General features: G+C 53.1%; 2 protein-coding genes across 3 annotated transcripts; both read left to right on the forward strand.

The window, feature by feature from the left end:
• The first annotated feature begins 77325 nt into the window (after positions 1-77325).
• ELAC2 (elaC ribonuclease Z 2) lies at positions 77326-89692 on the forward strand. The gene is made up of 24 exons (XM_069032574.1): positions 77326-77545; positions 77621-77671; positions 77743-77813; positions 78545-78609; positions 79196-79253; positions 79736-79804; positions 80289-80444; positions 80945-81003; positions 81785-81843; positions 81932-82004; positions 82837-82949; positions 83554-83652; positions 83850-83988; positions 84065-84150; positions 85147-85256; positions 85518-85614; positions 85728-85866; positions 86137-86175; positions 86332-86441; positions 86839-86938; positions 87008-87128; positions 87330-87408; positions 88083-88227; positions 88811-89692. Exons 1-24 carry the CDS (start codon positions 77355-77357, stop codon positions 89051-89053), a joined length of 2472 nt encoding a protein of 823 aa, XP_068888675.1. The 5' UTR covers positions 77326-77354; the 3' UTR covers positions 89054-89692.
• Positions 89693-101499: 11807 nt separating this feature from the next.
• On the forward strand, positions 101500-243527 carry DNAH9 (dynein axonemal heavy chain 9). 2 transcript variants are annotated; one of them, XM_069032621.1, is made up of 59 exons: positions 101500-101558; positions 102706-102832; positions 103714-103969; positions 104384-104625; positions 105614-105749; positions 106752-106948; positions 107092-107516; positions 109322-109544; positions 111098-111264; positions 111997-112867; positions 113727-113857; positions 114760-114886; positions 118125-118277; positions 119199-119324; positions 119920-120159; positions 121110-121270; positions 121985-122141; positions 122888-122992; positions 125058-125215; positions 125540-125678; positions 126913-127200; positions 127883-128093; positions 130311-130438; positions 131497-131605; positions 132224-132371; positions 134029-134203; positions 136665-136838; positions 137426-137633; positions 142482-142647; positions 143745-143847; positions 144761-145000; positions 147813-147980; positions 148215-148411; positions 151770-151932; positions 152912-153035; positions 155046-155188; positions 156031-156192; positions 157067-157300; positions 162733-162993; positions 165396-165821; positions 169473-169592; positions 175055-175243; positions 176387-176622; positions 178897-179019; positions 180441-180645; positions 184716-184880; positions 187028-187168; positions 189091-189261; positions 190249-190371; positions 203514-203707; positions 208063-208211; positions 211115-211242; positions 222290-222517; positions 226000-226191; positions 226518-226709; positions 227477-227647; positions 229969-230151; positions 237252-237641; positions 242704-243527. In XM_069032621.1, exons 1-59 carry the CDS (start codon positions 101539-101541, stop codon positions 242929-242931), a joined length of 11517 nt encoding a protein of 3838 aa, XP_068888722.1. In that variant the 5' UTR covers positions 101500-101538; the 3' UTR covers positions 242932-243527. The 2 variants fall into 2 exon arrangements, with proteins under 2 accessions (XP_068888722.1, XP_068888721.1); XM_069032620.1 differs by lacking the exons at positions 101500-101558; positions 102706-102832 and having other exon boundaries at positions 103423-103969; positions 147813-147974.
• The last annotated feature ends 266 nt before the right edge of the window (positions 243528-243793 follow it).

Consider the following 243793-nt stretch of genomic DNA (forward strand, 5'->3'; position numbering starts at 1 on the left):
GGCACAGGAGGGCTGGTCCTGTCACCCCGACCTGTCAGTGTGGGGATTTGGAGGGCGTTATTTGGGCTTTGGCTGCGTTTTGGCTGTAAATGTTTGTCATCTTACAGCTGCGATTCAGGAGTCAGATCACCACCGAGGCCTGCCAAAGCTCCGGGCCCTGCTCCAGCCCACGGGCACGGGCCCAGGCTGAGGAGGACACACAAGGCAGCCTCTCCTGGTACAACCAAGGCTCTGATCCTGCTGCTATCAACAAATGTGGTGTTTGCAAGGGTGAATTATTCCGTGGCAAGGCGTGGGCTCAATCAGCAATAGCCCCCCAGCAGCAGCAGCAGCAGGAGGAAGCCCACACTGCTGCTCTGGATGTTCCCCACCACATTCCCTGTCCTGGTGATGCCCAGCCTGGTCTTGACTCCTGCAAAACATCTTGAAATCAGGCACGATTTGAAATGGACACTTCTCCCTCCCCTGTCAGTACCTCCTTACTGTCCAAGTCACAATGTGCTCTGTGTGTCTCCTCACTGCTCGTGCAGGAAGATGGAAAAAGCTACTGTGCTGCTTTCGTATTTCCATCCTGGAATTGAGAGGTATTAAAAAAAAAAAAAAATGTGGGAAACAAGTTCTGTGATTACCACAGGCAGGTAATGTCGATCAGTTCTCTGCTTAAACTCTTCATGGCTTAGAGATTGCCAAACCCCATGTCTGACTGCCACGGTGTCTGCTTCCACTCGAGGATTTTGCAAGGACTCAGCTTAAACAGGTCAGTGATTCCTTGAAACAGACTTTGGGAAAAATATTTCTCTTTATCCGTGATGAAAAGCTCCTCAAAGCCACCATTCAGAAGTTCAAACCACTTCATTGTGGAGCAAGATCTCCCGACTAGTTATCTTTGGGAAAATTCACTGACATTTGATCAAATTATATCTCCAGAGTTCTGGGTTTCCACATCACATCCCATGGAAAAATAACATCTGTTCATGTAATCGCACATAATATCAGAGTGCAGGCAAATGAAATTGCCCAGGCAATCAGAAAAGTTTGGGAATTCATCCACGAAATTTGAGTAAAATATTTTGGCTTTGGAAAACACAGATCTGTTAAAATTTAAACTTGCAAGCACACAAAACCTTTCTTACTTGGGTGTTATTTTGCTTGCTAAAAAATGAGAATGGTATAAATTTGAAGATGTTGAAACAACTCCCATGTATACCACTGTGCAAAACCTTCCCAGGCTTTCTTCTAACAATGACACATTGTTTAAAGCTTCAAATTGCTGCATTGTGAGCTTTTTTTTTAATGATAAAAAAGACTCAAAGTCACGTGAAGTGTTTAAGATTTCCTGTACAAGCAAAGTGCAGGGCTGGTGGGCCTGTCTGAACCAGCACGGGATTTGGGGGGGCCACAGCATGAACCTGTGGGAGGCTTGGGCTGGAGACCCTCTCAGACTGGTTTGACATGAGCCAGGCAGGTGATTTTGGGGCCACCAGCTGCCCTCAGCTCTGTGCAGGGAGAGGAGCCCCCTCATGTCCCACAAGTTTAAATGTGCAGAACGCCGTTGTGGCGGGGGGCTCTCCCTGTGGATCCTGCGGTCAGGGACAGCCTGGAGTCCTTCTAGGGATGAATCCACCGTGCTCGGGCTGTTGGCAGCAGGGACAAGGGGAGAGCTCGCAGGCTGCAGGAGCTGGCTGCCTTCCCCCACCCTGTGCCAGCCCTGATGGGAGCTCAGGAATTTCCAAACAAACCCAGGGGCCACGAGCATCCCCTGGGCTGCTGACAGGGTGTCACTGCTGCCCCACGACTCTCACAGCTTACAAAGACAGCAGTGACACTTGGCATGTCTCTGATTTCAAAGCCCCGGTGCTGCAGTGCTCCCTCCCACCCTCTCCTCCTCGCTGGGGGACTCAGGGCAGAGCACCAGCCCAAGATGTCACACAGATGTGGATCTGTGGAGGGCAGGGGCATGCAAGAAAGGGGAGCACAGGGTGGCCTTAGAGCTTCTCACCAGGAGCTGCACACTCTACCCTGAGCAGGTGCAAGAGCCAGGGACCTGCCCCTGCTCAGCATTCCACAGGATGGGCCCAGATTTCCATGAATTTCAAAGAGGGACACGTGCTCCTGCTACAGCTAACCTCAATCAACCCCTCCAGGCAGCCTGTGCCACCCTGCAAACCCCTTTACAGGACCCACGGCTGGCTGTGAGGACACCATGGTTCACCTGTCTGCCTGGGCTGGGGGGTGGAAGATAGGGCACTGCTCCCCTCTGCCACAGCCTCCATGCAGCTCTCTGGGGCAGACACGCTGCAGAAATGCCACTGGCAGCCCAGGGCAGGTGACCAGGGCGCCTTCCTGGGACAGGTAAGTGGTTCAGAAACGAGAGCATTTGGTGCCTGCCTGCACAAGCTGGGCTTGTTTGCCCCAGCCGTGGTTTACAGGTGTCCATGCAGGCAGAAGGCAGCTGCCTTTCCTCACCCCAGCCCAGCCCCAGCGACCAGGCAGCACTGGACCAGGACTGAAGGACAGCACAGACATCAGACAGGTGTCTGAGCTTGACAGAGACTTGAGGAGAGTTTCATTGTTTGGTTTCACCACGTTGTTCGTTCTGCTAAAGCCAGCTCTGACACTGAACACACCTGAGCTGGTCACTGCTGGCAGCTGCTCACACGTGCCGGGATAATTCCCGCAGGTGCTGCTCTCTCCTCACGTCCCTGCTGGTGGTGCTTCTCTCCCAAAGCCCTTCTGAGCCCTCCCTCCCCCTTACCAGCTATCAGTCACATATTTTATTCACTCTCTTCAGGTTATCCCTCTGGATCCCTGCTGCTCTCCTGAGGACACACCTTCTGCTCCATCCCACACAGCCCATCACCCTTGGGATCACTCCACTCAGTGCCCCAAAGCCGCTTCATTCGCTTCTCTGGGCCTTTCCATCAGCCCCTGCTCTGCCTCATGCCCGTGTTGGCAAGAACAACTTTTTGATTCATCCTCTGCACCACACTCACCACAGCAGGTTCCCACCCACACCTCCAACGCAAATAGGGACAGTCCCAGCACACCTGAGGGTCACAGTGGCTCTATCCTCACTCCTAAAGTAAAACCCGCCGGGGCCTATTCCCCAGCCTTGCGGCCAAACGCCAGGACCTAAAATCTCTAGGAATGACGGCTACATTTATTCATCCCAGAACAAGCTCCCTCTCTTCCAACTGGGCAGAGTGGCTGGGCTGTGACAGGCACTGCCCCTCAGCTGGGCACAGGCTGGTGAAGCCCAGCTCACCCTGCCCAGCTGTGCTGATTGCCCAAAGCCATGGCACGACCCCTTTGCTCACCTGGACAGGGCCAGCAGCTCTCAGACACACTGCTGCGGCCATACAGAAACTGGAGAGAGATAAGGATCTCCAGGTGGCGTTATCACCTCCCCTCCCACCTGGCACAAAGCACTTATCTCATTCCCAAGGGGCTGGGATACAAACAGGAGCAGCGTGTCTGATCCTGGGGCGAGCGCTGCACCAGCCTGGGATCCTCCAGAGAGGAAAGCAGCAGCTCAGCAAAGCTGCAAGCCTGAACCTTCAGGAAACAGTCCTGTCCACAAGCTTAGCAGCAAACCCTGGCTGCCTTGTCCTCATCCTGGTCCAAATTCTCACAGCGTGGGTGGGTGGGAAGCTCCCTGAATTGCTTCCCCACTTGCTGAAATGGGCTGAAATTCAGAGCTGATCACATTTTCCCCTGTGCCTGTCAGAGCCCAAACGGGAAGCCCAGTAACCGACACATAAAGCTACTACTGATAGCTGCACACTTGTTCCAGACAAAAGATCAGGAGATGTATGTCATAAAAAGGCAGAGATGTCTTCCAGATGTTTTTGTGTGTTGGGTCTGCACAGATGTTTTCGATGTCTGCCCATAAATGTAAGAAATGTAAAACATTTGTGTCCCACAGATGTAGAGATTAAATTATGCAAGAGATGTGATAAATCTCTGGGTAATGCGAGAAGACCATGAACTATTCACATTCGTTGTTTTTAGTAAAATCAGCCCCATTTTCCAGAATGCAGCTGTGAAGGAGAATTTTATTGTTATTAAACGTGACTAATCATTACGTAGGAGGTTGAAAAGCAGCACACACGGAGCTGTATGGACCCATACATTGCAAACAGTGGGGCAGCTGGTGAGGCACAAGGCAGAGCTGGTGCAGCTCGGGGGCTCAGGTGGGACACAGGGGTGACATGTCAGAGCCATCTCAGCCACGCCGAGGGCAGGACTGGCAGCTCACAGCTCACAGGCACAGCCTCTCCTGCCCCATGACCACCTCTGCACGTGGGAGAGAGCTCAGCCAGAGCAGGGTGGGATGGGCAGGTTCGAGGCAGAGCTGGAAATGACCCCAGTGCCCAGCTCTGCCAGGGCAGAAATTATTATGAAGATGCTGTTTAAACAACGTTGTTTATTTCTTGTGATATCACGTGCCAGTCAAGCACTTTATACTAAACCCCAGCTGAACCTTGTGCTACCTTAAGGACGCTCAGGTCCTGACTGCATTTCCAAACTGTGCTCAGTGCCAGGGTGGACTCTGCACACACCTGCTCAGTGCAGCAATCCCAGGTGTGGGGGGAACTGGGGATTGAAGAATAGTGCTGCAAAATCCTGTGGTACCTCTCTGACCCCAGCCCCACAACCTGCTGCCACACCGACAGCCCAGCCCACACCCCAGCTAGCCCCACTCACTGCCAGGAACAAGGGACACAGCCCCGAGCAGCTCAGGAGGCCTCACAGGCTGCTGTGCTTGTGCAGCCCAGCTCTGAATCACAGAATCACAAATTCACAGAATCACAGAATCACAGAATCACAGAATCACCAGGCTGGAAGAGACCTCTAAGATCACTGAGTCCAACCCATGCCCTAACACCTCAACTAAACCACAGCACCAAGTGCCACATCCAATCTTTTTTTTAAACACTTCCAGGGATGGTGATTCCACCACCTCCCCAGGCAGACAATTCCAGTAGTTCACCACTCTTTCCGTGAAAAACTTTTTCCTAATATCCAACTTATATATCCCTTGGCACAGCTTAATACTGTGTCCTCTCGTTCTGTCAGTGGCTGCCTGGAGAAAGAGACCAAGCCCCACCTGACTACAACCACCTTTCAGGAAGTTGTAGAGAGTGATAAGGTCACCTCTGAGTCTCCTTTTCTCCGGGCTAAACAACCCCAGCTCTGCCCCCGTTACATCAGAGAAGTCTGAGTTTTGTGTCTGTGTTTGTCAGGCATGCTGAGAGAAACAGTGCCCAGATTTCACAGCTTCCATGTTATGCCTTTCGCCTGGGGAATTTATTGCTCTGCCCCCCTGCATGGCAGCCCCAAGGGAATGAAATGTCCCTATTTTGGGGGATTGAAATTCAGCCATCTCTGTCCCAGCCTGGCCTACGCTGACCCCGCTGCTGTGCCTGGCCGAGGGGGCTGAGCAATGAGCAGGCAGCCCCTCCCTGCCCTGCACCTCTTCTTGTCACAGCTGGGGGGATCTGCAATGATGTGCTGCAGGCTGGCAGTGTTGTCACACCAGAGGACGCTGGCTGCTGCCCAGCTAAATCTGGGTCTTGGCTCTGCTTGCAGCCCTCATCTGCTCCATGGGGGAAGTTCCCATGGTCCCCAAGGCACCACTGATGCCAGGTAGGAGCAAGAAGTGCTGGGACCAGATCCCCAGATTCCATCCAGCTCTAGCAGATCTGGAGTTGAGCACTGGTCAGCTCAGAGATGCCATCAACACCTGCACCCCTTTTAATTTCACCAGTGTGGAGACGAGGAGAGCAGAGCAAACATTCCCAAACCCTCACCCCATCCCTGGTCGGGCTGGGAAGTGTTGGAGGCTCTGGCTCTCCTGTTGCTAGGAAGACCTCAGTGCTTCCCCATGCCAGTGTGCTAAATCCTTGCTTGCATCAAGGAGACATGGCATTTTCTTGGGAATCCTCTCTGCTAAGAATATCCTCTATTTACATATTCACCCATGTGGGGGCGGATGGGAAGCAGGGCAGTGAACTGAATGTCCTTGGAAGATGTGTGTGTTGGTTTCCATGGAGCTGGGTGCTGGCCGTGTCTCTGTTTGCCCTGATCACGTGTGGTTACAGCACTGGTGACAGCCCCGGGGTCAGTGCTGCCCTGTCATCTGCCACCCCACGGGACTTGCTGCCTGTTCAGAGGGCCTGGAGCAGGTGTGAGGGATGCACGTGTTCCTGTGTGTTTCTAGGCATGTGAGGCTCGCTCTGGTTCCCCTGGTGCCTTGTAGTCACCACCACACACACACACACAATCACAGAGTCACAGAATCCCAGAATCGCTGAGGCCTCCAAGACCGTCGGGTCCAACCTGTGCCTGATCCCCACCTTGTCCCCAGCCCAGAGTACTGAGTGCCATGTCCAGTTATTGCCTGGACACCTCCTGGGATGGGGACTCCAAACCTTCCTGGACAGTTCCAATGTCTGACCACCCTGTCCATGGGGAAATTCCTGCTGCTGTCCACCCTGAGCCTCCCCAGCCCAGCCTGAGGCTGTTCCCTCTCCTCCTGTCCCTGTTCCCTGGGAGCAGAGCCCGACCCCCCCGGCTGCCCCCTCCTGTCAGGGACTTGTGCAGAGCCACAAGGTCCCCCCTGAGCCTCCTTTGCTCCAGCCTGAGCCCCTTTCCCAGCTCCCTCAGCCACTCCTGGGGCTCCAGACCCTTCCCCACCTGCATTCCCTTCTCTGGACACATTCCAGAACCTCAACATCTTTCTTGAAGTGAGGATCCCAGAACTGGACACAGGATGTGTGACCTCACCAGCGCAGCCCCCGTGTGCCCAATGCACGCATTTCCATGTGCCCAAGCAATGCCAGCACAAGTGCCCTGTGTCAGAGCACTGCCAGGGCACAGCCTCAGGAAATGGCATTTGCCCCAGTGGAAGGGCAGCAGATGCCATTGCGGGTGTCAGGTTTATGGTTGGACTTGATGATCTCCAAGGTCTTTTCCAACCTGAATTCTGTGGTTGCTTTCTGCAGTCTGGGCTCTGAGCTGGTCAGAGGCATCATCAATGCAGGGAGTGCTCCTGCAGAGAGACTGAAGGCCATGGCAGGTAAAATGGGTCATCCTGGAGATTAATTCCTCTTCCTACATCAACCTCAGAGGGAAGATGCTTAGAGGAGCTCCTAAAGTCTGCTTATGAGCTCCCAGCACGTGACTGGATCTGTGTTTTGGCCTCACAGATGTGTTGCTAAGGAGAGAGGATGACTCCTGTACACCCAATGGACATTCAGGACCCGAGGAGATCCTGTTTGTGCAGAACAAAAGGTCAAGCAAAACCTTGGCAAGACGTGGTTTTCCAGCTCCTCTGCAGAGATCCGGGGCATGGGCATGTGTACACCCAGTCAAAGGAACCTTGCACTGGAGAGGCTCGTTTCTCTCTGATGGGCATGGCTGTCTTTGGGATGTTTAATGACCAAAGCCGAAGGAGAAGATGGAAATTAATTCTCCTCAGGCTGAGAGTTAGGCAGGCAAGGACAGCTTGGAATAGGAGAGAACGTTCAACAGCTCTGCTATGTCAGTCCTATATCCATCCCCCCGTGCCAGTGTGTCCTCTCCGTTGCTGGTCAGTTACGGGTGTTGGATCTCTGCTCTGATGATTTTCCATGCAATTCCCAGCCCTTGGATCTGGGGAGCAGGAGGCTATCACCAGGCCCTTGTGTTTTATAGTCTCAAAGATTTTTCTTCACGAATGTAATTGCTTTTTGAGGCCAGTTACACTGTTGGCCTTACGCTGTCCCACAGAAACGAGTTTCATGATGAATTACAAGTTGTGTGAAAAAGTGCTTCCTCTTGTTTGTTTTAAATCTGCTACCTGACAATCCCATGGACTGCATCCTTGTTCCTGAACAGAAAGAAGCAGAGACTGATCGTCCCCAACCACTCACAGATGGCTCCAGGCTGTGCTACACTGCCCCATCACCCCACTCAGATGGCTCCTGCTGAAGCCCAAAAGCCCTTGTCTATTTTATGGCTCCTGTGGGCACCATTAGATGCCTGTGCTCAGTCCTTTTCTGGTTTTCTGAACTCTCCTGAGGATAAGGAGACAGGAATGGATATCCCAGCCAGCTTGGGGTGTGGGGATGCTGTGGACTTTCCACAGCAGAACCTCATTTTCTGGTTTGTTCCCAGTTCCTCTCCTCATCATTCCCAAAACCTGATTCCATTTCTTCCCCCCTACTGAGCCGATGTTTTCCATGATCTCGCCCAAGAACCCCGGATTTCTTTCCCCAGTGGTAATGGCTAATTCAGAGCCCAGCTCTCAGTTAGCAGGGAGTCCAACCACTGCATGTTTTTCATTCTGTTCCAGTTTGGGCTTGGCTGGGACAGAAGGTATTCCAGTTGGAGGCCAGGCTGACACCAGTTCGGTACCTGTTTATGTGCAAAGCCAGCCTGGGGTCACACGAGGTGCCCACAGCACGAGCCCTCCACTTGCCCCCCTCTCCTTGGCACCTCTCCGATCCCAGCACAGCTTTCCTTGTGTCCCTGCACGCTGCCGAGGAGCTGCCCTGCTGTGCTCTGCCAGGCCTTGCCAGCACCTCTGGCAGTGGGGACAGGAGCTGAGGGACACGCAGTGACAGAAACCAGAGGAGCATGGTAGGGAAAGGGGGGGACCCAAGGGTTTGCTGGGAACAGCATTCAAGTCCTCCACTATGGATCACACAGTGCCTGGCTGTTCCACACCGGCCAAAGGACAGAGCCAGAGGCCACCAAGGAGGGGCAGGAAGCTCCCACACCAGGTAGAGCCTACGGTGGTGTCACAGGAGTGGTGGCATTAAGGTGGGGAGATGCACAGGGGTGGGGAAGGGTGGGAGCTCATGATCCCTGGGAATGCAGGTGCCTGTGCAGATCCCTGGGAATGCAGGTGCCTGTGCAGATCCCTGGGGATGTGAGGGCCTGTGCAGATCCCTGGGGATGTGAGGGCCTGTGCAGATTCCTGGGGATGTGAGAGCCTGTGCAGATCCCTGGGGATGTGAGGGCCTGTGTGGATCCCTGGGGATGTGAGTGCCCATGCCTCATGGGGGATGCTGGGTTTCAGGCCAACCATCTCCCCACATGGTTCATTACTCAGCTCCAGTTGGTGCTCAAGAGCATCTCTGGGTCAGACATTTCTGTCGGAAACAGTGGCTGGTCCTGCTGATTCCCTGGCTGCGGGATGGGGCTCTGTGTGCACGATGGGCACAGTGTGGGACACCTCTGTCCCTCCCACCGAGCAGCAGTTTGGCTCTTTAGCTCTTGCACTGCAACATTCACCTTCTTCTGTCTTTTCCTACACAGATGTGAGCCAGGGACACTTTCTGATGAGCTTCCTACTATTTATCCTTTGAGAAATGCTTTATTATTGGCTTTTATGCTTTTAGCAAGTTTTTCCTAAAAATATTTTTGGCCTGTCCTTATTATGGGTATTACATCTTACAGACATACTTTGTACTCCATTCTATCTTCCTTCTTTGGAAATTATTTCAATTTTGATGAATCTCTCATTCTTCTTGTAACTTCTTTCACTACTAAAGTATGGGAGATTTTTTTTTTTCCTGGGTATTTTAGCACATTCTAGATTAGTTGTATATATTTATTCCGAGCCTCTAATACTTTGTCTTTAAACAGTTTTTATGCCTTCTGTAAATATTTTACCCTTTTAGCTTTTCTTTTGAATTCCTTTTCAACTACTTTTGTATTTTTATCTTGTTCCCATTCTTAAAATTAGACTTTGGGTTCGATTTTGTTTCTTTTCTTTTCTCTATCAGTTCTAAAAAGACTTGGCCCTTTGGGTGAAGTTCTCTTTGGTCATTGGGCCAGCAAGGTCTGACAGAGTCACAGAGATTCTGTGGTCCAGCAGATCCGTCAGCAGTAGAGATGGAGCCAGAAAGTCTCTGCAAAACTCCTCTGACAAGACCTCAAAGAACATGCATGAGAGGAAAAGAAACTTGCACGTCTCAGAAACCCTCAGCCTTGTGTCTTAATTAAAGAGCAACATGCTCCAGACTATTCCACACCTGGAGTACGTGGGACAAGGAGCAACCCCAGCCCCAGCACCCAGGGAAATGCTGCACACGCTGCCAGTGGAGCCCTCCTGGCGCACCCCGACCCCAGGGCGTGATGTCCACTCAGGCTGGAGGCTGAACAGCAGAGCCTGAGCCTGGTTTCCAGAGCCTCAGGAAAGCTGAGAGGTGCCAGCAAACAGCGTCTACCCCATCACAGACCACGGCCACTCAACCTGGGAAGAGCAAATCCCCAGGGACCGCCGGCAGCACGAGAGGCAGCGTCCCAGCCCATTCCCAGAGTCTGCCACAGAAAACCTTAGAATAGATACCCCGGAGGATCCCAGGGAGACAGAACAGCCTTATCCACCCCCTCAGCCAGCTCTGCTCAGTTCAGCTCTGAGAAACATCGGGCTGCCGAGTCCCAGAGCTGCTGCGTGGGAATGAGGAGCAGCAGCCTGGCAGGGGTGGGCTGCACCGCTGTTATTTATTCCTCGCAGTGACTGCAGATAAGCCCAGCCTGGCAGGTTTTGCTCCAGCTGCCTGGATGTCCACATGTGCAGTGAGGACGAGGCTGGTGAGATGCCTGGACAGATGATTGCATTTTCTGAAGGGGATAAATAGTAAATAAAAGTTGCTGGACTGTGCTTTGACCACTGCAGTGACATGGTTTGTGTCTACACACGAGAGCTTCAACACTCTCTTTCTCTCAAAACACAGCATCTCTTCTGTCCCACCCAATGGGAAGTGTCCCTCACCTGTGCTTGGCCCCAGAATGCCCAGAGAGTGGCCTGCACCAGGGTCATGCTGGGGGACAGCCATAGACACATCATGGGTGGCTGCAGCTCAGCACCTGGGCCATGGCCTTCCCAGCAGGCAGCCAGAGCTTGGATGACCCTGGCAGGGACAGGGAGCCCTCCTCCTCCAGCCCAGCCACACCCTGCACACACTGGGACACCTCGAGGAGGGCAGCTGCCTCCCACCTCTCCATGCACAGGCTGCTAAAACCAGGATGTCCTGCTCTTGTGTTTGCTAGAAACAGTGTCACCAAGCTGGCAGCTCCCAGGAGCTTTAATCAGAATGAAAATAATAAACAAACTTCAGGGCTTTCCAGCTCTGAATTATGGACACAAGCTTTTGGAAGAGGGCCTAGATCTTGTCCCCTTGGCTTAAAGGCTGGAAAGTCTCAGCTACAAGGGCTTAATCTCCCTGACACATCCCATCTGCATTTCCTACTCAGGTACCACAGGCTGAGAGCTGGGGCTGTTCACCTGGAGAAGAGAAGGCTCCAGGGAGACCTTAAAGCCCCTTCCAGTTCCTAAAGGGGCTCCAGGAGAGCTGGAGAGGGACTTGGGACAAGGGATGGGAGGACAGGACACAGGGAATGGCTTCCCACTGCCATAGGGAAGGGACAGATGGGATATTGGGAAGGAATTGTTCCCTGGGAGGGTGGGCAGGCCCTGGCACAAGGTGCCCAGAGCAGCTGGGGCTGCCCCTGGATCCCTGGCAGTGCCCAAGGCCAGGCTGGACATTGGGGCTGGGAGCAGCCTGGGACAGTGGGAGGTGTCCCTGCCAGGCATGAGAAAGGTCCCTTCCAACCCAACCCAATTTGTGATTCCATGATCTGTGGCCAGTGTTCCATGGGGCTCCTCTGCCATCCCTGGGACACTGCTCTGCTGCCCAGCACAGACAGAGCCTGTTCCCTCCATGGCAAGGGACACCTCAGCTCCCTCCTGTCCCTGCTGCCACCACCTCAGCGTGGTGTGACAGCCACTGCCACGAGAGCAAAGAGCCCAGGCCTGTAAACAGCCACCCTGAAAATGTTTCCATTTCCTTGAAATGTTATGTTTTTGGAGAAGGTGTGCCCTTTCTATTTTTTGTGCGGGTATTTGCATTTGGGTTTTTTTGGAGTTTTTTCTCACAACTCTCAGGGGAACAATGTTGGAAAACAGGGTGACATGACAGTTTCAAAACACATGCAGTCAAAATCTCTTTAAATAATAATAATAATATTAATAATAATAAAAAATAACAACAATAACAACAATAACAATTAGCAATATAAAGGACTGGCAGTGCTGTCTCAGTATAAAATACAAGCAAGCACCTCTCTGCGTTTGCTTTTTGCTGAATATTTGCAATGAGTTCTCATCTGCAGAAGGCAAAGTGCACTGTTTATGGTTTTACTGCAGCATCCAAGTACTTTATATGCTTATTTTTCATAACAAAATTACTTTGCCCATAAATCAGGCTAAACTCACAGGCAGCTTTGACCCCTCGCCTCAACGTTTCGCTGTAGATCAGCTGTTCATAAACCTTGTGCCCAGATTCGGTGTCCAGGGCTGCATTAAGAATAAAATATTTGGGAAACACAGTTTGCATCGCCGCTTTCTAAGTAAGTATTTGGCTTCCTGGAAATGATGACTCACGGTTGGGATGTGCAGAAATGTACCAATAACATAACCTTTCGATCCTCTAATGCCAGACAGAGCTGTGCAAACCCAGCCTTCGTGTTGCCCAGATGGCTGGCACAGCAGCCCATATATATAGCATCACTTCAGACTCTGCCTTTTTGCAATGTGTGGGAAAGATAAAAAAGGGCAGAACACCACACCGAGGTCAGGCAGCTCCCAGAGCCACGTTTTATCAGCCCATCTCTGATCAGCCTCTTCCTCTGCCACCCGGATGGTTTAATAAGCAACAGTTTCTGGAATGAGCCCTGAGGCCTGGCATATTTTATAGGATCTTTCCAGCGTAGCTCTATTAGGTATGAAGAGCTTTACGATGAAACCTTTGCAGTGTGGGTTTAGTCCCTGGCAAGGTGAAGCAGCTGCCCTGTTATTGCTCAGAAATGTATATAAAATTGTCACCGGAGAAGCCTCATTTGTTCCCTGACACAGGCAGTTACAAGCAGACGGTGAGATTTCCAAACAGCCCCCTGGCAAGTGTCACCAGCCAGGACGGGTTCATGCCAAACTCTGCCAGCCACCAGACACGTGTGAGGCCACCCTGCTCAAAGCCACCTGAGGCCCTCAGTGCCCTTCACCCAGAGGCTGCAGATGTGACCCTGAGCACAAAACAAAGCAGAGCAAACTCCATTCCTCTGCCACAGCCATCCTCTTCCTGCAGGAAAATGCTCTGCAGAACCAAAATCACAGTTTTCCAAGGGACATTCTTTTCTTTCCTGGCAATTCTGTTTGGGATTAACCCTGCATCTGTCTCAGCTGCTGCACTGCATCCTTGGCATTCCTGGCCTGCCCAGTCAGCTGGGCTTGAGCAGATGGGATGAGCCTGCGGGAGCCATGTGGCCACTGAGCAGACCGGCACAGAGCCCTCTGGCCAGCAAGCCCTGGGCTCTTTGAGAACCCCTCAGTTTTCTCAGACTGAGGCAGCACAAAGGAGAGGGATAAGAGCTTCCTTCAAAGCAGCAGCCTTCTGCCCAGCTCCAGCTGCCACAGGAGGATGTCTCAACACCACGGCAGGAGCAACAGCCCTGTGCTCCTCGAGGGAGTTTGGGATAATCCTGGCTCGTGCACACTTTCTGTTTGGCTCTCTCTGGATATCTGCAGGCCTCAAGTGATGTCCAGTGCAAGCATCTGCCCCAGACTGTGCCACCTTAAACAACCCCAGCCCAACAGATAAAACACAGAGCATAAAGCAGTCCAATGGAAATCATGGAGTCAACTGAGGCTGGAAAAGCCCTCCAAGATCATCGAGTCCAACCTTTGACCAATCCCCACCTCGTCCCCAGCCCAGAGCACTCAGTGCCACCTCCAGCCCTTCCTTGGACACTTCCAAGGACGGGGACTCCAAACCTCCCTGGACAGCCCCCTCTAATGCCCAACCATTTTTCCAGGAAGAAATTCTTCCAGAACTGAAAGACACTGTGAGAAGCAGAGCACCACTAGACACCCTTTTTTGGAATCCATCCAGCTGCCAAATGTGGAAAGGCTTCACACCTTGTCCCTGCAGACCCCTCTGCTCCAAACCTCAGGTACCTAACACCTGCATCTGCCTTGCAGCAGCTGCCGCAGAGGCCAGGAATGCACAGGGGAGCTCACAGCCCCAGGTGTACCCCCTGCCCAGCCCGAGGTCATGGCAAAGCCCCACCTGGCTGCTGTCCCTGTCCCATTTCAGGTGCTGGGCTTTCCCCAGCTGTGGGGGCACAGGGGATGCTGCCATGCACGGCCCTGCCCTGCAGCCTCCCTGCCCTGCAGCCGGCACAGCACTGCGTGTGCTGCAGATGGATCGCACAGATGTGGGATCTGGGAAGCAGCTGCTGCCTCACACTTGTCAGCAAGGAGAGCTGAGCAGGGATCTCCTCTGCTCCCAGGGCCCCGGAGCAGCTGCCTGTCCCAGCACTCTGCAGGGTCCTCGATGGGGATGCTGCCTCTGCTCCCTTAGGGGGCACAGGGAAGTGTGAATCTGCCCAAGTTTCTGTGCTGGCAGTGCCACACAGGGATGTCACCCAGGCTCTGCCCTGGCCTGCGAGAGGGAGGGGAGATGAACACGGACATCTGGAATTCGGGGGGATTCGTGCAGGGTGTTTACTGGGAAGACTGAGCCCATTCAACATCCTTGATGATCCCATGTGCTGGTAGCCACCAACACAAGCTTCACATCCTGGCAGTGCCAGCTTGCCATGGTACAACATTTCTAAGCAGGGCAACTCCATCAGTGGCAGGAGTTTCTCCTGGCTCCCTCCTGTCCTGCCAGCAGTCCCTGCTGAGAAGGGTGAGGGTCCCTTTGCCAGCCTTCCTCCCACTTGGCCCAGCCTGTCCCTCTGGGCAGGCAGGAAGCCAGAGCACCATCACCTCCAGCAGGCAGCTTTACTGGCTGACACTATAAATGTTCTGTGCTCTCATGGATTTGATGCTGTTTTTATGAACTTGGAGCTCAGTGTGGCTGTTTAGCTTGAGATGAGCGAGGAATGTATTAATAGTTGGGTAAAGCGCGCTCCGAGCTTCTAATCTGACCGGGCTGTTTGCTTTAGGGAAAAAACACTTCACTTTTTCCATTCATTACTATTCCTTGTTAGTGGCTGCAGCACCCACCCCCAGCACACCGGAGGCTGCTTTAACCCCTCTCCCACTGCACCCCAGCCACCCACGCTGTCACACAGAGAGGAGAGCGCTTGGCACAGCAACACAAAGGTTTTTTTCCCCCCTAGGACCACGCTGAAACCCATGGGTGCAAATCCTAGTGCCAGGCTCAGCCAGATCCTGGAGTGGCAATGCCACCTCGCAGAGGTCTGGCTGTGGGCACTGCACCCACGGACCCCAGCGGCAGCAGCAGGGTGTCACCCACAGCCCACCCAGGCGGGTCCCTGCGCCCTGGGACAGGAGCAGAGCACCGCTCTAGCAGCCGTGTCCACCCGCTGGTGGCCAGTCCCACCAGGGCCCGGCTGCCATGGCCGGGCAGCTGCCCCACCCACCCTCTGAGGAAGAGGAGCAGTCACCAAAATCCCATTTCAATTTGAGGGGACACCTCGTGCGCCGGGGACTTGTCCTGCTCCTGCCCACCGGCCCCGCCCGCAGCGCAGCGATTGATTTACGCTCCGATGAGGATCTCGGCGGCGTCCTGCTCAGTCTCTTATCCAACATGAACTTTCCATAAGCAAGGCTCTATTTTTAACTCTGCTAGGCCTGGCAGAGGGGTTGTCTTGCAGGGAGAGGGGGTGAGGAAGTCCCTGCACAGCCTGCAGCTGGGCAGGGTGACCCCAGGGAGCTTTGAGCTTGCCGGGGGCAGCAGGGCTGTGCCCCGGCCAGTCTGCTGCTACCAGTTCCCCCGACAAACCCGAAGCTCTGCTGTCCTGGCAGACACCAGAAGACATTTTGGGTTTGGATGGTGGGGTAGATGTGGGCACAAGGCAGCGTGGTGCCCCCCTGTTGACCACCACAGAGGGGAGATCCCGCAGCAGAGCTCCGTGTCCAGCCCAGAGCAGGCAGGGCAGGGCCGTGAGGGTCTCACCTCCATGACACAGGGTGCCCGTCCCCATGTGGGTGAGGGATACAATGGCTCGAACCCACCCTGATGACCCAGAGGGTGCCAGTGTGGGGTACAGAGGTGCCTCGCCCATCCCAGAGCCCCCACCAAGCCCGGCTCCAGCTGCAGGGACGCAGCCGTGCCGCCGGCAGAGGGCACGGGAAGGTCTCTGCATCTTCCAGCTCTCGCCGTGACAAGGTCCCAGGCAGGGCCGGAGCTCAGCCAGCCCCAGCAGCCGCCACCGCAGCTCCCCGGCGCTTCCCGGCCCCGCTCTTTGTTACGGTGCTTGGAAAGAGAAGGGCAGAGGTCGGAGGAGCCAGGCAGGGCACCGTAAATCACGGCAAAGGAACAGCTTTGCCACGGAACCTCTTCCCGAGGAGAGCAGCCCACACACCGGACAGGAGAGTGGAGTGGCCATCCCTCTGTCCCTCTGCTGCCAGGGCTGGGTGGAGGCTGAGCTCTGGACAGAGATTACCTTCTCCCTGGGTAAGGAAACCCCTCCCAAACTCCTCCCTGGCACAGAAACGCCAAAACCCCACCAGGAGGGGAATGGAGGGGCTGCAAAGGATCTCTCTCCAGGGTAGCAGGAGGAGTAGTGGGAGCCCATTGGCCACTAGCCCGGGGCGCTGCCAGCTTCTCCGTGATCCTGGGGCTCAGCAGGGACCAGCACCCCGTGCAGCTCATCTCCTCCTGACCCAAATCCTCTGCCCTGCTCTATATCCTCTGCTCCTTGTACCGCTGATCAACAGATAGATCCTGCTGCAGCAAGCTTTTATTTTCCATGCATGCCGGATTTTCGCACAGTCCAACCCCACAATTAGCCTCTGCAGCCTGTTCCCAAGCACTCTGTCCCATCCAATTTTAAATTACTCCAGCAATAGAGTGCTTGCTCTGTCCCCTGGGGAACCACTCTGCTCCCATAGATCTTGCTGCCCGGAAGACAGGATTTTGCTGATATTCAGCCCACATTTTCCTCCAGTTAAATTCACTGTGGGGCTCTCAGCTGTGCTGCCCCAGGCAGTTACATCTCCTCCACTTCCCTGGTTTCTCCAAGCGTTTGCCTATTTGCAGTGACCTTTCTGGTCAGCTGTTTTTCCCACTTTTGGCTCTTCTGCCTTTTAGGCTTGTCAGCCCCTTATCATTTTGTTTGGCTCTCACAAGAAATGGGATCTCAGCAGGGTTCTGCAGAGGATTCCTACGAACGCTTTCCAAATCCCTGTCAGGGTCTTTCTTCAGCTTTTGATTAGGGAGTGCTGGTCCCTCCTTCTGAGGGGATCTAGCGATGATGCTCTCACATCTGTAAGGAGGAGGTTTGCACCTTCTCATTCCCTGCTCCAGGCTGAGTGTTCAGCATTTCCCTTGCAAAAGAAGCCTGGCTTTATTGTGGAGACAGAGAGAAAGGAAGAGTTAATACTGGGTTTAGCACAACAGGCATTTGGAAGGGACACTGATTCACACACGTGCTCAGGTCGGTTCAGAATTTCCCTGACACTAATTTACAGTGGGGATTAATGACTTATATGCTGGCAAATCAGAACACCAGTAAATCAGACTGCGAGAAGGCAAGCACAAGAACACCATCAGAAATGTCAACGCTGAGAAGTTTCTTCTGATTCTCATTAAATTGATGTGTAAAAGTCTCAACATTCACTGGGTCAAAAGGCGAAAAAGTAACTTCCATATTGTCTGGTTACTATAGAAAAGGTAACAACGTGATGCCTTGTATACAGGAATACCTAATGTCAGATTATAAGACTAAAAAATAAAAAACCCAAATGTAAGATTAGGGCAAATTAATGAAACAGCCCTTTTGCACTGAAGTGCCTCTAACAGTTTATTTGTGCATATAAAGCACGCAAACTTCAATTATTCAATGAGACATTTTTGTAACCATAATGAGCATGGAAACCCAGCCAGTTCCATGTGCTCTCCACAGCAGCATCCAGGGGAAAATGCACATCCCAAAACTCAGGCCCATGATGAGCCTTGAGACCAAGGACCCACTGAGCACCCAGCTGTCCTCCTGGGCCACATGGCCCCAAACCATAAACCTTTCCTTGCCCTAGACAGATGATGGGAGAAAAAAACACACCTTCAAGGGGGAAGAATTATGGTGATACTGAAAATTGCAGACCCATTTCCCAGGATATTTAACTGAGACATTTTTTTTCTTTTTTTCACTTTTCCCAGTTGGTTCCCCCAAGTCCCCTCCTTTTCCTTGTGTACATGCACCCAGGCCTTGGGAAAGGTGAGGAAGCAAACACCCTTCACCAGCACCCACCCTGATGTGTTGAGGATGTTTGGGATTCCAAAAAGAATTCCCTCCAAGGTGGGGAGGGTTTGGCAGGTGCAGGGCCAGGAGCAAGGCGCTGGGTGAGGTGTCAGCAGCTCCCTGCTCCCCTGGAGTGATGGATATCGCCCTGATAAGCACTTTGCCAGCACCCTGCCTGTCCGGAGGCAGAGAGCCTGGCTCTCACCACATTTCTACTGGCACATTTCACCTCTAATTTGGGAAAAAAATCTGGCATCCCACCCCTGCAGGGCTGCCAAGGGCTGCTCGAGATAATCTCTCCAAATAGAACGATGAGAAGTCTCCACCGCGCTGATGTCATGGGCAAAATTCCTGCCAGATTCAGTGAGACCCCAGGCTGCCTGTGGCCGTCCCAGCATGAGGGGGACGAGCTTGGGCGTGGGCCTGCAAGTGCAGGTGGGGACAGTGGTGGCAGGTCTGTTCCCGTGGTGCCCGGGCCAGGGTGTGGCAGTGGCTGCTGGTGCCGGGTGGAATTTCACCTCAGGTGAACCTTCCAGCTCTCTGGGATCTTGTCCCCGTCTGATAAACAGCCCGTGGTGAATGACACTGGTGCCACCACCCCGGTGAGCTGCTTTCCATCCTCCCTGTGTCTGATGATGACACCAGAGACAACAAACTGTTCCTGCAGAGCTCGTGCCACGATGTCCCTGTGCCCCAGCCACAGGGAGCTGCTGGGGGACCCCAGGAGCAGCTCCCCATGCAGCTGGGGCCATCCCTCCAACACAAAGGGATGTTTCTCGGGAACGTGGTCACTCTCCAGCCAGCCAAGCAGTGCCTGCACAGCTCTGGTGACTTGGTCAGCAAAGGAAAGGGCCACTCTGAAGTCTGGCACCAGCAGCCAGAGCTCCCTGCCTGGCTGGACCACTTGGAGAGAGGAATAATCTTCTCATAACCCTGATCTGGGGTTTGGGGTCACAGACTGGAGGAGGCCCCAAAGTACATTAAATTCTGCCCACAGCCACAGCACACATCCAACAGCCTCTTTTACAGCTCTCTCCGGCTCACCTGAGCCCTGGCCCCAGCCCCAACCTTCTCCCAAACCTCCTGAGTTGTCCCTCATGGTGAGCCAGCTCCCAGCCCTATCAGACCATCCTGTGGCAGCTGGCCTGGCCCTCAGGAACACACCCCGAAACTGCTTCGAAGCCCTTTCTTCATTCTCACAGAAAGTTCTGATTCCCAGGAAGGGATTGATGACCAAAACCTCCAGCTGCTGTGCTGCCCTTGGCCAAGGAGCCTCGTGGGCAAGGCTGGCCAGGGGGACAGCCCTTAGAGGAGGATGGGTATGGGGACAGGGAAGTCCAAGCAGTTGTTCTCCCAGGAGATGCACTATGAAGGGCCAAACTTCAGCTCCAGCCCATTCACACTTTGATCAAAAATTGGAAAGATTTAATGGAAAAAAAATTATTTCTGCAGAACATATTTTCTTTACATACAAGGGGTTTTTTATCCTGATTTCCTTCAGTTCCTCCTAAGAAATGAGGTAAGAGCCGCGGTCCTGTCTGTCCAGCCTGTTTGTGCAGGACACAATCCAGAGCAGGGCCTGTCTCTCACCAGGGGCTGGTTCACAGGGCTCAGCATCGCTCTGGCTGCGCTCACACAGCATCAGAAACAGCAGCATTCCCTCAGGCAGCCCCACACCAGTGGCTCCTGGATTAAATATGACCCATTCAGGAATAAACCACACAGGTGCCTCCAAAACTGACAAATACATTTTCACAAAAAACACACACAGCGCACAAAGTGATAACAAACGCGGGAATCCCTGGCTGTGGGATGACAGTCCTACTGCTAATGGGATGGATATGCTGCCTCTGATCCCATCTGAGCCATACTGCTGAAAATAAGAGGCAGCAGTGCGAGGATTCAGTGTCTGAATTGCACAGAGCAGGGAACCCTTGGCAGAATGTCACGGGATCGCTCTGCACTCCAGGGATTTATTGCTAGGCCTTTCTCTGAGCTGGGGTGGCAGACAGCAGGACATGGGGCTCCTCGTTGTGCTAATGAGGAAGCTACCCCCAGATCTGGTGTACTACTCCCAACAAGGAGACAAGTCTGAGCAAAGGGGGTTTTCTGTCAGACACGTAAATGCTGGAAGGTGGCTGGTGTGTGGTCTCTGCTTTTGTAACACCAGGGGCTCCCCAGTAAACGCTTCCCAGATAAAACCAAGTTGGTCTCCATGGGGTCGTTGGCTGCTGAGGGGTTCCTGTGCTGCCAGGGCAGTGGCGATGTCCCTTTTGGGGGTATGGGGAGGAGGAGCACCTCCTGCAGCAATGCCACAAGCACAGAGCTCCTCCTTTTCTCTCTGCACTCCCTGGGTGGGGGATCAGGCCCCTCCAGGCTCTCCTCTTGGCTGAGGGCTGGAGGGGTGAACAGAAGTTGCTGTGTTCCTTCCCTTTCCTGGGCCTGTCCTGCCTTGGAGCTGGGCTGCCAGCGCTGTAGGGCATCACTCTGCTTTCCAGGGACAGCCAGGGCAGCTGAGGGCTCCCTGTGGGCTATTCTCAGTCTCTCAGCAATTACTAAGTCGCACCAAATCCCGAGGAGTCCACCCAGCTGTGAGGGCTGGGCTGGGCCAGGATGCTCTTTGTAGGTGAAGAAGGGCTGGGAGGGCAGCTTGGCCGGACAGCATCCCGGGATGGGGCTGGGTGGACACCGAGAGGTGCCGGTGGGAGCTGCTGGAGCCGGGATGAATTTCCTAGGCTGACTGTAGGGGTCATCAGCCTTCAGCTTTTACAGGCAGGACTTGTCAGTCCGCTCAGTGCAGCCCTCTGGAAGCAGCTGTCCCCACGGGCCACCAGGACACCCGCGCAGACGGCGCAGAAACAAGCGCAGCGTCTTGCTGAAGGACACAAGTCCAAACCCAGTGCTTCCAGGCAGGAAGGGTTTCCCCCACAGCCGCATGATGCAGGCTGGGGCAGGAGGCAGGCTCTGGGCCTTCCTGGGAGGAAACCAAACGTGACTTCTGCTCAGCGGACAGAAACCAGCTCTGAGAGGCGGCAGTGGGACAGGCTTGGGACCAGAGCCTGGCTCTGGGTGATGGTGACCCCGTCTTGGGAGCTGGGAGGGGTGGATGGGCATGTGCAATCCTTCCCCAGCCAGGTTAGAATCCCAGAATCACAGAATCCCAGGATCACTGAGGCTGGAAAAGACCTCCAGGATCATCAAATCCAAGCTGTGCCTGATCCCCACCTTGTCCCCAGCCCAGAGCTCTGAGTGCCACCTCCAGCCCTTCCTGGGACACCTCCAGGGATGGGCACTCCAAACCTCCCTGGGCAGCCCCTGCCAAGGCCTGAGCACCCTTTCCACAGGGAAATTCCTGCTGCTGTCCACCCTGAGCCTCCCCTGGCCCAGCCTGAGGCCACCAGTGGAGCTGACAACTCATTCTGCCCCCACAGTGGTTGCTTCAGCAGGAGATGGGGGATTGTTGAGAGCATCAGCACTGACCCATGGGGGGCCCTCTGCCTGTGCAGCACCCTGCCAGCTCAGCCCCAGAGGCACAGCACATGAGGTGCACACACTTGCAGCTTGAGCTGGCGGGATCATAATCCCAATCCAAAGAAAATTACAGCCTTTGGAGATTGGATTTTGTCTCTAATCAGGATGAAAACAACAAATTTTCAACTGGCCAGTCACGTGCAATTTGAAGAATTGGCACTAGAGCCAACTGAAGTAATTCAGTTTGATTTTTTTTTTTGTTTTGTTTTACTTCTCATTTTTATGAGGTATACTGGAATAATAAAGTCAGTAGGATACAGAAACAAAAAGTCAAAACAAAAAATCAGGGCATTTCACCAGCTAATGCAAAAGCCAAATATCTTGACATCAGCAGAATGTTTCATTTCAACGTTTTTTCTAAACAAATTCAGACTATGGAAAGTTTCCATTGAGATGAATTGGCAGAAACGTGTGAGCAGCTTTCCTGGCAGGGCACAGGCTGGCAGTGCACACAGGAATGGTGCCCAGCCCACCTTGGGGCACACACAGGCACCCATCTGCCTTCTCCAGGATGTTCCTCGGATTCAACACCTGGAAATCCCTGCAACAGAGCTGATCTTGAGCATTCCATGCAGCTCTGTGCCTGGCACTGGGGACAAGCTGCTGGATATGGAGCTACCAAGCCATAAAACACCTGCAACTGGATTGCTCAAAGCTGGAGCAGCATCTCAGGGAGGTTGTTCGGCTGCTGCTGGTGTCTGCCAGGCCCTGCCCATGGGAAGACCCTGCTGTCAGTCTGGGGCACAGGAATGAGCCCATGGGCTTTGCAGCTTGCTCCCTGCCAAGCCAACGCTCTCAGTCTGAGCTGGGCCCAAGGCCAGGTGGGGTCCCACAATATCCTGTGGGGCCAGCCAGAATGGAGACTGGTGGGTTTAGATGCTCCTGTTGGGTGGCAACCTCTGATCTGCCTGAGTCACAACCAGCCAGCACCCCTGACAGAGGCAGAGGGTCCCCAGACTTCACACAAAGCATTGGAGAAGGACAGAGCTTCCATTTCTGTCCTCTGTGGAGGAGGCAGCACAGACATGTGGCCTTGGTTCTGCAGGCTCGTGTTGTCCCAGCAAGGGAACCAAGGCTGCTGGGGCACTGTGGGAGCCCTGAGCATCCCTGCCCTGCCCCACACTGAGCACCAGGGCACAGGAAGGGTGTGCTTGTTCCTCCAGCCCTGGAGATCCTTCTGTGGGCATCGAGCACCTCTCCTGTGAAGAAAGGCTGGGAGAGCTGGGATTGTTCAGCCTGGAGGATGACCTGCAGGGTGACCTAATTGTGGCCTTCGAGTGCCTGAAGGGAGCTACAAGAAATAGGGGGAGAGACTATTGACGAGGGATAGAGTGACAGGACAAAGGGGAATGGGTTTACACTGACAGAGGGCAGGGTTAGGTGGGATGTTAGGAAGAAATCCTTCCCTGTGAGGGTGGGCAGGCCCTGGCACAGGGTGCCCAGAGCAGCTGTGGCTGCCCCTGGATCCCTGGCAGTGCCCAAGGCCAGGCTGGACATTGGGGCTTGGAGCAGCCTGGGATAGTGGGAGGTGTCCCTGCCCATGGCAGGGGGTTGGAACTAAATGAGCTGTGAGGTCCCTTCGAGCCCAACCTGTTCTATGATCTACCTGCCAACCCAGGTGACCCCACCCACCAGGACTGGCTGCAGTGCCAGCCCCCCTGAGCTCAGCTGAGCTGCCAAGCTGGAAGCAGCAGTTCCCAGGAAGGGATGAGCCCCCCCACAGTGTCAGGCACTGCTGCAAGGCTGTGGCATTGCTTGTTGCAAACGTCACACGAGGAGCTCTGAACGCTACCTTGGCTGCCAAGCTGGCAGCAGCCTGCCCTGGCCGCAGTGCTGGGCAGGAAGATCCTCACCATTCCAACAAAACCTCCAAAAGCATCAGAAAATGTTCCCACCCCACACCAGGATCAACCCAAAAACTCGAGAAATTTCCATGAAAAACCAGAGATGTTCCCGGATGGATTGCCATGGCACGAGACCAGCTGGGGTGTGGGAAGGAGGACCAAGGTCTTCTGCAGTGCTGGCAGAGGGGGACTTGTCTGGAAGTGTCCCAGACCCCAGCTGAGCTCTAGACCAGCGTGTTTGTACGGCCTGTCCCACTGCAACTTTCCACAGCATAAATAAAGGAATAATCACTTGAACTTGGGCCCAGGTCAGTACCTTAACGAGCAGACTGCAATCCAACTTTCCCTTTGACTTAATGAATATTAATTAACTAGACACAACTGAGCAGCTCCAGCAGGACAGGAAAGGCATGTGCCTGTGTTGAGGTGTACCGAGTGCTGGGTCACGGGGGACTGGAGCTGGGTCTCTGCTTTGCTGTCCCCCTCCCAGCTGTGACCCCACCAGTAGGTGATGGGGCACTGCAGGGTGGTCTGCCCCTGCCTCCAGGAGAATCCCTCCCCAACACCCCTGACCTTCTCAGATAAGACTTAAACTGGTGCATTCCTGTGTGACATTTTCCTCTTGATTAATCAACGAGTTCATTTTTCTCCCCAATGAAACTCTACTGTGATGGAAAATTCTGATGCAGAGGTGAAGCTGCTGCTTGCCTCAGTGCAGCGGCTGGTGGCTGCTGCTCTGCTGAATCCCCAGGCTGGGTGGGCACATCAGCCTTGCCTTGCTTTGGCACCCATGGAGAGATGGGTCTTTATCTCCTGCATCAGCCAGGCTGATTCCAGGAGAGCCGAACATCAGGGGACATTGTTCTGCTGTGAAGCAGGCAGGTGAATTCATGTGGGGGACGTGGCCCAGGGCAGGGGGAGTGACTCTGCATCATGGTTGCCCCTGCAGCCTGGCACTGCCCTGGCACAGCTGGGAGCAGGACGATGTGCTCAGGCATGACCCCATCTGAGGATGGGATGAGGGTTTGGGGAGCGGGGATGGGTTGCTGCTCTCACACTGGGGAGAGCTCAACCTCCCAGGAACACCCATGCCAAGAGCACATGATGCTCTCCAGATGCTCCCTCTTCTGCTCACAAAGGCAGAGATTGACACAATAAACAAACAATTTGTAAAATTCTTTAGTGAGGGCAAAAAACCCCACATTAACTGGAAACATCGATACCCCCTGAAAGAGTGCAGGAGGGGGGAGCATTCCCAGGACCTGATGTTAGAGCAGTGGGTATAGAAATGGAAACATGCACAGGGCTGGATCTTCAGGCAGGGCAATTCACCAGAGAATGGAAGTTGCCAGTCCCCAGTTCCCCAGATAAGGCAAACCTTGTTCAGCAGAGGGGAGAGCAGCGTGGCTGCATGTGGCTGGGGAGCTGGGGGGTCAGTGCTGGGGAGATGGGGGTCAGTGCTGGGGAGCTGGGGGGTCAGTGCAGGGGAGCTGGGGGGTCAGTGCAGGGGGGCACTGACACCCTCCTCACCCACCACCCCACACTGCTGGGCTGGGCTTCTCCTCACGGACTCTTCCCCTGCCCCAAACAACACCAGGTGTCATGGGCACCTCATGAGAGGTGTCATCACCACCTCATGAGAAGGTTCTGATCACCCAGTTTGGTCTTAGCAGACTTTAAATAAAGCCCTGTGTGCCAAGGATCCATGACTAAGAGAGAAGCTTCTCTAAAACTCTGTAAGTTTCTCGGTTTCTGAATTTCAAAGAATGGCTCAAAATCACATCTACAAGGGCTCCTTCGTGAGATCTCTCCCATGCCCCCATCAAGCCCCCAGACTGGGTCTGGTTCCAGCAAACCCTTGCTCCTGGCAGCATTTTCCCACCTATGAACTCCCTGAAATAAAGGGTTAACCAAGGAGGACAGGCCAGCGTATCAGGATCTGACTTCAGAGGAAGATCTGACCCAGACCCCCTAGACCCACATCAATGGGTTTTGGGTGTTTGTATCATGAAAACATGACTGCTGGTTCAGTGTTCATCTGCCCATGGGACTGTCCAAGGCCAGCACGATCAGTGTGACCTGTTGTGTCTGTGACAGCCCCAGCCCCCGTGCTCCATTTCCTTGGGAACCCAGCACCTTCCCCGTCCTGGGATTCATGAGATATGATGCCCACCCAACACTCTTGAGTCCAGACCCTGAGCTTTTTGGCACCAGGGCTTTTGTGTCCCTTATTTCTCTCCTTTGGAAGCTTTTCCTGGTTTGATGCCTGGAAAACACCTTCTACCCTTTCACATTCATGACTGGATTGTCCTGTGACAGGAGTGTCCTGCAGTTCCAGAAGCTCTGTGTCCACCCAGAGCTTATCCCCTTCCCAATCCCTCCCAGCTGGAGTGTCCAAGTCCCACCTGGAGTGACAGACTCTCCCTCCCTCATCTCCAGGGAGGTGATGTTCCTCTTGAGCTTCAACTACACTTTTTGGCCTTTATTTAGTATTTCGCTCAGCGCAGACTCCTCCAGCAGGATCCCTCTTCAGGTGGCAAAACCATGACTTAAAATAATTTAAAAGTATAAGATCTCTATGCTTCCTTGAGGAATCCCACCAATTATTTCTCTACAAAATGAAACTCCTCTTTTCAGCACCATGACCTCCTTGTCCGTTCTAGATTAGAACAGACCCATTAACTACTGCCCAGTCCAGGCTCCCTTCAGCAGATGGCAGAGTCAGAAGATGTAGATTCCAGCCCTTACTCAGCTGCCAGCTCCTGACCCACGGAAGCCTCTGGTGTCAGGGTCCAGCCTTGCTCTAGAGCATCTCCTGCCACTGCAGTGACCAACGAGCCAGAACCACCCCCAATGTCCCCAAGCAGATCTCATACAATGAGCCACACCCAGCAGGACATTTTCTCCAACCACCTGGTGTTGGGACAGAGGTGGAGGAGCCCCTCAGAGAGAGACCCTGTCCCTGTGCTGGGATGGATGGCAGTGCCCTGTCTGCAGCACAGGGCTGAGCTGCTGCTAACCCCAGATTCAGCTCAGGGCTGAGCTGCTGCTAACCCCAGATTCAGCTCTAGGCTGAGCTGCTGCTAACCCCAGCCTTCAGCTCTGGGCTGAGCTGCTGCTAACCCCAGATTCAGCTCGGGGCTGAGCTGCTGCTAACCCCAGATTCAGCTCGGGGCTGAGCTGCTGCTAACCCCAGATTCAGCTCGGGGCTGTCAGAGCCAGGGCTGCAGACAGCCTCAGTGCGAGTGTGGCCTGCTCAGGGATGATTCAGAACCGGAGTCCGCAGGATGCTGCCCGCCCAGAGCCCCGGTTTTCACACGACTTAGGTGGGCTGTTCCTGCAAGGCACATCCAGCAGCTGCTGCGCTTCTCCTATCAGATAAAGCGCCGAGGTCTCGTGTCAGGGACTCTCCAACAAGCCAAACGTGGAGCGTGTGCGAGCGGGAAAGGGGAGAAAGGCTTTGGGTTTGCTGCAAATTCCAGCAGGCTTTGTGGAGGCAGGAAAGTCTTTCCTGGAGTTATTTCTGTCTTTCCGTTCCTTGCGAGGGGGGAAATGGCATTGTCATTCCTGACCAAGATTTCACTGTGCTGTTGCCTCTCTCTGATTTACCGTCCTCAAATCCCTGTGGAAGTGCCTTAGCTGGTCTGGGCCAACTTTTACTTTGGCAGTTCAGGAGGAAAAATCACAAATGCCTGTGAAAGTCACCAAAATATTCCCTAAGTTTTCATCACTTGAATGAATAAAAAGAATAAAAAGCAGAGCAGTGAAGGGGGAGGGCTGGATAGGGTGCAGAGAGCAAACAAGCATCGTTTAGAAAAGCATGCTGTTATTCCTGGAAGTTGGTTTGTGGAAAGACAATTTACAACGCCTGTGAAAAGTTTGGCTATTCATCCCATTCCCATTTGGAGCTGGTAACCACAAGGGCAGGCTCCCCTTCGCCATGCAATTACATAGCGTGATCTCCAAACCCAAACAGCTTCACCCAGCCCCAAGAGCTGCCTTCCAGCTCTGTTCCTGGGGTACATGAGCTGCATTTTACACAATGAGCAAAACCTGGCACTCTAAATGAGGCCACTAGAGAAAAACACATTTAACTTTTGTTTGCCCTTCCCCCTTTTTTGCAAAAGGAAAATATTGTGTAGTTCGTTTGCAGTTTGTTTTCTACAAACCCAAGAGGAATTCCTGCTGGTGACACTGAGATTTGAAAAGGGAAGGGAGAATCAGAGAGTGATCACTGAGAAATAGATTGAAAGGTCTCAAAGAAGGTAGTAAAAGAATAAAAATAAGTAATATTGGGGAGACATGGAAAAATCCTGCTGATTGCTGTGCTGCTCAGCACAGGACTGCCTTTCCTGTGCCCCAAGGAAGGCAGGAGAGCTTGGGTGATGTCCAAACCTCAGTGCATCCTCCAAAGTGCTGGAAGCTTCAGCACTGATGCAGGGGCTCCCTCTGGCTCTGTCCCACCTCCAGCCAAGTGACAGACAGTGCTGGCCAGACCTGGTCCCTCCACTAAAAATTCCTCTGGCATGGCATCCCCAGCCAGCAGGGAGAAGCGGGCAGGTAGCTGAGTTTCATCCTCCAGAGCTCAGGGCTGTCTCCCTCTTGCCATGGCTCCATCCTGGTGCCACTCCTGAGGCCTGGGAGGGAGGGTACAGAGCTTCTCCAGCTGCCCAGCGCTGGGTGTCCTGTTCACCTTCACCTGTCTCTGAAACCAAATCACCTGGATTTGGATGTAAATCAGACACCTGAAAGGCCCCATTTCCTCCACGATAAAATGCCCTTGGCTGCCTTCTCTGGGCATGAAGTGCAGTGGGGCTGCTCTGGGACAGCAGAGCAAGGAATTTGGCTTTGCCTCCTCACATAGCCTGATGGTCTATGAAACAACATAAAAGAGTTTGGGCTCTAATGTTCCTGCTTTTCCCATCCTCTGTGCCCCTTTCCTGCTCACTGGAGGAGGAAAAATCCACCTGGAGAATCTTCCTTTGCTGGTTACACAGCACAGAGACACCAGCTCTGCTCCTGCCTTCCCCTGTGAGTGAGGGGAGATGGTTTTGTGGGAGGGGGCTGCTCTGGGGCCCTGCAGGGCATCAGGGACCCCGGCTGGGCAGTGGGAGTGGGCACGGTGGGCAGGGGACATCTCTTGGCACAACGTTTGCTAAATAAAGAGCACTTTAAAATAAATGCCAGAACATGCATGTTCCTGAACTCGTGCTCATACTATTTAGGGACTCTGCAAAGCAAATAAAATGCCTATTACAAAATAACTATTTAGAGAAAATGCTGCAGAAAGATCTAGAGAGAACTATGTGTTTTAGCATGGTCTGTTTACAGTGCATCATTGCTGGTCTGTCAAGAACTGTGCTGTAACCCAGCAAAAATGCATCTGCATTCCTTCGCTGCAAAAATACTCATGCACAGACATCACAACAGCATCGCAGCTCTTTTCCTTTCTTCCTGGCTCTTTGTTGTGCTGTTGTTGTTTTGGTTTTGTTTGCTTTTTGGTGCTTTCCCAGCTTCTAGAAGATTGACCTAATACATCCTTGGCCCGGGCTGTGCTGTCAGTCAAACCCCTGGTAAGGAGCTCTGCTGCTCAAGGGCTGCGGGCTGCTGGCTGGGGACAGCGCTGCCGTGGCAGGGCTGGAGCCTGGGGATGCTGGCACAGAGGCTGGATGGCACTGAGAGCAAACAGTGAGCACCCACCCCTGCTATTCCTCCTCCAGCACAGCTCATCCCCCTGGGAAGGGAGCCTGGAGCTGGGACACGCTGTCTCAGACTGACTCCCAGAGCCCCTGCGGTGGCTGGTGGCAGAGTGGGAGGGGGTGGGCAGATGAACTCTGCCCTTGGGGGTCTGCTCTGACGAGATGGATGGAGACAAACACTTGCCAGCAGGTGTAAGTTCAGGGGTGCCAGGGAATCAGCCAGACTCTGGGAGAAACCTCTACAAGAGAGTTTTGCCAGGCTGGGTAAAGCAGGTGGTGACAGTGGCAGGGCAAGCTTGCTAGAATGACCTGGCTAAGATGGTTTTCCAGACACAGGTGCCTCCATCTCCATCCCCACGTGCAGGTGGGCAGGCAGGTTGGCTCGGACTCTTGATTTTAGACAGCCTGGTAGCCTGGAGAATCAAAGGCTTCTGCTGCTGTTTTCTGTCCCGGTGGGACAGGTGATTGAGGAGCAAAGGCTTACTTTCCTCAGGCTGCTCCCGCCTCCCCAGCCGCCTGCAGAGAGACCTGAGCTCCGTCTGCCTCCCCTCCTGCCAAAGCCCGCATGCCACCGGCCCTGGCTGTCCCAGCACTGCCAGAGGCAGCGGCACAGGCACAACCCGCTCATCCCATCCCATCCCATCCCATCCCATCCCATCCCATCCCATCCCATCCCATCCCATCCCATCCCATCCCATCCCATCCCATCCCATCCCATCCCTCTGGAGCTGGCTCTCCACAGCCTGCCCTGGGCCCCGGGCTGGGAAGCGCTGCCCTCCCAGGCGGGTGGCCGTGCCTGTGAACAGAAGCTCTCAGGGAGTGCAGCTGCATCATCCCGTGCTTTCCCACTTCTCATTCCTCCTGGCTCTACATCCCTGTGACATCCAGACTATTTTTTTTCCTTCCCTTTTGCTGGTTTATTGCTCTCCAACCCGCTCTGGGTGAGCAGAGCACTTCTGGGACACATTATTTACTAGAAGGTATTTGGTACATTGCTTTAATAATGAGAACAATTTTTATTTTTTTTTTCAAAGCCTTACAAATATGTTTAAAATCTAAATACAATGAGGCAATGCAACATCGTTTAATAGTTCCAATAATATGCCAAGCCTGGGAATGACAAAAGCTGCCAGCAGGGTGCTACAAAGCAGGGTTCAGAACCCCACTGCTTCCCAGCTAAGCAGAAACAGATTTGCAGCAGTAAGACATTTGTTAACCATTTTGGAGGCTGCAGGATGGGGCGTGGAACAAGCCCGGCCGCCTCTGTGTCACTGCCTTGCAAAATCCTTGGCACAGGCACGCACCAGCGTCCTTGGAATTAAGGCCCTTGTGAAGACTTAAAGGCTTAGTGGACTAATATAGTTAAGATGGATTTTTCCAAATATTATTCTAAGCCATTCAGAAACACCGTGTCCTGTGCTGGTGTGAATGAACAGAGCTCCAGGAGCAGCGCGACGTGTGCTGGCCGTGCTCCCTGCGGGGCTGGGCAGGCCGGGAGCAGGCAGGGCAGGGGCACCCGGCCCCGGGGCTGCGCTGGGCGGCTGGCAGGTCATAGTGCTGCCAAGAAATGGTTTGGGTTGGGAGGGACCTTAAAGCTCGTCTCATTCCAGCCCTCCCTGCCATGGGCAGGGACACCTCCCACTGTCCCAGGCTGCTCCAAGCCCCAGTGTCCAACCTGGCCTTGGGCACTGCCAGGGATGGGGCAAAGGATCGTATGGAGTGTGGCGTGTCCCAGTCCCTGGGACTGCTGGGTGCTCCCAGCTCAGCACCATGGTCACTCCTGGCTCCAGGAGGTGCAGGGACACAGGTGCTGTCCCAGCAGGGCACCCAGGAGTGGGGCTCATCTGCACCCACAGGTGAAAATCCGCTCGTGGGCACCTGGGATAGATCCAGAGTGGTTTGGATTGGAAGCGACTTTAAAGCCCATCCAGTGCCACACCTGCCATGGGCAGGGACACCTCCCACTGTCCCAGACTGCTCCCAGCCCCAATGTCCAGCCTGGCCTTGGGCACTGCCAGGGATCCAGGGGCATCCCCAGCTGCTCTGGGCACCCTGTGCCAGGGCCTGGCACCCTCCCAGGGAACAATTCTTGCCCAATATCCCATCTAACCCTGCTCTCTGGCACTTTGACTCTTTGTGTCCCCGGGGAAGGGGCTGCACTTCCCCCTCCAGCAGAGGCTTCTGCAAGCAGAGGTGTCAGACAGACCCCTGAGCTGTGGGGATGCTCCCCCAAGACACACAGACACCTCAGCTGTGACACACCTTGGCCAGTGACCCCTTGGCTCAGGGAGGTCACACAGGCTGGGCTGGGCTCCTCCTCACCAGCTCTGGGAGGGCTCTGGCTGAGAGTACGGGGACCACGAGCCCAGCATCCCTGTGGCTCCTGCCACACAGCCCCGTCCTGCTGCCACCAAAGGCAGAGTTAGAGCCAGCAGAGTCCCACCAGAGGCTGCAGAGCTCCCAAGCTGGGCACTGATCCTTATTTCCCAGGAGGAAAAGGATGAGAAAATCCAAGGGCGCCTATTGAGGGCAGTGCAAGGATGGAGCCTGCAGCCATCAAACACCACAAGCCCTGATAAACTGTTAATGGGAAAAGAGATCATATTTATTACAGGAAAACAAGTTTGTGATTATTGCAGAAATGACATCATAACCCCCCGTGCCAGTTTAAACAAAATTTGGGGAATTCATTTGTTTTGTACTATTTAAAATTACAGTGTGGGAGCCTATTTAAAGGGCACTTGTGAGAGTGTGTGTGTGAGTGTGTGTGTGTGTGTGTGTGTGTGGATGTACCCATGCTAATGTTTATTTAAGTCTTTTATTTATAAAATTGATGTTCCTACGCCTAAAATGGAAATTTTCTGCTCTAAAACAACTCTTAATTGTGGAAAATTATTGTATATATTTACATTTCCCCTCACATTCACATCTGTATGTTTATCATCGGGCACGTGCACGCACTGATCTTCATGGTGACACCCAAAGGTGCTGCCACCTGTGACAAATGCCCTGAAAAATGGCAAAAATGAGGAAGTGAGCTGCAAAGCTGCATCGCTGCCCACCCCAGACACCAGCCCTGGTGCTCCTGGATCCGTCACCAGCCCGATGGGCAGGGCACAGCCTGGCTGCTGCAGAACCTGTCCCCTCTGAGCCTGCCGTGTCCCTGTGGCTTAGCCCAACACATTGAGGAGCACTGGGGTGCCACAGCCAGCTGCCAGCGGGGTGAGGGGTTGTGCTGGTACCCGCATTTTTGGCTCCCACCTCCCACATGGGATAGAAATGCCCCTCTGCTTCTGCCACCACAGCTGGGCATCCCAGTCCCCTCAGAGTGAGCTGCCTTCCTTTCCCTGGAGTGCATTTGCAGGGAATCCCTCCCTGGTGGTCTCTCATACCCTTTTCATGTGGGCAGCCTGGGGGTTTTTCCTGCTCCAGCCCTCTCACACCACTGCCCATCCCACACATCCAGCTCTGCTGAGGCCCCCAGCAAGGATGGAGCAGCATCACAATCACAGAATCACAGAGTGAACCAGGTTGGAAAAGACCTTTGAGATCATCAAGTCCAGCCTGTGACCCAACACCTCCTCACCAACCAAACCACAGCACTGAGTGCCACATCCAGGCTTCTGTTAAACACATCCAGGGACTCCACCCTCTCCCTGGGCAGCCCATCCCAGTGCCCAAAAGGCTCCCTCCAGACCCCTTCCCAGGGCCAGCTTCCCACCCTAACCACGTCCCTATGCTGCAGAGGGGGGAGTTTGAACGGGGGGTGAACCCCACTGTCCGCAGCAGGCGGCACAGCAAGGTGACCTGGTGGACAGCCCCTCATGTCCCTGGGGAATGCTGCAGGGTGCTCTTTGGCAATTTCTCTCTGCTTGGCTCTAAGATGAAGGGCCAGAAGGCCTCCTGCCTTTCACCAGGATGTACCTGTCCTCCCAGGCAGGGCAGAGCTGGTCTAGACACTGAGGCCATAAATCTGCTGGCTGCTGCTCTGTGCAGCACTCCCACCATCGCTGGGACAGAGGGAGGCAACCCTGGCACAGTCTGATGGAGAGCTCAGTGTCCAAAAAGGCTTATGAACCGACTGTCTGGAGACATTGCCAGGATCCTGCAGGAATATGTCCCAAAGCCTCCCCTCCTGGACACCTGGGAAGCTTCAGTAGCACTTTGGGGCCTCAGGGGAAGGGCTCACGTGCATCCCTGATGATGTGGGCGCTCAGCATGCTTTCCTGGAGTGTTCAGAGCACTACTCTTCCTTTAATAGTGGGGCAACTGTCCAGAGTAATTTCTTCCTCTGGATCTTGCCAGACTTTGAGTCACAGCCCCGTCCTGACTCCTCCTTGTGCCACAAACCAAGCCGTGGTCAGGGTGGACCCCAGTGCCCTGACACTGGGAACTGCCATGGGACATGGAGCAAGGCACCCCTGAGAGCTCAGGACCTGCAGCCTGGTGGGTTCAGGACAGCACTGTCCCCTCCTGGTCCCCTCTCACCACCCCTGGGGCAGCACCCAGCCTTGGCTGGCGAGCGAGAACAAAGGGATGCGAGCAGGACTGAAATAAAGGGCTTGGATGGAGAGAGGAGGAGGCCCTGTGGATAGCCCAGGACAAGCTGGTCTGCTCAACCCTCTCTCTGGGTGGTGTCCAATGGTGGGAGATCTGGGCCAAAGTCCCCAACAGCGCGATGGAGCTCCAGACCCTGTCCATGGCCAAGCCCTGTGGGATCAGCACCCCCCGAGTGGCTCGGTGGGTAGCGGTCGCACACGCTGCAGCGGAACGTTCTCCTGGCACAGGCACGGCTCGAGCAATAAGTAACACTGAGTAAACTTTGTTTAAAGGAGACAGCTGTGCAACTGGAATGAGCTGCAAACCAGTGAGATTCCCGGTGACGTGTCTCCAGCTCTGCTGGAGTCTCCCACTGCCCACGGCGCAGCGCTCGGAGGGCTCCGTCCCCGAGGAGCAGCGTGCAGCAGAGATCTGGTTGGAGTTTTGACAGAAGGTTTTAGCTCACAGCATCTCCTCTGCTCAGCAAAGACTGCCCAGGGGTCACGGCTGGATGGCACAGGGTCGCTGAGCTCTGTCCCTAAGGCTCCCTTGGGGTGTGACACCCATGCAGGAACCATCCCGGAGGGAAGCGTGCTTCCAGAGAGTCAGGGTGGGAGATGTGCCTGGAACAGAAACTGCAGCCCACTGCAGGGGAGGGACGGCCAGACAGCAGGGACAGGGACCTGGGAATGTGAAAGCCCTGGCAGGTCTGACAGGAGCTCCAGCAGAGGAGCTGCTCCTCAGACCTGGAGTTACAGGGAACAGCAGGCAGAGAGAGGGTCAGTGTCCCTGAAGCTCCTGTCACCTCCTTGAGCTTCCAGGAGACGAGACAAGGGTTAACCAGCGTGTTGGGGAGAAGAAGAGCCTGGGGGAGCACAGTCTGCCTGTGGGTGTGTTTAAATGAGATCAGCTCGAGAGATTCCTTGGATTTTGGTGTTATCTCTCACGGCACAGGATGGGGACCCGACCCAAAGTGGAGGCAGTGCAAGAATCAGGCACCAGGGGCGAGTGAGCGCCAAGGGAGAGGCACCCGCCCGGGGTACCGTGCCCATTCCAGCCTATAAAAGGCTCTTTGCGTGTCAGAAACAGAATTGACTTCCACTCCTGACATCTCCTAAGCTCCAATGTCTCCTAATAAACTCCATATCTTTCTGCAAAGGAGTTGCTTCATGTATACAAGATATGCAGAGTGATGGGGCTCGGAGCCAGGCTGAACCTTCAGGACAAGGAGTGCCTTTGTGTGCTGGAGGTCTGCCTTGGGAAACATCCCCGCCCTGATGGCAGGGAGCCGGGGAAGGACAGCCTTGTCCCTGGGGCAGGAGTTTTCAGAGGGTCTGGGCATGGTAGGGTGAGTGCCTGCTCCAGCAGCAGGTGGGTTGGGAATGATTTGTTGCCTCCAGGGAAGCTCCAGATGGACATTGTATGGCTGGAGTCTCTGCAGAGCTACTGAGAAGTGACCTGAGGGAACTTGCCCTCAGTGAGGGGGGGCAGAAAGCAGGAATGACCCCAAAGTGCCACCAACAGTGACTGTGTTGGCAGAGAGGCCTGGACACCCCAGAAGAGCTCCTCAGTCCCACCTCAGTGCTCACAGAGCTGCTCTTCCCCACAACATTCCCCTTCCCCAGCCCTGGCATTTGTGCAGCTTTCCTCTCAACTGTACTTCTGGCTTTATTCCCAGTGAGTCCCTGTCCTCTGTGCCACAGGGACAGTGCTTCTCCTGAGGGCTGGATAACAGCACAAAAAAATATTAGCCACTCTCTCCCCCTCCTTTAGATTTTCTTCCAAAAAATGAACAGTAGTATGCCAAAGCAGGAAGGCATGGAAGAAAAAGGAAGGATTGCCCCGGGATTTATTGAGCCCACCAGCTCCCCACCTCAGCCGCAGTTCCTCACTTCCCATGGTCCTGAAATGGCACACAGCAGCTGGCAGGGGACAGATCTGCTGCTCTTCAGTGCCACAGACCCTCTTTTCACTGCCTGGCTGCTCTCAGCCCCCGGGGTCACCACAGGAGCTGTGGTCAGCCTGGCTGTCCGTGCCCCACACTGCTGGACTGGCCGTGCTCCGGCGGGGCTGCTCCCGGGGAGGGCAGCTGGGGCCAGCAGGAACCAGCCAGAGCTGTGAGATGTGCTTGCTGGCAGCCAACAGACAAAATGTCCTTAAATATGAAGTCCCCCAGGGAAAATAAATGCTCTCCATCTGCTGGGACGGCCGGGGTCTGCTGCGCCAACCCACACTGACCTCTGCTCATGGCCTTGTCCCAAGGTTTCTTGACACCGAAAGGCAACGAGCAGAACCCAGCGTGGAAGAATAAACACAGCCCGTGATACCCAATTTGGGCTGGGAAGGGCTGGGACACTTTGGGTGGATTTCACAAGCCTTTGGATAATTTATACTGGGGCACTGGGGTGAGGGCTCTGGGCACTGTCCCAGGCGCCAGGGTGAGCTGGCCCCGCCGCTGTCCCAGGCAGAGGTTCCACAGCTCCTCTGTCTGTCCCTCCCAATGCCCAGCCAGCCCAGAAGGTGATCCAGCAGGACAGGCCCAGGGTACCCTGGAGCTGCAGGGGCCGGGTGTGGGCAGGAGAGCCACGAAAGCAGCAGGCAGATGCTGGCATCCCAAGCATCAGGAGGTGTGGGAGCTGGGGATGGAGCAAGGGGCTCAGCCCAGCCCCAGATGCCTTTATTTTAGGCAAGCAGCTGATGCTCAACCACTGCTGCACCACAACTTATCAGACTCTGGGTCCGCTGTCGGGGAGGAACTGCTGACCTTGGTGGCCCCCATCCCACTGCCACCATGGGCATCCTGGGGCAGGCCAAGGGCAGCCCCCATCAGCTCCCTGTCTCCCAGCACCACCTGTAAAACGCATTCCTTCTGAGCACCCCAAGAGACTTTCTTTTGCAAACCCTTCCAGATAAACCCAACTTATTTAGCTGATAATATATAAACAGTTTATCAGCTTTGCGCATTTGCAGTGCAGCGGGATGGATGTTGTTCTTGGAATTCTGTTTGGTCATAATATTTAGAAGAGGGCTCTGATAGCAAAGATAAGCAGCTCGCCCACAGCAGATGGCTCGTGAGACACTCAGCGGAGCCAACATTCTGTGGGGAATGAATAAACTTGTAATGCAAGTTGTTTGTAAGTGGTTTTAGCTAAATGTCACATGTAAGACTGCACAGACATGCTCTGTCCAAGGTGTTTGAATTTATAGGAGTGAGGATTCAAAGGCAGGGGCCAATTTTGCTTTTAAACTTCCTTAAACAAATGTACAGAGGATAAAATACCTCTGGATTTGCTCTTGGAGTAGGGGTGTGAGAAGATGCGTGCAAAGACACAGCCCATCCCTCCCTGCAGGTCCTGGCCAAGGGGCTGCGCCTGCCACCGTGCCCAGCCTGGGCTGTGGTGAGACAGGGCACCGTGACCCCATGAGATCCCCCTGGCCCACATCCACTTTATGAATGGCCTCTGCTGGGGCTGGCTCATTCACCTTCCCGCAGAGGGGAAGCAGGGAAATGCTCTCTTCCCAGCGAGTACCCAGTGAGCGCTGCCTTCATCCTCTCCGACTGCGTGACGAGGCTGGGAATGGGTCCTGGGGAAGCTCTGGACATTCACACACGTTCAGGCCATCCCAGAGCCGAGCTCCTTCGTGGCAGTCATGGCAACGTCTGGCCCTCGCTGGGGAGGTGCTCGGCGGAGGAGATGCCAAGACACAGCGAGCTGGCAGGGGCAGGAGGAGGTGGCAGGAGACACCCTCACTCACAGGAGTGTGTGCTGTGCGTGCTCTGGGTGCTTTTAGTGCTGCAGGGCAGGGCTTGGGCTCTGTGCAGAGCCTGGGCACCGGCAGTCCCTGCTCTGGCAGTCCCTGCTCTGGCAGCCCTCTCCTGGGAGCTCTCTGGGTTGCTCTGCCCGTTTCACCTGCTCTGTCCCTCCCAGCACAGTGACACTGCAGGAGCCAACCAAAGGCACAACACACCCCACTTCTGCCGGTCACTGGGAGCTGTGGTGCTGTCCAGTGACTGCCCACCCCACTGTATCCTCCAAAACAGAGCTTTCTGTGGTGGCAGCCTGAGCACCTCAGTGTCCAGAGCCTCTCCCCTCAGCACAGCCTTCCTCCCCTCCCACGTTTCTGGGACAGCGATGCTGTTGAGCTGTGAGAAGACACAACTGCAGCATCAGCCCGAGGCAAGTGCCAAACCCCCAGCTCCAGGTGAGGAGACACCACGGGCAGCGCTGCCTTTCTGCTGGAGGAGGCTCAGAGGGGATGTGGGTGCAAAGCACAGCGTTCCTGGGATGGGGCAGGGGCAGCCCCACACCGGCACCGAGGCTGCGCTCCCCTCCCCGGTGCAGGTTTAGGGTCAGGTACCCGGAGCACTGCAGCAGCACTGGGGTGAGACAGGACACCGTGACCCCACAAGATCTCTGTCCCACGCAGAGCATCCCTGTCCTCACCCACAGCACAGCCCTGCAGCCACCACACACAGGAAAACCCTCCCTGCCTCAGCCGCCCCAGCCAGCCCTTCGTGCTGAGCCCCTCCACGGGGCCACGCCGCACATCAGCGTTCTGACACACTGGAAGGGCTCTTTCTGCTACAGTCTGGGGGGAAAAGCACGCAAAACAGGGTGTTGAAACGCATTTCTTCTGGTTTTTGCTTTCAAGGCCCCTGCACAACGGGGCAAGGCAGGCAGGCACCGCTCCCTCCTGCCCGGACTCGCACCAGTGTGGTGGAAAATCAGCCAGCACCAAGAGCGTGAGCTGGGCTGCCCGGAGGGGCTCGGCCCAGAGCCTCCTCTCACAAGTCACCTCAACACCCAGAAGGGACTCCAGGACCGGCTACTCAGGATTCAGACAAGCATCCAAAAAAAGGAAAGAGGCTGAAGCCAAGGCACATTTGTCTCGTCCTGTGTTGCATGAGTTAATGAATGTGGTGTTTGCAGCCCGCTCCATTCATCCAGCCTGTCCCTTCCAGGTACTAAAGAGTCATACAGGTCACATTGCTCTGCTGTGTCCTCATGCCAGAGCTCCTTGGAAACTCTTTGTTTCCAAAGTCTCCCTCCTGCCCCAACATAATAGTGTTGGGCTTCTCTAAGTGCATCTCATAATTGTCTAGATTTATGAGGCCTCTACTGAAATGTTGAAGACAGCATTTAGAGTCCCTCAGTTCTTGTTCTGTTTAATCCATTCCCTTTTTCCCTGAGTTGCGATTCCAGCTCAGCATGTGAAGCTCTGCCATTGCCAACAGGCTCTTTCATTTCCAAAATGAGGCAGTTCAACATCTCTGTGATTCTGTTCCTTTCCCTCTTGTGGTCTCTCTTCACCTTTTTTACAAGTTGCTTCACTGGCAAAATAACTGCAGGCTGGGCACAGGTCACCATGCACGGTGAGCACGGGGACAGAAATTCCTTTGGCCAGCAAGAGTGGCTGTCTGCTTCCCCTCAGGAGGACACTGCCTGTATGGGCCCAGTATCCTGACACGTCCAGAAAACTTCACCTTCTCTGAGGGCTCCCCAGCAGCATCAGTCCTACCACCTTTATCTCCACACTGCCTCCAGGGCACTCTCTGAAGGACAGATTCAGGCTGAAGGTCACAAATTTACTGATTCTGGTCAAAGGCTTGAACTTTGTCTTGACAGCCAGAGAAATACCAAAAGCGACAAGCTGTGGGTACCCCAAGATTTGTACTTTCCCCCTGAGGCTCCCATGGAGCACCTTCCCTTGGCACAGTCTGATGGTTGCCTTCACTCAGGGTGTAGGTGATCCGTGACCCTTCTCCAGAAAATGTTTAATTACATTTATACGAACAATTTAACTGAAGCAACGGGATCAATTCACCTCTGAAATCAGAGTTGACAGAGGATGGTCCTGTACGGGATTCCTACTCACGCTTATTTCTTCTGCACTTTGCCCGTCCTGCTGCTGCTGTCCCACTCTAGTGCAGAGGGATCTGCCCACCCCTCTCTGGCCCTTCAGCCACACCAATACCCTCCCCAGCTGCAGCAGACATGGGTGGGCAGAGGCACAGGCTCTTTTGAGACCTGTGAGTGAAGGCAACAACAGCTTCTAGGCAGAAGCCTCCAGAGGACACTGCCCAGCCCCCCCAGCAGACCACGGTGACACTCGCTGAGCCCAGTCCCTGCCTCTCCAGGAACAGGGATGGTGACCTCAGAGCAACAGAAGATGCCAAAGCTGAAGCAGCCACAGAGCAGAGCTCAGCTGTCCCCTCCCCTGTCCCAGGAGGGTCCCTCCACAGATGGGGTCCTGCAGAGCCCTGCCAGCAGCTCTTGCTCTCCATTGAGACACAGCCATCGAACAATCCCTCTCTAATTGGCATTGTTTGCTAAAATTAAACCCCTGCTCAATGAAACACAGCCAGGAAGACACAGCTCCCCCAGGGCCTGGGCCCTCCCCATCCCTCAGACCCGCTGCCCCTGTGCTTGGCCGTGATCCCGCTGCGGGAATGCCCAGGCTGGTGGTGGTGGCAGGGGCAGGGACAGTCCTTCACTAGTGGGATGAACCCTTGGGACTGTGACTGCAGGTCCCCCAGGTGGCCACACGTGGGCCAGCTGTCCTGGCAGGAGGCTGTGAGCAGCCAGCACAGAGCAGCCCCTCCCTGCCCAGGGAATGTTCCCGGGGTTTGGGTCCATCTGGGACATCACATCCCCACCACATCCCCAACAGCAAGAGCAGGGTTCCAGGCAACCAGCACTGAGACACTGCTCTCCGAACCAGGGGAGGAAGGCAGATAGCAAACTTTGCATGCTGAATTTTCTGAAACTAACTATAAATGGTAAAAACTCAAAGTCTTGCTTTCTCTGGAGGTTTTCAAGCAAAATAACCCCAAGAACGGCAGCTTTGACTTTTATTCGGATGAGAAAACATTCTTTTATTTTGACATCATCTTTGTCCGTTTTTATCATAGGGATAAAGTATCTTTTATCTGGACACAATGCATCAAGTTGCAGGGTGAGTCACAAAGTGAATCTATACAATGGAGCCAAGGTGCAGCTCTGGGGCGAGGGCTGGCAATGTCCAAATGTCACACTCAAGGTACAAGGCAATAAACAGACATCTCTGCTCTCCGAGGAGCGGGCTCTGCTTTAGGAGAACTGTCACTTCAGAGACACCCCCATGAGCTGGGCATGGACCTGAGCACGTGAGTGAACCTTTCTCACACCTACTTAATCCAGCAGGGATGTGGGGTTCGTCGATCTGCCGTGGATTCCCTTACACGCGCTGGCACGCGGGCAGGTGTGGGAGCTGCTGTGGGGTGATGTTCTGTCAGCCAGGACTGAGCAGGGTTTCCATCTGAAGCACACTCGGGCTCCCCGTGTTCAGTGTCAAGCACTCAGTGGATTAACTTGGGGGCTGAAGGCCCCTGGCCACATCTGTGCTGCTTGTGAGGGAAGGCAGCCCTTGCACGCACTGCAGGGGTGTGCCAGGAATGCAGGAGAGCAGGAAACAGCCTCATTCCTTCCTGGGCTGCTTCAGACTCATGCTCCAGAGCCACCCTTAGTGACAAGGGTGTCCCACATTTGTTCATCTCTTTTGGGGAGGGAGAGGGACGTGCATGAATCACTTTGGCTATGGAGTCTTGTCATGGAAAGCCTGTGTCTGACCTTCCTGCGGGCAGCAGGCACAGCCCACCTCCTCCTGGCCCTGGAAGGGCTGCTGAGCCAGCTGTGGGTGATGAGGAAGAGGGTCCCAAGACATTAAGGTGCTTTATGTCCCTAGGGCTCTCTGCACCCACCCTTTGCCACCATGCAGGGTCCCACAGCAGCCCATGGGCAGGACCACACCACGCTGCTGCTTCAGGGGAAGGGTCCTCAGCACGAGGCTGTCCCTTACCACCCCGAGAACCCCCGCACCAGGCAGAGCAGTGAGAACAAAGTGCTGATCTGACCAGGTTGTGCTCCCCAGGGCAGGCAGACAAGCCTGTGGCTGTCTTTGCGAGGCTCAGGACCAGGAGAGGCAGCACAGCTTCCCAGAGTAGAGGAGGCTCTGTGCTGGGCACCAGCCACCCCTCCAAACACCACCGTGCCAGGGGACAGTGGTGGCAACAGCCCTCCCTCCTCTCCTGGCCAGCCAGACCTGGGCAGGAGGGGAAGTGGCATTCACCTGCCCTGGAGGTGGCAGGAGGACCTTGCTGCTGGTGGTTGAGTGCAGCCTGGGGGTGGTGCAGAACTGGCACTGTGCTCTCCTCTCTCGTACCCACCACCTGAAGATCCACTCTGCTTTCCTTCCCCTCCCAGACACCATCAGGAAAAGGCACCTCTGCAAGGGACAGTCATTCTTCCTGGGATGGGAAACCTCACCTCTGCTCTGCTCAAGTTTCCCTGCCCAGATCTTCCCAGCAAATGGGCTGTTCTGGGAGGAGGAGGTGGGCAGAAGGTGCCCGTTGTGGGGAGAGGGCACCTCACCACCTCCCCCAAGCGCTGACAGTTTGGATCCTACAAGCCCAGGCCAGGAAGGAAAAAGATCTGCTCTTTGTCTCCATGTGCTGCTGCTTCCCTGGAAAACCCAACCATCAGTCACACGGCAGAGGAGCACAGGAGAAAACAAAATTACTTGTTTTTAACTACAAACTGCTCCAGCCAGCCGTACCTGGGCAGGGGGCTCACAGGCAGGAGTGGTTCATTAACAGATGGGTTAGGGTGGAAATTAGGGAGGAAAAAAAGGTTAAAGTTGGTTTGGGGGTTCACCTCTCTGGAGATGCCAGGGAGCTGCCTTTGGCTGCTGAATGAGAGGAGGGTCACAGGGAACAGGGGAGCCAGAGCTGTGGGTGCTCCCCAGGGAACCAGGGCTGGGTGAGCAGCAACATCTGCACTGAGTGCCCAGCTCACCCCAGGGGACAGATTTCCTCCTGTCAGGGACACTAAACCAGGGATCCCTTGTGCCTCTGGGGGACACAGCGTGACTCAGCTTTTACTCACTCTCTTCTCAGAGGGGTCTTTTGCTCTGCAGAGCCTTTGCCCACCCCCTCCACCCCTCCAAAGCCATTGGATTAAAATCCAAAGGTGAAAGCACAGCAGGAAACGCTTTGATACCAAGAGACGGACCAGCCGAGGAATGTTACAGGATTTTTCCGTGGCTGTTTCTTCTCAAGCATGTACACAAGCAGCAGCACTGGGTTATGCAACTTTGCCTCGGTGCCTTTAGCTGCTGCAGGCAGGGAGAAGTGGGTGTTATTTAAAATACCCCCTCCTTAAATCAAGCTGAGAAATGGGGACTGGCACGAGCAGCAGGACTTGCAAACCACATCGATTCCAAATGTTCCCACTAATTAGTACAACACAGCATCTTTCCAAGAACAAGGGAAACTCTGAGAGCCCGTGGCAGTGTAATAACATGCAGTCTGATGGAAGCGTGTGTCCTGAGAGTGGGTGGCCAAGCGCTTGTGGATGTGGCCTGGCTTGGCTCACAACACAGCCTGACCACGCGGCAGGGCTGGAAAACCACTCGGATAAATGCACCCTTCAGTAGCCTTGTACATTTGGATTTGATTTCCCTGGGGAGGCAGCTCCTCTTAACCTTCCCACAGATGATTCCTTCCACCCCTGAGCTCCAGGAACACCCACTGCTATCAGCTGCTCCTCAGACCCTTGACAGCTGCAGGACACAGCCATGGTGCCACATGAACTGCAGGACACCTCAGCCTGAGGCTGGAATAAAAGGGCATGGAAAGAAAGGCTCTTTTCACAGCTCCTTCCCACGTACCCGATGTTCAGGACCAGGCAAAAGTGTGTCCTTCAGCTTTGAAGATCTCGGCTTTCCTGCCCGGGCCTCTCCCTGAGGCTGGGTTGTGGGAGGGAGGGGGCTACCTGCATCTCTTAGTTCTGGTGCTGGGGGTCTGCCCAAACTGTATGAGAGCCCAGTGATGTTTGTGAGCTCAGTGATCACCTCAGCTGGATGCCCTCCTGCAGCTAGGAGGGGAAGGAAGCTGCTGAGTGCACCAAACAGCTCCTCTCTAAAGACTCAGAGAGTCTGCAGAGGGTGCAGCCCAGCGGGGGTGTTTGGTGGAAGAACTGTGCCTGCAGCACTCTTTACACTGCTCAGCAGCACTGACACCCCTCATCCTGGAAATCATCACGAGCATCTTGGAGTCATCATGCTTGCAGGCCTCCAGAGGGAATGTGGGAGCCCTGCTGCCCACACGCGCTGCAGCTCCCGCTGTCCTGGAGCTCCAGGCAGGAGTGGGACCATGGCTCCCTGGGGTTCCTGATGGGGGAGATGAGTGGGAGCAGCTTCTGAGGCAGGGGCAGAGCTCTGCCAGTGCTCCTGCACGAGCTGTGCCCGAGCACAGAGCTGTGCTGAGCACCTCAGGGTGACGCTGGCCAGGTGAGGCGGGAGAGCTGGGCAGTGCAGCGCCCACTTTGCTGCTTCCCTCAGCTTCCTGCAGCAGCTCCCCAGCATCCTGCAGCTTCCAGCATGCCTGTGCTGCTCTTTGCAAGGGAGAGGGTTGGTTCAGGCACACACAAGTGCAGCAAACCCACCCAGCACCTCACCCCCTGCTTCCAGACAGGGCTGCTCCGCAGGGATGGGCACTCAGGATGTCTACAGAGCTCAGCGCCAGATGGGGTGGAAGAACCGGGTCTGGTGTCCCAGCCAGCCCAGTCTCCTGGGGACTGCACCACACTTGTGTTTTTAGTTCCTCCTTCTCACTCAGGAGGTGGCTGCCAGCTGCTCCTTTCGGTGCAGCACGGGAGGAAGGATCAGCTCTGGCAGGGGGAGCCAGGGCAGTGTGAGCCTGGGCAGTGGGACAGAGGCAGCCTGAGCACACACACGAGGGCTTCCCTTGGCTCCTCATCCCAGCCACACGCAGCACATCCCCTCCAGGGAAACCCAGTGTTCGCTTTGCAAGTGCTGGGGAAAGAGGCTTGGAAACCATCCACGTACCTTGCTCAGCACTGGTAAGGGAGAAGTCCCTGAGTTCTGGCTGCTGCCTTGGGGCCTTTCACACCTGGGGGATCATGCCCCAGATTTGCTGTGGGCAGAGTCTGGACTTTTTGACAAACTACAGCTGCTGTGACTGACATGGCCCTATTTCAGTGCTGGCTCTCGAGCACCTGCCTCAGCTGAATCCTTGGAGAAAGGACTCCAGCACAAGCCAGGGAAAAAGTGTGGAGGGAGGTGAACCACCTTTGGGCATGTGGCAGGAATCTCTGGGCTGTGATGCACATTTTCTGGAGGGCACGGTTCACCCTAAAAATGGTGTGACAAAGTCTTTCTGGAGCTGAGGGGAGATCATCCAGCACACACCACACCCCCAGCCCTGAGGGAAGGTTTCTCCCCGGCACAATGGAGAGAAGATGTGTTTCCACATCTCTCAGGAAAGCACACCACCAGGCAGCTCAGAGAGGTCTGGGATTTCCAGTAGGACCTTGAATGGGTGTGCCAAGTAAGAGTGAAGCGCACTAGGAGCTCAGTGGGGCTTTTGGCACGGGGCAGAGTGAGGAGCCACTCTGCCACTCCCAGGCAGACAAACACTGCAGCCTGTCCAGAGAGCAGGGACAAAAGGTGCTCTGAAATGATTAGCTACAGGTGGAGGAAGGAGAAGCAGCACAGGGATCAGGGTGCTGTGCAAAGTCCCAGAACGTCCTGCACACACAGCACCGACAGTGCCAGGCGCCAGGCTGTGCTGGCCAGGAGCTTTGAGACAGGTGGGATGGAAAAAGCATTTCAGGGAGGCTCAGGTGGCTTCTGCATCACCTCCTAGATGTGATGGCCCTTGAAAAGTCATCTCCTCTTTCCAACACACCCTGTTCTGGGCCAGCCTGGGGGAGGAACAGGGAAAGCTGAAACCCCACTGAAATCGCAGGAGGTCCCTTGTGGTTCCTGGCTCGAGCTGATGCGGATCCATTTCAGCTGAACGCAGGATTATCTTGACAGCTGGAAAGCTATTCTTAACCATAGCTCGTGCCCAATGCCCCACACAGCTGGGGGAGGCACCGTAAATCAGCGCTCGGTGGACACGGGAAACCAAATAAGTGAGAGGAGATAAGAGACCATAACAGAGGTGTGACGCACTTTGACAAATGCCTTCGAGATGGCAACTCAAGACCTCAATGTTGCAGCCACATGAATCAGCGGGAAAGGCAAAGATCTGGATTAATGGATGGGTCAGTGGACGCAGCCTCGCTACCACATCCTGCAGCACCTCACAATTCCCGCTGGAGTTAAGGGCTGCTGGGCTGCTGGACAAGGGATGCCATGCCAGAACCAGACAGGCTTCTGGGGCCAGACTCAATTCATCCTAGACTGAGAAGTATCAACAACTCCAAGAAATGAGGCAGAAAAGCTCCAGGTTAATCCCAAGCCAGCAGCAATGGGAATCTCAGGGTAGGCTCCAAACCTTCTTGATGATCTGCACCACCCAAAGGTGGCAAACGCACACCAGCTGAGCTGCAAACAAGTCCCTCATCCCATTCCTTGTTTCAGCCTGACTCTTCCTAACACGCAGCTTTCCCATGGCCCCGTCCCTTGGGCAAAAGCAAAATGCTGCTGATGATGCAGGAGGAGCAATGGCTCTGCTCTTCAGGGACTGAGAGGCAGGAGAAGAGGAGAAAACAGGCAAATCCAACCCTTCGCAGCATGCTTGATCCTGCCTTCCCTCCTTCTCCTCTGCTCAGCCACCAGGATTCCCTTCCCTTTCCATCTCTGCAGCCCTGGGCACAAGAAGGGAGAGGGCAAGAAAAAACCTGGTGAGAAAGCAGAGTAGATGCAGCATTCTGATGGAAAACTGACCAGGATGCGGGGTTGGGGAACAGCTGGAAACTTGGAATCCTCAGGGAAGCACTGCAAACCCCACAGAGAGACCTCATCCCCCTCAGGAATTAAGGATGTACCTTATGTGGGGAGCCCAGATACATCCAGGAAGAAATTATTATAGACCCCACCATGGGGTCTATAAACCTCCAGAATTCCCAGTGTGACATTTCTGGGCTGTGGAGGCAAAAAAGCGTTTGAGTCCTCAAGGCTGCTGCTTGGGACTGCCCATGCAGTGACCCGCAGGATCTGCCTGTGGGGTGTGGACACTAGATCAGGTTTATATTTTCTTCACCTCACTGAAAGCAGCCCTGTCAGCAGCAGTGCCTGGGCTGGAGACAGCTCTGATGGTCCCAGGTGGTGACAGGAGCCCGGAAGTCCCAGCCTTGGCAGGGCCATTCCTCCCTCAGCTCAGCCGTCAGCTTTGGACCAGCCCTGCAAACCAGAAAGGGCCTTTAAATGGTGAGTTTTGAAGGTGCCAGCATCTAACTCCTCGGCTTCTCTTAATTTTTGCCTTCTTGCCAGTCCTCTTGCTTTACAGACAGGACATATCACTTCTTCTAATTGCTCAAGGACTGCCTGGCCAGGACCTGTGTGAGGGTTTGGCCATCAATAACAGACATGGTTCCATATCTCAACCAGCGTCCATCTCCCTCCCTCGCAGCTCCCTCCCTTTCAGGTGAGTCTCTGCCAGAAAAGATTTGGGATCTGTGGCAAACTCCAGGGCTCTGGAGAGTCTTTGGCCTCCTGCACTGATCTCCAACCCCAACAGAGTGACTATTTGCTTGCTCAGTGCAAGTTTATCCTGGAACCCCTCATTGATACTCAGCCACGTTCGTCACTTGAGTCTCTGCAGACCCTCTGCCAGTTCAGGTGGGGTTTCTTACTTCGCCCTTTCCCCCCAGCTCTCAGCTCTGCTCGGGCCAGCCCTGAGGGATGCCTGGCTCCAAGCCACACATCAAGAGCTGGTATCAGATCTGGATCACAGAGTCTCTTTTTTATGGGGATAAGTTTGGCAGGAACTGGTCCACTCAAGCTGACTGCTGAAACCTCTCCTCCCGTCTGGTTTTCCCAGCCATTCATTGCACCAGGATGTCAAACCAAGCCAGAGGTGCCTCCTGGGGATGTTTCACTCCAGGCCGTGGTCTTTGACCCCATGTGAGAAGAGCAGCTCTCCACGTCCTGCATCAGCAGGACACATCCTACTGCAAACTCCAGGTGCTGCCCATGGCCTTCTCCTCCTCGCTGGCATTCAGGCCATGTGGGAGCTGCTCTGCTCTGGAGATCAATGAAATTGGCATATTCCCTCTTTTTTGGAAATGCAAGCTTGGTCCTCACAGCTTCAGAAAGTTAGATCAGCACATGGAGATGTCCTGCTGGAGGGGCATTCCCTTCACCTTGCTTGTTTAATGTTCCAATGAGATTTCTTTTTATTTTAATCAGTACAAAAATCAGACAAAAGCCACACTGTGCTGTGGCACTGAAAATACATCCCAATAATTCACAGTAAAATACTGTACGAGACAGGAGTACTCACTCCCCGAACAGCCATTTAAGCAAAAGAAATTCCTGGTTAAACTCCTAAAAGACCTGGCCAATGCTAAGGAAACACACAGTTCCAAATGAGCCTGGTGGTACCTTAACACACTCCTAAACAACCGGCTGAGGAAGCATTCAAGGGATTAATGGCATCCTTCTGATCCTTTATCCACTGCCTGTGGTGGCAGGTTGGGACTAGAAGGTCTTTAAGGTCCCTTCCAACCCAATCTCTGTAGGGGATGAATTCCCCTTGGAGTTTGTCCCCTCAGGAAGGGGTGCCCTGTCCACATGGCCCCCCAAACTTGGACAACAGCTACATTTTGGAGAGCTCTGGGGTAGAGCTGGCCAAGAGACAGCCGTGGACTTGTGCTTGGAGCAGGCTGGTGGCCCAGTGTGAAGAATCACAGGATAGAATCACAGAATCAGGGAATCTCCTGGGCTGGAAGGGACCCACAGGATCACCCAGTCCCGCTCCTATCCCTACACAGACACCCCAACAACCCCACCCTGGGCATCCCTGGCAGCGCTGTCACAACGCTCCTGGAGCTCTGGCAGCCTTGGGGCCGTGCCCATTCCCTGGGGAGCCTGGGCAGTGCCCAGCACCCTCTGGGGAAGAACCTTTCCCTGCTCTCAGCCTGAGCCTGCCCTGGCCCAGCTCCAGCTGCTCCCTGGGTGCTGTCCCTGTCCCAGGAGCAGAGATCAGAGCTCAGAAGGAGCTGCAGCCCCCGCTGAGCTCTGCCCTCAGTCTGCTCCGCTCCAGCTGAGCAAGCCCAGCTCCCTCAGCCTCCAAGCCCTTCACCATCTTCATCACTACCACATGTCTGGTGACACCACAGTGTCAGCCTGCTCTGCCCAGGTGCTTTCAATGACCACAGGGGCCTGTTGGTCACACCCCTGGCTGCCCTGGGCAACCACCCTCAGCCTCCAGCAGCCCTTGGTGGAGGTCCGAGGGTTTGAGCTGACCCAAGGGTGGCCATCAGTGCCTCCTGCCAGGGGCCTGCACTGAGCTGTCCCCTGGAGTCAGGGATGGGCTGGGAAGCATGTTCCCAGCTCCGTGCACCGAGCAGGGCGTGCTGGCCCGTCGGAAGGGCTGGCCCGGGTGTGCATCCCGCTGGTGTTTTCCTCCCGAGGGGTCAGGCAGCCCCAGCAGAGCTGTCAGGAGCACTCGGTGCCAGCAGGCTCCGTGGGAGGCCGCGGCGTGCTCGCACAATGCAACAGAAAGTGATTTTTACACTTGACAACAATGAAATTCTTGTGTTTAACAACAAGTATGTGCTCTGTATGTTTCTCTTTTGGAAAAGCCCTTAAATCCGCCGGGCCCATCCCACTCTCCCAAGGGGCACAAGTGGCAATCTGCCTGAGCCCTGCTGCTGCCTGGGAGGGATGTTCTGGGGACAGCTGCTCACGGCCCAGGGGCCAGCGGACGCCCCAAGCTGCACGGCAGGAAGGAGGGTGGGAATGCAAGCCAAGAGCCGTGGCTGCAGCTTGCTGATGGGGTGAAAGGCGGAGAGGGCTGTGGGAACGGGAGGAGGATGCGTTGCACGCTGGCGTTGCAGCAAGACAGGGCCTGGGCTCAGCCAGGCAGACTCGGGGATCCCCACCCAGGTCAGGGCGCAGGGAAGGGGCTCAGGGCTGTCCCAGCAGGGCCAGGCTCTCGCTGGCACCCTGTCCCTCACCCCCAGAGCAGCCGTGTCACCAGAGGGCAGCTGGGCAGCAGCCAAACCCGCAGTGTGCGGGACGGGGCCCCTCGTACCAGCCGGGGCTCCCTCCCTGCAGCCACCCTGGCACACGCCCTAAAGCAGCACCGTGGGCTCGCTCCCAGCCCATGCCGGGAGTGCTGCTATCCCAGGAGTGCTGCCACGAGTCGGGAGTGCAAACCACTCTCTGCTGACTTTTGTCGGAAGCTGGGAGTGTTTTGTTTTCCTTCCCCTTCCAGTATTGATCACAGAGCTCCACAGACCTTCTGAACGAGGAGCTGGCTGTGTTTGCTGTCCTTCAAGCCGATCTGTACCATTGGAAACATCACTGGAAAGCCAATTTGGCAGAATTTCATCATGGACTGCCAGTCTGGAAATTACAGGTGTATTTGGCAGTGTCTTGCACAGCTGAGCATGGCTTGCACTGTCCAGGAAACACACCCTGGGGAACGCTGGCGAGAGAGCCAGGCACCACCAGAAGCTCATCCAGAACAAAAGCTCAACGCAACCGAAGAGCCATTCCAAACATTTGTTATAAAAAAAATAAAAGCGAAAAGAAATGACACGCAGGGAACTGAATCAAACTGAACATCATCATTTCTCACCATCCTTTTAAAGCTCTGTTGGTTCCCAACTGAAAAATGCCACTGATAAACCACTTGCACTCAAACAAAGCCACCTGGCTTTGATCCTGACACTTGCATTCACTTGACTGATTCCGCCCCCCCCCAAGAACAGAGCTTTTTTTGTTCAAAACAGCCATTTCAATGAAACCCTCTTGTTCAGCAGAAAAGCTCCTGGACTGAGAGGCAGAGAAGGAGGAGGAGGTTGAGGATCAAACCCTGCAGCCCAGGAAGAGAGGATCTCACAGCTGGTGTCCTGGCTTCCCCAGGCTGGCTGTGGCAGGACCTCTGTTCCCCTTTCCCTCTCCTTGCTCATCCCAGCCAGGGCTGGGCTGTGCCCTTGCAGGTCTGTGCCCTCCCAGGGCTGTGCCCAGGGGGACACAGGGCTGCGGTGACCTTGGGTGAGGGCTGAGTGCCAGCACAAGGTCCTGGGGGCTCCAGGCATCTCTCCCATGGCAAAGGGTGGGGTCATGGGCATCTCACTCTCTCCCCAGGAAAAGGAAACCCATGACACACCGTGCTGCTGGGCATGGAGAAGGGCTGGGGGTCTCACAGCCTTCCCATCGCTGGGGAAACCATGCTGACTCCTGTCCTGGGGATGCCACACGCTCCCTGCCAGGGTCACGGGGCTCCTGTCATGTGTGAACCCCAGTGACAGTCCTGCACTGCCCTGTCACAGGCGGTGCCATGGCTGGAGCCATGGTCCTGGCTTGGAGCCCATCCCAAGGCATCCCCTCCATCCCCATGCTGCCGGGTTCTGCTCTGCTCAGGCACTTGCCAAAGGCAAAGGAGCTCAAGAAGTGTTTGGATAAGGCTCTCAGGCACCTGGTGGGACTCTTGTGGCTGTTCTGTGCAGGGTCAGAAGTTGGGCATCGCTGACCCTTGTGGGTCCCTCCCAGCTCGGGATGTTGTGTGATTCTGCGATTCTGTGAAATCCATGTTGTTGGTGTTTGCACTCATTCAGAGACAAGAGGCTGTGGAGCTCTTTGTGTGTCAGACTGGCCCAGCAAAACGGGGGATGAGCTCATGGGATCTGCCATAACATCACAGGGCACGGCTCCCCAGCATCCCGGTGGTGCACGTGGGTTGGAAATGTCTGGCCTGGACATGACAAACCCTTCCTGCACGGAACTGAAAACATTTATTCTGGAAGGGTCTGGATGCTCGTGGCTAAAAGCAATAAATACGGATTTAATTTCATAGTTAATACCCTGTCCAGGGTAAAATGCTCATTTTTAATATCGTTGCCTGCGATCTGACATTACCAACGAGATGTTGCAATGCAATCTCTGAGTCATTGCGCAGCAGATAATGGTATTTTCTTGAGTTCAATCTGGAGGAGTTGGCCCCATTTATCAAGCCTGAAAAAACGATGCCAGAGAGTCTGCCAGAGAGTCTGTCTGGCCTGTGCTGCGCACGAGTTACGTGACCCAGGGCTGTGAGGAGAGGGGGAGAGAGGGAGCAGACCTGGATGTCGCGATGGGGGATCTCCTGGGAGCGTGTCTCACACACTCCTTCCTTAGGGTCAGCCAGGAGACTCCTGAGGTTAGGGTATGAGGGAGCCAGGAGTGACCACGTCGCTCCAGCTCTGCCTTTGCTTTTAGGCTGCCCCAAGGGGGTTGCTGTCCCACAGAATGAGCAGGCACAGCTGATATTTGGGGTCTGGGGAGTCCCTGAGGCCTGGAGGAACTGGCCAGTGTGAGAGGATCCCTCAAGTCTGTCCACACCAGGACTGGGAGCCCCACAGCTGATGAGCTGAGGGCCAAAGGTGGGGACAACAACACTCGGCAAGGTGGCTGAGGAGGGAAAGGCCATTATGGACCATTAGGGACAGGTCAGTAAAATCTCCCAGGTAGGGACTGGGGCAGGGAAGCCATGAGGAAGCATCCTCGAAGAAATCCTGCCCTTAGAAGTGTGTGTACATCTTATAGGTCTCTCAGGGGAGGAAGAAGAAGAAGAGAAGGATGCGAGCTGGAGGAGAATCCTGCCTGGGCTGCTTTGGGCTCTGGGAGTGTTAAAGGAGCTTGAAAGATCTGGAGAAAACCAGAAGCAATCCTAGGAATATTGGGCTTTGTTTTCCGTAGGCAAGCGGGAGCGTCTCCAGTTATCCAGCAACGCCAGCGTGGGAGGGAGACCTCTCTGGCAGAGTGCTCCTTCCTCTGGCAGGCAGAGCCCAGGTTCTGCACAGAAATCTGCAGTGCACTTCTAACACAGAGCACCCTGGATCCAATTGGGCCAACTTGGCTGGTGATGCAGCAGATTTGCTGTCAGCAGAAAGGCTTTAACTCAAGACTGGGCACCTCAGTGTAAAAGAAATGCTTTTTATTGACCTCACATTGCAGACAGGATGCGAGAACCAGCAGATGAAAGTCCCTGGTCTGCTCTGCAGAGGTCAGAGCAGATGGTCCCTTCTGTCCTTGAAAGCCAGTGAATGGTTCTGCAGATGCTTAATGTGGGAATGAAGAAGGGACTCGTGAGGACAAGACACGATAACTCCTGTAATCCTCAGTCCCGAGAGTGCCGTGAGGTGTCTGAGCCAGGAGGAAAGTGTGGGGTTCACAAAGGCTCCTCCAACCACAGGGTCCCAACCAGGGGCTGCACAGGCAGGGCTTGTGCTGAGGTCTCCTCATCTGCTCACCTGGAAATCAGCAGAGATCCCACCCCATGGTGGGAGTGACCAGTCCTTCCTCCTGCTCCTCACAGTCTTCTGTGGGTTTTGGGTAGGGAACTGCCTGTCCAGATGTAGCCACCTCCCTTGTCATGTCTTTGCCTGCCTTCCCCTTCCTTCTCCTGCCTTCTCCTCCCTTCTCCTGCCTTCTTCTTCCTTCTCCTTCCTTCTCCTTCCTTCTCCTGCCTTCTCCTTCCTTCTCCTCCCTTCTCCTGCCTTCTCCTGCCTTCTCCTTCCTTCTCCTGCCTTCTCCTCCCTTCTCCTGCCTTCTCCTGCCTTCTCCTTCCTTCTCCTGCCTTCTCCTCCCTTCTCCTGCCTTCTCCTCCCTTCTCCTGCCTTCTCCTCCCAAAGCAGCCTCTTTGGACTTACACTCTGCCCTGTGTGCACTGCTGGACACACCACGCTGGCGTGGAAAGGGAGGTCTGGAACCTCCTCCCCAGCTGGGCTCCACTGACATCACACAGGAGGGCATGAGCAGCTCTGCACCACCCAGGCTGGTTTGGCTGCTGGACCAGCACGAGCTGCCCACCAGGATCTCCCTGTCCTTCTGTGGATAAAAACACTGGCCAGCCACTGCTCGGGATGGGGAGTGAGGGGTGGCAGCCGTGTCCGGGGCAGAGGAGTCCAGCCACGAGCTGGGTGACCCACAGGAGACATTCCAGCTGTGGGCATCCTCCCCAGAACGAGTTACCACTGCTTGCTCAAATGCTTGTCAATGAAATGTGGTATTTGGGACATCAAATTCATAATTTCAAAGAGAAATTTAATTTTCCTACAAAAACAAACAAACAAAAGTGAAGTTTTATTTCCAGTGAAATCTGGAAAACCTCAAAGTGACCGAAGAATTTCTGATTTTAATTGCCAAATACAAAATGTTGGGGAAACTTGGAGAATAAAACTAAAATTTTGGACTTAATGCCTCAATTTTCAGTTGCCAAAGGAGGGACAATGCCATCTTCATGCTGCTGGATTTCAGACAAGCCTCAGTTTATTCGAATTAATATATATGTTGACAAAAAAAAATCATGAAAACAACTTTTCTCAGGAACAATTTCCATTTCCCAGTTCTGTGACCCTAAAATGCATGCCAAAAGTCTCTGAGAGTGCTTTAGTTTATTTAACTGAAAAGCAAAATGACAATACAGCGAATATTTAAAGTGAAGCCCTGTTCTGAAAATATATCCACTTAATGCTAAAACGGTTCAGTTTCACAGAGCTGGAAACAATTACAAACCAAATCAATTGGGAGAAGGAATTTAATCAGAAAAATGTGAATGCTAAGTGGGAATTGTTGAAAAACATTTTACGCGTTGCCCCAAAACCACAATCCCACAATTGAGAAAGAAGACAACGTTGGTTAAAAAAATAGACAGCTCTGGCTAGTGAGGGAAGTGAAGACAACTGTGAAAAATAAGAAAACCATATATAACTTAAGAAAGTGGAAACTGATAATGATGAATGAGAAGCGAGAAGCTGTAGAAAGCTGATAAGGAAAGCCAAGAGCTGAGGACAACGTATGGGCTGCAAACCTGAGCGAAGGAGCAGCAGCTTCTGCCAGTGTAAAGGGAATAATTACAGCTCTGGTGAGGCTGTGGGTTGTGTTAGACTTGGGATAGATGCACCAGAGGAAATCTCCTGTTCACCAGTGTTTGTTTGGCTGAATCAGGCACTGCAGAGGCCGGGCATCAGCTCTGGGCAGGCCCCTCCAAAGGCTGCCACAGGCGAATTTAGGTGAGAAAAATGTGATTGAAGCTAGCTCACACAGACTTAAAGAAAACAGAGCACGTCAAACTAAGATTCATCTTTTCCTGGAATTACGAGTTTGATTGATAAAAATAATATTGGTGGTAAAAAACACTCAGACTTCTGCAAGGCGATGCCGTGGTACTGTTACATTTTGATGAAGAAACCAGAACAATAGCCAATCAACACGGGCCATATTTAATAGATTAAAAGCTGGCTGTGGGGTGTCCCAGCTGCGATTGTCAGCGGGAACTCCGCACCCAGAGGGGGGAAACGGAGCTCCCCGGGGGTCAGGGCTGGGCCCTGGGCTATTCAACTGCCTTATCAATGATCTGGAAAGGTATTAAATCATGTGTGGTGACACTGGGGTGGTGAGACAAACAAATGGGGAAGAAGCCAGATCGCTGCTGCAGAGGAGCCTGGGTCACGAGGCACAAGCAGTTAATGCAGGCAGATGGAGGCACGCATCCAGGGACAGATTATCCTGGAGCCCTACACACAGCTCTGACCCTCGTCTGGCTTGCACGAGGCCTCTCTTCCCACTGCCCACCTGCCTGCTCCTCTGGGAAGCGGCAGGACGGAGCTGGGCACTGCAGAGGCCAGGCCAACCTGCAGCTCTTGCAGCATTCCCGAGTGGAAAGAGTGGCTTTGGTTGGCTCTGGCTGCCCGTGTGCCAACATCCAACATGTTTTACAACTGACCTGCAAGGAATGTGTGTCACCGAAGAGGATATGTAGCCCTGGAGAAGATAAACCACAGCTGCATTGTTTGAAAGTACCTCATCCACTGGATTGGAACAGCAGGCGAAGATGATCTCAGGGAGATAACTCTAGCAGTGTGTTAGCAGGAACGGCCCCGCTACCTTCGCCAGTGGAAGATTCTTATAAATTCTCTCCTCCTGCCATCCTTTTGCAAAGGGTCAGGAGATGTACTGACAATAGCAGCATGCAAATATTTCAGAACTTGGCCACACGCTGAGCAAACACTCTGGATAGTTTCACGAGTAGATTAAAATGCCAGATCAGCGAGCAGTGCTGCACTTTAAATATGCTCACTAATTTATTAAGTTTATTCTTAGCAAGCTTGCAGACTTCAGAAAGTTAAATTTCTTGGTGACAAATGGCCGTGGAGCTGGGCAGGCAGGGTGTGCGTGCTGCGGCCGCAGGGCCCCGGAGGCAGCCCAGGGGAGCAGATCCCCCCGAGCCCTGCCCGGGGCAGAATCCCCAGAGGAAGAGCCAGCACGGGCTTGGTGTCAAGGCTCTTGTACAGCTGCAAAACCGGGGCTCTTGGCACATCCCACGCTTCTGCAAGGAGCTGCTGCCTCCCACTCCAGGCCCAGACATCCCTTATCTGTTTCCCCTGTATGCTATGGGTTAATTGCTCTGAGCAGCACCCCTCAGAGCACTCTCGATGTCCCAGCTTCAGTCCCCTGTGCTCCGGCAGAGACGGGGAAGCCCTGTGGCACAGGGATGCGGAAAGGGGAAGCCCTGTGGCACAGGGATGCGGAAAGGGGAAGCCTCGTGGCACAGGGATGCAGAGAAGGGGAAGCCTCGTGGCACAGGGATGCGGAGAGGGGGAAGCCTCGTGGCACAGGGATGCGGAAAGGGGAAGCCCTGTGGCACAGGGATGCGGAAAGGGGAAGCCCTGTGGCACAGGGATGCAGAGAAGGGGAAGCCCTGTGGCACAGGGATGCACCGAGGGGCGATCGCCGGGCAGGGAGCAGCCTGTCAGCCCCGGAGCCAGGGCTCGGCACTGCGTGCTGGGACAGCTCCTCGGCAGGGCGATGACAGCCACCGTGGAGATGCCTACGTGCTGTTTGTGGGGCAGGAATAGGGCCGTGCGAGCCTTGCAGGGGCAGAAGGCAGCGGGATCCTTTGAGCTGGAGCTCGAACAGCCGTGCGGGGCTGTTCCGCAGCGTTCGCCACGTCTCTGGGGAGTTGTTCTTCATCCTCCCGCTTCAGAAGGGACTCGCGCCTCTCCTGCTAACTCTGGGAGGGAAAAGACTTTCCCAGGAACATTTCCTGAGCTGGGAGCAAATCCCACATGGCATCACAACCCTCCGTCAGCAGCAAAGGCATGTTATTGTTACTCGCGCTGCAAATGAGCTGTCGGACCCGAGGCAGGGTGTGCCGCTGCTGGTGCTTAAACAAACTCCCTCTGCCCCGTCCAGCAGCTGGCTGGGCCCTGTCAGAGCCCTGCAGAATGACCTGCTCCGGCAGCCCATCTCCCCTGATCCGTGATTTACTGCCCAGCCCGCCGTGCAGAGAGGGAGCAGCATGCACACGCGTGTGCTGGGCTGGATCCGCACCCAGCGGGGTCCCCGTGCTCTCACCAGCCCTTCATCCCCATCTCCCTCGGTGTTTCAGCAAGTCCCTGCCTCAAAACCAGCTCCTCTGAGGAGATGCTCAGCCCTATTTCCTGCTCTTTGCCCTACATCAGCAGCAGTTTGGCTTCTAGAAATGCAGGAAAGTTGCAAAGTCAGTCCTTCCACTTCAATGCGCTCTGGGAACAGCATCAACCCCTTGCTCACAAACTCACCCCAGTGCAGAAAAGCCTTTTGAAGTGAGAGCACCCCAGAAAGTCACCCTCACCAGGCCACAGCCACTTTGTCTTCTTCCCTTCCAGTGGCTAGAGCAGCACATGGGGAAGATTTGGCCTTGGGAGGCCCAAAAAATCACATAAAGGATGAAACCAGCCCCGCAGTTAAAAGGATTAGAAGATTGTAAGGAGAGAAGAAAGTTCTGGTCCAGGGAGCCACAGATGCTGGGCGTGAGATGCTGCACTTGGGTGACAGCTCAGAGGACTCAGGGGAGAGTGCCTGGCACCTTGGGCACACCCCTGGGGAAGGCAGGTCCTGCTCAGCATGGGGGGTGAGGGGCAAAGCCCGCTCATTTTAGCCCAGACTTTATTTTAGATCATTTAGCTCCTTCACAGCTCTGCAAAGGCACCGACTGCTCCTGCACCCCACACCTGCCAGCCCACCAGGGCTGCTCCAGGAATCACAGTGCACAGCGTGCTGGGTGAGGGGCAATGTCCTACCAAAACCAACCCTCCTGGGACACTGGCTGCTCCCCACGAGGCACAGCTCTGTCTGGAGGGGAGACACAACCCACAGCACCAGCTCCCCCAGGCCCAGTCCCACTACCATCCCTGCAGAGCACCAGCAGACCCCACACCCCAGTGCTGTGAGGGGGGCAGCCCCATCCTGAAGCTGCTCGTGGCTGTCACACTGTCACAATAGAGGTCAGAGCCAGGAAACCCCTGGAGACAGCTGATAAGCCCCCTGCATCTGTTCCAAAAATGCCCGTGCAAGCAGAGTGAATTTTTTGGCTTGAGGTTGGGCCATAAATCAACGTGAGTCAGAAAAGGCCCCTGAGAGTGTGTCCCCTTCCCTGGTGCCTTCTCCAGGACACTGCCAACAGCCCAAGCTGGTGGCTGCCTCGTGGCTGGGACACACTGCACGATGGACACAGGCAGGGCCAGAGAATCCTGAAGGAACCTGGCAGTTCTGGTTCAGAAGCACCCTGGCCTCCTGTCCCGAGGGTGGGCTGGGCCCTTGAGGAGAGCGTGGGAAGGAGGCTGGCAGGGGAGGTGGACTTTGGGGCTCTTCCCTAAACACAATCTTGTCTATGCAGTGTGTGCCCTGTGGGAGCCAGGGAAGGGCAGGGAGGCACAAGGGCTGCTGCTCTTGTGGGGCACACACTGGGTTCAGAGGCTCAGCTCCGTGGGGAACAGGCTGGCAGAGGAGTCTGGTGCCTCCTGCCTCTGCTCTGGTGAGTGTAGGGGTCTGTGCTGCATCTCTGAACCACCCATCCTCCACGGGGCTGTGCTGGCAGCCCACGGGTGAGCTGGCACCATGAGCTATGTCCCCACCATGCACTGTGGGACATCACTGAGCTCCCCCCAGAGCAGGGGACACCTGCAGACCGTGCCCAACAGCCAGCTCGTGATGGAGGACATGCACATCCACCCTGCTGGGGGCTCAGAGGTGGGGAGGTGACACAAAGCCCTGCCACCCACGTGTCACATCTGGCAGAACAACATCCCAGCAGGTCCCTGTCCTCCAGCTCGGGGGCTTTGTCCTGGTAGAAGACACCCCCAAGCCTGAGAGCAGGACTGGATCTCTTTGTCATCCAAACCCCAGTGCACAAGCTGAGCTCCTCTCCAGTAACAGGCAAGAAGGCCAAGAAATAAAGCAGGTACATTCCGGGGATGCTGCAGCAGCAAACACTGCATGAATCACATCAGGCCATGGCTTCTTCTCCAGAGCCACGTGTGGGGTGGGCATCCCACCTTTGGAGCTCGGCCTTTCCAGCACAGACAGATCCTCCACAGCAGGGGCGGTGCAGGAGTGGGATAACCACCATGCAGAGGGAGGTTTCATTCAGCCATGAGGTGGGGAAGAGCCCCACGATGTCCCCGGGCTCTGTCCCTCCTCCATCTGCACCCTCGGCTGCTCACCGGCATCAAAGCAACTCCACAGGGTTTAGCCCAGGGCACTGCTGCTGCCACAGCACCCAAACCTTCCCTGCTCCTTTGGAATGTCTCTCCCTGAATTCCAATGGGTTTTAATATGGACACGTGAAAAATGGAGTGACCCTGGAGAAAAGCAGTGAGGGGACAAAGCTGTGGGAAGACACACAGTGAAAACTGATGGGGCTCTGGACCTGACACTGGGCTGGAGAGCAAATACAGCACAGAGAGAGAGCACAACGAGGGAAATCATTGCTGGTCATTGTGTACATAACAGGGGACATGCTGGAAAATGGGAGTGGGTTCAGAGAAGAGCTACAGGAATGATTGAGAGACAAGAAACCTGGAAAACTCCAGTACCATGGAAGGCAGAAGAAGCTCAACCACTTTTCCCAATGCAGGGCACAGGTAAAACAAGACTTGGTCCCACTCAGCCAGCACCTGCTGGGCCGCTGTGCAGCCCAAACCAAACCGAGCTCCAGCTGATCCAGACCACTTGGAATGGAAAGAAAAGCCCCTGATGCCAGCAGGGTGGCTGCTCTCTCATCCAGATCAGCCCTGACGTGGAAAGAGGGGCTTCCTCAGCTGGGCTCACACCGCTCTGCTCTGCCCAGGAGGGACTGTCACACACGGAGCAGGCTGGCCTCCACAGACAGACAGCATGGGATGGTTCTCCTGCCTCTCTGAGCCTTTTTGTGAGCAGCTCCCAGCTTTGCAGCTGCAAAAAAGGCACCAGGGACTCGGGCAGAGCAGTGGGGAGGGAGAGATCCTCTGTGGAGATGGGGATGAGCGCAGGAGAGTCCATCTCCTTCCTCCCCACAGGGCCCGTGCCAGCTCGGTGAGGTCTCTGCTGCTTTCCTCCTGGCTGTCAGGCTGCGAGTGCGCGGCAGAGCCGTGCCAGGCTCCCCACAAACCCCAGCACAGCGCCTGCACAGCGGGACGGGGCCGGCCTGGCCGGCCTCCAGCCCTGGCTGCCATCAAACGGGAAATAAGGGAATTGGAGCGAGACCACAGCGACCACCAAGCAGCCAGCACTGGCAGGGGTGAGGCATCACCCTCTGCCAGGCACGAGCAGCCAGCAGCGCCTCACCCTGTGCCCGAGCCCAAACGCTCTGGCAGCTGGCTAGCAGCTGGAGCGTGCCCAGAGGAGGATGAGGGTGGGAGGAAGCCCCATGTGCCTCGCCCTCCTCGGATGCTCCCGGGGAGCGAGGCAGCCAGGAGTCCCGGGATGCTGCACAGCAGACAGCACAGCCGAACAGTATGGAGTTTTCTGCTAGTTACTTGTTTTATGAAAAGTTGTTGGCAAAAATGTGCATTTTCTTTGGCTGTGTTTTGCATGGATTTGGCAAAAATGTAACGTTAGTGTCTCCCCTTGAGAGAACTTTATTGAGTGGAACAAAGTCGGATATTTTTAGCTACCCATTGTTAGCTGAAGAACAAAGCCATAACTAAGATATTTTGTCTCTTACACTGAAAGGGGACTATCAGACAAATCCATGTACAGTCATATGTGGCTGCCCATTCAGATGGAGCACGAGAGGGAAACTATTTTTAGCCTGAACACTCCACACAACAACCGCATTTCCCTTCCCCTCCAAGCTGGACCACCAGAATACACAGGCAGCACCAGAGAGCAGCGTTGGCCAGGGGGACCTGGGGTCACCGCCTGCTGCTGTCCCCGGGGCCATCTGACAAGTGGCTTTTATAGGAGAGATCGGGTCACGCAATCCTAAACAAGGCACTTTAATTTTTCTGCCTTTTGAGGTGTTTTTTGCCCACACTCAGAGCTGAAATGGTGAGAGGCAACAAGAAACAGCAAAGCGGGATCCAGACGGCTCCGAGCGAAGCGGCGGCTGCAACGCACAGCGCTCAACCCCGAACCCTCCCCGCTTTTCCCAAAACACTTGTGCATGCCCTGAGGGCCGCTCGGATGAGGACAGAGGGTGCCCACAGGGCAGAGAGAGATGGTCCCGCAGCCCGCAGGGAGGAACGGAGCCAGGGAGGAAGGGCGCTGCCGCCCTTCCCGCTCCGCACTCGAACCATCCGTGCTGGAAATGTCACGGCTGCGGCTGCCAAGGCGGCGCTTTCGAAAGCTTTAACCCTGAGACACCAGAGAGCCCCAGCACGAGGCTGACAAACCTCCCCCGAGCGCTTCAGTGCTCAGCAAATGACATCAGTGGATTCTGACTGGCAGCGTTTTGCAAAGCATTCGGGTAATAGAAACAAAGCCGTCCATAAATGCCCTGGATTTCTGCGTGTGAGAGATGCCGGAGCTTCTTCTAAACAGTTTTTGTGGGTTGCACTGGTGAGTCACGGAGAAGTTGCATTAAACACTGAGCATTTGGTGCAACCAGAACGACCCTCCACAGTTCAGGGAGCCGTGACACGCTCATGGCAAAGCACGAGGAGTAAAAGCAGGGTGTCACCGCACAGCCTGAGCTGCTGGGGGGAACCCACCGTGCCAGATGGGTTGGTGACACCAGAGAAACCACCAGAGCAGCCTCCGAATGGCTGCAGCACGGCACGAATCTTTAGGAACCTCAGCGGCCCATCAGCACCATCCTCCTTGAGCACAGCCAGCCGCTGCCTCCGCACAGCTCTCCCTGCCAGCCTCGGGCACAGCCAGCTCCTGACTGGCCAAACACACCTTGTGCCCCTTCCTGGAGAAGCGCCACGCTCCACAGAGATCTCCATGTAGTCCACGACCTGCCAGGTGCCACTGAGATCCCACAAAAGCCCAGGAGCAGCAGCAGGCAGCGGCGATGTCCGGCTGTGCTCATGTCCCTAAAGCTGCCACCACACACCAGTGCCGTGTGTCACCGTAACCAAACCCGCACGGGAGAAAGCGGCCGGAGGACAGAACAACACAAAGGAGGAAGCATTAATTAATTACCTGTGGGCTTTTCGGCTGAGCTAGAGCGTCCTGGAGGAGATGCTGCTCTGCCACTCCTCGCCTGCTCCGCGGGTTAGGGCTGCTTTGACCAGGGAGCACTGATTGTGTTTTATAAACTTGAAGCACAGTAAGAACTGGTTTAAAATAGAGTGAACGGAGCTGGTGCGGGTGGAATTAGACAAACTCTGCGAGCTGCTTTTCCAAAAATAAATTAACTTCTTGCAGCCCGCGGAGCAGAGGCGGGGGACGGGGCCTCCCGGGAGAGCTGCCCGAGTGCCTCTGCTGCTGCTGTCCCCCTTCTGGCACAGCTCCGGGGCTGGGGCTGCCCCAGCCAGGGCACACTCAGTCCTGGGGCTGCATGGGGAGGGGGCAGCAGGACCCCCTCCCCCCCAGACTCTCTGCACCCCCATAAAGTGTCTGTGCCTGGCAGAGAGGAGCAGAGGCACCTGAGGGAGCCGTGCCCTGGCAGTGAGGAGTGGGGCAGGATCCCAGCCAGGGCTGGGAGTTATGGGTCAGTCCCTGCCAGAGCCGTTGCCTCAGTGTGTGCTGGGCATTTCTTTCCACCCAGGGAGGCCAGTCTGGGTGAGCAGGGAACAGGTCACCTTGGCACTGCAAAGTGCCCCTGCTTGGGTGAAACGCGGAGTGCTGGCTATGGTGAGCTGAAGGAGGGGGCACAGAGAATCACAGGAAAGTTTGGAAGTGTTAGAAGGGACCTTAAAGACCATCCCAACCCAACCCCTGCCATGGGCAGGGACACCTCCCACTGTCCCAGGCTGCTCCAAGCCCTGTCCAGCCTGGCCTTGGGCACTGCCAGGGATCCAGGGGCAGCCCCAGCTGCTCTGGGCACCCTGTGCCAGGGCCTGCCCCCCCTCAGAGCCAAGAATTCCTTCCCAATATCCCATCTAACCCTGCCCTCTCATCAGTCTGAAGCCATTTTTCATGGCTTGGGCTAGCCTAGGCCATCCTGCTGGGCTGAGCTGGGCTGAGCTGCTCCCGTGCAAGCTGTAGCCCTTTGCTATCCTTTAAATCAACCCTTTCGCTTTTGGATCTCAGCGCCTGGCTGAAGCCTGGAGGTTTGCAGGCTTGTTGGGAAGGGAACAGGATGGGGAGAGCACCTTCCCAGGTGCCATCCTCACCAGCTGGGCTCAGCAGAGTCCCCTGAGCACGGAACAGCTCAGGAGGCAGCAGGAACCTCTGCTCTGCCTGGACCTCCTTCCCCCATTAACACCGAGCCCCAAAGGCTCCCTGCCTGTGCTCCCCACACCTCCTCTGCCTCTGCCCTGCACGTCCCCAGTGCTTTCTCCTTGCTGATAACAAGCAGAATGACGTTCAGCCACCTGTGGTGGTGGGGACAGTGCTGGTAGCAGTCCCCTTTTCTCTCCCCAACTTTCACCCTGGCCCACCTCCCCTAAAAAAAAACAAAAAGAAATCCTGTAGGTTTTTTGACACCAGCAGGGAGGTCCCTGGAAGCAAATCCCTCTTCCGACCAGCATCCAGGCCAAGGGCAGCCCTCCCCGGGCGGGCAGGACGCCACTCCCCGGGCAGGGAAAGTCCTTTTCCTTCTATTTATTTATATCCATCTCGCTGTAAACTCACCCGCCGGCGAACCTGCTGCTCACACTAACAAACACGTCCCTTTGGTCTGTGCAGCAGTCACTGGCCGGGCAGACACGGAGCGGGGGGATCTCCACCAGCCCTCCTCCAGCCCTTGCATAAATCCCCGGCTCCCACCGGGTTTGTTTACACAGCAGCTTGGAAGTGAAGTCCTTTTGGCAAAGCAGCTCCTGGTCTAGGAGAGACCTGAGCCAGAGCCCCGAAAGGGCCCACACCAATGATGAGACAGGCTTGATGGTGCCTGTGTGGGACTTCAGTGTCACACCCAGACATGCCCAGGAGAGGTCTGCTCATGGTGTGCCTGCACAGGGCAGAGCTGCAGTCCATACAAAATGTCCTTGAGAAGCAGGAGGGTTTTAAGACAGGCACAAAGAGGGAAACAGTGACATTTCTGGGGTGGGGAGGTGAGAGTTTCTGTATTAACAAGTTTCTATACCAATACAATGCCTGTGTTGTTTTTTAGGCTGCCATCCTTAGAGCTTGGAGTCCACACTGGGCAGTGGAACAACTCACACTTCCCTCAGGTTTTCTTCCAAGCCATCTGCTGTCCATCCACTGTCCCAGCCCATGGGGGCCATTGGAGTTTTTGCCAGAAGGTCCTTGCAGAGGAAGATCTTCAGGACAGTTTTGCCACAAGAGCCCAGGTGGAGCAGGACCTTCTTGCACCAGCATCAGAGCCGTGGCCCAGTGCTGGCAGCCAGGCCAGGGTGAGGAGGAGAGGGAGCTCTGCAGGGTGGCTTCAGGGGAGCTTCCGGAGCGAGCCCTGTGTACTGACAGCAGTACAACACCCCAGGCCAGAGGGGGATCTCCTCCCTGCCAGTTCCACACCTGGTGGGTTTATCCCATCAAAACTTGAGCTGAAATTACCCACAGCAGAGGGGCTCAGCTCTGCCCTCCAGGCTGTGCAGCCCAGGACGAGTGTGTTGATGGCTCAGGACTACAAGTGGGTGGCACGGAGGTGGCAGACACAGACTGGGCTGCCCCCCTGGCAATCCCGCTGAGCACCAACAGCGGTGCATGGGGTCACTTGCTGCCCCTGGGTGCCACGGTGCTCCAGGGGCGGTGGCAGTGTGGCGGTGGCTGTGTGGCAGTGGCTGTGTCGCAGTGGCTGTGTCACTGTGTGTGCTCGGGATGGGGACACCGGGGGTGTCCCGGGTGTTGGCGATGGGAAGCAGGACGCGGGGTTTGCATGTGGCAGCGCCCCGGATCCAAGCAGGTGCTGACACGACCTGGGGTTTCTGGCACCGCATGTGCGTGGCTGGATTTCCGTCCCGCCTCAGCCCCGAGCACCGCTGTGCCGGCTGTGCATCAGACAGTTTATTTTAACCATTGAGGCAGGAGACGGCTGCAGGATCCGGGGCTGAGGCTGTGTGGGCGGCCGGGGGCCGTCAGCCCGTGCCTCCAGCGCGTGTGACACGCGTTTGGTGTCACCCGAGTGGGAGACCTGCTAGCGGGGTGAAATATGAGCTGCGGGTTCCCGGCTGCAGCTGGAGGAGCTCGTCCTGCAGCCTGGCTCCGTTCCCTCTCCGGGGCAGGAGGGGCAGGGCAGCGGGAGCCGCTGCGGAGCCCGGTGGCCGCGGCCACCAACCCCGAGCGGGGCGGGACGGACACCGGGCAGAGGGACAGACAGCGGGCAGAGGGACAGACACCGGGCAGTGGGACAGACAGCGGGCAGCGGGACGGACACCGGGCAGAGGGACAGACACCGGGCAGAGGGACAGACAGCGGGCAGAGGGACAGACAGCGGGCAGAGGGACGGACACCGGGCAGTGGGACAGACACCGGGCAGAGGGACGGACACCGGGCAGTGGGACGGACACCGGGCAGTGGGACAGACACTGGGCAGTGGGACGGACACCGGGCAGAGGGACAGACACCGGGCAGAGGGACAGACACCGGGCAGTGGGACAGACAGCGGGCAGAGGGACGGACAGCGGGCAGTGGGACAGACACTGGGCAGCGGGGCAGACACCGGGCAGAGGGACGGACACCGGGCAGTGGGATGGACACCGGGCAGTGGGACAGACACTGGGCAGTGGGACAGACAGCGGGCAGAGGGACAGACACCGGGCAGTGGGACGGACAGCGGGCGGGGGACGGACACTGGGCAGTGGGATGGACACCGGGCAGTGGGACAGACACCGGGCAGTGGGACAGACAGCGGGCAGCGGGACAGACACCGGGCAGTGGGACAGACACCGGGCAGCGGGAGAGACAGCGGGGCAGCGGGGCAGCCCCGGGGCCGTGGGGCTCAGCTCTGGCCGCGCTCAGCACCCTCAGGAGCTCCTGCCAGGCTCAGGGCTCTGGTCAGCAGCCGTGCAGGGTGATTTTTCCTCACGGCCCTTATATCTCAGCTGCTCCTGAGGTGCTGGAAGGGCCAAGTGTCCTCTGCCCAGCACCCGGCCTGATTCTGTGCCCTGAGCCCAGATGCTCACTACAGGAGCTGGTTTATTGATCATCTCGGCACATCCTCATTGACACCCTCAGCCCAGCCCAGCAGCCGCGATGTCTCCAGGGTCAGGATCCCACAAAGGGCTCGGGAGCCATGGTGTGACCCCAGTGACAAAGCACAGGGCCTGCCGGAGCCATGGCACCACCCAAACCCACCAGGTCACCAGGGTGAGCTGTGTGAGTGGCGTGGTCAGGAAAGCGCCGAGCTGGCAGCGCTGGGATCCCACACGGGTATTTCAGCCCTTCCTGTGTGCAAGGAGGGAGCTCTCAGGGAGGGCTCAGGGAGGGCTCAGGATGACACTGAATATGCAACAGCACACAAGGTGGTGGATCGATCTGCATGGAGTGCTGGGGTGTGGGTGAGGGTGCGGGGTGGGGTGTGCAGGCACTCACACTGCAAGGGCAGTGAGCTCTGCAGCAGGGTGCCCTGAGAGCAGCACGCCAGGGCACACAGCACCCAAGGACCCCTGCTTCAGCCTATCCATCCTCTGAATGTCACCTGGCACAGGGGGCAGAATGACCTGCCAGCCTAAAGTCTGTGTTAGGGCTGCTCTTCCTGCAATGTCAAGCCCCAGTCCTCCAGGAAAGCTCCTTCCCTGCCTGTGATCTGAAGCTTTTCCCCGGGAATACTCTAAACAGAAACAAAAAACACATCAAGGAATGAAAATGCCCTTTCAGAGTCTGTGAAGCCCCAAGCTGCCATCCAAGGGAAGACACAGAAGCCTCATGTCCCTGCTGTGGGCAGCCTGAGCAGCTCCACCACAATGCAGAATCCCAGGGCTCTGGGGTGTGCATGAAGCAGAGGCAGGAGCCCCGTCCCGCCGGGGCAGTGACAGGGGTGGATGCAGCAGCCATGCCCTAAAACATGAAATAACTTCTTCACCCCACACACTGCATGTCTGAGGTGTAAATACTTCGCTTAGGCACCCAGCCAGCCCTAGGGACTCAGGGATGCTCTCCAGCACCAGGATGCTCTTCCCCAGGGATAACTCTCACTTGGCAAAGGGAATTGGGCACCTCCCTTGGTGGTGGCACCTGCCTGTGTAGGGATAGCAGGGCTGGGACAGCACTTGTTGAGGGACACCCTGGAACCGGTGCAGCTGCTCCTCTGCTGCAGGACGGGGCTCTCAGCAGCCCAAGGGACCCCGATCCCTCCTGGCCCCACTGCTGCCCACACCGGGCTGGGGATGGGGGCACGGGCACCGTGTATGGGGCCGGCAATGCTCTCCCCACGCTATTCTTAGGAAGGGTAAAGTTTATACAAGAAATTTAAGCTTTAAGCCCAGGCACCATAAATAGTCTATTTTTCAAGGGCTCCAAGTCAGTTGTAGGCTCAAAGCCAGAGCCGAAATTTGGCAGCTGTCTTTGTTTAGTGATTAATTAAAATGAGGTAACAAAACGAGACATATCTATTAACGAGGGTATTTGCAGCGTCAGTAGAGGATTCCAAATGGCTGATTTTTTCCCCTTTTAATCTTCAAACTTCTCGTTAGGAAAACAAGCTCTTCCTCTGGCTGCAGCCGGGTTGGGAGGGAAGGGCTGAGCCGCGGCCCCTCGCCCGGGCAGCAGGAGGGGAGCGGCGGGCAGGCAAGGCTTTATCTTTATGGTCCTCTTCCTTTAAACAAAGCAAACCTCTGCATAAAGATTTTTCCAGTTTGGAAATTTTATTAGACCTTAAAGTAAACTTCAATGGAGAGACCCTTGGCTGTGACAGAGGCAGGAGGGGGGAAGCTTTGCACATTGCCGGCCTCTCCCCAGTGGGTGCCATGCAATGGGACTAAAATGGGAGCAATGGAGGCAAAGGGGCATTTTCCAGGCTCTTTTCCACATTTGCCAGACAAACAGGGCCAAACCCATGTCCCTGCCTCCTCTTGGGGCAGCAGCATGCAGCATTCTGGGCACCCTGAGGAGGTGTGACCAGACAAGGTGACAGAAGGAGGGTGAGGATGAAGCCTGGGAGGCTCGTTCCCATCTGCTGTGCTCTCAGCTCATCCCTGACACTGGACGCATTTCCTAGCTTGGAAGCCCAAATGGAGCATGAAGCTGCCTTGTGTGGGAGGTGCCTGTAGTCAGAGGAGGGGGTTAAAGTGTGTGCAGGGGTCAGAGGCAGCTCTCGGGGGTGTGTGAAACAGGTTCACCCTCCCCAAGGCTCCAAAGGCTTAGCCACATGGGAAAGCACCCAAGTATGAGGAAAAGGGAAAAACATCCCAAAATAGTTTAGTCTTGTTTTCTGCACTGAGACGCCCAGACAGGGTGGGAGTTCTGGTTGTGTCTGAGCTAAAAATTACAGTAAATAGAGAAGTGGCTGCAAAGCCCCATGTTCTGGGTAACAGGAACATGTGCAAACACCGTCCATCAGGGCAAAGCTGCACTGCAATGAAGGACCATAAATAAATAAATGAGGAGGGGGATGGAGTGAAACGAGCTCCGTGTCAAGGGGTGAACTGTCAGCCACCCACTGAACTGTGCCCTCTCCAGTTTGTTTCATGGGATGACTGGGAGGGAGGGGAAGCAGCTTTGTACCTGGGGACCACTCTGAGCAGAGGTGGGATCCTGGCATCCATCTCTGCATGGGAGTCTGGCACCACTGAGCCTACCTGGGACCACGTGGGGATGGTTGTGCCAGGACAGACCAGCTCTGGACTGTCCTGCTCTCCCTGCACCGCTCTCCAAGCCCATCTCAGCTGCTGGGGAAACCCCAGCAGAAATCCTGAACTCTGGTTTCTGGAGGAGGCGATGGAGTGGATCATTGGGTCCTGAAGGGATCTGCTCCTGTGGCACACAAGCTGTGTGAGGAGTGGGATGGGGAGAGGGCAGATTCAGAGTGGAGGAAAGCCCACTGCTCCTCCTTGGGAGATCACTGCTCCTCTCCCCGGGAGGAAAAGGGGGATACGTTCCATGAATGCTCCACGGCCCACTTTAATTGTCAGGAGTTGCCCACATCAAGCACCAGCTTCACGGCCCCGTGATGCAAGTCCTGGGATGGGTGAGCTGGCAAAAACCCAGCAGCAGCTTGGGGTCCGGGGCTGTCCAAGCTCTGTCTGGAGCTGGCCAACGGGCAAGGTGCCATCCTCAGTCCCAGGTCCCAGGCTGCTGCACTGCAGAGTTACGGCTGCGCTGGAGGGTCACAGGGCACTCCGCGGGGCAGAGGCCCTGCCTGTGCAGCTGCAGGAGCTGGCTCTGCTCTCAGGGCAGGATTTGCGCTGGGGATGCTAAAGGTGGCACCGAGGGCAGGTGACAGGCAGTCAGGGGGTGGGAGCTCTGTGCTGCGGGATGGAGGGAGCATCCAGGTTCTCCGGACAGGGCTGAGCCCCGAGCAGCAGCAAGTGCTGGGCAGGGACGTGGAGCAGCCCAGGGGCATCACGGAGGGGATGGGGCAGCGCAGGGGCAGCGCAGGGGGCACAGAGCAGCACGAGGGACAGCGGGACGGCTTGGGAGGTGGCGGTGGGGCAGCCTGGGGGCAGCCCGGGGGGAGCGGGGCATCAGGGGATGGCTGGAGGGAGGCGGAGGGGCTCGGGCGGCTGCGGGGGCTCGACGGGGCTGCCCCGTCCTCACCCCCCCGCCCGGGCCCGGCGGGACGCGGCGGCGGAGTCGCGGTGCCATCTAGGGCCGGCTCGGGCCGCTGCAGGGACGGGCTGCGGGACGGGGAGCAGGGCTGCGGGAAGGGGAGCGGGGCTGTGGAGCTGGGAACGGGGCTGCGGGACGGGGAACGGGGATGCGGGACGGGGAGCGGGGCTGCGGGACGGGGAACGGGGCTGCGGGAAGGGGAACGGGGATGTGGAGCTGGGAACGGGGCTGCGGGACGGGGAGCGGAGCTGCGGGACGGGGAGCGGGGCTGCGGGAAGGGGAACGGGGATGTGGAGCGGGGCTGCGGGACGGGGAACGGGGATGTGGAGCGGGGCTGCGGGATGTGGAGCGGGGCTGCGGGACGGGGAGCGGAGCTGCGGGAAGGGGAACGGGGATGTGGATCGGGGCTGCGAGGCGGGGAACGGGGATGCGGGAAGGGGAACAGGACTGTGGGACGGGGCTGCGGGATGGGGATGCGGGGCTGCGGAACGGGGATGCGGGACAGGGAACGGGGCTGTGGAACGGGGAACAGGGCTGTGGATCGGGGCTGCGGGAAGGGCCTGCGGGACGGGGCGGAACGGTGCCCGGACACCGCATCCCCGCATCCTTCCGGTCCCTCCAGAGCCCAGCCCGGACCGGGGCCCGGCGCTGCCGGGGGGAGCAGCCCGCGGTGCCCCGGGGACCCCGCCCGGCCGGAGTCGCTGCAGGAGCTGAGGTGACGGTGGTTTGCCACAGCCTGCAGCTGGCCAGGGAAAAGCTACTGGAGGGCTGGACCGAGGTGCACGGAGCCCAAGGGCAGCCTGATGGTGACGGACTGGACAGCAGGGGCCTGGAGGAGGAGGGTCCGGTGAGGCCAAAGCTGAGGCTGGCTGCGTGTCCTGCCTACGTGTTGTGTTTCCAAGTGTTTGCATTTCCCTACCATTGATTACACAGCAAACCTCCTGATCTCTCCCCAGTTTCTACCACCGGCCCCTCTAAGACTTTCCCTCTGTCCTGCAGCCTATGCTGTTCACTGCAGTCCCGTTTAATGAAGATTTGACGTGGACAAGGGGAGAGCACGAGGTGCTTCCTAGTGTGCATCCTTGAGCTGCCAGACATGACTGTGACTGGGTTTTTGTGAGCCATGGACAGGGGACAAAGAGCAAATTACAGGGAGAAGGATTCTGCTCCTCCTCGAACTAAAAGGAATTGATTTAATTTATATTTTGACAGGCAATATTGATTTTTTTTTTTTTTTTACAAGCCACTGCAGCTGGATGTGAGATGTTTACTTTTCTTTGATTGAAAGAGAAGAAAGCAATATCCCCGGACTGGGAGGACTGGGAGAGGGAGATTGGGCTCTGCAGGGGCCAGGCTTATCCCTACATCTGCTCCTCTGGCAGACACAGGACCAGGGGGCTGGGGGAGATTGCAGATAAGAAAAGTAAACTCCTCTTTAATAAAGCTCCCTGGGTTACACCTTGTTGTTGGCTCCCTGAAAAAATTCTAAATTCAGGTGTTTCTGAGGCCTAATGAATTTTTTTCTTTCCCATTTAGTTGCCTGTATCTTTGCATATTTATTTTTGGGTTTTTTTTAAGTTTTTTTCTGGCTAAGGCAGTGCCTGTCATGTCCTGTGCCAAGTACTGTCATTATTTGTTGCTGAGAAACAAGACTTTTTCAGCAAAATGCCACTAATCCGAGGTCTGAACCACCTGAAAGCTCACCTCTTAAGGTAATCCTATCCACAATCTCCATTCAAATCTTTCATGGCAAAAGAAGCACTGTCAAACTGGTTTCTCCTCCTGGATTCCCTGTCTGTTCCCCATTGCTTGATGTCACTGGGAACTGCAGTCACTGTATCCCTCGGGGTTTGCAGGGTAAATCCACGCCTGAGGCTTTGCAGAGCCAAACCCAGCAGGGTTTAAGGTAAATCCTTGGAGCTTTTGGAGCTGCAAGCTGCCATGCTGAGAAAGGAGGGACCCTCTGTGAGCCCCTTCTGCTGTCCCTTTTTGCAGGCTCACCATGACCCACCTGGGGACTGGGGGATTTTGACCGTGGTTGCTCAAAGGGAATCTGGGAATTCTCACGGGAAGCAAGGCTCACGCAGGAACCTGTGCTCACATGGAATTCCATGTCAAGGGATGTTAGAGGAGAAGCTTTAGGGATAATTGAATAATCTCATGCCCTGCTGGGGGCTATATAAAATTGTGTGCATGGACAGCTCGCTCCAAGGAAAGGCTTAGGGACACTCACACAAGTTCCCAGATTGCCCCCTGCACGCCTTTGTCTTGGGCACGATGTCCCAGCCACTGGTCCATTTGGGATTCAATTTTGTGCAGTTTCCATAAGCTGGACTTGCCTCTGAGGGGCTGGCAGGGTGGCCAGGAGCATATCTGGCCCATAGGGCAGTGGAAGAGGGGGTCTGGGACAGCCTCCTGGAGTACCCATGCCTCAAGGTCATGCTGCGCCTGCAGGGAAGTCCTTGTTGCCGTGTTCAGGTGATGCTGCTGAGCATTGTTTTCACTCCTGGGTGAAGGGAGGTCAGTGTCCTGTCCAGTGGTGGGGCAGGCCTTGGGGCACCTTCAGGGAGAGGCTGTGAGCTGCCCATGCTCTGCAGCCGTTCCAGGTCTGTATGGAGGCAGTGTGCACTGAGCCCCAGCTCCAGCCACATGCCCTCCTGGCTCTGGGTGATGTCCCCATCTCTGGGAAGCCACGAGCAGCCTCTGGCAGGCTCCCAGATGTGTCCCTCAGAGTGTCCTCTCTTGATCCCTGCTGTCTTTGGGGGATTCTCTATGCCTGGGACCAGCATCTTGTAGTTATTGCTTTGCCCTCAAGAATTACTGTCCACTAATTTTGCTTCTTATCTTGACGAGACTGGTTATCTTTATGAGCCACTGACACACCAAACTCTCCATATTGTCCTGTGCTGTCTTTAATCTGTGTGTAAACCTGCTCTTCTAATAAACCCCAGACTCCAGGGGATGATGATGATCAGTGGAATACACAGCAAACAAAGGGAAGCGTAGGTATCACCTTGGGAAAATCCCGAAGATAAGGATCCTCCCTTGTCTGTTCGTGGGGCCTGTCGGGATATTACTTTTAAATCTCTCTTGTGGCATGGCTGATGCTATCGCTGCAGCTGAGTTAGCTACCCAAACTCGGCATTACTGTGTGTTATTGGAGCATTACTGGGCCAGATGGGGAGCGTTTCCCCGCAGCCCCGAGGCAGAGCTGGGTTTATGATGACTCTCCAGGTTAGGGGTGGTTATTGAGTGTGATCTCTGCAATGGGGAGTGAGGCTTTTGGGGGAAATCAGACTGTAATTTAGCATTTAATATTAAAGGGTCAGGAGAGCTGCTCCAGGAGTTGTGTGTGCTCCTGGAGCAGTGTCATAGAATCCCAGAATGGTTGGGGTGGAAGGGACCTTAAAGATCATCTCATTCCACTCCCTGCCATGGGCAGGGACACCTCCCCCTAGCCCAGGTTGCTCCAAGCCCTGTCCAACCTGGCCTTGGACACTGCCAGGGATCCAGGGGCAGCCACAGCTGCTCTGGGCACCCTGTGCCAGGGCCTCCCCACCCTTATAGGGAAGAACTTCTTCCTAACATCCAATCTAAACCTACTGTCTTTTATGTTTGAAATCATTTTCCCTTGTCCTGTCACTCACTGTCAATAGTCTCTTTCCATCTCTCTTGTAGGGTCCCTTCAGGTACTGAAAGGCAGCAGTTAGATCACCCCAAAGCTTCTCTCCTCAGGCGGAACAATCCCAATTCTCTCAGCCTTTTGTCACACCAGAGGTGCCCCGTCCCTTTGATCATCTTGCTGGCCTCCTCTGGACTGGCTCCAGCAGCTCCATGTCCTCCCTGTGCTGGAGGGCCCCTCAGGGCCCAGCTCATGGCACCATCACAGCAGCTGCACAACAGGAGCAGCCGCCTGCACGGGGCACGAGCCACCCTCGGTCATTACTCTGTAGGAACTACAGGGACTGAGCTCTGGGGTGTCCCTGCTTACCCACAGACCCCTCTGTTAGGATGGGACACCTCTCATCCAAAACAAGGACCAGAACTGTGAAACAAAAGACATTTCCTCCTGAACCATGACCCAGTCTTGGAAATTCCTGCCCCTTTGTGCCCCCCAGAGCAGCCTGCAGCCCAAACAGCAAAGGGCACTCGTGAGCCTCCGATCAGCTGCAGGGGTTTTATGCACTTGCAGTGAAATATCAACAGGACCGATGAGGTATTGCAGGCAGTTCTGCCACTCTGCAGAGGTGGAGTCACAGCTCTCTATCCTCGCCTGTGCACACACCCTCAAGCCAGCAAGGCTGGACAGAATTGCCAAGGGTTCATTCGATGAAAAATACCACACACCTTCTCCGTCACTTCACCCACCAAAGAAACATTGGCTGCAACCCCCATGCCAGCTGGTCAGAGCCCTAAGAAAACTCTTGTGCTACCAAAGGTATTTAAAAAATGCATTAAGCAAAAAAAGAGGTATTTTCATGCTTGCTCATTCACCTGACCGGAAAAGCATTGCCGGGGGAGGGATCGATGCAGCAGTGGGGCAGGAATGAGCAGAGAGCACTGGCCTTTGGAAATTCCAGCTTTTATTTGGGAGCCATTTAAAAATCACAGAATCACAGTCTCTTGAGTGGGAAAGAACCCCCAGGATCACCCAGTGCATCCCCTGTCCCTGCACAGACACCCCAACAACCCCACCCTGGGCATCCCTGGCAGCGCTGGCCAAACGCTCCTGGAGCTCTGGCAGCCTCGGGGCCGTGCCCATTCCCTGGGGAGCCTGGGCTGTCCTTGTATGGCCCCTCATGGCCTTTCACCACCTTCGTGTCCTTCCTCCTGCCACTCCCTAAGAGCTTTACATCTTTCTTATGATGTGGTGCCCAAAACTGCCCCCAGGACTCGAGGTGAGGCCTCACCAGTGCGGAGTTTAAGATCTAAACCAGCGTTCCCCTTCTCACACGGGGGGCAGAGCCAAGGGCCACGAGCGAGCTCCAGGCTGCAGCACTGTCACGAGTGAAATGTGTGTGAACAAAGAGTTTGCCACTCAGAGGAACAAACCTTTTATTTCATTCAGAAGTGCGGAAAACCAGGGAAAGCTGCCATGCTAGTTTGGGCTGTCGTGAAGAGACGGAGATGGGAGAGTGGTAAGTGAATTATAGGTCTGAGGGAAGACTGCAGAACAGCTGTAAACAGCATGGCAAGGTGTGGGGGTTTGGATCCTGACTGAAAGGATCACTGGAAAAGAAAGGGAAGAACACTGGCACTAAGAACAAAGGGAGACAATGTTTGGAAAACAAAGCACTGGGAAAGATAAGGTTTTCCTTTGGAACTCAGGGAGACAAGGAATATTGATGTCCAGGGTTGTTTACGTTGGGATACTCTGGTTACAGTAACACCAAGTGGCTCTTTTTGAAGCAAACAAAAAGCCCCAGAGAGCTCACACGGGTTTGGAGAGCTCAAAAATAAACAGAGCTGCGGCCTGGTGTTTGTACCCAGGCCCTGAACAGGCTCCTGTGGGAGAGGAGCACCAGGGAATGGGGAAGCCTGGGGAATCACAGGGTGGTTGGGGGTCCGAGGGGCCTTGGGAGGCTCAGCCGCCTGGTCAAGGTCAGGCCAGGGCCCCCAGGGCTGTGTCCAGCTTGGTCCAGCAGCCAAGGAGAGGGCACAGCACAGCTGAATGGGTGCCTGCCCCAGCTTGGCTCTGCCGGGCTTTGAGAGCTGTAATTATGGGAAGGATGGCTGGAGTTCCCCTGAGAACAAGGCCACACAAATATTTAGCTTGCCAACAGCCAGGTGCCTGCTGCTGCCCCGTGCCCCACGCTGGCCTCTCATACTCACACTGGCAGGCCCATCTCCTGCGCTTTAGCTGCTAGGAACTTCCCCTTCCTTGGGTGAATCTGCAAACAGTTAAACACAATTATCACCCCAATAAACAGGGACAGGAAACAAGATCCAGGTACCGCCACATTAAGACTTTCTCCACAAATCAAGGAAATGGCTTTCTCCCTTTTCAGTTCCACAGCCACTGCTCCAATTTACCCCAAATAGGTTTTTCTAGACTGCCTGCTTTCCAGGATCCTGCTGCTGCTTCTTGCTCCCCTCTTTAGCCAAGCAAGCACAACAGCCTGCCCTGCCCTGAGGGTTAAGCAAGAATGGAACCTGTACACTCATAACCACTGCTGGATTCTAAAAAACGCCTCCAGTTTTACTCATTCCTACTCATGCTGCTGCAACTCTGACACTTGAAAAGCAGAAGCACATTAGAGTTTCAAAGCCCTACTTGAAAACGCTGTCTCCAATTAAATCTCTCTTGTGAGTTGAAACGTCCTACTGACATTAGGAAGCATTTTCTTACAGAGAGGGAGATCAAACACTGGGACAGGCTTCCTCAAGATGTGGTTGGGAGGAAGAGCCAGAGTTGTGAGCGAGGAGACTGTGAGGGGATAAAACCCCGGGGGTTCCCCGTTTGGGGTCCTTTCTCAGAGGCACCAGCTCGGGCTGTGTCAGGAGTAAATGGCTTTATGGGACGAGACATCCGAGACTCTGCCGTGAGAAACCTGCCCTGGAGCCGCTGAGGAAACCGGGTCTGACGGTGGGAATGGGGCTGCGGGGAACCCAGCGGGGCCGTCGGGTCAGTGGAGCCGGGGCTCCGGTTCCAGCAGCACCAGCGTCCGGCGGCGGGATGGACGGGGGGAGAAACCCAGGAGTGGCCGGGCCAGGAACCCCGGCAGTGGCCGGGCCGGGATCCCCGGGAGCGGATGACCAGCGGGCAGAGCCCGGCAGTGGCCGGGATCCCCGGGAGAGGATGACCAGCGGGCAGAGCCCGGCAGTGGCCGGGCCGGGAGCGGATGACCAGCGGGCAGAGCCCCGGGAGCGGATGACCAGCGGGCAGAGCCCGGCAGTGGCCGGGATCCCCGGGAGCGGATGACCAGCGGGCAGAGCCCGGCAGTGGCCGGGATCCCCGGTGGCGGATGACCAGCGGGCAGAGCCGGGCAGTGGCCGGGCCGGGATCCCCGGGAGCGGATGACCAGCGGGCAGAGCCCGGCAGTGGCCGGGATCCCCGGTGGCGGATGACCAGCGGGCAGAGCCCGGCAGTGGCCGGGCCGGGATCCCCGGGAGCGGAAGACCAGCGGGCAGAGCCCGGTCACGTGACAGCGGCCGGCCAGGACGGCGGCGATTCAGGGGCGGGGCGGCTGCTGCCGTTTCTCGCTTTCCATTGGTCCGCCCGCATCACGTGGTAAAGGGGGCGGGCCGACCGCGGGCATTTCTGGCCTCCCATTGGCTGTTCCGCGTCAGGCGGGGCAGGGGCGCTGGCGCTGATTGGCGGCGGGGCGGGTGCGCGCGGATGTGGGCGCTGGTGCGGGCGCTGCCGCCGGGCCGCGGGCTCGTGTGGCGGCGGGCGGGCAGCGGCGCCGGGCTCGGCATCGCGGTCGGGGCCGGCTCCCGCGGCTGGGCCATGGCCGACGGGCCCTCGGCGGCGCGGCCGGCGCGGCGGCCCAAGGACGTGCCCCGGCACGTGTGGGCCCGCGAGCGGCGGCGGAACGCGGGCACGGGCCTGGCGGGGCCCAACACGGTGTACGTGCAGGTGGTGGCGGCCGGGAGCCGCGACGCGGGGGCCGCCGTGTATGTGTTCTCCGAGTTCAACCGGTGAGTGCGGCGCTGGGGTCGGCACCGGCAGCGGAGCTCCCCGTTGGGCCTGCCCTGACGCCCCTTTCCCCCCAGGTATCTGTTCAACTGCGGCGAGGGCACGCAGCGCGCCATGCAGGAGCACAAGTAAGTGGGACAGCGAAGGGGGGACACCCCGGGGCGGGAGCGGCCCCTGCTCACCCCCCTCTGCCCCGCAGGCTGAAGATCTCCCACCTGGACAGCATCTTCCTCAGCCGCGTGTCCTGGGCCAACGTCGGGGGGCTGCCTGGTGAGTGCGGGGAGCCCGCAGCGGCTCTCGGGCCGGGCGCGGTCACTTTGCCAGGTGCCCGGTGCGGCGTGCGGGGGTGTTTCAGACAGCGGTGGGCACGGCGACATCGCTCTCACAGGGCTGGGCTGCACGTGGGGCTCTGCGGCGCTTCCAGCTGCTCCGTGGGCTCTGCGACAGTGCAGACACGTGGTGGGACAGGCTCTGCCTGTCCAGCGTGCCTGGCTTCGGCTTCCCAAAATCTCCTGCAGCAGAAGGTGTTGCCAGCAGGGAGTTGTTCGTGAGTTAGGCTGGTTTGAGTCCAAAGGAGCATGCAAAAGTTTCTGGCCACCACTGTCCTCAGTGCAGGATGAGGTTAGAACAGGTGGCTGTGGATCTTGTCCATTAAAATTCTGGCAATCTCCAAGAAAAGGAGGAGGTTAATGATCTGTTCAGGATGAGGTTAGAACAGGTGGCTGTGGATCTTGTCCATTAAAATTCTGGAAATCTCCAAGAAAAGGAGGAGGTTAACAATCTGTTCAGGTGTATGAAGATGTGTAGATATTTTCTTTATCTGCAGAGGTGGTTGACTTGTTGAAACTGCCACAAAGCTGAGGCAAAACTGAATTTAGATCCGAGTTCAGTTCTGGCCTTTGTGGAGAGGCCAAGCACTCCTGAACAGAGAGGGATCTTTCTTTTGGGATCTACCAGTGGTTACTGGGGCTGTGAAAAGCTGTTTCTCTGCTTGCTTTTAGGTATGATTCTCACACTGAAGGCTATAGGGCTTCAGAGGTGTGTGTTCCTGGGGCCACCAAAGCTGGTAAGTATGGCAAGGTGCAGAAGGGAGAGCAAACCCTGAAAATGCTAAAGCTCAGCCTGGAACTGGGAGAGCTGGTGGCAAAGGGAATCTTTGTGCAGGTGTGAAATGCTGGTCTGAGTCAGTGTCAGCCCAAAGGGCTGGCTTCAAAATCCAAATCTCTTCAGTTACAGGACAGCAGAAGTCTTCTGCTCCTGTCCTGTATCCTGATAAATCAGCTTTTGGGAGAAGGGAGGATTCTTGTTCCCTTGTCTGCTCCCTCCCCATTTTGTATTAATAGAAGCTCAGTCTCTGACCTCCTGTTCAATGTGGTCTTTGCCAGCCTAATGCCGCATCTGGGCCGGAAATTTGCAATCCTCAGCATTGTTTTATTTCCTTGCCATTTCTGCTGACTAATTACATGGATGGAAGGGGTGGGGACAGTGGTTCTTTCTCTTTCCAAGGGCTCAGTGACTGGCAGAGCTGCCCAGATTTGTCTGCCTCGGTGTTGAACCTTTGCCTTCCCTGCGAAGTGTCTGTAGCTGCTGGAAGTGGTGCCTGTCATGGTGCACTGCTTGTGCCACCTCCTGAGACGCTGTCTCTTTTCCAGCAAAACTACTTGAAAGCCATTCGCCTCTTTCCCGGGCCCCTCAAGAGGATGGATTTAGGTACGTGGGGCAGGGATGTGTAGCAAAGGAACTTGTAACTTTTTGTTTCATCTGTAGCCAGGCTTGCATTGATCTGTAACAGCTTCAGCCTCTGGTTTGGGTCTGCTCTGAGGATGTTTTAAACATATGTTTTGTTCTGATACACTGTTCAAACCCCTCACAACAGTGTTTCCAGCTCTGTTTCTGCTCAGGGCCTGCAGGGCTGGCTGATACAGACAGTATTTGGTTTTAAAACGCTGTGAAGGCACTTTGCTTCCAGAGTCTGCCAGTGAATTTGCTCGCTCACGGACTGCTCCCTGCAGATGATGAGCTTTTAAAATTTGTATTATTCATTGGGGTTTGCAGTTGGGCAGAGAAAGGGAAGGGGAACATTCAGCAGGTTGTGTTTAAGAAAGGAAAAGACACTTTTCTGATTTATATTCTTGAAGAGTGTGACTCTCTGCTTAGGCACTTGTTAATGGTGGTTTTTGATCTCTTCCCAGCTGTGCAGCTGCACACAGAGCCTGAGTACAAGGATGAGACAATGACTGTCTGCCAAATACCTCTGACAGGTGAGCTCGTGGTGCTGCAGAGAGGCAGGGGAAGCACGTGCTCAGTAAGCACAATGAAGGTTCAAGGAGCAGCTTCTGTTTGCCAGCCTGAGTAAGCAGAGGTTCAGGAGGAGGATCTCATTTAAATAGCAAGACCTGCTGAGTCAGGGCCTTGGCTTGTTCCTTTAGGTGTGGGTGGATGGAATGACTTGTGAAATATCCCTGGATTTGGCTTTCTCAGCCAGCTGAGTTCTTCCTGCTGGAAGCTGTGATACTGAGGGTGCAGCACAGAGTTTAACAGTTTGGGGAGAAGGACTTGGATGAGGGATGGCTCCTGAAATAAGTGACTGGAGTATGCAAGTGCAAGCTACACGGGGGGGAGCAGCTCTGTATTCTGCTGCAGTTCAGACCTGACTGTCGTGGAAGGGGGAATGCTGCTCCTGCTTTTTTTATCTGTTGCTTCTGATTGAGTGATCTTTGTCTGCTTTTATTGGATTTGGGACAGGAAAACCACTGGCTGCTGAAAGTACGTTCCCCCAGAGTCCTGGAGCATCTCCCCAGGGTGGAAATAGCCCCAAAGGGGATGCAGGGCCTGGATCCCCGAGAGCTGCACAGCAAAGCTTGGAGGAGGGAAAGGGAAAAGAAAGCCCAAAGAAGACAGGTGAAACACATGGAATGGTCTTTTCAACTTTAATGAGATGAAGCCAAATTAAGGATAGGAATTTGTCCTCTGAGCCATTTGCTCTCTGAAAGTGAGGTCTGTGGAGAAGCTCAGCTGGAAGATTCCATGGAGCAGAAAGTGTCCTGGTACTTTGGAAGTTGATGGAGAACTTAAAAGGCCTAGAAATTGGACATGATTGGTGCTTGGGTGTGATTAGTCCCTGTAGTAGTTTGCTTCTGGCTGGGGTGGATGCTCCAACCTTTGTAATTTAATTACAGGTAGATGCTGGTCTGATTATTTTTCAGTCTTGGGCCTTAGTTTGGCTTCTTGTATCTGAAGCCATGGGCTCTCTGGCCTTGGGTGTTCATAACATTTTGCTGCTGGGCTCCAAGTTAATTGGATAATGTTCCTGTTAATGCTTTAGCAAATTTTGGCACATACTTGTTTTAAGAAAAGTGATAGTGAGTGATGATTTTTAGTAGTTTTGCTTTCTTTTACAGGTGATGAGCAGAAGTGTGCTAGGCGGCATCCTGATCTGGTGACAGCTTTTCTGTGTAAAGTAAGCTTGGGCAGAGTCTCTAAACCAACACAGAATAGATTAGAGAACAGAACAGAGTGTTTCAGTGGGAAGGGACATGCAGTGATCATCTATGCCCACAGGATGGGTTGGGTTGGAGGAGACCTTAGGGATAATCTCATTCCGTGCCCCCATGGGCAGGGACACCTTCTACAAGACCAGGTTGCTCCAAGCCCTATCCAACCAGGCCTTGGACACTTCCCCACCCAGTCCAACTGCCTGGCCACTTTAGGCTGGCCAAAATTTAAAACATATTAATAAGGGCATTGTCCAAACATCTCTTAAACACGGGCAGGCTTGGGGCATTGGCCACCCTTCTGTAGGGAAATACTTCCTGACATCACTCGCTGCAGGGATTTAATTGGAGACAGCATTTTCAAGTAGGGCTTTGAAGCTCTAATGTGCTTCTGCTTTTCAAGTGTCAGAGTTGCAGCAGCATGAGTAGGAATGAGTAAAACTGGAGGCGTTTTTTAGAATCCAGCAGTGGTTATGAGTGTACAGGTTCCATTCTTGCTTAACCCTCAGGGCAGGGCAGGCTGTTGTGCTTGCTTGGCTAAAGAGGGGAGCAAGAAGCAGCAGCAGGATCCTGGAAAGCAGGCAGTCTAGAAAAACCTATTTGAGGTAAATTGGAGCAGCGGCTGTGGAACTGAAAAGGGAGAAAGCCATTTCCTTGATTTGTGGAGAAAGTCTTAACGTGGCGGTACCTGGATCTTGTTTCCTGTCCCTGTTTATTGGGGTGATAATTGTGTTTAACTGTTTGCAGATTCACCCAAGGAAGGGGAAGTTCCTAGCAGCTAAAGCGCAGGAGATGGGCCTGCCAGTGTGAGTATGAGAGGCCAGCGTGGGGCACGGGGCAGCAGCAGGCACCTGGCTGTTGGCAAGCTAAATATTTGTGTGGCCTTGTTCTCAGGGGAACTCCAGCCATCCTTCCCATAATTACAGCTCTCAAAAATGGGGAGAGCATCACTTTTGAAGGCAGAGAGGTAAGATGTGTTTGTGCTTCTGTGTGGCTTTGCCACTCTCCCTCCTTCACTGGGCTCCCAGGGTGACAGGCTTTTGTGCAGAATGCTTTCCCTACCAGTACGTCCTGGGACTGTCCCAGTTCCAGGTTGTTGCTGAGTGTGGCATGTCTGGGGCTGTTGGGAGGGTGATCATGGGAATGAACTCCTGTGTGGGTATGGCTGGGTGTTTGCTGTTTGGCAGAGCTGCTTCATCTTCCCTTCCCAAAACTGATGCAGGTCTAGGAGTGAGTTAGTGGAGTTAATACCTGAATTTTTTAAGTCTGGGTGTTGAATGCCTGTGTAGCCATCACTCCCTCCTTACCTTGTGTGCACCTCTGACACCAAAAGAAACGCAACAGTTCTGGGGCACAGGGTCTGACTCTCTCAAACACTGGAGTGAGAGGCAGAGCCAGCTCTGGCCATGGCCCAGGGGATCTGCAAGTGAAGATCCTGACCTGGGAGACAGGATCAGCACATCTTTGTATCACAGGAATTTCACAGAGCCTTTTTTTTTCCTTAAACATGCTTTTGCTGCCATCTGAATTCTGTCATGGGAACCTAGAAACTGCTAAAATTCCCCTCCTCAGGTTAGGTTGTGGTTTCTCTGAGGCCAGGGTTGGGATTTGCTGTTACACAGCGAAATGCAAATGTGTGTAATGAGAGCAGAAAGGGCCCAAAAGCTGCCCTGGCTGGGTGTACTGAGCATTGAGAGGGGCTGCTGGGTCTGTCCAGCTGAAGGAATCAGACACAGAGGTGCAGGAAGGTCTGTGAGTCCAGGCTGGTTGTGGTGTGACCACTGTGTATCTGCCTGCAGCTCTTCCCTGAGGAGCTGTGCACCCCCACTGACCCTGGCCCAGTGTTCCTGGTGCTGGAGTGTCCTCACGAGGGCTTTGTGGATGCTGTCTGTGAAAACGAGACCTTCCGAAGGTAGGGCTGGGGCCCCTGGAATGTTTGAGTGCTGAGCTTTGCCCAAGAGAAGCTCTTCTTGTAGTCTGGATATGCTGTTTCTCATGGCTGATATCTGAGCTCTTTGGCACTGTTAAGGAGCTTGACATGCAAGAGAGGATTGGTGATGCATTTTGAAGCTTTTAGGAAAGGCAGGACCTGTGGGGTTCTGTGGCTGCCATGAGCCTGTTTTCCCTCAGGGCCCTCCAGAGCAGGAATGTGCCCTGGTGTCTGCCTGGGGAGCAGTGGAAGCTGCTGCTTCCCTGGCTGCTGGAAGCCTGGACTGCACATAACAACTCTGTTGGGCTTATGCAGAAGCATTTGGGCTCCTGGAGGCTCTGCAGATGTTGTTGTTGATGGAGAAGAGGAACTGGCCTGTGGGGGACAGTAGAGGGTCAGCAAATGGTGGCCCTGAGCCTCCTGCTTTTGGTGATGCAGAGCCTGAAGCTCCTGGGCTGTGCTCTGGAGATCCCTGCTCTGCCTGCCCCAGGGCGCATCTGTGGTAGCAGCAAAGTGGGAGAGGGGAGGGGATGTCCAAGGACATGGACTGGAGCAGAGATGTTCTTTCTGTTGGAATGTGTCCCAGGTACCAGGAGGGAGTTCCTGAGCACCAGGTGGCCTTGGTCATTCACATGACTCCCGAGTCAGTGCTTCGAGATGGCCGCTACCAGCAGTGGATGGAGAGGTACGTGGGCCTGTGGCCCCTGGGTTCCTGTCTCTGTGTGCTGCAGCCTGTTGCTGGTGGTGCACGTTTGTGCCAAAGTCAAAAGAGCTCTAAAAAGAGGGCTCTGCTGGTTCAGGTGAGATTTTTAGCTCAGGTGTGCACATGTGCGCAGTGCTAACGTGGGGCTGAAGCTGTTGTGCATTTTTGTCCTCTGACAGATTCGGGCCTGGCACTCAGCACTTGGTGCTCAATGAAAACTCCTCTGCTGTGCACAACCCACGCAGCTACAAGATCCAAACTCAGCTGAACCTCATCCACCCAGAGATCTTCCCTCTGCTCACCACCTACCAGAGCAAGGTAATCCAGGCCCTCCTTGCCCCTGTGCCTCGTGCCCTGAGCAAAGGCCGTGTCTCACGTCACCCTCCTCCCACAGGAAGCAGAGGCTGCTTGCCCTGTGCCCATCGTGCGAGGGGAGTGCCTCCTGAAATACCACCTCAGGCCGCAGCAGGAGTGGCAGAGGTCAGTGGGAATCTTTTCCCAGGTTTTGGGTGTTGGCTTGAAGCAGCTCTTCAGCAAGGGCAGGCACTTTGTCAGGATGCCCTGCAGATCCTTTCTGGTGGCTGTGCTGGGGGAACTGTCTCAAGGACTGTGTCCCTATCCCTGAAAGGCTCAGACAAGGTGTAGCACGTGGATGAGTGAGCCACTGAAAACACCACCTGGCCAGTGGTTTGGAGTTCTGTTTCTGTCCCTTGCTCCCGTAGCCTTGTGGTCCTTTGTCCTTTGCTTTGACTCATGCTGTGCACCCAGCTGTGGCTGTGGCAGAGCAGAGGGGGGCAGGGGGAGAGTTTTTGGGGAGCCCAGTGAAAGTCTTACCATCTGAAGACCTAGAAAACCTGCCATTAGAGCTGAAAGCTCCAGGTGGTTAAACAATTGCTGGCTTTGCTCCTGGTGGGCAAATAGATGAAGCTGCTCAGTGAGAATCTTAAGGGCCAGGCACCACAGGGGGCAAGGGGATTTCAGCCACCATGGCTCAGATTTCTGGCTTTGTTGGGCACAACAGGAGGATGCAGGTGCCAAGAAGAGTTTAACTTTCTCTGATAAGGTATCTGGAGGCCTGTAGTACTGCATGTGCTCTGAAGCAGGCCCAGGATACAGGTCTCTTAATTTTCCCAGCAATGCCTGAATCCCTTTAGGTGGCTGCTCCTCTTCCAGGAGCCTCTGTGCTGCCTTGCAGTGCCCTCTAGTGCCTAGCAGCTCTGGATGGGATGAAGTGCTATTGCAGGAGTTTCTCCACTTCGGTGGAATGATCATTCTGTGCCTTTGGGCTCAGCCCAGCCAGGCCTTTTTGGCACACACCACACTTGTGGCTGTGCCTTCTCCAACCCCTCAAAATGGAAAGAGCATTTGTCCCTTTGTTCTAAGGCTGTTTTGTCACAGGAATTTGGCACTTTGCTCTGGAAAGGGCTGTTTCAGTTCCTACCTTGCCCCATCCTGATAGATGGCCTGTTCTTGCAGAGATGCTGTGACTGTCTGTGATCCTGACTCGTTTGTTAGTGAAGCCTTGGATCTCCCTGACTTCCAGACCCGTGTGAAGGAGTGCAAAGAGAGCCTGTCTGCCGTACCAGGTACGGATCAGCACCTTAGCTTGGATCAGTGGGATGGAAAATAGGAGCTCTTGGTGGCCCACTGCTTCAGAGCCCAGATGAAGCTGTGAAGTGGTGGGGCTTGTTCTGCCTTCCCTTGTAAACCTCATGGTGAGGGGGACAAAAATGACTGTGCTGGACATGTTGGCTCTGGAGTTACTGGGCTGGTGAATTAACTGGTGTCTGACCAGGCAGTGTGTGGAGAACATTTGCCTACAAATCCTTGTTCTCTGTTTTCTCTAGGAAATGTGGGTGCTTATCCTGAGATTGTGTTCTTGGGAACAGGATCTGCAATTCCAATGAAAATCCGCAATGTCAGCTCCACGCTGGTGAACACCAGGTAAACCCCAGTGCTCTGATCTCTGCCTTCCAACCCAAAAGATGCCCCTCCCTGCATGGCCCTGCTCAGAGCTCCTACAGTGGCTGCTAAATATCTCTGTCACCTCTCACTAGTGCTACCCGCTCCCTGCTGCTGGACTGTGGAGAAGGAACCTTTGGACAGCTCTGCCGCCACTACGGAGAGCAAGTTGACCAAGTGCTGTGTAACCTCGTGGCTGTGTTTGTGTCCCACATGCACACGGATCATCATTCGGTGGGTTCAGTGTGTGGGAAGGGGCAGGGGCTCTGTGCAGCTGTGCTCTGAACCTTGGGACTCAGCTGTAGCTGATGAATGTGGGCTGCCCTGCTCTGCATTCCTCTCTGCGTTCATTCCCCAGGCACTGCTCAGTCTGTCTGTGGTTCTAATCCCCTCTCCCTTCTTGTTTGTTCTGACTCTGGGCTTGCTGAGCTGTGGTAGCTCTGTTGCCACTGACTCCCCAGACACTTCTGACTGCCCTTGCTGTCTCCTTTGTTCCCTTTGCAGGGGCTGGTGAATATCCTGATGGAGCGAAGGAGAGCTTTTGTAAGTAGCACTGGTGTTTCTCTGCTCCTGAACTTGGCTTGGGGTGAGGGGAACTTCAGAGTAGTGGAGAAGCACCAGCCTTTCTCTAGCATTTCTCCTCTCTGATTTTGGTGTACACTTGATACTGATTTTTTTCCCCTACCTTTGCTTTTGCAGGCAGCCCTCGGTCAGGCTTTCAGCCCTCTATTTCTGGTAGCACCTGAGCAGATCATGCCTTGGCTACACGAGTACCACAATCACTGTGAGGAGATTCTTGGAGACATCAAGTGAGTGTTTTGTGTGGAGAAATGTCCTTGGTCCTTATTCAAGGCAAGCCCCTATCATCCATTCCCCCATCCCTTTGTTGGAGGTGATTCTGACTCCTTCCACTGCCTGTAGAACGAGGATGTGCAGTTTGCAGAGGGCAGGATAGGGTTTGTTATTCAGTGGTGCTGCTTAAGAGAGGTTTACATGCAGGCTTCCCTTTTCCATAGGGCAAGTAGAAGAAAGACTATTTGATAGTGGGGATAGTGATTGGATGAGTTACTGGGGCACCAGTGAAAGCAAGAGGTAAAACAGATCACTGAACTGAGAATGAGAAACAGGAGAAATCAGCTGCTTAAAGAGAAGATCAGGTTTTATTTTGTACCTGTCCTTAATTATCTCCTCTTCCCTCCCTCACAGAATGATTCCTTCTCAGTCTCTTGTGAAAGGCTGTGAGAACATCAGACCCAAAGCCAAGGAGTTTGTGAGCTCTCTCTTAGAGAGCTACGACCTGGCTGAGGTGAGTTCCTGAGCTGGGGGCTCCGTGGCTGGAGGGGACCTGGGGTCTAACACTTGTATCCTTGTTCAGTTTCAGACCTGTGAAGTCCAACACTGTAAAAATGCTTTTGCATGTTCAGTGATCCACAAGTCTGGCTGGAAAGTAGTTTATTCTGGTGATACAATGCCCTGCATGGCCTTAGTGCAAATGGGTAGGTAACAAAACCCTCTGCTTGAAGAATCTCTTGGAGAAAGGTCTCCATCTGTCAGTACCCGAAGTGGGCACTCCCAAACTTTTGGTGCTGTGTTTGCCACACAGTGAGGGGCTGAGGAGGGACAGGAGGGCTCCTGGAGAGGCAGTTGGGCTGCTCAGTCTTCAGCTGAAGATTGAATGTGATTGTTTGTTTGTGCAGGTAAAAATGCCAACCTGCTGATCCACGAAGCCACGCTGGAAGATGGCATGGAAAAAGAAGCTATAGAGAAGACCCACAGGTGGGGTGTGTTCTGCTGTCTGTCCCTGTTCAGAAGGGGAAGCTGCACAGCTGGGTGTAGTCCTTGAAGCTGATGGTGAAGGGCCCAAGTCCTGTCAAAGGTTCTGGTGTGCGTAGAGCTCTTCTACACCGGAGCTGATGTGTTGGTCATTGCAGCAGCTCTGAAACCACCTCAGCTCCTCTCAACATCCCCCAAAAGAAATGGGGAAAGTTTTCAAGCAGACTGTGGTAACTCTACAAATAGACCAGCCCAAGGGAAATGCCCTCTGCATGGTTACGTCTTGGGACTAAGCTCAGGGGGTAGAAGGGTCCTCTTACCCCCACAGCTCACTGAGAGCACTGCAGCCAGGGATTCCATGTGCTGTCCCCAGTAAACGTGGGAGACCAAGAGCAGCTGCTTGGAATTCCCTGTGAGTCGCAGTGCAAGAGCTGGGCCTGTTGACACCCCTGGGACAAGTGCCTGTCCCCAGTTTGTGGAGCTCTTAAATGCAAGGCTCCAACAATCACAGCTGCTTTCCTTCATTCAGGGTTGTGTGGAAATTGCAGGCTGCCCAAGGGAGAGGGGCCTGTGCCCCATGCTCAGCAGGTGTGAGGTCACTTGGTGTGGTGTGACCCTGGGTGCAGAGCAGCAGTACCTGCCAGCCTGGCTGTGACCAGGGCATGTTCCTTTGGCAGCACGACCTCCCAGGCCATCCAGACTGGGATGAAGATGAATGCAGAGTTCATCATGCTCAATCACTTCAGTCAGAGATACGCCAAGATCCCGCTGTTCAGCGAAGACTTCAGCGAGAAGGTTGGCATTGCCTTTGACCACATGAGGGTAAGTTGGGAGCTGAGGGCCAGGCCTGGGAATAGTGTCAGGGTTACTTTGGGATGCTCATTAATTAAATGCTCCTCTTGTGCTTTATCAATACTCCATCTCCTGAAGAGCAGGCTCTGAAACAGCTCCTTCAACTGCTGGCAGCAGATACCCTGTGCCACCCTTTCCTCACACTGGTGTGAGACAGGTGCTGATGGCCCTTGAATCCAGCTCTTAACACCCTGGGTACTTGCCTCATGTCACCTCAAGTCTGTGCTTGCTACTCCCAGCCAAAAAAACTAATATTGCTTCCATTCCCATCCCAACTGATGAGCTGCTCCAGTGGCTTTCTGCAGCAGACATCTGGGAGACAAAAGCTGGCTGAAGGCACCTGTGGCAGTGAGGGCAGCTCACTGTCACTCAGAATTTGTACTGGGTCACAGCATTCCTGGGAAGAAAACCTCAATAACTCGTTGAGGTCAGGGCTGCTCTGTGCACACAGAGAGGGGCAGTGCCCTGCTGTCTGCACAGGCTGAAGGCAAGGGGGGGAGCAAGGGAATCAAACAGCAGTTGTCACGTAGGAACTCCTGTGCTTCTGTTCCAGGTACGTTTCGGTGACTTCCCGGCCATCCCAAAGCTGATCCCGCCCCTGAAGGCTTTGTTTGCAGACGACATCGTGGAGATGGAGGAGCGCAAGGAGAAGCGGGAGCTGCGGCTGCTGAAGGAGACTGCCCTGGTGCTGGACAAACTGACCAGGGGGGACAGCACGGAGGCAGCGTGCCAGAAACGGAAACAAGCCAAGAACCACCAGGAAGTGCCAGACAAGAAGCTTAAAACAGTCAACTGAGAGAGACAAGGCTGGGAGTGCTCTGCTCTGAGAGAGAAGCCTGGCTCTCCGCAGGCCTCGGGAGCGCGCGGTGCTGCCGGCGCTGCGGGAAAGGGGCTGGCCTGGGCATCTGGGTTTGCTTGGTCATCGTGGATCTCCCTGGGCTGCAGCTCCAGTGGGTTGTCAGTAGCACTGGTCCTTGTGGAGACAGGATCTGCCCACACAGCTCCTGTTCTGGGGCCTCACCAGTCCATGGGGTGTTTCTTCTTTTAACCAAAAAATCTTCTCTCTGAACTGTTTTAATTTTAGGGTTGATGCTACAGCATAAACATGTATGTAACAGCAGCAGGTGTGACCTTTGCAAGAGATCAGGTGTGAGGGGCCCTGGAGGGGCCGTGGGTTTGCCAGGAGAAGGTGAGCTGGTCTCAGTGATGGGGGGCATAACCAGCTATCAGAACCCAGGTGATAGGAGGAAAATTAACAGTAAAATGTTAGGGGTTTAGGTTAAATTGGGGGTGAGAATACATCTGTACATCGGTGTTCCAATTTTATTTTGGTTTTCTCTGCTGATTTTTTCTTTCAAAAGATCAGCTTTCCAAACCCTTTATTTAGAATCTGAATAAACCACTCTCCATCCTCCAGAAAGCCGTGTTGTGTGTGCATCACTAAGGAGGAGACAAAAACCTGGATTTCTCTGGAGAACGACCTTGCCTGCCTGATTCAGTGCTGGGGTAAACACCAGGATCTTGCCCATTGGGTGTGGATCATGCTGGAGCCTCATGGCTGTGTTTCAGCACAAGCCTCTCTGCCTTGTTACCCTCAGGACAGGAGTTTTGCTCGCCAGCCCAAGCTGGCACTAACGGGATCTTGAATGGCTCTGGATCAGATGACTGGGGGTTTCCTCGAGCATATTCCAGTTCTGGATGCAGGGACGCTGGCAAAGCAGGCAGAGAGGGGGGAGGTCTGTGGTTAAGAGGCGTTTTTCTGAGGCTCTTTGTGGGTCAACTTTGCTTCTTCCCTTGCCACTGCTGTCACTGCCTGTGTTCGGAAGCAGGAGGGCAGTTCTGTGCTATTTCAATTAAGGAATTCATTTTTAAAGAGAACTTGAAGACACTCAGGCCCTGCTCAGGAGATGATACTTGCACACAAGTGAAGACTTAAGACTTCATTTTAAGTTAATGGGAAATTAAGAGGCAAACTGTCAGCAAAGCATCTTTTGATGACGAGCTGTGCTTTAATGTTATGCTTATCTAGAGCAGAGACTGGGGAATTGACACATCTGTGTCCTCCAGAAAAGCTCTGCTGGGCTTTTATGAATAGCAGGGGACTGGGGAAAAACAAAATGTTCCTGTTACTGTACAGGTGGAGGCAGGAACAGGCTGTGGTGCCCCAGGGGAGGACCTGGCCACTGCTGGGGTGACACGAGCAGCCCTGGGCCTGCACAGGATCCGTGTGCTGCTTTTCATGGAATTAAAGAAGGGTCTTTTATTTGGAAAATAGTGAACTGCTTCTCCCAGAAGGAATTAATAAAATGGAAATGCAGCGGCGGCAGGAGCCCACAGCTCCCAAGCATCAGGTGGTCGATGCAGGTACGGCGGTGTCGGGAACAGCAGGCGGGGCTGAGGGCCAGGACCTGCCTGTGCCCGCTGTGGAAAAATTCCCCCGGGCTGCACTCCGAGCTTCCCGCGGAGCGAGCCGGCCTGGGAACTCGCTTCTGGGGCTGCACAGCGGTGCTGGGATGAGGAACAGCAGCTGGAACAGCAGGAGCGCCGCGGCAGCGCTGGGACCGCCCCCGCATCCCAGCGGGACACGGGAGCGGCTCCCAGGAGTCCCCCGGGCAACGGCGGCGCCTCCGGGCAAACACTGGCCGGAGCCGCGCGGATGGAGCCCGAGGGGGAGCCCGGGGCGGCGGGGCCGGAGCGCCGGGAGGAGCGCCGGGAGGAGCCCCCGGAGGAGCCCCCGGAGGAGCCGTGCGCGGAGCGGGTGGCGAGGGGCGCGGCGCGGGCGCTGGCCGTGCCCGGGGAGCGCTGGCGGCGCTGGGCGCGGGGCGCGGCGGGGCCGGCGCTGCGCGGCTTCGTGCGGGGCGAGGCGGGGCCGGCGCTGCTCGCCTGGCGGGGCCCGGCCGGGGAGCTGGGGCTGCGCCCGGGGCCGCCCCCGCCGCCCCCCAGCGCCACCAAGGCGCTTTTCTTCCTCCGCCCGCCCGGAGCTGGTCCCGGCCCCGCCGAGCTGCTGTGCGGGGACCTGCCCGCAGAGCCCCTGGCGCACTTCGCCGCGCTGGTGGAGGAGGTAAGGGGGAAAAGGCGGCCCTGGGGGCGCCGGGGTCTGTGGAGCCCAATGAAACCTCCTAAATCCTGAGCCATGGGGGCTCTGGGCGTCTCCCAGTAGTGTCCGTGGGGGATGACCCACGTTACGCAGTCACAGGATGCAGTCCTGAGAATGAAAAGCTGTGGCTGCCCCATCCCTGTAAGTGTTCAGGGCCAGTATGGATGGGGCTTGGAGCAGCCTGGGATAGTGGAAGGTGTCCCTGCTCGTGGCAGGGGATGGAACAAGATGAACTTTAAGTGCATCAGGGTCCCAGTTGTCGTTTTAACAACCCCAAAGAAAGCCCCAAAAAGGCTTGACTGGTTATGACATGACTCTCATTAGCAGCCCATGTGATCTGAGTAATGGAGACTAAGCCTGCTACTATTGCAGTTGAAGCTGCTGAGGGTGAACTCTGTGTGCCCTGGGGTTGTGCCCTCTTCCCATGGCTCCCTGGACATGGTGGTTGCTGCTGCTGGTCCTCTTTGGTCATGGTGCAAAGAATCTTCAGCACCCTGGAGTCGCACCGTGGTGCTGGACTGCTTTGTTCCTTTTCAGTTCTGTGTCTGCGTGTAGCTGGTTTTGTACCTTTATCCTCCCCCAAGTCTGGCCACAAAGGCTGCTCATCACCAGGGGCAACCTGGCTCTGATCCCAGAGGAAGGTGACAGACATTGTTGCTATCCCAGTGCAGAAGAGCCAGAAGCAGCTCAGGTCCAGACAAGCCCAGCCCAGAGTTCCCAGCTGCAGGGTCAGTGCAGACCCTGGAACTTCCACTGATAAAGACAGGAACTGTATTTAATAGTGGGCTGCAGCTTTGGGAAATAAGCTAAAACGTGGCTGTGCTGTAGTTGCCAGAGGATCTTCCCTCTGCACGTGGGGGGTGGCTGTGCAGGGACAGCCCCTGGGCTCAGCCCAGCCCTGCTGGCCTGTTCATCACCACCTGCAGGCAACTGCGTGGGACAGTGCTGAATGTGGGTCTCCAGGCTTGGCCAAGCCAGGACCTCGGAGCCTGGTGGCCAATCCATCTCCAGCAGCACGTTTTGTCATAGAATCATCAAATCACATCATGGTTTGGGTCGGAAAGGATTTAAAACTTATCCAATCCCGCCCCCTGCCATGGCAGGGACACCTTCCACTAGCCCAGGTTGCTCCAAGCCCTGTCCAACCTGGCTTTGGGCACTGCCAGGGATCCAGGGGCAGCCACAGCTTCTCTGGGCACCCTGTGCCAGGGCCTGCCCACCCTCACAGGGAACAATTTCTTCCTAAATCAAGTCTAAATCTACCCTCCTTCAACTCTTCTCCGTTGCTCTTCCATGACTCCTGCTGTAGGTGATTGTTCCCATCCTGACCAACCGGAAGAACCATCAGGGCTGGCCACGAGTGGTGTCACAAGACATCATCCGTCATGTCCACAGCCTGAAGAGTACTGTCTTCAAGGTTGTTGGCCAAGTGAAGGGCAAGACTTTGCTGCCTTTTCCACCTGGCTCGGAGGGAATCGAGGATATTGATCCTAAAAATGAGAAATTGTGAGTACCAGCCCTTGCTCTCCACTGGATTTTCTTCTGTTGAGGCATGTGCTGCTTCCTTTGGGGATCCTCCCTGCCAGACATGGGGACTCTTCTCACTCCTTGTCCTCTGCAGCTCATCAGACTGCCAGGGAGGGGTATTTTGCTCTCTCTGGCTCATGGGCTCTGTCTTTGGGGACTGTGCAACGATACAAGCAGGAAAAGCTCGGGAAGTGGAAGGGGATGTGGACACACAGAGAAGCAATGAGCTGCTTGGATCACTGAGGGAAAACTCCAAACTCTGCAGTCACATTGCTCCAAACCCTGTCCAGCCTGGCTTTGGACACTTCCAGGGATGGGGCAGCCCCAGCTTCTCTGGGCAACCTGTGCCAGGGCCTCCCCACCCTCACAGGGAAGAGTTTCTTCCTAATATCTAATTTAAACCTACTCTCAGTTTAAAACCATTCCTCTTTATCTTGTCACTCACTGCCCTTGTAAATAGTCTCTCTCATGGGTTTGATTGTTTTGTGGTTTTGAAACATGAATGTGGGCTGTAACTGTAAAATCCAGCTGCCCACTGAGGTAGATCCAACTGAGCAATGCACGTGGACAAGCAGAAAGCAAAGCGACCCTCGTGCTCTGTGTTCTGCAGCCTGGAGCTGATCAACAAATCCCTTGTACATGCCACCGAGTCAGCCATCATTGACTGGAGCCACCAGATCCAGAGGGTGCTCAAGAAGGAGTCCTCAGAGCCTCTCCTGCAGGGCAGCAACCCAAACCCAAAGGTGGAACTGGAGTTCTGGAAGAACAGGTGACGGTGAGGGGCTGGTGGTGCTGGTTTGGGTGGAGGGGGTGCTGCTGCTGTGAGCCAGGAGCAGCTGCTCGGGGTCATGCAGAGACCTGAGCCTCCAAAATTGCTCCCACATATAAAATAATGATGTTGGAGTGCCTGGAGGTGGCTGGGCAGTTGGCTGGGTTTAACCTGGCCCCACCACAGTTCAGGGCTACACCACAAGGGCATTTTGTTGGAAGTGCTGCTTCCATCACTAGGACCAGCCCCAGAGCTGATGGGCTCTCTCCGTGCCAGCAGCTGGCTGCTGGTGGTGCAAGAGGGGGGTTAGATGAGCCAGGGAGTGGAATTTCACCTGCCCTTTGTGCTGTGTTGGCTCAGGCTGACTCGAGACAGAGCCCTGCCCTCTGCAGAGCTGTCCCCAGTGCCTGCAGAAACTCCACCTGGCTCCTTCTGGCAGTGCCCTGCTCGCAGCAGAGCTGCTCTCATCTGAACCTGGCACCAGCTGTGTGTCCTGTGGGGCTGGTCCCATTTCCTGCCACCACTGGGCTCAGTCCTTGTGTAACTGCAGAAAATCCTGAATCAGGCCCAGGGCAAGCAGGGGTTTGGGGCACAGCTGGTGCTGCCCCAGCTGTGCTGGTAACGTGTCCTGGCTGCTGCAGGTGTGATGACCTGGAGGGCATTTACAGTCAGCTGACATCGAGGAAGGTCAGGAACATGCTGGAGCTGCTGGAGAGAGTGCAGAGCATCTACGTGCCAGCCTTCCAAAACATGCTCATGGACGTTGAGGCAGGTGAGAAACTGGGACAGCTTCACTGTGGTGCTGACTTTTGGCCTTTGTTCACAGCCTGGGATCCCAGTGTCCTGTGCCCTCCCTGCTGGGGTGACTGTTGGCCTTGTGGGAGGGAGGTGCTGATAGTGAGCGTTTCTTATTCCTTGGTCTCAGGCTTTGGGGTTATTTGCACTTGCACTTCTGGCACTTCTGAAAAAGCTGAGACAATTGGGATTGTTTAGTCCAGAGAAGAGAAGGCTCTGCAGTGATCTTAGTCTGGCCTTCCAGTACCTAAAGGGGCTCCAAGAGAGATGGATTTTTTACAAGGGTTGGCAGAATGGCTTCATGCTGTCAGAGGTTAGATTAGATTAAATATTAGGAAGGAATTGTTCCCTGTGAGGGTGGGCAGGCCCTGGCACAGGGTGCCCAGAGCAGCTGTGGCTGCCCCTGGATCCCTGGCGGTGTCCAAAGTCAGGTTGGATGGGGCTTGGAGCAGCCTGGGATAGTGGAGGTGTAGCAAGATGAGCTTTAAGGTCCCTTCCAACCCAAACCATCCCATGGTTCTGTGATTAGATGATGATGATGATTCTCTTCTTGTTGGTCCACAGGTTTAGTTCCACAATGATGTCTGGGTTTTATTAATTACATTTAATTAATTTGTTAACTCTGGTGTAGTTCTTCAGGGTCCAAGCACACTGTTCAAAGCTAAGCTGAAGGTTTCTCCCAGTCAGGCACTCGTTTCCATGCTGGTACAGTCAGGACAGGTGGGACTGTGGCTGGCAGAGCCAAGGCCCAGCTTGGTGATCCTGCAGCCCATGCAGAGCTGCATTTTTGGTGCTGCCAGGCACGTTGTGGCCTCAGCCTGTGCCCAGAGCCCTGTCCCTGGAGTCAGTCTGTTGGCTGTGCTGGTTGTGCTGTGGGTGAGCAGGGATCAAGGTGATGGATGTTCAGCACCCATGGGTGGGTGCTTTGTGCTCACCAGGACTGTCTGTTCCCCTTTGTGCCAGCACCCAGCTTGTGACCCCCTCCCCACCCCAGCTCGATGGATCTCAGCCCTTCTCCCCTCTCTTCCCACAGCTCTGAGCGAGGCTCAGGACATCGACCTGCACCTGACACCCCTCCAGCAGCCCCTGGAGGACATAGAGGCTGCTGAGTTCAGCAAGGTGAAGCCTCTCCTGGTCCCTCTGCTGCACGTGGTGTGCTGGATCTGGGTCACCTCCAAGCACTACAGCGTGCCCTTGCGCATTGTGGTGCTGCTCCAGGAAATCTGCAACCTTCTCATCCAGCAGGTGCGTGGCTGTGGCACCTGTGTTTGCCACAGGAAGGGTTTTATGGAAGTCTCTTCTCTCCTGCTTTCCTCTGTCCTTCCTTGGCAAAGGGATTCTGAAGCCAAGAGGAAGGGTCAGACCTGGTCAGCACGAGAAGTCACCGTTTGCTGTGGCAGCAGAAGTGACACCTCCGGTGTGGTGTGGCTCTTCCAGGCCGTGGTGTACCTGTCTCCAGAAGACCTTCTGAAAGGAGAAATGGAAGAGAGCCTGGGCAAGGTGCAAACAGTGTTTGACATCCTGAATGCCTTCAAAGGGGCGGTCGAGGAGAGACGGGAAAACCTGCACGTGTATTGTGAGCCAGGCCAGGAAGTGAGGAAGTGGGACTTCCACACCAGGCTGGTGTTTGCAAGGCTGGACAGCTTCCTGAAGAGGCTGGAGATGGTGAAGGTGAGACTCTGGAGGTATTGCAGCCATCAGGAGAGCTCTGTAGCCATGAACTCCCTTGCTGGCATCTTCCCTCGCCCTGGCTTCCCCTGATGCCAGGGGATGGGGCCACTCTCTGTGCTGTGTGGGCCCCCCTGACACCGAGGCCAGGACCTTGTTTGACCAGATCCTGCTCAGTGCACCTGTCAGATTTGCTGCTGTGTCCTTCTGCTCAGGCCGGTGGGTGTGTCAGTGCTCCCAAGAGTCCTCTGGGAATTGTTCTCTTGTCAGGATGGGGGTTATGGGGCTGTGAATAAACCAGGACAAGCTCCTAGGCCCCCTGTAGTCCTCAGAGACACCCTAGAGTTGGGCATCTCACTTGGACAGGGGGGCTGGGGAGGAGCAGGGACACATTCCACATTCCTCACCAGGTCACCCCTTCACATCCCAGTGATCTGTCCAGCTGGGGCTGTGGGGTGCCCCTGTTTGCTGTGGTTCCTCACTGTGAGATGGTCAGCTGGGGCAGGGAGTGTCCTGAGTGCCATTACCCCTCAGCCTGCAGCGTGGCTGAGGCTCTGTGAGTACCTGTTCTACACACACTGTGCACACCTGTGAGCTCTCCTGCAGTTTACAGCTCACTGCATCTGCTGTTCACCTCTTTCTGAAGTGAATCTGTGTTTATGGATGGCCTGTTCCCAGCAGTGGGGTCGGATGGGCACTGCACAGGCTGCATTTGCCTATTCAAAGCCAGGTCTGGGTTGCTTTTCTCCTCCTCTCGTCCTCTGCACTGCAATAGAAGGTTTTACTGGTTTGCCCACGCTGAGTAACTCACTCGTTCTTTGGTGAGCTTTGTTGAAAACCACAATGGCTGACAGCTGTTTTAAAACTACTCACAGTCATAGTATCACTGAGTGGTTTGGGTTGGAAGGGCCCTTAAAGATCATCTTGATCCAACTCACTCAGCCCGAGCAGCTTCGCTGTGCCCGCGAGCTCCCTCGGCCTGGCAGCAGGCACGGCTCTGGGGTGTCACAGCTGTTGGCATCTGCCTGTGTCTGAGCCTGTGTGTGCCTCCTCTGGCTCTGCAGGGCCTCCTGACCACGGCTCTGGACCTGGCACAGCTGGAGAAGATGGAGTTTGGTGGGATGAAAGGGAAGGCCCTGGGCCAGCAGGTGCTGGACGTGTATGAGGAGTTCCAGGAGGGGTACCAGGTGTTCTCAGAGCGAACCTACGACTGCCTGGACCTGGCCAATGTGGTAGGTGGGACCAGCCCCTGGGAATGCCAGCAGCACAGCCTTGCTTCCAGGGAGCAGCTCCCTCTGCAATGGAGCCCTGCTCCCTCTTTCCCAGCTCCTTCCTGCCTTTGTTATGGTCTGATCTGTCTCTGTTGGGAACAGGGAGCTGCTGGCCTTTCCTGCAGGCACTAGGGAGTTTCATATCTCAGAATCACAGAATGAGCCAGGTTGGAAAAGACCTTTGAGATCATCAAGTCCAGCCTGTGACCCAACACCTCCTCATCAACCAAACCACGGCACTGAGTGCCACATCCAGGCTTTTTTTAAACACCTCCAGGGACAGGGACTCCACCCCCTCCCTGGGCAGCCCATTCCAGTGCCCAATCCCTCTTTCAGTGAAGAATTTTTTCCTGATGTCCAACCTAAACTCCCCCTGGCGCAGCTTGAGGCTAGCCTAGCTTGCTGGTTCAGCGAGTGCCTCTGTGGGTGTTCGGGGTGCTGGTGTGGTGTTCAGGCCATGTTCGGGGTCAGAGAGTGCAGAAATAGCCCAACTTGCCTCCAGGCAAAGTCAGTGCATGTTGGACTGTGGGTCCATCCTGGAGGGCCGTGAGCTCAGCCATGGGACAGCACAGAAGTGTCCTCGGCTCCGTGGGGCTTGCCTGGAGGGTGGCCAGAGGAGTGGCTTAACTCCTGGTGAATGAGAAGAGGAAATATCTCTGGATTGGGAGGTGGCAGGCACCTCCCCGGTGCTTTCTCAAGCTCAGGACTTGCTGTCCCCTTCCCACAGGAGTTTGAGCAGGATGCCTTGGCTTTCCAGCGTAAGGTAGAGGACATTGACCGTCGGCTGGGCACTGTGTTCACCCAGGCCTTCAGCGACGCCCCGGACCTGGAGCACATCTTCAAGGTTTGTCTGTCCCCTCCCTTCTCTCTCGGTGAGTCCCACAGAGAGGCCAGACGGTGCTGGAGCTGCAGGCACGTGGGGCTGGGGTTTGCCCATGGGATGGACAGTGGGACAGTGATGCTGTGGGGCTGGACTTGGTTAGTGATGCTCAGACCCGTGGGTCCCTCATGATCCGTGCGGCCCCGGAGCTGGGGGTGGCTGGGAGTGTCCCTGCTCTTCACCTCGTGACACAAACAGAACAGGCTTGTGCTCAGTTTGGGGAAGAGCAGTCAATGAAATGTCTCAAATCAGGCTTTTGGATGGCAGGAGTTTCACTGATCTCACTGGGAGGAAACGCTCTGTGTAGGGTTTTCAAGGCCAGGTTGGACAGGGCTTGGAGCACCCTGGTCTAGTGGAAGGTGTCCCTGCCCATGGCAGGGAATGGGATGAGCTGGGCTTTAAGGTCCCTTCCACCCCAAGCCATTCTGTGATTCTTGGATTTCCTGGTGAAAATTGCTGTTAAAAGCAAGGTGATCATTGTTAATATCAATTTGTTAACACATGGATGCATTTCAACTTGGGAAACTGAGGGTTGCTCAAAATGAGGTGGTTTTGTTTACCAGTGAATCTATCCTGCAGAGAAAGTAAATGGTATTTTCCGAAAACATTCAATATAATTGTTTAAAAAAAAATGTAGAAAATGATAAGTGATAGGATTTATCCTTCTGAGTTGTTGTAGGGTTTTTTTTTTTTTAAATAGCAAATTTTGAAGCACTTGAAGAATGCCAGCTGGAATATGGTTCCCCCAGAGTGAAGGTCTGAGCATCTCTGTAACAAAGACATGCTTTGTGATGTGGTTTGGTGGTGGGATCCAGTCAAAGGTTTGGCTTGGTCATCTTGGAAGTCTTTTCCAACCATAATGATTCCATGAAAGGCAGGAACTGCCTGGGGAAACCTTCCCTTTGCCAACGTGCCCAGCAGTGCAGGTCTTTGAGCTGCGGAGGAAAACGAAGCACCCGCACCCGTGGGGAAAACCCCAGTGGGACTTTGTGCAGGGGTGTGAACTTTTTTCCCAATTCTCCCCCTGCTTCTCCCCCTGCACAGCTGCTGGCCATGTTCCGGAGCCTTCTGGAGCGCCCTGTGATCGCTGCAGCTGCTGCTGACAAGGTCCCCGTCCTCCTCAGCATGTTCAGCTCTGCCCTGGACCAGGCCAGGCTCATCTACGCCGGGCACACCCAGGCAGGGCTGCAGCTCGGTGGGTGCCCTGTGCGGAGGAAAATTGATTTTACAGGAAATTGGATTGAGATGAATTGAAGGGGGGAAAGAATTTGGTTTTGCTAAGGAAACCAGAACTTCCCAAACTGCAAAGGTTTTCAGCTTCTGTAGTTCCTAGTGGGAAGGGAAATGCCTGGGAATGCTCTGTTCTTGGCATTAAAGCAATGCCAACATCCTTGTTCTAAACGTTTGTGTGTGAGATGTGGCTGGGATTGAAGGCACGTGCTGGGCTTTTCTGCAATGCTGTGAATGCAGAGCATGCGAGGGGGAGGTGGGAATTAAGGGTTTGGTCAGCCTTTTCCAGGTTTGTTGTTTCCTGGGAATGCTGGCACAGAAGGGAATAGGAAGACTCCTGTCAGATTAGGAGGGTTAGTGCGTCTTCTTGGACAGCAGCCCGTTGCCTCGTCTCAGGAAGACTGTTCTGGAGCCAGGCAAGCCCAGGAGGGGCAGCAGTGCTGGGAGCAGTGCAGGTTAACAGAGGGAATGGGGAGATTCGTGGAGGACAAGTCCAGCGTTTGCTGTGACTTTGGGGAACGTTGTTCTGTGGCTCTTACACGGGATGGTCCCAACCAGCTCCCAGCCAGAAATCCCTTCCTCAGCGCTTGTGGGAAGCAGGGAATCCACTCGGATTTCAAAATTCATCAGCTCTGCTTCCAGGGCATGCCAGGCTCCTCCTCTGATCCCCTGTTCCAAATCCAGAGGCACAAGGCCACTTGTAGTTCCCAGACCTAGCAGAGGTTGGATTTCGGGGAAGCAGCCTGGAAGCCAGGGCGGTTTTGTGGGGCTGAGTTGCTGTGGGTGTCTCTGGGCTGGCAGTGCTCATGAAATGCTGTTTCCCTGTGCCCTGCCAGGGTTCCCCCCCCTGCACAAGAACGTCCCTCCCGTGGCTGGAGCGCTGGGCTGGGCGCGGGAGCTGCGGGCGCGGATCCGGGGGCCCTTGGAGCGCTTGAGGCACATCCCACGGCTGTGAGTGTCTGCTGCACATCAGCTGCTCTGTGACCCTCTGGAAATCTTGTCTCTAGTCAATCTTTAGACGTTCTTTCTGTGTTGAATGCTATCCAATGGCTGTAGCTGAAACCATCCTTAGTGAAGAGGTGACAAGTGGGTGCTCTGGAGCTGTTCGCTTCCCTGCCGTCTTTGTTTTTTAAAGAAGCTCATTAATTGGATTGGTTTTGAAGTGGCTGAGAGGCACACTGGGATAGTAGATGGGTTCTTCAGCTTTTAACACAGCCCGAGGTTGCGATTAAAATAGGTATTGGAGCCTTTCTCACTGTGGTTCCTCTCAGCACAGTCTCCAGCACCTCCCTGGGAGCAGCCCAGCTCTTGGCTATTGGCAGAAGACAACTTTCTCGGCAGGAAACAAAGGAACAATCTCCCAAGAGCAAGAAAACAAACCAGGGCTGGAGTTCTCATCACCAAAATCCTTGTTGCTGTCTTGGAGATGTGTTTAGCATTGATTTTAGCCCTCTGCTTAGAGAGTTAATGACAAGTCCTTCAGCAGGGTGGTGTGAGGCTCTTTCCCGTGTGCAACTCGAGAGGGAGAAAGGATTGAAAAGGGAAAATGAAGATATGTGTATACATGGATACATATTATGTATGATACATATAATCTACGTATTGTATGTTATTGCATATATTTTATGTATGTTTTTTCCTATTCATGATGTGAACAGTCACTCACACAGCTGTGACCTGCATCTAGTGGAGCATAACTGTGGCAGAAAACTGCCAAGGGTAAAATGTTTAAAAGTGATGTTTGGTAGCTGATTTTTCCAGCAGCCCTGGGCCCTTCTCCCCTCCTAGCTCCCCATTTTTCAGGTCAACGTGGGAACACCTGAGAGAGAGCACAGGGGGCTGGGCAGCCTTTGTGCAGGGAGAGGATTTGGGGTGATGTGGTGGGGGTGCAATCCAAGCAGACTGGGCTTGCAGGCTGTGGGGGGCCTTGGGAAGGGGTAAATGCAGACCTCAGCCCCCAGGACTAAAGGTGACCCCTGTCTGTTGTGCTGCCAGGAGCCTGGACTCTGCCCGTGGAAGAAGGGTGGTGCAGAAATATGAAGAAATGATCCGGCTGCTCGACAGGTACGGGGGGCTCAGGCAGGGCTGAGGAAAGACTCCCCTTCCCTAAGCCACCTTCCAGCTCATTTGGCAGCCCAGGGCCTGGGAATGTCCCTTTCTAAGTCCAAGGGAATTTCCTGCTGGGAGAAGAGGAGGGATCCTGTCACCAGGCACCACAGTTTTGCTGGGATGGCTTCAAATGAGAATCCTGCAGGGGAAGAACCGGGGCTCTGCAGCCCAGCAGGAACATCAGAACGAGCTGCTGCGGGGTGGAGGAGCTGCTGTGGTGGAAAACCTGGGCTGGGAGAAGTCTCTGTCCTCTGGTGCCCATGCTCTGGTTGTGTTTGCAGTGGCTGTAATGTGTATGTTCCACAGTCTGGGGTGGGAGTCACTGCCCAGGACTTGGCATCTCAATGTTTAGTGTTAAACCTGGGCTGTCCCGAGAGGAGCCTCTTCCCCAGGGAGGAGATCCCTGCAGGGCCCTGCTCCCCATCTCCAGTGAAAGGAGCTGAGAGCCCGGGCTGCTGGATCCTGCAGAGTGGCTGGAGGGAACCCTGTTCCCATGACCAGAACAAGGCTGGGTAATTCAGCATAGCCTTTCAGAGAGGAGCAGCCCCACAGTTGGTCTGGGGTGGCCACCTTGAGGTGCTGTCTCCTGGGTGACATTTCCCAGAGCGCTCAGGTGACAACGCGGTTCAGAAGTGACTTTGTCATGTGGGAGGTTGGGACTGTCCATGACATGTGAGATGCCAGGATCCCTCTTCTGCCCTCTGTGCTCCCATCCCAGGGCTGTCATGGTCTCACTCAGACAAGCAAGGTCAGCTGCAGCCACCCCCAGCATGTGGCTTTAGGCATCTGTCCTGCTTTGGCCTTTGGAAACCCCCAGTTGCTGATATATCACATTAGCCTAAATGCTTTGGAAAGTCTCTCTCCAAATCTGAACCCTCTGCTAAAACTGGTACTTGGGAGGGCTTTGCCCTCCTGCCTTGATGCTGCCACTGTTTTTTGGGTGTCAGTGTCGGAAGCTCTGTTGGTTGTGGAGGTGGCGTGGATGGGTTTTGAGTGTTCCTTCACGTTCTTCAGTCCTCAGAGTGGGCTTGGCTTCCACCCAGTTACACCTGCACTCTGCTGGCCTGGTAACTACATGGTGGGTGTTTCTCTTTTCCGGCAGCTATCAGGAGAAGCTCTATTTAGACTGGTCCCAGACAGTCTCAGAAGAATCCCAGTACAACCTCACTCAGCCACTCATCCGGCGGGACCCACAAACCAAACTGATCAAGGTCAATTTTGATCCCCAGGTGAGACCCGCTGCCCCTCAGCTCTCCTGCCTCCCGGGGCATGTCCCCAGGCTGTGAGGGACATCTGGTGGGGTTGGCACTGGGTCTGTTCTCTGTGCTCTGTGGAGCCCCTCCCATGCTGGGTGACAAGGATCTACCATAGATCTGCTCTGCCTGAGTACCAGGGTTACAGTTGGAGCAGAGCAAATTCTGGTTGAAGCCAGTGGCAGGAATTGCCTCAGGAACCAGATGTGTAACTGGTGTCAGCGTGTCCAGACCAGGGTTGATACTGGTGTGGGGAGTGGTGGGGCATCATCTACAGATGCACATTCATGTTGTGTGTGCCTGAAACCTGAGCTTCTGAAAGGGCGTGAAAAACCCAGGGGAAGGTTTGTTTTGTGACTCCAGAGATCTTTGATGGAAGGTGGCACCAGAAGGAGTTGAGTCACTGGCTTTGGGGCCACGGTACTATTTTTTTATTATTATTTTTTACATCAACCAGCCCAGCAAACCAAGAGAACTGGAGCCATCTTATCTTTCACTTCGATAATGGCCAAGATCCGCTTGCAGGCACAGTATTGCTGAGACTTGTGTTGTGGGTCAGCCATCATCTGAGAGGGGATCCACGTGCATGGGGATGGCTGAGAGGACTGGAGGTGATGGTGGCTTTTAGATGCTGCCAAGGGTTTGCTGGTTGGTATTTAACAGAGTTGAGAAGAAACCCAGAGTCAGAGATCAATGGGAAACAGGTGGTACGGAGCAGGAGCTGCCCACAACCTTTCCAGCGTGCTGCTTTGGGAATAAACCAGCAGGAAAGCCCTGTGATGCTCAGAATGGACTGGGGGAAATGCTGGGAGCTGGGAGGATGGGGCTGTGCTCAGCTCTGTGCCTTGCTTCCCCAGCTGGTGTCGGTGCTGAGGGAGGTGAGCTACCTGTGGGGCAGCGGGGCAGGAGCCATCCCCCCGGCAGCAGCTGAGGTCTATTCCTGCAAGGAATCCTTCCGGCAGCTGGTGGCCAGCCTGGAGCTGATGGGGAACAGCTACAACAAGGTCCTGAGGACGGTGCTGGAGGTGGAATATCCTCTGGTGCAGGGGCAGCTGCGGGACATCGACTTGAAGCTGAAAGAGGCAGAAGAAACACTGACCTGGAAGATGGAGGGTGAGCTGGCGGTGGGTGGTGCTGGGTCTCCTCACATTCCCCCTGGTCTCTGTTCCCAGTGGCAGTGGCAGTTCCCAGTAGGACAGGGCACCCTCTGTCAGAGCCAGCACTGGGGAGATGAGGAGCAGCCCCCAGCGTTCCAGCTCCTTTCCACATTCCCTTGATCCACTGGGGCTGTGGGCAGGATCCTACTCCCCTCAGGTTTAGCCCAGGCTCTGGGGAGGAGAGGCTCTGGTGGTCCCTGGTGTGGCTTGTTGGGATAGGGGGGAGATTGAGGTGGCTCTGCTGCTCGAGGTGGTGAATCTCTCACCTTGAGTGAGGAATACATGAGACCACGAGGAAAAAATGTGAAGGGGGGAGTACTGGAGCTGGGCCCAGCAGCTCTGAAAACAGGTAATGAATCATCTTCCCCAGGTGTCTGGGATCACATCTCCGGGGTGATGGGGGATGTCTGTGATCTGGAGCAGAGGGTGCAGAGAGCCAAGGACAATGTTGAGGAGATCCAGAGCATCGTGCACTCGTGGGGGTCACCCGTGTTCGAGAGGAGGGATTCCAAAAGGGAGGCAGTGCTGAGCCTGGAGGAGTGCCAGGAGCGCCTGGAACGGCGCTGCAGCCTCGTCAGGGAGTCCGGGCAGAGGATCCACTCCCTGGTGAAGGTGAGGGGGCACCTTGGGGGTGGGCAGCTCCTCAGAGGCTCCGTGTGTCCCTGCAGCACTGAAAATGTCCAGAGCTGCTTCGCCTTAAAGCAACTCCCTGGTCCCATTTGGAAACCTGACTCGGTGTTGATCGATGTTGGCTCTGAGGGGTGAGCTGGACTGGGGCTGTGGGGTTGGCACCGCTGGGCTCCCAGCCCGGGGCAGGACCGGCAGCAGCTGCAGCCCAGGGAAGGGTCTGGCTCTGACTCTGGCTGCTGGAGAGCCACTAGAGGGGAGTGGTGTATCGGGTTTGGGATCCTGCTCCAAGGAAAAATCCCCTCTGAGGTGTTTACCTGAGAACAGAGGCTGGGCTGACCCTTCGGATCCAGGCTTGATGTCCCTCTGTGGAGCAGGAGGTGGTGTTGACCGTCCAGGGAGAAGCTGAGTGACAGGAGAAAAGCTGCTGCCCAAACCTTGGTGCTTTCCAGTAGCTTTGCCAGAGCTCAGAGTCCTCTGCAGGCCAGGAGAAGGTCCAAAGCTCTGCTCCTCACCTGCCTGGAGCCAGGTGTTATGCATGTCAGGCATAGCCCCTGGCCTGGAGGGAGATGGGTTTTAGGCCCAGCCCTCTCCTGAGGGACGCTGGCTGGCCTTGGACTCTGAAGAGAACCAGATGGGTTCATCAGGATGGGCTTTTGAGACCCCCCAGTTCTCCCTGCCCCAGGGGAGCAAAGCAGCCTCAAGTCCTGTGGTCTCGGAGAAGAGGGAGGAGAACATGTGGAGGACCTTCTGAGGCTCTTCTGCACTCCATATTCACCTTGAATTGTTCCTGGAGACCATGGAGCCCTTGACAGGAGCAAATCATGGCCTTGCCACCAGTAGGAAGGTCCATCTTTCCCACCCCTCCATGAGGCTGATACTTCTGTGCTGCCCAGCATCAGCCCTCAGGGGTGGGCAGCTCTCTTTAGGACACAGCCCTGCTGTGTGTGAAGGCATCTTCTTTGTCTCCCAGGAAAACCAGAGCCTCCTCCTTGCCGACCCAGCATCTGATGCCTGGAAGGCGTATTTGGAGTATGTGGATGAGATAGTCCTGGATGGATTCTTCACTGCCATTGAGTGCTCGCTCAAGAACCTCCTGGAGAACACAGGTGATGCCTGGCTCCTGTCCTCTGTGGCTGCAGTGGCTGCTCAGCCTGTCCAAGGGGACGTCTCTGGTTGTGCTCCCTCACTCTCAGGAGTTGTTCTCTTCTTCCTGGCTTTCCTCTGGCACTGGAGCCTCCAGGAAGGGAGGATGACTCCACCACTGGTCACTGGATTGCTCAGGGGGAGGGACGGAGGTGGCTGTGCGCTGTTGGCCAGGGTTCATGGATGGAGACAATGGAGGCATCCTCCCCTGTCTGTGCTTGGACAGGTCACCTCCCACCCTCCCATGCTCAAAGCATCAGGGTGGCACTATCTTTCCTTTGTGAGGAGTCTCAAGAGCCAGTTCTGCTCCTGAAAGGCACAAAATAAAACCCTCAGCCGCTGAGCAGAGGTGAGCTGGGTTCAGGAGTCACCAGCCCAGCCCTCCTGCATAGGGCCACCAGGGAAGTTCACTTGGAGCAGCTTGTGTTCAGCTAAAGCACATCTCCAGGAACGCTTCCCTTCTGGATGTGGAGGCACAGTGAGCCAGAGAATTGCATGCAGTTCTTCATCAGCTTGTTAATAACTTGCATATGTTGTCACATTTGCATCTGCCTTCAGTTTCTGGTTGCTGTTTGGGTTTTTTTATGCCTTTCACCACTAAATTAAAGAGCCTCTCGGTTCCTGTTGTTTTTCTCCTCTGCAAGCACTTCCCTGCTGCCATTGTTCAGCTCTCAGACTCCCTCTGCATTAGCTGAAGAGCCTGGTCTCTTCAAGCCTTTCCTCCTCAGGGTGTTTTCTGGTCTTTAAATCACTTGTGTCTCATCTGTTCCCTGTGTCTTTGGTGGGTACCACAGCACAGCTGGTTTGCCAACATCTCCATGGGTTGTGCAGACACCAGTGAGTGTGTGTCTGCCACCACACCCTCCTGCTGTCCCTGTAGGCCATGTGGTATCTTGTCGTAGGACGTTAGTGGTGGCTCAAGATCCCTTGAGAAAGATCCTGACATCTCCCTTCTTCCCTACCAGACCCCAAGGCAGAACTTGCTCCCCTTTTTGAGGTGCAGCTGGATTTGGTGATCCCGGATTTGGTGTTTCACCCTCCCTTGGACCCTGGTGCCAAGGATGGCTTCTGTGACATGGTGGAAAGTCTCCTCAACGGCATCTACCACATCTCCTCGCTGGTGCCCCGGCTGGCCACGCACAGCGGCTTCTGCCACTACCAGGTCTGTGCCATGGGGCTTCCCCGTGCTGGGTGGCAGTGAGGAGGTGCTCCCACGTCACTCCTCTCCCTTCCCTCCTTTCTTCTCTCTCTCCTCCCTCTCTTCTCTCCCCTCTGTGCCCCGTCCCCTCCGTGCCCCCTGTCCAGGCTGACCTGGAGGCCGTGTCTGACCTGTCTGGGATGCGCCAGGAGCTGCTGAGCCGCGCTCAGGCCGCGGTGGGCGCGTGCCGCGAGCACCGCGCGGGGCTGGAGCGCTTCTCGCACCTGTACGGGGAGGACAGGAGGGAGCTGTGCCGCCAGTTCCTGCGCTACGGCCGCGTCCTCACGGCCGCCGACGTCGAGGCCCAGGGCGAGGACGGGGTCCCCGAGGCGCCGCCCACGCTGCAGCAGTTCAGGGAGCAGATCGGCTCCTGCGAGCAGCTCTACGAGGAGGTGACGCGCATGCAGCCCGTCAGCACCTTCCAGGGCTGGCTGAGGCTCGATGCCCGGCCTTTCAAGGCAGCCTTGCTCAATGAGATCAAAAGGTGGAGCTTGGTGTTCAAGCAGCACCTCCTGGACCACGTCACGCACAGGTGAGAGCTGCTCCTGCCTCTGCTCCCGGGACCTCGGCTGGGACTTCTCTTGGCTGGGCTGTATGGTTTCACACTGATGGCAGAGTCAGTGATAGAATCATGGAATACCCTGGGTTGGAAGGGATCCATGAGGATCACCCAGTCCAGCCCCTGGCCCTGCACAGGCACCCCAACAATCCCACCCTGTGCACCCCTGGGAGCGCTGTCTGAGCGCTCCTGCAGCTCTGGCAGCCTCGAGGCCGTGATAACATCCAGAGCTAGCACAGGAGCAAGAGAAGGGCCCATGCTGCACGGCAGCTCCATCACATCCCTGTGTCTTCCATGCCCTGGTCCCTGCTGGTGTGTGAGCTGGGAACAGTGGCATCACTTGGTACCACTGACATCCCTGAGCCGACGCCCCTGGGACTTGATGTGTGGTGTCAGACAGGGCGTGTTTGCCTGCTCATCCCGAGCCAGACAATCCCATCTCTGCCAGGGCTCTGGGCTTCTTTACTGGATTTGGTGGTGGCCATCAGTAACTCTGCATTAATGAGGTTTCTAAAAGCCCATGATTTGGGTAGCCTGGCATGAGCAGTCACAGGGAGGTGGCTTCAGGCTACAAAAAGGAGGAGTTTGGGCTCCAACTGTTGCATTACACGTGTTTCTTGCTCTGAAGAGCTGCTCGGCTCTGTGCAGGACAATGCCTCAGGTGATTTATTGATCACAACTGGAGGGCGTCTTAGGTGTTGGATGCTCCCAGGGAAGTGTTCACAGCCATCTGAAGAGGAGGCTGCTTCGTGGGGTGGTGATAGGATCTCTTGTGTGCTTTTCAGCACCATAATTCTGTCAGATAATTTCTTTGCGAAGAGCTTTTGTGTGGCAGAGAACGAGCATTTAGGAGAGTCCCTGACTCAGCAGTTTAGTCTTTATTAGGTGAAGTGTTTAAGGATACTTTTAGGCCTAGCAGCATCCAGAGAATTTAAGCAGGCACTTAAAAATAAGTGATTTGGGAGGTGGAGAATGGATGTGCTGGGAAGGACTGGAGGCCCAGGAGCCCACTGTTGCTCTGCTGAAAGTGCCCAGCAGCTGGTGAGGTTAAGAACAGGATAAGCAGGTGAGGAAACGTGCCCCAGACACTCTCCTTGTCTGTGATGGTTTATGGCTCAAGGGCTTTGAGAGACAGGGATCTTAAAGTCCTGGAGGGATTTTTTTTTCTTTGTGCCACTGATGTCCAGTTGCTTTTCTGAACTGCTGTGAATTTGTACCACCTGCAGCAGGGAGCTGCCCTGGGAGGTGAGGCAGTGCATGAAGGACAATCCCTGTGTGTTACAGCTTTGCAGTGTGTCAGGTTCTCCTGGGGAGCTTGGATTCTTGTGGTGGAAGAGATGGGGCAAAAACTGTCACAGAATCCCAGAATGGTTTGGGTTGGAAGGGCCCTTAGAGATCCCCCAGTGCCACCCCTGCCACGGGCAGGGACACCTCCCAGTGTCCCAGGCTGCTCCAAGCCCCAGTGTCCAGCCTGGCCTTGGGCACTGCCAGGGATCCAGGGGCAGCCCCAGCTGCTCTGGGCACCCTGTGCCAGGGCCTGCCCACCCTCCTTGTAAAACCTGTCCTCTCAAAGACCCCTCCTCCAGAGCCCTCCTGAGCTCACTGTCTCTGTTCAGGTGCCCTCTCTCCAACTTGAGAAGTCCCAAGCTGTCTTTCTGTTCCTTGAAGGAAGCTGTACCACATCCAGGGATACCTTGGAGCAGGAATTGCTCTGAGGCTGGATATTCACTCCAGAGGAACCGCCCTCATCCTGTGCTTCCCTGCTTTGTGCTCCACAGCTTGGCTGACCTGGACGAGTTCATCCAAACTGCCGAGAGAGGTTTGAGCAGAAAGGTGGAGAAAGGTGACTATGGTGGCTTGGTGGAGGTCATGGGGCACCTGCTGGCTGTGAAGGAACGTCACAGTGCCACTGATGCCATGTTTGAGCCCCTGAAGGAAACCATTGAGCTGCTGAGGGCCTACGAGCAGCAGCTGCCCGAGGAAGTCCACCAGCAACTGGAGGTGGGTGAGGACTTGTGGTGGGCACAGCAGTTTGCCCAGGAGCAGGAGTGGAGCAGCATCCCAGGGATATCCAAGGCCCTGCTCCCTGTCATTAGAGGGCCTCAGTGGGCAGCGTTTTGCTATTGCAGGATGTGCCTTAATAGCTCTAAATTTTGGAGTTATATTGAGATTTTTCTTTTAAAGCAGAGATTAAGCCTTTTGTTATGTGTGAAAAACATAGAATTGCCTGCTCCAGCTCCCAGCGATTACTCTTGAGAAAAGATTAATGCATTTTCAAATCCATCTGTTAATTAGGTTGAATTATAATTATTTTGAAATAAGCTGGTTCTTGGCATCTATGGAGATGGGAAGGATAATGTTGGCAGGGGAGTTGCCTTCTCACAGGACTTCAGTCCTCCTCTGGGTCAGACACCAGATCTGCTTCACCCAGAGGACATCCCTGGGGGCAGGTTATGAGGGCATGTTGGCACCTTTCCACATCCGGCTGTCATGAGTCAGTTTTGGGAATTCCTTTCATTTCTGCAAAGGGGACCATGAGATGAAGGTTGTAAGAGATGGTGAGGTGCCCAAGGGGACAGAGACAAGCTCTGTCAGCAGTGTCTTCATCCACCATAAAGCCCAGTCCTGTGGGGAACCCAGCTCCTCTAAATCCCCCTGCCTGGGAGCTGCTGGTGTGTGCAAATACCTTCAAGCACCTGATTTATTTCCCTCATAGAAGAAATGAGGATGTGGAGCAGCCATCCAGAGGCAGGAGATAGCAAGGGAGTTGTTCTTCCTGGCAAGTGACTGCAAGACTTGTGTGTGAATGATTCATTCCCTCCTGCATGGAGTGGGAAAAGCTGAAGCCCCTCTAGGCACCTCTCTCTCTCCGTGCTGTGGAGATGGATGGGCTGGAGCTGCTTCTTGGTAGGAAAAGAAGGAAGCAGCTCTGTGACCTGCCATGGTCATGGATAGTGGTTTCTATTGAGACTGTAACAAAAAATGCCAGGAAGAGACCCCTCAGGAGAAGCTGGTCCTTCTCTGGCCATCTCTGCTCCCTAAGAGCTGCCTCCAGCTATTTCCCTTCATTCCATGGTGGGTCTCCATTAATCTCCTCAAGAATGTGAACTGGGATGGAAAGAAACCCAAAGTCTTTCCTGTGGGCTTGCACAGCACATGGAGAAGAGGGAACTTGGGGGCAGCAGAGCCCCTGGCAGTCGTAGAATTGTCAAGGTTGGAAAAGACTTTTAAGATCATAACATCTCACCATCACCATGTTCACTGCTAAACCCTGTCCCCAGGTGCCACACCCACAGGGTTTTTGAACACTTCCAGGGTTGGTGACTCCACCACTGCCCTGGGCAGCCTGTTCCAATGCTTTACAGTTCTTCCTGTGAACTTTTTTCCTCATATCCAGTCTAAACCTCCCCAGGCACAACTTGGGGCATCCCAACCAAACTCCCCAGCAGTTTTAGCCACGGGATCTGTTGCTTGTCCCGTTCTGTGGTTATCCATGAGCAGACCTCGCCCCGCAGAGCCCATCCCGCCTCCCAGCAGTGCCGTTGTGCCCGCAGGAGCTGCCGGAGAAGTGGAGCCAGGTGAAGAAGCTGGCTCAGGCCGTGAAGCAGCAGGTGGCCCCTCTGCAGGCCAGCGAGGTGACAGCTCTGCGCCAGAGCTGCGCCGCCTTCGACGCCCAGCAGCTGCGGCTCAGGGAGCGCTTCGGGAGGGAAGCTCCCTTCAGGTACAGATGTTCCAGCATCGCACGAGCCTGGAGAGAAAAGAGCTGTAAGGGCTCATGTTGGGAAATAGAATTATTGGGATCAATAAAAGAACTGTGCAAGCAATGGGGCTGGAAGTTTTTAGGCTTGTGTGTGTGAGAGACACTTTCCATGGGAAAGTCCCTGTGGGAAGGAAAACAATCAGCCTGAGAAAAAACAGGGAGTGAAGAACTTGCAGCTGTGCTGTCCGGGAGTGAAACGAGGGAGGTGAGCACAAAATTCTTTTGATCATAACACGACTGTGGAGACTTGCCAATGTAAGTCCAATTATGTAGAAATAGAAATGTGTCTTGATAAGTTAAGCCACTTGGGAGCTGACAAGCTGGTATACTATATAAGTGCCTTTGGACTGCTAATAAACGGAGTTCATTTTATCAGCCATATTGGTTTTGGGCTGTTTCTCTCTCCCCCCGCTGGGATCCGGGCTCCTCGTCCCGCGCAGCTTCCAACAGGCTCATCCCTGCATGTGCTGGGGATCCACAGACCTCCTCCCTGCTCACAGCCTGCGTGGCTGCCGTGTTGTGTCCTGGAAAGAGGCTGGGTTTGAGGGGTGTCAGCAGTGCCACGTGGCTCAGCCATCAGGGTGTAGTAGAGACCTTTCATCTCTCCCGTGGCTCTCAGAGGCTCTGGTTGTTTTATGGGTTCTTTAGAAGTTATTGCAATATCACTTATGAAGAATAAACATTTATTTCTAGGTTTGACACCGAAAAGCCTTATCAACTGCTGGATGCAAAGCACATGGAGATTAAACAGATGGAGTCAGCCATGACCTCGATTTATGAATCAGCCGGTCTGTTTGAAGTCACGGTGCCAGAGTATAAACAACTGAAGCAGTGCAGGAAGGAGCTGTGTCTTCTCAAAGAGCTCTGGGACATGATCTCCCTGGTGAACACCAGCCTCAATGACTGGCAGACCACCAAATGGGTGGATATTAACGTGGAGAACATGGATCTGGAGTGCAAAAAGTTTGCAAGAGAAATTCGGAATCTGGATAAGGAGATGAGGGCGTGGGATGCTTTCAGTGGGCTGGACAGCAAGGTGAAGAATATGCTGGCAGCCCTGAAGGCTGTGGCAGAACTGCAAAATCCTGCCATCAGGGAGAGGCACTGGAACCAGCTGATGCAGGTGACGGGCGTGAGGTTTGTGATGGACTCGGACACCACCCTGGCTGACCTCCTCAAGCTCAACCTGCATCAGTTTGAGGGGGAGGTCCATGGCATTGTGGACAAAGCGGTGCGAGAAATGAGCATGGAGAAGGTGCTGAAGGAGCTGAGGATGACTTGGAGCTCCAGGGAGTTTCAGTATGAGCCTCACCCCCGCACCAACATCCCCTTGCTGAGATCAGATGAGGAGCTCATTGAAACTTTAGAAGACAACCAGGTGCAGCTGCAGAATTTAATGTCATCCAAATACATCGCTTTCTTCCTGGAGGAGGTGTCTGCCTGGCAGAGGAAGCTCTCCACCGCCGACTCCATCATCTCGCTCTGGTTTGAGGTGCAGCGCTCGTGGTCTCACCTGGAGAGCATTTTCATAGGCTCAGAAGATATCCGGGCACAGCTTCCCCAGGTATGAGCCCCCAAATCCCGGATTTCCTGTTCGGAAAGTGCTGTAGAGGAGGCCCCATTATTAAATGGGGTTATATGTGCCAAGTTCCCCAAAACAGGGCTGTTCTCCTCCTTCTGGAGGCTCCCTCCCTGCTGTGGTTGTTCCCCCAGTGCTGCCCCAGGATGGTTTTATACCCCAGGCTGTGCTTGAGCCATGCTGAGGGGCTGGTCTCCCTGCCACCACTGCATGGCAAACACAGAGTTCCTGGGGACTGAGCAGGAGCTGCTGCCTTCCTGCAGTGCTGCAGGCGTGTTCCCTCTTCCCTCGGAGGGGAGAGGACTGAGATCATTACTCAGACACTGCAAATCATCAAACAGAGCTGGCCCAGGCAGCTTTGGCAGCTTCCCCTCCTGGCCTTCCACACTGGTGCTGGGGGAGAGCAGCTCTTCTCCTGCTCTGGGAAGTGGAGCAGAGCTGGTGCACTTCCACTTGTGCTTCTGCTTTTTTACGAGGCTGTCCCAACTCTTGGGTGTTTGACCCCCAGAGCAGAGAGTGAGCTGTGAGTTCCCTTGTGCTTTGTGGATCTATTCAGGGCTGTGGGAAGGAGCAGCCTGCGGGCTCAGCTGGTGCCTGGCATTTCCCCATGGTGGGGAGAACCTGCCTGATGAGCCAAAGGGCAGCATGGAACTTGGCAGGGTATTTACCCAGCTCCTCAGGTCCAGCTCCCAGTGTTACTCCAGACTCGCAGCCGTGCTGAGGAGGAACGTGCCTTTCACTGGTGAGGGAGGAACTTTCCCCTCACCCCAAGGACAGCCTTCAAAGGATGGGACTTCTCAGCACACCATTAAAGCCTTGCTGTGACCTTTGTGTCCCTTTGTAGGACTCCAGGCGCTTTGAAGGGATTGATGTGGATTTTAAAGAACTGGCCTATGAAGTTCAGAAAACTCCAAACATTGTTGAGGCCACCAATAAACCAGGTCTGTCCCAGCAGCTGGAGGACATCCAGAGTAGGTAGGTTGAGCATCAGTCCCAGGGTTTTGTCAGAGACTGGAATCAACTGTAAGAAGTTGGTTGAACCTGTGCTCCAAGGCTTTTTCCGAGGCTGTGCATCCTCTGCAGTCACAAATCACAGCTTTTCTGATCTTTCTCAAGTTTTTCTCTTTGTGACCCATTGCCTTGAAGCCCCTGAGTGGAATCTGGCACACTCTCATCCTGAATATTAATTTGACCACAGCTCCCTGAAACAGACCTGGTGCCCTGAGATGGAGACACTTCTCACTTAACACATGAATCTGCCTGAAAAACACTTCAAAGTCCATGCTAAGCTGTTGTGCCAGTAGCAGCTCTCCATTTCAAATAAAGATTTGATTTTATTTTCAATCGAACAAGGCCAATGTTCCTCACAGAGAATGTTATTTAGGAACTTTGTAAGCTCAGCAGCAGTTTAGCATGTGAACACTGCAAGATTCATTTTAGATCGGAGCAAACAAGTTTCCTTTCATGCTCTGCAAACACAAAAAGCTGAGCTGGTTGGAATCAGACTTTAAAATGTGGCTCATTAGAATAAAAGCAGTTCTGGAAATGTTCATCCCAGTGGATGCCACCACCTGTGGCAGCTACGAGCTTGTCTAAAGCAGTGGGTCAGACTGCAAACCTTCCCAACCTCTTCTTCCACTTGTGCTTCTGCTTTTTCATGAGGCTGTCCCAACTCTTGGGTGTTTGACCCCCAGAGCAGAGAGTGAGCTGTGAGTTTTGTGGATCTATTCAGGGCTATGGGAAGGAGCAGCCTGCGGGCTCAGCTGGTGCCTGGCATTTCCCCATGGTGGGGAGAACCTGCCTGATGAGCCAAAGGGCAGCATGGAACTTGGCAGGGTATTTACCCAGCTGTCCTGGGCTCTGCTTTGTCTCCCCAGGTTGTCTCTGTGTGAGAAGGCTTTGGCTGAATATTTGGACATGAAAAGGTTGGCCTTCCCCAGGTTTTACTTCATTTCTTCTGCAGATTTACTGGATATTCTTTCCAACGGCACCAACCCCCATCTGGTAAGGCTTGTACTGCATCACCTTTGCATTTTCCAGCTGTCAGTAGTGTCAGTGGAAGGTGTTGTCCTGGGACTCTCCCCCGTGTCCTTTCTGGAGTGATTTTCTCCCACCCTGCATGGATTAATCACTCTTTCACAGCTGATCTCCATCTGTCATTGCTGACAGCACTGCCCTGGGGGTTGTCTGATCTAACCCCGGTGATGCTTGTGGCAGGTTCAGAGAGCACCTCCGTGGGTTTTGTGCCATAAAAACCATGGGCTTGCTCCTGCTGGGATACAGTGAGGTTACAGGAAACTGACTTTCTCAAGGATCTCATCCAAAACTTGTTGCTGACCTTGGACCCCAACCTGGGATGCCACCAAACAAAGAGCCCCGGATGGGTCGTTCCAGTGGGGAGGTGTTGACACTGGTGGCTTGTAGAGGGCAGAAGAGGAAATTTCCAGTAAGTGCTTCCTCCTTCCCCTGTGCAAAGCCTTTGGGATGTCCTGATGGCAGGGCAGGGAGGAGCACAACCTGCACGAGGTGAGCAGCTGGTGGTCAGCCAGTGGCTGTGGCTCAGAGCCACATGGATGCCTGACCCTGCACAGGGCTTCTGGGATGGGGTTTGAATGCCCCAAATGCACCATTCCTCCTGTTTACTCAGCAGGATTGCTGGATCCTCCCGGGGAGGAGCTGGCAGTGACCTTCCTGTTGTAAGAAATGGCATCACAGTCCCCTTCCCTCCATTCCCAGGGATCAGAGCCCTCTATCCCCCATGGGCAGAGTTCAGAGGATTCAGTCCTACAGGTGCTTTTCCATATGGAGCATGGCAGTGGTGGAGCTGCTGTCAGGAAGCCTCAGCCACTTTGCCTGAGCAGCCTGGTTTGGGAGGCATCACTAATCCTAAGGTTGGTGTGTAAAGCAAACCGATGTATTGGCAGCAAATGGAGGCTGCTGGGTAAGGAATCAACTCCTTATTCCACCTTTTAGTAGTGAGCAATCTCACCCTCCTTGAGCTTTTCCTCCTTTTCAGCGTTCATGTCAGCCCGTGAGTGGGGCAGGTCTGGAAATGCTCTTGTTGCCACTAACCTTTAACTCTGCTTGGATGTGTTTGCTGCTGCTGGGTGTTTTCAGCCCACAGAGTGTTGTAAATACACCACTGATTGATGCTTAAAATGGAGAGAGAGGGAGAGAAAAAACACAGGAAGCAGAGCAAAGCTGCTGTGTTGAAATGCTCCATGGAGTAAGGAGAAATTCCTGGTGCTTTCAGTTATTCAAAACTATTTGCAGTAAAATCAAAGTAAATGTCAGGCAGGATCATGCATGGATACGCTCTCAGCCTTTCCACTGTAGTTTCAAAGCCTGATAATTCCTAAAGGAGGATTAAATAGACAATGATATTATCCACTTGAACTGGATATCGACCTGGTGCAGATTCAGGTGCGTTCTGGGCTCTGGTGGCAGAATTGTATTGAGTGCTGGAGCACAGCCAAGGCCCTGCAGAGTGGCCAGGGGCTGCGAGTGGCCAGTGGGGATTGCTGAGCCTGACCACTTACAGGTGTAAAACAGGATTCCGTGGTTTGTGTAAGATTTGAAAGGAGGTTTGCTTGTCCAGGTGGGGAAGCTGGGTGTCCATTGCTTCTTGATCCACTTGGCACCTCCTGGGATTTGGCCAGAAACTGATGGGCTGTGGCCACCTGTGGGACAGCTTGTGAGGAGGGGTTGGAATCCTCTGTGGGACAGGGAGTGAGAACTGGACAGATGAGCCACAGGATCATAGGATATCCTGAGCTGGAAGGGACCCACAGGATCACCCAGTGCAGCTCCTGTCCCTGCACAGACCCCCCAACAACCCCACCCTGGGCATCCCTGGCAGCGCTGTCCCAACGCTCCTGGAGCTCTGGCAGCCTCGGGGCCGTGCCCATTCCCTGGGGAGCCTGGGCAGTGCCCAGCACCCTCTGGGGAAGAACCTTTCCCAAATATCCAACCTAAATTCCCCTGACACAGCTCCAGCCTTGGGTTCCTGTCCCTCAGGAGGAGCTGCAGCCCCTGGTGAGCTCTGCCCTCAGTCTCCTTTTCTCCTCTGAACAGACCCAGTGCCCTCAGCTGCTCCTCATAGGGCCCCTCAAGGCCCTTCACCATCTTCATGGCCCTCCTCTGGACACTCTGTAATGCTTTAATGTCTTTTTAAAATTGTGGCACCCAAACCTGCCCCAGCACTCAAGGTGAGGCCACGCCAGTGCAGAGCAGAGTGGGACAATCCCCTCCCTCCCCTGGCTGGCCACGCTGGGCCTGATGCCCCCAGGACAGGGATGTCCCTCCTGGCTGCCAGGGCACTGCTGGCTCAGATCCAACCAGCACCCCCAGGTCCCTTTCCGTGGCGCTGCTTTTCAGCCTCCTGTTCCCCAGCGCTCCCAGCTTTCCCTGAAAGCAGGAGAGCACCAGGAGGTACAGGCTGTTCTCTTTTCCCACCCTGCCCATGGGGTTTGTCCATCTCCCTGTGTCAGCAGCACCTGGCTGGGACAGCTCTGGGGGCTGCCCTGTCCCGTGGGGTCCGTGCTGGCAGCAGTGTGTGACACAGGGCTGTGGCTGGGTGTGAGGTAGCGCTCCAGAAGCTCTGGTGACCTCTGAGCTCCAGGCAGGTGCTGGTGTTGGGAGCCTCAGGAGCTGTGCTGGTGTCTCCCCTCTGGCTCTGCAGGCTCAGCTGGCTGTGGACAGGGCAGGACTGAATCATTCTGCTCCTTCTGGAGAAGTGCTTTTGGTCAAGATGAGGGTTTTGTCTGGGTTGTTGAGCTGTTTATCCTGGGACTCGGGCAGAAATAAAGATCTGGCTTCTCCACAGAGGAAAATTCAGGACTTCTCTTTGGCACAAAATTGATTTCTAGGAGGGAAAAATCAGAAAGGTTCCTAGTGAGGAAAACTCCCCAGTGCTGAGAACAGGACAGGGGGGAGCAGGGTGGAGCAGCACTGCCTGCAGGGAGACTGGGACTCGGTCAGGCAGTGTTTGGATGGTTTCTGTGCTTTTGCCCTGTCTGGGAGATCTCAGGATTTATTAGGGCCTGTCCCTGTTCTAAAATGAGCTACGAGAAAAACCGAGAAGGACAGCAAGAGGCTTGTGCTGGCCATGAGTGAGAAGATGTGGTGCTGCCAGGATGTCCAAGTCACGCTTCGTGAGCAGGACTGTGCCTGTCACACCTTTGCTGCTCTCTGCCCTGCCTGTCCCATCTCCCTCACTTTATTTATGCAATCCCTTTTGCAGGTGCAGCGTCACCTTCCCAAACTCTTTGACAACTTGGCCAAGCTGAAATTCCGGGTGGACTCTGAGCAGAAGACAACCAAGGTTGGGCTGGGAATGTACAGCAGAGAGGAGGAATATGTCCAGTTCAGTGAGCCCTGTGACTGCAGTGGGCAGGTGAGAGGGGAGACCTTGTCTGTCCAAGCTGCCTGGTGGAACCTGCCCTCCCACACCCTTGAGTGGCCATCCCTGGCCAAGATCTTGTAGAGCTTCACTGCCCTGCCTTTATGAGAAAAGCTGGAAGAGGCAGTGTGGAACTTAATCCTTGCTTACACCACAGCTCTAGTCCTGCTCTGGATGGGCCCGCACAGCCCATGGTGTGAGCAAGAGCTGTGGCCTTTTCCTTACTAGGGTTTTTTTAATTTCAGTTCTTGGAAGATGTTTTGAAGGTGACTCTTGACCTCCCAGTTGGGAGGGGATGCAGATTGAAAATAGATCAAATTATTCCATAGTACTTCTGCACGGGTACCTTTGGAAAGAAAAGGGTTTTTCCCCTGTTTTCCAAATCTTCCTTATTTTGTAGGATGAGTGGAAGCACAAAATTTAAGAATCAAATTACTGCTCAGCTTTTCTGTCCCTGTAGCTGCACTTTCCTCCATGGACTATTACAGGAAGCTGAAGTAGGTAATACCAGCTCTGAGCTCCCCAGTGATGGCACTTGGCATTTAAACTCTCCTCTCAGTGAGGACTTTGCCTGTGAAATACTAAATTCAGCAGGAACTGTGTTCCCAGCATTCTCTTGCTGCTGGCAGATTGTGCTCAGGTCCCACAGGTGACTCTGTCACGGCCTGGAGCTGGAACACGCTGAACTAAATTGCTCCTCAGTGGAGTTCAGTTTGGTTCCTCCTATAGCTGGAGTTCCACAAAAACCTGCTTGGAAAGAGATGCTGATCCTGCAGGCCCAGAAATGGCTGAGTGCCCCAGTTCGGAGGAGGCCTGAGGCTTGTTTGACTGCAGAGCTGAGCTGCTTGTCCCACTCCCTGCCATCCCTTGCTGCCAAGAAGGAGCAGGAGTCTTCTTGAGATTTCATCCCTGCAGGTCGAGGTGTGGCTCAATCGCCTGCTGGGCACCATGAGGGCCACGGTGAGGGACGAGATGACCGCGGCTGTGGCGGCCTACGAGGACAAGCCGAGGGACCAGTGGCTCTTTGACCACCCTGCCCAGGTACTGTCCCTGCTCCTGGGGGCACCTGGGCTTTCCCTGCCATCCTGCCCTTCCCTGCTGCCAGCGGGGTCTCTGCCTGTGGATGGGAATGTTTCTGCCTGTGCTGTCCAAGAGGGAGGAAGGGCGAGTTCTCCTCTCTCCTGGCCATCTCTTGATGGATTCCCAGGCTGAGCTCTGTGCTCTGACCGGAGCTCCGGGCAGGATGCAGCTCGGGGGCCTGGGCAGTGGCTGCTGCACCCCAGGGGTCACAGGAAGCCCCTGCCCCCAGAGAGGTGAGAGAACAAGTTGGTGAGGCCTGATGAGAGGAAAGAGCCCCTTGGATGCCCCTCTGGCAGCCTCATGGTCTCCAGCTCGGCCTCCCGTGTGGTCAGACATGAGAAAGGGGCTCATTTACAGCTGAGCAGCTGCTGAACGTGTCTGGGCTGGGATTTCAATGGATGTAAAGTGGATCCTGCTCTCCTGCCTGCTGTGATACTGTATGACAAAATACTCCATTTCATGCCGGGGTGCTTCATCCTTGATCTCCCCATGGATCAGACACTCAAATGTAAGGCAGCCCTGGTGTTCCCCTGCTGTTGAGCCACTGTTTCCCCAGGTGGCTCTCTGCTGCACCCAGATCTGGTGGACAGCTGAGGTGGGCATGGCCTTCTCCAGGATGAAGGAGGGCTACGAGAAGGCCATGAGGGAGTACCACAAGAAGCAGGTGGCCCAGCTGAACACCCTGGTGACGATGCTGCTGGGGCAGCTCTCCAAGGGCGACAGGCAGAAGATCATGACCATCTGCACCATCGACGTGCACGCGCGGGACGTGGTGGCAAAGATGATAGCACAGAAGGTTGGTGTTCCCAGCCCAGCGTGGGCCATGCTGGTGTTGAAGGGGAGGTCACAGAGTGACAGAGCAAGGGCAGGCACCGGGATCGTGCCTGGCTCAGCAGGGCACATGTGGCCATGAGGAAAAGCGTTTGGGCTTTCTTTTCTGTAGCTTTCTTGCTCTGGAGTGGGGCCACAGGGAATCCCTTGGGGTTTGTCTGGCAGTCCCACACCACTGCCCTGCCCTCATAGACTCCCAGGATGGTTTGGGTTGGAAGGGGCCTTATAGCTCTTCTCATTCCAACCCCCTGCCAGGGGCAGGACACCTTCCACTGTCCCAGGCTGCTCCAAGCCCCAATGTCCAGCCTGGCCTTGGGCGCTGCCAGGGATCCAGGGGCAGCCACAGCTGCTCTGGGCACCCTGTGCCAGGGCCTGCCCACCCTCAGAGCCAAGAATTCCTTCCCAATATCCCATCCAGCTCTGCCCTCTGGCAGTGGGAAGCCATTCCCTCTTATCCTGGCACCCCATGCCCTTGTCCCCAGTCCCTCTCCAGCTCTCCTGGAGCCCCTTTAGGCCCTGGTAGGGGCTCTGAGCTCTCCCTGGAGCCTTCTCCAGACTGAACACCCCCAGCTCTCCCAGCCTGGCTCCAGAGCAGAGGGGCTCCACCTCTCTAATCACTCTCTCCTTGACACTGTCTCATATCCCACCCTGCACGTGGGTGGGAAGGTGCCCTGGGTGTGCTGGGTTGTGGCTTTACCCTCACCTGTGTTTCTGGGGGGCAGCCAGGCCGAGCACAGATTTCTGGCTCATTTGGTTTCACCCTCTGGGAGCTGGGGCAGCGCCACTCCTCAGCCCCTGCCCCTGCAGTGACCAATCCACAGCCGGTGCCAGCTCCCTCGCAGTGCCCTTGGGCCCCGAGCTGTGTGTGCCTGGCACTCCCTGCCCTGCTGTGACTGTGCTGGTGGCACGTTGCAGGTGGACAGTGCCCAGGCATTCCTGTGGCTGTCGCAGCTGCGGCACCGCTGGTCGGACGAGGAGCGGCACTGCTTGGCCAACATCTGCGACGCCCAGTTCCTGTACTCCTACGAGTACCTGGGCAACACCCCTCGGCTCGTGATCACCCCCCTGACCGACAGGTGAGGCCCTGGGGAGCTCCCTCACGGCTGAGACAGAGCTGCCAGACAAAGAGGGGTTTGCTTGGGATGCCCCCATCCCTCTTGTTTGCCCCCTGTGTCCCAGCGACCCGGTGGCAGAGCTGCAACTCCCACTTGGTTTGGGATTTTACAGTGAGGGAGCTGGGGGGACTCTCCTGGAGGAAAGGAGGCTCAGGGGGGACCTTCTCACTCTCTGCAGCTCCCTGACAGGAGGGGGCAACCGAGGTGGGGTCAGGTCTGCTCCCAGGGAACAAGGGACAGGATGAGAGGAAACGGCATCAAGTTGCACCAGCGGAGGTTCAGATTGGGTATGGGGAAAGATTTCTTCACTGGAAGTGTTGTCAAACCCTGGCACAGGCTGCCCAGGGCAGTGGTAGAATCACTATCACCGAAGGTGTCCAAAAAACACGTGGATGTGGCACTAAAGGACATGGTTTAGTGGTGAGCAAGGTGCTGGTGCTATCCTGATGATTGGATTTGATGATCTTAAAGGTTTTTTCCAACCTTTAAGATTCTGTGATGCACTGGAGAAGTCACAGCAGGGCAGAGGTGGTTGTTAATGCCCCAAAGGACTTTCAGCTTGGCCATGCTCACCCAGAGCTGTCCCGAAGGAGGGCGCAGGGCTCTGCAGAGTGCACTGGAGTGACCTGTGGCACCCAGCTCAGTCTCTTTCCCCTTTTCCCTCGGCCTGTGCAGGTGTTACATCACCCTGACCCAGTCTCTGCACCTGACCATGAGCGGGGCCCCTGCGGGCCCTGCTGGCACCGGCAAGACAGAGACCACCAAGGACTTGGGCCGTGCCCTGGGCATCATGGTGTACGTGTTCAACTGCTCCGAGCAGATGGACTACCAGGTACTGCTCCCCCAGACGGGGCTGCTCAGGGAGCCTGCAGCATGGGAGGCATCCAGCTGGGCTTGCTCCGATCCATCCGCTCTCCTCACACCCCTGCTGCCTCCCTTCCTGCTGAACAGCTTTCTCTCCTCCTCCCTTCTCTTCTCTAAGACTTGCACAAGGTTCTTCAGGAGGGAGAGACCTGAGCTGTGCTCTCTGCCCTGTTCCACCTTTCCCTCCCCTCCCTTGTTAGATTCCATACGAAATACTTCACAAATTCTGGCCTGTTCAGTCAAACCCGAGGCTGTGCTGATCCCTTCCCTCTTGGCACACTCACAGGCATGGGGAGGGACCTCTCCTGGTTTCTCAGGATCCTCTCCTGGGATGAGGCCAACGCTGGGTCACGGGGCTGAGCCCTGGGGTCTCCACGGGGCAGTGGGTTTGATGGCCTTGGATCGTATTTTATCCAGCTGAGGTCTCTCATGGAAGTGGGGCTGTCAGTAGCTCAGCCCAGGTGACCTTTAAATGGAACCAGAGTGCAGAGATGTCGAGAGAGTGCAATTAGCAAATCAAGTGGCAAACTGTGCAGAGCTATAAATATTATAATTGAGTTGTGCCTACTGCTCCCTTGCACTTTTCTAAATACCCACAATAGACTGTAAATTGCTATAAATAAACAGGCAGGGAAATCAAATCCATTTTTTGCTGGAGTTGATTTCGTTTGTGATTTCACTCTTGTAATATTACTTTATTTTTATTCTTTTCAGTCTTGTGGGAATATTTACAAAGGCCTTTCCCAGACAGGAGCCTGGGGCTGTTTTGATGAATTTAACAGGATCTCAGTCGAGGTCCTTTCTGTGGTTGCTGTACAGGTAAGTGGTGAAAAGCTTGTGGATAAATACAAGCCTGACTTCCTTCCTGCCTTCCTCCCTCCCTCCCTTCTGGATCTAGGTGTTGTCCAGATCCTAAATCTCATTGGAATCCCCTGAAAATGCCTGTTAAATCAACTGCCAGGGGAGCTGGAGTGGCAGCTGGGTGCTCAACTGCACTGTCCAGAGGCAGCCAGCTCCCACAGGGGCAGAACTGAAGGGTTTGAGTCTTGGGGGACTTCAGTACCAAAAATTGAGTTGCCAAGATGTCAAAGTTCTTTTGGTCCCAAATGTCAGCTGCCAGTGCAGGTTTTGGGATCCCAGTGCTTGACTGAGGTGCTGAATTCTTTCTAGACCCTCTTTGGGGCTTGGCATTGCAGAAATTAAGGTCTAGAGCCCAGAAGTTTCTGCACTTCTGTAAACGTTTTGGTCAAAGGAATTGTTCTGAGCCCCTCCACGACCTCCTCACTCTCATCTCTCGTTCTCTCATCGTTGTCCCTCATGTGATGTCCCAGAGAAGTCCCAGCAGGTACAGGAGTTTGGGTACAGGAGTTTGTGTGTCGTTCCCTCTCCGCTTCCCTACCACCAGGTTCTAGTCTAAAGTTGTCATTGAAAAACCTCTTTGAGGATGTTAAAATTAAAAGGGAAGCTGAACAAAAGAAGCCCAGCTATGACTCAAGTGCTAATGATTCCCTGGCTCCTGGCTGGAGCCGTGTCTGAGTGAGAGGCAGGGCTGTCACTCCATCATCGCCTCTCCCGCTGCTATTAGAGGGTAACCATGGCGATGGTTAATTGGCTGCCTTAGTCATGCAGCTCGTGTCCATGTGGGTCCTTACAAAGAGAAACTCCATTAATTGCTTGGCTTTAGCATGGCAAACAGGTGTAACTTGGGGGCAGCGAGCAGAGAGAGATTCTTTCCTTGATGAAGTGATGCTATCAAGGAGGTGAGCTGGCTGCAAGGAGCTGCTCCTTTGGGAAGGAGGGTCTGGCTTTGATGGACTCACTCCATCCAGTGGAAGGAGGGCACTGAGGTGGTCTGGCTTTGATGGACTCACTCCATCAGTGGAAGGAGGGCACTGAGGTGGCCTGGCTGTGATGGGCTCACTCCATCAGTGGAAGGTGGGCACTGAGGTGGCCTGGCTGTGATGGGCTCTCTCCATCCAGTGGAAGGTGGGCACTGAGGTGTTCTGGCTGTGATGGGCTCACTCCATCCAGTGGAAGGAGGGCACTGAGGTGGCCTGGCTGTGATGGGCTCACTCCATCCAGTGGAAGGTGGGCACTGAGGTGGTCTGGCTGTGATGGGCTCACTCCCATTGGAAAGTGGGGGATGAGAAGAAAGCTGCAACCAGGCAAATAGAAAAGACCAGCCAATATCAGTGAGTGAAGGTATCAGGGGAGGTCTTCCAGCTTCTGCCTTGTGGGTTTGGGTTTAAATTAAGCATCTGATGTCCCCAAAATCTTTAAAAGCAATATCAAGGGATCAGTTTGCAATAGAGCTGAGGCCAAGTTTTATGGGGAATTCAGGTCCTCAAGGGGCAGAGCAAGCACAGGAGCTCTGGGCTGTCATGAAGGGCAGTGTGCGAGGAGGGGTGAAGGGGCGTGGGGGGAATCAGGGCAGACTCTTTGGGGCTGCTGTGGGTGTTGGTTGTGCTCTGGGTGCCTCCACAGCCCTGTATCACCTCTCCAACTCTGGCCTCCTGCGAGGTTGGGAAGTTGAAGAGCTGGTTTAGCCTATGGGGTTTTTGCTGTGAGATCCAGGTGGCTTTGGAGGCATTTCCTTCTCCCCTCACCCACATCCATCAGTGTCTTATGAAGCAAATTCTTGCAACTCCTTTCAGTTTGACTGCCCGGTCTCTTCAGCTCTTTTCTGCTTTTTCTGAGCTGGATTGTGATGGGAAACACACAGATTTACCCCAAACAGTGTGTAAGGCTTTATATGGTCAATAAAAACACAAACCAGAGCAGTGATAAGCCCCAGTCACCGTGGGCCAAGTGCAGGGAGGGCAGCACTGCTGTCTGGGGTTTTTCATACCTGAGCACCAGCACTAAGCTCTGCCTTGGTTCCTAGGTGAAGAGTGTGCAGGATGCCATACGGGAGAAGAAGAAATCCTTCAATTTTCTTGGAGAAGACATTAACTTAGTCCCCTCAGTTGGGATTTTCATCACCATGAACCCTGGTTATGCAGGACGAACCGAGCTGCCTGAGAATTTAAAAGCTCTCTTCAGGTGAGTCGAGGTCAGGTTTTGTCACCAGTGTTATAAGAGTGGCAGAAATCGTCTTGTGGAGCATCCAGGTTTGGCTGCATTTTCTTAGGAAATTCGCTTGCACTGGGGATTCACAGATAGTTTCAGCCTTGTGCACCAGGCCTGGATCAGGGAATGCCCAGGGAGGACAAGGGGTCCTGTGCTGTGGGAGAGGCAGTGTGGGCAGACTGGGAAGGTCTCCAGTGGCTCACTGGAGAGGATGTGGAAAAGAAAGCGACAAATCCACTGCCCTTGAGCTCTGTAGCCATCACTTGCTCTGCAGTCCTTTCCTGCCTGTCTCCCTAGGCCCTGTGCGATGGTTGTGCCAGACTTTGAGCTGATCTGTGAGATTATGTTGGTGGCCGAGGGCTTCCTCGAGGCCCGGGCCTTAGCCAGGAAGTTCATCACGCTGTACCAGCTCTGCAAGGAGCTCCTGTCCAAGCAGGTGAGCCCTGTGCTGTGCTCTGGATCCCCCAAATCTGGAATGTGACACTCTGCCATGCATCCCCATGGCTGAAGCTTCACGGCGTTCAGTTCCTGACTGCCTTTGTGGCAGCTGCTGGGAGAAGGGAGGGTTTGTGATCGTCAGAGCTATGGCATTTTCAAACTGCTCTCCTCCCAGAGGATCTGCAGGGACAAAAGCACTTAACCAGCTGCATTAGTGAGACTTTTCAAATGCCACCAAGGTTGGGGCAGTGTGCAGTGACCCTTTGCTTTCCAGTCTCTTAGTTCCTATTGATTCTCCTGCCTGCGAGGGGTTCATGGTGACTGTTCCTCTCTTAGTCCAACTAAATACTTCTCTTTCATGTCAAGTGTTGACCATGCGGGGTCACTTCCAGTGCAAAACTCTGGTTAATCAGATTTTAACTCGTCATCATCTGCATAGATCAAAGCTGGGGCCAGTGGTGAGTGGAGTCGGGGCTCCAGATGGAAACCCTGATCTTGGCTGTGCCAGCATCAGCTTGGGTGGGTTTCTGCCTTGTCACGGAAGCTTTGTGCTGTGCAGGTGGAGGCCCTGTGGGAGCTGTGGCCTCCCACATGAATCAGTCAGGCTGTTGGGCTGTGCTCTGCAGGGTCTGGAGCAGAAATAGGAGGACTTGCTTGTTGGCTTGAGTTCCTCTCATGCCTCTTTAGGATTCCTTTTCAGCAGTGCCCCTTTTCCTTTCCCTGCCCCTTCTTGGTTGACTGTGCCCAGGACCAAATGTGCCTGGTAACCTGGGGATGGGCAGGATGGAGAAATTTGGGTGTCTGAGGCCTCAGAATGGACTAGCAAGCCTTTCACCTCAGTAGCTCCTGCAGATCCAGGGCTCTGGCTGGCCTTGCTTAACATGCACAAAGGCCAAGCAAACTGCTTTAGGGTTTAGGGAAAAAAATTGCTTAGGTCTCCAGAGCACAAATCCTCCTGCTGAATTAGTGCCAGCTCTGAGCCCATGTGATGGCACAACAGCTGAAATATTTGACTCTTTAGTACTGTCCCTGGTGGGAAGCTCACCTTCTGAAATGGAGACCAGCTGACTCAGGCTGGTGGAGGTCTCTGGCCACGACACAGATAATGGATTTGGCTGCATTTCCATTGCTGACTGGCCTGGCAGCTGGGGCTGCTGGTTCTTGCCCCTGTGCTGGTACTGTCTAGGCACAAACCCATCCCTGTTTTTATTTCCTTCTTCCCCCCCATGTAGGATCACTACGACTGGGGTCTGCGGGCCATCAAGTCAGTGCTGGTGGTGGCCGGCTCCCTCAAACGTGCAGACCCCGAGCGGCCTGAGGAGCAGGTCCTGATGCGCTCCCTCCGTGACTTTAACATCCCCAAGATCGTGACAGACGATGTGCCAGTGTTCATGGGGCTGATTGGGGACCTGTTCCCTGCGCTGGATGTGCCTCGGAAGCGTGACCTGGGTTTTGAGGCCGTGGTGAAGGAGGCTGTGCTGGAGCTCCGGCTGCAGCCTGAGGACAACTTTGTGCTCAAAGTAAGACCAAGGGATAATTCTGCTCTACCTACGCCATCATCAGCTCATTGGGGTTTTCTCAACCATCTTTGCTTCTTTAAAGAGGGTTCTGCACAATCACAGTATCATGGAATGGTTTGGGTTGGAAGGCACCTTAAAGCTCAGCTCACTCCTGCCATGGGCAGAGACACCTTCCATTAGACCAGGTTGCTCCCAAGCCCTGTCCACCTGGCCTTGGACATTTCCAGGGAAGGAGCAGCCACAATATTCCCCTTGCAGACAGGGTCTGGTGCAGTTGCAGCTGCTCCTAAAGCCAGCGCTGCCTCTTCCCTGGATTTACAAAGAGACCGACTCTTGTAGGCTTGTGCACATGCAGCCCTTGGAGAGCAGAGCCTCCTTGGCTGGTGGCTGTCACACAGTGCTGGAGGTTTGCCTGCCTGCTCAGGATTTCACCCATCATGGTTAGAGTGCTCAGGCCAAACTTGGGGTTAAATCCCTTTGTGTCTCTGGGTCACAAATTTCTGCAGAAGAGGCCCAATGAGAGCTAATTCCATAGAATGATTTGGGTTGGAAGGGACCTGAAAGGACATCTCATTCCAATCCCCGGCCGTGCAGGGGCAGAGACTCTTTCCCCTAGGCCAGCTTTTGCACATTTGAACTTCAGTTTGGCATCTTTGTGTGAGCTCTGGGGGTGTTTCCCCAGGTGGTGCAGCTGGAGGAGCTGCTGAGTGTCCGGCACTCTGTGTTCGTGGTGGGCTCTGCAGGCACGGGCAAGTCTCAGGTGCTGAGGTCCCTGCACAGGACCTACCAGAGGATGAAACGCCGTCCTGTCTGGACAGACCTCAACCCCAAGGCCGTCACCAATGACGAGCTTTTCGGCGTCATTAACCCAGCAACAAGAGAGTGGAAAGATGGTAAATATCATTTCATGTGTGAATTTGCAGATAAAAAGGGTGTTTTTAATGATCCTCCTGAGTGGCAGAAGGATGATGGTTCTCTGTGTGCAGGTCTCACAGCCCGGCTGCTGCTCCCAGCCGTGGGAGGGTTTGCTGTTGGAAGGATGTGGAGGGTGTCACAGCTTTTCGGTCATCAGTGGGAATTTATCCTTTTGCCATAAGGATAATTATCATGTCCATTAACACCAACACTTCCCAGTTCCTAGTTGGGGCAGGGTTAGGGGGTTAGGGTTAGGGGGTTAGGGTTAGGGTTAGGGTTAGGGTTAGGGTTAGGGTTAGTTGTTTTTTGGGGCTGGGCTGCTGATGGAAGAGCTCCCTCCTGCCCTGTGCTGTGCACTGGGGCCTCCCAAAAAGTGCCATCACCAGGTTTCCATGGCTGGACACTCCCAGCAGCCTTTGAGAGGTGTTTTTCCACTAAATATCCCTGCCTGATCTCTAGCACACGACGCTTGCCAGGCTGTTGATCCTGATTGCTCCTGAGGAGGATAAGATGAGCATTTAAAACCTGCTGAAAGATTACAGAGATGTGGAGTGAGAACGTTGGGTTGTGACTAATCCAGAAAGGCAGCTTTGATTTCTGTGTGTAGCTGTTCTGGGAGCCGTGGGGGAGGTGAGGGAGGATGGCTCCATAAATCATCCTCGGCCAGAGGTCCCCAGGAGCTGCCACCACCTCCCCTGGCCCATGCTTTGCTCCAGTGCCAGGGTTAATTCTTTTTAATTATCATTGGGGACCCTGAATCAAAGTGACAGAGGGAAGTGCGGGATGCAGCCAGCACCCTGCAGAGAGGACTGCACATTGGGGATTGTGGATCAGGGACTGTGGGTGGCACTGGACAGCAGGGGGGACATTGGCAGGTGGCTGTCCAGTGTTGTCAATCCTCTAAGGTTTCAAGAGAACTTACAGGACTCCTCTCTGATGGCAGACATCTTCTGCATTAACCATTCCTGAAGATGTTGTTTCTTGATGTCAAAGACCAGCCAGGCCATTTTCAGCACAGCCTGACAAGAGAGGATGTGTCCCCGTATGGATGAGCTCCTCCTTTTCCTCTTCCCGAGTTCATCCTGTCACTCATTTCACTGCCAGCAGCTGGAAAGTTGGTCCATGTTAGGTGGGAAAAGATCCCACAAGGGAATCCTAAAAGTGCTATTTGTAGAACCAAACTCCTTTCAAATCCCAAGACCTGTCTGTGGTGTGGATGCCCGAGGTTGGGAGAGGAGCACTTCCCTCCAGCTGCTGCCGTGGTGGGTGTGAGGGAGGCACTGATGCTCTCAGGCAGGAGCTGCTGCTGGCACTGATGGTGCTGGAGTGGTTGCCAGGCTGTGTCCAGTGTGAGGAATGGAGTCCAGGCAGAGCCAGGGAGGTGTTATTCCTGCCCCCATCTCGGCTGAGCTGTTCTGTGTTCCGCTCATGCAATGCCACCGGCCGTTCCTGGCCTGGATCCCAAGGGAATGGCTTGTCCTGGAGAAACAAAGAGCATTCCTGTCACAATTCACAGCAAGAGAGGCTGTTTTTAGTGTTTGCCTGATGTTCCTTCATGCAGACCAGCCTTTCCCTAGGTATTTCCTCATGTGGAGGAGAGTGATGGTTTTGTGGAGCTCTCATTTGCCCTGCAGTACTTCTGCTCTGTTCCCAGCTTCTCGCTCTTCTTAACATTCATTATTTACTCCCCCTGAGACTCTGTATCCTCTCTGTCTCCTTGATTTTACTGACATTTTGTTCTGTCACTCAATGTCAGTTTGGGCTTGTTCTCCCCTCAGTCTCACTAAAGCCATGACCCAGTGTTTAAAGAATCTTGATTTCCCCAATATACTTCAAGCCACAAAAAAAAAAAAAAAACAGAATTTTCAAGGCGTGTTCAGATGATTTTCTCTGCATTGTGTAGTTTGTGTCTTTTTTTTTTTCCTCTGAGTATCTGCTCTGCATTTTCCTATGCCTTACGATTTTCAGTGGGAATGAAGCTCGTGTAGGTCCACAGTCATTCTCAGTGATAGTAACTCTGATAATGCTTTTTTTTCTTCAAAGCAGATATCATTACATAGTATTATTCATGTCAAGATGCAAAGAGTTATGAATGTTTAAGGGGAAAGCATAATTTTTAGGGATTTGCTGGAAAAAGTCTGTTAGAGCAGGTGACAACTTCAGTGTTCATCAACACATTCGTGTCTCCCTCCCAGGACTGTTTTCATCAATCATGCGAGAGCTGGCCAACATCTCACATGAGGGTCCCAAGTGGATGGTACTGGATGGAGATATTGATCCGATGTGGATTGAATCTCTTAACACTGTGATGGATGATAATAAGGTAGTGGATATAAGGTGAAAGAAGCAGGCGTTGCTGGTCGGGTGGGATTCAGCCTGGGAGAAATGCAGATGCTGGAATAACACCTCTCGGAATAATGCAGTTGGGGTTTCTTCAGACACAGCAAACAATATTGCATAAAGGCAATGGTGCATGAGGGAAATAGCTTAGAGCTTGTTTTCTCTGGAATTGCCCTTTTCTGGAGAGTTGTGCTCGAGTAATCACAACTGTCCTGATCAGAACTTCAGGCCCTTTGAAAATAGGGTAGGGACATGGTTCTGTACCTTTTCCCCACCCTGAGGGAATGCTTTGGATTCTGGGTTGTGGAAGAGAGAAGGATCGTTCTAATGTCTGGCAGAAATCATGTTATGGCATCACAGAATGGGACCTTAAACTCATCCCATTCCCACCCCTGCCATGGCAGGGACACCTTCCACTGTCCCAGGCTGCTCCAATCCCTGTCCTTGGGCACTGCCAGGGATCCAGGGGCAGCCACAGCTTCCCTGAGCACTCTGTGCCAGGGCCTGCCCACCGTCACAGGGAGGAATTCCTTCCCAATATCCCATCTAACCCTTCCCTTGGCAGTGGGAAGCCATTCCCTGTGTCCTGTCCCTCCATCCCTTGTCCAAAGTCTCTCTCCTGCTCCTGTGGAAGCCCCTTCAGGTACCAGAAGGCCACAGTAAGATCACCCTAGGTCTTCCTTTAGGCTGAACAACCCCAGTTTTCTCAGCCTGTCTGAGAACTAACAGAGCTGCTCCATCCCTCTGCTCATCCTGGAGCTTCCTCTGGGCTCTCTCCAGCAGCTCCAGCTTCTCCCTGTGCTGGGCCCCGGGGCTGGGGCAGCTCTGCAGGTGGGGTCTCACCTGAGCAGAGCAGAGGGGCAGAATCCCCCTTGTCCTGCTGGGCACTGCTGGGGCTGCAGCCCTTTGCCCAAGAGCTGCTGTGCCTCGAGGAGCTGGGCTGGGCAGCCAAGCCCAGCAGTGCCGAGTGTTGAACGCTCTTCATTCCTGTTCCTGGGAGAGCTCTAGGCTGTCTGTCTGTCTGTCTGTCTGCACATACAGGTGCTGACCCTGGCCAGCAACGAGAGGATCCCTCTGAACCCCACGATGAGGCTGCTGTTCGAGATCAGCCACCTGCGCACGGCCACCCCGGCCACCGTGTCCCGGGCAGGTGAGTCCTGCCTGGGCTGCACCGTGCAGCAGGTGGCATCTGGGGCTCTTAATCAGTCTTTTGGTGTCCCTTTGAAAGCTCCCAGCCTGGAGCACAGCTGCCCATGGTGTGCAGGGTGTGTTCCTGAAGCACACGGACACGTGGAGAATCCTGAGCCCACACGGAGAGCTGGCATCATCTCGGGGGTGTACTCGGAGTGTTCCTACTGCTGCTGTGGGGTCATGGCTGCAGCACTGCTGAGACAGCACTCCTGCACAGCTCTGCATGGCCCTGATGAGGAGAGCCCATCTCTATCCCAAAGAACTCCTGATCTTTTGGAGAAGTTGATGGGAATGGGGAATGAAGCTGTTCCCTGGTGCCTGGGGCCCAGAGCAATAACATGGCTCAGGCAACAGCATATTCTGATTTTGGGGCAGGGTCATGACAGCTGTCCTGGTTTCCTGAGTTGTATCTCTTCACTCTTCCCCTCTGCAGTGGGGCAGGAGGAAGGGGCAGGTGATGAGGGACCAGGTGTGTTTGACAGGGTTTCAGCTGTGTGAGAGTAGCTGAAAGTTTCTGGAGGAGAAAGGGAGATGATCTGCTGTGTCCTTACTCTTCTCTTTTCTCCTGCACCTCAAGGGATCCTTTACATCAATGCCTCGGATCTGGGCTGGAGTCCCGCTGTGAGCAGCTGGATTGACCGGCGAGAGGTGCAGTCTGAGAGAGCCAACCTGACCATTCTGTTTGACAAGTACCTGCCCGTCTGCCTGGACACCCTCAGGACCAGGTACCACTGTGGGCTGGTTCTGTCTCCACTGGCGAGGGCAGGAGGTCACTCACCACCTTCCAGACCAGCGGTGCTGGGGCTGTGCTCCAGGGCTGCCCAGTGTCCTCCTTGTCCCCAGGAGCCCTGAGTGTCATTGGCTTCAGCTCCAGGAAGCAGTGGGGTGAGGGGGCGGCTGACACTCCTGCCTGTGCTTGGTTGGTCTGCTCTGGTTCTCCTTGGATATTGATTTGGTGGTTCCTCTGCTTGTATCAGTCCTGTATCTCTTGGAAGGTAAATGCAGGAGATGCTAAAGAGGAAGTCTTCCCAGTCTCCTGAGGTGTCAGGCCAGAGCAGAGTTCACTGCACAAGTTATGTTTCAGTAGAGCAGATTTCAGACCACTGCTGAAAGAAAGTGTGGAGGATGGAGAGAGCAGATCCTCTTTTATCCTCTCCCCACATCTTTTCCTGCCCCTTGGGGATGAGCAGGAAGCTGGTGTTGGTGTGAGAGGGTGGGGTTGCTCCAGAGGCAGTCCTCTCTTGGATTTCTTTCCTGAAGCATTTGAGCACAGTTGAGTCCATCTGTGGGCATCCAGCCTGGGCATGTTTCATGGCTGGACACTGACTACTGAACATGACAAATAGGACAAGGGATGATGGTTTAACAAGGTAAAATTTAGATTAGGAAGAAATTCTTGGCTGTGAGGGTGAGGAGGCCCTGGCACAGGCTGCCCAGAGAAGCTGTGGCTGCCCCTGGATCCCTGGAAGTGTCCAAGGACGGGGATTGGAGCAACCTGGGATAGTGGGAGGTGTCCCTGCCATGGCAGGGGGTGGAATAGACGACCTTTAAAAGGTCACTTCCAACCCAAACTAGTCCATGATTTTATGATTCTCCGTCCTCTGCTTGCTGCCCATACCTGCAGTTTCATTTAAAAAAAAAAAAAGAAAGAAGAAAAGTCAGTGGAAACTGAACCTGGGCACCAGCAGCCCCCAAGGGGTGTCAGGAGGAGCTGCTGCAGTGCCAGTCTTGCTCCTTGGGACTGGGAATTGGGAATCTTGCTGGGGAGCTGCTCTCTGGGTGCCCAAACTTTAAAGCTGTTGGCAGCGAAGCCCATCGAGCATCTCCAGCCCTCTCTGCTGAACAATTGTCAGACCATGAAATCCTCAGGATTAGCTGCACCAGCCCCGAGCAGAGTATTTTGGGAGCTTGCTTAATTCAGAAATTGTAGAACCAACCTTTCAAATAGCTCTAATTACTTTATGGAGGACTTCAGTGCTGCTACAACATTAGTTTGGAATTCTGTAAGTGTAGCTTAAACGAATGTAAAATGGCAAGATGAAAGGTTTTATTTTATTACTCCTCTATTTGACCGCTTTTGAACTCCTCACGCTCCCAGGAAATCATCGCCTTTAGCAACTCCTCGATTTTACTTCTTTTCAAGAGGATCAAAGTTTTTAAATGCTTGAAACTTCTGATTACTGTTATTACGTGCGTGTGTGCCAGTGCCAGCGGGTCCAGGCAGAGGATGGGTGTTCTCCTTAGTGCTTTTCCAGGGAATGAGACACTCACTGCTGACAAGGAAAATGCTGATATTCTGGCAAAGCCTTCCTGGGCTGGGAGCAACCCTGGTGCTTCACCCAATTATATTTCCCAATTATGTTTTCAATTTCTATCCCTCAGATTTAAGAAGATTATTCCCATTCCTGAGCAGAGCATGGTTCAGATGCTGTGCTACCTCCTGGAATGCCTCCTGACAGAGGAGAACACCCCTCCAGACTGTCCCAAGGAGCTTTATGAACTTTACTTTGTCTTTGCTGCTGTCTGGGCCTTTGGTGGATCCATGTTTCAGGATCAGGTAAGAAGGGAGGTGCCACATCAGCATCTTTCAAGAAGCCTTTTATTGCCTTTTTTTTCCTACTTTTTTCTACTTTCCCCCAGCCTAAAGCTGTGTCAGTGATGCTGTTTGACCTGGAGACCTGAACTAAACAATCCCTTTCATGAAAGACCTCATTATCCAAGGGGTGACACTGGAGAATGGCTGTGGGGTCACAGGGTGGAGGGTGTTTGCTTCTGCAGAAACATTTCACTGGGGAGAAATACTAATTTATGGAGGTTGTGGATGTGCATAAAGTGATCAAATTAAGATGGATTTATCAGGTGAATCCATCAGTGGAGCATTCCCCAGCCACCTGACTGTGCAGGTAAATGCTGGGCTCTGTGGCACAAACCAGCTCTGTCACCAGGATTAATAACAACAGGGGGATGATGAGAGCTGGCCATCCTCAATTCCTGGTAGAATGACACGAGGCAGGGGTGCTCAGCAGGGCAGGGCAGTCGGTATTTCAGGGATAAGCACTGGCCAAGCTCAGCGTGGTGTTCCCTTGGTGCCACCACCCCGAGGCCATGGAGTTTGAGACCAGCTTTCCTGGATCTGCGGAGGATTTAACCCTCCATTCCCGATGTGCCAGCTGGGAAAACCACAGCCTTGGTTTTGTCAGTGCAGGGTGACTCCAAAGCCCAGCCCAGCCGAGCCTGGGGGGCACAGCTGGCCCGTGCCCAGCAGGACGAGCTGCTGCCTCAGTCCCTCGCGGGTCGGCTGGAGCGCGGTCGGTGGCACTGGGACACGGTGTTCCCGTGCCAGTGCAGTTAGTCCTGGCATGGCAGGGCCTTGGCACAGCTGGGGGTGTGGCAGGAGGAGCTGGGAGCAGGCTCAGCATCCTGCCGGGAGGATGCCGGACGTTGCTGCCCGTGGTGCTCTGTAAATGTCAGGGAGGGGAGCGTGAGCACACAGCGTCCGAGCGAGGGGGAGCCTGATGAAAAATGATCCAATATAAAAGCTGTTTATTGCTCCCTGCTGAAGGTGCCCTTCCTGGTGACCTTTTGCTGCTGAAATGTCAGGAGAAACGGGCTGGAAGGCTTCCCACTGCTCGGCGTTTGTTAGTGGGGAGCGGGGCCCCTCTATAACAACAGATGATAGGTTTGCCATTTCCAGGCTCTGAAATTAGCAGAAATCCGTATGGGGTTTTTGTTAAGGGAAGCAGTGTGAGCTCGACACCATTCTGGCAATAGATCTGGGGCTGGAACTGCTCCACTGAAGGGCTCAGGGGGGCAGGCAGCCCCTCCCAGCACCACTGTGGGAAAGCTTTTAGCAGCGCTGCACATCCCTGCTCTGCTGCCGGGCTGAGGAGTTGTGACGACAGGAGAAAGGGGATTACAGTCATTCTGCCTCTCTGGGTAGCACGAGACTGCAAAATCCTGGATGTTAATAATGTGTTTTTCAAGTCCTCTGGTCTTTTGATGTGTGGTGGCTCAGGGAGCTTTGCAGAGGACACCCAGTTCAGAGCCAGGTTTCCTGCTGGAGGCTGAGCAGTCCAAGGTGCCACTTGGTCCCAGGAAAGCCTCTGGGGTGGCTGTGGGGAGGAGAGACCTAGTAGAGATGCCCCAGGAGCAAACTGCTGCTAAAACTGGCTCAGTGATGTGTCTGCTCTCTCCCAGACATCTTTTTAGCAGCACTTTCCCCCTCCTTCCCCCCTGCTTCTCCCCAGGGCTGAGGGCTGCAGTCCCTGTGCTCTGCATAGGAAAGGTTCAGACAGTGACTGGCCCAGTTTCACAGAGGAAACCTGAGGCAGGGAAGGGGACTAAGCACATTCTGCAAATCCTGACTTAGTATCTAAAGCAAAAACTGTCACCCCAGCTCCCAAAACAAAGTTCAGGTGCTTCAAAATCCCCACGCATGGAATAAGAGAATGGGGAAAGCAGGAAAGCAGGAGCTTGCTGGGCTCTGTGGCAGCATGGAAACAGCTGAGCCACAGGAGCACAGTCCCTGTCCCATGGTTTGCTGCACTGGGGGCTGCAGTCCTGCTTGAAAAGAGGCCAGAAAGCAACAGCCAAGTGTGTGCAGGGCAGTGTGGTTTGTAAGGAAGAGATTTGGTATGCATGCTCCGACTACCCATGGCCATGGATGGAGATGGATGTGGTGTCCTTGTCTGTTGGAAGAAGTAGGCACCAAAAATCAATCAAGTGTCTGTTTAGTCATAGGCACGTATTTCTCTCTTTCAAATTGATCCATCTGTCTGATCTCAGGCACACCAGGAGTGATCAGCACAGAGGATGCATTATTTAGGGGAATAAATAGGAGTGATGAGGAAAAATGAAGAAAGTGAAAAATTAGACTTAATAATAGGAAAAAGGATAAGGTTGTTATGCTGTGGAATATATTTTAAGGCATAATCCCACTCTGGTGAACTGAGATAAATAACATTCTCCATCTCTAATGAATTTCTCCAGATTTGCCTCTTTTCTCCTCTCTTTGGCAGCTCGTGGACTACAGAGTGGAGTTCAGCAAGTGGTGGGTGGCAGAATTCAAGACAATCAAGTTTCCTTCTCAGGGCACAGTCTTTGACTTTTACATTGATCCGGAAACAAAGAAGTTTGAGCCTTGGTCTAAACTTATTCCCCAGTTTGAATTCGATCCAGAGATGCCACTGCAGGTGGGTGCCCCTGGCAGGCTGCTGGGCTGGAGGAGGTGCTGTGTTTTAGTGTGTCAGTGAAGCCTGGTGAAAGGTCAGGCACTGATGGAATTCTCTGTGGGATACAACTCAATTGCCCATCCTTTTTGCTGTGCTTTGACTGTAACAGCACAACGTCCATCCATCTTCCAAAAAGCAGGGGCAGGGAGCTGCTGTGCCCAGGGTGCAGAGAGAAGCAGTGAGACAGAGCAGGGACAAAGCCTCTGAGATACCATGGCACGTTGGCACTCTGCGTGGCTGCAAGCAGAGATGGGTTTATATTTGGGCCAGAAAAAGAGTTCCTCAGGTAGTTGCCAGTTGTCCTTTCAGAAGCACCACAGGGAGCAGGTGACTTGTGAAAATTGTCACCATTTTAGTGAGGTGTGAGTGTGTGGGAAGATCCAGTTGCTGCTCCCAGGAGTTCACCGGGAAGGATGGACTTGAATGTCTGGCAGCAGCGGATCATTCCTTCCCTAGGGGTCACCTTACCCGTTCCTGGCTCTCCCAGGAGGTGGCTGTGGGGTGGTGGCAGGGCTTGGGGACGCTCACCTGGTTGCTGTGCCCCCCAGGCCTGCCTGGTGCCCACGGCCGAGACGGTTCGGGTGAGGTTCCTCGTGGCCAGGCTGCTGCAGCGCCGGCGCCCCGTGCTGCTGGTGGGCACTGCTGGCACGGGCAAGTCGGTGCTGCTGGGGGACACGCTCTGCTCCCTGGACACCGACAGGTACCTGGTGAAGAAGGTCCCCCTGAACTACTACACCACCTCTGCCATGCTGCAAGGTAAGCTGCTGGCTGGCTCTTGAACTGCACCGGGGTTGGACACCAGGAGGAATTTCTTCACAGAAGGGGTGGCTGGGCACTGGGATGGGCTGCCCAGGGAGGTGGCGGGGTCACCGTCCCTGGAGGTGTTTAATGAAGCCTGGATGTGGCACTCAGTGCCGTGGGCTGGGTGACAAGGTGGTGATGGGTCACAGGTTGGACTCGATGACCTCAAAGGTCTTTTCCAGCCTGGTTAATTCTGGGATTCTGTGACATTCCTGGGGCATCCATTGGGGTTTGGAGCGGGATGTGCTCAAGGAAAGACCGTGGGTGAGCTGCCCATGCCCACGACCCCACAGTGAAACTCTCTGCTCAGCAGAGCCCTGGTTTTGTGGAGATGCCATCTTCCAATGTGAGCATTTGCATTCTAAACCCCACCACTCTGTTTCAGGGCTGTGCCAAAGCCCAGGCTTCAATCTGCTGCAGTTTTAACGCCTTGTATTTGACTTGAAGTGTGCCTCTAACATGCTGGAATTTAAGCCTGTGCTGAATAGGATGGGTTTCTTGAAGAGGATCCAAACTGTCCTCAGGGTGCAATGATGGGAATTGCATCCCAATTAGCAGTGAGGATGGTGCTAATGGATATGTGCAGGCTGGAAGCCAGGGCTGGTTCCTGGGGCTGTCCTGTCCTGCCACAGCCCAGCGTGGCCCCTGGAGCAGGTCCCACACCCCCTCCCCAGGAGTACAGAGCTTGCTGACTTGGGGGGCTCAGACCCCCAAGGAATTCCCAGCCCCAGTGAAGTCCATGAGAATATCACTGATGAGGATTTGGAAACATCAGTGAAAAATTAAGTTTGAGACTGAGGTAGGGTCAGTTTTGCTGTGTAGTCTCTTCAGAGATGAAGAAAAAGCAGGAATTTCTTGAAAGGTGTCTCATTTTGCAATGGTGTCCAATGAGAGAGAAAATACTTTGACATTTATGTATTAACCACTAATGAAGCAACCTGGTTTTGTTTTGAGTTGAATTACAACTGCGAGTCACTATGAACCAAATTGCTTCCTTTATGCAGCTGGGTTTAACCTAAATGTCCTGAAATCACAGAAAATTCTGAGTTGGAAGGGATCCACAATGATCATCAAGTCCAGCTCTTAAGGATATGGCCCATCTGGGAGCCAAATCCACAACCTTGGCATTATGAGCACCATGTTCTGACCAACTGAGCTTGTCTCCTACTTCCCCAGAGCAGCTCTGGCTGCCCCTGGATCCCTGGCAGTGCCCAAGGCCAGGCTGGACATTGGGGCTTGGAGCACCCTGGGACAGTGGGAGGTGTCCCTGCCCATGGCAGGGGGTTGGAATGAGATGAGCTTTGAGGTCCCTTCCAACCCAAACCATTCCGTGATTCTGTGAAGCAGACCAGGGATGAACCTTCCCTCTTTGGGTTGTTCCTGGCTGAGTGGTGCCAGCTGGGAACATGAGTGTCCCTGGCTTCATCCCTGCTCTGCCAGGCTCCCAGCACTGCAAACATTTTCAGGAAGGTTTTGCAGTTTAAAATTGCTCTCTGAGGCCGATCTGCTGGCAGAGGAGTGACAGCACAGCCCCAACCCATGCTCTGGGGCCACGCTGTGGGGCCACATCTGCTCTCTGGGGCAGGCTGGGAGGCTTCCTGGACTTGCTGGTGCCTCTGCACACAGCAAATCATTTGAGCCCTTTGTCCTTCAAGCAAAAAATGGGTAAAACCTCCCCTTCTGGCCAATCTCGCAGCCATGGGCAGCGTGATGGTTGCAACCTCCCTTTTCCCCCTCCTCCTGGGGTAGGAAGTGCCCTTGGCTGGGGAGGGGGCTGAGCTGTGTGTGCTCAGCTGCCCAGGTGAGTGTGAGCAGGTGTGGGGCAGGTACAGGGTGTCCCTGTTGCTCTGAGCTCCGGGCTGAGCCCGCCCCTTCCTTCTCTGCAGAGCCCAGCACGTCTTCATAGCAGGGCAGTGTGATTTATGCTGCTTGGCATCCTTCCCTACTGCTCATTTTTTACTTAATTTGCCCCATTTTGTGGAGTTTGTCAGTTGGCTGCTTTTTTTTCTTCCCCACCAGGTGCCTCTTTAGATTTGTAAAATGGGAATCCGAAGCAGTTTGGGATTTTAATTTTTATTTACTTTAGAAGGAGCCGACCTGAAAGCCAGGAATTCTTAGTCGAGGTGCCTGTGGGGACAGAGATTTTTAAAGTTCAGAGCTGCACTCTTTAGGGGAAGCACAGGGATGTGGTTCAAACCATCCTTGTGGGCCTGTGGCTTACAGAATTTTATGTGGACAGGGGTTCAAAGGAGCCAGACTCTCTGTGCCCAAACCTGGGCACAGTTTGGGGATTTTCTTTGGTGTATTGTGACCAAATCCCGCTTCCTGTGGAGCCTGGACCTCTGCTGTGCTGCTTCATGCCCTCTTGGACCTCTGCTCCTCCATCAGCTGTAGCCCTGCTCTCATTCCACACCTTCCCACTCCAGATCTTCCTTGAGAAAATGACAATAAATGTTGGTTTATTTGGGGTTGGGTAACGTTTCCACCTTGGCCATCAGGGTGAGAGGATCCACACTTGGCCAGTCTGGTGTGCAGTGAGTGTTTGAGGGGCTGTGTCAGGAGCTCAGAGCAGGGACCCTTCAGGATTATTGTGGGATAGGCTTTGAATTAAAATGCAACTTCCACAAACATGTCACTTCATCCCCAGTAATTGCATTTCACTGTGATGAATCTCCCGCATCCTTGTTTAACCTCGAAAAGGGCTGATTTTGTATGTTAATTAAGGCCTAATTAAATTTAAATTAAATGCTTATTTGAAACACTTAATTTGACTTGCTACCAGAAATTTCAAATATTGTGGTTTTATTGAAGGGGGAGAGAGACTCCACTGAGGGAAAATCCATCATTTTTCTCAGCACAATTCATGCCTTTGTGCAGAAGTGTCTGTGGTGAGAAAACAGCTGAGTTCTTCGTGGGTAACCAGCCTGTCTGCAGGGCACCCAAGCAGGAAACAAATGGGGCTTTGCAAGATTTGTGGTCTGAAAAAAAAAAAGGGAATATAAATTTTCCTTAATAACTTTCACCCTTGATAAGGAATGGCTGAAGTGTGCATTTGTACCAGTTTTTTATCAAAATTCCCAGTTGTCCCTCCTTGCAAAGGACTGCTCCTTGCTGTGCAGCTGCTTCCAGGGCTGGTGATAGCCCCACACTGTGCCAAAAAAACAAATTCTGCCTCCACCTCCAGGAGCACTGGGAGCACTGGGGAGTGAGGATGGTCTCCAAGAGAGCCCTTGGCATCCAAATCATCCCAGGAATCATCCCAGAATCCAGGCAGGGAAAAGCTGCTGCTGTTTGCTTTGCCCCTTACTGAGGCAGTAAAGGTTGCTCAGGCTGCAGTGAAAGGAATCAATAAGCTATAAAACATTTTGTGCAGCAGTGTGGGGTGATTTGCATTAAATATCACTCCAGCATTGTAAATATTCCCAAAATGCTACAGTCTCGAGCAACACGTTACCTCAGCCGTCTGCTAAAACAAATGGGAGTTTTCCAGAGCTTCCCAAAGAGATTTTCTCTCTATGCTCTCCCTTACTCGTGCGGGATCTCGCTTAAAACTGGGTGGGGATGGGACAGCTCGTGTTGGAATTGAGCCTTGTTGGGTTATCTGGAGGTTTGGGTGGTGCTGGGGAGAGGATCAGGGGACTTGGAGGTGTTTGGGGCTGTTCAGTCTGGTCAAGAGACTCACAGAGTCCATGAGGTTGGAAAAGCCCTCCCAGACCATCGAGTCCAAGCTCACCCACCCTGTCCCCAGCCCGGAATGCCACGTCCAGGAATTCCTTGGACACCTCCAGGGATGGGGACTCCAAACCTCCCTGGACAGCCCCTTCCAAGGTCTGAGCACCCTTTCCATGCAGAAATTCCTCCTGGTGTCCAACCTGAGCCTGCCCTGACAGGATAAGAGGGAATGGCCTCACACTGTCAGAGGGCAGGGCTGGATGGAATCTTGGGCAGGAATTGTTCCCTGGGAGGGTGGGCAGGCCCTGGCACAGGGTGCCCAGAGCAGCTGGGGCTGCCCCTGGATCCCTGGCAGTACCCAAGGCCAGGCTGGACATTGGGGCTGGGAGCAGCCTGGGACAGTGGGAGGTGTCCCTGCCATGGCAGGGGTGGCACTGGATGGGCTTTAATGTCCTTTTCAACCCAAACCATTCTGAGATTCTACAATTCTCTTTGGTGCATTTGAACAGATAATATTATTTTGATTGTTCTGAAGTTGTCCAGGCCCTCAACCCCCTCTTTTCCTTTGTCTAAAAGATGTAAGAAATGCATTTTCTTTCACAAAATTTCTTTGCTCGTGGGCTTTGTGCTCCAGCATTTCCTTGGCTCCATCCCAGTGCCGAGCCACTGCTGTCCCTGCTTGGGGACACAGGCAGCCCGGGGGACTCACTGGGCTGTGCTAGGGATCAGGATAATCTCAGCCAGGAGGATTGAGTTTAAACAAACACGCAGGAGGGGTGCAAAAGGCTTTCTCGTGCATGACAAGCTTGTGTTTGCTCTGAGGCAGACCTGGCTTGTAGCAGTTTACTGTGTTCTGTTTGCAAGGAAGCACTGAAAACTTGGTGATTTGGGTTGAGTCGGACCGAAAATCTGCCCAAGGGGGCTCTGCAGGGCTCCCAGGCAGGGTCTGGGGACAGCCACCATCCTGCCAGCCCCAGACAGGGCCCCTGGCATGGGAACAGCCCCTGTCCTGCTGGGGAGCAGTGTCCTGTGCCAAGAGCAGCTCTGCCTTCCTAAAAAGCCCTGAACCTCCCAGGTGGAGCTGAGAGGGCTGGGCTGAGCAATCCTCTCCTGTCACTCCTGCCCCTACAGGTGTGCTGGAGAAGCCTCTGGACAAGAAGGCTGGCAGGAACTACGGCCCCCCGGGCACCAAGAGGCTCGTGTACTTCATCGACGACCTGAACATGCCTGAGGTGGACGCCTACGGGACCGTGCAGCCCCACACGCTGCTCAGGCAGCACCTGGACTATGGCCACTGGTAGGAGCCTGCTGGGGCTGGGCTGAGACCCTTTTGGGAATGGGGTTTGAGGTGAAGTCACAGCACAGAGCCCTCCTCCCATCCCGTGTTGGAGCTGGCTGGGAGGCTCTGGGTGAACGCTGTGCACCCTGGGGTGTCCCATGTGCCCAGCAAACGCTCCCTGCCTGGCTGAGCATGGAGGGAGGCCATGGAGTGCCCCTGCTGTGTGAGCTCCTGATGCTGTTTTCAGTCAGGCAGCAACAAACAGTCGTTTTGCAGGCAGAGGTAATTTGTAGGAAAAGCAGGGGCAGTGTTTTGGAAGGAGATTGGAGTGTCTTACAGCACTGCTGGGACAGGGATACTCACAGCTCTCCCCCGGGAAAAGCAAGGCAGAGCCACGGAGCCATTCCCGGTCTCCTCAGCCGTGTGTGTGCCTGGACTTGAGCCAAAGCTTCCCAGCTGTGGGGACGGTGGGGTGGAAGCAGAAATTCAGGGCTGGGGGTGTTGGGGAGGTTGGGCAAAAAGAGGGCTCTGGGTGTGTGTGTGAGCAGTGCCATGTGGTGGGGGACACCTTGTGCCACCTGTCCCCTCCCGGGCAGGTCCAGGCTCCCTGCCCCGCTCTCAGCAGCACCTCTGTGCTGTTGCACCCCTCAGCACGGCGGGTGCAGCTCAGCCCAGGCTGCTGAGGAGGGACAGGGGCACAGCTCCTGTCCCCTCAGGCTGCCCTGGCCCCAGCAGTGATCTCGGGGCTCTGCTGCACCCCAACTCTGCCAGCAGCCGCCCATCCTTCCCTGCAGGCAGCCTGCCCCCACCCCAGGCTGGCCCAAACCAGAGGCATTCCTGTGATTTCCCACAATTTCTGTGCTGGGTCTGACCCGAGAGCTCTGCTCAGCACTTGTTGCCAGCTGGTGGAAATGTCAGCTACGGGATGTCCCCCAGGAGCAGGGCCCTGTGTGCTGGGCCATGTGCAGACATGCAGCAGTCTCTGCCCCTGGAGAGGGGCAGAATATGACCCCCTGAAGCCACAAAGGTCCTGGCAGCCCACAGACACTCTCAAGGGACAGCAGTGGTGGCTGCCCTGGCTGGAGTCACCATCTGTGGCTTTTGCTGTGCCCCAGGTACGACAGGAGCAGGCTGTCCCTGAAGGAGATCAGCAATGTGCAGTACGTGTCCTGCATGAACCCCACTGCGGGGAGCTTCACCATCAACCCTCGGCTCCAGGTAAAGCCCTGCCCCACGGCAGGCACGGCCCTGCCCTGATTTTGGGTGGATTGTTGAGGCTCAAGGCTCCAGGAGAGCCTGTGGCAGTGGGAACAGCACGGATCTGTGCAGTGACTGGAATTCCTGATGGAGAGGCAGCAGATTTGCTGCCTTCCTCCCTTCTTTGTGTTTCCTCTCCTTTTGCTGCTCAGTGGGAGGAAGAAGTCACAAGTTCCCAGCCAGCTGGACACGACTCTCAGGAAAACTGGTTCAGACAGGCAGATTTTACCTTCCTCTTGCTGGTGTTTCCTGCTGGACCATGGTTTGTGAAAGTCTTTTGGTGGTCAGGCATTGGAACTTGCTGCCCAGGGAAGTGGTGGAGTCACCAACCCTGGAAGTGTTCAAAAATGAGTAGATGTGGCACCTCACAGTATGGTTTGGGATTTGTTCAAAGGTTGGACTTGATGATCTTGGAGGTCTTTTCTAACCTTACCCATTCTATGTTCCCTTTCTTTGCAAGTTCCAAATCAACAAAAGGTCTTCTGGGAGGTGGCACCTGCTCCTTCCACAGACAGGACTGAGCTTCACCAGGGCTCAGTGGGACCTCCAGACCTTCCAGCTCTTCCGTGGACTGAGCTTCCCTAGTGAAATGCCATCGAAAACCCCTTGTTCAGCCAGCAGAAGGTGTCACCTGCCAGCTGTCCTCTGTGGGGAATTGGAAGGGGGAGATGGTTCTGGTGCACTGCAAGTCATGGGATTGTAGAGCATCCCAGGTTGGAAGGGACCTCGAAGGATCATCTGGGACAACCTTTCCTGGGAAGTGGAAGATTATTTAGTGCTGTGTCCAGCCACAGCAGGTCCCCCAAAGGGCACTGACCTGTGGGGTGGTTGCCCATCTCTCTGACCTTTCCGTGTCTCGCTTTCTCTTCCTCAGCGTCACTTCTGTGTCTTCGCCCTCTCCAACCCTGATCAGGAGGCCTTGTCCAGGATCTACAGCACCATCTTAGTGCAGCACCTGGCCAGTGGGAATTTCACAGAGCCTGTGCAAAAATCAGCCCAGCAGCTCGTTGCCCTGGCCCTGGGGCTGCATCGGAAGGTGGCTGCCACTTTCCTGCCCACAGCTGTCAAGTTCCACTACGTTTTCAACCTCAGAGACTTCTCCAATATCTTCCAAGTAAGTGCAGCTCGGGTCCTGTGGTGCTTGGAGTTTGTCCTGATGTCACAGGCAGCTGTGTCCCTCTGGCCCTTGGTGAGCCAAACACAGTGTCCCACCCAGTAATGACACAGCAGGGGTGTCCCCTGAGCAAAGGGGGTGACCGTGGGCCCTTCCCCAGCTCCTGGTTGGTTTTGAATGCATTCCAGAGCCATCACCCGTGACTTTGGGGAAGATCAGTCAAAAGCTTATTTACTTTCCAGCCTCCTCTGGCCAGTGGGGAGGGGTGCACAGTTCCAGAAGGAGGTGCAGATTTTGAGGGGTTTGAAGTGTCCCCTGGCTGGAAAAGGGACCAACTGGAGGGAGCTTTGGGCTCCTGACCTCAGCCCTTCATGCAGTGGCTGTTGTGGAGCTGGGCTTGTCCCAGTGAGCCCCACCCCACTCGTGTGAGTGTGGGGGTCGATGGCACCACCCCACCAGCCAGGGAAGCTCTGATTGCGTGGGGCAGGTGGTGGATTCTCTGTGGGCTGCTGGCCCTGAGCAGGGGAGAGGAGAGCAGTAACTGGTTCAGCTGCTGTGCCACAGCCAGGACAGCCTGGTGGCTGTACCAGTATGTCCTCTCAGGTGCTCAGCGTTGTGAGTGCAGGATGGCATTTAAAGAGCTGGTAAATCAATCCAAACCAGCTTTGATTTTACCACTGAAACTGAGTTACCAGCCGCTGCACCAAAGGGAACTTGTTCAGCTTCAGAAGTGGTTTTTCCCATCCTCAACGAGATTTTGTTTTTCTGTTTTCCCCAGCAGTCTCATGCTCTGGAGCAGCTGGTGTTCCTGCTCAAAGAGCCTTTCAGAGTTTCAGGCTGATTAATAAAATTTGATAAATTCCTCAGCAGCCAAACCAAGGGTCAGCACCATAGCCTGTTCTAAACCCCCAGCTGGTGATTTGTCACTGTCCTTGTTAACATCTGTTTCACAAAGTAGGTGCCTGGAAGTTCAGTGCCTTGTGCCTGCCCATCAGACAGGAGCTGGAGGAATGACAGGACAGGGAAACCCAGGAACAGGACCTTGAACAAGTGAATAACCCCACAGTGTCAGGAGGAGTCAGGCCTGTCACTTGTGCTCAGCCCCGACGTGAGATGTGGGTCATGTTAAATCCTGCCTCCCAGTTAAGCTGGGCTTTGAGAGAACAGAAGCATTTCAATGGGAAGCTTTAATTGGGTTGGGGGGTAATAGAAACCATCCTGCCAGATCCCAGTGCTGGGCCAGAGGGCAGTGACAGGAATGCTCCTCCTCCTCCATTCAAGAGATTCTCCATGCTCTTTTTTTGTTTGTATCTCTTCAGTGTTGGCCCCAGCTCCATCCCAGATGCAGTGATCCACAGCCACGTGTCCCTCGTGCTTTTGGGGTGTGGGGGTCTTTAGGCTAAAGGGACTTTAGAGGCATTGAGTGATTTTGAATTCTGTTTTAACCAGTTTGGGATCTGATGCATTTCTCCTTCCTTTCTTTGAGTTGTCAGCTTTTCTCACCATATATTTTTTCCTGGAATAAATAAAATAATTTGACAGCTGTAATGACAGATGTGAAACCCAAACAATCTGAGCCATGGACCAGCGAGCTGAGAGGGCCTGCTTTACATTGCTGTCAATGCATTAAATATTTAATGTATAAATAATTAGATGTTAGGAATAAAAGCTGTCTGTTTAATTCATACCATTGAAAACCCTGTGTGCTGTTAATAGGCTTAGTATAGGCGACACCTCTTTGAAATATAATTCTTTTATGCATTTTAATAGAGTTCATGGTAAACACACTGTGCTAAGCAGACAGCAACTGATATTTCCTGCAGGCAGAATGCACCTAATTAGAATTAATTGATTAAAAAAAAAAAAAAAGACACCAGTAACATTTACAAACTATTTTTCCTTCTTGACAAAGCACCCACGGCATGGGGTTGGATGGACAAACTGGACATCTGGGCTGGTGCCTGGCTCTGAAGGGTCCCACCTGCTGAGAGCAGGACCCCAGCCTGGCCAGGGGAGGCTGGGTGGGGGGATAAAATGGGTGTAATGAGTGTAAACCTTCAAAGGAATGTGGGAAACAGGCATTCCCACCAGGGGTGTGGGCAGCAGGTTGAGGGAGGTGATTCCAGCCCTCTGGGCTCCTTCATGAGACCCCACCTGAAGCACTTGTCCAGCTCGGGGGTCCCAGCACAGGGAGGGCCTGGAGCTGCTGGAGGGAGTCCAGAGGAGGCACCAGGATGAGCAGAGGGATGGAGCAGCTCTGCTGGGAGGAAAGGCTGTGAGAATTGGCTTTGTTCAGCCTGAGGATTGCTCTGAAGTGACCTTACTGTGGCCTTCCAGTGCTTGAAGGGGCTCCAAGAGAGCTGGAGAGGGACTTTGGACAAGGGATGGAGTGACAGGACACAGGGAATGGTTTCCCACTGCCAGAGAGTAGGTTTAGATGGGATATTGGGAGGGAATTCTTGGCTGTGATGGTGGTGAGACCCTGGCACAGGTTTTCCAGAGAAACTGTGGCTGCCTCATCCCTGGAAGTGTCCAAGGCAAGGTTGGACACCTGCTGTGGTGGAAGGTGTCCCTGCCCATGGCAGGGGGAGGATGGAATGGTCTTTAAGGTCCCTTCCAATCCAAATCATTCTGGGTTGAGAAGCAGCTTTGGGAGTTTTGGGTCAACAGGACACATTCCCTTGGGTGTTTGGTGTGGGTTTGCCCAGAACCTGGGTGCAGGTTGCTGTAAGGGGGACTCAGCACACTGGGTGCTGGGCTTGAGTCCCTCAGGGTCAAGCCTGGGTTTCCTGACTGTCCTTGCTCTCCACAGGGCCTTCTGTTCTCTACCCCTGAATGTCTGAAGCAACCCCAGGACCTGGTGAAGCTCTACCTGCACGAGTCAGAGCGGGTGTACCGGGATAGGATGGTTGAGGAAATGGATTACGACACTTTTGATAAAATCCAGCGGGAGATGGTGAAGAAGTGCTACGACGTAAGTGTTGAGGGCTGCTGAGCTCTAAAGCTGATGAAAACAGAACAGAATGGGTTTATTGGAAGGGAAGTCAGTACTGGGGATTTTCCTTTCCCACTCTTTCTCTCCTGTACCTCTTTCCCCTTTTCCACATGCAGGTGCAACTGTGTGGACGTAAAAATGCTGTTCCCTGGGGAGGTGGCTCAGAGCTGCTGTGGGTTTTCCTATGTTTGTTCTGTACTATTTTCTTCTCTTTTACAGGACATTGAGGACACTTTAGAGCAGGCCAAACACATGAATATTTACTGCCATTTTGCCAAAGGCCTCGGGGAACCTGGCTATAGGCCAGTTCCAACCTGGCAGGAGCTGAACCAGATCCTCGTGGAAGCCTTGGACAACTACAACGAAGTCAACGCTGCCATGAACCTGGTGCTGTTTGAGGATGCCATGTGCCACGTGTAAGGGGCTCTTCTGCCTTCATGCTCCCACCATTTGTCTGTGCAGATTGTTTGGTGGAGTTTCCGGGGGGATGGAGGAAGATGGGCTGAGGCCAATCATTTGAAGTTCAACAGGGCCAAGTGCCAGGTTCTGCTCCTGGGGCACAACAACCCCATGGAACACTCCAGGCTGAGGCAGAGTGGCCGGAAAGCTGGAAAAGGCTGTGGGGGTGCTGGTGACAGCACTGGGTGGCAGCAGGGCCAGGGCAGTGCCCGTCCCCTGTGCTGGCACTGCTGGGGCACCTCCAGTGCCGGGGACAGCTCTGGGACACTCAGGACAAGAAGGACATGGAGGGGCTGGAGCGTGTCCAGGGTAGGGAATGGAGCTGGGAAGGGTCTGGAGCCCCAGGAGTGGCTGAGGGAGCTGGGAAAGGGGCTCAGGCTGGAGCAAAGGAGGCTCAGGGGGGACCTTGTGGCTCTGCACAAGTCCCTGACAGGAGGGGGCAGCCGGGGGGGTCGGGCTCTGCTCCCAGGGAACAGGGACAGGAGGAGAGGGAACGGCCTCAGGCTGGGCCAGGGGAGGTTTAGGTTGGGTATTAGGGAATACTTCTCCACTGAAAGGGCTGTCCAGCCCTGGCACAGCTGCCCAGGGAAGTGGTGGAGTCCCCACCCCTGGAAATGTTCAAAAAACACATGGCCAGGACACCTGAGGATGTGGTTTAGTGGTGACCATGATGGACAGTTGGACACCATGATCTTTCCCAGCCCTGAGGATTCCATGATTCTGGGAGAAATACAGCTGTGGAGCTGGTGGGGAGCCAACATTTCACCTGCCCAGGTGTTGTGTCCAGCACAAACACTGCACTGCTCCAAACTGGTGTTTGGAAGGAATGTCCCAAACTCTGGGGCTTCCAGCCAGAGGCTCTGCATGCTGGTGGTTTTTTGGTCTGGTTGCTGTCATGAAACCTTTGACCCTTGGAGCTCTGCATGTGGCACAAATATTTATCAGATGTGACATTCAGGTGCTTTATTGTCTTCCCTTGCCAGCCAGGACAGAACTGGGTGTACTGGGGTTTCCCTAAGTGCTGACAGTTGGTTTAGAGCCACATTTACACAGGCCCTTAGTGGGATTTTCCTCTGTATGAAGTATTATGTGCATTTAGGCTACTCCTTTTAAAGGGTGCAGGCATTTAAACTGCTTTGATCCTCTGGAAAACCTGCTTGCATGGAGATGCCTGGAGGTGCAGATGGATTCCAGCTGGAAATTGGACATGTGGGACTATATGAAAATAAGCCTCCCACTGATCATTATGAAGCTGTTTACAGGCCTTGGGGGGGACCTCCAGCTCTCACACACAGCCTGGGGAAATCCCAGCAGAGACAGAGTCACTTCTGGGTGCTGAAATGCAGAGCTGGCCTTGGGTGGCTTCAGGACATGGAGCTACCCTGGCAATCAGAGCTTGAGCTGATTCTGTATGGAAAGCTTGTCCCAGGAGGTGCAGATTTGGGGCTTTAAGCTGGAAGGAAGTCCCTGAGCTGGTGCACACCAGGGTGGGTGGTTTCAATTCTCATTCATATATATATATTTATTTTCAAAAATACATATATATATAAAGGTTTTTTTTTTAATATATAATTTTATATATATATACACATACATATACAGGAGTAGCATTTACACACACACACGTATATATATATATACATATATATACATATATATATATACACACACATATATATATACATACATATATATATATACATACATATATATATATATATATACACACATACATATATATATATATATATATATATATATACAAAATTGGTCTGTTCCAAGTGCTCCCAACCTGTGTCATTGGCCACTGGGCTGGGCAAATTTTCCCTGACAGTCTGGGTGTTCCCTCCTCTATCCATAGGTCCCATGAAACCTGCTGTCCATGCGTGTTTCTGCTTGCATTGCCTGCAGAATGGTCACAGGAATACTGACCCTGTGCTCCTCTTGCTCTTGTAAATCGGGATTTGCAATTGGAATTTACAAAGCACGGCCCTGCCCCTGCAGTTCACACTGAGAATAACGAGGAAAGTAAGGTTTGGGTATCCAGCACAACTTCCCAATTTCACTGGAGCTGAGTGAATCCCGTTCACTGCATTTGGAAATTGCATTTGGCTGAAATACACAACTCCCTCCATCTCAACCAGCTTCTGACTGTCAGCTTGAATTTGCTGAAGGTTTTCAGTTGGGAGCAAAAATAGAAGAAAAGAAGACATTTGATGACTTAATATATGTAGGGCCATGGGGGATGCCTGTCAGTCACCTCATCCAGGGCTGTGTCACAGCACAGAGCCCTGGGGAGCACATCAAGGCAGGGACCACGGGCAGAGCTGGCCTGGGGAACTTGGAGCAGGAATGCTGAAGTTCTCCTCACAGACTGGATTGTTTTTACAGAAATAATTTCACAGAAATTAGTAAATGATTAAGTTATAAAATTATAAAAAGATCAGTCAGAGTCTGTGCATAGATTATAAAATACTGGAGTTGTAATAAAGCAGTGCAGTGTTTCTCACAATATTACTTGAAAAATAATGAGATTAATCTAGGAAAATAGTGAAGGGAGCTGAATAAAAGCTGTGGAGAGGGGAATAGGGCTTGTATTTCTGACCCAGGACAGTGAGGGTTCCACAGGTGGGATCCTCTGAACCCCCCTCACCTGGGGGGCAACACATGGGGGTGGCAGCATTTGCTTAAAGAGGATAAAAGGGAGGCAGACAGAGTTCACTGTAGGATCTCAGACAGGACAGGTGAGCAGGCCTGGGAAACAACAGCAAGTTCATTGTGAGAGGGAGAAAATCTCACTCTTAGGTAGTGGTGGTGTGGATAACTAAGGAATACAGATTGTTTTCTGGGTAGGCTTGTGCCATTCCAGCCATGTGTGAATGTGCTGTGGTGCAGAGCAGGGCAGTGCACAAATCCCAGATGCCTTGAGAAGAGAGGCCTTTCCTGGGGAGGGGGATCAGAGCCTTGAATTTTGCTCTCAGTTTTTGCATATCAATGTCCTTTTCCCCTTGCCCTCCCTGCAAAGATACCCAGGCCTTCACTTGAACATTGTTCTGTCCAGCAGGACTTGGCAGGTGGAAAAAAACTGGGCACATTTTGAATTGCCACCAAACTGGGGCTTTTTGTCATCAGCACCATCCTCTGGACAGGTCTCAGCAGAGATGCGCATCGACTGCTACCACGAACCCGAGACGGACATTCTTCATCCCGCTCAGAATACAATTTCTTAGTGAATAAAATATGTATGGAAAAGCAGTGGGCAGAGAAATAGGAAAACACTCGTATTAATGAGAGATTTTGTATGCTTCAATTTAGCTGCCGCATCAACCGCATCCTGGAGGCGCCCCGGGGGAACGCGCTCCTGGTCGGCGTGGGCGGCACCGGGAAGCAGAGCCTGACCCGCCTGGCAGCCTTCCTCAGCTCCCTGGAGGTCTTCCAGATCACCCTGAGGAAAGGATACGGCGTCCCTGACCTCAAGGTGGGGGGCTTGAAGGGCTGAGGTGGAGGGGAAGGAAGTAAAGAGCAGAACTCGCCCTGGGAACTTGTTGCATATTGAGAGACAGAATGGAGGAGGATGACCGTGAGCCCGGGTGTGCCCAGGAGGGCAAGAGGCCAGTGGCACCCGAGCTGTGCCAGTCCTGGGTGGCAGCAGGGCCAGGGCAGTGCCCGGCCCCTGTGCTGGCACTGCTGGGGCACCTCCAGTGCCGGGGACAGCTCTGGGACACTCAGGACAAGAAGGACATGGAGGGGCTGGAGCGTGTCCAGGGCAGGGAACGGAGCTGGGAAGGGGCTGGAGCCCCAGGAGTGGCTGAGGGAGCTGGGAAAGGGGCTCAGGCTGGAGCAAAGGAGGCTCAGGGGGGACCTTGTGGCTCTGCACAAGTCCCTGACAGGAGGGGGCAGCCGGGGGGGTCGGGCTCTGCTCCCAGGGAACAGGGACAGGAGGAGAGGGAACGGCCTCAGGCTGGGCCAGGGGAGGTTTAGATTGGGTATTAGGGAATATTTCTCCACTGAAAGGGCTGTCCAGCCCTGGCACAGGGAAGTGGTGAAGTGCCAGTCCCTGGAGGGATTTAAAAGCCATGTGGATGTAGCACTTGGGGACACAGGTTAGTGGTGGCCCTGGCCACTCTGGGGGAACAGGTGGACACGATGACCTTAGAGGGCTCTTCCAACCTAAATGATTCTGTGATCCTGAGGTACTGAAACACTCCAGGCACCACATGGTGCCGTGGAGAGGAGCTCCCTGTGCTGGAGTGTGTCTGCACAGGGGTGCAGCCAGAGCTGGGGTCTCCTGGCAGTGCTCCGAGCTGGCCAGGCCTGAGAACGCCCCAGCCCAGCCCTGAGTGTCAGCCCTCAGCTGTGCTGATGTTCTCAGTGACTGGGCAAGTTCTGAATTATCCCATTGCTGGGTCTGGCTTGGCAGCATGTAGCTGTAAGCCCTCCTGGTTCCCCACCTGCAGGCAGACCTGGCAAACCTGTACCTGAAGGCCGGGCTGAAGAGCGTGGGCTCCGTGTTCCTGCTGAGCGACGCGCAGGTGGCCGACGAGCAGTTCCTGGTGCTGGTGAACGACTTCCTGGCATCAGGTACAGCCCTCGTGCTCTGCTTTCTCCTCTCCCCCTCTCCAGTGGAGTTTTGCTCCTGGTAGCACCTGGAATTCTGGAATAGACAGAGGGGCAAATGATGAAATGAGCTGGAAGTTGCATGGGTGGAGCGCTCGAGTGAAAGCGGTGCCCAGGCCTCCCTGGGGAGGGACACTCCATCAGCTGGGACATTTCTTGTCTTTCCCTCATGTCTTGTACCCGTTCTTCCATATGTCTTGGGATTCTGCACATAGCTGCTAAGGGACAGGTCTGCTGGGGTATTGCAGCTGGGGACAGAGCCAAAGGAAGGTATCACAGGTGAGGAGGTTCACCGGGGGATCTCGTGCATCCACTTCATGAATTAAGGCTGTTTCTGGACACAAGGTTTGACTGGAGTATCTGTGAGCTGGAGGATGAAGCAAAGCCACGGGGTGGCTGTGTCAGTGTGTGTCACCTGGCTGCTTATCCCACGCCAGTCCCTTCCCTGTTGTTTTTCCAGATGCATTGGGGTTTTTGAGTTGCTGCTCACCCAAAGCATTGCAGGGCACTCAGTGTCCGTGCCAGCGCTCTGTTTTGTGGTGTGTGGGGGTGAGCATCCCTGTGTGCTGCGGTTCCCAAGCCCCTGGGGGTGCAGGCTGTGTCACCAGGACCACGGGAGGACACCTGGAGTGGGCATGTCCCCATTTTCCCTGGCAGATCCCTGCCACTGCCTGCCTGCCACTTCCTGCCTTGTGAGTCGGGTGGGGAAGGCACCAGCTGGGTCAGGTCCCTGCAGGGATGGGGAGAGGTGAGGAATCAGCAGCTGTTTGTGAGTAGCTCCAGAGGTGTGGCTGGACATTGGTGGCCAAATGGCTTCAGCAGCACACAAGCTCTGATGCTGTCCCTTCTGAATCGGCTGTGATGATTTTGTGATCAGGAGCAAGGACAAGGTTTGATGTGGAGGGTGGGGAGGAGTTCCCACCAGCTCCTACATGTGGTGCAGATGCACAGACACCTGATAACTGAAGGTGAAGCTCAGGAGAGAGCTGAGGTTCTTCAGCCTGGAGAAGAGAAGCTCTGGGGAGACCCCAGAGCCCCTTGGAGCCTAAAGGGGCTCCAAGAGAGTTGGAGAGGGACTTGGGACAAGGGTCTGAAGTGACAGGATAAGAGACAATCCTTCCCTGTGAGGGTGGGAGGCCCTGGCACAGGGTGCCCAGAGAAGTTGTGGCTGCCCCTGGATCCCTGGAAGTGTCCAAGGCCAGGCTGGACAGGGCTTGGAGCAACCTGGGATAGTGGAAGGTGTCTTTCTTACTTGTTTCTCTTGTTACCATCATCTAGAACAAAGTATGTTCTAATCTTTTTGATAAATGAGCAGATTTCTGATGAGTGTATTTCCCTAAGTGATTTGTGCTCATATTGAAAGTATCTGACTCAGTAATGATGATTTTAATCAAATCAGAAGCCAGAAAGGAAGTGAATATGTGATAAATTAACGAAACAATAAAAAAAAAATTTGGTTGGGTGCATTTTTGGCAGTCAGCTGCTTAACTATTAACTTTTTAAGGTTTTTACAAGACTTTTAACTTTTAAAATGTTTTGGTGATCTGAGAGTTATTTGGCCACTGCTGGAAATGGCCCTGAACAGCTGCAAAAACTTTCCGTGTAATTAATGCATTTGCAAAGCTACAATGATTTTGTATCACTTATGGTATATTAGGGATTTGAATATTTCTTTTGTAATCTAATTAAATTGCAGAGCTAAAAAAAAAAAAGGGATTTTCTGTACTTTGACTCTATTCTGTTCCCTTCCCTTGTGTTTCATAAGGATGTTTGCTCTCAGGGGTGTTTATTTTTCAGCAGAATCACCTTCTGTGCCCCTTTGCTGCTTCTGGGGCCCAGGGGTGCCTGCTGCAGTGGTTTTACCTGAGGAAGGGACTTCCCTGAGCCCCTGGAGAGGGAGGCAGCAGCTTCCCTTTGCTCTAAGACTCCGATGGCATCCAGACCTGTAAACCCAAATGTGTCCCCTTCTCCTAGGGGAAATCCCGGATCTCTTCCCTGATGATGAAGTGGAAAACATCATCAGCAGCGTGAGGAATGAAGTCAGAGGCCGGGGGCTGGTGGACTCCAGGGAGAATTGCTGGAGGTTTTTCATCGAGCGCGTTCGGCGGCAGCTGAAGGTGAGGTGGAGCAGGAGGGGCCGGTGCCAAATGATTTTTTGCCTTTTTCCTTTTGTATTTTCTCTGTGTTCTTTACACACACATTTGTATTGCCTATTATTGCATCAGTAGCTGGTCCCAGTACTTTTCCCAACTTTTTCCCTAGGCAGGAACACAAAACCCATTCCAGAGCCCCAAGCCCCGGGGGGTACAAGGCGCCTCTCCTATCTTGGTTCTTTTTGGGAACCAAGGCCAAAAAACAGCTCTTTGAGACACATTTTCGTGAACAAAGTTTAGTTTCCATCTGAGGGGGGGAGGATTTACAGAGGGGGAAGTTCTCTCACCTGTTACATTTCTAATTGGTGATTTTTGTCAAATATGCCAATTTGCTAAACTTACAGAACAGTATTCACCCCAGGTGGGGGTGGGCATTGTGTGGACATTTTCCATGTCTGCCCCTGGAGGCCTCCAATAAAGACCAGCCTTTCTGCTGCCTCCTGGACTAATATCTCCAAAGTGTGGTGTTTTACTTCCAGGTTCTTGAAGGCATCAGGGTTGGTGCTCCCCATCCACCCTGGTGCAGTGTGTGGGGTGGAGATGCTCTGGGCTGCCCCGTGGGGAGGTTGGGCTGCAGCCTGGCATGTTTTGCTGCCTGGTGCTGGCATGAAGGTGCACTGAAGTGTGGGACACACCGTCTGTGTCATTACCTGCGGGCCTTTAGACAGCACAAGTGATCCAGCACAGAGGCTGCTGTAGCTGGTGGGGTGGGATCCTGCCTGGGAAGGGGCTGCTGGAGCCCGAGGTGGGCTGCAGGGGCAGACCCCAGCCCTGCTGCTCCTTCCCTGCCCTGGTGTGCCCCGCAGGTCGCGCTGTGCCTGTCCCCCGTGGGCCCCAAGCTGCGCCTCCGCAGCCGCAGGTTCCCGGCCCTGGTCAGCTGCACCACCATCGACTGCTTCCAGCCGTGGCCCCGGGAGGCCCTGGAGTCCGTCAGCCTCTGCTTCCTGCGGGACATGGACACCCTGCAGGTGAGCAGCCAGCACAGCTCCTGCCGGGGGACCCTGGGGACAGGGCTGGCCACAGCCAGGAGTGGCTCTGTGTCTCTGTGTACCGCTGAAAGGAGGGTGGGGTTGCCCTCCAGCACATCCAGGACAGACACACAGCTGCTGTCTGTCCATCACTGGTAGCACTGAAGTGCATTGAACTCAACCAAACCATCCTTGAGGCACGTTCCAGGTTTTTTGGAGAGGGTTGTGGAGCTTGGCAGCAGAGCCACGGGCCCCACGCTCCTGTGTGCCAGGAGCTGGTGTGTTACTGGGTGCTGATGGCACTGCCAGGGGAAGGACGGCTCTGCCAGCACAGAGGGAGCCCCAAACACCCACAGAAAATAATCTGCTGCTCCTGAGCACTGCAAGGAACACACGCTCTGCTCTCCCCACTTGGGTCTGAGCCTCTGGAGTTCTCAAGGGCAAAAATAGGTCAAGTTCCCAGTGCTGACAACCTGCTACTAGAATAGAGATTCGTTTCTGTTTATTTAGTTTGTCTGGGCAGGATTTAGGAAGAATAAAGTCTACGATGTTTCTTTTTAGGAGTGTGCACTTTTCCCATTTGTACAGAAGAAAAGCCCAAATTTATACTTATAAGAGCTGTTATTTTGTAGAGAAATTGCTTGGAATAAGATAATGTGTGAGATAAAAAGATATCAAAAGAGGTATAAAGTACACGAGCAACAAAGTTATTTTAGAGATAACAGTGAAAAGGGATCAGCTGAGGTGTTACATCCCAGATTGTGCTGCAGCAGAATGAAAAGTTACCAAATTCCTTTCTATTCAGCACAGACCTGTGTTATATATAGTTTTCTATTTAAAACAACTTCTCCTCATCTGCCCATCTTCCCTTTAGGATTCAGTGAAAGATTCAATAAGCAAATTCATGGCCCACGTCCACATCAGTGTCAACGAGATGTCCCGGCTGTACCTGAGCAACGAGCGCCGCTACAACTACACCACCCCCAAGTCCTTCCTGGAGCAAATCAAACTCTACCAGAACCTGCTGCTGAAAAAGGACAAGGATTTAAAGGCAAAAATGGAGCGGCTGGAGAATGGCCTGGAGAAGCTCAAGAGCACTTCTGCACAGGTAAGAACCCCTTGGGGTTGGTTTTCCTTGTTTCTCTTGTCTGGATCGAGGGAGAACTTTACAGGGAAAAAAAAATTCTGCTGGATCCTGGCTCTAGTCTGGGCTTGAGCTGGGTTTCTGGAGGAGCAGAAGTGATGCTCTGTGCTGGAAAGGAGAATGCAGAGGTGTGTGTCCAGTCTCTGCTATTTGGGGGTAACTGGAAGATTTCAGTAAATAAAATGAGACTGGGATCCAGCTGACTCTGCCATCCTCTTCTAGTGGTTAAATTTCAGCTGGGGTGATGAAACAGCTTAGGAAATACAGGACAGTCAGTGATTTTTGGAGCTGCATCCAGGAAGTCTACAATAACTTCAGCATGACTCTTTCAAACTAAATAGTGCATGCTGTTAAAATGAGGCTGATGTTCACTTCTCCTTCCATTATGCTATCCATCTTTAAAGAAAGCTAATACATGTCTGAAATGCACATTAGTCATCCCAAAACCCCCCTGCTAGAAACTCACACTGGCACTCTCCTCTGGCAATGACTGGAAGTTGTTCTGGGTATTCCCCAAACCTCTCTGCAGTGACACCTACGTCTGTTGCTACACTCCCAGTTTTCTCTCCATTTCATATCCTATTAACTCTCACAGATGTTTGCTTGCAAAGCTTCCACGGTGGCAAGTGGGGCTGTCCTGAAGCTGCTCTGGAGGAGTGCAGGGGGGTTGGTGAGAATGAAGGACTGGCAGGTCCATCCCCTTGCACAGCCCCGCTCTGGGTAGCGCTGGGGACATCGGTCACGTCTGTCACGCTCCAGGGGAGCCTGGGGCTGATGGATGGGCTGGGCTGGGCTGGTGCCTCTCAGCGCTGGTATCTCCATCTGCCTTCAAACAGCCTCTGCTCACAGAGAAGGGCACAGGAGGGCTGAGCACGTGCCACGTCCTGTGCAGGTTTTAGCATCTCCTTTGTAGGGAAGGGGTAGCAGAGAGCACTGGTGGTACCCACCAGAGTGACCAGGCCGTGCCCTCAGTGCCCACCTCACCTCACCTCACCTCACCTCACCTCACCTCACCTCACCTCACCTCACCTCACCTCACCCCACCTCACCACTGAAACTGCGGGAAAAATGAAACCCCTCCAACAATATTTTTAGTGTTAGACAATCAAGGCATTCCTTTATTCTGGCCAGGATGTGCAACCGAAATCGTTTCAGCCACACATAGCCCAGGTGTGCAGAGAAAATCCTTCCATGACACATGGATTTGACCAGACTTTTCACAAACTTTATACAGTCAAAACCCAGAGAGATTCATTGGTTCAGTGTTCATTGGTCCCAAGTTACAGAGTTCTTTGTATTTGGTTTCCTGTTGGTTACAGATCTCTTCACCTCTGATGCTAATTAGGTCCTCATTCCTTGGTTCTCTTATCTCTCTTTTCCCAGTCCAGGTGTCTCTGACCATGCCAGGGGTGATGTTTGGAGTTGATGTTCATTAATGGCCGTTGACAGTCATTGTATTTTGTGTATCTTCTGTGCTACTCCCAGTCTGTTGAGGTGTTGAGGTGTTGAGGCCTTGCCTGGTGGAGCAATGCCCTGGGAAGAAACTTCAATTCCCTTCCCTGGGGGTGAACAAACCTGACTGAAGTTATAAAATCAAAAATTTGAAACTTGGTATATTTTCCAACAACCTGACCTCACCTGACCTCACGTCACCCATGCAGGCAATAGTTCTGATGGACCTGTGGGGTGCTGCTGTTTTTTGAGGAGTCCCCAGTGGTGGATAAGATGGATTAAGTTTATTTTTTGGGAGCAGCTGATATGAAACGAATCTTTTGAGAACAAGTCCCCGGGTCTGTTGTGACACGTGGGAACCCTTCTGCATTCTTCAGTGGTTCTCTTCAGTGGCTGCCCTGTGGGCAGGGCTCTCTGATGAGCCACAGAGCAGTGGTGGAGGACTTGGAGGCAATGGGAAGGATAGGAAAATCAAATCACAACAAGGGGGAAGGAGCACAATGTTTGTGTCTGGTTGGGGTGAGGCTGGGGTGAGAGGTGCCTCCTTGTGCAGGTAATTAAGATGCAGAGCAGTGAGGACAAATATGTCAAATTCGAGTTTAAAATTAGCACTGGGGGCCTAAAATTAAACACCTAAATTACCAGATGTGCGCAACAGTCAAATCTGCTGTTGATTTGAAAGCAGAGTGTGGATGTTTGTCAGTACTGGAAATCACACCAGCATGTTCAATCTTGAATACGGATTTAAAAGGCTGAACTTTACATTCACCCGTGGAAATGCTTGGTCTTGGGGCTGAGGAAGTGATGAGTCCTCTCTCTCTCTCTCTCTCTCAGGTGTGTCATCTGCAGGTTGTGCTTGGGAGTGATGTGCTGGGGGTGGAGGGGCATTTTCAAAGCAAAAGTGGAGGATTTTGATCCCTGGGTGTCACCTGGCTGTGTCTCAGCTCTGAGGACTGGCGCTCAGCACTGGTGTTCTCCAGGGTCCTGCTGCTTGGTACCATGACAAGTTAATTATGAGCTTGGTGTGTTTCTGTGGGCTCAGAGTGGCCTCAGCACGAGGGGCTGTGGGGCCAGGAGCTGCAGGTATTTTTGACTTTGCTGTTCCAGTTTCAAAATAACCTCTCTGCCTCCTTTTACTGTGGTCCCCTCTACCCTTTTTTTGTCCTTTGGAGATTCGGACACCTTGATGCTGTTGACCAACTTTCCTCCTCCAGCAATGTTTCCCATCAGCTCATAACCATCTCTCCCTGCAGACAGAAGCATCCTCAGCACTCAGGGGAGCTGAAGCCTCCTTCCTATTAGGACATAATGGATTGGGGAGACGTGTGGGATGAGTCATTTGTTTTTCAGAGTGCTGTGTGCCACCAAGAGGTCAGCGCCCATTGCTGAGTAATTGTGAGCATGGCTTTGGTTAATATTGCATCACTGGATTCCAGATTCGAGCCTGGCTGGTGCTATCAATTAATCGCCGACCTTTTGATGTATTTTGTGTTCTTGAAACAAGGCAGGGACAATCAGATAAAATGAGTCTTCTGGGAGCCTGCCCTCCAGGTTTTCTTCTCTTTAATAATTTTTCTCATGCTGTTCTGATCGTAGGCAAGGGCTTCTCCCTTCCTTTCCCTGATGAAGTCACAGCACATTACCCTTGAATTTCTCATTTGCTTTGCTCTTTTGCTTTCCACCTCACATTACTAATTGCTTATCAGATTGCTCTGCACTCAGGAAGCTGCTCACAGGTTTCTCATGGAATCACAGAATCCAGAATGGTTTGGGTTGGAAGGGACCTCAAAGTTCATCTCATTCCACCCCCTGCCATGGCAGGGACACCTCCCACTGTCCCAGGCTGCTCCCAGCCCCACTGTCCAGCCTGGCCTTGGGCACTGCCAGGGATCCAGGGGCAGCCACAGCTGCTCTGGGCACCCTGTGCCAGGGCCTGCCCACCCTCACAGGGAAGGATTTCTTCCTGATATCCCATCTAACCCTGCCTTCCTTCAGTTTGAAGCCATTCCCTTTTGTCCTGTCACTGCAGGGCCTTGCAAATAGTCCCTCTCCTGCATCCTTGCTTTTTTAAAATCCTGACAATGTCTGCAGTCATTTCCCTTCCCATTGCTGCATGTGCTTGGCAGGGCATTGTCTGTTCCCCTGGGCTGAGCTTCCCCTGCTCTTTGTGGTGCTGTTGAGTGCCCATGGATTCTAATCCCCTGCTTGTTTTGTCCTGCTCATGTAAACCCCAGGAGCTCCCGTTTGTGTGAGTATCCAGCACACAAAGGCTGATTTCTGGGCAGAAGGTCACAGCCATATCTGCCATCAGCAGAGCCCACTTCAATTTCCTGCAGCCCCCGAGACGTGGAGCTGAACAAGGAGCTGCTGCTGGGTTTGTCACACGAGGGGATTATGTGCTCACGTGAGCCCAGATTTACAGCTGTGCCTTTGTCCTGGTGAGAGCAGTCCCACAGTGCCAGGCAGCAGGGGATGATGATGGATGGAGGGCATGTGGAGAGCCCTGAAAAACTGCTCTCCACGTGAGGCCGATGCCAAATGTCAACAGCTTCAGTTTGTGGATTGCAGCCTGTGCTCTCCCTTCTGGTATAGCCAAAACGTGTCTGGCTTCCCTTCCTGTGAGGATTTTTGTGTGGGTAAAGATGTGCCCCAGGAGCTCTGAGTGGACCTGCATGAGCCTGAGATCAGGCAGCAAAAGCCTCCGTGGTCTGCCCAGAGTCTGGGTAAATTCACTGAAATGGGATTTTAGCAGGAGGTTTTCTGTCTGCAGGTGAGAGCCTGTGTGAGCTTCCCCCCGGGCCAACGCTGGTGAGGGCTCCTGCTGTGAGCAGGGTGTGAGGAGCTGCCACCACGGCCCTGCTGGTGGCCTCCTGGCTGCCATCTCAAGGGGACATCCCTTCTCAAGCCCATCTGACATCACATTTAAAGCCCCTTGACCCTCAGAGCTCTGCCAAGGGCTGGACCTGTTGGCAGATCCCAACTGCAATCTTCCTGGGGAGAAAAATGGTGTTAGGAAGGAATTGTTCCCTGGGAGGGTGGGCAGGCCCTGGCACAGGGTGCCCAGAGCAGCTGGGGCTGCCCCTGGATCCCTGGCAGTGCCCAAGGCCAGGTGGGACACTGGGACTTGGAGCAGCCTGGGACAGTGGGAGGGGTGGCACTGGGTAGGATTTAATGTTCCTTCCCATCCAAACCATTCCGTGGCTCTGTGATTCCTGCCACAAGCCTGCAGCACCAATGGTTTCAGAGCAGGTGCTGCCCCTGCCCTGTGCCTGGGGCCCAGGCTGCAGGGGCGGGAGGGTCAGGGTGTGCCAGGGTGAGCAGGAGGCTCGGGGAGTTCCTGGGGCACAGGTCCTGCTCCAAACCTCCGTGTGCCTGGCTTTGCTGGTGGCAAGGCTGAGAGGCTCAAGTGTGGCTGAATTGCAGCCCTTGTCACCTCCCCAAGGCACAGCACCTGCACCCCTCTGTCCGGGGGGATGTGACATCAGAGCTCGTGCACAAAGCTGAGGGTTTTGGCTTTACAATGACAGAAGCTCCCTGCACGTGCCTGGTGTGTGATGGGGCTCCTGGGCTGTATGAAATCATCCCAAGGATATCTGAAATATGCTTCCTCCTCCTTCCCACTGGATCCTGCCCAGAGCAGTGTCCGTGTTGCCTTGGTCCCTCTGTCCGGGAGCAGGGCTGGGTCAGCTCCCAGAGCCGTGCATCCTGCTGGAGCTGGGCTCTCTGATGGGCTCCTCACTGCTTCCAGCCTGCTCTGCTGTGTGGACCATGTGTCCCACGAGCAAAGGGAGCAGCTCAGCGGCTAGAAATGCTCCCGTGCTGCCAGGGCTCTGCCTGACAGCCAGGCCCTCCCTGCCCTCGGGTCCTGCTGCAGGGTGAGCCCGTGCTGGGCACTGAGGAGCACGCAGGGCAGCCCAGCTCCCACACACATCTCTGCCCTGCAGGTGGATGAGCTGAAGGCCAAGTTGGCAGCCCAAGAGGTGGAGCTGAAGCAGAAGAACGAGGATGCTGACAAGCTGATCCAGGTGGTGGGCGTGGAGACAGAGAAGGTGAGCAGGAAGAAGGCGGTGGCCGATGAGGAGGAGCAGAAGGTGGCCCTCATCGCCCAGGAGGTCGAGCAGAAGCAGAAGGACTGTGAGGAGGACCTGGCCAAGGCTGAGCCTGCCCTGGCAGCTGCCCAGGCTGCTCTCAACACCCTCAACAAGGTAGGGTGAGGATTCCCATGGGAACCCAGTGTTTTTCCTCTGCACTGGGGTAGAGGGGCTGTGTCATCTGATGGCACAAGTTCTGGGCATTGTACTGTCCCTCCTCCAGCTTCCTCCCTGCTGGTGCAGAAGTGTTTAAAAAAAGATTGCATGTGGCACTCAGTGCCATGGTGGTGTCAGGTCATAGGTTGGACTTGATGATCTCAAAGGTCTTTTCCAACCTGGTTCATTCTGTGATTCTGGGGTTCCTGGTGGAACTCGGAGCACCCACGAGGCTGCACCACTCATTGCCATGGAGAGGAGCAGACAAAGCTGGTCCAAAGGAAGATGCCATTGAGAAAATGTGTAATCAGGAGATAAGCATCGCTCTGATTGCAGGAGACTGGTTTTGGGAAGACTTTTTGTAACTTGGAAGGTTTGTCCTTCAAGCATGCTCCAGGGGTTCCCATTTGGAGCCCGAGACTTTGAGATATGGCACTCAGCGCCATGGTTTAGTTGATGAGGAGGTTTTAGGTCACAGGTTGGACTTGATGATCTCAAAGGTCTTTTCCAACCTGGTTCATTCTGTGATTCTGTGATGTGCCTGAGAGATGGACCTGCAAATTGCTTTGGTCTGCCGTTCATGCAGTGTCCCGGGGCAGCAGCAGCTGGAAAACCCACAGGCACAGCAAGACCTCAAAGCATGGCTCAGTCACAGCCCTGCTGGGGGACAGGAAAGCACCTTGGAGTCATCCAGAACAGGGTTTCTGTTGGATTAGCTCTTGGGAAGGAGGTAGCTGTGCTGCAGACACGTGTGCTCTGGATTTCCTTCACGGGAGGGAAAGGATTGTGCTAAAGGAAAATGTTTGTCTCTCCATTAGTTCCAGTTTTGTGCTGGAGCTGTGGAATCTCTCATTAGGCAAAGATGTGGAAAATGCTGGGATTTCCTCCAGGGAGCTGTAAAGCAGCAGTAGCAGAGCAGTGGAAGCCACAGTCTCCTTTACCTGCTGACTGGGAATGTGTCAGAGAGCCCGACCTGCTCGCTGACATGAGTGATCAACTATGTTTGTATGTGTTTGTACAGCTTCTGCCCAATTATCTCAGTCATCTTCCTTGGGCTGCAGGGTTATTTGCAACATTAATAAGGAAAACAGTGAGAAAAGCTGTTGAGAAGAATCCAGTAATAAATCCATACAGTCAGTGAGGGTGCGGGTGCATGGACATCTCTGTGACACTGCAAAAGAAGAGCAGCCATGGCCACTGGGACATGTCCAGGCTGTTTCCTCCTCATCAGCTGCACCTTGAACCCACCTTGATTTCTGCTTCTGTGTTTGTGCTGGGAGGATTATCCTTCTGATGCTTTAAATACTCACACTCTCAGGACAGCTGGCCCTGCTCAGCCTTGGCAGGGTTAATTCTCTCTGTGTTCCTGACAGTTTAAACTTTCCTTTTCCTTTTCCTTTTCCTTTTCCTTTTCCTTTTCCTTTTCCTTTTCCTTTTCCTTTTCCTTTTCCTTTTCCTTTTCCTTTTCCTTTTCCTTTTCCTTTTCCTTTTCCTTTTCCTTTTTTTCTGTGTGAGCCAAGAAGAGACTGTGGGCTGGCTCAGCCTGGCTTTGGCTGTGTGGGTGGGACCTACTGCAGCCCCTCTGTCACCTGCTGTAATGCCTTTTGCAGGGGCTGGTGGCAGTGAGAGTGACTGAGGCCAACTGAGAAGCTATTTAAAGTGTTATGGAGAGATAAGTCTGTACATATATGAGATAATTACAAATATATGGAAGCTAACTGAGGTCATTATTACATGGATCGTGATGAATGGCATGTGGGTTGTGACAGAGCCAGTGCAGAGCACCTGCAGAATAAAAAACTGCAAAGCCAGATGTGATAGCGAGTTTGAAGACTTGGGAAATCAGGAGTTAGAGACAAAAATGCCCTTTTGGCTCCTCCAGTGCAGTTTGGCTTCTTGCCCCGTGAGGGTGCCTGGGCTCCTTCTCAGCTGCTGCTTTCCCTGAACCCTGAGGGCTGCAGGATGTGGGAATCAGAGGATGGCTTTGGCATTGGCATCTCAGCTGGGGTAGGAGGGAGCATGAAGGGAAGCTCTCAAGGTTGTTTTAGAGGGCCTACAGGTTATTCCTATAGGTTTCATTCTTATTTATCCCAATCTTCTGAGAGGGCATAAAACTTCCTGCTCCCCCAGGTGTGTGGGGAGGAGCAGTGTGCTGTGCTGACCCCAGGTGGGATGTCAGGAGCAGGGAATGGAGCAGCTGTGCTGCAAACAGGCAGAGCAGTGATCTAAAGGGAGCACTGCTGGGGCTGAGAGGAGCCCAATTTATCAGATTGATAGCCTGGGAGCCTGACTCTATTAGTGGCAGAGTGAAAAGAAAGCCCATTTGTTTCTATCTAACAACCTTGTTTTCCCCTTTTCAGACCAATCTGACGGAGCTGAGGTCCTTTGGGTCACCTCCCTCTGCTGTCAGCAATGTCACCGCAGCCGTGATGGTGCTGACGGCCCCGGGAGGGAGGATACCCAAGGACAGGAGCTGGAAAGCAGCCAGAGTGGCCATGGCCAGGGTAGACAGCTTCCTGGACTCCTTGATCAAGTTCAACAAGGAGAACATCCACGAGAACTGCCTCAAAGCCCTGCAGCCCTATTTGCAGGACCCCAAGTTCAACCCCGAGTTCGTGGCCACCAAGTCGTCAGCGGCGGCCGGGCTGTGCTCGTGGGTGCTGAACATCGTGCGCTTCCACCGCGTGTTCTGCGAGGTGCAGCCCAAGAGGCAGGCGCTGGACAGGGCCAACGCCGAGCTGGCAGCAGCCCAGGACAAGCTGGCCACTGTCAAGGCCAAAATCGCCGTGAGTGCCCTTGGGGGAACCCGTCCTGCTTGTCCCTGCCTGGGGGAATCCTCTCCTTTGGGCAGAGCTCAGTGCTTGTGTCCTTAAGCAGGGGTGGGAATCCAAAGGTTTGGGGGGTTGTAGGGTTTTCTCTCCCTCCCGGTGCACTGGCAGCCCCAAAATCCAGCCCTGTGCTGGGCTGAGCCCCCAGCGTGGGCAGCAGGGGAGGGGAAAGGGGGGGTTCTGCCCCTCTGCCCCTGTGCTCAGGTGAGACCCCACCTGCAGAGCTGCCCCAGCCCCTGCACAGGAGGGGCCAGGAGCTGCTGGAGAGAGTCCAGAGGAAGGCACCAGGATGAGCAGAGGGATGGAGCCCCTCTGCTCTGGAGCCAGGCTGGGAGAGCTGGAGGTGCTCATCTGGAGAAGGCTCCAGGGAGAGCTCAGAGCCCCTTGCAGGGCCTAAAGGGGCTCCAGGAGAGCTGCAGAGGGACTGGGGACAGGGATGGAAGGACAGGATAAAGGACAATGGCTTCAAACTGAAAGAGGGGAAATTCAGGTTAGATATAGGGAAGAAATTGTTCCCTGTGAGGGTGGGCAGGCCCTGGCACAGGGTGCCCAGAGCAGCTGGGGCTGCCCCTGGATCCCAAGGCCAGGCTGGACAGGGCTTGGAGCAGCCTGGGACAGTGGAAGGTGTCCCTGCCCATGGCAGGGGGTGGAACGAGATGATGTTTAAGGTCCCTTCCAACCCAAGCCATTCAGTGATTCTGTGACAGTATATTGCTGCTTTCTAAATTTCCTCTCTTCTTCTCCAGCCTTGCTTGCACCTGAAGAGGAAGGTTAAAGATGAATCCTTATTAGTCCCACCTAATTTTTTTAATTTTACCTCTACTCCTAGGTCCTCAGAAATCCCATCATCTCCCACCAGTGTGTTCCCAGTGTGCTGCACAGGGCGGGGGACAGGGGCTGGAGGCTGATTCAGTGCTGGGAGCACAGAGCTGGGCTGGCTCCACACTCAGGCTCTGGTTTTGCAGGAGCCTCATTTGTCACGGCACAGCTCCCTCGCAGCACACCGTGGATGTTATTTGGATTTTTGCTACTTTAAAAAAAAAAAAGTTTAAAAAAATCTCTGAATAGAAGAAATTACAGCCTGATTGAAAATGCATTTCCACAGAGTGTAGAGTGAGGCCTTTATCGTTTCCTTCAGAAAATTATCTCTATGTGAAAACACATCCTGACTTATCCTGCTTTTCTCCCTGCTCCCTCCCTGCACGATACCTGCTAAGAACAGGCTGTGGGAAGCAGCTGCTCCAGAACCTGCCTGGTTTTAGGGTGCTTTGGGATCTCTCTTTGGGAGTGGGGTCCCCTCCGTGACCCACAGCAGGGGCAGGGTCCCAGTGAGTGACCAAGGGGCAGCAGGTCTGCTCCCCTCACCCCTTCCACCAGCACATCACCCTGTTAGAAAACACATTGCTCTTTTGATGTTTCCAAGGGCTTATCGTTGTTAAAATGCTTACTACACTTTTTAACTAAAAATACAAAAAAAACGGTGCTGAGCTCTCCGGTCGCCGCTTCCTGCTGCAGATGAAAGGAGGCACCTGAAGCAGGGCTGGATTTAGAGGGCTTTGGTGTCCAATTCTCCCACCTCAGATGTGCCATACAGTGCTGGGGAACTTTTTTCATCCCTTTATGCTGCTCTTTTCCAAAGCTTTTTATTCCTGAGTTTTTTGGGCTTGGTTTTTTTTTTTTTTTTTTTTCAAGGAGTGGGATTTTGTTAAAGAAAATTGCAATATTTGGGGAGATTACTGCTGCTCCTCTGGCATGCACTGGCAAACCTGCCTGGTTTAGGGGCCTTCTCCTGTCTGCAGATGGGGAATGATGCAGGGTAGCGTGGGAGGGATGTGGAGGTATATCCTTACTTATCTGGGATATCTTGGAGAGCTTCACTGCTGTGGGGTGATTCATACCTGCTCACAGCTGGGCCCCAAGCTGCCACATACTCATTTGTAGTAATAAATGAGAACATTCTGAGTGTCCAAAACATGAAGGACTTTCTGTCTTTGCCTGCCTGGGAATTCAGTGCTCTGCCCCTGGGGGCTGGTGGAGGTAGAGGCTGTTCACAGCACACAGCTGTATTTGTGTGGCCCTGGTGGGGCCCTGCAGGCCTGCTCTGTCCTGCAGCCCAGATCCAAGTACATATTCTATAGATCCTCAGTTAGCACATCCTGCTTGTATAGTGGGATATCATCTATACGAGCCTTTGTAGGCTCACAGATCCAAATGCACACAGGGACAGAAACTTTTGGTGTTATTGTTCCAAGGCAGGTCAAGGAGAGGCTGCTTTGTGTTTGCCAGTATCCAGGAGAGCTGCAGAGATCTCGAATATAATCCTTTTTCATTTTTGGGTTTGTTTCTAGCGTGTAGCTCGGTGTTAAAGTGATTTACAAGCAGTTTAGCCTTAAGCAGTCTGCACTGGGTGCAGATAAAATCAATTATTACTTCTCTTATCAGAAGTGAAATGCTCCAAGTGCTTGTGGGAGCTGTTGGCTTGGTTTAGATCCGAGTGTGAGCAGCTCTGTCCAAGAAAAGGGCTCTCCAGCTTTTTCTGCAGCAGCTTTGGTCTCTTCCTGCCCCTCCCAGCCCAGTGACCTGCAGGGGACATGGCCCTACCTCACTGGGGGCTCCTGGCCCATGCTTGAGCCAGCCTGAAGAGCAGAACCATTTTATTCAATGACTTTCTATATTCCTTGCTGGAAGCAGCGTGAGGGCATCGCTTGGAGATGGTTCAGGCAGAACTCCAGGAGCCCCCTGGGGATTTGAGCAGGACTTGGGGAATCAGCAGAACCTCAAGGGCTGCTCAGAGACAAGGGGCTGTAGCATCAGGAAATACCAAATTTGGGTTCCTCAGCTGCCTGCTCGTTGCTCTGCCATAGCATTTATCATCAGGGCTCAGCCAGAACCCCCAAATAAATCCATTTTGTGTGTCCTTTGCCTCTGCTCTGTGCCAAGGCTGTGAGTCCCAAGCAGTGGCACAGCCCAGCCCAGCGCTGCTCTGTGCTGGCTCCCAGTGCCAGCCCGGGGTGGATGAGCTGGGCTGGGGCTTGTTCAGCCCTGCCACAGGGCAGGGCAGCTCTGGACAAGGGTTTGTCTCAGGATCACAGGATCCCAGAATGGTTTGGGCTGGAAGGGATCACAAAGCCCATCCAGTGCCACCCCTGCCATGGGCAGGGACACCTTCCACTGTCCCAGGCTGCTCCAAGCCCCAATGTCCAGCCTGGCCTTGGGCACTGCCAGGGATCCAGGGGCAGCCCCAGCTGCTCTGGGCACCCTGTGCCAGGGCCTGCCCACCCTCACAGGGAGGAATTCCTTCCCAATATCCTATCTCTCCCTTCCCTCTGGCAGTGGGAAGCCATTCCCTCTGTCCTGTCCCTCCATCCCTTGTCCCCAATCCCTCTCCAGCTCTCCTGGAGCCCCTTTAGGTACTGGAAGGGACTCTAAGGTCTCCCTGGAGCTTTATCCAGGTGAACACTCCCAGCTCTCCCAGCCTGGCTCCAGAGGAGAGGGGCTCCAGCTCCTGGAGTGTCTTCATGGCTTTTTGGACTCCTCCAACAGCTCCCCATCGTTCCTGAGTTGTTAAAACCCTGCTGTTCCTGACATCCTCCTGTTTTTCATGTGCAGCGCCTCAACGAGAACCTGGGCAAGCTCACGGCCAAGTTTGAGAAGGCCACGTCAGACAAACTCAGGTGCCAGCAGGAAGCTGAAGCCACAGCCTGCACCATCGCCCTGGCCAACCGCCTGGTGAGTGCCAGCAGGGCAGCTCTGGTGGCACAGGAGGGAGGGGCCAGGGCTGGGCTGAACCCCGTGCACCCAGCACGTTCCATCCTCCGGTGTTTTTGGAAATGTTTGCTGCACTCAGCAGGTTTCAGTAAGGAAAGAGCTTTTGCAGTGGCTGTTTCTGTGCATCAGGGCAGCTCTGCTCGTTAAGGTGCCTGGCTCTGCTGCCATCACAGCTCTCGCCTCCTTCTTGGGCCTTAAAGGTGTGAGCAGGTACTGATGGGCCAGAGCGCTATGAGTCAGAAGTTGTATCATTAAAACAAAGGTGGGAACTCGCCTGTAGCTCTGCAGGTCTTGAAATGACAAGAATTGGAATGAAAAGCTCGCTAAAAGCCTCCATGTCCTCCAAATCAGAGTACAAAGGCATTTAGAGAGGGGCCTGCAAGGAGCTGGAGAAGGGTTTTGCATCAGGAACTGTAGTGACAGGACAAGGGAGAATGAGGAAAACTGAAAGAAGGGAAATTTAATTTAGATATATGGAAGAAATCCTTCCCTGGGAGGGTGGGCAGGCCCTGGCACAGGGTGCCCAGAGCAGCTGTGGCTGCCCCTGGATCCCTGGCAGTGCCCAAGGCCAGGCTGGACATTGGGGCTGGGAGCAGCCTGGGACAGTGGGAGGTGTCCCTGCCCTTCCAACCCCAACTCTTCCATGATTCTGTGAGTCTATGATACCACATCCCAGGCCAGGCCACATCTCTTCCCCACCCCATGACCTGGGAACAGCTTCCAACCTCAGCAGTTCTGTGATTCTACACTGTCCAAAATTCATCATTTCTGCAGTGTAGGCAAGGAACTCCTCTCATCCCAGGCTCCTGCCTTGCACTGCACACCATCTCCTGTGTCATCCTGGCTTTGATCTGGGAACAGACCTGACAGCCCTCACCGATGTGCAGCTCATTTGACATTCAAGAAGTGTCACCCGTGTGGCTGTGGGTAGAAATAAGTTCCCAGACTTTGAAACAAACACGTCTGAGGTTGTATAAAGAATGTAACTGAAGATGGAGAGCGATGCTTTGGATTGACAGATGAACCTGGGGGATTGAGTCCAGTGCCACATTGGCATCTCACGAGCTCCTGGTGACTTCTAAGGAAGATGCTTCAGGATCCAAGGGACAGGATCTGTGCACCAGGAAGGGAGGCTGGCTGCTGAGCGGTGTTTGTGAGTGGGTGTGTGCTAATGCAGAGGAGGAAATCTACTGATGACAAATGCTAAATAACGTGTGCAGGGAAAACAAACTGTAATCATGCAGTTACATGGATAGGGCCTAATTGCACCATTATCACTCACAGAAGAGCTCTTGGAGTTGTTGCAGAGAGTTCTCAGGAACAGCAGCGTGGCACTTGACAGGAGGAAAAAAGACAAATTGAATATTACTAATTGGTAGAAAAAACCTCAGGAAACAGAAGTTAAGCGTCATTGTATCGGGTCTGTCAGTGCCTACATCCCACACGTGGTTACCCTGTCTGAGAGGGCTGTGGGCAGCCTAGGAAAGCTACAACCAAGTGTGTAACCACTTCCACATGAGAAGAGAGGGAATAGATTAGGGCTGTTCCCTTTGGAAAAGGTGTAGAGGGGATGGATGCGACAGAAGCCCCTAAAGTCATGACTGGTGTGCAGAAGGTGGATGGGGAATGGTGAATGGTTGTTCATGTTGACATTACCAAAGAGCCAAAGGTAATCAAAGGAGTAGCTTTTAATTTGCTGCTTGCTAAATAAAAAGAATTCCAATGACTTCTAGGATCTGAGGTGGGAGACACCTGGGATGTCTGGAACATTTTAAAACTGACAGTAGTGTGTGATCCAAGCAAAGGAGAAGAAAAAAACCTCTAGGACCTAGGGAGATAGAAACTAACCTGAAAAAATTAATTAGGAGCATGGAAGCGCCTCTGAGTACCAGGAAAATCAGATCAATAAAGGCTTCTTGGTCTTAGAAGGGCTGTGGGAGAAAGATGGGAGTTGACCTCAAGGAGACTGGAGGGGAGACCTATGGATGCTGCATCTGTGAAAACTACAAAGGAAAGGTGCAAGAACTGGGCTCTGCCCTGTAACTGTAGTTGAGATTAAGGATAATTTATGAATGATCCTTAAAAGTGACCAATAACTTAAAAGCAGTGCTCTGCTTCTTTTTCAAGAAGTAGGATAAGATGAGATATGTGGGCTGAGACCAGGGCCTGTCCAGCTCCAGCTGGACTCCTGCAGATGTCTAGAACAGAGGAGGAGCAGGGCAGGTATAGCCTGTGCTGCCTGATCCTTGATATTTTCCAGCCTTCCTTCCACTGTAAGGAATATGGCTTTCCCTGATAAAACAAATTTCCAAGGCTGACAACATAAATCTGGGAATCCCCCCACATAAAGAGGCAGCATTGCTGTAGATGAAATAACTGGATGGTGTGGATATGGGAACCACAGGAATGGGATGAGGTTCAGTGATGCAAGATGCAGACCTGTGCCTATGGATTGGGAACAGATTGTTCCCCTCTAAACCAGGAGCTCAGTGCAGCAGCCAGGGAGGCTTGGATGTGTTGGATGAGGCTTTGCCCTACACATTGTGCAGTCCTAGGAAAGGCAGCTGAGGTCCTAATCCTATCAGGAGTATCTTCCTAGCAAGGCTAAGGGGACATCAGCCCAGTCTGAGACCAGCAAAAGGCACTGGGGAACCTCTGCAGCTCTGTGAGGATGGTGGTGGCTCATGTTTGTGCACAGCAGCTCAGCTGGGGCACATTTAGGGACAGCTCTGAGGTTGGATGGGACAAAGAAAACCTGAGGCTGCTCTTTCTGCTCCTGGGAGGGGTCAGGCTTCCCAGAGGCAGTTTTCCCTGACCCAAAGGGGTGGTTTGGGCAAGGCAGAAAGGCCATCAGAGGTATTTTTGCAGGTGTCTGTTAGTTCTTGTGTTCATCAGAAGAAACTGATTGTCTGGAGAAGCCGTGGCTGCCCCTGCATCCCTGGCAGTGCCCAAGGCCAGACTGGACAGGGCTTGGAGCAGCCTGGGACAGTGGGAGGTGTCCCTGCCCATGGCAGGGGTGACACTGGATGAGCTTTAAGGTCTCTTCCCACCCAAACCAGCCTGTGGTTCTGTGATTCCATGAGTCATAAACGAGCTGGTGTGCAGGGGGTCGCATGGCTCCGCAGTGGCGATGTCAACTGTCTATAAAGAATTGTAAAAATAGTCCCAAGTGATGGAGGGGTGAAACACCAGGTAGATAAATGTAATGTAAAGTACATTGGAAAAATTAGGTTGTATTTCACATGCCCTGTAAGTGATGCTGAGCTGATTGTTATCACTCAGGAGTGAAAGGATGGAGTTAAGAGTGCTGTGAGCTCTGTGCTCCTGGGAGCAAAAAGCCCTCACCAAACTCAAAGCCCATCTGAAACCGGATATTAGGGTTTATTAGGAAAAGAAGGGAGAACAAAACAGAAAAATCCCCATCTTGCTCTGTGAATACCTTCTAAATAAATCTCGAATGTGCAGCATGACCGCCGCCCCCTCTGCTGCACCTCAAAGGCTGGAGGAGAATGGGAAATGGTGCAGAGACAGCAACAATAAAAGAAACCAGATAATAAAGATTGCATCAGTCAGTGCAGATAAAGATTGCAAGGAAAATCAAAAGGCTGCTTCTTGTGTGAGGAATTATTGAAGAGGCTAAAGCTCTTCAACCTGAAAAGAAGACAGCAGAGGGGTACCGAGGGCTTGGAATCCTGAGTGGTGCAGAGAAGCTGGTGCCAGCAGGATTGTTCCCTGGTTTTGCACTGGACAAACGTTTTAGCAATTGAGAAGTTCAGGCAGCACATCAAAGAATGTACTTTTATACAAAGAACAGCTGAACTGTGGATCTCCTGCCCACGGGATGCTGTAGATGCCAAAAGTTGGGTTGATATCCACAGCAGCTTAGGCTCGGTCATGAAGTCAAAAATCATCAGTGGCTGTTAAGCACAAGGATGCAAGCTCTGGGTCAGAAGGTCCTGAAGTCTGCGGCTGTGGGAAGCTGGAAGTTGTGTGCAGAGCTGTGCTTGTGTGTACAGTGTTCCCAGGCCAGGGGCTGCTGTCAGCTGCAGGAGGCTGCCCATGGGTCTGCCCTGCAGAGCTGTGCCTGTGCTGAGGGTTTCAGAGGGGAACTCAGAAACTTCTTGGCTTAAAAGATCCTGGCTGTTTATCAGGGAATATGGAGGTACAAGGGTGGAAGGAGAGCTGTTTGATCTGGAGTGAAGGAGAGCCAACCACGGGAGCGAGTTTGTGTTGGGAATGTGAAGGCGGTGCTGACTCTCGGCAAGATTCTGCTGGAAACAGGACTTGGTCAGGTTGGAAGGTGTGACAGTGAAATTCAGTGAGGGTCTGCAGGTGTTGCCTTCCCATCCTGGGGATCTGTATCTGCACAGCAGGTTAAGGTGGCAAAACAGCCCAGTTTAGGGGAATGAACTGTTGGAGGTGTTGCCAAGGCTTGTCACAGGGATTAGTGTCAGAGCTGGGCCTGTTTAACACTGAACAGGGGCCTGGAAAAATGGACAGTGTCACACCAGTATTCCTTACATGGGGAGCTTTGCAGAGGAGAAGGATATAGAGGAGGTTTTAGTGGAAATGAGAAATATGAAGAAATAATAACCATAAGTTCATGTGGACTGAGGAAGAAAAATAGAAGGTGCTGGTTGGCCCCGGTGGCAGAGGCCTGGGAGCAGAGGGGAGCTGTGCCTGCTGTGGATGTGCCCAGAGCTGTACATCGAGAAAGGTTTCTCCCTGGCAGCAGGAGGCTGACTGTGAATTTCACCATAAGATCTGGCGTTCTCCATCTCAAACCCATGAGGTCAACTCGAAACTGGGTTGGGGTTTTCTGGCTTGTGAGCTGAAGGCTGCATTCCATTCCTATTTCCAGTGGTACCCCAAAAAGTACCGATGGCCAAATAAGTGATCTTTGCATGAAGAGGTAAATTATTTTACAAGGAGATGCTGAACCTCATCAAAGCCCCAGCTGCACTGCCTGGACATTGGATGCTGATGAAAAATAGGTGCAAGAAAACATTTTTTTGACAGAATCTGAAGGGAATTGTGATCAAAATCCCACGTACCTGGTGTGATGATAAATTGTGTGACATACTGAAAGCTGTGGAGAGGAGTGTTCTGTGTGGGAGAGAGTGTAATGAGGTGGGAATCTGTGGCATTTAGGCAATTAACAACTGATGGTCTTAAATGCTTCTGTAATCCTTCCCTGGGAGGGTGGGCAGGCCCTGGCACAGGGTGCCCAGAGCAGCTGGGGCTGCCCCTGGATCCCTGGCAGTGCCCAAGGCCAGGCTGGACACTGGGGCTGGGAGCAGCCTGGGACAGTGGGAGGTGTCCCTGCCCATGGCAGGGGTGGCACTGGACAGGATTTAAGGTCCCTCCCAACCCAAACCATTCCATGACTGTATGAATGATCAATCTGACTTCGGAATTTGCAGGTTGGGGGACTTGCCTCTGAAAATGTGAGATGGGCTGAGGCCGTGAAGGACTTCAAACAGCAGCAGAGCACCTTGTGTGGAGACGTCCTGCTGACCACGGCCTTTGTCTCCTACCTGGGCTACTTCACCAAGAAATACCGCCAGGACCTCCTGGATGGTGTCTGGAGGCCCTATTTGCACCAGCTGAAAGTAGGTCCTGATTCCTCTGAGAAGCTGTTGCTACTGGGATTAATGTGGCCATAAATCCTGGTGCCCACAGGGGATCTCTCAAGTGGGGGACATCACTGTGTCTTCACCGAGCTGGAGTGAGGATCAGGACATGGCCATTTACTCCTCCCTGGGGAAAATGTGGTGGCCTTGCTCCATGAAGTTCCTCTATGTACACAGGCAAATCCCAAACACAGAGCCCAGCCCTGCAGTTTTGTCCACGGCCATGAAGGAGGGGGGAATATGGAGGAGGAATTACTTGGAGCAGGCAGAGCTCGCTGCCAGCTCTCCAGTAGGCTTGGAAAAACTCCAGGTGTTTTTTCATTCTGAACACAAGCTCTGGTCATGCTGGCCATGCCTCTCAGCTGGTTTTATCCATGTCATGCTGTTAGGACCAGATGGAGATCATTGTGCTTGAAACTTGTTTAATATTTCACTAATTTTAACAGGGTCCTCTCCTACAAACGATGCCAAGAAGATTTTAAATAAGGTCCCAGTGGGGCAGAGATGCCCAGATCAAAGGGCTGACCGAAGCAGACAGTTCCTTGGGCTGAGAGAGGGAAACTTCATTCTGCATTTCTTAATACTAAGCCAGAAACTTAGTTAAGAGGTGCAATATTGTTCCAAAAATGATCTGTCACCATCCTCACAGCCAGGAATTCCTTCCCAGTATCCCATCCATCCCTGCCCTCTGGCAGTGGGAAACCATTCCCTGTGTCCTGTCCCTCCATGCCTTGTCCCCAGTCCCTCTGCAGCTCTCCTGGAGCCCCTTTAGGCCCTGCAAGGGGCTCTGAGCTCTCCCTGGAGCCTTCTCTTCTCCAGGTGAGCACCCCCAGCTCTCCCAGCCTGGCTCCAGAGCAGAGGGGCTCCAGCCCTCGCCTCATGGAGCATCTCCACAGCCTCCTCTGGACCTGCTCCAGCAGCTCCACACCCTGCTGCTGCTGGGCACCAGTGCTGGGGGCAGCTCTGCTGGTGGAGTCACACCCGAGTGGAGCAGAGGGGCAGAATCGCCTCCCTCAACCTCCTGGTCATGCTGCTGGTGACTCGGATCAATGTAATTTATCACCTCTTAACGAAGCTAACTTTCCTTGCGATCACTAGGCAGCCTTTCTGCTTGCCTCCCAGGTGCCAATCCCTGTGACCCCGTGCCTGGACCCGCTGTCCATGCTGGCGGACGGCGCGGCCGTGGCGGCGTGGCAGAACCAGGGCCTGCCGGCCGAGCGCACGTCCACCGAGAACGCCGCCATCCTGAGCAGCTGCGAGCGCTGGCCCCTCGTGGTGGATCCCCAGCTGCAGGGCAGCAAATGGATCAGAAGCACCCATGGAGAAGGGCTCCGGGTGATCCGAGTGGGGCAGAAGGGGTAAAGCCGTCCTTCTCTCCTAGTGACCAGGGGATGTGCCCGCCTGCCCGGGGTGCTTGGTGGGCAGGGGACACTCAGCTGCAGCCATCGGAGGCAGCCGCACCGAGGCAAACCTGCTGCTGCTTTTGCTCACGTTATCTGCTCGTTCATTACCAAAATGACAGATTTCTCATTAAATCAAGGGTCTGTTTAGTGCTTGGCTCAGTTACCATAGAAACTCCTCTGAAGCTGGTGACGGAGTGAGCTGAGTTCGGGTATCACAGAATCCCAGACTGGCTTGGGTTGGAAGGGACCTTAAAGATCATCCCATTCCACCCCTGCCATGGGCAGGGACATTTTCCACTATCCCAGGTTGCTCCAAGCCTTGTCCAGCCTGAAGCTGGACATTTCCAAGGATGGGGCAACCATAGCTGCTCTGGGCAATGGGCCTGTGTAGGACTGTGGCATCCTCCATGGGCTCATTGTAGCTGTCATGTCCTGGTTTAGTCTCATCCAGGAGGATGACCAGGGCTTCCTACCTCTTGGAGAAAGAGAGGGCTCGGGTTTGGAGAGGGCACCATGCCCTGCAGACCAGCTGGGCTGAGGCTGCTCCCACCAGCTGGACACTCTCAGTGCAGCACCCCTGCATGGATCTGGATAAATCTTTCATGGGAAGGCCTTTCCACCCCTGGCTCTCTTCTCCAGTCAGACAGACTGGTCTTCTGCTATGTCACCTTGCACCCATCTCTGCCCACTCGTGAGGAGCCCCAGCAGGGGTGGAGCAGCCCGAGTGGAATCCTTATGGAGATGTGCCAGCACTGGGGGTTGTTTCCCAAATGCAGAGCAAAGCTCTGGTGACAGGCAGGAGTGACCCAGGCCTGGTGCTTCCAAATTCCTGTAGATTTGGAGATTGGGGGTTGCCCATGTTTCCTCCTCTGAGGTTACCCAGGTGGTTTTGCTGGTGCCTCCTCTGCTTTCCTCAGAGAAAATAACAGCGAGTTACTCGATCTGACCTCGTGTGGGATCAAAACAAGGCTCGTTTTTCACAACAGCAAATTTCTGCTTCCTGGCCACCTTGGCCACCATGCCTTGCAGTTACTCAAAGCTGTCTGTGGAACAGCAGGGATACCAGAAGAGGCACCTAAATCTGAACCTGCAGGATGGAACCAGAGGAACAGACCCTGTAGCATCCCTGACATGCCTTTTTCCCCTCCCCGGCCACACTCTGGGCTGGCAGGGGCTTTAAAGAGGGGAATTTAGTGTTTTGCTGTGATGTCTCAGAGCTGAGGACTAAAAGCATCATCAGTGCCCCATTACAGTAATTCAGGGGATGTTTCATCCTCTGGGAGATGGAGCTTTTTGCTTTCAACTGCTGGAAGAGGTCTAGACCCACGTGCAGGCCCACCTTCAGGCAGGTGCTGCTGTGTGAGCAGCTCTGGGGGTTGCTCTGTCATTCCCTCTGACTTTCTTTGTGTAAAATACCCCTGGACTCAGAAAATTCGGGGCTGATCATCAGGGGTGGGGGTTTCACTGGGTGAAAAATCTAAAAATCAGGCCTAAAGGTCACTCTAAACTTTTGGTTCAGCTCCTTCTGTCACCTCCTGAGCTCCCAAGCTCTCTGGCTTAGACGAGGAGTATGAATTTTGACCAGTGGATTTAGCTGAGGTGACTCAGTGTAAGAGTGATGGTGGAGAAGTGCCTGGAGCACTCTCCCCTCCTGCCCAGGGTCCTGCTCCCCTCTTGGCAGAGGGATTGTGTAAAGAGCAGAGCAGTCCTGAAGGACACTGCCCAGGCACCGGGCCCTGCCCTTGCATCCCAAAGCAGAAATCCCCATTTCACAGCTAGGCACTGGGCAAAGGGTTCTGTTTCCTCATGGGGAAAGAAGTTGTCCTAAGCATGACCCTAAACCCTGGGCACAATGGAGCTGAAAGCTGCTCTTCCTCCTTGCTTTAATGCACGATGAACTGCACCAGTGGGTTCTGTGGGAAGCAAAGTATGTGCTGAAAATAACTCCAGGCTGTGACAGCTTTTGCTCACGGCTGCCCAGACTCTTCTGGGACAGACTCGGTGGTCACTGCTTGCCCTTGGAGGGTCTGCAGCCTCATTCCCTCTGTTGGACAGCCAGGACTCTGCCAGTGACACTTTCTGCACCTGGCACTGACACCTCCTTACCCCTCTTTCTGTCTCCAAATGCTGGCACCTGCCTGTAGCTGCCACCGCAGTGAGGGTCCCCTCTGTCCCCTCCTCACTGACAGTGTCACAGCCTGCTCTGCTGCTCTGTGCTGTTTCCCACAGGTATCTGGACACACTGGAACAAGCCCTGGCTGCTGGAGAGCTGGTTTTGATTGAGAACCTGGAGGAATCTGTGGATCCAGTGCTGGGGCCGTTACTGGGGCGAGAAACAATCAAGAAAGGCAGGTGAGCTTGGGGGGGCTTGGGGACACGTGTGGGTGGGGGCTGGGGGCTGTTGTGCTCTCTGTTCCTACCCTCAGACCGTGGGTGCTCCCACCCAGCAGCATCAACATCCTGCCTTCAGCAGTGAGGGCGTTTCAAATCAGGCAATCACAGGTAATTCAGCCACAGGATGGCCTGGAAATCAACCTGGATTTCTCATTCCATTTCACAGCATCATTCAAACCTCATATAAAAGAGAGACCTGTAATTCTCCCATTGTACACTGACCTCGGGGTCTGTAATTGGCTGTTCTGACACTGAATTATTACCAAAATAGCTGCTGCTGTTGTGAAGTAAAAGTAGCCTTGAATTTTAGCAAACACTGCACAGCATTTAGAAATGCAGCTACCAGTTTCAGCATCAAGGATATCAAGTGTTTCTTAATGAGGTCAAGCTCTCATGGCAGCTGCTGGTCACCTCCAGCTGAGAGGAGGTCAGCAAGAGAGGCAGCCAGGGAGCTCTTTTTCCTTAAGTTCTTTAAGGATTATTTCCTTGCTCGCCTGAAACATCCCAGGGTGCTGTAAACTGGTGGGCAAGGCAAGCTGTCTGCAAAGGGCTCAGGGGAGAACATCCCAGGAAGGGTGGCTGAGCAGGGGTTTGGCTGCAGGATGGAAGGGCAGGATTGGTCCCAGTGCAGGACTGAAGTGTTTGGAGAGGGTTGGGAAGGGGATGCAGCAGAGAGGGAGCAATCCTGAGCCCCCCTCCAGTGGAACACTCAGCCTTTTGGGGCTGTGCATCTCAAAACTCCCTGTGAGATCACGTCTTTCCTAACAAAGGGAAAATAAGTCATAAATCACAAAGGAAGTCCCTGAGTTTTGTGTCTCCAGGCCCTAAGCCCAGACTCCAGGCAGATGCTGCCAGTCCCAGAGTGGGAATGATTTTGCTGTGGGGTCTGGCAGGGTCTCTGGTGCTGCTGTGAGCTGCCTGCACTGGGGGGTTTACAGGTCTGAAAACAATCGAGGGGGCCAGGAGGGCACCCAGTGAGTGATGTTGGACTGGGAAGGGTATTCAAATTCCCTTGAGAACCTCACCATTCCCACAACAGTGACTAAAGAAAAGGTCTATGCTGAGAGGCTTTTCCTCCCTGTAACTCCATTCTAGGCAGAATTCAGCCTCTGTCCAAAGCCAGGAGAGTTCATGGTTGGACTGGTTGTGCTGCTGCTGGAAAATCTGAGCCTCCTTAAACAGGATCCAAAATTCAGGGGAGACTCTCTGGGTTTTTTACCCTAAATCAGAAATGATTCCAGTGTGTCCAGGATGAAACACTTGGCTTAAATAATAATTTCTGTGAGGAGTGCTGAGTACCTGACTGAGACCCACCCTGTCCTGCGGTGACAGCTCCTGGCACACGCTCCTGGCTGATGCTCCTTTTGCCAAAATTCCAGGTACATTAAGCTTGGGCACAAGGAGTGTGCCTTGCACCCTTCCTTCCGCCTCATCCTGCACACCAAGCTGGCAAACCCCCACTTCCAGCCCGAGCTGCAGGCACAGTGCACCCTCATCAACTTCTCCGTCACCCGCAACGGCCTCGAGGAGCAGCTGCTGGCGGCCGTGGTGCGCGTGGAGAGGCCTGACCTGGAGGAGCTGAAGGTCAGCACCTGGGCATTGTCACTGGGAGCAAGTAGAAATCAGCATTATGATCATTATTATTATTGTTGTTATTATTATTATTGTTATTGTTATTATTATTTTTGTTATTGTTGTTGGCCTACACCAAGAGGCCTGACCTGCAGGAGCTGAAGATCAGCACCTGGGAGTTTACACTGGGAGCAAGTGTTCCAATCATCATTAGCATAAAACATCATTATTTTCTATTTTTATATTTTTTAATTTTTATTTATTTTTTATTTTTATTTTTTTATTTTTATTGTTATTTTTATTTTATTTTTATTTTTATTTTTATTTTTATTTTTATTTTTATTTTTATTTTTATTTTTATTTTTATTTTTTATTTATTTTTATTTTTATTTTTTATTTATTTTAATTTTTATTTTTATTTTTATCTTTTATTTGTTTTTATTTTTATTTTTATTTTTTATTTTTATTTATTGCTATTTTTATTTTTACTTTTTTATTTTTTATATTTTTATTTTTATTTTTATTTTTATTTATTTTTATTTTTATTTTTATTTATTGTTATTTTTATTTTTATTTAATTAATTTTTTTTTATTTTTGTTTTTATTTTTATCTTTTAGGACAAACAGCATTTCTCATGCCAGCTTGCAGAGATTGCCGAGCCCATCACAAAATCAGATTTTCCCTGTATGACAAACATTGAGGGTTTTTTTTTCCTTCAGCCTTCTCTTTTCTCAGTGTTTTGAGAAACCTGGTACTGAATTTTCAAGGTTTTTCTCCCAAAAATTCTCTTTATTTTCCTGTTGTGACTGAAAGCTGAGGTTCTCATTACACCATTTTTTTTCTGGACTCCACAGATTTAATTTTGAAGGCAGCATGAATCTCACTTAATTTTTGGCATTTATGGTAAAGGATTCTCTCCATAAATATTGTGAGGCTGGTAATGATAATTTTCTCTTCTCTCTTCTGGTTCTTCCTCCCACTTCTTTGTAACAGGCCAAAATATTTTCTCTCTCTCTTAGTAAGTATGGCTTCAATTTCAAGATAATTTCATAAAGAAAACCCTCCCTTCTGATGACACCTTTAACAATGCAACAAATACATATACTACTAAAAATTTTCTGAGAGTGGGAATAAATTTACTGCACATGTTCAGTCAGGCCAGGCCAGTTCTTTAATAACCTTTCCATTTAATGAGGTTCTGAAGTACCTTAGCTGGGCAGCCTTAATGATGCATCGAGGCTCATGTGCTAATGAGGCAAAAGATGCCATCAAAAATGCACAATGAGCTGATTTAATGTGTGAGCCAGGGGTGCTGTGCTGGGGCCACGAGGGACACAAAGCCCTGCTCAGTCCCCCCAGCACAACTCCTGGGGGATGGCATTTTCCTTACCTTGAAGAATATTGAATTCTTTCTCTCTAGCACCACAGCAAGGTAACACCAGAGCCAGCTTCCTCTCCTTCTCACCCAATTCCATCCTGCTCCAGCCCTGCTGCCCCGGGGAGGAGAAAAGCAGCCTGGTATTCCAGATGTTCTGCTGGATGGGGAACAGTCCTAAAACCTGTTCCCTGCTGCCCTAAAAGCAGAGCTGTGTCTCCTTGGGCACAGTGAGGGATGGCAGTGCCATGTGTGACCAAGGGCTGGCCAGGGGCTCAGCACCTTCAGCCCCCAGGGCTGGGTCTGCTCGCTGGGGAGCTCCTTGGAGGCCTGGATTGGAATCCTGGATTCCCCAGAGGAGAAGTCCCCTCTCCAGGTCCGTGTTAGTCCTTCCTCTCCACCCTGGGACTGAAGGGACAGGTGTTTGGTGGCCAGGGAAGGTTTAGAGCTCTGGTTTGAGGGCGATGGAGATGATTCCTAAAGCACTGCACAAAGGTTGCTGAGCTCAAAGCACACCTTGTGTGTGGAGCCCAGAATTTATTGCTAATAACCTAATCAAATAAATAACACAACAAAACCAGCAGAAGGGAAAAGGAAAAGTGGCTGTTGTGGCTGAGCTTGGAAGGCTCTGGAAGTGAATCCTGCAGAGGGGGCTTGGAGTCCTGGTGAACTTTTTTTCCCATGGGATGAAGTTTGGAAGGCTCTGGGAGTAACCTGTTTGCCAGGAGCAGCACTTTCATACATCAGCTGTGAAATGCCAGCTAATGAGCTGCACTGCAGAAATAAGGAATGATGACCTCGCTGTGCTGCAAACCACGGCAGGATGAGGCTGCAGCACCCACAGGGGCTGGGGGCACCCCGTCTGGGCTTCTGAGGGTGCTCCCAGACCCTGTGTGGGGCTTAAAGGCAATTGGAACAAAAATCCACCCCCTCCTCATTAATAACTCCAGGGCTCACAGTCCATGGGCTGCAAAAAGAGCTGCAAAATGTCATTTTTCAAGGCATTCTATGCTCGAATGGCAGGAATGCACACAATTAGCCACGTTAGTTTTCTGGTTCAGGACTTGTGAAATATTCAGCACCACCAGGAGCAAATTCCTGTGTGTAAAGCCTGGAGAAGAGGCCTTTGAAACAGCCCTTTCCAGCTGAAATACCAAAGCAGACACACTCCAGTGCCTGCTCAGCAGAGCTGCTGTTAACATGCAATGAGGGTGTGCACGGAATTCCAGCCCATATACTGGAAGATGAGTTATTAATGGAAGAATCCCTTAACCTGCTGGGAAATCTCTGAGAACAGGGCAAATCCTATGGGCTCACTTCTGCATGGTGGGATTGGGAGATCACATTTCTCCTTCCTGGGGCTTCTCCAGACCCTACAGAGGGACATGGTTTTCCCAAAACTCTCTTTGGAGCATTAGATCCCGTGGCTCACGGCACCGAGTCTGTCATGTGCCAGTTGCCCAGGACTTGTCTCAGTTCCACGTGCCCCATGTCAGGTGTTTCACAGAGCTGCTGGGTTTTGCACTGCTATAAAACACTCTTCTGCAAGATCCTTGAATTTCTTGGCTTGTGTCACTTCAGCACAGTCTGAGGGTTTAAACTGTCACCCAGCAGTGTTTCCCACAGCACTGACTTCACCTGGCTTAGACCAGCATCCCAATCAGAGCTTTCCCACAGGGTATTTTCTGTGAGAACGCTAAAAATAGGTGTTCACAATAGGGACATATTGTGGAATGCCACAATAAACCCAGAGAGAGCCAGGAGTTTTCTCTGAGCAAACACACAGAATAGGGCAATCACATTTCAGGGGAGGAAGCCTGTCGTGGAGGAGCAGTTCAGAAAGGAGCCAGATGAGAGCCTTTGTTTGCACCATGAACAGAGTTAATGACTGGTGCTTCTGCAGGGGAGAGGGAGGTGGGACCAGTGCCTGCAGAGAATGGAGAGGGCACTTCAGAGACAGATTTGCTCTGTAATTTAGAAATCTGCCCGTGGCACAGGATGGTTGTACCAGCCTGAACCTCCGTGCCCATCTGTGTGCTGAGTTTGCAGAGCCTTTGGCAGGGGGGCTTTGTGCAGGTCCAGCTTTAGCCCAGTAAGCCACTGGTCCCAGTGGGACCTCGAGGCCAGGATACAAATGGGAGCAGGGCAGGAGAAGCCATGGCTTTGCCTGCAGTTCTGAGCCTGAGATCTCCTCGTGCTCACCTTGGGACCTGAGGGACTTTGCTGCTGGTTTTTGCTGTCAGGTTTTAACCCCGTGGCCCCCGTTGCTGGTGTGACTGGTGTGGTGTGGAGTGGCACGAGCAGAGCAGAGGGTTCAGCAGGAGGGGTGAGGAGCAGCAGGGACTCTCCAGGCTGACGTGGCCCCAAGAAACGAGGTACAAAGATACAGGATGTGTGTCTGAGATGGGGATAAAGGACTTTTCTTCCTGCTTCATTTCCAGCATTTTCCTGCATTCCTAGCAAAAGGACTCCGTTCTCCTGGTGCTTTCTGTGCTGCTCCAGGTTTCTCTGAGCTGATAGCTTGTTGGATAAGGAGTGATCCCGGATTCCAGAACTCTGTCCTTTCCCAGGAGTTGCAGAGAGCAGGAATAAGCACTACAGGACTATGGAAGTTGTGAGTGGGAAGCCTGTTCCTATGTGAAGGTGATTAATCCTTATTTTACCACATCCTTTGTGGCTAAAACTTTCTGAATTTATTACTTGCAGTCAGATCTCACAAAGCAACAGAATGGGTTCAAGATCACCTTGAAAACGTTAGAGGACGACTTGCTCTCTCGGCTGTCATCAGCATCTGGTAATTTCCTGGGAGACACAGCACTGGTGGAGAACCTGGAGACCACTAAAAGGACAGCTGCAGAGATTGTGGAGAAGGTACAAAGACGGTGACAGCCTGGAGAAAAGCATGTCTGTGATCCTTTAAGGATTTCTGGGTGGAATATAACCTCTGCTCTGCCCATCTCTGCTCCGTCTGCTGAGCAGAGAATAGGAATTGGTACAAATTGTAAATGCTCTCCATTCTGGAGAGCTCCAGGCCATTTAGTTCTTTGGAGCTTTTTTTGTGTTAAATGACCTATTTAAGACCAAGAGAAAACATTGGTGCCTGATGTAAAGACAATAAAATTTACACACTGTATCAAGGCAGCTTTAAACTGTTCCAGCATGATCCTGGGTACATCACACTGCCTCAGTTAGGCTGGATTTTAGTACTGACCAGGGACTGGAAGCCGGTGAGTGTGTGATCTTGAGTAAATCTGCAATAACGCAGGTATTTCATACCCTTCCATTCCTCAGAGTATAAATCAGCATTTGTAGGAGCTGTGTGAGCACTGCCACCTGCCCAGCTGTCCTTACATGGGCTTAGGTGAATGCACAGAGGTTTTTCCTTGCCACTGAGGGCACTTGGGAGGGGTGGTTCCCATGCCAGGATTGCCCCAGGACCCCGGTGTGACCATTCAGCTGCTCCCCTCTGCAGTGCCCCCATCTCCAGAGCCTGCACTTGCCCTCCCCCAGCCACTGGCCCATGTTCTGCCTGGCTGGGGCTGGAACTGCCTCTCTCTTCCCAGCCAATGACCAAGAAACTGAGTGCTCCTCCCTCCATGTTAAAAATCAGAATTGTTTTCCATTCGTGGTACATCAGGTGCATTCAGCTGCCTGGGGAGGGGTTGCTTGAACCCCCAGAGGGGGTGTTGAAGGGAGTTTTTGACGTGGAAAGCTTGGCACCTCCCCCTTGAAGTAGGTGGTTTTGAAGTGCTTGACCTTCTAAACCAGCAGTGCCAACAGGGATGAATTTTAGAGTTTGCACCTGGATTTTATGAGTTTGTTCCCACCTGGAAGGCTGTGGAAGAGCCCTGTTAGAGGTTCAAGTCAAGCCTCACTGGTTTTGGTCTGTCTACCCAAAAAAAGGTGTTCAGCCAACATTTTCCTTCCTATGGAAGTCCTCCCTGCTCTACAGATGAAGAGCATCTGTCTGCCCCACCTCTGGCTCTGAGTTTCAGCAGGGGCTGTGTGATGCTGTGCTGGCTGGTTCTGCCACAGAAAGCTTAGGAAGGGCTGGAGAGGGACCTCTTGCAGTGATAGGACAAGGGGGATGGCTTCAAGATGAAAATGGGCAGATTTAGATGTTAGGAAGAAATTCTTGGCTGTGAGGGTGATGAGGCCCTGGCACAGGGTGCCCAGAGAAGCTGTGGCTGCCCCTGGATCGCTGGCAGTGTCCAAGACCAGGATGGATGGGACTTGGAGCAACCTGGGGTAGTGGAAGGTGTCGCTGAGTGGAATGAGAAGAACTTTAGGGTCCCTTCCAACCCAAATCATTCTGGGATTTTATGACCCCATTGCATGGTTGGCTGAGCTGGCTGGGTCAGCACTGTCTCAGCAGCTCCTGGCCACGCTGTAAGACGTGTCTGTCCTCAGCCAGGGACTAAAATAAACCCCAGGAGGCTCAGGGATGTCACTTCATGCTGCTGAGGTGGAATGAAAGAACGAACAGGACCGAGGTGATGATGGGGTGCTGTATCTGCCAAGAAGATCTTCACATATCCCCCACAGCAGCTGCAGAGCCCTGAGCAGCGAGGTGGGAGGGTTTGGGGCTGCTGAGGAAAGGCAGCAAAGCGCTGTTATAAATTAGCAGCTCTCAGCCCTGGGGAAGCTGCCTGAGAGCAGCGCTGGGGCTGCTCGACCCAGGGTTGTTAATGACCTGCACAGGAGGGGGGCAATTAGCACGAGAAACTCATTGATGAGAAAACCAATTCCAGTTAGCAAAGAGCAGGGATGCTAGGGAGAAGTCTGGAGGGGACTCAGGAAAACGAGGGATTGGGCAACTGGGTGGAAAATGCAGTTAAATGGAAGGTTCCAGAGGGGGAGGATGCTGGGGAGGGCAGCTCCAGCCTGGCAGAGGCTGGTCCCGTGGCGGGCACTTGTGGGTTGCCCTGATGCCTTTGTGGCCGATGTCCCCCCTCTCTGGGCTGCACCCGCTGCACAGGGGTGTTCTGACAGGAGTTCTGTTCCGTGTTTCTCTCCAGGTGCAGGAGTTTAAGGCGACAGAAGCCAGGATTAACGAGGCCAGAGAGCACTACAGGCCCGCGGCCTGCCGCGCCTCCCTGCTCTACTTCACCATGAACGAGCTCCACGCCATCCACCCCATGTACCAGTTCTCCCTGAAGGTACCTCCCCTCCAGGGGGGCTCTGGGGGGCTCCTCCCTCTTTGTGGGGTTCATAAAATCAGAATTACAGAGCCACAGGGTCACAGAATTACACAAGGTTTGAGTTGGAAGGGGCCTTAAAGCCCATCCCGTTCCACCCCTGCCATGGGCAGGGACACCTTCCACTCTCCCAGGTTGCTCCAAGCCCTGTCCTGGAAAAGCTACAGCTTTAATATTTTATTCAATGGGAAACTTTTTTTTGTCATATAAGAAAGGTATTTTGGGGCATGGAGGGTTAAATGAGCATCCTGCTCTACAACTTCTTCCAAACGATTTCTTACCTTGACAAGTGCCCTGGAAAAAGGAGTTGAGGAGAGACTACAAAATGTTGAGGCTCATCCACAAAGAAGCTTTTCCTTTTGATATCCACGATTCGTTTGTTGGAGTAATTTTATCAGAAAAATGTACAGAATTTCTTTTGTGCCTTTTGAAAGATTCATCCCTTACACATATATAATAGATACAGGAGTTCCTGAGGTTTCACCTTTAATCTGTGTCTCCCATAGTTCGTTTGTTTTATGTTTTCCAGTGAACATGAGCAGCGTGTATAAATACATAGAAAATTATTGGGTGAAATGTTTTTATCTAATAAATTTTGATGACAGATCATAAAGCATTGTGTAAAGATGCACAGGGATGATTTTAGAATACTTGCCACACAGCTGGGAGCCCATTACAAATTAGAACACAAAGATTTATGTGCTGCTCTGCCGCACGTTTTAACACAATTTAAAGAAACATTAAGCAGGAAAATGCATTCTGCAATTATTTAATAATGCATTAGGTATCAGTGTTACTTTAATTTGTTGAGGCATCATTTTTCCTTTGTAGAACCCTAAAAATAAGGCTGCCAACATGGTCATGCCTTGTCCAGTTGGTGCCATCACTGTGTATTGGCCTGGTTATTCCCTTCAGCTGGGCCCAGCACAGGGAGCCTTTGCACTGCGAAACAGGACTTGGCTTTTATTTTCTTGTTAATTTTCTTTTTCCAGTTGCATTTGATAATTTGCTTGTGCTTTTAATTTGGACAACTCTGAAAGTTGTTTTGTCTTTTCTCATTTGGATCAGAAACGTTGTTGCAATAATCCTTAATCTCTTACATAAGAGGGTTGCTCTCAATGCAGACACTCACCCTTGAGGGGACTTCACTGGCTGCTTCAGCTCACTACCACTGCTCCCTGCCCTCCTCAGCCAGTCCTTTGCTGGATCCAGACAGTAAGACACTCATGGGACTTCAAAAAATAAATTACTACTACTACTACTACTACTACTACTATTATTATTATTATTATTATTATTATTATTATTGTTGTTGTTGTTGTTGTTGTTGTTGTTGTTATTATTATTATTATTGCTATTATTATTTTTATTATTGGTGTGGCTGCCCTTGGATCCCTGGCAGTGTCCAAGGCCAGGTTGGACGGGGCTTGGAGCAGCCTGGGATAGTGGAAGGTGTCCCTGGCAGGGGGTAGGACTGATGAGCTTGTGTTGGAGTTTTTTTTCCCATGGAAACCATTCTGGAGTGTGTGTGTCCTCTGGGAACTCCTCTCTCTGCTGGCTCAGCATTTGCAGAGAATTTCAGCATCTGAGGCCTGTGTCTCAGTGGCAGCACACTGAGCACAGAAATATTTCCTGTATCCTTGTGTGTGAGTTCCCTGTGCCCCTCTGTGCTGCCCCCTCAGCCCTGGGGAGCGCAGTGTCCCAGGGGATGTCACCACTGCCAGGCTCTGTGTCCCTGAGGAGCAGCCCCAGGCAGAGCCAGGGCTGGTCTCTGTGTGCTCCCTGGGATGCAGCACCTGAGCTGGCACCACTGTGACACCTCAGGGGCACCCAGGGGTGTGCAAAGGGCATCTCCAAAGTCCTGTTCTCCTCTGCCCTCCCAGGCGTTCCACGTGGTGTTCCAGAAGGCCCTCGAGAGGGCAGCTCCTGCTGAGAGCCTGGCGGGGCGGGTGCTGAGCCTCACTGACAGCATCACCTTCTCCGTGTTCCAGTACACGGCACGGGGGCTCTTCGAGAGGGACAAACTGACCTTCAGTGCCCAGCTCACCTTCCAGGTACCAGCACCACACACCAGCTGTGTGCCAGGGTTCAGTGCCACAGCAGCCCATACAGGGGCTGGGGGCTTGATTGTCTTCTCTGCCTCTCTTGGAATCACAGGATCGTTTGGGCTGGAAAAGCCCTCCCAGACCATCGAGTCCAACCTGATCCCCACCTTGTCCCCAGCCCAGAGCACTCAGTGCCACCTCCAGGAATTCCTTGGACACCTCCAGGGATGGGCACTCCAAACCTCCCTGGGCAGCCCCTGCCAAGGCCTGAGCACCCTTTCCATGGGGAAATTCCTGCTGCTGCCCACCCTGAGCCTCCCCTGGCCCAGCCTGAGGCCGTTCCCTCTCCTCCTGTCCCTGTTCCCTGGGAGCAGAGCCCGACCCCCCCGGCTGCCCCCTCCTGTCAGGGACTTGTGCAGAGCCACAAGGTCCCCCCTGAGCCTCCTTTGCTCCAGGCTGAGCCCCTTTCCCAGCTCCCTCAGCTGCTCCTTGCAGGATTTATTCCTGCCAATAACAGGCACAGATGCCGTGTTGGATTTGAATTACACTGACAAAGGTTATGTGAGAGAGTAATTCCTGCTTGCAGGACCTGGGAAAAATGGCAAAGCAAACTGCATTTAACATAAAGAAGTGCTCACTGCAGAGCTGCTGTACCATGTCCACTGTGTTTGTGTAATTTTTAGTGTCCAATCTGGCTCTGCGGCCAGGGCCTTCCCCTCAGGCTGCTCTCCACCCCCCTGGATCTCAGCCTTTACCACATGGTTTTCCCAGCTTTCTTCCTGTTCTGTTGCCAATCTCCACACTCATTCCTGCTCCTCTTTTGGGACACCCAGAGCACCTACATGGTGTGTCCATCACACCCCTCCAACATGGGGCACCCTGTATGTTTTAGTCACACATTTTCCGAGCACGTTAATTGAATAATGGATCTGCTGGAGTTTGTTGCTGCTCTGGATCCTGGCTGCTCTAGGATATCTTGTTTGTTTGGAATTGCAGATACTTCTGATGAATAAAGAAATCAACCCAGCAGAACTGGATTTCCTGCTCAGATACCCAGCACAGCCCGGAGTCACGAGTCCTGTGGATTTCCTGTCTGACCACTCCTGGGGAGGAATCAAGGTACCTGATCCATGGGAAATCAGCTCCCCTTATGTCCTCTAAAAGCCCTTCAGGTGGATCCTTGTGGCATTTGGTGAACAAAATTCTGCCCGTACATGAGGGACAGCACAAAAAGGCCACAGACATGGAGAGTTCTGCAGGTCCAACACTGATTTTGAGGGCACTTCCTGGGTGTCCCCCAGAAGATGGTTCTTCCCTCTGAGATTTAGGCTTCTCCCTGTTAGACTAGAGAATACCCTCAGGGGTTTGTGGTTATGGTTTGTAAAGGACATGGACATGCCCCATTATTTCGGAAGAAGTGGGAATTTCTGCAGGGATGTGCTGGGGTTGGAACTGTGACAGCTGCCAGGCCTGCAGGGAAATATTGTCATGGGGATGGGCAGGTCTGGCACCTGCCACGTGTTTGGAGTGAGAGGGGACAAAGAGCATCCCAGAAAAATGACAGTTATCCCATATTTGCTCCTCTTTGTCAACAAATGTGAATTGTGCTGGGTCTGGACCTGATCCAGCAGGGTGGGAATTGGTTTCTGAAAAGGGTGCAAATACTCTCCACCTTGGCCTGTTCATTCACACCTTGCTGGAGCTGGAATTGTGTCCCTTGTCTGACTGTGGTGCTGGTCAGTCTCTGGCACCTGTGGTGATGTAAGAATCAGTTTTGTTTACAGCTTGTTGCCTCTGTGGGACCTTTTCCTGGTGCTGTGAAGTAGGAGTGAGGGCTTCCCAGTTTCATTGGGATAGTTCTCAAATTTTCACCTGGGGCTTTGGGCTTTCCCTTTCTTTCCCTTCCTCCTGCTGAATGGAGAATGTATCTGGTTCCTGAAGAGGGACCAGACAGAAAATCTTCATCCAGGCCGAAGACATCTGTGAAGAAATTCCCACTTCATCAGCCTGTGATGTCAAGCAATGGAACCTCTCACTGAACCAGCTCTGTTCAGCCCCTAAAAGGTCTATTCCCACAATAATGAAGGAATTAAAAAAAACCCTGCACCTTTTCCTTAATCATCTTTTGTTCAGTGGTGGCACTTGGCTGTTCAGATAGCAGCAGCAGCTTTAATTTTGTCCCTTAATTGAGGACAAATTAAATGGACCCTGAGGGTCAACACACACAATCAGGAGGGCTCAGCCATCAAGCCCACGAAACACCTGCTTTGTGAGAGCAGATTTTGTCTTTGGGCTGTGCAGTCTGTATGGATTGTAGATGTACATACCCATCACTGCTTGACATCACAGCTTTTCTCAGCTCTGCTCTATCCCTGCCCGTGTTCAGCCTGGGGAAATGTGGGCTGAAATGTGCATTTCAGTTCTCTGGAGTCCCTCTGGGTTCTCATTCTGCACAGCCTGGGAGCATCCTGCCTTGTAAAGCTTCTGACTTCACTCCTTTAAGCTTCCTCTGGAACATGACCTTCCTTCTGCCATGGGATTTAGAGGTTTCAGACTCTAATCCTCATTTTGGAGATACTTTTATGCATCTGAGGAAACACATATGTTTCCTGGCACTTGAGGACATGGGTTAATGGTGATGCTGGGTTGATGGTTGGGCTTGATCATCTTAGATGTCTTTTCCAACCTTTATGATTCTGTGATTCTCTATTACTCCAGCAGTGCCCAAGGATGCCTTTGCCACCTGCCTGCAGGAGGTACATTCTCCAAACAAACACCTGCTGGGTCTGCAGGCAGTTTTCTTTGTCAGGTCATCCCTCCTGTGCTGCCAGTCCCACTCCATGGGGCTGAAATGGCCTTTCCTGTTCCCTGTGTGATTCCCTTCAAGATGAGCTCTTCCCACTCCACTTCCTCTTCCCCACTGAAGAGGGTTTGGGGGTTTGTGGGTTTGTGGTTGAGGTGGAAACTCTGATGCCCACAAATGCATGGGAAGGTTTCCAGGTGTGCTGCACACCTCAGGTGTCCTCAGCCTGCGCCTGATGGCTCCAGGAACTGCACATCTCCAAGAGTCACTGCCCAGAATCTGCACAAATTCTAGGAATTTCAGGACTTTGTGATAGTGAACTCTACATTATCCGATACTGAATACCCTTCAGGTTGTCTTTTGTGACAATTGTAGCATTGATTTTACTGTAAATAATATAGTTGGTGTCAACTTTATCAGTGTTTATGTTGATGTCTGTTGGTTTATTAGCCTTTGAGTTTTTGGCAATTCTAGTTACTTGAGGCATGGGTTTAGTAAAATGATATTTTGTCGCAGACTGCTATAATTAGGTTAATTAGTCATGGCTTCTACACAGCTTATTAGCAGGCTAAAATCTCCTTTTCTTGTATCAGGAAGATTAAATGCTATAATAAATTGTTTCTTCAACAAAGCTTGAGCAAAGTACACTTCAGATTTATATTTCAAATTCAAAGTGAAATTTAGCATTCTGCTGATTTTTCACAGAAACTTTGAAAATGCTCCAGCCCAAGGGGCTCCTTTGGCCAGGGGGTTCTGGCCAAGATAGTGCCAAAAGAAATCAATATTGATATTTGTGGCCCATTCTGAGCCTCCCATTTTGAGCACATTAACTTCTGAGGAAACCTCATTAAATGTTGAGGGCTCTGGGCATGCAACTGGCCTTGTGTGACTTGGCTGATTATTTACTGCTGGGGGTTGGTTAATAATATATATAGGCCAATAATCCTTTGCACTTGTGTGCCTGTTTGCAGCTCGTGGTGCTGGAGCATCTCATTTAGGAAGCATTCATTTATGATTTAGTTTTCCAGCTTCTTTCCAGTTCAGCACAAAGTTTCACAGAGCCTTTTGCTGTAAGGGGTGTGCCAGGGAAGGTCAGTATTCACCCCTGGATGAGGAAACCCACATCTCTGGCCAGAAAGATGTGGTTTGTAGGGAAAGGTAATAGCTTTTATTATATCTGCTGATAGACCTGGGAAAATAGGCACATTTCAGGCTCTTTGGTGCTTCTTTAAACCTGAAACAGGAATTTCATTCAAGCTGAATAAAGGCCGAGAAAAGCTGCTCTGAGCTTGGCTTGGTTCTGTTCATCAGTGAGATGTGTGGGAGGGAATGGTACCTGTGGGGAGCCCCTGTGGAGGAGCTTTCCTTGGCTCTGGAGCAGGGGAGGTGTTAGCAAAGGGCACAGTCATTGCCTCGGTGCAAATCCTGCCTCTGGGTTGTTGAGGGTTAGTTGAGAGCAGGAAGGGGATAGAATTTTGTCATTTAATTAAAGCAGTGCCTTTGCTGAGTCCCTGGCTTTGGTGCTCGGTGGAGTTGGTCATTTCAGTCCTCTCATTTGCAGGGGCTTAGCAGTGATCCCTCGAGAAGGAAAAAGTGTTCTTTGGCTCCTAATGAGGTTTTCTGTCTCTTTTCAATTTCTTTTATTACAGCCTGTTGTACTGTTCTCCCCCTCTGTGTTCCCAGTGCCTGCCCTGAAAGTTTTTATTTCTGTTGGTACTTCTGAAAACGTTTTCTGTGTCCATGCAAGGCTGGCCATTTCTCCTGGCTTGGCTGGTGGTTTCCTCACCAGTAAATATGTGGCCACACCTTAGACCACAGTGGCCACAACCATGTGCAAATGCCATTTGGGAATTCTCGTTGTGGGATTGAATTAACACAGAATCCATGTAGAGATTGTCCTCTGGAAGGTGAGTATCCTCTGAATTCATCTCTGAAGTGATGCTCTGTGGTCCCTTGAACCCTGTGTGAAGCCCAGGCTGCTGTGTTGAGCTGTTCTTGGTTATCCCCAGGGCAAGGACAGACAGCTCCTGTCATGGTTCTCCTCTGAGCATGATATTGAAATGATGTCATTTGGTTTTAGGGTTGTTTGATCTTTCAGACTGTATCCAGGCTAACCAGTAAAATGAGCCAGCAGTTGTTTGCTGGCCCTGGCAGCACCAGACTGCACACAGCTAAACTCCCCTGACCTCCCAAACCAGAGCCACCTCACCCACTGTTTCCCGTGGGCAGCCCTGCAGAGTCCTGCCCTGGGTCGTGCCCAGCATTTCCTGAGAGCAGGAGAGCTCACCAAAGCCAAAGGTGAGCCAGCAAGACACTGGAAAATTGTGTGGCTCACTCTGAGCCTGTGCCTGGGCACCTTCTGCAGGCACAGACAGAGGAGCAGATCAGCAGGGAGGGAGCAGCGCCTTCCCCTCGCCGTGCTGGGCTCTGAGACCCGCAGGGACAAATTCCTCCTGCCCATGGTCTGACACAGTGTCCTGGGTTGAGGTGTATTCTATTACCATCCTCCTGAGCTGTGGAAATCAGGTGGGGCAGTGTTTCCTTGCCTCCTCCCCCCAGACTATCTTGCTGTTAATGGCCCATCATTGTCCTGCCACATGACTCAGAGATCACTCCCTCCGGACTATCTGCTGTTAATGACTCCCAGATAACTCCCTCCGGACTATCTTCTGTTAATGAGCCTAATCAACACTTGGCCTCATGACTCATTACCCCATTGTGAGATGCTCCACCCAGAGGGAGGAACCAAGCATCCCATCGTGGATATAATCTGGGACTCTGAACACCAGAAAGAACCTTCCCACTGGATTTCCAGAGGACAGGAGCTACACAGCCACCACTGGACTTTCTGAGGAGGAGCAGACTCCTTTACTACAGGATCACCGCTTCAGAGGACTGCAGCCACCATTCTACCAGACTGCTACCACCACCCTGCCTAATATCTTGACTCTGTCAGTTTGAACCAGTGTTTTCTTTTACTTTTTTTTCCTTTTAATTTCCATTAAATTGTTATTCTGACTTGGTGCCTCCCACTGGTTTGTTTTCAAACTAGTACGCACAGCCTTGCTCTGGATCAGCCCTGTAGGAGTGGGTTTAGGCCTGAGTTTAGACTCTGTGCCCGTCAGTGGCTCAGGCACAGCCTCACACAAGGCACGGTCACCCTTTCTGTTCAGGCCAGGCTGGTGCTCCCAGGGGTGCAGCAGAGCACTGGGTGTGTGCAAAGATCACCTGAGCATCCCCTGGGGCCAGCTGGGCTCTTCCCAAGCTACTCCACTACTGATGGAGCCGTGGGCTGTGCCCTCATGGTCTTCACTGCCAGGGTTGCCTTGGCCAAAACCAAAGCCAGGAGACTGGCTTTGGTTTTGGCCAAGGCAACCCTGGCAGTGAAGGTGAGGGTGGTTCTGGAGGGGTTCCCTGGGACCCCAGTCATCCCAGCTGCCAATTCTCCCAAGCTCCAGCTCCTCCCTGCTGCCCCGTGGTCCCTGGCTCTGCGTGGTGCACGTGGCTGTCCCCGTGTCCGGCTGTTCCAGGAGCCTCGGCTGGGATGCGCATTTCCCGAGCCTGATTTCCTTTGTGATATTTCCTGCAGTGCCTCTTCAGTGCTGAATGCAGATGTGTCCCACGGGATAAGTGCAGCGAGTTAACACACAGCAGGAGTACACCTGGCCAACTTGGATTACTTCTTATCCCAATCACTTCCCTCATCTTTTTCTGAAGAGGAAGAATTTTCATTATGTAGATATGAAAACGCCACTGAAAGGGCATTGTTTAATAAATGTGATGTTGAATAATGAGCTCTAAATACTGAATTCAGCTTTCGAGGAGGAGAACAGCCCTAGACAAAGTCGTATATTAACTCCATATTTATAATTTTGCAGAATGCAGATGATAAGATTGCGTGTGTGGCTTATGAGATAAAATACCGAATCATATGTTTTGCATTTAAGAAAACTGGAATTTTTTGGACAAAAGAACAGAAATCTCTCTTCCAACTTTCACTTCTTGCACTTTTTAGATGAGGAAATTTTTCATTCTTCTCCAGGATTCATTGTGACACAATCTGCTGCACACATTGTGCTCTCTGTGCATGTGCAATATCCTTTGATCAGGCTGGTCAGACAGGAAAGGCTCGCAGCTCACAGCTTCCTTTCTACCTTCAGAATTATTATTATGCCAGAAAACCATAGTCTTAATTAAATATCTTCCATTAACTCAGTTCTTCAGATGTGCAGCCTTTTAGAGCATCTTTGATAGAAAACATTGATTGTGACACTTCAAATGGACATTTATCTGCTCTCATCTAGAAGTTTCCTAAGGACATTCTTCTGTCCTCTGTATCAAGTCTCAGAGAAATATTCCCAGTGTCTCACAGAAATGCTACTTGAGAAGGTTTTACCTTTTTTTTCCCCCTTTTCCTTTTTAACCTGCTGGCTAACGATCTGATGCTTATCTGAGATACAGCAGAGATTGTGATCACATCAAATATTTAAGGACGCACTTTGCCAGTTTGATTGCAGAGTGGAAATCGAGTTTTCCTGGATGCTCTACAGCCTCTGTCTTTCCCTGACACAAAGCCTGCTGTCTGCTGAGCATTTGGAATGTAAAAGCCTCTTCACCCTCTAAATGGAAGGAAAGGGAAGTAATGGCTTCATCCTGCCCTTGGGTCACACCAACCCCAGGCTGGGGCAGAGGGGCTGGAAAGTTCGGGAAGGCCCTGGGGGTGCTGGTGACAGAGGCTGGACGTGAGCCCGGGTGTGCCCAGGTGGGCAAGAGGCCAATGTCACCTGGGCTGTGCCAGCCCTGGGTGGCAGCAGGGCCAGGGCAGTGCCCGTCCCCTGTGCTGGCACTGCTGGGGCACCTCCAGTGCCGGGGACAGCTCTGGGACACTCAGGACAAGAAGGACATGGAGGGGCTGGAGCGTGTCCAGAGAAGGGAATGGAGCTGGGAAGGGTCTGGAGCCCCAGGAGCGGCTGAGGGAGCTGGGAAAGGGGCTCAGGCTGGAGCAAAGGAGGCTCAGGGGGGACCTTGTGACTCTGCACACAGGGCAGGGCTGGCACAGAGTGCTGCAGCTTCCATCCCCAAGGTTCTTTGAGCAGGGCTGTGACCACAGGTGGGGAGGATCTCAGGGCTGTGTGTCCCTGCTCTGGGAGGAGAAGCTCTGCAGCTCATTCCCTCTGCTGCCTGTTCTTGAGGCCAGTCCTGCTCCCGTGTCACCGTGAAACCACGGGTGAGACCATCACGGTGCAGAGCTGGGAGAAGCCTCATCAGGGGGCCAGTCCATACATCTGTGTCTATACATCTGTGTCCATTTATCAGGACTGAACCACGGACCTTGAGAGCTTTCCAGCAGGGGACATCTGGAACAGCTGCTTCAGCTGAATTCTTGCAGACAATGGGACATATTTTCTCTTTCAGCTTTGCTGTGCATTGGCCCATGGCAATGGCCCATCTGGGATTTATAACAACCAAATCCAGAAAAGTTTTCAGAAATACACAAGTACCACCTTTCAGCTGCCCTCGGGCCCCTTGCCCAGCTTCTGGCTGTGTGTCGCTGATGTGCTGAGAGGCATCCAAGAGTGAAGAGGAAAGATGGGAAGCACGGCTTGGGAGAACAGCCTGACTTTGCAAGGCCCATTCTCAAACCCACTTGAACAAACTTTTTAGAAAGTGGAGAGAAAATGTCAACATGAACCCATCTGGGAAACATCTCAGGCAAAATGGGGGAAGTATGGTGGGTGGTTGTAAGCAAGGAGAATACAAAGATTGTGACTAAGTCTCAGTTCTGTTACTGACCTTTCCTGTCAAGAGGAGCTGGCTTTAAGAACGCACTGGTAGGAAGGAGATGAGTGCTGAAGCCATTGTTCCCTAATTTATGATATTTCACTGGAAATTTTCCGAGGAAAGGTGGTGAGATCCGACCCATCACTCATCAGACTGCTTGTGGTGTCCACCCTGCACGTTGTGACGCCCTGGGACCCTGCAGATAAACAGGGTGGGTTTGTACAGGGATGTGCTGTGGCTCTGCACACCTTCTGTCCCCACTGAAATGTAGATGCAGCAAGGAGGAGTTTGAAGGGAGACAGGCCCATACAGTGCCATGAGCTTGTCAGTCAGCTTTTATGAGAGAAATAAGGAGGGTTAAAATAACATTTTTTGTGTTGAAAGGTGATTGAAGCTTGGCAAACCCCATCAAATCTTTATTTTCACCTTTGGTGGAGATTTTTCTTATGAGTTAAATTATTCAGGTAGTGCGGCTAAACAGAAAATAACACCTTCAGTGTATGAATAACACAACCCCAAACCTAGGATGGGAGAGGTTGTAAATAATGCATCATCTGCTACATTAATTGCTCTAGTTAACAGTAGTATTTAAATGGAGCAATTCATCTGCCCCTACATCTTTTTCCTGAATGATCCAATCTATCAGTTGAAGCCAGGTGCAGGTCTGACTTTGCCATTCTTCCAGGAGCTGTCATTTTCCAGCTGTGGGGATGCTGCTTTTCCCTAGAGACTTTTGAGCCAGCTGCAGAAAATGAAAGAAATGAATATTCCCTGAAACCTGTATAAGCAGTGCCCACGGACAGTGTAAGACCTTTACAAAGTGCTTGGGGGATCACAGAATTGTGGGGTCGTTAAGGTTGGAAAAGACCTTCAAGATCCTTGAGTGGCACAACTGCTGAGCGCTGTGAACTTCTCATGCGTGGATTTCTGCTTAAAAACTGTGTAATGCAATTCATAAAGCCACAGCTCTTTAATTCTGCAAGTGAAATTGTGACTAATCATCAGGATTTAATCATCTCACAGATTATTACGACTGTGAGAATATTAAATATCATTTCTTTCCAGTGTTGACAGGTTGTGTGACTTTTGTAGAGAGAGGTTTGACGTTCAGAGTGTTCCCTACAGAACATATTTTTTTAAAGCAGAGGCTCAAGTTTTTTTTTAAAGCAAAGCAAGATATATAAGTGAAAACTGTAAGTAAAGCCAGATATAACCTGAAGCCTCAAAAGATAATGATAGCTTTTACAAAACCCCTCAAATTCCTTTATTTTGATTTCCTTCTGTCTTTTAAAATGCAGTCTCATGGCTGCTGGGGAGGTGGGTAACTGGGTGTTGGGAGTGTTCTGGCAGCTCTGCCTTTACTGGCTCTGTTTTATTTTCACCCTGTTTGTGTCAGTACAGGGCACAGCAATGAGGTGATGTTGTCCTGCCTTGCCCCAGAGCTGTTCTAGAGTCAGGTGGTATTTTAAATTATGGAAATATCTTAAAATGCAAAACAATCTCATATTTTTTAAAGTATAATTCCTTTTGGAACTGAAGGGAAAGGAAACATGGTGCTAATATACATGTTTGGGGTTTTTTAAGGTTTCATAACGTCTTATGAAGCAACACCTAGACTTGAGGCTGGCTTGAGCAGATGGTTCCCTTAGAACAGTTGCCTTCAGTGATCAGAGCAAGTGTTCCCTCTAATGAACATCCAGAACTTGTTGTGCTGTGTCTGGAACTAGGAGATAACTCATGGGCAGCAGCAGCCCTTTGGAGTTGTTCTCTTCTCTAAAGACTCCTCTGGATTCTGAGGGTTTCCTCTCCTCCGTGGGTGCCCTCCCTGCCCCCCAGACGTTGTCCCCACAAAGATCCCCCCTTCCCTCGGATCCTTGGCCGTGTGTGGAGGACGCTCCCAGGCTCTGCGATGGCAGCCAGGATTGGTGTCCTGCAGCCAGGGGCTGATCCGTGTTGTGTTTCCCACAGCTGTGGGGGAATGGGAGAGCTCTGCATCTGGGAATGTGTGAACCCCACGGGGCTGCTGACACACCAGCCCCACAGTAACGCTGCTTCTGGCTCAGACAAGGAACTGTCAGAGGAACCTGAGGTGATAAAGCAACTTGTCTGTGACTCAGTGAATGAAAAACCATTTTCTCTGGGAAGATGGTGGATCCTCTCCTTGACATGGTGTGAAGAGCCCTGTTTTGCTGAAAAATTCTCATTTTGAGATGTAAGCTCAAGGCTCTCCTGTTCCCAGCCATCAGAGATGATCACAGTGTGGGTTGCAAAGACAAGAGCTCGGGTCGTCCAGCCCTTTGGATCATTTTCTATTTCAACCAATCATTTTTGTCTCTCTCAATTTCCATGACAGCTCTAAGTGACAAATGTACTTTTCATTATGTGGACAAAAATAGATACCCTGCACAGGTTGATGTGCAGCTCCCATCTGCTGCCCCAAGGTACTGCTCCTGCCTGGGAACAGGGATCTGTTCGTGCTGGACTAAGTTTCCTGGAAAAATTCACACCAGAGGTATTGAAAAGCAATTAATATTCACAGAAAGGTTACTGGTTGAGAGAGCTTTCACTCCACTGGCTTTTAAATGGAAGCATCTCCCATTAATACCATCACTCCTAATAAATGCTATTAGAATTGTTGACTAATGAAAATTTTAGTGTTAATTTATGTAATACAGAGTTTTTATTTGCAATTAGAGCTTTCGTGATTCTGCAATATGTTGTTCAGGGAGAGAGGGAGACTATCATTCCTGATTACATGTCTGTCATTTAGTTAGAAAAAAGCAATTTTCCAGAGTCTCCCTTGTTAACATCAGCCAAGAGACTTCTCGAAGCAGCAGCAGCAGCCAAAGTTCTGAAGTGATATTTTGAGTAAATCTCATCAAAAGTGAGAAGATGTTTTATATAAGCACTTGCACTGAGAATTCCCCGAATTCAACATTCGCCATTGTATTACACTCAGCCATGAGAGGTGCCCTGAATACATTTATTGCTGCAAGGACCAGGGCTTGGCAGGTCAGAATTTGTGGCATCATTCCTGGGAATTCCAGTTTCTCGTGGTCGGTGCTCTGCTTGCTGGTTTTTCACAGAAATCAGGATATGGTGCTGGGTTTGGAGCAAGTCCTTCTCTCACTGACATTCTCCTTTTTAGTGCAAATCCACACATGGAAACAACAGCTGTTGAATCACTGCTTTGCTCACAGTCTCCATGAAATTCCCTGGATCCCTGGGAATTTGGCATGGGGCTGGTCAGGGGAGAGCTGAGCCTGTCCGTGCTGTGGCTCTGCAAACCCTCTGCTCTTCCCTGTGCCTTGGGTGGAGGTGTTGATGGAATGCTGCCTTTGGGCAAGGCTGGGGGTGTTGCAGAAGGGTTTTTGGTGGTATCCACAAGTTCTCCTCTGCCCAGAGCTCTGGTTCTGGCCCTCAAGCATACAGCCTGTGAGGGAAGGTGGGGGATTTGTCCAGCTAGGAGAGGACAGAGCCACGTTCTCCATCTTGGCCGAGTGTAATAAGGATCAGCTGTGACAAACTGCAGCTCGGGAGGCTCTGCTTGAACGTGTTTTTTAAAAAATCATCTCCTTTAGTGTAAGGACAGCACAGCCCTACAGCAGGGCACCCAGAGGGGCTGAGAGCTTCACCTTGGACGGCAGCATTTTGGGGGGCACGGCCATGGGCAGACCCAGCCTGAGCAGGAGCTTGGCCTGGGCCCCTCCAGAGGGTTCTCCCAAGCATTGCTGCTGTGAAGCTGTGAGTGGATATACAGCAAAGGTCCTGGGTTGTGGCACCCTCTGGGAACAGCTCCACAACCTCTTTCCCTCTGTCATCCACAGGCATTCGACCTGGGAACAGGCTGCCCAGAGCAGCTGGGGCTGCCCCTGGATCCCTGGCAGTGCCCAAGGCCAGGCTGGACATTGGAGCTTGGAGCAGCCTGGGACAGTGGAAGGTGTCCCTGCCCATGGCAGGGATTTGAAATGAATTGATCTTTCAGGTCCCTTCCAACCCAAACCATTCTGGGATCCTGTAATTCCCACTGCTAAAAACCTGACTGCATTTGTTATCAAAAGCCCCCTTTTCTGACATCTTCCTCTACTCTCTTCACTCTCAGTCTGTAAATTCAGTCTGTTATGAAGACCAATGTTTTACACTGCTCTTGTCTTCTCACTGGGAAGCCTTCCAGAGGGAAAGTGGGGTTTTTAAAACAGTGTGGTCCTCAATGTCTTCTGCCTTGTTTGCAGCAGACAATCCCTCACACCTCTGCCAGGGCCCTTCTGGGACTTTCCAAGCCCTGTGCAAGGGTGGATCTTCCCAGTTCATCTGAACAAGGTGTGAAAACAGCATTTCCTAGAGGGCTTCTTCAGGTGCTTCCCACAGTGAGGCCTTATGGGGTGGGAGCAGGAGCACTGCTGTGGGGAACACCTCTGCCCATCAAGAAGCTTCTGCTTCCCTCTGATGCCCTTTTCTTTCTGTAGAAAGCAGCTCATTCACTGTCTGATATCCTTCCCTTGTCTTTAATCCTTCACTTGTCATTTCTGTTTCATGTTCAGCTGCTCACAGCTCCAGATTATGCAAAATGAAGATGTTTGTTTCAGTGAGAATTTTACTCGAATCCAGAAGAACCTTACGAGCTCTGCAATGTGTTCTGCCACCACTTGTCTGAAAGAGAATTTGGATTCTTCACTTGTCTGCATAACATTTATAGTTGCCACTTTCTAACTACAAAATTCAACTGCATTTTCATTGTAATTTGAATTTGTTTAATGCCATGCTGGACTGGTTTTTGGGGCCTTCTTCAGCTGCCTGTTTCTGCTACAGACTTGTAGCACCTAGAAGTTCATCTTCGTGTGCATTTGGCAAGTAGAAACCAAATGATTTGATTTTTATCACGATCCTGGATGGGCTGAGTGCTTGAGCAGAGAAAGCACCCACCTCTTTACATCTGCCCTGTGTTTGTGGGGGTTCCTGGCTCCGTGGTCACCATGAGATGAGTGGGAAGGCTCAGTGTTGTGGGTTCACAGGGGGATGTGAGTGGGGGGACAGGGAGAGAAAAGTAACTGTGTGTGTATGAAATGACCCAACCCATGGTAGGGGGTTGGAACGAGATAATCTTCAAGGTCCCTTCCAACCCAAACCATTCTGTGCTTCTGTGAAGACAATTAAAACTCCAGCTGTGAAATCCCTTTAAAAAAGAATTTTGGTGGGTGTGGCATGGCTGAGTGCTTGTTCAGCACGTTTTTTCAGCAGCTGCTGTGGGTTTTGCTGCACAATTCTCCTCGTTCCTGTGGAATCTGTGAGGAGACCATGCAGCTCATGGGAATGCCAGCAATGTACTCTCCTATCAGACATGGGCTCCAGATTTCCAGCTCTCATCCAGAACAGGCATTTCTGGGATAACTGACAGCAGCAAGTCCTTGTCACCAGAGGCTTTTCCCAAACAGGAAAGGAGAGTTCTTCCCTTTTTGGGTAATGAACAGGGCATGCTGGTTGATGCCAAAATCTTTCATCCTTCCCTGGACTGTCCCTTCCAAGGAGAATGGACAAAATCTGCTCCTGATGGGTTTCTGGCTGTGGTTGCCAGACTCCAGCTCCCTGGTGGAGCAAACCATGAGGAGTCAGTAGCGTTAGAAGAATGGTTCAGAGGCACATAGGATTGTTCTTCCTGACCTTCCTTGAATTTTTGCAGGCTCTCTCATCCATGGAGGAATTCAGAAACCTGGATCGGGATATTGAAGGGTCTGCAAAACGGTGGAAGAAATTTGTGGAGTCGGAGTGTCCTGAAAAGGAGAGGTTCCCCCAGGACTGGAAGAACAAGTCAGCTCTGCAGCGCCTGTGCATCATGAGAGCCCTGCGGCCCGACCGCGTCCCCTGCGCCCTCAGGTGGGGCCCAGGGGCAGCTCTGGGGCTGGGCTTTGTGGGGAGCAGGAGCAATTCAGGGCTCTCTTTGGATTTGTGAATGTCAGTACATTTTTAGGATGTGAGTTCTGTGATATGGTTTCCTATTAAGGGGTCTTGAAGGAACCGTGAGGGTGCCAGGCCCTGGCACAGGGTGCCCAGAGCAGCTGTGGCTGCCCCTGGATCCCTGGCAGTGCCCAAGGCCAGGCTGGACATTGGGGCTGGGAGCAGCCTGGGACAGTGGGAGGTGTCCCTGCCCATGGCAGGGATTTGAAATTAATTGATCTTTCAGGTCCCTTCCAACCCAAACCATTCTGGGATTCAGTGATCTCTGAACTCTGCAAGCCAATCAACACATTGGATTTAAGTGGAATTTCTTGGTTAGTGGGATGAAAGCTCACTGTCAGCAGCAGGGATGGAGCAGTGTAACCAGCACTGGGTGAGAGCAGACCTGCCAAGTCAGAGATGAGAATCACCATCCAGGTGTTACACATCTGCTGCAGTCTGGGTGGTCATCACAACCTCTAGAGTTCAATAACATCCATTTTAGTTACTAGATAATTTTTGGCTGCTTCTTAGGCACCGGAATAAAGAGGAGAAGCAAAGGAAAGTCTTATAGAGGTTTTCTCACTCTCTCTTTTTATTTTTTTTTCCTTTTCTGTAAAATGCAAAATTTATGTGCTGCTGGTTCTGAAAGTTGTAGTGGTAAATTATGTAGTGAAGGTAACTGGGCGAGGCTAAACTTCCCGAAGTTATGCAAAAGCAACATTCTTGTTCCAGGACAACCTAAAGGTCTTTCACTCCATTAGGATTTGGTTTTCCCTTCTCTGTCCAATGTCTTGACATTTCTGTGGTGTCTCTCATGCCCCTGCTTCTCCAGTAGTTTATATTCCTGCACCACCTGATGTGCACACAGCAGGGTGTATTACTCAGTGCATGAATGACATCTGTTTGTGCTTTAAAGTTCACAGAAAAACACAGACAAGATTGAGTGAAGTCTCCCCATGGTCAATGCTATTATTTTTTATTAGAATAAATACTACAGTTTATCATAGTACTAATACCAATCCATCTTCTTTTTCGTTTCTTACTCTGATGGCTGGATTCTCCTCTCCTCAGCTGAAAATACTGGTTTTCCTGTTGTTGGTTAGCTTGAGTAAAATAAGCTCTTGAAATTTTAGGTGCAACTTATGCAACTAAAATTCATTTCTTTCTTACTCACACAGCTCAGAAATAACTGGAACATCAAATTTCAGCCCCTTTCATATCTCTCTTTTATGAAAAGGGAATCCAAGTTCAAAAGCTTGGCTGGATATTTTTAGGGTCTGGGCATGTCAAGCTTCTCTGTTTGCACAGGAGTATTTAAATGGGTTTTTGTATTGTTTTGTTTTGTCTCTTATCTCGAGGACACAAATGTGCAAACAGTAACTGTTCACTGAGCCTTCCCCAGGGCTTTGGAGACGCTTCTTGAAATACACCTGAGTTATCAATACCTCAGTGTGCCAACATTAAACACCTCACCGGGGAGCCATGGACACCGTGACCAGTCCAAACCTTCCCATCTCTCTGAGGGCCCTGTCCAGACCTTGGGTGCATTTTAGGAGCAATATGATAACCCAACCACAGGTGGCCAGGGGGATTTTAGATGCCCTGGAATACCCCCACCTCATTTCCAGCTGCTGCTCAGAAAGGTGTGAGGCCTTTGTATCCCACATCACAGCTCCATGATGATGGTGTAGGATTTCTTTGGGATTTAAGATGATCCAACCCTGTACAGGCTTCTTGCATTTCACTGCCTGGGAAGCTGGGTGTTCCAGCCACTCTTCCTAGCAGATCCCTGGGAATGTTTGCCCAGTCTGGTTCATTCCCTAGGCCTAAGAAGCCATCAGGAGAAGCCCCTCTTACCCTGACTCACTCCTTAGAGCTTCAGGGCCAGCAGTGCACCAACAACTGTGGCTCCCTGAAGGATTTTCCCCTGTAAATATCCATTTCATCCTTCAATCTTATTGAAGAACATCAGCCAAAAGCTGCTGGTAGCACCTTGTGCTCCCGCTCCTCCACATCCTTGATGAGGTCAGGTCAGTCCAGCAGCCTCTGGTGAGGTGTGGCTTCATCATGGTGAAGTCCTTGCAGGAGCACTGCCTTAGGGACAGACCCTGGGGACAGTGCAGCAGGACTCAGGGCTCTGGGGCCTCCATGGTTATTGCACTCCCTGCCCAGAGAAGGGCTCATAGGCAGCTGTGGGTGTGTGCAGCACACATCAGCCCTCAGCCAGCCACTTGGCTTGCAGGGTACATTTTTATTTTTCTTCTGGCACCATTTCTCAGCTCCTGCTGCTGATACGGTGACCCAGCCCCGGGGACACCTTGTTTGAAAGGCACCACACGTAGGGACTCCTCCAGCCTTCCCTCTGCTGCGCCGGGGTCCCACCTGGGAGCCTCCCTCTCACATCAGTTGTGCTGCTGAGTCCCCAGGACACCGTTTCAAAGACCTGAGACCTGAGGTGAAACAAGAATGTTGTGACCTCGGATCTGATGGACTTTGTTAAATTTTGTGACCTGAAGCTTTCCAGCAGCAATTTAGCAAATCTTGACCCTGAACAGAAATTCTACTTGAAAGAGGTACCAAAAACGTGGAAGATTTTTTTTCTTTTGCAATCCCTTAGGCATTTCTGTTCCAACTGCCTCTCACCAGTCCTTGAAGGAGCTTCTCAGCTCTCTTAGAAAGAATTTGGCTGCCTTCAAAAGGCCTGAGTAATCCACCTGCGCTCCAGCAGCATTCCTGGGGTTTGGATATAACATTCCTACCTTTGAATCAGTGTTCAGTGTCTCTCTCTTTGTAAAGCAATGATGTCAGGAGCTCACCCTGGGGGAATCCAGCCAGAACATTCTCCACGCGCCGTGCTCTGCTCCGGCAGCTGCTCTGGAGCTGAACCTTTCCCTGTTCACTCCCTTGTATTTTTCTTTGTCACTCTCATGCTCCAGATATTCTTAGAACACCTTCCCTTTCAGCTTTCCAGATCACAGTAATTGTGTAAATCATCTGGACTTCCTGTGGATTGGTGCTTCCTCTGGAAGGCTGCTTGGACTGCAAAACACGTGGCTGGTTCTTGTATCTCGTACCTTAACTTATTTCTTTTCTCCTGAGATTCCTGAGTCAGAATCAAGGCATTGTGCTTCTGAGTGCAGCCTTGGGCTGGCAGCTCCCACTGCTCCCCATTCTCACTTCCCTCTGTTTGTCGGGAGCTGGTGTCTCCTGGGGCATCCCCCCCTGTACACAGGGCCGGCGTTGCTCCCGAGGGACAGCCCTGCAAGCCCAGCTTGCAGATCCTCTCCACAAATATTTCATGCTTGTTTCCCTAATTTCAGTTTCTAAATCGCTTGAGTCATCAAAATTGGAAACTAATTGGAGGACAGGTCTTATGAGGAGAGGCTGAGGGAGCTGGGAAAGGGGCTCAGTCTGGAGAAAAGGAGCTCAGGAGGGGCCTCCTGGCTCTGCACAAGTCCCTGACAGGAGGATGCAGGGTCGGGCTCTGCTCCCAGGGAACAGGGACAGGACCAGAGGAAGCAGCCTCAAGTTGCACCAGTGGTGCCATGAAGATTTTTGCCTTTTCTTTATACCCCTGTTATACCTTTTTACAACTTCTGTATTCTCAGTGCTTTTTGCCTACATTCTTGGACTTGTTTGTTAAGCTAAGAGACCAAACATTTTAGAAGCTTCGTAGCTGGGGATCAGTGTGCCCCAGAGCCCAAGGTGCTCTCCAGAACACATTCTGTAAACTGAGATAGAACCATCCAGGGGAAGGTTCCTTGGGGAGGGGGGCTCACTTGAGCCTCTCATTGGGGAATCTTTGATAGATCTGCTAATTAGTAACATCTATAATGATATACTCAATGCTGGGGGAGAGGGGGGGACACAGAGACTCTGCAGGGTGCATCTCGATGCACATGACCTGGACGTGTGCACCTAAGGATCCTTAAAATAAATACCAAGGTAAAATCCCTTTTCCCCTTCTAACCGTGTTTGACTCTTGATTTTAAGACCAGGAAAAGGCATCACCAGAAGAGGTTTAGATTGAATATTAGGGGAAACTTTTCCAGCTGAAGGGTTATCAAACCCTGGCACCATCCCTGGAAGTGCTCAAAAAACCTGTGGGTGGGACACTTGAGGACATGGGTTATGGTGAACACGGTTGGTGGTGCTTGATACTGGTCGCACTTGATAGCCTTGGAAGTCTTCTCAAACCTTCATGATCTGGGATTCCATGATAATTTTCTGATTATTTGCAGGGGAATCTGCATTTTCTGAACAAACTGGCTAAAGTTGTTTCTCTCTGGCAGAGATTTTGTAGAAGAAAAGCTGGGCAGCAAATACGTGGTGGGGAGATCCCTGGATTTTGCCACGACCTTTGAGGAATCAGGGCCTGGAACCCCGATGTTCTTTATCCTGTCCCCAGGAGTGGACCCACTGAAGGATGTGGAGAAACATGGTAAATAAATAAATCCTGTCTCTAGGCACACCACAGCACTGCTGTTCATCTGCTGCATTATTATCTTAGCACGACACGCCTGTTTCATTGGGGTTTTTTTTTCCTCATCTCTTTGTAGATAATGAAGTAATATGTTAAAACCAGATAATTGTGCGAGGATGCGACGGGATTTTGGGATGGTTTTATTGTTTTTCTTAACGTTTCTTGGATTTTCATCTTAAGTTTAAATTAAACTTGTCTCTCTCCTGCACTGCCTGGATTCCCAGTGTGGTTCACACTGCAACAATCTCTGAGTTGGGTTTGTGCACAACCTGTAATTTACGTCAGAGCTATCTCACATGCTGTCAGATGCTTGTTGCCAGGAAAGGTTGAACCAGAGGACCCTTGAGGTCCCTTCCAGCCTGCTATTCTATGATTTTATGATAACTAAAAATAAGCAACAGCTCCCTGTAACAGATTGCTGCTTTATGGCAAAGTTTCCAGGCTTTCTTCCCATCCTTCCTGAGCTGATTTCCATGTGGATGGTCAGCTGTGGAGCTGTCAGCTGGCTCCAAAGCCAAAGGGGCTTCTGGGAGATGCCTCCCTAGAGAAGGCACTGATGCCCTTGTGCTGCAGCCACTGCTGTGCTCCAAAGCCGCCCTTGTGTAGAACTTGCTCTGGGTCTTGGCTCCACTGTGAAAGAATTCCCATTTTCGTCCTGAACATCCCTCTGGAGCAGAGGAATCTGATGCCTTTGGGGCTGGACAGTCCCAGGACTCAACATCATCCAGGCTGGCACTGACCAGGGCAGGAGAACAATGACCTGTGGGTTCCTTTTCCTCTCCGCCTTCTGGGCCATCCCAAAATAAAGTTTGAGTGATCCTTTACCCACATTCCCAGGAGCAGCTCACTGTGGGGAGTTCCTGGGCTTAGCTTTGCATTTGAGGCTCCTTCTGCCCCCAAACCAGGTGTCATTACTGGGAATTGAAGGGACCCCCCCCCCCAAAGGAAGCTCCTGTCACGTCCCTGGCTTCCTTTCGGAGCCACGTTGGTGATCCTGTCTCTCACTGTTAGTTCCTTGTATGGGCAATGAAGCACTAAAATCAACCCATGAGCGGTTTAATTGGAATTGTAAAGATGAGCATAGCTGAGCACCTGGGGTCAGTCAGCCAGAAAAGCTACAGCAAGAAAAAGCGAGAAGAGAAGCAATGAAATAAAATCATTGCTCCAGAGCAGCTGCACCGGCCTTCGAGCTGCCTCTCTGGGGCTGCGTTTGGCTCCTTATTGATATTTTCTCTGTCCTTCATTAGGTTTTATTAAAGTGCAGGATGATTCCTGTGAATGGCAGTCAGCTTCTTGCAGATGCTGCCCACTCATGGCACCTTTCCTTGGCGTCATGGGGAGGGCCCTGCAGCAAACACCGTGGGCTGGAGGAGCTTTGTGCCCTTCCTGAGTGCCCATCCCCTCCCTTCTGCAGCCAGCGAGGAGGGGCAGGGCTGGCATTGCCAGGGCAGGCTCACTGATATCCCTCTGCAGTGAAAATAACAACCAATATTCATTTATTATTGGTCATCTGGTTTGGGGTAGTGCCCTGGTTCTGTGATTTGCCCCATCCCCTCTCGAGACAGTGGATCTTGAAGGCAAAGCAGAAGATCAGCAGCTTTCAAAGTTGGCAGCAGCCAGAGATGGTGGGAAGGAGAACTGGAAACTTTAAAATGTGGGAAGCTGTATCCCAGGGGAAGCTGTGGTGAGGCTCAGCAGAGAGCTGGAGTTTGGAGGTTTGTTCTCCTCTTGGCCAGCTCTTTCCAATCTTGTCCCACGAGATGGTTCCTAAGCCTTGCAAGACAAATCTTTTCTTTGTTTCACTCTAAAGCTTGCCTGCTTTTAGCAGGAATCGTGAATTCAGGATGCACCATCTGCAGGAAGGCAAACCTGCATGCAGAGATAAGTGTGGGCAATCCCCAGGGATCAGCATGTGGGGATGAGTCCTGACTCCCTGGCTGAGCCCAGCCCATCCTGGGGGATGTTCGTGGGGCTGTTCCCTCTGGCAGCACAAACTGGGGTTTTTCTGGGAGAGCTGTGAGAGGGACAGCAGCGGGGCTGCTCTGTCTGTGGATGACAGATTCCAAACCTGGCCAGGAGATCTGCAGCCATGAACACAGAAACGATCTGGGATGCTCCAGAGAGACCAGGGGAGGCTGAAGGATCATCACAGACCACATGAAGGGACACTGAAGAGCTGCCATCCTTCCCCCAGAGCAGGGCAGTGAGTGACAGGGGCTTGGCGTTCCCAGCCTGCAGTGCAGAGGTGGAGGGACACTGGGAGGTGTCTGGGTCGCTCCCAAACCACCCCTTCCCATGGCCTGTGCTGACTCCACTGGGGCCTTCCCACAGGAAGGCAACTCCAGTGATGCTCCATGAGAAATCTGGAGGGATTCACTGCTCTCCAGGTCCCAGACACCTTGCTTGAGGCCACAGGAAGCTCACACGGATTGCATTCCAGTTGCTCTCCCCAAACCGAGCTGGTGCACCCAGCCTGCATTGCAGGGGCTTTTCCCCACCCAGCTGTGGGTGTTCAAAGCCTGGTTAATCAGCAGGAAAAGATTTTAATTTCTTATCACAGTAAAATGTGTTTTTACACGAGGTTGCAGGGGAATAATGTTCTTTAAACAAGAAGCACTGTGTAACAACGTACCTTTGTGTGGATGCTGCTCTGTAATTAAAAGAGTTTGGGAGAAGCTGCTGCTGTTTGAGCACTTGGGCAAGGAGTGGGTGAGAGCCAAGAGAATGAGACAGGAGAGCTGATATCAGGAGAGGGATAGCTCATGTGTGAGGTTTGGTACGAGGGAACTCTGCCTGGCTGTGCTGGGGCCCAGCCCTGCCTCCCCACCAGGGTGCTGAACTCACTCCTTGTTCCCTCCTAGGGAAGAAACTGGGCTACACCTTCAACCACAGGAACCTGCACAACGTTTCCCTTGGGCAAGGCCAAGAGGTGGTGGCTGAACAAGCTCTGGACCTGGCTGCAAAGGAGGGTCACTGGGTCATCCTTCAGGTAGGGGGTCACTGGCCAGTGCTGCCCTTCTCCCAGCTTGTCCCACTGACATGAGGACAGCCTGCCATGCCTGTCTGGGGCCATGGGACACTGTGTGTCCCAAGCAGCTGCCTCTCCCTGTGTTGCTGCCATCCCTTGCTTTGATCAGGCCCTGCCAGTTTGGGTTTCTGGAGCTGTCTGTGGGGTGTGCACGAGCAGGAGCCTCGAGGGGAGGTTGTGCTGCACTTCCCTGCACCTTTATTTGCTCCAGGAATGAATGAAGAGCTCTGTTCTGGGAGCCCCTGGACTCATTCTCTGCCTGCTGCCCAAAAGTCCCCCTGCACCTCAATGAGCATGGAGGGGCCACTCAGGGAGGAAACTCTGCAGTGGGGCTGGCTCCTCTGTACACCCCAAACCAGGGAAATGCTGCCAGCTCTCATCACAACCTCACAAAATGCTTCAGAGCCTGCTGGGGTGCGGAGGGAGCTCTGTCTCTGTCAAGTGCTCTCAGGAGCTGCTCATTTAGTGAGTGCTTGGGTTTGCTGATGTGCACTCAGTGATGTCAGCTCTCATTACAGGTTTTGGGAGCCCCTCTGATTTCCTTGATGTGGATTATATAAACTTTTATTATCACTGAATTGTTTGCATAAAATTAGATTAAGACAAAGCTCTGAGTCCTGATCTGAGCCCTCAGGCCTGGTTACGAATTGAAATTAAATACCCTTGATATTTTGATCTTAATTTTTGCTTTTTTTTTTTTTTCTTGCAAGCTCCCTTTGAGGTAAACAATGCTGAGCTTCTCTGGAGCTTTTAATATAGAGAGGGCTGCAATCCTGGCATCTGCCTTTGAGGTGGTGCAGAAGGAAAGATGCAGCTTTTTGAGCTATTCAGTAATGCAGAGTGAAGAGTTATTTTCTACAACGCCTGTGTGCTGCTGTAAAGGATCTGTCAGCAGTGCCAGTCTCCATGTGCTGCTTCAGTGCTAACAGACAAGCACTGGGGGCCTGAAGCATTTTTATTACATCCATTCTCATCTTCTCTGGTGGTCAGAGCAAGCAGTAAGAGATCTCAGCAGACACTGAAAGGTAAAGGAGAATAAATCCTTCCCTGTGAGGGTGGGCAGGCCCTGGCACAGGGTGCCCAGAGCAGCTGGGGCTGCCCCTGGATCCCTGGCAGTGCCCAAGGCCAGGCTGGACATTGGGGCTGGGAGCAGCCTGGGACAGTGGGAGGTGTCCCTGCCATGGCAGGGGTGGCACTGGATGGGCTTTAAGGTCCTTTTCCACCCAAACCAGTCCATGATTTTATGATTCTGTGGTTAAATGAGAAGAAATCAGATTTCTGTAAAAGAACAATGTTGGTGGTTGGGCTGGCTGGTTTTCCAGGTGTGACTGTCTCAGGTTCCCCCTGAGCTCAGAGAGGAGCTCGATCCAGCTGGGTTAGGGTCAGGGTGCTCTGCTGCATGGGGCAGGCTCAGCAGTCCCCCAGTGGCCCTGGGGACAGGATTCCAGGTGCCAGTGCTGGGTCAGGGTCAGTCAGACATCTGGGATTGCCCCTGGTGTAGTCACAGAGCTGGTGACACTTCGTACAGGCAAATATTCCAGTTCTGTGCTGTGCTTGGCCTGGAGTAACGGGGCGTGGGCAAGAGTGGCTCAACACAGAGCTCAGAGCTCTTTCTGCTTTTGTTCCTAATCCCAGATTCCTGAGCAATCCAGCACTGAGGACCCCACGAGGAGCTGGAGTCTGCCTTGGTGGCAGTTCCCCCTCGGGACAGAGCTGGGCACGTCCAGCAGGGTTTGGGGCAGGCAGCTCCAGTTCCAGCATTTGGAGGAGTGACAGCAAAGCAAAGGCACTTCATTGTCACCCAGCCAGGCCAGGCTGCTCCACTCCAGAGCCTCTCTCTGCATCTCACTTTGCATTCCCAGCTCCTCCCAGGGGCTGGAGCTTCATGGATCAGGAGAAGGAGGGAGAGCAGCCTGAGAGGCTCAAGGTGTGTCCCCTACACTGGCAGGCAGGAACCCCTGGTCTGACAGAACTCCTGTAGGGTCAGCAACTTCCACGGCAGGAAAGCACCCTCTGGCCAAACTGGGCTTTAGAAGGTTGGGCAAAGCACCTTCTGAAGGCTGAAAATCTGACCTTTGGCAAAACCAGTGCTCAAACTCATCCCAGTGGGAGTCAGTGAGGAGGGGTCCCACAAAGGATTCTCCTGGCATCGTAGTCAGAGGGGGATCAGAGCAATATTTGCCTTATGGTTTATCTGGCAGGATCTTTCCAGCAAGGTTTTGGTGACAAATACCTCACAAGCAGTTCCAGGAGTGTTTGTACAAGATCTGGAATGCCACAGACGACTCAATTTACAGAAGCGTCACAGGATTTGTGGATCATTGCATTACTAATAAAAGAGAGGACAGAGCACATCTCAAGAGGCACTCGGGGTAATTTTACCCAGATTAATTAAACTCATTATTTCCAGGCTGTATCCCACCCACAGCACGGTTATACCCAGGCTTCTCATTTGCTTCTGAGCAGACAAAAAGCAACTGTTAGCTTTGCTTCTGTATTTTGCTATCCCCTGACCGACAGCTCAGCTCATGTGGAGCAGAGCTTCTCACACTCACATTGTCCAGGACAAATGCTTGAGGGGATCATCTGGGTGGCTTTTACACACGTGGCTCATTACTGGTCCTTGATTGGGACCTGACATAATGAGAGTCAAGTACTTTGAGCGCTAAGGAGTCGGGGAATTAGGTTTGTGGGAGTTAAAGGGTATTGAGGCAGCTGGGAGGTTCTTATTGGATTACAGGAGCAGGATCACTGCTGTGCTGGGGAGGGCTGCTGTCCTAGGGCCAGCTCCTCTCAGTCCTGGTGCCTTCTGACACGGCAGGAGGTGAAATGAAGACAAAAGCATCCATGTCTGTCATGGGAACTGCAAAGTTTCTCAGCTCACTCTGAAAATTCATGGGTTTTCATAAATGACTCATTTTATGGGAGAGAACAGCAGAAATCCACCCAACCCTTCATTTCCATGGGAAGACAATCCCCCTCACCCTGGCAGAGCCTGGCCAGCAGCTCCCTGCTCCTTTAGCACCAGTGTTGTTCTTGTCTGGTGGCTTCAGCTTTGCTGAGCCCTGGTACAGGGTGCTGTCAGATGAGGAGAGAGTGAAGCCCAGAGCTAAAATTATTCTCTACAAGTACAGATGGTCCAGCTGCAAAATAGGAGCCCCTGAGGCAAAAGTGCAGCTCTTTAAAGGAGACTTTGTTACCTGAGGGCTGCAGGAACAGCCCAGCTCAAGCCCAGCAGCTGCTCTGTTCCTGGCACTGAGGAGCTGAGCCTGATCTTTGAGCTCCACAAAGCCCCATTTGATAGCGGGCTCAGCCTCTGGGTCACCTTAGCAACAGTTCTTAGGTTTATAAGGCTTTGAAGCAAGGGGTGGGTACCATTTGGAAGTGCAGCCAGAGCTCATTGTCAGCTCCTCACGGCTCTGGGGGGCAGGAACAGCTGGGCCCCACAGCTGGAGATGCTCTGGTGAGGCTCTGTGCAGTGCTGGGGATTGTTCAGCCTTGAGAAGAGATGACCTGGGGATTCCATCCCCCTGGATGGTGAGGAGTGAAGAGCAGGCTCTCTCCAGTGGTGTCTGGTGGCAGGACCAGGGGCGATGGGGACAACTTGAAATCCAGGAAATTCCATTTAAACATAAATACAATCTTTTTTCCCCATGTGATTTCCCAAACACTGGATGTTGCCTGTAGAGTTTGTGGTGTTTTCATCCACAGGGCACCTGAGCATGTTCCTGGGCCACGTGCACTGCCTGCCACTGCTTTGAGCAGAGGGCTGGGACTGGGGGATGCCAGAGGTGCCTGCAGCCTCAGTGACTCTGTGATCTCTGCCTTCCCATGCTGAGTTATCCCTGGATCTGGTTTCTCTGATGCCTGCAGTCTCCTCTGTGCAGGCAGGAAGGAACTTTGCACTAAGCTACGGGTTAGCACAAGCTGTGTCTGCTTGGTTTCCCCCTCAGAAGCCTTTTGCTGATCCAGTGGCCACCACAGTCACCAAATGAGCTTTATCAGCTTACCAGCAAAGACACAGTGGAATTTGCTTGTGTTTGTTCAGATGCACGTTTGAATGCACCGATGGAGGGAAGAGTTCAGGCGTTAGATATTCCCAGTTTAATTGTAGTCTTCATCCATTAGCCAAAATGTCACTTCCCTCTCTTTGTGATCAAGTTAATTTAATTCTTGAGCATCTTTCCATTTTCCTAGGTTGCTGCTTCACTGAGTCAGGTTCATGTATTAAATTGAGTAACAGTGAGCTCCTGGAGCAAACCTGTGTGAGATTCATCACTGTATCATAAATCACAGAATCCCAGGATGGCTGGGGTTGGAAGGACCCCTGGAGATCCTCTGCTCCCACCCCTCTGCTCCAGCAGGGTCACCTGGAGCACAGGGTCACATCCAGGTGGGTTTGATCATCCCCAGGGAAGGAGCCCCCCCAGCCTCTCTGGGCAGCTGTCCCGGGGCTCTGGCACCCCCACAGAGGAGAAGTTTCTCCTCCTGCTCAGACAGAGCCTCCTGGGTGTCACTCTGTGCCCGGTGTCCTTGTCCTGTCCCTGGGCACTGCTGGGATCCGGCCGGCCCCGGCCGCTCGGCCCCCGGCCCTGAGGCGTTTGGACACAGGGACGAGGTCCCCTCTGGGCTGTCTCTTCTCCAGGGGAGCAGCCCCAGCTCCCTCAGCCCTTCCTCAGTCCCCTCATCATCCTCGTGGTCCTCACGGGACCCTCTGCAGTGGTTCCCTGTCCCGGCTGAGCTGGGCAGCCCAGGGCTGGGCACAGCTCCAGGAGCAGGGCAGATGGGCAGGATCACTCCCTGACCTGCTGACAGTGCTCTTCCTGCTGCCCCAGACCCCACTGGCCCCTGGCCCCAGGACACTCTGCTGGCTCAGGGACAGCTCGGTGTCCCCCAGGACCCCGGGTCCTGCCCATGACAAGGGGTTGGAATTGGATGATCTTTGAGGTCCCTTCCAACCCAAACCATTCCATGACTCTGTGGTTTTGACACCACATCCCAGGCCAGGCCGGTTACATCTCATCCCCACCCCAAACCTGGGAACAGCAGAGCCCTTCCCTGTCCCTCGGGGTCCCCCAGCAGCACCAGTGAGCACGGGCAGTGTGGGTGGCCTGGCTGTGCAGCCCGGCTGGCACAGGGGTGGAACAACAGGGAACATTTTCCAAGAGATCTCACAGGAGAACGAGACTCTGTGAAAACAACCAGCTCTCCTTGTCGCAGGAGGGGATTTGTGACAAGGCCTGAAGGAGAGGGGCACTTTCAGAGAGGGGCAGGGTCCCCAGTCGCTGCCAGCACAGGGAGGGGAGCATGTGCTGCTTTGTGTACGTGGTGCTATTTCTGATGGTTACCGTGGCAACGCCTGTGCTTTATGTTCCGCCTTGTGAAGGGCAGACACACAGAGGGGCTTGGGGGGGACCCCCCAAAGAAAGGCCTCTGGTGCTCCCATGTTCCTGCACGTGCACCCCAGCCCAGCCCTGCCCACAGCGCCTCAGCCTGCAGCACCTGCTCTGAGTGCAGGGGATGGTCAGTGGGGATGGTCAGCGGGGATGGTCAGTGGATGGTCAGTGGATGGTCAGTGTGGATGGTCAGTGGATGGTCAGTGGGGATGGTCAGTGTGGATGGTCAGTGGATGGTCAGTGGGGATGGTCAGTGGATGGTCAGTGGATGGTCAGTGTGGATGGTCAGTGGATGGTCAGTGGGGATGGTCAGTGTGGATGGTCAGTGGATGGTCAGTGGGGATGGTCAGTGTGGATGGTCAGTGGATGGTCAGTGGGGATGGTCAGTGGATGGTCAGTGGATGGTCAGTGGGGATGGTCAGTGGATGGTCAGTGGATGGTCAGTGTGGATGGTCAGTGGATGGTCAGTGGGGATGGTCAGTGTGGATGGTCAGTGTGGATGGTCAGTGTGGACGGTCAGTGGGGATGGTCAGTGTGGATGGTCAGTGTGGATGGTCAGTGGATGGTCAGTGGATGGTCATTGTGGATGGTCAGTGTGGATGGTCAGTGGACAGCCAGCGTGGACAGTCAGTGTTTCAGGCTGCCTGCGCTGGCTGGTGGTTATTGGTGGCTGGCACATCTCTCCACGCCGTGGCTGGCCGTGCTCTCCTCAGCCGTGCTCTCCTCAGCTGTGCTCTCTTTTGTTTTCTGACTGCTGGGAATTAATTTGCAAAGTTTCCTTCCACCCTGTGAATCCCTCCCACAGCCTCTCTGCCCGGCCTGGGCAGATATATTCATTGGAATTATGAATTCTTAGTACCAGCCCATGTTTTGCTGCATCTATTCCTCTCTTTCATCCCTTCTATCACAAAAGGACAGGATATAAATGCGCTCAATTATCACTGGGCTGGAAATATTCCCTAAGTTGGCTGTTAGCAGGCAGTGATACCCACAAATAATGATCACTGGGTGTCATGTCAACACAAGCAAAAGCAATTATTTTTGAGCTATCTAACACCACAAAAGCAGATGTGGGAAGAAACTACCAATTAGAGATGAAAACACTTAAGGTCAGATATGCAGACTATGATTAAACTGATACTTAATGCATGAGTTTTCTCTTGATATTTTCTTGAGCTCTTCCCCTGTTTTATTAAATCTCTGTGGTGTTGGAACCACTTTGGTTGCAGGTTTCAGTCCTGACTGTTTGACTTGTGTTTGTAGAGTGAGTTGGTTGTCTGGCCCCTGGGGATGATCTCATCTCCTGAAAGCCTGAGTGCATCAGGCCAGCGCTGGTGCAGCAGCACTCAGGTGTAATTGCATTCAGTCTGCTGCTCCTCACACAGTCCTTGTTTGTGAGAAAACAACCCCAGAACACAATCCTTTTGCCCAGGCATCTCCTCTCATCTCCCCCCACACCCCAAACTCCTTTTCACCCACGTGATACGAGCACAGCCCTAACTCATTTCAGGGAAGGGGACTGAATTTCTGCAGTTCTTAATAACAAATATTGTTCCCAGCCACGTCAGTCAGACTTGGGGCAACAGAACTGGAGGCAGCAAAGTGTCCGTGGCTTCCCCAAACAACAATTTCCTTGGCTCACACCCCTTGGTCCATCTCTGAGTGCTGACCCATCCCTGCAGCAGGTCCAAATCCTGATAACAGTGACAGCAGCCACCACTCTGTCCCAGCCTACAGGAGCTCAGCTTTTCCTTCCCACAATGTTCATCCTCTTCTCCAGTCCCAGCTGGGATCTCTGCATACGTAGCTCACCAGACACCTCACAGGAGGCACCTGCACCCTCTACCAGGAAAGCCAGAAGAGCTTTCTGTGTTCCCATGAGGGAGCTCCCGGGGTGTCCCTGTGTGGCACCAGTCCCTGTGTGGCCCGAGGCGCTGCCAGCCCGGCTCCTGCCTGCCCCAGGCACATCCCCAGCCTCAGGGAGGGGGGTGGAAATGGTGCAGGTGTGCAGAGATGTTGGAACAGGGCAGTAATGGAATCACCATCCCTGGAAGTGTTCAAAACCCATGTGGATGTGGAACTTGGGGACACGGGTTAATGGTGGTGGTGCTGGGGTGGGGGTTGGGTTTGGTGATTTTAGGGGTTTTTCCAGCTTTAAGGATTCTGTGTTTCTCTCTGTGACTTCCAGCTCAGCTCCACTCTGTGATTCTCTCAACTCCCAGAGCACCCTGAAGCAGTAAATTGGCAGTTTAGTTCTGTGTCGTATGAAAATGCTCTTCCACTTTTCTGCCAAAGCTTGCAGCCTGCTCTGCTCACCCTTCACTCTGTCCCTCTGCCCCAGCCTCTGCTCCCTCCACATGGGCGAGCCCTTTTTGATGGAGTGTCTCCTTTTGGGGGAGTTCGATCCTCTTGGAGCCAAGAGGAATGGGAGCTGGGTGCTGTTTACAAGATGAAGGCCCACCATGGATTTATGGAGTGGCAGAACAATGTCTGCAGCTTTATTCTGTGCTCCTTTGCTGGCATTTGATTGCTGTTGCATTGTTAAGCATTGAAGTGTTATTTGCAGGAGACAACTGTGAGGACTCTGAGATCTCTTCCCTGAGTGATAATAGTTAATTTTGGACCCGTCAGTGTGTGTATCTGTAGCTGGGGTTGTTTTCCTGAGTGCATTACTCTGCATCTATCAGCGCTGAATTCCTTCTGCAGTATCATTGCCAGTCACTTAGAGTGATGGCATCCTCCTGCAGTTCCTCACTACCACGCTTTATTTTCAGGGCTTGAAATGACTTTGTCTTATGAGTAATTTTGTCAGCTCACCAATCATTTGCTCTTTCAGATGGTTTTTGATCTGATGAGAAGTCAAAACTCCACCAGTAGTTTCCTACCCCTGGTACCTGTGTTTTAACTGGTTGGCAGCCTGTGAGACCTTTCCTTTTGCCTGCAGCAATACTGGTTTTGGGAAGATAAACAGCTGGTTCTGATGAAAATCCATTCCTGGGGATACAGTGACCCCACCGAGACAATTCCTGCTCCATGCTGGTGTGGGGGGTGCCTGGAGAAATCCCCTCTCCAGCCCCCAAGAAAGGAGTTCATGGGGATGAGCTGCTGTGTTTAACCCAGATGGAAACTGAGCCCCACGTGCTGCTCCCTCGCTGCCCAGGGGTGGGATGGGGAGAATGTGGGGTTAACAGTGAGAAAACTCATGAGCTGAGGTCCAGACAATTTAATGGGGAAAGCCAAAGCCACCCAGGCAAGGAAGCAAAGCAAGGAATTCATTCCCCATTCCCCTGGGCGGGCAGGGGCTCAGCCATCCCCAGCCAGCCGGGCTCTGTCACACCCCGTGGTGACTGGGGAAGGGAAACACCATCCCTCCCGACATTCCTCCTTCCCCTGCTCTCTGCTGAGCAGGATTCCATATGGCTGGGACATCCCTGGGGTCAGCTGGGACAGCTGGGACAGCTCCTTGTCCCCCCAGCCTGGTCCCTTGGCCGTGTCCACCCTGCTGAGCAGGGACTGACCCCTCCCAGTGACCAGCACTGCCCCAGGACAGATCAGCCCCAGCCTGGGGCAGCTCCTGGGGACAGCAGCTCCACCCCAGCCCCAACCAGACACCCACAACTCAGACTGTGATAGCCTCAGTTTAGCTCTCTAAAATGGGTTGGAACTTGGAGATTCCTGGTTTTTCCTAACTCGTGCTGTTGGGGAGTGACTCCTGTCCTGCTGGAGCCCCTGCCAGGCTGGCTGCTGCCTCCTGAGCTGTGCTGCAGACCTTCCACTTCTGGGGTCCTTCTGGGGTGAGACCATCTGCTCCTAGAGACCTCTTGCTATTTATTACCTCATCGACTTCTCTAAACAGCTCTTCGTCTGCTGCTTCAGCTTAAGAGTCTTTCCAACAATTGAGAGCTAGAAGCATCTGTTATTTGAGGAGAGGCTGGGCTTGTTTAACCTCCAGAAGCTGGGGTTTGGCTCAGAGGGGTTTGTTGGTGTGTTTAAATCCCTCGTGGCAGGGGAAGTGCAGAAGATGGAGTCAGGCTCTTCATAATGGTACTGAGTGAAAGAGGAAGAAGGAAAGGACTAAAATTGAGGTACAGATTTCCCTTAAACATTCATTTCATTTCATTTCCCTATATTATGCTATTTTTAAATTTAATTTGGTTTTTTTTGTGAGTGTGGTTGAACACTGGCACACATTGCCCAGACAGGTTGTGGAGATTCAGCCTTGGAGATATCCAAAAACCCCAACTGGACACGGTTAACAACCTGCTCTAGCTGGCCCTGCTCGGAGCAGGAGGGGGGGATGGATGATCTTCAGGGACATTTCCAGCCTCAGGGCTTCAGGTACTCCACCAGGCTGTAACTGTGAGAGCCTCCCCAAGCTCTGCAGGGAATATTCCTGCAAATGTGGGCTGCTCTGGGCTGGCCTGGCCTTTCATGGGCGCTCCCTGCAGACCTCGATCGTGTTGTAGTTTTGTAGACTCTCTGGTAGGTTCCTGGTTTCTGGAAAAGGCTTTTTTATTAGCTTTTATGGTTTTCAAAATATTGTTTCTTATAGTACTTTTTGACCTTACCATGACTGGATTTTGTGCTCTTTTCTGTTTTTCTCATTTGGACAAAATTTCCACTTCGTGAGGAATGTAATTTTACTCCTAATAATCTCCATTACTCCGCTATTTAACCACGAGAGCTCCTTTCTGGCCCCATTTTTAGGTGATATATATTTATTCTCAGCCTCTAATATGGTTCCTTGATGTAATTTCTTTGCCACCTCCAAGCAGTTTGTCTTTCTGGCAGCTGCTTTTAATTTCGGTTTAGCAAGTTCCTTGTCCTTTCTTTGGGTGGGATAAATCACCATCCCAAGTGCCTGTGAACGCAGCCAGTTCAGATTGCACACCTGCCTTTAAAACACGGGTACTTTAGCCCACAAATCCCATTCCTAATATAACAAAAAGCTGTTTTCTTGCCTGGAAACCATAACGCTGTATAGGACTCCAGGGGAAAACTGAGGCTTGACTTCATCCACTTCACCATCTCCCCACGATTCTGCTTAATCTTCTGAGAGATGTGCCCAATTAGTTGCATGAATAAATAAATCCTTTTGTGTTGAAGGACTTTGTGAAATCACCTGTTTGACGTCTTTGCTGTTGAGGATCCTCACTGTAATTCTGATGAAAATGAACAAATGTTTTCATTTGAGCATGGTGGTGCTGGGGGGAGGAATAACAACTTTGCTCCCAGGAAAAAGAGCTTTTCTCCCCCAAGAATAACAACTCTGCTTCCCAGGAATAACAACTTTTCTCCCCAGGAATAACAACTTCGCTCCCCAGGAGTAACATCAGCTGGTATTGCTGAAATGAGGACAATTCCAGCACTGAGAGCCCAACCAGCCCAGCTGCCACTTGCTGCTCTGCTGCTGATTTATATTGATTATTCTGAATTTTAAAATGTTCTTGATGCACGTGGATCTTTGGGGCTGGGAGCTGCACACAGGCACTCCTGGGACAAGTCCCAAATTCCAGAGCGCATCCATGGGTGGGATGGGTTTGGTGCCTGCTCAGCCCATGGGGGTGCAACAGGGGGGACTGACCAAGCCTTGTCCCCTTTGTCCCTGCCAGAACATCCACCTGGTGGCCAAGTGGCTGAGCTCTCTGGAGAAGAAGCTGGAGCAGCACAGCGAGGGCAGCCACCGGGATTTCCGCGTCTTCGTTAGCGCGGAGCCGGCGCCGTGCCCGGAGAGCCACGTCATTCCCCAGGGCATCCTGGAAAACTCCATCAAAATCACCAGCGAGGCCCCCACCGGCATGCACGCCAACCTGCACAAGGCCCTGGACAACTTCAGCCAGGTAGGAGCACAGTGGGGCCCCTGACAGCTCTGCTGGAGCCCCTGAGGAGCATGCTGGACGTTGCCTCCCCAGTCCCTTGCATCTCGTAGCCTCTGGGTCCAGCACCCCCCTCTGCTCTTCCCCACAAGCCAGGCACAGATCTCTTTCCAAGCACTGGTTTTCCCAAGAGAAGGTTCAGGTGGTCCTGAGAAGCCTCTTTCCTGCAGCAGGGCACAGGACACCAGGCTTCTGTCCAGTTTAATCATTTTCTCCCCAGTGTGTGATCACAGAATCACACAGAATCACAGAATGAACCAGGTTGGAAAAGACCTTTGAGATCATTGAGTCCAACCTGTGACCCAACACCTCCTCATCAACCAAACCACGGCACTGAGTGCCACATCCCGGCTTTTTTTAAACATGTGCAAGGACAGTGACTCCACCACCTCAGAAAGGCTCTTTCAGTACAGAATCAGACTTCCAACTGCAGCATTGGGAGACTTGGTCATGTTTCAGTTGATTTCTCTTTCTGGATCCCTCCTTTCTGGGCTGGTGAGTGACCCATGCCATCTACCACCCAAAGCTGTGGGAGGTGAGCAGGTTAAACCTCGCTTTTCTGCCTGCTGTCTAACCAGGGTTAGAGGTTCAGAGCTGCTGGTCCGCTCCCATCCCACATCCCCCTCCAGAGCAGCGCAGGGAGGGTGGTGCTGTGTGCCCAAAGGCCATTCAGCTCAAGACCTTGCTGACATCAGGAGTGCTGCAAATCAGAGCTGGAAGCTGCCTGAAAGCAGGAGTTGCTTTGCTAGGATCTAAATTAGGCCCTGTGAGAGTGGCTGGGCCACAAGAGCAGCCTGTGGCAGTCTGCTCGTTGTGTTTGTTGCTCACAAACCCTCCTGTCACAGCAGGCACTGACCCCTGTCCCTCCTGGGCAGGGGAACAGCCCCGTGTGTGGAAGTGATGGAAACATTCCCGGTGCCGCAGAGGGTGTGGGTCAGTGCCAGCGGCGCTGCAAGGCTGTGGGTGAAGGAGCTCTGCTCTGTGGCCCTGCTCACACTGAGGGACAGGAGTAGGGCAGGATCCCATCCCTGCAGGACTCCCTGGGAGCAGCCCATGGGCCCCAGGACAGGATGGAGCCAGGGGTCTCAGCCATGACCCTGTTTGCCCCTCATGACACAAGGGCTGAGCACTCGTGGTGCTGATGATCCCTGTCCTGGGATGTCCTGGGGAGTGCCATGTCCTACCACCCTCACCCACACACCTTGGCACACCCAGCTCTCCCAGCAGGACCCCATCAGAAGGGTCTGAGATGCTCTCAGCCCTCGAACTGCCCTTTAGGATCACTGGTGCTGACATTACTCCAGCCTCTCCATTCAGCCCATGGCTGTGCTGGGAACGCACCCGCAGATCTTGCAGGGTTGTTTTCTCTCGTGGGGAATCTCTGCTTTGCTTTTGGGAAGCCCCACCTGCAGTGCTGAGTCCCATTCTGGGGCCCCAAACACAGCTGGAACGAGTCCAGAGGAGGCCACTGAGTTGATCAGAGGGCTGGGGCACCTGTGCTGAGAAGAGAGGTAGAGAGAGCTGGGGATGTTCAGCCTGGAGGAGAGAAGACTCCAGGGAGACCTTCCAGTACCTAACAGTACCCAGAGAGCTGGAGAGTGACTTTGGACAAGGGCCTGGAAGGACAGGACAAGGGGAATGGTTTTAAATTGAAGGAGAGTAGACCTACATTGGATATTGTGAAGAAATTCTTGGCTCTGAGGGTGGGCAGGCCCTGGCACAGGGTGCACAGAGAAGCTGTGGCTGCCCCTGGATCCCTGGCAGTGCCCAAGGCCAGGCTGGATGGGGCTTGGAGCAGCCTGGGACAGTGGGAGGTGTCCCTGCCATGGCAGGGGTTGGAGTGGATGGTGTTTAAGGTCCCTTCCAACCCAAACCATTCTGCAATTGCCTCCATAAAACCTCTTAATCTCTTGTTATCTGGGATGAGGCAAGAGCAGCCCCATACAATTGTGGACCCCAGGCCCTGTGTCATGGGATGGGGGAATGGGGCAGCTCACAGCTGGTTTTGCACTTAGATGTTGGTGGGGAGAGAATCCCAAGAGCAGGAGGGAACGTTGATGAGCAGGTGTGGGGGGAGGCACCATGCCAGGATTAATGCCAGCGGTCAGGGGAGATTATTCCATTTTTATCTACTGTCATTCATCATCTTGAACTCGACAAAATGTCCTGGAGAACACGGGAGGGGAGAAACTTCACCCCAAGTAACGTTTTCCTCCTGCCTCTGCTCATTTCAATCAATAGTAATTAGCATTTTCTAAATTGCTGGAGGATTATAAAGCATCTCTTATCAGAAATCCTGGAGCGAGTGGGTGGGGTCCCTTTCACACCTCATTTCCTTGCTTTATACAGAAGAGATGTTCAAATTTAGCTTCCAGCTGAAGGCTACAAAGAAGGCCCTTTATTCTGTGCAGGGGATATTGTTCTGCTTTGTAGCTGAAGAGAAATTCACAACTGAAGAGAGGCCAAATGAGAGTGAACTGGGTTGTTCTGGGGATGTTTCCTAAAATGAGAAAGGTGTTCTGCACGCATTTGAAGCAGTTCTTCATCACAATGCTGGTAATAAAGGGAGCTTCGAGTGCTGCCTCATCAAGGGGAAAACAGATTTTGGGATATTCTTGATTATCACATGCACTTGGTCAATGTCTTGCACCCTTTAGAGTAATGGATTCCCCCTTTTCTGCACAGACCCTGAGCTCTGTCATGCTCTCAGAGGATTAGAGGTCTCACATGGCATTTTTTTCAGATAAAGGTTGGACAGGGCTTGGAGCACCCTGGGATAGTGGATGGTGTCCCTGCCCATGGCAGGGGTTGGAAAAACACGGACTTTAAGGTCCCTTCCAACAGAGAGTTCTGTGATCCTGTGGCTCCCTCCCCATGTTTCTGGTGAGGGATGCTGAGCACGTGCAGGTGATGGGGCCTTGAGTGGGTGCACGTGTCCTTCCTTCCCTGTGTGTGTTCCTGTGCAAAGCCACTCGGAGCTGGGAACTGTCAATATTAAGTCAGAAAATATTTGTTGGAATTTGCCAATAAATTTGCAATGCAAAGCCACTGACTTTGAAAATTAGCACGTGTGTGTGAGATGCAAAAATGGACTGGAGGACAATTTGATTGGCCTCCTGTCCCAGGTAATGAGGGGCAAGAACAACAAGTGTTGGCAGGGGAGGTTCAGGTTGGATGTTAGGAGAAATTTCTTAACTGGAAGGGTGCTTAAGCACTGGAACAGGCTGCCCAGGAAAGTGGTGGAGCCCCATCCCTGGAACGGGTCAGAAAATACGGTTCACAATTAATTGGGCATGGGGCTATTTGGTCAAAGGTTGGACTTGATGATTTGGGGGTGTTTCCCAGCCTTGGCCTCTGTGATTCTGTGATTCACCCCTGTCCAAAGTCCGGTGTGTTTGTGTTCCCTGGGAGCCTCTGGGGCTGAGGGCAGGTGTCCTGTGTTGCAGGACACCCTGGAGATGTGCAGCCAGGAGAAGGAGTTCAGGAGCATCCTCTTCGCCCTCTGCTATTTCCACGCAGTGGTGGCCGAAAGGCGCAAGTTCGGCCCCCAGGGCTGGAACCGCTCGTACCCCTTCAGCACCGGGGACCTCACCATCTCTGTCAACGTGCTCTACAACTACCTGGAGGCCAGCTCGAAGGTGGGGGCACCACGGGGGGGCTCTCTGGTGGCTTTGAACTGCCAGGGGTGGCCTGGTTTGTGCTGAAGCTCTGGGGAAGTGTCCTGAAATGCCGTTTCCTTGGTGCCTTTGGGTTTAGAACTTCATGGTTCGGGGAACCTTTGGGAGGAGATGGGAGGCCTCAGTGCCACTCTCTCAGTGGGAGCACTGTGGTGTGATCCAGCTTTCCTGGGGCAGGATTTAACTCCTACCTGATGCTTGTTTGCTGAGAAAATGGAAGCAGTGAGGTGGGAGCCCTGAGGGTTCGGGGCAGTGCTTGGGCTCAGCCCTCCCTGCTCCACACCCAGGTCCCGTACGATGACCTGCGCTACCTCGTGGGGGAGATCATGTACGGAGGTCACATCACGGATGACTGGGACAGGCGGCTCTGCAAAACCTACCTGGAAGAGTTTATTAAGCCAGAAATGCTGGAGGGAGAACTCTGCCTTGCTCCTGGATTTTCCGTCCCAGGGAACATGGATTATAATGGCTATCACCAGGTAAGCCCTTGGTTTGCTGCCATTATTTGTGCATGTAAATGGGATGTCTTCCATAACTGCCCCATAATCTGCCTTAGGAGGCAGGAGCAGGGCTGCAGCGTTCCTGCACTCTTCCTCTTATCTCCCATTATGTTCTGTTCCTGTGGATGTTTCAGCATTCCCCTGCATGAACCAAGTCTAATGGTAATTTGCTACTTCATCATGGGCTCATTCTGTTCGTGCATGAGTAGAACAACTGTATTGGTGCTTGAGACTTAAGCAGGGCTCCTGGAAAATTACATCCACATACCGTTTGCTAAAATGGCCCTTTCAAACTCCTTTTATCATCAGTTTTGATGAGAATCACTGAAGGGTCTTGTTGATCTACTTACTGATCTCATCTGGTCTTTGTACACAAATGCAGTAGCAGAGAGAGGCACATTAGGCTGGTTTTGTTCATAAAACTTAACTACTGGAGGTTCAATTCCCACAAGAGATTCCAGGATGCTGATGCTGAAATGCACAGAAGATAATTGCTAGAGAAGGTCCAGCCTGAGACACGGAGCCAAGCCAAACTCCAGCAATTACAGAACTTTCCCAGCAGGAGTAGAAGCAGCTCTGTAAACATTTCTACTCTCCTTCCTCCATCACTTCCCCGGTGTTTCAGCCACAGGCAGGGCTGGGGCAGCCCGGGCTGACCTGTTTGGGGGATGAGTCCGGCACTGGAGCTCTGCAGGCAAAGCGCCCCGGACTGTTCCTATAACCTACTCCTGACTCTCTTTTTGCAGTACATAGATGATGCCCTGCCTCCAGAGTCTCCCCACCTGTACGGCCTGCACCCCAACGCCGAGATCGGCTTCCTCACGCAGCGCTCGGAGCAGCTCCTGCGCGCGGTGCTGGAGCTGCAGCCCCGGGACGGCAGCGCCGGAGAAGGCGGAGTGGGGACCAGGGAGGAGACGGTGAGGGTGCACAGGGAGAGCTGCTGGGGTTTGGTGCCTGTCTCATCCATCAGTCCTGTCTGGCTCAGGCTTGTCTGCTCTTCTGTGTTCTGCCTTTGCCTGCCTCAAGCTTGGTTTCATGCAGAGCATCGCGCTGGCGGGGTGTACCTGAGTATTGGCAGTAACAGGGCAGTGCCTCTTAATTACCCCTTGCACTGCAGAGCCTTCGTTATCATCCTCTGAAGGTGTTGCAAATAAACCTTCCCTGAGCAGCAGCCCCTGTGACTGGCATAGCAATGGGCCCCTGAGCACACTGCCTGCCACCTGCAACGTGCCACCCAGAGCTCAGCCCTCCTCTCGCTGCTGCCACCACGTCCCACCAGCTCCCAAGCTCCCAAGGGCCTTGTAATTCCTTATTTCCAGCTGAACTCCTCTGCTGTGCCTGTGTCCTGGGCTGATCTCAGCCCTCCCTGTGGAAACTCACAGCTCATTAAAACGTGGCCCAAACATCCCTGACAGGATCTGGAATCAGCCAACACATGCTCAGGTTTTCACTCCTGCGGTCTTAAGGTGCCAGCTCTGTGTTTGAAGCTTTGCAAATTAATGACTGGCTAATAGCAGCTCATACGAAGCCGTGGTTTCACACGAGCTGCCTTTGGCTTGGTGTGAAGCTGGGGAACTGACTGCCTTCCCCTCAAGGGGCTCCTAGAAGTGCCCAGCATGGGCAGTTTTCAGTTCATACTGGAATTTGAGGCGAGGGGAATAATCCAGAGGTAGCAAAGCCAAACAAGATGCTCAGAGATAGCAAATGTGAGTGCCTCTTCTCCCCTCCCACTCCTTTTGTTATTGAAACACAAATAAACTCCTCAGCCAGAGAAGCAAAATGACCAGTGAGTGCGCCAGCAGTGGTGTCACAGGTCATGGCCACCCTGGTGACAGTCAAGAAGACTCTCACAGGAGCACAGAAGTCCTCATGGCTCTGCCTGGGAATAAAATCTGCCTGAGAGCAAGCAGAGAGGGACCTCAGTGCCCGGTGTCATGCCTGGGGACGCGCTCCCACAGCTCATTTTCTTCCTGGGGTGATCTCTGTCATTGTCCAAGCTGTCCCTTCCACTTGGTCCTTGGATGGGAGTGAGCAAAGCCTTGTCTCAACTCCTCCACTGAAGGATATCCAGCCCCTGGTTTGGCTGAGGTGATTTTAGGGAGCTTCAGGGAAAATGTGAGCCTGTCATTTTCCCGAGGCTCTGACAAGTCCAGTTACTCCCACAGATTTCTGAGGTCACATTACAGCAAACGAGCTGTAATTGCTGTGAAGGAATCCGAGCCAAAGGGACTTGCAGGGGACTTTCAAATTAGCAGATATTTCTGTACTGCCCCCGAGGTGCAGCTGAGCAGCTTTGGCCACCTGTGTGGCTGCAATAACAGCCCACACATCGTCACTGCTGGCAGGAGCAGAGGGTTGGGAAGGGCAGCAGTGGGAGGGGATTGGAGTACAGGGTCCAAAATATGAATATTGGTGGCCCTGGCTGTAAAATGACCCTGCCCTGGCTGGCAGCTGGCACTGGCCCTGCATGCCAGGTTTGGCACTTTGGATCATAGAATTTTAACTGTTTTATGTGCGCCCAAGAAGTGCCCAGGAAGCAGAAGTGTTGCTCAGGTTCCAGCTCAGAAGTAAAGCAAAGCTTTGAGTGAGACACTTCCACAGCCCATGTAAGTCTGGGAAATGCAGCTGATCCCATGGACGAGAGGAGTGTTCCTGCCTCATTATCAGAAAGGGGTTTGTCTCTTTTATTTAATTTTTTAGATACTACAAAGATCCTGTTGCATTGGAGCTTTCCCTGTTCAGTACTTAGAGTCCCGAAGAAACTGTAATGGGTGACCAGAAAATAATTTTGTTTCGTTATGCTTTTCTTCCACGGCTCCATTTGTCCAGAATGCCAAATTCAGCTTAAAATTCAATTTTATATAATCACATCTCTCCATCAATACACCAGAGAAAACCAGCTCATAAACGGTGTTGTCCTGAGGCTCAGCTGAGGCTCCAGCCCCATCCATCTCCTTGTGAGTGTGACCTCGGGAGAAATAAGAGAGCCAAGAAGAAGGGAGGCTGCCACATGTCACAGGGACATTTATAAACCATCATTTTGAAAGCTGCCTGTCTGACATTAACTTCTGTCAGCATTTGGATTTTAATAGGATGGGGCAAGCTCTTTGAAAGGTGCCCACGGCTGACAGGGATGGTTTTGGAGACAATGATGGGCAGAGGGAGTTCTCACAGTTCAGGCAGCTGTGAGCCCAGGGATCGCCCACCAGCATCCCCCTCTCTCCTCCCTTTGGCACAGGTGCAAACCCTTCTGGAAGAGATGCTGGAGAAGCTCACGGATGAGTTCAACATGGCAGAGCTGATGGCAAAGGTGGAGGAGAGGACACCCTACGCTGTGGTTGCCCTGCAGGAGTGTGAGCGCATGAACGTCCTCACTGCCGAAATCAGGCGCTCGCTGCTGGAGCTGGAGCTGGGGCTGAAGGTACTGATGCCTTTTCCTGGTCTTAAAATCAAGAGTCAAACACGGATAGAAGGGGAAAAGGGATTTTACCTTGGTGTTTATTTTAAGGATCCTTAGGTGCACACGTCCAGGTCATATGCATCGAGATGCACCCTGCCAAATGCCCACCCCAAAAGATCGGGTATATCATTAGAGGTGTTACTAATTAGCAGATCTATCAAAGATTCCCCAATGAGAGGCTCAAGTGAGCCCCCCTCCCCAAGGAACCTTCCCCTGGATGGTTCTATCTTGGTTTACAGAATGTGTTCTGGAGAGGACCTTGGGCTCTGGGGCACACTGATCCCTGGCTACGAAGCTTCTAAAATGTTTCATCTCTCAGCTTGACAAACAAGTCCAAGAATGTAGGCAAAAAGCACTGAGAATACAGAAGTTGTAAAAAGGTATAACAGGGGTATAAAAGAAAAGGCAAAAAATCTTCATGGCATCAGTAGGAGAGCTGGAAAATCCTGCAGGGTGCTGCTCAGGGAGTAAGAGGTGTCACAGGGAATGCTTTGCTGCTGGCTCCACAGGGCTCCCAGGTGGATTTCTGATGGCACGGTGTCTGCAGGCACTGGGAGGGGTTACAGGCACACACAGCAGTGCTGCCTTTGGGCAACAGGGGCCAAGCACTTCTGGCCACCCCAGATTGTGGCACAGCAACAGCAGGTCACTCCCAAATTGAGACATGGCCTACTTAAAGGTGAGCCAAAAATCACATCTTTTCATAAAACATCCATCAGTGGGGGGAACTTGGAACAAAGTGTCTCAGAGGCACAGGCTGGGCTGAAATCAAAGATTGGTTTTGTGTGAAGGCACAAAATGTCCAGAACTGTGAGAGAAAAAGGCTAAAACCACAAGAGTTTTGGAAGAGCTACAACTGCCCTTGCTGGGTGTGAGCCCCTGGAGGAGGGCAGGAGCTGACCTTCCCTAGGGAGTCACTGTCCGTGGGGCTCCACTGCTGCTGCTGCTGCTCCACCTGGTGTGAAATGAGACTCTGCCCCATGTCTGTGTCCCTGTGGGTGCTGGCTTTGCCACACCAGCTAGGATGCAGATTTCTGGGTTCAGCAGGGTGCAAAGGAGGGCTGTGATTGATGCTGCATCCACTGGGAGGAGAAGTCACCTCCTGCACCCGCCCTGGCACTCAGTGGGACAAAATCCCTTAGGGGATGAACCAGCACGGTCAGGCTGCACTGCCAGGAGCTGCCTGGGCAGTCCTGGTGCTCTGGAACAGCACTCTCCCTCCGCCTTGGGGCTCTTCCCCACAGCCAGGTGCTGTCCATCCCTTGGGAAGGCCGCAGTGCAGCGCAGGAATGCAGCCTGGAGCCGGCAGAACAAAGCTGCACCCCTGGCCTGCTGCCTGCCCTGCCTCACCCTGCACACACAGCCGGGCCCTGGGGGATGTCCTGGTCACCAGTCAGTGGGCATTCCCTGCTCCATCATTTCCACAACGACAGGCTGCCATCCCATTTCACTGCAGTGCTCAGCTCCCACAGCTGGTTTGCACAGCTGGGGACCACCGTGGCTGAAGGATCTGGGCTTTGACCCAGCCCATTCACAGGAAGAGCTGAGGGTGAGCAAGGAGGGCCAGCCCCGGGATGGAATGACATCCCAAACGTCTCCCAGGGGCAGCTTGGAAGAGAAACCTTCAGCTGCCTGCCCTGCAGAGGGAGGGGCAGGCTTGGCTTGCAATTTAGGCAGCAGCAGGATTGGGACCAAGCTGCTCCCAAATGCCAGCTGCACCCTGGAGCCAGCAGCTGCAGATGTGTCTGCACTGCATTTGCTGCTGGTGCTCATTAAAGGAGAGACGTCACCGACACTTGTGGGGGGTCAGTGTGTACAGCCCCTTTTGAAAGAAAATGATATTTATGTAGTCAATTATCATAAACAGATTTCTCTTATTTTCTAGCATAAGGCAGTGGAATTGAAAATTCCGTTTCCTGAGACAGGTAAACAGAAGTGATTTAATGTTCCAATCCCAGAGCCCCAAACAAGATATAATTGTGGCTTGGACAATGTGTGGCAATTAGATTTAATGTGGGGAAGGATGTGCTGTTTAATGTTGGTCGGGGAACGAGGGGATGAATAGTGTGCAAATAAACCACAAACAAAATAAACCACAGGAATCACAGGGTGCAGACCTGTCCCCAAAGCCTGCCACCAATCACGGCAGGGGAGGAGATGGGATCTGCAGAAAAGGCTCCTCTAAGGGCTGCAGCAGCCTCAGCCCCTGGGCTGGCATTCAGGGACGCCCGGGGCTGGGACTGCAGGAGAAGCACAGAGCAGAGGAGCAGCAGCGTTTGGCATTTCTCCCTCTGGTGTTTGCTGCAGAGACACATCTGAAGGCCCTGAGAGGCCATCAGTGGGCACTGCAAAGAGTCATGGAGTCCTTAAGGCTGGAAAAGACCTTTAAGATCACCAAGTCCAACCATCACCCCAGCAGCACCACCGTGCTCACCACGGAACCACGGCCTCAGGTGCCACATCCGTGGTTTTCTGAACACCTCCAGGGTACTTTGGCTCAGTTGGTGCTGACACCACCAGGGCTCTGGGTTCAATCCCTGCACAGGCCATTTACTTAAGAGTTGGACTCGATGATCTTGTGGCCCCTTCCAGCTTGGAATATTCTGTCCATCTGTGGTTGGTGACTCCAGCCCTGCTCTGGGCAGCCTGTTCCAGTGCTTTACAAGCCCCTGCCTGAAGAAAGCTTCCCTAATATCTAAACCAGGTCTTCCCTGGCACAACTTGAGCCTGGTTCTTCTGTGTCTGCAGGAAGATGTCACACATGGGTCCCTGCAGAGCTGAACTGACCTTGTGCATGGCCCAAAACCCTGCTCAGCATCCTCCACATCACTTCCCACACCTCAGGGACCACAGAACAGCCAGAGGAGGCTGATGGCTCTTTCTGCTGCTGCCCTGAGTTGACTTCTGGGCCTTACACTGAGCTTTTGGAAGAAATCCTTCTTTAATTGTTCCTTTCAGTGAGAGCCCGTTCATCTCTGGGGCTGGGGGCCTGCACTGACAGAGGAGGAGAGTTTACAAACCAGGCCCCACAGAGCTCAGCAGAGAATAAATAACGCCCAGAGAAAACAAGGCTTATTGTTTTTAACTGACTGAAGGATCTGCCAGAAGGCAGCGATTCGGAAATGTCACGGCTAATTTGAATTTTTGAATAATTCATCGTGTCGTCCTAGCGGAAAGTGATTGTTTGGTCCAAAAATAGGAGACATCCCATTAGGAGGAAGAGAAATTGCAACAGACTGGTAGCCATCAGAAATAACTGGCATGGTGCATTTCAAAGCCCTTTGTTCTGGCTGGCTTGGGTGGGACCAGAGGCTGGGCTGAAGCACTTGCATGTTAATGTTGTACCAGCCTCGTTTTTGCAAGCAGATCCTCTGGTTTGCAATTTGGGTGAAGGATGAGCCTCCAGAATGAGGATAATATGTACTGTAAAATAGCAAAGACCAAATTTTGATCGGCAAGCTGGGTATCAAGTGAAAATAACCTGAACTGAGAAAACAATTTGTGCCAATAGTGTGCTCATCTTGAGGGAATGGCTGCAGGCTGATTAGGATTTCCTTCAAGGGTGTCTTTAAATGAAAATTACTCCCAGCGTTGGGGAAAAAAAAAAAATTTAAAAGTAATGTGAATAATTTCTGATGCACTTTAGTATTCAGCATCTGAAATGCAAATTTATGCATAATTGTGTTTGGACAACTCTATGAGATTGCTGCTGTAGATGCTTTGAACGCTCACAGGAGACTCAAAGCATGCTTGAGTGCGCAGGCTTTAAAAATTGCTTTTCTCAAGCCTTGCTGAGAATTACATTTGCTAATTCATTTGTTTCCTGCAAGTAAAACTAGACATGATATATGATCGAGGGGGGTTGTCTTCAAATCAATTTGGCTGCTTGCACACGTTCTGCCACGTTCTTACCCACGTCAAAGCACTTCCAGGAGCACAAAATCCTCCTGTTTCAGTGTCCTGCTGTGGCCAGTGCAGGACTTTCTTTTCTTCCTGCATGGCCTTGCCATGGCTTTAGCCCAGCCCCTTGGTAGCTCCTCTTTGTGCCCAGTTTCTCCTGAGGATGGAGATCATGATGGAGATTTTGGAAGGTCGTTCCTCATATTTTTGTACTAACTGCAAGTGCTCCTTTTTCATTTAACCTTATTTGCTGTTTTAGCTTCGAACCCCATCTTAAACCCTTTGTACTCAGGATTTGCTCTATCCACCAGAAATCTGCTCTCCATGGGGAAACCCAGCAGGTTCAGACAGTGTCTGCCTTTAAAACCTCACTGCATTTAACAAATCATGTCTGGAGCAGAGGTTTAATCTTGCCTTGCACCAGTCCATCCTGTTGAGAGATTAACATTTCCCAGGGAGGGGATTTTGGGATGGGAATCCACAGACCTTGGGAAGGAGGGAGATTCTGAATGGAGATCCAGGGCTGCAGTGGTTTCCAGGCACACAAAAAGTTCTCAGCTCCCATTGGAACTGGGGGGTGCTGGGGACTTCCCTTGAATTCCTGCCCTTGCCTAGTGCCAGACAAGGAATTTTAGTGTGAATGCTTAGAAATTTTCACAGGAACCAAAAAAGGAACGAAATAGGACAAGGGAAGAAAAAAAGGATAAGGGTTGTAAGTCAGGTTCTGAAAACCAGAAGTGCTCAAGTGGACATTTCCAGGGCCCGAATTCAGCTGACACCCTTCCTCTCTCTGGCTGGACACAGTGGATGGAGCAGGTGTGTGTCCAAGCCCTTGCTGGAGCTGCCATCCAGCAGCTCCCAGGGCTGTGTTTGCCACAGTGTGGTCACCTCAGAGGATCCTTGGTTCCCTCAGAGGATTCCTGGCCTGGAGACAGTTGTCTGCCAAGGGAGGCTCTGGTTTCTTTGCAGGGCACTTCCTTGGAGAAAGGTTTGCTAACCCCAGAGCAAGCCTGGTTTGCCCTAAGGAGGATGTGGCCAGGTGGGTGCATCTTCTCCAGGTGTCCCTTCTCCCAGGTGACAAGTGACAGGACAAGAGGAAATGACCTCAAGTGGCACCAAGGGCTGTTTAGTTGGATATTAGGAAAAATTTCTTCACATAAAGGGCTGTCAAGCATCAGCACAGGCTGCCAAGGGCAGGCTCAGAGGGAGGGACCATTCCTGGAGGTGTTCAGAAAACCACGGATGTGGCACCTGAGGCCGTGGTTCCGTGGTGAGCACGGTGGTGCTGCTGGGGTGATGGTTGGACTTGGTGATCTTAAAGGTCTTTTCCAGCCTTAAGGACTCCATGACTCTTTGCAGTGCCCACTGATGGCCTCTCAGGGCCTTCAGATGTGTCTCTGCAGCAAACACCAGAGGGAGAAATGCCAAACGCTGCTGCTCCTCTGCTCTGTGCTTCTCCTGCAGTCCCAGCCCCGGGCGTCCCTGAATGCCAGCCCAGGGGCTGAGGCTGCTGCAGCCCTTAGAGGAGCCTTTTCTGCAGATCCCATCTCCTCCCCTGCCGTGATTGGTGGCAGGCTTTGGGGACAGGTCTGCACCCTGTGATTCCTGTGGTTTATTTTGTTTGTGGTTTATTTGCACACTATTCATCCCCTCGTTCCCCGACCAACATTAAACAGCACATCCTTCCCCACATTAAATCTAATTGCCACACACTGTCCAAGTCACAATTATGTGACTGGACTTGGTGATATTAAAGGTCTTTTTCAGCTGTCAGTGTGACCCACAGGGCATGGTCAGCACAGGAACAAACTGCAGGGATCTTTGACTGCTGAGCTCTGACAAGCATTGCCAAACAACTGTGGGGGCTGCTTTAAGACGATTTCAACTTTTGCTAAAGCTCCATAGATTTTTGTGGCCCCAGCAAAGGGCACCTCTGCTGACCTCACGGCTGGAGGCACTGAAGTCCTGTGAAAGAACAGTTGGAATCTTCTAATGTGAATAGACTGACCCAATTCCCTCACCCTAGTTCTCAGCAATGGCTCAACTGATTTCAGCTAATCTTTCCAAAAACACTTTGCCCGAGGCAAAGTGAAATTGTAACTCAGATAAATTTTGGCAAAGTGATAAGGGAACAAAAGGAAGTGTTTATAATGGAGAGCAGTGATGGACATTATCTGCGGGTCTCCAAAGTGCTGGGGGTGTTGTGCCCCTCCAGCTGAGCACAGAGTGTGCAGAGATTTCAGTCGTTGAGATCATTCCATACCAGGGAAGCTGAGCCTGCTTTGCCGGCTTTCTCTTGGCATCCTGCACGAGTGAGCCAGAATCAGAGGGGTTGTTCAGGACATTGTCTGGTCCAACCCCATCCCAGAGCAGGGACGGGCAGAGCAGCTTGTTCAGGACCGTGCCCTGCTGGGTTTTGAACCTTTCCAAGAATGGAGACTTTGCTGCCTCTGTGGATACCCTGTCCCAGTGTTCAGCCACCCTCACGTTGTACTTCAGTGGAATGTCCTGGAATTCAGCGCTTCTGGCAGAACTGATACAGGCTTCTAAAAGCTTTAAAACTAATTAATTGCTGCACAAAGGAAAAGTCAAACCTCTCTCTTCATCTCACTTGGCTGAATCATATCTTAGTTTGTTGTGTGTTTCCCTGCTGTGGAAGGAGCTGTGATTACATTTGCAGACAACACGTGAAGTCAGAAAGACAATCTTGCACTGCGAAGCAGTAAATGAGGGGGGGGAGTGGAGGAGAGGAGGGGGATAGGACTTGACATAACAAATATTTGGACAGTTTTAGAGTAGATCATCAGAGACTCCAGTATCCTGCCCTGGCAGTGAGTGAGAACAGCTTTACACCCCTGAAAATCTGCCAGTCCATGAGAGAAAACAGAAAAAACACTGGGACAACTGAGGGACAGCCCTGCTGCTGTCACTGTTACACAGCTTTTCCTCTCAGTAGCAGTTTTACAGCAGGGAGGATGGGGATGCAGGAATATGCAATAGGAAGTGTGCAAGAAAACCCCAAACTCATGAAGTCACTCCCGGTACGTGGGCAGCAGTGACTGTGTGGGGTGCTGTGCTCTTCCCCACGTCCTGGCCCAGCTCTGCTTCCAAGCAGGCTCTGCTGGGCAGTTGTCAGAGCTGACTGTGCCCTTTCTCACCAGGGGGAGCTGACCATGACCAGCGACATGGAGAACTTGCAGAACTCCCTCTTCTTGGACACGGTGCCCGAGTCGTGGGTGAAGAGATCCTACCCTTCCACAGCCAGCCTGGGCTCGTGGTTTGCCAACCTCCTGGCTCGCATCAACGAGCTCGAGGCCTGGACCAGGGACTTCTCCTTACCCTCCACATTGTGGCTTGGAGGGTTCTTCAACCCGCAGTCCATCCTGACAGCCATCATGCAGACCACAGCCCGGAAGAACAAGTGGCCTCTGGACAAGATGACGTTGCAGTGCGATGTGACAAAGAAGAGCAGAGAGGATTTTGCCAGTGCTCCTCGTGAAGGGGCCTATGTCCATGGGCTGTTCATGGAGGGAGCACGCTGGGACACTCAGGTGAGCTCTGCAAGGCTCGTGGGTTGAGAGAGGACCCACAGGGGTTGTGTTCTTCCCTGGGTATTCCAGGGAACAGGAGCTCATCTCAAATAGTCACCTGAGCTCTTTGGGAATGAGAGATGGGAGATGTGGGCCTGTCCTGTGCAGCCTGAGTGGGTGTCCAAGGTGTCAGGGGAACCCCCCTTGGAGCTGTTCCAAGGCTGTGCAGAATGTTCAGGGTGGTGGTGCCAGAGGAACCCCCCTTGGAGCTGGGTGTTCCATGGATGTGTGGGGCGGTCAGCTTGGACTGACCATCGACCATCCCGTTGGTACAAGGGGAATCTCAGCCTCAGGGTTCAGTCAGTACTTGAGGTGCTGCTACAGACACAAACCACGGGGTCCTCTCAGGGCTGCATTGTCCCCACACCTTCACACGGATGTGGTTCCACTGCTGCCTCCAGAAGTGACCTGGCAGACTTCTGTGGGGTCACTCACTTGCCTGTTTGGCAGCAGTGGGGAGAAAGGAGGGGACATCCTCAGAGCTGCATGTGCCAAACCCAGAGCACTGTCCCTCCACTGCCAGGTGCTGCAGGATGCCATCTGCCTGGGTAGGGTCTGTGACCAGCAGTGAATCTCATCCTCTAGCTACCCCTTAAATACAGCTGGGTGAAGGTCTCCCTGTCAGTCCTTGGGACAGTTCCCAGCTGTCAGGAGCACAGTGTGCACAATGAGAGCCATTGGGCTGACAGTTCCCCGTGGGCTCGGACCTCTGAGTCACCTGGCCCGTGGTGCCCTGGCTCCCAGTTTGTGCTGGGACCCCCAGTTTGTGCAGTGCATGGGAATTCAAGGACAGGGCTTTGTGCAGCTCTTCCTGTGAGCAGCTCATGCTCTGCTGCTGCTGATCCATGAGAGAGCCAACGCTTCTCAAAGTGGGTCACCCAGAACTTTCATATCTGTGTCGAGCTTACCCCCTCATGAGAAGAGGTTCTCATGCCAAAACCAGCTCTGGAGCCAGCCCCAGCTCTTCAGGCTCCAAGCCAGCCTTGGAGATGCTGGTTTAAGTGCTGTGGGATGTGGTGCTGGGTGCTGAGCAGCGAGGCCGTGCCTGTCACACTCCAAATCCCAGCCTGACCTCGCAATTCTGGTCTAACATTCCACTTATTTATCATCTCCCTCTCTGCAACGGTTTTCCATGAAGGATAGGAAACTAGGGGAAGCTGGGACCTGCCTGATGGATGCCATTTCATCACATATCCTCAGGGAGTTGAAAGCTCCAGGCTGTTTTTCACTCTGGAAATGGCCTGAATTGGGTCTGGGAAGCCACAGGCAGCCGGGAACATTGGCAAAGGCTCTGCTGGAGGATTGCAGTGAGGATCTCACATGGGCCAGGCCAGATCTCTCTGCTCACAGCACAAGCCACAGCAGCAGAACAGGGCCCAGCCCTGTCCATCTGCCAGCTCTGGCCCCACACTTCCCTGGCTGCTCCCTGCTCCAAGCCTCTGGTGTAGCTGCCATACACAACCCCTGGGAGATCACAGCCCCTACCACAGGGAGCACTGGATTTCTGCTGCCCTAAAAACCTGACAGAAATCAGCAGGACACGCCAGAACAGAGAGTGTTTTAAAAAAGTCCTGGTCCTGCATATCAAATACTCCATTTAAGAACATTCCAGTGCCTGCTGTTATGTTTTCTTTGCCACCATGATGAGAAAATGAGTTCTGCCCGGGTTTCACCCAGCTCCAGTCAGTGCTGGGAGTGAAGAGTGAGAGGTTTTGGTGGTGCAAAGCCAGAAATCTTTGGGAAATACTTGGCTTCTCCCCTCTGCCTCCCTCCAATAACTGATGTGGGTGATTGCATCCAGCAATGGGATTTGCCTTCAGAGACCATCCCAACTCCAGTAAATGTGGTTTTCTGATTACATTTTCCTTGTGATTGAAAGATACTGAGCAATTATGTTTATGGAGCCATTCATAATCTCTGGGTATCATGCTTCAATTTATTTCAGAGAGGAAAAGGATATTTTCATGGGTTGCTGCTCACACTGAAATATCATTTCCACCTAGTGGAACTATTCATTTTACCTATAATCCAGTGAGTACCAGTGTGCATTAATGGATGCAGGACTTTTAAAACAGGTGCACAGCTCTTTTGGGTTGTGTGCTCCTTCCAAATTAATCCTCTGATAAAAATGGCAGACCACGTTTAGGAGAATTCCTCTGGGGAACACCTCCACTTTTAAAAGAATATTTCACATTTAGGTTGAGCCTCCAAAAAAGGAAAGAGTCCTTCTGTGTTCTGCTACTCACAATTTTCTATTTATTTAAACATTTATGTTTGCCCTTGGGTGTCTTAAATTTATAAAACATTCATTACAAAACAGCAGGCAGCTATTAGATGAAATGAAGCTAAGCAGATTATTTTGGGTGCAAATGATCTCTTGCTGCAGCCCTGTTCAAGTCACTGGGACTCAGTGGCAGTCAGAGGGATGCTGTGGCTGGGGACACTTTAAGACATTTTATCTCATGCTGCTGACAGATTCTTGGCTTTCTTGCTCTCAGCAATTGAGAGTTTGATGTCTAAAGTGTGCCCTGCCCCTCCCCAACGGGGTTGGAGCGTGGTGGGAGAAGGGCAGGGGTGGGTTTTACACCCTCGTGTGCTCCAGGGAGCTTTGCCAGCTGTGGACAGCACAGCCCCTGGCATGGCACCACAGAATCCCAGACTGGGGTGGGCTGGAAGGGACCTTAGAGATCAACTCATTCCACCCCACCATGGCAGGGACACCTCCCACTGTCCCAGGCTGCTCCCAGCCCCAGTGTCCAGCCTGGCCTTGGGCACTGCCAGGGATCCAGGGGCAGCCCCAGCTGCTCTGGGCACCCTGTGCCAGGGCCTGCCCACCCTCCCAAGGAAGAAGTTTTTCTCATTTCCCTTGTCCACCACCACTCTGGGACCACCTTGGAGGGATCCCTGCTGGCTCTGTGTCCCCCTTCCCTGCCAACAGGTGACTCCATGCCAAAGGCAGCCAAGCCATGCTGGGGGTCCCTGGGCCAGCTGACCCCAACGGGGCTGTGGTGTGAGGAACCTGTGCTGGGACCACCTGCACATGCAGACAGTGCAGGGCTTTGGGTCACAGGGGCTGGCTCTGGGCCCATCTGTCACCACCCCTGGGTTGTGACAGCTCTTTGTGCCCTCAGCCCATTCTCAGTTGCCTGCTGGGAATCTGGGGCAAGCAGAACTGAGGGATCCTTTAGGATCTGAGGCCTGAGCTCTGCAGGCACAGAACGGTGGCTTTTCAGCAGGAGTGCCGTGCTGCTAGTCAGGAGAAATTGCTTTCAGAGCAGAATTAATTTCTGATGATGGGAGCGATAAAAAATGCAAATGAAAATCAGCCCAGACATAACAAAATGATCTCTTACACAGAGGTACCTCAGGAAGATTTCAGCTCTTGTTAACCCAGAAACAGGTAGAATATCTCTTGGAAATCACATTTGAAGCAATCTCAGCAGTAAAAAAAAAAAAAAAAGGCCTGATTAAAACCCAGTCTCAGAAATGAAAGGTGTGGATTTAAGAAGATTGCATAATAATGTTTCATAAATAGCTACTGTGCAAGGTATTACACAAATTATTTAATGTTTTTTCAGCACGTTGGAAATATAAAACCCTAAACCAGAGTTGGATTTATCATAGCTGAGTAGAACAGATGGCATTAGCACAATTAAACCAAGGTGTGTGGCAAGAGGGATTTTTCTTCGCTCGTTTGCAGAACTAAATAAACTACTGGAGAGGCTGAATCTCACCCCACAACTCTGATCCGAGAGCATTTGGAATAATGATGATATGTGAAGCTCAGCTGCAGTGAGAGGCAGTTTCTTTAGCACTGAAAAGTTTCCTTTCCATTTCCCTATTTGTTTTCATTTGGTCTCTCTAGCCTCCATTAGGCAATTCTCCCTGGATATGGATTGATGTGCAGGGTATTTTATTGTCAGGAAGAGAGAGAAAAAAATGCCAGAGAGACCCCAATTAGAGAAACAAACTTGATTTCTTGTCCTGGCAGGGTTCTCTCCCTCTCCTGGGTTGGGCAGCCTGCTGGGCAGGGCATTGTTTGGAGGAGGATGGCAGGGACTTGGTATTTAATGGTGATATTGCCACAGGAAAGTCCTTTTGAATTCTCTTGGTTGCATCCATGAGAGTGGGAACAAGCCTGTGGTGCCTTTTGGGGCCACACAAGCCCCATGTGCATTCAGTGCCCAGACAGGGGTGTCCCAGGTCATGCTCACATTGGGGTGCTGTGGTGGGACCTTACTCGGTGACTTTCAGGCTCTTCTCAAGTGAGGGTTGTTCTCCATCCCAGCGGTTCAGGTGTCCACCCTCTCTCCCACCACAAGCAACACCTCCCACGAGGTGATTCCGGTCTGGCAAAACTCTGAGAAAGAGCTGCACGAGAATAATCCCAGGATCACTGAGGTTGGAAAAGCCCTCCCAGGCCATCGAGTCCAACCTTTGACCAATCCCCACCTTGTCCCCAGCCCAGAGCACTCAGTGCCACCTCCAGCCCTTCCTTGGACACCTCCAGGGATGGGCACTCCAAACCTCCCTGGACAGCCCCTGCCAATGTTTAATCACCCTTTCAGTGAAGAATTTCCTCCTGGTGTCCAGCCTGAGCCTCCCTTGGCACAGCTTGAGGCCGTTCCTCTTGTCCTGTCACTGGTTTCCTGGCAATAGGACAAGAGGAAGTGGCCTCAAGCTGCATCACAGTTGAAGCCAGGACACGAGAAGTGAAACTTTGTTCATAAAGTGGCTGGACAGGACCAGGGACACTGTACCCACACAAAGTCTGGCTTGGATGTGAAGGTTTGAGCATCAGGTGAGAGTGCAGGCAGCTGGACCCTGGGCATGGTCTGCATTGTGGTGAGACAGGGAGGTGCTGCATCCAGACCCTCCTTCCTCAAACACACTCCTCCAGCCCCTGCTTGCATCTCCCCAGTAGGAGCAGCTTGGATAAAGATCATGGGGGCTCAGGTACATCACAGAGCAGCTGATGGACACCTTGGAAATCTGACCAGTGCTTTGCCTCCTTTCCTCACAGACCGGGATCATCACGGACGCCAGGCTCAAGGAGCTGACCCCGGCCATGCCTGTCGTGTTCATCAAGGCCGTTCCTGCTGACAAACAGGACACCCGGGGCATGTACCCGTGTCCTCTGTACAAAACACGCCAGAGAGGGCCAACCTACGTGTGGACTTTTAACCTCAAAACGAAGGAAAACCCGTCCAAGTGGGTGCTTGCTGGTGTGGCCTTGCTGCTGCAGATCTAAGGCACCAGCACAGCCCCCGGTCTGCAAATCCCTCACAGAATGTAACCAAGTAACTGCTGAGATCAGCCCAAGTTCCATCTCTCTGGTGGAGTCCCAAAGTTATGTCCCCAGGACTGTCTCTGTGTCCTGGGGATGTGACCCAAAGAGGGCTGTGAGGAGGTGATGGAGGAGCAGAGTGACACATGGCCCAGGGGCCTGGTGGCTGTAAATCAATATCCTGTAATTCTCACATTGCTGCACTAGAAGATCCCAGCCCAGAGCCTGACACACCACACCCAGAGAGTGCTAAACTTAAATCTAATTTTTATTTCTCCTCATGATCCAAAGTAGTTTTAAAATCAGCAGCCTTCTCCAAAACACTTAAATAGTCTAATGACTTGTGAAATTCTCCAGAATTTATTCTTTTCTCTCAGTGAGTGTTTCTTTGTTGTGTGTGTAATGTTGGAAGCTGGGAGATGAGCAGATGTTGTGGTTATGAGCTGTGTCTTTGCTAACACTCCTGTAAATCTTAGAAACATTGAAAATGGTGTTAATATCCCGCGTGCTTAATGGAATCAACAGTGAAAGTACAGCACAGGGATTATTTAAGAGAAATATGTCATGATGATAGATATTTACTAATAAAAGTAATTGTTCCTGGAATAGTCTCTGGAAGCTGCACGTTGACTCGCGGTGAGGAGAGCACGGGGGTCAGGTGGGAGGAACACACCTGTGTGGGTCACTGGGAGTTTAATTCTGACTGGAGGGGGAGAGGAGTGAGGAGTGAAGTGTTCCTGGTGCAGAGAGCACAGAGGGTGGCAGGGTGGGCGTTGTCTCAGTGATGGTCACACGGGGCGAGCATCGCCGAGCGCTCCGAGCCGGA

The sequence above is a fragment of the Aphelocoma coerulescens genome, chromosome 18 (assembly GCF_041296385.1).
Source record: "Aphelocoma coerulescens isolate FSJ_1873_10779 chromosome 18, UR_Acoe_1.0, whole genome shotgun sequence".
In the NCBI taxonomy this organism is placed as follows: domain Eukaryota; kingdom Metazoa; phylum Chordata; class Aves; order Passeriformes; family Corvidae; genus Aphelocoma; species Aphelocoma coerulescens.

Coding starts and splice junctions, on each gene's coding strand:
- ELAC2 (XM_069032574.1), top strand. CDS start 77,355: ATGGCCGACGGGCCCTCGGCGGCGCGGCCGGCGCGGCGGCCCAAGGAC. Junction 77,672..77,742: donor CGCGCCATGCAGGAGCACAA/GTAAGTGGGACA, acceptor TCTGCCCCGCAG/GCTGAAGATCTCCCACCTGG. Junction 80,445..80,944: donor AGAAAGCCCAAAGAAGACAG/GTGAAACACATG, acceptor TTTCTTTTACAG/GTGATGAGCAGAAGTGTGCT.
- DNAH9 (XM_069032620.1), top strand. CDS start 103,471: ATGGTGGCTTTTAGATGCTGCCAAGGGTTTGCTGGTTGGTATTTAACA. Junction 132,372..134,028: donor CTGGACACCCTCAGGACCAG/GTACCACTGTGG, acceptor TCTATCCCTCAG/ATTTAAGAAGATTATTCCCA. Junction 169,593..175,054: donor TCGCCCTGGCCAACCGCCTG/GTGAGTGCCAGC, acceptor CGGAATTTGCAG/GTTGGGGGACTTGCCTCTGA.